Source organism: Amphiura filiformis, chromosome 5 (assembly GCF_039555335.1).
Source record: "Amphiura filiformis chromosome 5, Afil_fr2py, whole genome shotgun sequence".
Lineage (NCBI taxonomy): Eukaryota > Metazoa > Echinodermata > Ophiuroidea > Amphilepidida > Amphiuridae > Amphiura > Amphiura filiformis.
In genome coordinates this window covers 50250548-50529818 of record NC_092632.1, presented here as the reverse complement: position 1 = coordinate 50529818, position 279271 = coordinate 50250548, and the positions used below count along the sequence as shown (strand labels likewise).

The following is a 279271-nucleotide window of genomic DNA, read 5'->3' as shown; positions in this document are numbered from 1 at the left end:
AATCTTGAGGCTCCATTCCAAAAACGGTTTTTTATTTTTTTGATATTGGCCTTATTTTTTGAGATATTGACCATATAAGGCATCAAAATGAACTTTTAAAATTCAAAACGCCTATTTGCACAAAATGATGCCCAAAATCGGAAATAGACCAAAATATAAAAAAAATGAGAAAACCGTTTCTTGAGTCGATCATGCTTTTTACGATGATCATATTTGCTTACCTAAAGATGCTGTATTTATTGAGTTATCGTGTACCTAAATCGTCATTTTACCGAGAAAATGAACATTGAAATAATGGCCGTTGAAGTTTAAAGTGGTCACATTTTGCACTTTCATCGAATCTCACAGGAGAATGCGACAGTTTCGCTTTTGTAACTTATATTACGTGAACATCGGGTAAATCCACAGCCCCTTGAGAAGTTTGAGCGAAATCCATTCATAACTTGATATTTAAATCGGGGAAAGAACTTGAAAAAACCCACATTTTATCAGCTAAAACGGAGCCATTTGACCACTAGGTTTTTGTGAAATCAGTGCTTCCGTGGTGTTTCCATAAGATGCGCCGCGCATGTAGATAAGCGTCAGCGTATGCGTCAGCGTATTTGTGCGTTAACAAATTGCGCGACATTTAACGCGATGAGTTGTTGCTTGCGCAATGTACCCTGGTTGGTACAACAATTTTTTCTTTCCTTTTCAATTTCAAACACGAGTGGAATAGTGAAATAAAATCCTTAAAATATTGCAGTTGGAGTTTACAAATCTGGATTTTCATTATTTGTATTTATAAAAAACATAACAAAGTACAAAAATATCAAAAAAACTCAATTTCGCGAAAGAAACAATGTCTATAGTACACAGCCGCGTTAAGATTACATTTACAGTAAGACTAATAGGATATCCTAATGTTAAGATACCAATACCATTATTGAATTACAAAATTTGTGTGGATTTAAATATCTTATAATGGAGTATTTATTGATTATTTGAAATGAAATGGGCACTTAATGGATATATGAAGATATTTTTTTCTTGATAAGCTAACCTCTATGACCATTAAGATATTTGATTCAGTATTTGCGGTGGAAGTGAAGCATTCTTAGTAAAAGGTCTAAGACTGTAGAGTGCCATATCATAAAAATAATATTCAAATTTCTGAAACAAATATATAAAGCCTCAGATCAGATTGAAATCACTGAATGAAATAAACTGGAGACTAAGAGAGAGAAATAAACTATAGAATGAATTCCAGTTTGCAATGCCCAGAAAATATTCACTGAGATTCAAGACAGATCCCTAGAAGGAAACTCTTATTACTAGTATTTAGTGTCCATCCAAATAATCATAGGATGTTGATGCACAGAGGCAGATGTGTGCAAATGTTACAAAATTGTATAATTTGGTCAGTGTAAAAGTAGCCAGGTGAGTTGTAAACTGGAAATCTGGAATATGTTGGTTCGATCCCCATTTGTTCCAAAAAAAATTCTCAATTCATTGTATGCTGCTCTTTTAGATTATAGTTTGCACACAATAATTAAGACATGTGGAGTTAACAATGTAACGTTTTCTTGACATTTTACAGGTAACACCACAGGGAGCAAGAGCTATCTGTAAGTATGTCACTTCCACTCTGCATGACCTTGTTTTTGTCAACTCACATACATCTCAATTCTCTCATGAAATTACTTCATGAAAACCACCCTCCAGGCAGCCAGCCTAACGTGTACATTTAATCAGTATTTACTGATTCTGATCCCAGCTTTAGGGACAGCAGATAACTAGGATCCATTTTCACAAGAGATGCGCTAATTCCTACTCCCCATTCGGAAAAATACAGCACTAATTTTTGAGATTAAAAAATATCAATTTCTGCCAAATGCAATATTGTTCAATCTTAATTATTCAATTAGTACTATAATAGATTTCATATCACATGGGAAAAGGTTAAAGGGCATTGGACTTTGTCGACCATTGTCCCAAATAGGGGACGGCTGGTCATTAAGATTATTATCGAATTCTGATTCGCATCTTAAAGAAACTTACCATGCATGAAAAAGGCACTAGAAAAAAATTATGTTGTTCATACAATCAACTATAATTTTTCGAGTTGGTATAAAATCAAGCATGTTGACATATACGCCTACATCATGTACTTTACCATGTTGGTTGAATGTATATTGATTTAGGCATTTGGTAAATATAAAACCTCATTATAACGAAATCTGATACAAGAAAAACCCTGTTATAAAGAAGTATTTTTCCATTCTTTTGTTATTTATTGTTTTTACAACCCTGATTTAACAAAATTTGGATATAAAGAACTAATTTCTCTGTCCCTGACAACTTCGTTATAATGAGTTTCCACTGTATCTTTGATTTCCTGATACTATTATGTGTATATTGCAGTAGTCAATATACACACCTGTATCACCAGTAAATGATGGACTATCTTGTCTTGGGCATCTTTAAACAACAGCTGGTCTTTTAATGGGCCATTTTTCTTGACTGACTTAATACTATATAAAAATAAGTGACCTCGACTCATAATTATAGGGAGTCAATATAGTGTGTAATTGACAAATACTTGATAGTAATCCATTATTTGATACTATAAAATTAATCAAGAATACGTATATATATATATAATTTAAACAACAAAAATTGAAAGATTCGAGCCAGGTATACCGACTTGGTGTGGGGAACAAAGACAAAGACAAGATAAAAACTAATGCAGTATGTAAACCAGAATGGTGTACATGCACTGTTACGTCTGCATTAGAAAAAATCCAAAACCACAGGGATGGTAGACAAAGTTAACAAAAATACAACAAAAATTGGTAAACAGCTATAATTGACCAAGCTTTCACTATAAGTACATAGCTTCTTCAGGGTAAGAGTTAACACAGAACTAAATTAAAAAGTCACCAAAAACAGAACACACAAATTTTGTGGTGTCGGAATGGGAGGAAAACGTAAAGAGGACGTTGGGATGATGAAGCCGAAGTGGAAGAGGACGCCAGAACACAAGAATTATTTTTCACAGATGTTTAGGCCATTGGGTGTGTATGTGTCAAGTTTTTTAATCCAGAATTATTGTCTACGAAATGTTGATTGAGTGCCTAGATTTTCGATGACAAAGATTTGGAAGGGAGTAGTGTGTCCTTTTTAGGAGAAATGAATGGCAACAGGTTTGTTCGGATGTTTTTTGGGCGTTGTTGATGGTGGAGCGGTGATTATTTCATCCTAAGGCGTAGGCAGGTCCCAGTTTCCCCGACATATTGAATCCCACATTTGGTGCACTTGATTATGTAAACGACATTCGAGGAGGCGCAGTTGGAATCCTGCTTGGTGTTGAAGGTTTCCTTGGTCTGATGGCTTGAGAAAGTACTTGTGGTCAGCATGTGGGTACATGTTTTACACTGAGGTTTGTTGCATGTGTGGATTTGAAGTCTTTTTGTTGTCCGGTTTGATTTGTGCTTTGACGAGAATGTTAAGAAATTTGAACTTCTCCGAACACATTTGGTGCTTTGGGTTCCAGGGAATATTATACAGGTGCAAGAAATTTGGATCCAAAATGGATGTTGCAGACAATTCACAGATGTTTAGTTTATTTTACAAGCTTTTGGACTTACATGCATGTCCTTCATCAGGTTTACTTGAAAACAATACATAAAAAAAAAACAGGTAATTATACACCAATCTTAAGAATTAAATATACCTGCACAATATAAACTTTTCAAAAAGACTTTAAAAACTCATCTGTTTAAGATTGCTTATGACAATTGATTTCTATATGTGACTGTTTTTTTATAATTGTGTGTTAATTTTTAATTGTTCAATGTTTGCGCTCGGAATAGGTTGTCTAGATAGATGGCGCATTATAAATGCATTATTATTATTATTATTATTAAACTAGATACAATATTGGAAAAAAGAAACCAGGAATAAAATTACCTGAAAATCTTAACATAATAATATTTTTTCAGACAAACGATGGTAATAATGTATCATTGTATGAGAAATGTGAGATTAAGTACAAACAACCCCGAAGAAAATGCTTACCAAGGCAGATGGCGCCGGAATAAAAACCTGGGAAAATAAATTTCTCATGTAATGGCCTACAGCATTTGATAATTTTCCATTTGATGAAGTATTGGACATTTGATTCTTTCAAAGTCCATATAATTATATTTACTTAGTTCAGTACTGTTTTTGTATTTGACATTTCTGAATGAGCTTGTGTGGTTCCTGTATCTGTTTTTAAATTGGTTTTCTGTTAGACCGACATATGTCTCCTGCTTGGCAGTGTCAGATCTGGTGACAGTGGCTAGATAGATGACCGACTCAGTGAGGCATTTGCCCTCCAAAGGGCAATTTTCTTTCTTGCAGCAATTACAGTTGCTCAACTTTGGCGTGGCATCTTTGGACCATTCTTTTGCAAGTGTGGATTTGTTGTGCATATCGATGACTGATTTCAAGTTGGGCATGCAGGAATAGCTGAGTTTCAGGGTGTTTCTGTTGAAGATCTTATGCAGTACATGGGTCTTGGGGAATGATTGGTTGATTGCTTGGAAGAGTTAGTGTCCATCGTTGTTGGAGACATTGGAGCTGTAGATCAGGGGTTGAACCATATGATTTTTCTATGATGCGGGTGCTTTTCTTTCAGTGTTTCTGGGTTGAAATTAAGCTTGTAATCATAACCAGAATTCCTCAGAGCTTCCTGGTATGGGGGAATAGCAGTGTCAAAAGATTCCTTCTCAGGCAACAAAGAAAAGAGTCTTCCATATATATATTATATATCCAATTTTTTAAGGTGGTTCTCAAGAAAGTGCTCAACTTGTATAAAAGGGAGCAATTATGTAGTTTTGATAAGCTTATTTATACATTATATTCATGATATATATATTAATTGAACTGGGAAACCTATCTCTAATTGCATTTTGTTTTCCTTTTTCTTTTTGTTCTTTTTATTCTGTATAATATAGGTGGCGGAAATTGACATGGGGGAGTTTACCTGGCTTATCATGCAAGAAATAAATATTGATGCAGTAAACAAGTTTAATGTGCATTGGTATGTACATACTGGAGGGATTTTTTGATTAATTTCGATCTAAGCAAAAGGTTGTCTCGATGGTTTTTTACCACATGATGAGGAAAAGGTATTAGTAAATTTAAGAATATCAAAATTGAGTAGGGGTAATATTGTAAAGAAAATTAATATTTAGAATCAACACAGAGATGATTGTACAGGGTGTAACAATAAAATTTGTACAATTTGGAAAGTAGAATTACACAAGTATGCTGCTTATTTTTTGGTTTAATATTTACATTTCTATCAAGATAATTTCTTTAGCCACCAGACAAGCTTTGTTCCAATAGAATCGATGGTATACAAGTGAAGATATGGCCAATTATGTTACCTAGTCTTAAAAACGTGTGGGCCACTTTTGTCTGTGTGCGACAAAAGTGACTGAATAGAGTTGAACCATGAACCACTTGGTCTTATGATAGGCAATTTTAAACAATGGGGTATTCGAAGTGGTAGAAATGATTATATCTCCTTGAGTTTTTGAAAGTCACAACTAAGCATTGACATAACACCCTCATTTACTAGGAGTCATGGCTGCAGCTCCACAACGTTGGTTATATACTTATGAATACAAAAACTGTTCTTAGTTTTACCAATGATGATATTTCAGGAATATAAGAAATTTCTTTATTTATAAGACATTTGAAAAGAAATATCATGACTTCATTTATAGATTTCAAAGAAATATCATATTATTATTTAGTACATGTTAATTTATGAAGAAAAACCACTTCATAATACGTTTGTGTCAGTTCTTTGATGTTTAATGCACAATAAGCGTACAAGTTGTTTTACGCGTAGCGGTGCAAACTTGATATGTATACGCAAACATGGCAAAAGTGGCCCAACACGTTTTCTGGGAGATTTAGTTAATCGGACATAGCTTTTGAACCCAAGCTAGTAAAGAAACCAACTAAACGTCTTCTTCTAGCTAAGATATTACACATTGTATTGCATATAACATTTGTGTCATAGCTCTTTTTGTTTTTTCCTGAGAAGTCAAAATGTAATTGTATGTATATGTGACCAAAGAGCCTATTTCATTGATGTATACAAATTTTTCCCGAATGCTACCAATTTGGTAAAATGCATGCTCAAAAGGATGATTAAAAATATGATAAGATTAAAAGAATTACTGGTGATTATGAATGTCAAGGGAGAGCAAAACAATTTCTTTCAATTTGGTATGAGGAAAATGAAGGATATGGTGCTGATAAAAAGAAAGACCTGAAATGTGTGACGATGATCATTTTTGTAGTATTCATTTCAATGAATGTGAATTAACAAGAAGAATCCCTTTAACTGGTTTTTGGAAGATGTATATGACCCGCTTAGTGTGAAGGAAGCAATAGATATCGCCCAATGTTCAGCAAATAGACATATGCTTCTACCTCTTTCCAAACTCACAGCTATTACAGTGTTGTTAACTCATGATATATCTAAAAAACATTCCAATGTACAATGAATAAATGACATCTTTGTTTCTTAAATATTAGTAAAAGTATTTGTATAATATATACCTGTATAAAAGTACACTTGTAATGCAAGCGTAACAATAAACTAAAAAATATTTGATTCGCCAATATTGTAATTTTATTAAAACTTGTATGATGATGATACAAATCATACAATATACAAAACAAATACTCATTTTATTACAGTATAATATACTCTACCCTTGTAAATAATGCAAGCATAGCAATAAACTAAAAAATATTTGATTTACCAATATTGTAATTTTATTAAAGCTTGTATAATGATGATGATGATGATACAATATACAAAATAAAGACTCATTTTATTACAGTATGATATACTGTACACTTGTAAATAATGCAAGCATAGCAATAAACTAAAAATATTTGATTTACCAATATTGTAATTTTATTAAAGCTTGTATGATGATGATGATGATGATACAATATACAAAATAAAGACTTGTTTTATTACAGTATGAAATACTGTACACTTGTAAATAATGCAAGCATAGCAATAAACTAAAAATATTTGATTTACCAATATTGTAATTTTATTAAAGCTTGTATGATGATGATATTATACAAAATAAAGACTTGTTTTATTACAGTATAATATACTGTACACTTGTAAATAATGCAAGCACAACAATAAACTAAAAATGTTTGATTTACCAATATTGTAATTTTATTAAAGCTTGTATGATGATGATGATGATACAATATACAAAATAGACTCGTTTTATTACAGTATAATATACTGTACCCTTGTAAATAATGCAAGCACAACAATAAACTAAAAATATTTGATTCACCAATATTGTAATTATTATTAAAGCTTGTATGATGATGATGATGATACAATATACAAAATAAAGAGTCGTTTTATAAAAAGAAGAAAATATTTAGTTTTGTTTTATTATTATTTTGTGTTTTACTATTTATTATTATTATTATTATTAGCACACAGAAATATTTACAGTGGTTTGTAAAGTTAAAAATTCAACATCAACCATTGGAGTATCAATATTAAATCGTTTTCTGATAAACCCATATATCATTAAGATCATAATCTCAAGTGAATTTGTCCATTATCGAGATATTTCTAAGGGCACGCAAAAGAAAATACACACAATATTGCCCACACACAGTAGACCATTCACTTTGTAATCTTTATTCATATGTCCAAGATTTTGAATTCCTATCAATCCAATTATAATCATTTCCATAAGAACAAAAGAAATGAGCTTTCTTATATTTTGTAGAAATAAAATGCTACCTGGTGTGAACCTGGTTTATGCTCCGTGTTGGTATACATTAATGAGTCAAAATAACATCACTTTTCATGGAAAGTTAACAACCCTCATTCACTTAACAATAAGCTCTAACATTGACCTCATGTTATGAGTTTTTGTAGTTTGTGCATTCAACATGTTCAAATGTAATATTGAGTGTGAGATTGGAGCTAAAAAATGTTATGATGGATTTGATTGATCATATTAAATAATGTGTCATGTTGGTCATATTTAATATTGCTCTTCTTCAGTGGCTCATGCTCAACAGAACTTAAATTAAACCTATATATGCACCTATTTATATTTAAAGGGGGGAACAGAGGACTAAACTTGGACAGAGTTATTGTTCATGAGAAACCAGAACAACACTAAATTGATATAAAGGATGTTGGCTCTAAAAAAGGTTATGCATTGTCATGTATAAAATCAGACACTTTCACGCTCCTTAGCTTTTATATGCTGGATCTCGGAAGCTTGTTCCTTTGGTATGCTAAATCCTTTCCCTATTTTCTGTGCACAAGTTTATTCCTACACAGGTTGAATGAACATGAAAATAGTGTATCGCACCAGTATATCGTGCAGACTAAATATCACATTAGTGTACTCAGGGAATGTAATGTTGTACTTAAGGGGTGGGGTATGAACGTTTCCCGGGGAACGTTTGGACAGTATTTAATGTGGGACTGAATTGCATTCTGAATACGAAGAATGTCCTTCTGATATCAAATAATTTTGATTTTTTAAAATTCGCAATGTAATACACATTTTATGGCAAATCATTAAAAATTGATATTTTTGATATTTAACAGTACTCAAAGTAAACAATATAAATCTGATGATTTATACTTAAAGTGTATGTAGGTGGGATGAAAAGCCGACGATCAATTGAAAAATTTGACCTTTCGTATTGAAGATATGGATTTTTTTTCCCAAAACACCAAAAAAATTAGGGCTTTTTGGGAAAAAAATCCATATCTTCAATATGAAAGGTCAAAATTACAAATTTTTCCCGAATGCTACCAATTTGGTAAAATGCATGCTCAAAAGGATGATTAAAAATATGATAAGATTCAAAGAATTACTGGTGATTATGAATGTCAAGGGAGAGCAAAACAATTTCTTTCAATTTGGTATGAGGAAAATGAAGGATATGATGCTGATAAAAAGAAAGACCTGAAATGTGTGACGATGATAATTTTTGTAGTATTCATTTCAATGAATGTGAATTAACAAGAAGAATCCCTTTAACTGGTTTTTGGAAGATGTATATGACCCGCTTAGTGTGAAGGAAGCAATAGGTATCGCCCAATGTTCAGCAAATAGACATATGCTTCTACCTCTTTCCAAACTCACAGCTATTACAGTGTTGTTAACTCATGATATATCTAAAAAACATTCCAATGTACTATGATTGTGCACTCAATAAATGATATCTTTGTTAAAAATATTTGTAAAAGTATTTGTATAATATACACCTGTATAAAAATACACTTGTAAATAATGCAAGCACAACAATAAACTAAAAATATTTGATTTACCAATATTGTACTATTAAAGCTTGTATGATGATGATGATGATGATACAATATACAAAATAGACTTGTTTTATTACAGTATGAAATACGTACTGTACACTTGTAAATAATGCAAGCACAACAATAAACTAAAAAATATTTGATTCACCAATATTGTAATTTTATTAAAGCTTGTATGATGATGATGATGATGATACAATATACAAAATAGACTTGTTTTATTACAGTATGAAATACGTACTGTACACTTGTAAATAATGCAAGCACAACAATAAACTAAAAAATATTTGATTTACCAATATTGTAATTTTATTAAAGCTTGTATGATGATGATACAATATACAAAATAAAGACTCGTTTTATTACAGTATGAAATACTGTACACTTGTAAATAATGCAAGCACAGCAATAAACTAAAAATATTTGATTCATCAATATTGTAATTTTATTCAAGCTTGTATAATGATGATGATGATGATACAATATACAAAATAAAGACTCATTTTATTACAGTATTAAATACTGTACACTTGTAAATAATGCAAGCACAACAATAAACTAAAAATATTTGATTTACCAATATTGTAATTTTATTAAAGCTTGTATGATGATGATACAATATACAAAATAGACTTGTTTTATTACAGTATGAAATACTGTACACTTGTAAATAATGCAAGCACAACAATAAACTAAAAATATTTGATTTACCAATATTGTAATTTTATTAAAGCTTGTATGATGATGATACAATATACAAAATAAAGACTTGTTTTATTACAGTATGAAATACTGTACACTTGTAAATAATGCAAGCACTACAATAAACTAAAAATATTTGATTCATCAATATTGTAATTTTATTAAAGCTTGTATGATGATGATTATAATACAATATACAAAATAAAGACTTGTTTTATTACAGTATGAAATACTGTACACTTGTAAATAATGCAAGCACAACAATAAACTAAAAATATTTGATTTACCAATATTGTAATTTTATATTGTAAGCTTGTATGATGATGCAGATGATGATACAATATACAAAATAAAGACTTGTTTTATTACAGTATAATATACTGTACACTTGTAAATAATGCAAGCACTACAATAAACTAAAAATATTTGATTCACCAATATTGTAATTTTATTAAAGCTTGTATGATGATGATGATACAATATACAAAATAAAGAGTCGTTTTATGAAAAGAAGAAAATATTTAGTTTTGTTTTATTATTATTTTGTGTTTTACTATTTATTATTATTATTATTATTAGCACACAGAAATATTTACAGTGGTTTGCAAAGTTTAAAATTCAACATCAACCATTGGAGTATCAATATTAAATCGTTTTCTGATAAACCCATATATCATTAAGATCATAATCTCATGTGAATTTGTCCATTATCGAGATATTTCTAAAGGCACGCAAAAGAAAATACACACAATATTGCCCACACACAGTAGACCATTCACTTTGTAATCTTTATTCACATGTCCAAGTTTTGAATTCCTATCAATCCAATTATAATCATTTCCATAAGAACAAAAGAATTGAGCTTTCTTATATTTGTCGAAATAAAATGCTACCTGGTGTGAACCTGGTTTATGACTAGGGTCCGTATTTACAATATAACCACAAGGAAATTAGAGTCACATTCTGTTTCTTTAGTTCATCCGATGCAAATACTCCACATAAATAAACTTGCCCCAATCTGTCCAACTTCCTGACGTTTCGTAATTGTTGAGAATTCATGATCCCTGGTATCCTCACACGTTATAGACAAGATAATATTTCTGATGAACTTTCATGCTAGTATAATATTTCTGGCTGTGTCCACTTCTAGAATATTTTGGAATTCTGAAAATACCACCATTGCTTGCTGTTTCTGGTAAAGCATTATCAAACCTCATTTCCAATCTCAGATTGCCCTTGAAAACCGGGTTGAAATGCCCACCTTCATTCAGATCTGGGGTGATATCAAAGGCATACAATGTACACCCATTGGGGTACTCTTCTCGACTGATGTTGTTCCCTGCATCTTTGTACATTTTATTGAGTCCAGAGTAGAAGGTCTGATAGGACTCTATGTATATAGCTATGACCACCTGCTACTGTATACTTTGGAGTCAATGGCTTGCTGGCTGGAAGTTGATATCCGTCAACTGTCACACTAAGGTAATTCAGATTCATATTTTTGAAGTTGAAACAGTTCTTGCCCAAAACACCATTGTCACGATCCTTTGTAGAAGCTGGACCTAGGAACAGATCCTTGCTGTAGGACATGGTCCCTGCAGGCACAGAGAAGGCTTTTGTATCCACACGTGTTAGGGGATAACGCGCATTTCCCATCTCCAAAGCTTTAGCATGCCCCAGGGAGATGCTTGGGTTCGCTCTGACTCTGCGGACAAGGAGTGAGGCATGGGTTATATGGATACCTTGTAGTTCCCTTGAGTGTTGGAGGATAGCAGACAGAATTCTGATGGTGAAGGAGACAGTTTCACTTTCAAATCATTAGAGTTTAGTAAGAGTTTATCTTGAAAGAATATGTCTGAATGAATGGGTCCTGTCATGTCAATAAGTCTACTGCGAGCAGAGAACGTCCATCGTTTTTTCGAAGCCCTGCATTAGCCACAGTCAGACTAAAAAAACCAATTACAAACCTACATTGGCTTTGCTGATCTAGGCTAATATCACGCAGTCTGATTATTATCTACAATAACAGATCTTATACTCATATCAATTCATATGCCATGTAAAGTGGGATGTTGGGAGTGGAGTGTCAACCCCTGACTGTTCCAAACCTGTCCCGATGTTCACCACAATGGAAATAAGCTTCAATAAAGGCTTTTTTGGGTTATCCAGGGTCTTCAAAACCCGAACAAATCAACTCAAATCATATCAAAAAATCACCAGAGGAGACTGTCTAATTTTCTATGGTCTATCAAGTTTCAGTTGGAATTAAATTATTGAGAAAGAGAGTACAGGTAAGTTAAGGCAAAGCTGATGTCACTAATTTACCATTAGCTAGTCACCACATACCCAAACGCTTATACTCCCACCCAACACCCACACACTCCTGTTTGTGTTGGCCAGCAACCATGAACATTGTGTATTGCTATCAAAACGAGGCCATCTGAATCAGCAAACCGAGGACCAAATGGCGATTTATCATGTGTATAGCTGCGTATGATACATAGTATGAGATGCACCTACCCACCAAGGTCGCTATATTTAATGCACAATAGCAGACACATCTCTAAAAGGCATTTGACATGCAATTGTGACATACTGCAGACCTCAGTGAAGTGAGAACGGTGCTCTTTTGCAGATGAGTCCACAGTTTAAATGTGAAAAATCTTGTGTTTTTGCAGGCAAACACCATGCTCCCACCCAAACTCCCCCTGCACATACATTCCATGCACCCACCCCATGCACCGCACCCACCCCACCCCCACCCCCACACTCCCATCCAACTCCCCCATGCAAACACACCCCCTCACACCAACACTCCCACCAAAACTCCTGCATGCACACACACCTTCACAGCCACCCAAAAAAATTGGTAAAATTAGAATTAGTGGGTTTTTTAGCGGGTTTGCCGTCGGAACTGTCAAGCTTTCGTCAGGAGTAGCTCTGACTTCTTCAGGACAAAGTACCTAAGAATGAGACATGTAGACTGCCCCTTGTCTACTGATGACTCTGAAAAGAGTTGTTCACTGAAGACTGCCCCTTGTCAACAGAGAACAAGCAGATCTCGCCTATCTGCTAATAAAGGTTTTGGTGGCTCTGAAAAGAGCCGTTCACTGAAGACTGCCCCTTGTCTACAGAGAACTAGCAGATCTCGTCTTTCTGCTAATATAAAGGTTTTGGTGGCTCTGAAAAGACCTAAATTAGGTTTGGTACATGTACTTCCCTAGCAGTAACACATATAAAGTGATGCTGTTCAATGAGCACAACATAACCACATGTTTGAAGGAAAAGGTTAAGCTATATGTATGCACCTGTAAATTCAACCAGAGAATTCATCCTCTTTTAATAAATAATAAAATAAATAAATTTTGGATTTATAAAGCACCTTTCTCCAGATCTTAGGGCTCAAAGCACTGTAATTTCGCTGCAATGGTGACTCATCACAATCAGATCGCATCAACTAGGTTGCTGCCGAACGGCGCACACCTATCCGCATTTAGATTGTAACATCCACCAATTATTTGTGCAGCTCCCCAAATTCCATTGGGTGAAGGAAGTTTTGATAACCAAACAACTAATCACAGATTTTTGCGATACAGGAGGAAACCGGAGATCCCGGAGAAAACCTGTAGAGCGAGCATGGAATCAGGATAAACCAAGTGCACATGAGTCATTGGGCGCGCTACCGGGCTTGAACCCGGGACCTCAGTGGTGCAAAGCGAGGAACTATCGCTGCGCTAACTTGCCCACCTCTTTTGAGATTACAGCCAAGAAATAAGCCATACCTTGGGGGTTTCCAAGTAGAGTTTGGTAACCGATTCTTTGACAGCATTTAGACAGTCCCAAAACTCTATGAAAATCATTATGCTCCGTGTTGGTATACATTTAATGAGTCAAAATAACATCACTTTTCATGGAAAGTTTAACAACCCTCATTCACTTAACAATAAGCTCTAACATTGACCTCATGTTATGAGTTTTTGTAGTTTGTGCATTCAACATGTTCAAATGTAATATTGACTGTGAGATTGGAGCTAAAAAATGTTATGATGGATTTGATTGATCATATTAAATGATGTGTCTGCATTACATGTTGGTCATATTTAATATTGCTCTTCTTCAGTGGCTCATGCTCAACAGAACTTACATTAAACCTCATGCCTATTTATATTTAAAGGGGAAAATAGAGGACTAAACTTGGACAGAGTTATTGTTCATGAGAAACCAGAACAACACTAAATTGATATAAAGGATGTTGGCTCTAAACAAGGTTATGCATTGTCATGTAAATCAGACACTTTCACGCTCCTTAGCTTTTATATGCTGGATCTCCAAAGCTTGTTCCTTTGTTATGCTAAATCCTTTCCCTATTTTCTGTGCACAAGTTTATTCCTACACAGGTGAATGAACATGAAAATAGTGTATCGCACAAGTATATCGTGCAGACTAAATATCAGATTAGTGTACTTAGGCAATGTAATGTTGTACTTAAGACAAGATGTGCAGCCACTTAAAACCAGTTGAAATTGACACAGATAAATTTTGAAAGTCAAGAAAGCAGTACTCTGTTAATACAGTAATTGCTTAATCTCAGTAAAGTCCACAGTTTATTTATTTATTGTGTTAGATGAGCTTCTTTCCATGATCTAATAGTGCTACACACTGACCTAATTTTTTCAAGAAATTGATCTATTACAGTGCATAGACATGAGGTTTAGATTCTAAAGCAAGTCAATAAGGTTTTTATCTTTCAAAACTCAGATGATTTGAAAATTTGTTTCAAATTCAATACAACCAATATAAGGAATTTTTCTACCTGCATAGGTACCATACATGCCTGGTAATGTTGGGACTTGGTACAGTTGATGCTTCTGGGCATACAAAGGTGGTCTCCTCTTTTGACCAGCACATAACTCTCCAATAAAATCCTGTAAAATCAACATTTGTACTGTGTTACAATATTTGTAACTTTTGTACTCCATCCCTAATAATCTTGGACTAAATTTGAATTTAACCAGATGTGTTTATAGATTAAGTTAAACAGTGCCACCACTATTTCAACACTGAAACAAGCATTAAAAGCTGGCTCTGCTAGCAGTAATTCGTAGAGGGCCTACTTTTCTTTTGAAATTCATTTGTATAATTTCATTAAAAATCTCAATTTGTAAATCAGTATATTCTCTTTATCATAAATATTCAGGCATGAGCAGTGAATGTGTGAAATGTTTTGAAATTTACCAAGTGATTGCCAAAGATTAAGGTTTGTGACGAATACATACATGATATGGTACAAATGTTTTAGTATACGGCAACATATTGACAATTTGTCCTTATTTCAAACTTTTTCAGATACCAACATCGCAACCCATCATGAATTGTGATGTAATTTTAACAGAACACTCCAACAGTACTTTCAAAGAAAAGCTGATTTCCAGTATCATTTCTTTTTTTTAATATAGCACCTATCACATCAGTATTAACAGCATGATTTTGACCCGGGGGGGCACTCAACTTTAGAAGTGACGGGTATGTGCCTACCGGTGTCGCGAAGTAGGGGCCTATCGGTAACAAAGCGTTATTTTTAAAAAGGGGGTCATTCGGGTACAAACAAAATAAAAAGGGGTCATTGGGTATAATATTTTGAAAAAAGGGTCATTGAGTATAAGATTTCAAAAAAAGGGTCATCGGGTAGCAGGGGCTATTTTAACGTGCCTCACTGTCACGTTCGTGCAATGAGATAAAAGTGTTGATGAAGTAGAGTGCGTTTCAAAAATAAAAAAATTGACATTTTTACCTGAAAATGACCGAAAGAAAGGCTCTACCATTGTCTACTATTAAAGCATATCTACACAGATTGTTAATTGTCACTGTACGAATATTTTATCTCGACACGTACGTGACAGTGAGGCACGTTAAAATAGCCCCTGTCGGGTAGAAAATTTTGGAAAAATTGAGCAAAATTTTGAGAGTTTCGGCATAATTTTGAAAAAATGGAGCAAAATTTGAAAGTTTGGGCATTATTTTGTTGCATTTTGATGATGTTCTTCTAGAAAACCTAGAAAAAAAGGGGGTCATTGAGTAGCCGCAACCAAAAAAAGGGGGTCATTGGGTAGCCGCAACTAAAAAAAGGGGGTCATCGGGTATGACTTTAAAAAAAGGGGTCATCGGGTATAGTCGACTTCAAAAGAGGGGGGCCTATTGACAGGCACATACCATCACTTCCAAAGTTGAGTGCCCCCGGATTTTGATTTAAACTTTTGATCAAAACACAAAGAATTTAATTCCTACCTCAGAATTTTCAGATCGTACTCCATCTTTTATCAGCGAGTGAGTGACTGTATCAAATTCAAGTCACAATTTTAACCTTTGACCTGATAACAGACTTGTAGACTCCAGAAAGTTTGAACCGGCCCCTGTTTTTGTTGAGAGATGGTTGGTTGGCTCTGATGTGAACTGCTTCTTATACTCCACGTTGGAACCACCTGCTGTCCTGAGTATGTGAACTTTCAGGAGTCTATATGCGTCTATGGAATTGGTGTCAAAGGTCATTTCTGTTGCTGTTTCCACAAATTATATAGTACAATTATTTCACTTGCTCACTAGAACCATTGGCCAGTGGTACAGATATCATGTGACCAACCCATCAAGGTTAAAGGTTATACAAAGGTCACTATGACAGAAAATGTGGATTTCCGGTGATTTCACTAAAAATGCTACTCTTTCCACACAATACATAGCACAATGACTTTCACATCTTCATGACCCAAAGTCTTCAGAACTGCTGAATTGGAAATAAATAAACATGCAATACCATAAAACCTTGTCTTCAAGCATATATATGCCACTAAACGAGGATATTTTGAGGGGAGAGACGAGAGGCAGACCCTCTCCACAAAAACAATATTTGGAGTTTGAACAACTATATTACTGATATAAGCGGCTGTACAAATGCATATTATTGTTAGACCAATCTATTGTAATGTGTTTGTGGGGGTATTTGCCTTTCGTCTCTTTCGTAAAAAATAACCTCGTTTGGGGGGGGCTGAAGAAAATTCAATTTTGCCGCCCCTTCCTCAACAGCCCGAAAAAGGTTGACCCAATTTTTTTCTTGGTCGTTTGAAAAAGTGAAGAGCAAAAAAAAAAAAAAAAAAAAAAAAAAAAGGGTTTCAGGCGCTAGCGCCCTCAAAGCAACACATTTTGATGTATAGTACCATTTTTTCAAAAACTTTATGCTTTATCAAATTTTTTCCGCCCTTTTTTATTTACTAATTCATTTTGCAGCCCCTTCGCTTTTTGCCGCCCCTGTTTTTGCCGCCCCTTCTTCTTCCGCTGCCCCTTCATTTTGGCCGCCCCTGCTTTTTCCCCGGCTGGCTGGCCAAAAGCCCCCCAAAAAAAAAAAAAACGCGCATGATACAGGCAAAGCAACAAAGACTCTTCCCTCAATATCACAGCCATGGTAGGTGATGAGAGTATCAAGGAATTTACTATGTGGCCAGAAGTAGCACAGCTCTGGAATACGACCAATGTTGACACCATCATCACCAACCTGGGAGAACAAGGCAATTACAGCATGTTTTGTAAAAGGAGTGCAGGTTATAGCTGCTGAGGAGATCAATGATGAAGAAAACTAGACTGTACTCAATGAGATATGGACTTCCTATGATAAATGTATACACAAAAAGGCTAAATTTATACTGCATCATTTTGTGATAGGTATCTAACATTAAAAGTGAAATGGACTTAAGACAAACTGATGTCATGGTAGAAAGAAATTGGCAATTAAGACAACAAGATTGATGATATAATAACACGAGTTACTCCATAGCTGTAGATATGCTACGTATACGCGGCACTTATCTGCATGCGCGGCGCATCCTATGGAAGCCTAATTTCACAAAAACCTAGTGGTCAAAAATGAAATGGCTCCATTTTTTGGGGTTTTTTTTCAAGTTCTTTCGCCCGATTTAAAGTTATGTATGGATTTCGCTCAAACTTCTCAAGGGGCTGTGGATTTACCCGATGCTCTCGTAATATGACTCTATAAATACAGCATCTATAGGTAAGCAATTATGCTTACCTATAAAAAGATCAAATCAAGAAACCGTTTTCTCATTTTTATAAATTTTGGTCCATTTCAGATTTTAGGCATCATTTTGTACAGATAAGCATTTGTGGATTTTAATAAGTTCATTTTGATGCCTTATATGGTCAATATCTCAAAAAATAAGGCCAATAAAAAACAAACAAAAAACAAACAGTTTTTGGAATGGAGCCTCGACATTAAGAAAGAAAACAAAATTTTGGAAAGAGTGGTCTTTTTGTTATGATGTACCCACAAAAAAAATCGCCAGAAATTCACTTTTGTGTGATTTTCTTCATAATTGTGGTTTTTACACCAAATCTGTATTTATATTAAGATTCATTGATATGTCATTCATAAATGCTGTGCAAGAGTGATTTTGAGCATGAGCAACTTAACTTTATCCGATTTCATGTTTAGAGTTCTTGGTTGGGAACAACTACACACTTGTTATGACTATTTTAAAGCATTAATGGTTTATAAATCTCTTAATGGCCTGGCGCCACATTATCTTGCAAAATTTTTTAACCATGTGTGTACAACTCATAATGTTAACACAAGACAGGCTGCTGCTGGTCAGTTGGCTTTGCCACCTTCAGTTTAAATGGCTAGGACATGGAATGTTTTAAATCATTGCTCAGTTATAGTGGTGTGAAATTATAGAACAATATTGACATTGATATTAGAAACTCAATAAATGTGCAAACTTTTATACGGTATTACAAAAATGTATATTTTCACCGGTTTGAATTAATAGTGTATAATGTAAATAGCATCTTGAACTTTATATGCTACCGACTTGTTACATGTGATATTTTTTACGAATCAATGTCCATTTAATAATGGCATACGAGTTTTAATAATTATTGTAAATTGTACAAATGTATTTTCTTAAGATTTATATTCTACTGGCTAATATAATATTTTTATGAATGAATGTTCTTTTAATAATGGCTATGAATTATAAATTGTATAATTATATTCTTTGTAATGTTCTATAATCCTTTTATGTATTTTGCAGGGCCCTGTGTTAGACCAGCTTTGGCTGAATTGGGCTACCCTGGGTAAACATGTTGTAAATAAATAAATTGATGTCTTTGCCTTTATAAAAATGTATACTTTTATATGTCGTGAAGTTATGCATGCATTTCTAAGAGTACACAGCTGCCCAGTACTTATACTTTGGTTCACCTCAAGTTCAGTAGTGAAGAAGGTACACATTTAGCTGATCACAGTAGAATATCTAATTGTGGTGTAGTGCGAGTCTTCCTATAGGGGGGGGGGCACCGACCATGATGGGGGGTCACCAGGCCTGATAGGGGGGCACAAGCCATTTTTCTGCAATTTTCCCATGGGATTGTCTACATTTTCAAATCGATTGGGGGGGAGACACATTCCCCCTGTGCCCCTATGACGCTACACCACTGATATCTTAATCCTGTGCATGTGAACAATGGTGGTTTGTCAGCAAGCTTGTAACCAAACTTGAGGTGAACCAAAGTTTACAGCTCTTAATTTGTGAAAATCAAGATATTATTCCTCCTTGTATATTTTATAGTTGATAAGGACATGAATTCTGTTCGCCCATTGCACGGTTCCACCATATGTGACCTGCTACCATGAAATGAGCGTAAAGTTGGTAGTTTCAAGACATTCCTGGCTGCTGTGTTGGTGTTCTTTGTTTAACTTGCACGTATGTCTAATGGGGGCACAATGAATGGGCCACTCACTAAGAACATACTTTTGGATTGTACAGGTGTGCAGCATACAAAGAACATCAATTCAGCAGCCAAGAAATTACCAACTTCTGACTTTACGCTTATTTTGTGAAGCAGATTGTAATAGCTTTCCACAAGTTTATAGAATATCGTACAAAGCGTAGCTAAGTACCATATTTTTTAGCAAGTGCAATTTATACTTGTATCACACAAAATAAGCCATTCAATATTATTATTATAAGGGCCTATTATTTATTCATATGCAGTAAAATGGAATTTAAGCTTACCTAGCCATCAGGCCTATCCAATGCATATTGTAAGCTTACCTTTTCAACTTCTTGTTTTCTACTTTTTCTTTCCCAAAGATGAATTCAGAATATATTTACAGCTTTATTTGTAGATGGACAATATTTCCTAAGGTTATTCATTAGAGGTTTATAACTGCGCATCGGTTATTTGGAGGGCATTGTGAAAAATCTAAACATTTTGCCTCTGGAACCAAGGCATATCCCGAGGTCCAAAGCAAAATGTTTAGATTTTTACAATGCCCGACATATATACCGCGGATGCAAAGTTATTAACCTCATTCATAACCGTCACTTTCATCTGGATGTTAGATTCTTTTGTGTTGTAAACTGTCATCATTCTTTTGTCTATGTGTAACACAGGTGATAGAATGCAGTTTAAAATATCCTCCAAGGCCGCATCATTTCACATATTAGGTGAGATGGAGCAGAAGGGGACCCAAATATGGCTGCCATTGAGGTGTAGGAATGCTTGAAATTGGATTCGTCTATAATGTGCACATTTAACAGTCCAAGTTCTTATCACACGGTTACGTGTACGCATTGAACCATACCGTCTACTGAAAATAACTAATACATAATTATGTTACAAATAATTTATGATCAATTCCTGACTTTGTTATACTATTTGTCTTCAACAATAGGTGTTGAATTAGGACAACCCAATATTCTTATACAGCCATTCGTGCTAAAATAATTATGATAATTAAGAAGAAATACGCAACAGCGTGTTATTATACGCCTATTGTTAGAAAAATTTGGCCTATATAAAACTCAGCATTATGGGTATTTTTAATAACCACTCCCTAAATAAACAAATTTCTTTGCCCTCAAAATTTTTTAAAAGGAGAATAACTCCCAAAATTTATGAGTAACAACAGTTTGATACGATTTCCTGTTTTTTGAGATATAGCACAAAAAACTAACTTTGTGCGCGACAGCTTAGAGAACTAATCATGCAATTTGTGTAGGTTAGGTTATGGGATGTTTCACTGACCGCTCCCTAAAAAAACCAATTTCTTTATCAACAATTTTATTAAGATTCCAAAGCATATGGTATATACTCCCATATCATGTGCAATATGAAGTTCATATGACATTCCGCTATTGAATTATGAGTTCAAAACAAAATTTAGATGAATATTTTGCAGTTTAGAGCCTAATACGAAACATGACGTAATTTAGCATAGATGTTTTCAGTGACCACTTCCTAAATAAACCGATTTATTTATCAACAATTTTATGATCATTCTAAAGCACATCGTTTGCAATATTGTTTGCGTTATTCTGTTGTTGAGTTATGAGACAAAAACGAATTTTAGATGTCATATTTTGTGTTCGTCTCGGACAATCAACAAAATTAATAGTTGGCACACCTTAGCAATATGTTGGAATTCTTCATTGCCGCTCTGATAGTTCAGTGAAATTAGTATATCTATGTTTGATGAGAAGTACATGCCTTCTCCTTTCCCCTTCCTTCCCCCATTCCCCCTCAATCAATGTTGGGAAGACTGGAGAGCCCAAATGGAAAAAGTGCTTTCATCAACACTGAACAGAGGTCTTCAACAAAGAGCTTATTAATGTGAATAGATGGTTCCAGGTAAATAAATTATCTGTCAATGCTAAAAAACCGAATTATATGTTACTCGGTACCAAGAAGAACACAAAACCTGAGTACAATTTGCAATTGTTTCTTGACTCTGACAGGCACTCAAGAACACCGCTTGAAAAAGTGCCAAGCACTAAGTTTCTAGGTCTACAAATTGACCAGAATATCACTTGGAAAGAACATATTGATAATATTGTAAAAACATGTTCAAGAAATGTCGGTATCATTAATAAATTAAAAAACTTCCTCCCACATGAGGCGTTATATACATTGTATTGCTCTTTGATATTACCGTATATCAATTATGGTATCTTAGCTTGGGGATGTGCATGTTCATCATACATAAATGATCTTTTTAAAATTCAAAAGAGGGCACTTCGTATTATAAGTGCAAGTGATTATAGAAGTAGCACAAATCCCTTACTGATTAGGTATAATACTTTAAGTGTCAGGGATATGTATACATTTGAACTTGGTTTATTTATGTACAAACATGATAATGGACTTTTACCGAGTGTTTTTGATGATTTATTTGTAAAACAGTCTAAGATCCATGACTTGAATACCAGATATAAAGATCGCCTGAGGCTTCCATTTATCAAAAGAGCTTTCTGTGAAAAATCTATTAAATATGCAGCTACTAAGTTATGGAATAATGTTGATAACAGTATTAAAAGTTCATCATCGATTAATCAATTCCGCCATGTATTTAAAAAACATCTCATGCAAAGTTACTGTTAATTCCTATTGTATCTGATTTATGTGACCACATTGGATATTTATATTTTATATTACTTATTGTTGTGCATTTTCTTATTTACTATTGTTTACTGTTATTTTTCATGTATTTAGGTTAATTCATATCAAGATATGACAGCTTACTGTTGCTTCTTCATTGAAATGACAATCTGCTGCCATGTCTAATGATGAATTAACCAATCAAGGATCACAGACTTTCAGGCCTCTTCTTGGCCTTTCCTGTGATTCCTTCACTCTCACTTGTATTATGATTTTGTATGTATCCTATGTATATTTGCTATTTGATGAGTGAAAAAAATAAATGAATGAATGAATGAATGAATGAGTATGCCAACATTAATTTCCTTCCAATTGCCATGCAATAGAACACACGGAATATGACAAAAATGCATGGTGCATATAAATTATAATGAAAATGCATGGCGCATATAACCAAATTTCACGGTAGTGACGTAGGCTGTTAAATAGTTTATTTATTGAATGACAAGTGAAATATCCATTATATATTGATGGAAGCATGGACGCTGGTTCGAATGCAGGCACTGGCTTTTTTATTTCCTTATTTTATGTTAAATTAACAAAATTGTAGCAATGTCAGTATTTATAAACTTGGCTATTATCAATCACCTCAAACATTTGGCTAAAATTTGGCTGAAATGATTGGTCTGGATAGAGTTACCTGTGAGTAATAGAATCATGATCCGAATAAGATGTAGAAGAGCTTCTCTGGTAATGTCCAATACCATAGGGAGGAGTACTGTAATCATCAATGCTTATGTCAAGAAAACATTAAATTAATTGGTATGTTTATTCAACTTTAAGAAGACATTCTGTACCAAGGTTTCATGTTCATTGTTTAATAAAAACAGGATTTAATATGCAGAAATTTCAAATTGGGTGAATCGTTATTACTTCTATGATTGTGTTCTATTGTCTATAGACCCTAACAAATAAGCCAACCAGAATGGCATGGCAATTGAAATGGCAGCCATATTGGTGGACATAGAGACAGGTCTCTAGTTCGATTCCATAATCATTCATACTTCTCACCTGTTTCATTGAATTATCATGCAAATTGCCTTGTGGAGGTCTCCTGGTGGGCAGAATTTTATTTAAAATTTTTCCTTTTGGCAAGGCAGTCATGCCAAATATGTATTGTTGTGTGTATCGATGAGATTGGGATCTTCATTCATTTTGCCACTCTGACTGCAGATATGCCAACATTGTATCATTTGTTCAATGCAGCATGGAGAGTTTACGGCAACAAATATGCCCTTATCATGTCCCTTTTAAATCAAGTGTCCAATAATGTTCTGTGGCCACTACATTAATCATCATCAAATGTAATTTTCTTTCCTTCAAATGCAACTGGTTTAGCCTCCTGTTCCTTCTTTTTCCTCTTTGCCTCCCAAGATGGATGTAACTTCTCACTTGCTTTGGGTGCTTGTTTGCTCATTTCACTGCTTTTACCTGTGCAAATATGAAAAAATAAAAAGATACTGTAAGAAGTGTTTTACCAACATAATCCCATGATTCGCATCTGCTCGGCAGAATTAGCTTCTTGTATTTTGAATGTGGAAATCAATTTGTGGGACAGGCTTTTACAATGGGAGTTCATATAAACAATTAGTAAGGTTTTGGACAAGTTTAGAACTGTCAACTGAACAGCTCTTTTCAGAGCCACCAAACCTTTTACATTAGGAGATAGGCAAGATCTGCTTGTTCTCTGTTGACAAGGGACAGTCTTCAGTGCATGGCTCTTTTCAGACGGGTGGCCTACATGCCTCATTCTTAGGTACTTTGTCCTGAAGAAGTCGGAGCTAATCCTGACGAAAGCTTGACAGTTCTAAACTTGCCCAAAGGAGAACCCGCTAAAACTGACTAATTGTGGAAATCAATTTTGAAAGTGGCAATTGGATACAGTGACATCACCCATTCATGTGCTGCATCCACTTTAGAAAAACTAATCCTATCAAATATCTTGGTCCCTTCACATGACAATTCAATATTGCAGACATCACATGACTTCACACTATGTGCTATGTGACGTAACTATCTCCTTGTTGGTTGGTTCTATGACTTTCACCCATTTTAAAAGATCCACAAGACTTGTTGAGGTGCATACAAGAAGTGAGTTTTGGGAAAATGAAAATTCATTTAAACTCAGGGAATTTGAAACAAAAACTCAGTCAAAGTCAGGGAAACTCATGGAATTTGAGTGGTCCAAGGGAGCGATTGTTTTTTAACTGATTTAGCACCTCTCCAAAAGATGGGAAGTCCAGAATTTTGTGCACTGGTAAAGGGAGTATGTTTCTCATGGAATTTTGAACATTTGCCAGGGAACTATCAGGGAATTTTGTTTTTTGTAAAATAGGAATCCTGCTATACAATAACACTTATTTGTTACTTTTATATATACAGTGGAAACTCATTAACACGAAGTTGTGCGGAATTCAAATTTTACTTCTTGTTGTCAGGAGTTCATGTTCTAATAACATGTGAAATGTATGCTTGGGAAAATGTAATACATACTTCTTGTTATCAGGAACTTCATGTTAAGAGGGTTTGTGTTAACGAGTTGCCACTGTAACAGTAAATTATTTAAAAAATATTCTGAATATTTCCAAAAAACTTTGTTCTTGCCATCACCCCAATCGGGTGCATGAAAATAACCACCATGACAATCTTACCTGGATTCATCTTATTCCTGAAACAGTTGATACCTGGTACCATCTTCTCTGCTGATGATGCGGGCCTCACCACATTAGGTCTATCTACCATGGGTACCTTACGAGGTGGTTTGGTCTGCTTGCTGTCATTGGCACTGTATGATTTATTCTTATTAGTAGGGTCCTTCATCTTGCCTTTCCTGATGATATTAAAAAGTAATGGAATATTATTAATTCCAAAGTTTTAGGGGCCTGAGCTTTCGATCCTAGCAGGATCTTTATCAAAGGCAGAGTGACAAGACAACACACAAAGATGCATATATATAGGGACATGGACATAAAGGAGATTATTAACATATCTACATGTAAAGAACATATGGCCTGAATTCCCCAAGAGGGATACTATTAATGCTGACATAATAGCATAACACAGAGTACATTAGGAAGACCCGCATAATTAAAACCAGAACCCGGACTCTACCGCCATCTTGATACACGCATGGAGCAAAAATTGAGGTATTTGCCTTTACTCGGAATACGCTCAAGAGCTCTCGAGGCAAATCGGGTTCTCTGATTTAGCTCTGTGGGAAAACCCAAGAATGCCCTCCTGAACAGTTTTTCAAAGCAATAGGGTTATTTATGAAGTTGAGGTAACTTTAGCACACAGAGAAAGCACTCATCAAGGGACTAGAATGATGTTAAACCAGTACAGGCTGTGTTCTGGAGAGGACACAGTAGCCCTATGGGTCACCAAACACACTTTGCTGTAGCACACTTGCTTTAGATTCTCATAGTAAGGGGGAGTAACCAGACTTTGTATGCGAGGGGAAGGAAGGGGAAACCAAAGATATTGGACCCAAAAAGAACCAACTCTTACATGATTCCATGTTAGTCATGGATGGCACAATAGCATATCTCTGGATTAGTGCACCATGCGCATGAAGTGCATGCTTGTTTGTGTTATGCAGGTAGTGCACAGTGCACAAGCTTTTAAAACATGCAAATCAATTGTTTGGTATTTATAAACAATATTAATATTTATGAGGCAATGAACTTTCACAGCAACTCTCTTTTCATGTGTTTTTTTTTGTGTGTTTTGTGCATTCATTAGAGATTAATAACTGTGCATCGGTGATTTGGAGGGCCTTGTGAAAAATCTGAACATTTTGCTGTTGGATTTGAGGCATATCGAGGGATTCCGAGATCCAAAGCAAAATGTTTAGATTTTCACAATGCCTGACATATTACTGATGCAAAGTTATTAACCTCATTCATAAACGTCACTTTCATCCCTTCACTTTATTAAATAACACAAAACTTTCCTCAAAAGTTTGTACATTTTGCCTTTTCAAAAATTCCAACAGGCTTAAACAGGATGATCAATAACAGGAGTGCGAATCAGAATCTGTGCAATGGTAGTGTGCAATATAAATAGAAAACTAGAACTACATTATTTTTGCAAACAGTTGAAGCATTACTCACCTTTGTCTTTCCCTTTGTCCTGCCCTGTTTTGCTTTCTTTGTTGATTACCACCGCGTGGCTTCTTCTCAGACAGCCTACCCATAAAAACAGAGTCCAATGTCTTCTTTCCTTCAGCAGTTCTAGATTTCAAGAAGTCCTTGATGCTTTCATTTGTCTTCATCTCTGAGGCAAATCCTTTAAAATCTGCCACTAAATTTTGTGATGTAAGTTTATCCTCTCCACTTGAAATGCCTTCGTCTTGGTCTGCATCATCATCATCCACATCACCAGATGCAAAGAAGCTTGATTTAGATTTGCGTTTTATGACAGGTTTTTCATCCAGATCTACAGCAACTGGGTTAGTTCTGATTGATTTCTGTGATTTGGCAGCTGTTGTGGAAGAGTCCGTCATTTCATGTACTGTTTTCTTTGAAACAGCTGAACTTTTTGAAAGTGACACATCAGCTGATTCTGATTCCTCCGATCCTTGATCTTCCGTTTGATCTTTCGCCATATCATCATCACCAGAAGAATCAAGTTTACTCTCAGAGTTTCCATCACTGTCATCTTCCTCACTGTCTTTGTCTGTATTACTCTTTTCTTGATCGTCCTCTTCTTCTTTCTTGAATCTCGCTTCTGCAGCTTCTTTCTTAATTTTCCTGCTCTTCCTCTTGCCCATTTTGAAAAATTCTGACTCAACCATATCTATGGAAAGACAATGATAGACTTGGATGTAATTACAAGTTTTGTACCAGTATGTGATTGGGTACAGGCCCACTCAGGTGAGAATCAAGGACATACAAGGATAGTATAAAATCAGAAATGGTTCAATAAACTAACATTTTGAGCAAGGCAGCTCACAAAAGGATGGGTATGAAATGAACAGCTGCTTTCACACCCGAATTAATCACTTGCATATACTGTGTGCAAGAAGTATCTGTACACATAAAACAAATGCAATATCTTCAAGACATTAAACCTATTCATTCACATTCTATCTTTATTTTGGTAAGCTCTTTCATTTACATAAGTACTGATCTCCCAAGATGGGACCTCTTAGGAGCTCAATACTTATGTATAGTAGACAATCTATAATCAGTTAATAATATTACAACAACAAAATACACGGAAAACTATAATACATTCATAAATTCATTCATGAATAAACGTGCTGTGTTTAATCCAATCACGGATAATAAATTTAGAATACGCGGCAGCAGTTCTATATACGAAGCCACACTTACAAGTTTTAATCATGTAAGAATCGTCAGGATTGAGGTAATGAGGTTAAGAGCCAATTCTACCTTATGTACATAATTGATTACCTTTAAATTGAGACACCTTGCTCTGTATATGCCCATAGTTGGCAAGTCTTGCCATTGCACGGTCTCTAGCAGAAGCATCAGGCTGAAAAGTAACAAAATAAATGCAGTTAATTAATTTATGGAGTGAATATTCATTTGGTTGCTTTTACTACATTGTGTGATAAATAGGCAGGTCCAATATTTGATTGTAAATATTGGACCTGCATAATAAATATGACACATAAGAAAAGGGTAAATACAACAAGTCCATTTTGTAAATAAATAATATTTTAAGGCACACCATACACACAGGTTTGTGATATTCATATTCAATCCTTGTATAAAAAAAAAAGTTAAGTCACTTCACTGGCATTTGGGGATCGTGACACAATTACTCCCTATGATACTGCCTGTCTCACGCTGGAGAGATGTTATTAATATTCCAGAATCCTTGATACACACTTAAGCAGGTGACTGGTCACTTTATCTCACCTGCTTGCAAACATCCTCCACAGTTTTCTTACAGTTGATGGCAGCTTTGGTTACCTCATCTGCTGAGAATTTCTTGATGTATTCTATCTCTGCTCCAAGACGGTCTGCGCGACGTTTGTTCTTCTCCACTTGCTGTGCTGATCCACTGTTGAAATAAAAGAGTTGTACAAATTCCAACAACTGACCCATTATACATGTATACATGTAGGGTACTATCATTCAAATTCTTCTGTTCCTTTTATTAATATTATATATTGATTTTGTTTTTTAGGTGTTTTTTTGTGTAATTTGTTCTCGCCTTGCCTGGTGGTCAGTATAAGGCCCCAGTAAACTGTTGTCTTGGTGTTCAATTTGTTGATTTCTTCATTCCTTTGAATTTCTATGTTTAAACTTTTTGAATAAAGATGAATAAAAATGAAAATGGAATTTTGTGATATGCATCTGGCTGCACTTGTAACTAGAACCTCACTGTGCACAGTGCATTTAACTTAAATGTTATTGATGCCATGTTTAAAATCACTGTTTCCTGTTTCTTGTTACGAGACCATTAAATCTAGGTACAGTCCAACCTCTCTTATCCGAACCTCTTTTATATGGATCTCTCTGTTATCCGGATGTGAAATCTTCACAGGAAAACATAGTTTTGATGATTTAACACCTGAATTCCATGCTCTGAATGCTTAGAATGACATAGATGTTGCAAAAAGCACTCTAAAGCCATCTGTTAGTGTTATTACCCCATGTTAAAACAATCTTCTGTTGTCACCATTTCTTTTTTGGGACAGTCAGTACAGAATTACATGTAATTCACTTATCCGGATTTTTCACTTATCCGGACAATGCTTGGTTCCATCATGGCCGGATAAAAGAGGTTGGACTGTATTATATATATTTTAAATCAGTAGTGATGCTGTCACAACTGGAATCCATAACAACCAACAATGTTTCGATGCCATTGGATTTAAAAAGGCTGTCGAAGTTTCATCAAATGTGACAGAAGATGTAGCCACACCTGATGAAAGCTCATCATCATTCTCTGCTCTGTATACATGTAGATGCAAATAACAGAACAGTACTGAATTTTGAAGGTGGGATGCAAGTATTTCAGAATAACAGTTGAACCTGTTGATTTATGTCCAATATCTTTTTATCTTTCGACTTTAAAAAAAAAAATCTTTCGACTTATGTCCAATATCTTGTTCTCTAGAATCTCAATCCATGTTGGAGGAGTGTTTTGATTAAGTTGTCTTGCATACACAAACTAGGCCTACACACATGTATGTATACAGTGTAAACTGTACAATATATACTGGAAAAGGTAATTTATTCATTCTGTTTAATTTGGTGTAGCTTTCTTCTTTACCTTTTCTTTTGAAGCTTCTGAATCTGTCTTGTTAACTGATGAATGACTCGCACCTTCACCTGTTTTATCACTTTCCTCATACCAACCACCTGCAAAAGAAAAGTTATCGCAAAAAAGTATCAAACTTTATTTTTCTGACATCTGATTTCTGACACTTGAAACAGATTCATCAGGATCGTTCATAGTTCAATAAAGTAGAAAAGGTTCTTTTTCAGATCCAATTATTCTGGTGCTTACTACTTATTCTGAGTATGTACCAGAATAATTGGATCTGAAAAAGAGCCTTTTCTACTTTATTGTTTTCTGACACTTCATGCTTCAAGAAGCAATTATTAGATATTGACCCAAACTATACGGACATAGTAGACAAGGTTTTTTTGTAATGCATTTACTTGTGTATGTTTCAGAATCGGTGAAGCATGGCACAATGTTAAGAAATGGAAATGCTGATCATGACGGGTATAATGCTCAAAAAAGTTGCTCAACTCAAATGACACGTCATGGTGCATGGTTAATCTCTTAAAAATTAACAGATAGTTCATCAAAATACATTTCGGTAACATGAAAGTTAAAAACTTCCCAAAGAATTGTTTCAATGCGTTTGCAAATTGGCAACGATTAGGTGCCCGAACTTCTGAAGAACCAGCTACCATAAGTAAGCTTATAGTTCCATGCACTATCTATCCACACAGTAACTATTTGTCATGGTTTGAGAGTAGATAGATTTCTCAATCAAGACTTCTCGAGCAAAGCGTGATTGGACAACTGAGGGTGTTCTCAAATTTATCAATAATCTCAAAATCAATAAAGCCCCAGAACCGGATGGAATAACAGCCAGAGTCCTAAAAGCATGCCCCAGTAGTATTGCTCTAGATCCTAAACTGGTACTTCTAAAACATTTTCTAAAATCTGTGTCATCTGGCTACCAAGAGGTTGGCATTAAGCTATTAAACTAAAGCAAATATTTATCCCATTTATAAAAAACAAATGATAGATCTGTGCCTGAAAACTATGATTATCTGTAAGCTGTTAGAACATTATGAACATATCATTCACAAAACATTTTGAGAAGTTTTAACTCCTTGCTGAGCAACAACACAGCTTTCGCAAAGGTAGATCATTCCAACTCAACTTTCTACTCTTGTTGATGACTTACAGAAGATTTTATGCAGAAGCCAGGCAGAAGTTTTGAGTTTATTTCAACTGGTGGTGTAGGATCGCAAGGCGAGTGAATTTCGAGATGAGCTTTGTTTGAGCAATAGTAGGATACAAGACATAGGCTAAAAGGGCCATATGCATGCGTGATGGTGTTCTTAAACTCAGAATTCACTTGGTCTTGTTTCGTACTGTCTTGGTTAAGGTGCTACAGACCATCGACATCAACAAAGAAGAAAAATTAAAAAAGTATTTGAAAATCTCCAAATATTGGCGAGGGCCGGGTGCCGAAATATACATCCTTTATTTTACTTGGCCTAACCTAGCTAGTAACCTCTACCAGATGTTATCACAGTTTTTACTTAGCAAACAGATGAGATGCAGATCATCAGATATCATATATCATATCATATCATATCATATCATTTTATTTGCCAGCAAAAAGGTATATAAAATATTGCACAATATCAAAATTACACATAAATATATAAATTACACATGCAAAGATATAAAAATGTAAGCCATGGAAGGTCATAAAGCAAGAAATTGAAATTGAATTGACCCATGTTGGAGAAAATAGAGAGATGGCATGCCTTAACCAGGAACAATTTAAACAAAGGACAAGAGAACCCCTGGCAGGGATAGCCAGATAGTGACAAAGTCACTTTCAAAGTGGCTAAACCTAATTGATTCCCACAAGAACACAGACAATCAGCACAGGGGAACAGGGCAAAGGATGAATCTACCTACATTCTCCAACATAAGATGAGGCGTGATAATACAATGTAAGCACAACCTTTAGATAAAAAAATAAGCCTAAGCCCAACTAAAAACTATTTTGAATTCCAGCTAATTGTTTTGAAATGTTTTTTGAGCTTGTCCAGGAAATTAAATATACTAAACAAGAATTGGTCTTTGAGAGATGGAGGAAGTTGATCAAAATAAACTGGAAAACGATTGAAGACAGTGTATTTAAAACTATCGGTTCTAGCATAAGAATGGGAGAACTTAAGAGAATTACTATGACAGTATTGATGGAAATATACTCCAAAGGATCAATATCATGCTTGCAGTAAAAACACTTGGCAATAAAAAGAAATAGCAAGATAATTGTATCTATTGCACACAGACATCAGACCTAGTTTTTCAAGGCGTACACCATACTCAAGCTCTCCCTGGTGCTGGAATACAGGCACGTGCCAGACGCCCCTGTATTTTTTCCAAGGATTTTAAGTGTCCACTTTGATGTGGAAGCCAGGCTGGGATACCATATTCAAGAATTGGACGGCAGAGGGAGGTATATAATTTGACCAAAATATCTGGATCATTGCAGCGGACCAGTCGCCTAATAAATCCCAAAAGACGCGAGGTTCTTAAAGTGACTGAATTAACATGGTCCCCCCATTTCAGATTTGAAGAAATCATAATGCCGAGATATTTATAACTATGAACTACACCTAAGGGTTTGTTAAGTAAGGTGTACTGTGGAGTGGATCTATTAACACCAACTCTCCTGGACAATCTCATAACCTTGCACTTGTCTGGATTTAAAGACATTTTGTTAATATTGCACCAGTTAACTATACTGTCAAGATCATTTTGGACAGTGTTGATGTCATCTTCCGCCTGGATGGGTCTGTACAGGAGCGTGTCATCAGCATATTGGGGAGCGATGAGCTAACAAAATTTGGCAAGTCCAAACAAAGAGATTAAACAACAAAGGCCCCAGGACAGAACCCTGAGGGACCCCGGACTCAACAGAAACCCAATTTGACGATGCCCCTCGGAATTTAACACACTGTGAGCGACCTAAAAGAAATGAGGAAATCCAGTGCCAGAGAGGACCACAGATACCATAACGATGAAGCTTGGCTAAGAGCAAAGAGTGGCTGACTTTATCAAAAGCCTTGCTCCAGTCCAGGAAGATGACATCAACATCTGGTGGGGATCTTTGATCTAGAATTTGTAGCCAGTGGTGGCAAACCTTACTGAGGAGAGTGGTACAGGAACGCCCAGCAATAAAACCATGTTGCTGAGGAGAAATAAGACCATTTGTCCTCATGTAATTGACAACATTACGTGTAACCACTCTCTCCAGCATTTTGCCTACCACTGAACACAATGAAATTGGTCTATAATTTTTCAAATTGGTAATATCCCCAGATTTATGTATAGGTACAACCGTAGCTTTTTTCCAATCATCTGGGATTGTACCTTGAGTAAGAGAAATATTAAAAATAATTGCAATTGGAAAAGAAACCTGAGCAGCAGTAAGCTTGAGCATAGTTGATGTGATGCCATCAGGCCCAGGGGCTTTACCATTCTTCAAGGACCTAATGATTTTAAAAACCTCAGAGGAATTGGTCAACACCCGGGATTAAAATGGAATTCCCTGATGGCCCTCACACATTGAGTCGATTGTATCTGGCTCATCAGAGGTAGTAAAATTTGAAACAAAAAATTCATTAAAAGAATTAGCAATGGTGTTGGGATCTGTAACACAAATATCATCAATCTTAAAAGAGATAGCAGTAGGTTTAGCTTTGGATACCCGAACAAAGGACCAACATTTTTTACCATGATTAGAATTGTCATTTGCAATATCTGAAACATAAGAATGGTATTCACGGTTTATAACCACCTTTAACATATTACGACACTTTTTGTAATTCTGCCATTTCCGTAAATCATCAGGAGATTTTTTGCACTTCCTGTACAGGCGCTTCTTTTTCTTTGCCAGTTTGATTATTTCATCATTAATCCAAGGCTTTTTCTCCCGCCTCCTGGATCTTTTGCTTGGAACAAATGTATGGATGCACTCCATGTATTTATCTTTAAAAACACTCCAGGCTTCATTGATGTTTTTACCATGGAGAAGCTCATACCAATCGGTTACATGGAGTTCATTACAAAGACCGGTAAGATCAGCCTTGGAGTATTGAAGAAATGTACCTGGTGGAAAATTTTGTTTAATTTTAGCAAAGTTAAGACTGAAAGCAATACCTGAGTGGTCGGTTGCACCTATGGCATGATGAGGCCTGATATTAAGCACAGAGTCAGTATTATTTGTGTACAGATGATCAATTAGAGTACCATCAAGCTGATTGTCCGAGAATTTACGAGTTACAAAATCAACAAGTTGAGTCATGTTTTAGGGTCAAGACTTTCAGTGAGCAACTTGTATAACCTAGTGTCCCCTTCAGAGAATGTTTTTGAACCAGGCTGAAAGTGTGGAGCATCCACATTAAAATCACCTGCAAGGATAACACATGCATATGAGTGTACACAACTAAGAATCTTATTTACACAATTGTCCAATTTATTAAAAAATGCAATGTCCGGCTTTTTTTGGATAGTACAGACAACAATATAAAATTTTTCCGCGCCTCGTGGATAGTTCAACAGAGACAAGTTCGATGTTGTTATCCTCAAATTTAGTAGCCCTAATTGGGTTAAGGAAATCTTTTGCTGCTATCAAAACTCCACCACCATGTCTGTTACGGTCGCGTCGAAATAATATATAAGATGGATCCATGATTTCTGCATCTGTAATGGTGTTATCAAGCCAAGTCTCGGCGACAGCCAAAACATCTGGATTCTCCATGTCAATGAGGGTGTGTAATTCTTGCTGCTTATTACCTAAGCTTCTCGAGTTAAAAAATATTGACGAAATGTTATTTTGTGGTCGAAGATCAGTTGAACTAGTATATGAAGAGCATGAAGAGTTCATAGACGATGAGTTGAACGAGTTCTCATTCATAAGGGATTCTGAAAGGGGGAAAATGACATTAATATTTTCAGGACCGGGGTTTTCTTCAACATCATTTGATAAGTTAACAACTCTCTCTAGATGATAGCAAGCAGAGCTGTTGTTGTAGTAAGAAACTGGAGCAGAAAAGTAAGCATGTCGATGAGATTTGACATTGTGAACAATGTGACCAGTCAATAACAAAGGGGAGATGAGTTGACGTGTAAGCTTACACATGTCCAAATATTAATGTTTTGTAGAAATATCGAAGCAGCCAAAAGCAAAACATACACCACAGCCATTTGTAGAAAGAAACAGTTTTTCAGTGTAGACCTTCATACAGAATTCTGCAGCTTTAGATCAACAGTCAAGAAGCTTACCCGGATATGAAGTTATAAAAACATGAAGAATCAACCGCAGACATTCCAAATTGCACACAGATCATTAAAAACACATTAAAACAGCATATAATAGGGAAACATAGTTCACCTAGTCCAAAAAGAAGAGATTTGGCCATGAAAAGTTAGACATGATGTTGAGTGTGTTCATCATGTCATGGCTCCATATTAGATGGACAGGGGTTTTAAAAAAAAATCAGAAAATTTACCTACCAAACTACAAATTCAGTGATATTCGTGCGTATTTTCACCGGCAATAATTGAAGATTATAAGCTGGTATTTCATTGCATAAATGAGAGCGTTGCTCAACAAAATTATATTTTATGGTAGCCATGATGTACATGTATTCCATATAGTTTGGATAGAAAATCGCTTAACTGGCAATCACAAATTTCCCTACAGGGACCACAATGTCATTTAACATCATTCCGATGGGCACAGTTCTAAACATATTACACAATGATTACGGACGAGGAATCAAAGAATATATCGCAAAAATTATGACCTGCGTTTCATGACCTTTCAAGCATCATTAATCTCATTTCTCAGTCATTTTATTGCGACACATAACACTATTTTGATTTTTGATGCTATAATTGTTTTTTTTTAAAAGAAGCGGAAATTGCAAGCTGTCAGAAAAATGAAAAAATCGGAATGCCGCTAAAAATCATAGATCTCACAGGCCTGTCAGTAGAAATTTCAATTGAGTGAGCATCATCATCAGTCGGCTGCGGAGCAGGCGACTACAAGCTTTCTCCAACTAATGCGATCTTGGGCAAGCGAAACAATTTTGTTTGGCTGCAGCATCCCTTCAGTATCTCCCAGGAGGTGCTGGACATACTGTAAACTTGTACAGTGTGCGCGGCCGTCCCGGTTTCCTCTTCCCATGTGGTGGAATATAAAGTGCATATTCTTTCACAGGCTCGCCATCTTCAAGACGCAGTATATGGCCGAGAAATTTGAGTTGATGAATCTTGACTCTGGCAACCAGTGGAGTGGTGTTGGTCAGGTTGTAGATGGTTTCGTTTGGAATCCGATCCACACGCTTGATGTTTAACATGACTCTGTAGCAAGATGTTCAATTGAGTGAGCACTGCCTGACATCTAGCATGTTGATTTTTCATGTACACTGCGGCTGCGCGATGTACGCCAGCATACATGTGACTGTGCGTGTGTAACACATAACTGTCATAATTGAATGTCATTAATGTAACACACTCGTGATTGGTTAGTATTTTGTAACCCAAGGCTGTGAGTTCATGTTGTAGTTTGAAATATGTGATATACGATCGTGGTAGGATCAAATACAGCTGTTGATGAAAGCTGTGTTGATTCAATTGAAATTTCTAGTATGTATGATGTAGAACTGGGGACAATCCTCGGGTTTTTAGAGATCTAAATTATTTGCCAAATTTAGGGTTAGGGTTTAGTCACTTTTATGCTTTATTTAGCTTTAAAGACTTAGTGTTTAGGGTTAGGGCGAAGGTAGTGCCGTACTATTTTTACACTAACTTTCCTATTCGTCGAGGATGACAATTTTGACCTCCTCATCTGTTTACAAATAGAGAGGTAGACAAAAGACCGTTCCACTTGTCCAAACACTCAAGTATCAGAAGGATGGTCCACAATAGCGTGATTCACGTAACATGAATAGGGATTAAAAAGCTGTCAAGTAGAACCATGTGAGCACTTCTTTTGTCCAATTTGCCATTAAGATTTCAAACGGAAACAGTTCAGACCCAGAACACGATCATGTCAGAAATTAATATTTTGTTCTGGGACTGATTATTCGGACTGGGGCAAAGGTTGTAAGGGACGCCTGCGTCCATAGCTACAGCCCCACAGATGTAGATGTAGGTTGGAATTATGGCGATCTTTTCTTTTAGACCACCCGAGTTATATAAGGTGAAAATTATGAATTTATCAAATTAAACTTTCGCATCATGGCTAAACATGTTCTTAGCTATACAAACATACCTTTTATTTCGTCAAATAAGCATTATTTTGTTCCAAAATCCATGTTGTTATCGCATCGCAATTTTTGACGTAAAAGATGAATGCAAAACCGGTGATGCAAACTCCAAAACTTTCACATAGCACGAGCACTTGATGTACGCTCGTTTTGACGGTGATTTACGCTCACGTATCAAGCGCGTTTGACTTTTTTTTTTACTGTGTGACGCAATTCTGCATTTATTCAAGATGGCAAATTTCTCGAAAAACATGATGTACCGGTATTTTTATTTACAAAATTACTTCATTTCACAAATTCTTTGCCACTTTCCACTGATCTGATCATCTTTATATGTGACGGAAGTGATGTTGATTTTATTTGGTATGTTTCTGGCTTTTCCGATAATTTTTAAATTGTTTTTTGAGGCAAAACTTTCCTAGCAAAATAGCTGTTTTCACTTGTTTTCAATAAGTTGTTTAACCTTGTTTTTTATCCCATAATTTCCCTCATTTATCGAAGCCCTGCCCTCCTTCCACTATGCCCAGCGAGGTCAAATAACTTTCGTAAGCGACAGACAAATTGCAGGAAAGCGTGCCAATTTAAGCTTCCTGTAATATCTATTGCACATAACATACGAAGTCACAAACTTACAAACTTCAATGCACTTCAAATAAAGCAGACCAGCTTTTAATTATTAGCGATCCTGCAGAATAACTTACATAATCGTCCATTTCATGGAATCCCGTTGCTCAGAATTGCAAATTCCATTTTTATCTGTCAAATGTGCTGTGGATGTGCTTAGAGATTTTATGATGTGCTTCACTAAATCACAGGTGTGAAACCGACTTAATACCAATCGCTCGCTTTCGCAGGCAAGCGAAGCCTCCACCTCCTGGCGCTGGGGCATGACGTCATCATGGACTGTGCAAAATTTCCGACGGCCGGGCGCCATATAACCCGTTTTGTGATTGGTTGCAAAAACCATTTATTGCAATCGTAAGCCAATCAATGAACGCGACAGCCTTAATTAATGTGACCCCCATGTGACCCGCCAGTAAAGTACGTCTAACCCGATTAGTTTACAAAACTACTTTGATAATTGCTAAGCCAGTTAGCGTGCTCGATGTTTAACAACCTCGTAGAGGTTTTCGCGAGGCGAATTCACATGGTGATCCAGCGATCGAGTATAAATTCAGCGTGACAACTGCACTTGCAGGTGCAATAACAATACATGGACACAATCAGCGACATTTACACAATGAAATAATGAATTATTTATGACATGCATGGGCTGGATTTTACGATCGAGGTAAGGTTTTCGGCCTGTTCCTGCGTGAATATCCTTAGTTTTCAGCATCAAAGATACTTGCGATGACCATTTTTTGCGGACACTTTGATAACAGGTAATTTTTATAGGTCATAGTTGTACAATTGTACAAAATATACATTTTGTTATAGGCCTAAAAATAAAAAATGTTTACAAAAAATATATTGGTCCACACGTTGTGCATGTATTCAGTTGTTCGACGTATATCCTTCCACTACATTAAACCTTGACTTCAAAGTGTTTGGCAACTGTTAAACTTGATGCAAAAATAAACCTTGATGTAAAAGTAATAATTTAGTCCCTATACTATAGCGAGGCCTGGGTGGTCTATAGTCTAAAGGAAAAGATCGCCGGAATTATTTCTAGGGTAAGGTTGGAATTTAATAGGTAGGTAACCTAGGCAAACCTTAGTTAACACATTTACTAGTCAGCGAATTCGCCGAGACCGGGGCCCCAACACAATGCACATTTACATAGAAATTTGAATTTTTTTCGAGAATAGGTGGGTGAAGGAAACCTACATAAATATGTTTTCTATACTTCACTTGACCCAAATATATGATTTTTATGGTGATAATCAAGTCGCACATGGAATTTTTTTTTTTTTTTGATAGCAGTTCCATTAAAAAAAGCTGCCATCGCCATGAGACTAAGATCTAGAAACACCCCGAAATGCCGTTTTGGGGAATTTTGCTAGCTGAATCTTTTTTGATGAAAGTCAATCTTTGACAAGATGTAACTTTGCTACGGAAAGTGCTATGAAAAAAAAAGGTTTTCAAGGGCTTTAATTTGATATATAAAACGATGCAATTTGATGGCAAATTTGAATTCACCTAGGATACCTATAATAGGGTTAGGGATAAGTTTTTGGGTTAGGGTCGGGGTTAGCGTTTGTGCCAAAATAATCTAGACACCTAAAACCGAGGAGTGCCAGTACTGGTACATTATAAGGCCAAGTAAAAAATAAAACATGTTTCACGTCCGGGTTTTTGAAAAAAAGGAGGAAGAGGGGGCTTTTTATTTTCTATTTTTTATCGCAAAATTGGTGTAAATACGGTAAATACCCATACTTAGAGCTGTTTTAGCGTATACAATAATGCCTGGAAAAAGGAGGAGGCCCTTTTTTATTTGTTGTTCTGAGAGTTACACCCCCTCTAATGATCACAAAACCTTCCTAAAGTGTTTCTTGTATCTTAACAAGGCTATAGAATGCATCCCAACTTCCTAGACATATTTTTTGAAAAGTTTATAACTGAATTTCAAAAAATAAAAATATATTTGAGGAAACCTCAAAAAAGGAGCGGGAGGGGACGTGAAACATGTTTATTTTTTTATTTGGCCTAATAATACAATGTCAAAATATTTAACATGTTTAAGCTTACCTGTTGATTGAATTGAACTTTATCCATCTTCAAACTCTTTTATTTATATTCAGCACAAACTGAATTGCCTGGGAAAACAAAGCAAGTTGTTAACGATTACGATTTCTTCAAAATAATACCGGATTAAATCCTTTAACACGTTTCTACAGGCAGAAATTTCAGATTTAATCACACGTTAAATTCATCACATGGAGGCCGCCATGTTTAAAGAGTAAACACTGTATACACACTACCTGAACAGGTAATTAATATTAATGAGGTGACGTCATGCGCTGTGAGCCTGGACAATATAAATTATGAGTCGGGGGGATGGCACTCCCACTTTGGAGGTATTCCCGCGTGTGTAGGGCTGTTAAGACCTCCCTTTTCAGCGTTGCTATCACCCAAAGACCCCATATTTTTTTTACAAACATAGGCCCATATGCTCTGTCATCTGAAGACCCATTTCCATTTGATCTCATGTCACCCAAAGACCCTAGGGGCTGTGCAATAATTATGAGCCCCCGGGAGTAAAATTTCCAAACCGCTCGACAAAAACGCTTCCCCCCCCCTCAGGCTGCCAAATATCGCTTGCCCCCCCCACCTCGGCCCGCCAAAAACTTTTAAGCGTTTCCGTACCATTTTCCTCAGCCTTTTTAACGTGTCTTATTTAAAAGGCGCCCCATAAATGTGTGCCAAAAATTGCTTACACCCCCCCCTCTCGGCTTGATTGCCCCAACCCTTGCAGTTCGCCAAAAATTATTGCACAGCCCTTAAAAGTTCAATTTGAACAGCAACTTTCATTCATCACTGATTTTGTTACCGGTAAATTGGAAGCCATTTAGAACTAGAAATTCGATGGTCGAGGTTTCTGTGGCGCTGTTTTGGCTCTCACCCAAAGGTTCTATGGAAAGGTCATGGCAGTATTTTTTACATTTTGCTCTCACCAAATGCCAAAAATCATGCTCTCACCCAATGACTCCATATTTTTTACATTTTGCTCTCACTGAATGCCCCTTACTGCGAAAGTGCCAGCCTGCCCTACACCTAGGCCTATATCCATTTAATATTGAAGTGCCCCCCCCGTATGAGCCCTGGTGGGAGGGTAAAATTGGGGGAAGACATTTTTGGCGAGCAAAAAGAGGGGGCAATTACACATTCATGGGGTGCTCTTATGATAAAATGCTCTAAAAAGGTTAAGGAAATGGTATGGAAACTTTCTTGTATGCAAATTTTCCTGCTCCACTGCACTCACAACATATAACTAGTCCATTTAAGGTTTGCAAATTGGGATCCAAAATTGTTTGCATGTGCGAAGGGGGGGGGGGGACAAAGATTTTTTGGCATGCGGGGGGGGGGGGGGGGAGCCGTTTTGGCAGTCCGAGAGGGGGGCATTTGGAAATTTTACCCCCAGGGAGGTTCATAATTATTGCACAGCATCTTATTTTTGTAGGTTTTTTTGGGGGATCCAGGGGTGGGGTTGTCACTGTCAGTGCTGTGTGCAGGATTTTATGAGGGGCAGGCCTGGGGAGGGGCATACCCTGAATTATAATACAAGGGAACAACCCAAAACCCCAAACCAAAATATCATGGCATCCAATCCCGCGGTCCGGCTTTTTGTCCGGAGCCTAACCAAAACGGGGAGAGGGGGCGGGGAACATTTTTTGGGTATGTTCTACCGGAATTTGGAGATGGTGGGTCTTTGGGAGCTGGCAAGGTACTGGTAAAGGGGATCTTTCAGAGCTGTGAACGGCCAATCAAGTGTCTTTCCATGTGAGGCCCTATCATGTAGTTGCTCTGATTTCATATTTTCTGTACCCGACCGCAGAAACTCCAAAATCAGAATTTCTGTGTACCGGAATTTGGAGATGGTGGGTCTTTGGGAGCTGGCAAGGTACTGGTAAAGGGGATCTTTCAGAGCTGTGAACAGCCAATCAAGTGTCTTTCCATGCGAGGCCCTATGTAGTTGCTCTGATTTCATAGTTTCTGTATCCGACCGCAGAAACTCCAAAATCAGAATTTCTGTGTAGGCCTACCGTGCGCAAAAACTCTGATTTTGGAGTTTGTGCGGCATGAAACTAATATTATTATTAATATTTAAACCCCCAAAATCAGAGTTTCTGCGTACAATACATACCAGAAATTCTGTGAGGTTCTGTGTATAACCGCAGAAACTCCCAATTTTGGAGATTCTGCATATAAGCAAATACTACATTGTTTCTGTGTATAAGCAAATGATAGTTTTATTACCAAATGTGTACATATTTAATCAGAATTAAGAACAAGGATTTTTTAAAACTTTGAGTGGGGGGCAGTCAACGAAAGTACTTTAAGGGTAGACAAGGTATAATTGGTCGAAGCAGCCACAAAAATCGATTTTCATTATCTAACTTAATATATTATTAAAAAATAAAACCTTGATGTTTTGTAAAAGTTCATTCTACAAATCATATACTTTGAAAACTTGCTTGATTTATTGTTGTGAATGAGTAATATACGTTTTACAAAAGTGTTGTTGTTTCAGCCCTCTTTACAACATAACTCAAGAACCACAGGACTTACAAAAGTATATTTGTAATATTTGAATTCCTCTACACACTCTCTATGAAATGATCAATGCAATTTTTGCCAAAGCTCACACCATTCGCAAGATGCTGTGAGCTACCAAATCGCAACAGTTTAAAATAGTTGCTAACCTTAAGAAGGAAATATCTAGTCTCTGTTGATTTAATATTTTAGTCAGCTTCTTAACATGTATCTGTGTCTGGTCACTTTCTTCAATCCTTCTAACAGGGACAACTGTACGTATTGTTCACAGAAAACAAAACTTGTTATACTATTTTAGCCCCCCCCCCCATCAATGTGAATTTGAATGTAGAGGATGAATTGCATGCATGGCGCGAAAAAATTTTCAATTTCATACTTTTTAGACAAAAATCAGGGTATAATACCGAATATTGTCAGTATTTTTATAGTAAGCCTACTTAGATCAAGGAAGTATTTGCCGAAACGTGTAGGGGGTGGGGGACTTTGATATTGGGTCCCCCCCCCCCATCTCATGATGATTTTTATGAATGAAGTGATAGAAATATTTATCAATTAAAGCCTTAATGTACGATCTTTTTAAATTTTTAGATTTTTCTTTTTTCTTCTAAAATGATAATATGCAATCATTATGAAAGTTTCCAATACATTTGGACGCGAAAAACATTGGGAATTTGCAAAGAAACAACATCATAAACTTCACCTCTATCACTCGAAACATATCGCACTATTTGGATCAGGACAGCGAGTGCGGCCTCAGAGTTAGTCTCCTACGCGGCCAGTTTGGTTACGCTCCCTCCACATGTGGAGGAGCGTAATAAGCTAGTTTTGTACGAGACTACGGTTTGCGATCGTGGCCGACATAAAGTCATAATCTAAAAAATTATGACTTTATGTCGGACCAACAGAATCGTCCTGTTTTACTACAAATAGGACGAATTTGACAGTTTGCTCATAGATTTAAGTTATAACATGTGTAAGTATTACAAATATGCCAAAAAATCGGTTTTGAAAAAAATAAAGGTAAATTCTGAAAAAAGATCGTACATTATGACTTTAATAGTACTAAAATACTAAAGTCTTTTGGGGAAAAAATGTGTACCTACAATACGAAAGGTCAAAATTTTTAAATGATCGTCAGCTGTTCCTCCTAGCTATCACTGAAAGCCAAACTGGAGTCTAGGTGACTCTAAAAGTAGAGTCAAGCCACTCTGTGACTCTATGTCTAAAATGTTTGATTCCCTTGAAGAGTCATAAATTTCTTGACTCCGCTGAAGAGTCACTGTTGATGACTCTACACAGGAGTCATTTGACTCCCAATATAGAGTCAAATTTTGGACATAGAGTCGCGTAGTGGCTGGACTCTGCTCCTAGAGTAACCCAGACTCCATTTATAGAGTCACCCCGACTCCATTACAGGGTCACTCCAACTGTCCGAAAGAAGACAAAATAATGATACACATAGATGTACATCATGATAAAAATTCAAAGTATAGACCTACCGGAATGGGAGACTTTACTCTGAGTTTCACGCCATTGGCGATTGTCAGACGACACAATGGAGAAAAGTTGTCTTGACCACCATCCCCTTGGAATGGGAGAATATACATTCCATGGTGGCAAGAGCCAAGCAATTGACAGAGTCTGACTCCCTTGAAGAGTCATAAATTTCTTGACTCCGTCAACGACTCTGAATGTAGAGTCAATTGACCCCACGGGTAGAGTCAACTGACTCTCCTGTGATAATCAGGTGACTCCATTGGAGAGTCAGTGCTAGTTTACTCCACTTAAGATCACTTGACTCCATTCTGGCTATCAGTGATACACTTTAAGTACATATCATTGAATTAATTAAGTTAACTTCCTTACCTCACCTCACCTAGGCTGTTTCATCCTATGTAGTATGAAGCCCTCTTCAAGAATCTTCCATTTCTGTCTGTCTTGCGCATCCCTTGCCCAAGTGGTGCCTCTATATGCTGTTAAGTCGTCTCACCATCTTCGTCTTTGCCATCCTCTTCTACGCTTTCCTGTTCTTGGTTACCACTCGGTGACTCCTTTTGTCCATCTGTTGTTTGTTTTTTCTTGCCACATGTCCCGCCCATCTCCATTTTGCTTCCCCAATCCTTTCCATGATGTCTTTGACTCCAGTTTTACTTCTTATGTCACTGTTTCTGATTTTGTCACGTAAAGTTATGTTTAACATACGTCTCTCCATGGCTCGCTGTGACGTGGTCGACTACTAAAGATCTGGAACAAAAACTGACCAGGTTTCAGCGCCGTAAGTCATGGTTGGTAACACACATTGATCATACATACGCCTCCTCAATATCATTGGTAGCTTTTTGTCACAAAGGATGTCTTTATACCTGCCAAAACAACACCAGCCAGCCTTGATTCTCAGTAAGACTTCCTCTCTTGTGTTGTCCTCCATTTTGACTGTCTTGCCCAGATACTTTCTACTTTCTCAATCGGTTCATTGTCAATTTCAATGGACTCTCTAGTGTCAAAGTTGGTCATGTATTTCGTTTTCCCTTTGTGTATTTTTAGTCCAATTTTCCTGCTCTCAGTGTTCAAACTATATATTTAGCTGAACTTCTTAGTCTTTGAATGATGGTGATGTAAGGGCTACATCATCTGCAAACCTCAGGTCAGTTAACCATTCTCCATCGATGTTGATGCCTCTTTCTTCTAAATCTAGTTGTTCGAAAATTTGTTCCATGGCAGCTGTGAATATTTTTGGAGAGATTGTGTCCCCTTGCCGTACTCCCCTCTGTATGTGGATAGGCTTGGAGACATATCCTTATCTATGTGGATTATAGCTGTGGCGTTTGTGTAAATGTCTTCTAGAATCTTAACATACCCTTCGTTAACTCCAATCCTTCTTAAGGCTGCAAATAGATCACTATGTTCCACCGAATCAAAAGCTTTCTCATAATCTATGTAGCCTATACAAAGCTTCAGCTGATACTCATTTGCTTTCTCAATCAGTTGGTTCAAAGCATGCAAATGATCAGTTGTTTGTTTGTTTGTTTAAACAGTCGCTCTGTGTGGAGACACGCTTGGGTCCTGATGGGACCAGGCTCAAACAAAATGCTCAAGCCAGGCTAAAAAGCCTATATAAGCATGCTGGCCTGTATGGAAAGAGAAGTGAGAAACAGATTTGAAGAACAAGGAAAAGAAGGCCACTCCCAACAATCAAGTTAACAATTTTACTGTCAGCCTTTGGGTCAAGAGAAAGGAAGTGCTTAATCCAATCTCAACTGCCACAAAAGCCCTCTCTGAAGCCTGCCTGCTCTCTAGGTTGATTCTCATCCAATATTATCTTGATTCTATTCTGAATGATTCGTGTGAAAATTTTATATGCATGTGACAGCAGACTAATAGGTCGGTAGTTTTTGATATCCTCTATGTCCTTTATGTAGAAGAATAATCTTGGCTTCCTTCCAGGCTGCTGGTATCTTCTTTTCTGTCAATATTTGGTTGTAAAGTCTTGTCATTGAGTGATGATAAGTTTACTTCGAGGACTGTTAAATATCAAAAATTAAAAAAAATATCAAATTTTATTAATTGCCATCAAATTTGTATTATATCTCAAATTTACAAAAAAAAATCTAAATTATTTGATAATCAGAAGGAAGTAGTAAGTGTAGTCTTTTTTGTACGCTAGGTCAAAGGTCACGATGACGTCACTTCCGGGTCAAAGGTCAACCGAGGTCAAATGTCACGATGACGTCACTTCCGGGTCAAAGGTTAAGCGAGGTCAAAGGTCATGATGACGTCACTTTCGGGTCAAAGGTCGATTTGAATATTCATGAGGTGGGCGTGGCTAATTAGCATATATGAATATTCATGAGGTAGGCGTGGCGAATTAGCATATTTGAATATTCATGCAATGGGCGTGGCTAATTAACATATTTGAAGAAAATTTTGAAGAAAAAAGTTGAAAAAAAAATGAAAAAAATTTCAAAATAAAATTTTCATAAAAATATTTCAAAAAATAAATTCCCCAAAAAAAAAAAATAAAAAAAACATTAAAAAAAAAAAATTTTCGTTACACAATTTGTTACGTTTTGATGCATTTCGGAATAAAAAGACTATGATTCACGCGGTCGAAAGTTAAGGGAGTCAAGTGCCGCCATTTTGAAATTGAAGCTCCGCCATTTTGTATCGGAAGTGCGCCATTTTGTACCAGATTTTATGTCAGAGTTAAATTTGAAATAATTCGTTACGCTTCGACGCATTTCACGCCGCAATGATGCTTTTTTAAGCAATTTGATACGCTTTGACGCATTTTACGACGCAATGACGCATTTTGGACGCAATTTGTTACGCTTTGACGCACTAATTAGTTACGCGATCGACGATTTCGTTACGCTTTGACGATTTCATTACGTGATCGACGCATTTCATTACACGATCGACGCATTGGTGTATTTTGTCGTATGTGATGGTGGTGGGAGGAGGGGATAGGAGAACCGGTTTTATCCGGTTCTAACTGGTTTCATCCAGTTCTATGTCACACCGATCATGACCTAGTTAAGATATTTTTATACGGGTACATGGACACGTTCGTCAAAGGGTCGCTCCGGGTCAAGCATCACTTCCCTGTCGAGGGTCGCTTCCGTGTAGCATGGTCAGGGCTCTTTAAAAGTTTTACCTCGATACGTAGTATAGAACGAAAAATACGATATTTCCCTAGACAAAATGAATTTCTTAAGCGCATAGACCTTTCGACCCCTCGACCCCCGCGGATAGCTCGTAATTCGACCCTTACCGTACATATCGAGTTTGAAGCCGATACCTTCCGTAATACGGCCGATACGACGCGTTATTTTAGGCAATTTTTTTTCCTTATATTTAAAATTTTGGTGTTTCTAGAACAAAAACGGGTCATTTCGTGTCAAAGGTCACTTCCGGGTCAAGGGTCATTCTGATTTTTTTTTTTTTTTTTTTGAAATTTTTTTGAAATTTTTTTTGAAATTTTTTTTTTTGAATTTTTTTTTGAATTTTTTTTTGTTGAAATATTTTGTTGAAATTTTATTTTGAAATTTTTTTTTCATTTTTTTCAACTTTTTTCTTCAAAATTTTCTTCAAATATGTTAATTAGCCACGCCCATTGCATGAATATTCAAATATGATAATTAGCCACGCCTACCTCATGAATATTCATATATGCTAATTAGCCACGCCCACCTCATGAATATTCAAATCGACCTTTGACCCGAAAGTGACGTCATCGTGACCCATGACCTTTGACCTTGCTTGACCTTTGACCCGGAAGTGACGTCATCGTGACATTTGACCTCGGTTGACCTTTGACCCGGAAGTGACGTCATCGTGACCTTTGACCTAGCGTACAAAAAAGACTACACTTACTACTGAAGGACATTCCTCGTATTCAGAATGCAATTTGATAAGTCTGATGTGCTCTCATGTCCCAGAAAAAAAACTGTGCAAACGTTGCTATCCGAGCCCTAAAACAACCAAAAAAATGTTTGATCACAAATAAATAGACAAAATAATAAATAACACATGGTAATGTTTTGAAGTTCTTTATTGAAATATATAGTCTACTTCTAATCATGTCCACTTATATTTTACTTTAAAAATTTACCAATATGGTACATACACAATAGGCTATTGTACATAATATTTGTACATATATGAATGATGTAGTTACAATAAAAGCAATAAAGCAAAATTAATCAATATTATTGGTAGAATTCATTTTTGTTTCAAGTGATCTTAAAATAATTAGTCAATTGAGTTCAATTTTGATTAGATTTAACAATAATATGAAGCGAAACAATGAGAATTGATTTGTCCAACAATAGATTAATTTTGCTTGATTGTATCACAATCTAAAACAAATAACATTCATTACTGTCATCATATTTCTTATATGTTACAAATAAATATTGAATTGCAAATGAAGACAATACTTGTGAATAAATACAGATACACTTGTCCATTATTTTGTTACAATAAATAAGCAATAAACATAATATACGTCAGGACACAGTTGCACAGTTCCTATTGTTTCCCATTAATCACAAATTTGGGGACTTAACTGGTGCTCAAAATGTTAAATAACATGAACAATTGAACACTTTCCCAACATGATTGTATAATTTTTAACTTCCATATTTAAGCATGATCCCATTGTAATAGAACAATATTGACAACATACAATATTGACCCATTCCATCTCCATTGAATCAAGTTGGAAAGGCATCTGGTGATGCTTCACTCGAACCAAACATATTGTATATATGCAAGAGCCTGTTTATCCTGTTAACTTCTCCCATTATATGTCCATACCAGACAGCCAAACAGGCAGCCAAACAAACAACCAGGCAGGCAACCATCTGGATAATAACAAGAGCCCCACATATGTGTGGGGCCAAAAATCAGAACTTGTTCATCCTATATTAACCCAGAGAACTAAGTATAATAATTTTCAAAAATCAGAACTGTTCGGATTGGAACCAGCACATACTCATGATTTCATGTAATTGAGTTCACCACCACATGCCACAACAGCTCATGGCGGATCTGCCGGTGAATTAAACATGAAATGATTTTTTTAATCAAACATTTCTTCTATAATACATGTCCAATTGAAACACTTTATGGGACGTTTCAAGAGCTAAGCATTAAAACAGTAAGTGTGTCAGCTTAGCTCTTGAAAGTGTACAGAAGAAATGTTTGACTAAAGTTTGTTTGTCCTGATGAACTTATTCTTTCATGTTTCACGGCCAAGTAAATTAATTATAAGTTCAATTTCACCGTGCTGTAGGTCAGAAAAGTTCGCTATGGTGCTTCTTAATAAGGATATTGCAAAGGTCAAATACAGTAACCCCGGACAGTAACCCTATACATGTTGCATGGTCTTGCCAATTTGCCTGCTATTTGCACAGATGATTGGCAACCTATTCATTCATGTACTCATTTTATCGAAGAAGTACTTCCTTGAGTCCTTTTTGATTGTGATTTGATCATTATCTGGTATTGGTTACAAAATCTGACAAGTCACAAATCATACAATTTTAAATGACTTTCACATCACGTTTCAGTTACACTGACATTACAATGTATATGATGGTGGGTATATCTTTGCAGGTCTCTTTGTTTCATAAATCTGTCTGAATGCATGTAATCATGATTTCTTACTGGATGGTCAGTGCAAAATTGTTTTCCTAATTAGCTACTTTTGTTTTAAGCATGATTTATTGGACATTTACTTTTTGATGATCTTGACTAGGAATATTAAATAATTGAATACCTTGATACTCTATAACAATATGCTGTACGTGTGCAACAATTAGAAAACTAAAAAAGTACATTGTTTAGTTCCAAGTCCAAAACTATCATTTATTCCAGCTATCCAGTGACACTTCATTAATTTTCCTGGACCTTCAGATGCATAGGTATTATCATATTAGCAATAATTGATAACTTGAATAACCATCTAAGGAAACCACCACTTCCATAGATATACACATTAAACATGAGTTTGTCACAAAATGTGGACAAATTACTTTAACATACACTTACTACATTGGACCATTACAGTAGAAATCCAAACAACCCCTATGGAAGACATGTTCTTTTATCTCTCACACAGGGATGTGGACTGTGGATTTCAAATGGAGTCACCCATTCAGGTAACCCCATTTGAAATACACACTCATTGTGTGGAAGATTAAGGTCATGTCTACCATACAGGGGTTGTATCATGGGTTTCAACTGGAATAACCCATTCCATAGTTCTTTAATGAAGGCCTGTTCTTTGAATTATAAAATGTCCTGTCAGTACCCAAGGTGACAGTTTAAAACAGTGTATGTCAGTTTTAAAACATTCTTGTCTAATAAGTACAAGCATGCACAAAGCAAGTTTTCCTTTATACAGAAATTGTTTCAGTATTACAGATAACTGTGCTATGCCTACAGAACACAGATAAATCACTCTTCTTGTTCACGTCTGTTGTACATATATCCATTCTTTTAAGCTGCATTTAGATATAAAATGTTATGCCTGCAAAAGTAATCCAAAAACTCAATTGGTAATTTCTCATTGTAACATTCTTCAAACATGTTTTTTAAGGGAACAATATCCCAACCACAGATTTTTTTTTAAAGACCTGGATTTTTACAGCAAACCTGTTCCCCCTACCCCAAGGTCATTCCTCCCCTGTCTCACTGAGTCTCATTTCATTAAACTATAATACTAAAGAGTATCAAACAAATAAGCTAGGGGTACAAATCTCAACCCAATACCATTACTAATTGTCCTTGTGCCCTACAGGGGCAAATGTCACAATACTTGGCAACTTGGTGAACTTATTTCAGTGATATTGATGAAACTTGACATGAGTTGGAAGCAGGCTTGCTATTATATCAACACAAGCCACTTTGACAATAACTGTAAGGTCGATGGTCACACTAATATTTAGATATCATTTTGGGCGAGAGGAAATCAAGGCCTGCTAGAAGCGGCATTATGACCTTTGACCTTATTGTTTGTCTTGGAAGGACAGAGACAGCTGGTACAACACCAAACTGTTTATCAGAGAAATTTGGTACTTTTTGCCAATGTAACATGTGCATTGCCTAAACAGAAAATTGTGTTTTAATTTGCTGATTGAATCACAAAATGAAACATACGCATCTTATTTGCTGAAAAAACCCTGTAGCATCAAGTGACCATGGTGTGACATGGTCCTTTTTATGTGGAGAGGGTAAAAAACTGTTTGCATCTGAAAAGGCTGAACTTCCCTGGCAGAAACTGTACTTGCTATAAAGAATACTCTATACTATGAACTGCCTCACCTAGCTGGGTACACTTTATGACCCATTGGCACTTTCACATTCAAAGGAAAGGTTACGATGGACTTGGACTTACGATGGACTTATATGAAGCCTAATAAATGCTATAGACAAAATATTAAATTTGTGTACATCGTGGAACATTCAACTACGCTTGTTACTCCGCGACTAATCATGCTAACTACACTGCAGCATAACGCTACTCTCACGCGTCCATATTAGCGAGGCTATCTGCGTACAACTTTTTACTACGCACAGCCACGCAAAGAGTATGTTCCACGATGTACAAGAATTTGATAATTTTTCTATAGTGAAATGTATTCCCTTATTTGAATCTCTTTTGAAGCCATAACGTACAATCTTATAATATGGATTGGTTAACTTTTTCAAACCTGAATTTTTAGCTATATTTGTAATGTTTACACATGTCCCAACTTACATATTGAATCAGCCATATTTGTTGTGTTTGTATGTCAACATGCAACAGAGCAATTTTGACATTATAGTGATCCATGTTAAACAGCCAAAATAGTCACTATTTTCAGCTTAAAATGGACAGACATCCTTCCTAACAGTTATCACTAATATTATTTCAGCAGTTTGCATAAATAACAAAATTAAAATTTGATGGAAATTATATATTATGGCTTTGAGACTCTTTTAGAAATTACATTCCCAGCAAACACAAAACATTTTATATCATTCTAAACAGATTCTATTTTGGGTTTTGGAAAAAATGTTTTAATAAGATTAAATGTCAGGATATATAAAGGTCATAAAAAAAACCACTTTAACAACATTTTAAAAATATTGTCAAAATGTTATGGTAAAATGGGTTTTTCTTGCAAACATATGTTGCCAAATATTTTGACATCACTATGTCAACATTATGTTAGAATATTTGCAGTAAGTTTTCTTACCTTCTGCGAATATTGTCGAAAACGTTTTTTGTTTGCTGGGACTTTTACAATTTTGTACATAATGTGAATTGACATGAAAACTCAAATATCAAAACAGGTGGAAATGCTATGTAATATTTACATCAGAGAGATCTTACATTTACTTTGTGCAACAAGCAAATCACACTAGAAACATCACAATCATACAATTCAGTATGAGGCACATTATATCAAGGTGAATATGAATAAACCAAACCCACATACACACACACACCCCTAACACACCCACACACAACTGAAAAAGAGATAGTAGTTAAGGATTTGATGATAAGGCAATGGCTGAGAAAAGCGCCATCATAGGAGACATAAGAGGCATAGGAACATGCCAAATCTGGTTCACATGTAATGACTGATTTTCAGATTTTGTATAAAATACATGTTTGCATTTATAACAAATTGGTACTATACCTATCAACTGCTTAAATGTACACTGAAAAACATTGCATTCACTTTGCTGATGATTAAGCAACATTATCAGATAAGTATTGTTATAACACACCATGGTTGGAAGTTGAAGCTTCAAATACATTTTACTTGCACATTTAATGGTACAAGTTCTGTAAACGAGAATGATACTGCAGTTGCTTACATATCTCACTTTTAAAACATCTGTCTGTTAGCTACTATGTATCTTTATCCCAACAATGTGTGTGAAAAGTGATGAACCCAGCAAACACAAAACGTTTTACATAAAATGTTTAAATGTCAGGTTAAATAAAGATTATGAAATATTTATAAGCATTCAGAAAACTTTTTTGAAAAATTAATACAAAACATTCTAACATAATGTTATTAGGAGTTTAAAAATATATTTTGCAAAAATGTTTGCCAAATAATATTTTATAATAACATATTGGCAACGTTTTATGTTATTTCATATAAAACAATTTAAAAAAAATGTTTTCATGAATGCTATATAACCTAACATTTAAATGTTATTAAAAAGTTTTGACCAAACCGCAACAAGTTCATGTTTATAATGTTTAAAAAACATTTTTTTTTAAATTTGTGTTTGCTGGGGAAGTCACTCTTTCTGGCATACCACTATCTTAATAAATGATGGCTTTAACCATGGTACATTAAACACATCATATTCATTTTAAGAAATACAGATACACTTAGAAAAAAACTTTCCAACATATTTCATGCATGATGGCTTCCACTTCTTTTTTGAAGGGAAAAAATGTTGCATCTTAAGTTTGTGAAGGTTGTCATTTACCCAGGTATATATTCAACAAAAAATAGAACAAGGCAAAAATCAAATGTTGTGTTTACCTCCCCGACTGGTAAAAAGTGACAAAAAAGTGTTAAATGTACAAATAAATACTGACTGTCCAACCTCAACATTTTCCCCTTGAGATGGCAATGCAGGATTTTTTGTCCTAATATATCTGGGACCTGCTTCACAAAGATTGATCTAATAGGGATTGCATGTGGTAAATCTACTGTAAGATCGATTATGTCTTTTTGAAACAGGGTCCTGATCAACTCAACTGAAGTTTGATTGGAGTGGCCACAGTAACACATCTACAACTCATGTGTAATTTGTTATGTGAGAACAACTATCAGTCAATATTGTGTGGCCTGCCACATAATTTTGGTGGCAGCAACAAAGTTTGTCTCAACTAAGCCCTAAGGCAACACCACTTTGTCACAGATCAATGACCAAATTATTACTGTCAGACTATCAGTTAGTCTGAAGATGTGTCTGTTTGTTTGTTTGTTTTAGATGATCCTCTCGAAGGAAATCAGGAGTAAACTCATGTGGGTAGGGTCACTACTCATGTCTGGATCTACACCAAGCTGGCATCCTCCCAATTATAAATCAGGTCTGCATACAAGTCTCAAGTCAGTGGTTAGTTTGTGTAAACTTTAACATCTTTCTGAAAATAATTTTTTCCAAAAAGTGACTTGACAAATCCATTTTTGAGTCTAGGATCAGATATGATACTGTAGCCACTCCAATAAAAGGTAAGTCCAGTTAAAGTCCCATTCAGTGATCTCAGCAAAAGTGTAAAAAAAATGTTTATAAATTGCTTAAAAGTGAAGGATAGGTCATGCAAATTGTCATTTGGTATTTTTGAAATGAAAAATTTGGCAAAAAACGGCAGTATTGACGAAGTTGGCGCCCTATTCAAATACATGTAGCTAATTTATATACTGTCAGTATATAAATTACAGATTCATATAAATGCCTTATTTTTGTTTTAAATACACAGATTTCGACTGAACCACTAGCAGGATATGTTAGCACATCCATGACAATGGATACCAAAAGCTTAATTTTTTTTAATGATTTTTACGATTGCCCGAATGAGCAAATCACTGAAAGGGCCTTTAATCAAATTTACAGTTATAATTCAGTTTCCATTTGACAAACAAACCTATTCTGCAGTTGAAGTAATTTAATTTACCAATGCAGTTAACCACATTGATTGCTTGAAAATAGCATTGTTTTCCACACCAGCTTAACATATCTCGTTTGAAATAATACTAACTGATTGCACTAAATTGTTCCTAATACATGTAGCTCCCAGGAGGTAATTGCTATAAACCTTTGGACTCTCCATGGAATCGTAACTCTTGTAGTTGTTGACATACCCATTCAGCAATGATTTGTTTGTTACCATCATCATATGACCTGATGAATGTGTGTTGTAATAAGGCACCTGGTTGAGGGCGCTTTCGAGTGATTTTTTGCATGCTGAAAGAATGAAACATATCCAAACATCAGTTTAATCAGTTTAAAAAAATAAATAAATAAACAGAGGTAGTTGTCCTGAGCAATTCTGCAGTTGTGGATTTTATTTATAAGGATAATGAAGGAGCATTTCTAGTAAAGTAGTAATTCGTATAAAAATTTACAATGCAATCATCATTTTTTCATACACTCTTAGATAGAGAGAACCAAAGATAGAGAAAAGCCAGGAGTGCATTAATTATGTATAATGCACTAGCGCAAACTCTGATGTGTACGTGCTTTCTGACGCATTCATTTTTCTTGCTGGTTGATATATTTATTGATGAGCTTAATTCATATTTGCTTGCATAACACTGTGTATACTTTCAGTCATCTGGGATTTGATCAATTAGTAGATAATTAAATCTGGTCAACCAGAAAAACTCACTTTTGGTCAGATGGAATCACCGACGTTTCGGCTAAAACCTTTGGCCTTCAGCTGGGTGGATGATTTAGGGTCATCCGAGGTCAATCGATGAGGAAGTTGCTTGATGACCCGATCCCAACCATGTGACAGATTCACTCTAACGGCGTTGACGACGTTGTCATTTTGGACCGTGAACCCTGTTGGTTCGAACGGGGAGTCAAAGAAGCAGAGTGGGTACGAGCCGAACAACCGTCACTCAACAGGAGCGAGGGCGTTAGAGTGAATCTGTCACATGGTTGGGATCGGGTCATCAAGCAACTTCCTCATCGATTGACCTCGGATGACCCTAAATCATCCACCCAGCTGAAGGCCAAAGGTTTTGGCCGAAACGTCGGTGATTCCATCTGACCAAAAGTGAGTTTTTCTGGTTGACCAGATTTAATTATCTACTAATCATATTTGCTTGCATTTTTCAACATTTCAGTGACAATTTTGTTATAAAAATAGCAAAAATCACAGGCTTTGTTTCTTGTGTATGAAGTAGGTAAATAAATGTGTATAAAATTGTACAAAATAATGCACTTGTACTGAGATATTGATGCATCTATGCATTCCCTCTGAGGGGCTTGTGCATCAGATGCATCAACATCTCAGTACGCATGCATTATTTTGTGCAACTTACTTCACTCTCAACAAGTGATACAAATTTATTAACCTACAATTCATATCACTCATGTGAAGGTGTTACTTCTGTAAAGCTTTAAACAAATGAATACTGAATTTCTTTCTTTCCAATGTCAGTAATACTTACCACTGTGCTACAAAGTCTACAAATGGTGCAGAGAAGTGTTCTTTAGGAAGTGCTGGTGGATTCTGAAATCAACAAAACAATCATGTTTAAATGGCTTACCACTTAAACACCAGTCTTTTTATGAAAAACATGCAAAGCTCATTAAGATTATATGTGACGTGTCATGTCAAAAAGAGACACTTTTGGGCAGGATCGTAAATGGAGAAATAGCCAAAAATCTGCCCGGGGTGATTTTTTCACAATGTGGATTTGTTGCAAATTTGTGATGTCATTAATGCTAAAAATATTGTCTGATAGTTTCAGACTGGAATATAACTGGCATCTTGTATTTTTTGAGACATTTGTCAAGGTCATTCCTACTCTCAACATTGTCAATAATATTTTTAAAGGCCGATATCTCAATTTCCAATTTTATAATACCATAACTTACGAACTCAATATCTTCGCTTAGGAATATCCGATTTCATTGGGGAAACAGCGTTGTGGAGCAAAATATCTCTATATTTAAGATATGCAAAAACCTCAAAATTGATAACCTGCCCAAAAGTGTCTCCTTTTGACATGACACATTACATATGTGATGTGATCAAGCAAAATCAGCCAGAAGTCGGAAATACTGATCTTGAGATATAGCCAAGCAAAGGAAATATTTCCTTTTGTTTCCTATTGTTTTGGAAACTCTAAAACTGTTCATATCTTTTGAACTAGTTGTCCAATTTCAATGGGGTTTTCTGCAAAATGTAGCTTTGCGAATGCTTGAATCCAATAAGAAACTGAAAATTGAATATGACCGACTTCAGACTGATTTTGCTTGATGAACCTCATATGGTTGGTGTTAACAATAATTGAATAATAATCATCATAGTTCAAAATAAGAGCTACATTTGAAAAATGACAGACAGATATTTACATGGGTTATTGGTGGATTACAGAAAAAATAGTAATCTGTAAATTCAATTACTGTTTGAAGGGAGTCATATTATGGTTGCCCCGATATCATTACTGTCCCTACTCAAGGATATATATGTATATAGTTCCCCCACAGCAGTTTGATCATGTCACACATCTAAATTTGAGGACATGCAATTTTCTCAGATTGGACTGGCACTTCATGACTTGCAAATCCTTCCTAGATCCTGCTGTCAATTACATCTAAAGAGCATGACCCATTTCTGTTAATAGTGATATAACCTGCTTGTAAATCATTTATAGCACGTCTTTATTTGTCACAAAACTTAATCTTTCACAAATGACATCTCACTCGCTATATTTCACACATTCATTATTCAATGATTGAATTTTCATGACATGGTTTATTTGAAAATTGAGAAGATAAACAGCAATGAAAATTGCAACTTCTAGAAAGTTTGTAAAACATACCACCATACCACATAGTTGTCAATTTAAAGGAGGTCAGCTTAGTCATGCCCAGAAGCATTCCTTGTACCAAGTCCCTACATTTATACAAGGCATGCATGGTACCTAAGCAGGTACAAATATTTGGTTGGGTTGATTCTGAAACCAAATTTGAAATCATCTGACTTTTGCAAGATAAACCCTATTGACTTTCATTAGATTCTAGTAATCTACTCACCTCATGTACTATGCACTGTAATAGATCAATTGCCTGAAAAATGCAAAATAAGATTAGGTCAGTTTGTAGCAGAAAATCAATTGCAACATTACATCTTGGGGGGAAAACTCATCAAACACAGTCATGAAACAGATATGGAATTTACTGATACAGCAATGACACAGTGCTAAAAGATGACATTTGCTTTCTGACTTTCCAAATGCATTTGAGAATTTAGAGGTTAATTAGATATTTTTGAAAGAGATATATACAACTTGTCCAAAATATAATACCAATTCAAGTCTTATTCCAGTCCATGTTTATGCCTCAACCAGGGCTTCAAGCCAGCCCTTGCAAAAATATAGGAATAATATAAGAACATTATGAATGAAAATATAGGACAAATATAGGACATCATAAGTCAAATACAGTGGGTATCAGATACCAGTTACTATTGTTACAGGGTAAAGTCCCATAGATTTTTGCATGATGGGTGCATCATTTTGGACTGGTGTAATGTCTATAAATAATATACTGGGAAAAAATAGAGGCTAGTAAAACTACCTGCTGACTTGCTGAAAATTTACAACAACTGTGTGTGAATTTCCTAAATTTTGAAAAAATATGAAAATTATTCTGTCGGTCCAACATCAGGGCTATCTCTAGTCTCGGGCCCAAACTGCATGTGACTCCCGGTTTGTTATGAACGATAGAAACCGGCTGTGAAGGAGGCTACATAGCGATGTTGTTGGAGTGACATTCAATTCGGAAAAAAGCACTCGACCATGGAATTTAATTTTAAGTTTGTCAGTATATACACGGTAAATCCTGTAAGTTTCTTCCACTCTGTAGACTTAGAAATGGTTGTTTGATTCCATTGACTATTTGCGATAAAAATTTACACAACACCAATGACAGAAATCATCAACAAAAATCGAATCAAGGACTTGTTTTCACTCGACCGTGAGTCGCATCATCAACCGGAAGTGACGTGACACGGACCGACAGAATAGGGCATTTTGTAACAAAATAAAATAGGAAAATATGGGAAGATCTCAAAAACATAGCAAAAATAGAAAATATAGGGCCGCTGGAGCCCACTTGAAGCCCTGCTCGATTACTGCATTACAAGAACATCTGAGGTTTGTGAACTATATGAATTAAAAAAGACTAATATCAATTGTCACCGGTGAAGATGCAAGCATATTAGGAAGATTCTTCAAATTATCAAATATGTCATGATAAAGTCCTTTAACACTAATCTCACACTTAATTACATTTCAATGCACAAACTATGAAAACTTTTACTCTACAACATATGGTCAAAGTATTTATTGAATGTAGGTTGTTGAACCCCCAATGGAAAGTGATGCTCTTTTAATGTATACCAACACAGTATATAGAGCATGTAATGATCTTCATAGAGTTCTGGGACTGTCTACATGTAAATGCTGCCAAGGAATCAGTTACCAAACTCTACTTGTAAACCCCCAAGGTGTGGCTTATTTCTTGGTTGTAATCTCAAAAGAGGATGAATTCTCTGGTTGAATTTACAGGTGCATACATATAGCTTGTTAACCTTTCCCTTCAAACATGTGGTTATGTTGTGTTCAATGAACAGCATCACTCTACACAGTGTTAGGGAAGTACCAACCCTTATTTTACCTGTTTGTAATTATTATTATTACCATATTTTGTCCTAACTAATTTTTACTAATTGATAACTATCAATTCATAATCAAATAGACACTAAAGAATCAAGGTCATTCCATACATGCATTCATATATGAGGAAGCTAAGATTAAAGGGCCAGCTGTTGTTTAGAGATGCCCATGACAAGACAGTCCATCATTTACTGGTGATACAGGTGCACACTGAATACACACACACATAATACCATCACACATAGTACCACCAGGAAATCAAGATATTCCCATCAGGTAGATGAAAAAGAACACTCAATTATGGCTTTGGTTTAGAGATAACTCTATCACAATCTGGGGCTGATTTCACACATACAGGTTTAACGGGAGACTACATTAAAGCCAAAAGCTATCTAATTTTAATTATATTAAAATGTTCTCAAACAAATCCAAATAAAGGTGATGTTAACATACCTCAATGACAATGACTAACATCACCTTTATTTGGATTTGTTTGAGAACATTTTAATATAATTTTAATGGACAATCCTGATGAATCTATTTGCGGGTATCTAATTTTAAGCATGCATTTATTCAGTTTTTCTTTGCCTCTTTCTAGTTCTATTTTTTCTTGCTTTTAACTGTAATTGCCATCATACGTTTACATGCTAAGCTAGCCTGGACTATAAATTTTCCATGGGCCAAATCATGTATCCCTTACAGACCAACCTAGGTAAACACACAAACACACAAATATAAAATAGATCATAAGTCTTTGTGAAATGACCCATGATTGGTTTACACAATTTAGGTACTAATGCATATTTGTGAAAATGGCTCCTAGTTATCTGTTGGTCCCCAATGCGGGGATCACGACTGGCAAATACTGATTAAATGTACACGTTAGGCTGGCTGGATGCCTGGAGGGTGGTTTTCATGAAGTAATTTCATGGGAGAATTGAGATGTGAGTTGACGAAAACAAGGTCATGCAGAGTGGAAATGACATACTTACAGATAGCTCTTGCTCTCGTGGCGTTACCTGTAAAAATGAAGAAAATCTTGCATTTAGAATATAGTTGAACCATATCACAAAAAAAATGACCATATTACGTTTTCCAAGACAATGACTTAAAATTTGTGCTTCAAATGTTCAAACTGAAATAGCAAAGCCCAATGATGTTTTGCACAATTTTGTTTGTGTCATTGGGCCCAACATTGTTGCAGTGCTAATCTTTTGAGGGGTAAGGTGTGAAGCCAGAAACATGAAAAATCTACTTTTTTTTTTGAATTTTTTGATTTTTGTGACTCGATTGTCAGAAAACATGCCGCAATACATGTAGTTTGCTCGTTTTCTTTGATCTCCAATTGATACTAAATGACTGATTGATTAGGATTGAGCTAATTTGACAGAACTTGATAACATTTTCTTAATCCAAAAAAAATCAGTGCTGTATTTTTCGGGAATGGGGAGTAGTTACAAGACAAGATTGCTACTTTCCTTCCAGACCATTCAGGTGTTGGGTTGTTTTAGGTAAAGTGTTTATAACAATGCAGGCCTATTCACCAATTAATGAACCAGAACACCTTGATATTGATCAAAATTCACATTTTCACTGTTCAATCATGAAAAGCGTCAGAATTAGTATAAACAATTTTATTGTTTACAGTACTTATGAATGATGGCTGTATGACATTAGTTTGCTTATTATCAATGAGGATGCTATGAACTTTTGTGTCTGAATATCTAATAAGTAAATCAATATCAATTGATAGAGCTAAATCAACCTAGGTTTTGCAGGCTTATATAATTTGGATTTGATGAGCCAAACTAGTTATGTAAGATGATTATTGCCTGAATATGAAATTGCCTGAAAGATATTCTAACATTTTCCAGCGCAGCTGTTCTCATAATTTACCAACTGAAGTTTCATGCCTGTGGTGATTTCTTGTTTCGCCGTTTCGCAGTAATTATTGCCCCAAATAAAACATATTTGTGTTTTATACAATTTTGAGTGAAACAATACTTACAGGATATGGAAATCTTCCCATTGCCATCTGTAAAAAAAGTGAATTAAAACATTAAATTATCTTTGGAAAATTCAAGATCTGAATGTCTGTAAAGGTGTACTACCTAACCTGTGCATCTTTATGTACACTCATAAAACCATACAGCATTGTATATAATAACCCTAAGAATACATTCTAAGTCAAAGTGTAGCAAGCATAGAAATCAAATCAAACAATATCATACTCAAAATCTGAGTGAAATATAATAAATATCTTTTCCAGGCATAATTGCAAAGTAGAATCATTTGATAGTTCAAGTTCACTATTCTTTTCTCTTATTCTTCAATTTATTTGATGCAGTGAATTTCATATTTTCAATCCCTACTCATAAGGCACATTTATAATAATGGGTAGCAAAAATCATACACTCCCAAAAATTGACTTGGACCTGATGGTTAATAGATGTGTTTCATAACATAATGATATTATTAATATTAAACATCTAAAAGTAACTTTCTGCTCCAATTAAAAAAAAAATTACACTTCCATAGCCAATACTGATATGTTAGATATGTTTCCTTTCGACCAATGAGGCTAAGCATTACCAACTTATTAGGCTCAAGAAAAAAATGTTAAACAATATCATTAATTTACCATCTGATTTCAATCAATCAATAGAAACTCCATTATAAGATACTTAACACAATGAATTCACAATTTGCAATTCATTAATGGTATCGTTATCTTAAGGGATCTAGAATGAGCGTTTATGGCGTTTCGACAGTATTTTTTGTGGGACATGAGAGCACCTCAGGCGTGTATCGAATTGCATTCTGAATACTGAAACATGTCTTTCTGATATCAAATAATTTTCATTTTTGAAATTCACGATATAATACAAATTTTATGACAAATTATCAAAATTTGATATTTTTCAAATTTTTGATATATAACAGTCCTCGAAGTAAATTTTATAAATCTAATGATATATTCTGAAAGTGTATGTAGCTGGGAGGAAAAGCCGACGATCAATTGAAAATTTTGACCTTTTATATTGAAGATATGGATTTTTTCCCAAAAAGACCTATTTTTTTGGTGTTCTGGGGAAAAAATCCATATCTGCAATTCGAAAGGTCAAAATTTTCAATTGATCGTCGGCTTTTCATCCCACCTACATACACTTTAAGTATAAATCATCAGATTTATAAATTTTACTTGAGTACTGTTAAATATCAAAAATATCAATTTTAATGATTTGCCATAAAATGTGTATTACATTGCTAATTTCAAAAATCAAAATTATTTGATATCAGAAGGACATTCTTCAGTATTCAGAATGCAATTCGATATGTCTGATGTGCTCTAATGTCCCACAATAAATACTGTCCAAACGTTCATACCCCATCCCTTAAAGGGGCACTTTGTGATCCACAGCTTCATCCTTCCCACTAACTCAAAAAAAAAAGTTGAGATTTTTATACCCTCAGAAACCTAGGATTATGTGCATAAGTTTTCTTTCTGATTCAGTCGCTTAACAAAAATACCATCTAATTTGTATTTTGGGGGGCTGTCGACAGCCTGAAATTAAAAGATGAGTAAAATTATATTTCATTAGAGGATAGTGCTATGCTGTTTATTTACTCTATGGGTTCATATCACATTTTCAATACCTATCTCACCTCTAGTAAGAAAAGGCCAAGACTCCAGACTTCTGAGGGCACACCATATTCATCTCCTAACACTCTCTCCGGCTGAAACCCAAGTAAATCACTCCCATATTAAAAAGGTTTCTTACTACTCAGTGCAGTCAATAGATCAAGTGCTAGCAGCATCCAGGTGATTAGACAAGTTATATGCTACTACATGCAAACTACTTCCCTTGATAAACCTGGGTTGCTAATTGGAGAATCTGGCTCCTTAACCTGCTCTGGGACCATAAGAAATTGAATTGCCTTATACAAAATGTTACTCATTATTACCTAGCTGGGGGGTTTACACCCCCCAGCTAGGTATTGTAATCGTTCGGGTTCTTCCGCTGGCAACAAACCACTGTAATCTTCCCGTTTTCTTCCGCTGGCAACAAAGTGAAATTGCACATGTTTTTTACCTAGCTGGGGTTTACACCCCAGCTAGGTATTGTAATCGTTCAGGTTCTTCCGCTGGCAACAAACCACTGTGAAACCCTGACTTGATGCTATGTAAGAATTATTTGACTTGTGAAGATATGGTTTGGCCTTTTTGAATCATTGTTTTTAGCTGCGGGTGTTAGCTGCGGGTAGCAGCTCTATTAATAAGTCACCATGTCTCTCCGTCTGTTAGTCCGTCCGTCCGTCCGTTAGTGCGTTAGTAACAAACGCTAAAAAATGCTGTTACGTCTACATTGTTTGTCGCATGGCTATGATACTTGGTGAGGGGGAGGGCCTATACCGCCCCATACTGGAAAAGAGTTTAGTCCGAAATTTGGGAAAATGAGGGGAAATTGAGGAAGTTAAGGGAAATTGAAGAGAATTAAGGGAAATTGGGATTTTTTGAAGAGAATGAAGGAAATAGAACTTTTTGTTCTTTTTTTCCGAAAATTATTTTTTTTTTGAAATTTTTTTTTCCGAAAATTTTTTTTTTTTGTGAAATTTTTTTTTGTGAAATTTTTTTTTTCCGAAATTTTTTTTTTTTGAAATTTTTTTTTTCCAAAATTTATTTGGTTTCCTAAAAAGTGCGAGAGTGGGGGGCTAGTACAACAAGTCATAAGTAGTTGACCTTTTGACCCGATCTTTTGTTTTTGGCCTTCATAGTTCCAAAATTTTACTTTCAGTACCAGTTCAAGGATTAGGATTTAGCTATATTTCATTTGCAAAACAATATAATACTTTTCCAAAAATAGTGCTATATGAAAAAGTTTCCCCACAGTATGGGCAGATAGCATGAACATGAAAATTTTTTTTTTCCGAATTTTTTTTTTTTCCAAAAATTTTTTTTTGAAATTTTTTTTTCCAAAAATTTTTTTTTTTTTGAAATTTTTTTCCGAAAATTTTTTTTTTTTGTGAAATTTTTTTTTTGAAATTTTTTTTCCAAATTTTTTTTTTTTTTTGAAATTTTTTTTTTTCCAAAATTTTTTTTTTTTGTCTTTTTTTTTTTTTTCAAAATTTTTTTTTTTCCGAATTTTTTTTTTCGAAATTTTTTTTTGAAATTTTTTTTCCGAAATTTTTTTGTTGAAATTTTTTTTTTTCGAAATTTTTTTTTTTTCCGAATTTTTTTTTTTTTTCCGAAATTTTTTTTTTTTTCCTAATTTTTTTTTTCCGAAAATTTTTTTTCAAATTTTTTTTTTTTCGAAAATTTTTTTCCGAATTTTTATTTTTCCCGAATTTTTTTTTCCGAATTTTTTTATCAAACTCAGTGACAATAAACTTGATGAGAAGAGTAACATTTTGGAATATTTTGCATGGATCAGGTCAAAGGTCAGCTGGGGTCAAATCTTCGAATTTCAATATCTGGACATCTGTAAGGGTACGGGCTCAATCTCGGCGACAACCTCATGACCAGGGAACATGTTGGAACATTTTGCAGGGGGCAGGTCAAAGGTCAGCTGGGGTCAAATCTTCGAATTTCAATATCTGGACATCTGTAAGGGGTACGGGGCTCAATCTCGGTGACAACCTCATGACCTGTGGAACATATTGGAACATTTTGCAGGTCAGCTCAAAAGACATCATTCTGGGGCCAAATCTTAGAATTGCGTTATCTGGACATCTGTAAGAGGTACAGGGCTCAAACTCGGTGACAACTCATGACCAGGGGTGAATTATGGAACATCTTGCAGGGGTCTGGTCAAAGGTCATCTGGGTCAAATCTTAGAATTGCATTTTCTGGACATCTGTGAGGAGTACCGGACTCAAAACTCGGTGACAACAAGCCTCATGACAGGGGGACATTTTTGGAACATTTTGCAGGGGTCAGATACCTCCACAACACCAACATGCCCCAGCTAGGTTTGTGGTCTATGACCACCATTTGCCTCTAGTTAATATTGGGCTTTGTTCTGTTATTTATAATAATAGCTTCTAGTGACTCAGACCTTGTGGTGTAGTGTCATAGGCCTTGGTCTCATAATCCATAGGTTGGGGATTTGATTCTCAGTGAAATTTTCTGCTCTTTACTTTATTTATTTTCTTACATAGATAGGGGTAAGTTAGAAAGATGAAATATGAAGTATCAATTTGAACTATAGTATATTCATTATAATGCTGAATAGCTACTCTGTGAGAATGAGATATGTTGTTAAGTCATGGTCCAGGAGTAAGATAAGGGGCCAGAATCTCCAATGTGCAGTCTGGGTTATACCATATGTGACCATCCACCACGAAGTGGTAGTAAAGTCGGCTCTAGATCATTTTCTGTTTATTGCAGATTTTGAAAGAATTCACTTTCAGCTTTAAAATGACACCTCAACCAGCTTCATCTGACATCTGGAAGTGAAGTTATGGTTCATCAAAGGTCAAATTCCTACTATATTTTATATAGAAATCCATATACTGTTTTTGATTGTATCTCAAAATGGAAAATGCCGACTTTACGACCAGTTTGTGGTGGATGGGCACATATTGATTCTCTTGCCACAAAGCTTTTAATACAAAACTGCCATGTTTATTTGTATACCATCAATGTAACAGGAGCATGGGTAAATTTACCACTGATAGAAACTTTCTGTAAAAAGTGGTAACATAATCACATGTTCATTCTGTTGTTTTTTTTAATTCATGATTTTGATTTTTTTTACATAGATCTAAACATACCAGAACATGCTGGCATATTTTTATCACAATAGCTGTGTTAACCGAAAATAGCGCACATTATTATGTGTGAAACTTTCCACTTTAACCATGTTAAAAGTACTTTATTAATATTTTATTGATACAATTATTTCAACTCCTTTAACAGATAATTGTCACTTATTATAGAGGACAAAATATCTATTTAATCACCAACTATATTCTATGTGTTTTTAATATTTGGTTGAATCAATTTAGCTTTTCACACTTACAAAGTTTCAAATATCTATTATGTCTGTACTATATATCTCATCTCAAAGAATATTATAGGACTCCACATCTAAAGAATGCCGGAATATTAACCTGATAAACCCTTGAGCCTAATGTGACTCACACCACACACCAATTGATGCTAATCTGGATTTCTCTGAATTAATGATCCATTTTAATAATCCAATTTAAGGAAAATGATCTGCATCATGATAAATTGACTCATCATAATATTTCACTTAATTCCATAGAAATATAATAGCTCACAGGTTGCATCAACTACATATGATTTGATCATGCAAAATAGTTCTCTTGCAAGTATTCCATTTATTCTTTATTTATATCACAATTAATATTATGATTACTAATCATTTACAATTACAAGAAACTGATTGTCTCAATTAAATCCCCTCCTGTAATAAATGCCCCAACATTTTTTCCATGTGAACAAGTGACAAAATCACCATAACTGGGAGTAAACTTAAAACTGGACACTGCCACGTTTTTCTGGGAATCCAGTCGCAAAATAGACAAAACCTCAACATCAACTTCCATCCAGTTCATTGTCAAATCATAGTAGACTCGTCCTTTAAAGAACTATTTTTGCATGAAAAATGCAAATTCAGAGTGATAATGTTCCATATACTACCAATAAGTCACCCTGCATGAACACTATTACATTTTTCAAAATTTTCAAAATGGGGACCTCTGAAATAATTTTTGTATTTTGTCTATGGCTGGTTAAGCTTATATTACATTTTTTTTTTAAAAGATTGCTTCTAATAAGCACCATTCTTTTAGTAAATACAGCTCCCTAGTACGGAAGCATATTAGTGCCAAAAAAAAAAAAAAAAAAAAAATTAGAAATATTATTGCGAATATTCGCAATAATTATTGCGAATATTCGCAATGTTATTGCGAATATTCGCAATGTTATTGCGAATATTAGCAATATATTATGCGAATATTCGCAATAATTATTGCGAATATTCGCAATGTTATTGCGAATATTAGCAATGTTATTATGAATATTCGCAATAATTATTGCGAATATTCATAATAATAATTATGCGTAATATTCGCAATAATTATTGAGTATAAAACTATCGACAGTAGATAGCTGGTGCAAAGTGTGAACATAAGACTATCTAGAGTAGATAGTGTGTGAGTAAAAACCTTTCTAAGCAAAGTATGAATAAAACTATCAACAGTAGATATCAGGTTATAAGTATGACAGTAGGCCTATATATAGCAGATATCAGTGTGTGGGAATAAAAGTATCTTCAGTAGATAGTAGGTGTGATTATAAAACTATCTAGAGTAGATAGCAAAGTATGAGTATAAAAGTATATTCAGAAGATAGCAGGGTATGAGTGTAAAACGAGCTAAAGTAGATGGCAGGGTAAAAGTATAAAAGAATCTTAAGTAGATGACAAGGTGTCCGTGTAAATATATCTACAGTAGACAGCAAAGCATGAGTATAAAAATATGTAGAGTAGATAGCAGGTGTGAGTACAAAACGTTCTAAAGTAGATTTCAAAGGGTGAATAAAACTCCCAACAAGTAAAAAATCGGGTGTGAGTATTTATAGTAGATATTAGAGTTTGAGAATAAAAGTATCTTCAGTAGTAGGCTGTGAGTATAAAAGTATCTTCAGTAGATTAGAGGACGTAATTATAAAACTATCTAGAGTAGATAGCAAAGTTTGAGTATTAATGTATCTTCAGTAGATAGCAGGGTATGAGTGTAAAACGAAGCTAAAGTAGATGACAGGGTATGCGTATTAAAGAATCTGATGTAGATGACATATCTAGAGTAGATATCAGGGTTTGAGAATAAAAGTATCTTCAGTAGATTGCAACATGCAAGTATAAAACTATCTTCAGTAGGTAATAAAGTGTGAGTATCAAACTATCTATAAAGTTATAGAACCGTGGACGCCTTGAAGCATGAAACACCGATTGCATTAATAAGTAGGCCTACATAATCAAACTGGTGGTGTGATTATTGCGAATATTCGCAATAATTATTGCGTAATATTCGCAATATTATTGCGAATATTCGCAATAATTATTGCGAATATTCACGTTATGTTATTGCGAATATTCGCAATAATTATGCGAATATTCGCAATGTTATTGCGAATATTCGCAATGATATTATTGCGAATATTCGCAATGTTATTGCGAATATTCGCATGTTATTATAATATTACGCAATAATTATTGCGAATATTCGCAATAATTATTGCGAATATTCGCAATGTTATTATGAAACATTGCGAATATTCGCAATAACATTGCGAATATTCGCAATAATTATTGAGTATAAAACTATCGACAGTAGATAGCTGGTGCAAAGTGTGAACATAAAACTATCTAGAGTAGATAATGTGTGAGTAAAAACCTTTCTAAAGTAGATAGCAAAGTGTGAATAAAACTATCAACAGTAGATATCAGGTTATGAGTATGACAGTAGGCCTATATATAGCAGATATCAGTGTGTGGGAATAAAAGTATCTTCAGTAGATAGTAGGTGTGATTATTAAACTATCTAGAGTAGATAGCAAAGTGTGAGTATAAAAGTATATTCAGAAGATAGCAGGGTATGAGTGTAAAACGAGCTAAAGTAGATGGCAGGGTGTGCGTATAAAAGAATCTTAAGTAGATGACAAGGTGTCCGTGTAAATATATCTACAGTAGACAGCAAAGCATGAGTATAAAAATATGTAGAGTAGATAGCAGGGTGTGAGTACAAAACGTTCTAAAGTAGATTTCAAAGGGTGAATAAAACTCCCAACAAGTAAAAATCGGGGCGAGTATTTATAGTAGATATTAGAGTTTGAGAATAAAAGTATCTTCAGTAGTAGGCTGTGAGTATAAAAGTATCTTCAGTAGATTAGAGGACGTAATTATAAAACTATCTAGAGTAGATAGCAAAGTTTGAGTATAAATGTATCTTCAGTAGATAGCAGGGTATGAGTGTAAAACGAGCTAAAGTAGATGACAGGGTATGCGATTAAAGAATCTGATGTAGATGACATATCTAGAGTAGATATCAGGGTTTGAGAATAAAAGTATCTTCAGTAGATTGCAACATGCAAGTATAAAACTATCTTCAGTAGGTAATAAAGTGTGAGTATCAAACTATCTATAAAGTTATAGAACCGTGACGCCGAAGCAAGAAACACCGATTGCATTAATAAGTAGGCCTACATTTTCAAACTGGTGGTGTGATTATTGCGAATATTCGCAATAATTATTGCGAATATTCGCAATATTATTGCGAATATTCGCATAATATTGCGTAATATTCGCAATGTTATTGCGTAATATTCGCAATGTTATTGCGAATATTCGCAATGTTATTGCGAATATTCGCATAATTATTGCGAATATTCGCAATGTTATTGCGAATATTCGCAATATTGCGTAATATTCGAATATTACGCATAATATATTCGCGCAATATTGCGTAATATTCGCAATATTGCGAATATTCGCAATATTATTGCGAATATTCGCATGTTATTATTGTGCGTAATATTCGCACAATTATTGCGAATATTCGCAATGTTATTGCGAATATTCGCAATGTTATTGCGAATATTCGCAATGTTATTGCGTAATATTCGCGTTATTATGTAATATGCGAATATTCATAATAATTATTGCGAATATTATTGCAATATTATTGCAATATTATGTAATATTCGCAATGTTATTGAATATTAATAATTAATGTGCGAATATTCGCAATAATTATTGAGTATAAAACTATCGACAGTAGATAGCTGGTGCAAAGTGTGAACATAAAACTATCTAGAGTAGATAATGTGTGAGTAAAAACCTTTCTAAAGTAGATAGCAAAGTGTGAATAAAACTATCAACAGTAGATATCAGGTTATGAGTATGACAGTAGGCCTATATATAGCAGATATCAGTGTGTGGGAATAAAAGTATCTTCAGTAGATAGTAGGTGTGATTATTAAACTATCTAGAGTAGATAGCAAAGTGTGAGTATAAAAGTATATTCAGAAGATAGCAGGGTATGAGTGTAAAACGAGCTAAAGTAGATGGCAGGTGTAATGCGTATAAAAGAATCTTAAGTAGATGACAAGGTGTCCGTGTAAATATATCTACAGTAGACAGCAAAGCATGAGTATAAAAATATGTAGAGTAGATAGCAGGTGTGAGTACAAAACGTTCTAAAGTAGATTTCAAAGGGTGAATAAAACTCCCAACAAGTAAAAAATCGGGTGTGAGTATTTATAGTAGATATTAGAGTTTGAGAATAAAAGTATCTTCAGTAGTAGGCTGTGAGTATAAAAGTATCTTCAGTAGATTAGAGGACGTAATTATAAAACTATCTAGAGTAGATAGCAAAGTTTGAGTATAAATGTATCTTCAGTAGATAGCAGGGTATGAGTGTAAAACGAGCTAAAGTAGATGACAGGGTATGCGATTAAAGAATCTGATGTAGATGACATATCTAGAGTAGATATCAGGGTTTGAGAATAAAAGTATCTTCAGTAGATTGCAACATGCAAGTATAAAACTATCTTCAGTAGGTAATAAAGTGTGAGTATCAAACTATCTATAAAGTTATAGAACCGTGACGCCGAAGCATGAAACACCGATTGCATTAATAAGTAGGCCTACATAATCAAACTGGTGGTGTGATTATTGCGAATATTCGCAATAATTATTGCGAATATTCGCAATATTATTGCGAATATTCGCATAATTATTGCGTAATATTCGCAATGTTATTGCGTAATATTCGCAATGTTATTGCGAATATTCGCAATGTTATTGCGAATATTCGCAATAATTATTGCGAATATTCGCAATGTTATTGCGAATATTCGCATATTATTGTGCGAATATTCGCAATAATTATGTAATATTCGCAATATTATTGCGAATATTCGCAATGTTATTGCGTAATATTCGCAATGTTATTATGTAATATTCGCAATAATTATTGCGAATATTCGCAATGTTATTATTAATATTCGCAATGTTATTGCGAATATTCGCAATAATTATGCGAATATTCGCAATAATTATTGAGTATAAAACTATCGACAGTAGATAGCTGGTGCAAAGTGTGAACATAAAACTATCTAGAGTAGATCAGGTGTGAGTAAAAACCTTTCTAAAGTAGATAGCAAAGTGTGAATAAAACTATCAACAGTAGATATCAGGTTATGAGTATGACAGTAGGCCTATATATAGCAGATATCAGTGTGTGGGAATAAAAGTATCTTCAGTAGATAGTAGGTGTGATTATTAAACTATCTAGAGTAGATAGCAAAGTGTGAGTATAAAAGTATATTCAGAAGATAGCAGGGTATGAGTGTAAAACGAGCTAAAGTAGATGGCAGGGTGTGCGTATAAAAGAATCTTAAGTAGATGACAAGGTGTCCGTGTAAATATATCTACAGTAGACAGCAAAGCATGAGTATAAAAATATGTAGAGTAGATAGCAGGGTGTGAGTACAAAACGTTCTAAAGTAGATTTCAAAGGGTGAATAAAACTCCCAACAAGTAAAAATCGGGTGTGAGTATTTATAGTAGATATTAGAGTTTGAGAATAAAAGTATCTTCAGTAGTAGGCTGTGAGTATAAAAGTATCTTCAGTAGATTAGAGGACGTAATTATAAAACTATCTAGAGTAGATAGCAAAGTTTGAGTATAAATGTATCTTCAGTAGATAGCAGGGTATGAGTGTAAAACGAGATAAAGTAGATGACAGGGTATGCGTATTAAAGAATCTGATGTAGATGACATATCTAGAGTAGATATCAGGGTTTGAGAATAAAAGTATCTTCAGTAGATTGCAACATGCAAGTATAAAACTATCTTCAGTAGGTAATAAAGTGTGAGTATCAAACTATCTATAAAGTTATAGAACCGTGACGCAGAAGCATGAAACACCGATTGCAAGAATAAGTAGGCCTACATAATCAAACTGGTGGTGTGATTATTGCGAATATTCGCAATAATTATTGCGAATATTCGCAATATTATTGCGAATATTCGCAATTACGTGCGAATATTCGCATGTTATGTGCGTAATATTCGCAATGTTATTGCGTAATATTCGCAATGTTATTGCGAATATTCGCAATAATTATTGCGTAATATTCGCGACAATATTGCGTAATATTCGCATATATGTAATATTCGCATAATTATTATGCGTAATATTCGCATATTATAATATTCGCATAATTACATATGCAATATTCGCAATTATTGCTTAATATTCGCATGTTATTATAATATTCGCAATGTTATTGCGAATATTCATAATAATTATTGCGAATATTCGCAATAATTATTGAGTATAAAACTATCGACAGTAGATAGCTGGTGCAAAGTGTGAACATAAAACTATCTAGAGTAGATAATGTGTGAGTAAAAACCTTTCTAAAGTAGATAGCAAAGTGTGAATAAAACTATCAACAGTAGATATCAGGTTATGAGTATGACAGTAGGCCTATATATAGCAGATATCAGTGTGTGGGAATAAAAGTATCTTCAGTAGATAGTAGGTGTGATTATTAAACTATCTAGAGTAGATAGCAAAGTGTGAGTATAAAAGTATATTCAGAAGATAGCAGGGTATGAGTGTAAAACGAGCTAAAGTAGATGGCAGGGTGTGCGATAAAAGAATCTTAAGTAGATGACAAGGTGTCCGTGTAAATATATCTACAGTAGACAGCAAAGCATGAGTATAAAAATATGTAGAGTAGATAGCAGGTGTGAGTACAAAACGTTCTAAAGTAGATTTCAAAGGGTGAATAAAACTCCCAACAAGTAAAAATCGGGGTGTGAGTATTTATAGTAGATATTAGAGTTTGAGAATAAAAGTATCTTCAGTAGTGGGCTGTGAGTATAAAAGTATCTTCAGTAGATTAGAGGACGTAATTATAAAACTATCTAGAGTAGATAGCAAAGTTTGAGTATAAATGTATCTTCAGTAGATAGCAGGGTATGAGTGTAAAACGAGCTAAAGTAGATGACAGGGTATGCGTATTAAAGAATCTGATGTAGATGACATATCTAGAGTAGATATCAGGGTTTGAGAATAAAAGTATCTTCAGTAGATTGCAACATGCAAGTATAAAACTATCTTCAGTAGGTAATAAAGTGTGAGTATCAAACTATCTATAAAGTTATAGAACCGTGGCCTTGAAGCATGAAACACCGATTGCATTAATAAGTAGGCCTACATAATCAAACTGGTGGTGTGATTATTGCGAATATTCGCAATAATTATTGCGAATATTCGCAATGTTATTGCGAATATTCGCAATGTTATTGCGAATATTCGCATAATTATTGCAAATATTCGCAATGTTATTATGCGAATATTCGCATAATGTTATTGCGAATATTCGCAATAATTATGTAATATTCGCAATGTTATTGCGAATATTCGCATGTTATTGCGTAATATTCGCAATGTTATTGCGAATATATTCGCAATATTATTGCGTAATATTCAATATTATTGCGAATATTCGCAATATTATTGCTTAATATTCGCAATATTATGCGAATATTCGCAATAATTATTGCGAATATTCGCAATAATAATTATTTAATATTCGCAATAATTATTGAGTATAAAACTATCGACAGTAGATAGCTGGTGCAAAGTGTGAACATAAGACTATCTAGAGTAGATAGTGTGTGAGTAAAAACCTTTCTAAGCAAAGTATGAATAAAACTATCAACAGTAGATATCAGGTTATAAGTATGACAGTAGGCCTATATATAGCAGATATCAGTGTGTGGGAATAAAAGTATCTTCAGTAGATAGTAGGTGTGATTATAAAACTATCTAGAGTAGATAGCAAAGTATGAGTATAAAAGTATATTCAGAAGATAGCAGGGTATGAGTGTAAAACGAGCTAAAGTAGATGGCAGGTGTAAAAGTATAAAAGAATCTTAAGTAGATGACAAGGTGTCCGTGTAAATATATCTACAGTAGACAGCAAAGCATGAGTATAAAAAATATGTAGAGTAGATAGCAGGGTGTGAGTACAAAACGTTCTAAAGTAGATTTCAAAGGGTGAATAAAACTCCCAACAAGTAAAAATCGGGTGTGAGTATTTATAGTAGATATTAGAGTTTGAGAATAAAAGTATCTTCAGTAGTAGGCTGTGAGTATAAAAGTATCTTCAGTAGATTAGAGGACGTAATTATAAAACTATCTAGAGTAGATAGCAAAGTTTGAGTATTAATGTATCTTCAGTAGATAGCAGGGTATGAGTGTAAAACGAGCTAAAGTAGATGACAGGGTATGCGATTAAAGAATCTGATGTAGATGACATATCTAGAGTAGATATCAGGGTTTGAGAATAAAAGTAGCTTCAGTAGATTGCAACATGCGAGTATAAAACTATCTTCAGTAGGTAATAAAGTGTGAGTATCAAACTATCTATAAAGTTATAGAACCGTGGACCTGAAGCATGAAACACCGATTGCATTAATAAGTAGGCCTACATAATCAAACTGGTGGTGTGATTATTATGAATATTCGCAATAATTATTGCGAATATTCGCAATATTATTGCGAATATTCGCAAGAATTATTGCGAATATTCGCAATGTTATTGCTAATATTCGCAATAATTATTGCGAATATTCGCAATGTTATTAATATTCGCAATGTTATTGCGTAATATTCGCATATTATGTAATATTCGCAATAATTATTGCGAATATTCGCACAAATGTTATTCGAATATTCGCAATGTTATTGCGAATATTCGCATAATTATGCGAATATTCGCAATAATTATTGAGTATAAAACTATCGACAGTAGATAGCTGGTGCAAAGTGTGAACATAAAACTATCTAGAGTAGATAATGTGTGAGTAAAAACCTTTCTAAAGTAGATAGCAAAGTGTGAATAAAACTATCAACAGTAGATATCAGGTTATGAGTATGACAGTAGGCCTATATATAGCAGATATCAGTGTGTGGGAATAAAAGTATCTTCAGTAGATAGTAGGTGTGATTATTAAACTATCTAGAGTAGATAGCAAAGTGTGAGTATAAAAGTATATTCAGAAGATAGCAGGGTATGAGTGTAAAACGAGCTAAAGTAGATGGCAGGGTGTGCGTAAAAAAGAATCTTAAGTAGATGACAAGGTGTCCGTGTAAATATATCTACAGTAGACAGCAAAGCATGAGTATAAAAATATGTAGAGTAGATAGCAGGGTGTGAGTACAAAACGTTCTAAAGTAGATTTCAAAGGGTGAATAAAACCCCAACAAGTAAAAATCGGGGCGTGAGTATTTATAGTAGATATTAGAGTTTGAGAATAAAAGTATCTTCAGTAGTAGGCTGTGAGTATAAAAGTATCTTCAGTAGATTAGAGGACGAATTATAAAACTATCTAGAGTAGATAGCAAAGTTTGAGTATAAATGTATCTTCAGTAGATAGCAGGGTATGAGTGTAAAACGAGCTAAAGTAGATGACAGGGTATGCGATTAAAGAATCTGATGTAGATGACATATCTAGAGTAGATATCAGGGTTTGAGAATAAAAGTAGCTGCAGTAGAGTGCAACATGCAAGTATAAAACTATCTTCAGTAGGTAATAAAGTGTGAGTATCAAACTATCTATAAAGTTATAGAACCGTGACGCAGAAGCATGAAACACCGATTGCATTAATAAGTAGGCCTACATAATCAAACTGGTGGTGTGATTATTGCGAATATTCGCAATGTTATTGCGAATATTCGCAATGTTATTGCGAATATTCGCAATATTATTGCGAATATTCGCATGTTATTGCGAATATTCGCAATGTTATTGCGAATATTCGCAATAATTATTGCAATATTATTGCTAATATTCGCAATGTTATTGCGAATATTCGCAATGTTATTGCGAATATTCGCAATAATTATTGTTATTGCGAATATTCGCAATGTTATTGCGAATATTCGCAATAATTATTGCGAATATTCGCAATAATTATTGAGTATAAAACTATCGACAGTAGATAGCTGGTGCAAAGTGTGAACATAAAACTATCTAGAGTAGATAATGTGTGAGAAAAAACCTTTCTAAAGTAGATAGCAAAGTGTGAATAAAACTATCAACAGTAGATATCAGGTTATGAGTATGACAGTAGGCCTATATATAGCAGATATCAGTGTGTGGGAATAAAAGTATCTTCAGTAGATAGTAGGTGTGATTATTAAACTATCTAGAGTAGATAGCAAAGTGTGAGTATAAAAGTATATTCAGAAGATAGCAGGGTATGAGTGTAAAACGAGCTAAAGTAGATGGCAGGGTGTGTGTATAAAAGAATCTTAAGTAGATGACAAGGTGTCCGTGTAAATATATCTACAGTAGACAGCAAAGCATGAGTATAAAAATATGTAGAGTAGATAGCAGGGTGTGAGTACAAAACGTTCTAAAGTAGATTTCAAAGGGTGAATAAAACTCCCAACAAGTAAAAAATCGGGTGTGAGTATTTATAGTAGATATTAGAGTTTGAGAATAAAAGTATCTTCAGTAGTAGGCTGTGAGTATAAAAGTATCTTCAGTAGATTAGAGGACGTAATTATAAAACTATCTAGAGTAGATAGCAAAGTTTGAGTATAAATGTATCTTCAGTAGATAGCAGGGTATGAGTGTAAAACGAGCTAAAGTAGATGACAGGGTATGCGTATTAAAGAATCTGATGTAGATGACATATCTAGAGTAGATATCAGGGTTTGAGAATAAAAGTATCTTCAGTAGATTGCAACATGCAAGTATAAAACTATCTTCAGTAGGTAATAAAGTGTGAGTATCAAACTATCTATAAAGTTATAGAACCGTGACGCCGAAGCATGAAACACCGATTGCATTAATAAGTAGGCCTACATAATCAAACTGGTGGTGTGATTATTGCGTAATATTCGCAATAATTATTGCGAATATTACAATATTATTGCGAATAATATTCGCATAATTATTGGCGTAATATTCGCAATGTTATTGCGTAATATTCGCAATGTTATTGGGCGAATATTCGCAATGTTATTGCGTAATATTCGCAATTATTGCGAATATTCGCAATGTTATTGTAATATTCGCAATATTATTGCGTAATATTCGCATTATTAATATTCGCAATATTATAATATTCGCATATTATGTAATATTCGCAATGTTATTAAGTAATATTCGCAATGTTATTATATTCGCATTATTAGTAATATTCGCATAATATTGCGTAATATTCGCAATAATTATTGCGTAATATTCGCATGTTATTATGTAATATTCGCAATGTTATTATATTCGCAATAATTATTGCGTATAAAACTATCGACAGTAGATAGCTGGTGCAAAGTGTGAACATAAAACTATCTAGAGTAGATAATGTGTGAGTAAAAACCTTTCTAAAGTAGATAGCAAAGTGTGAATAAAACTATCAACAGTAGATATCAGGTTATGAGTATGACAGTAGGCCTATATATAGCAGATATCAGTGTGTGGGAATAAAAGTATCTTCAGTAGATAGTAGGTGTGATTATTAAACTATCTAGAGTAGATAGCAAAGTGTGAGTATAAAAGTATATTCAGAAGATAGCAGGGTATGAGTGTAAAACGAGCTAAAGTAGATGGCAGGGTGTGCGATAAAAGAATCTTAAGTAGATGACAAGGTGTCCGTGTAAATATATCTACAGTAGACAGCAAAGCATGAGTATAAAAATATGTAGAGTAGATAGCAGGGTGTGAGTACAAAACGTTCTAAAGTAGATTTCAAAGGGTGAATAAAACTCCCAACAAGTAAAAATCGGGGTGTGAGTATTTATAGTAGATATTAGAGTTTGAGAATAAAAGTATCTTCAGTAGTGGGCTGTGAGTATAAAAGTATCTTCAGTAGATTAGAGGACGTAATTATAAAACTATCTAGAGTAGATAGCAAAGTTTGAGTATAAATGTATCTTCAGTAGATAGCAGGGTATGAGTGTAAAACGAGCTAAAGTAGATGACAGGGTATGCGATTAAAGAATCTGATGTAGATGACATATCTAGAGTAGATATCAGGGTTTGAGAATAAAAGTATCTTCAGTAGATTGCAACATGCAAGTATAAAACTATCTTCAGTAGGTAATAAAGTGTGAGTATCAAACTATCTATAAAGTTATAGAACCGACGCCGAAGCATGAAACACCGATTGCATTAATAAGTAGGCCTACATAATCAAACTGGTGGTGTGATTATTGCGAATATTCGCATAATTATTTAATATTCGCAATGTTATTATGAATATTAGCAATGTTGTAATATTCGCAATAATTATTGCAAATATTCGCAATGTTATTGTAATATTCGCAATGTTATTAATAATATTCGCAATAATTATTATGCGAATATTACATAATAATTATTGCGTAATATTCGCAATAATTATTGAGTATAAAACTATCGACAGTAGATAGCTGGTGCAAAGTGTGAACATAAAACTATCTAGAGTAGATAATGTGTGAGTAAAAACCTTTCTAAAGTAGATAGCAAAGTGTGAATAAAACTATCAACAGTAGATATCAGGTTATGAGTATGACAGTAGGCCTATATATAGCAGATATCAGTGTGTGGGAATAAAAGTATCTTCAGTAGATAGTAGGTGTGATTATTAAACTATCTAGAGTAGATAGCAAAGTGTGAGTATAAAAGTATATTCAGAAGATAGCAGGGTATGAGTGTAAAACTAGCTAAAGTAGATGACAGGGTGTGTGAATAAAAGATTCTTAAGTAGATGACAAGGTGTCCGTGTAAATATATCTACAGTAGACAGCAAAGCATGAGTATAAAAATATGTAGAGTAGATAGCAGGTGTGAGTACAAAACGTTCTAAAGTAGATTTCAAAGGGTGAATAAAACTCCCAACAAGTAAAAATCGGGTGTGAGTATTTATAGTAGATATTAGAGTTTGAGAATAAAAGTATCTTCAGTAGTAGGCTGTGAGTATAAAAGTATCTTCAGTAGATTAGAGGACGTAATTATAAAACTATCTAGAGTAGATAGCAAAGTTTGAGTATGAATGTATCTTCAGTAGATAGCAGGGTATGAGTGTAAAACGAGCTAAAGTAGATGGCAGGGTATGCGTATTAAAGAATCTGATGTAGATGACATATCTAGAGTAGATATCAGGGTTTGAGAATAAAAGTATCTTCAGTAGATTGCAACATGCAAGTATAAAACTATCTTCAGTAGATAACAAGGTGTGAGTATAAAGCTATCTATGAAGTTATAGAAACATTTGCAAAGTATCAATGAGAAGCTCTGTCTTTCTGTCTTTTCAATATATATCTCATGATCATAGCACCTAAAATAAACAAGAGGAGTCTTTCAAAAAGACACAGTTCACGGATCAGGTGTATAGTAATTTGTTCTAACTTTTCATTTTAATATCTAACCTACTCTGCACTGATCTTACAATAAATTAGTGATTTGACGATAATGATACCTACATCCTGACTCTAGCTTATATAACTCTCCATCCAGCAAGAAACTCATTGAAATAGAAACTTTCAAATCACTTACACTATCATAGGCCTATTGAAATTCAATAAATATACCATACAGATAATAACCTTGGCCCAATAATTATTAGGGATCCAATTATGATAAGCTAACACCACTGGGTAGATAACAGGAACTAGATTTTGTCAGTTGGAAGGAATTGAGTAAATCGCCTGTATCAAAATAGTAGTGTATTTTTCATGCAGTAATATGCTCAGCCTTATCACAAAATAAACAATAGCATTGACCTTACCCACCAATCAGTAAAGCCTATTATAATCATGTGATGGCTCAATCCAATAGTGAACATGCTTAGAAAAAAGCAAAAAAAATAGTCTTGGCTGCCATTGTCTCAATACAAGATAAGATGTGCTAAAAAGTCCTTATCATGTGGGGCAGGATTAGATAAAGTCGGATACAAACCTGGGTATGAGACATTAGGAATTATTTCCTAGCCTCTTAACCACAGGGTTGTTGGGCTACAATAGCTATTTAACACACAGTGTATATAAGGGATAAACTGTGCATATGAGATATGGGTTCATGGGGAAAATGTTCACTCCGTGAACAAAAAGCGCCAAATAATTGGGCGCCAAATCCAAAAGTTGGTGACCACCATGTGAGATCCCTTGTTATAAGCTTTTATTGATATAAGTATCATCCTCACAGCAACTACAATAAAAGAGCGCCCATTGGGAGCCAAATCAAAAATGTGATATGATCAAGGTGAATGAGTCACATGTCGGCAATTTTCAATTAGAAGTTTTATTTTTACATCATTTTCTGGCAGTTTATGAATGCTACATTTTGGTGCAAACCCCATCAAAATCAGACATCTGGTTACTGAGTTATGAACAATTTACCAATGGCTGAAAAAATATAAAACAAATGAATTGGAACACTGTTTTTGCCAATATCTCAAAAACAATATTAACGACATCCGACTCATTCACCTTGATTATGTCACAAATTGTGACCATCATGTCATCTCTTGCCCACCGTGACAACCCTTAACCCACCCTAAGACCCTTAAAGCAACCACACCCCTTGACCCACCATGGCAACCTGCTGATGTTGTCCCGGATGTTGTCCAGGGAAAGAAAAGCAACTAGATGTCACAGCTGTGTTTGAGCAAACACGAATATATATGCCGTGGCCCCTATGCTCACAAACGAAAACTTGGTGACCATCATGTAAAAGCCCTTGTTAAAAGCTTTAATTGATATCAGAATCATCCTCATAGCTCTTAGAATAAAAAAAACGCCAAATTGGGCGCCAATTCCAAAAATTGGTAACCATCATGTGAAAGCCCTTGTTATTAACTTTAATTGATATAAGTATCATCCTCATAGCACCTAAAATTAAAAAGCACCCAATTGGGCGCCAAATCCAACAGTTGGTGACCACCATGTGGAAGCCCTTGTTATAAACTTTAATCGATATAAGTATCATCCTCATAGCACCTAAAATAAAAAAGCGCCCAATTGGGCGCCAAATCCAACAGTTGGTGACCACCATGTGGAAGCCCTTGTTATAAACTTTAATTGATATAAGTATCATCCTCATAGCACCTAAATAAAAAAGCGCCAAATTGGGCAAAATCCAACAGTTAGTGACCACCATGTGAAAGCCCTTGTTATAAACTTTAATCGATATAAGTATCATCCTCATAGCACCTAAAATAAAAAGCGCCCAATTGGGCGTTAAATCCAACAGTTGGTGACCACCATGTGGAAGCCCTTGTTATAAACTTTAATTGATATAAGTATCATCCTCATAGCACCTAAAATAAAAAAAGCGCCCAATTGGGGGCAAAATCCAACAGTTAGTGACCACCATGTGAAAGCCCTTGTTATAAACTTTAATCGATATAAGAATCATCCTCATAGCACCTAAAATAAAAAAAGCGCCCAATTGGGCGTTAAATCCAACAGTTGGTGACCACCATGTGGAAGCCCCTGTTATAAACTTTAATTGATATAAGTATCATCCTCATAGCACCTAAAATAAAAAAGCGCCCAATTGGGCACCAAATCTAACAATTGGTGACCACCATTTGGAAGCCCTTGTTATAAACTTTAATTGATATAAGTATCATCCTCATAGCACCTAAAAAAATTTTAAAAGCGCCCAATTGGGCGCCAAAACCAAAAGTTGGTAACCATCATGTTGAAGCCCTTGTTATAAGCTTTAATTGATATAAGTATCATCCTCATAGCACTTAAAATTTTAAAAAAGTGCCCAATTGGGCGCCAAATCTAAAAAACTGGTGACCACCCCCTTGCTCACCCCCTTACAAACCTTGACAACCCTTTACCCTCCTAACACCCATTAACCAACCACACCCCATGTCCCACAATGACAACCTTTTGAGGTGGTCCAAGGCACCAATATCAAAATGCCTACACATTCCCTTTAAGGGAGTTTTTGTCAAGTGATCAATTTCCTTGACGCACGATTCAGGCCGTTATCATTGTAAACCCATGTAGCTAATCGAAAATGCTACCTATTATGTTACACTGTGTTAATAGGTCGTACCTATTTTGCCTTTTTAAAGCCTTTTGAACTTTGACCTTTGGGGTTGCAGCTACCATAGGATACATCTGGGGCCATGGGCCATCATTGTACCAAGTATGAACCCTGAGGGCGCGCTGTAGTTCTTGAGCTAGAGCTGTTTGAAATTTTACACATATTGGTCCCTGTAGCCCATGACCTTTGACCTCTGGGCGTCCGGGCTACCCCAGGAAATTTCTAGGGTCATGGGCCATCATTATTCCAAGTATGGGCCCCGAGCCTACTTTAGATATTGTGCAAAGTTATTGCGAATATTCGCAATGTTATTGCGAATATTCGCAATGTGATGGCGAAGATTCGCAATAATTATTGCGAATATTTCCTATAATTATTGCGAATATTCGCAATAATTATTGCGTATATTCGCAATAATGTATGGGTGGCCGATAGCAACAAAACACGTCTAAAATTATACGCCTGATCAAGATGCAATCTTGGGACGCCCAAAATTTCGGCAGACATAAATCGATTTAATCACAGTGTCAGAAATCTACTGTAGATAGTTTTATACTCACACTTTGCTATCTACTGTAAATTCTTTTATACTCCCACCATGCAATCTACTGTAGCTCCTTTTATACTCACACCCCGCTATCTATAATGTTATACTCACACTTTCCGATCTACTGAAGTTACTTTTGTAGTAACACTCTGGTATCTACTGAAAATTGTTTTTATACTCACACCTGATATCTATAGTAGATAGTTTTTATTCGCATCCTGCTATCTATTGTAATTTTATACTCACTTAAGTAGAGATTAAAGTGCGACAGGGTCGGAAATCTACTGTAGATAGTTTTATACTCACACTTTGCTATCTACTGTAGATTCTTTTATACTCACACCATGCAATCTACTGTAGCTCCTTTTATACTCATAAAATGCCATCTTTTGCACTATACTGTGTTAATAGGTCGAACGCCTTTGCTATTGACGACGTTCAAACCGTCATCATTGCAAATACAGGTAGCTACCAAAATGCCATCTTTTACACTACAATGCGTTAATAGGTTCAACGCACATTTCGTATTTGATATTGACGTCGTTCCAATCCGTTATCATTGCAAATACAGGTAGCTAGCCAAATGCCACCTTTTGCACTACACTGTGTAAATAGGTCGAACGCTTTTTGCCTTTTAAAGCCTGTGAACTTTGACCTCTGGGGTTGCAGCTACCATAGGATACATCTGGGGCCATGGGCCAACATTTTACCAAGTATGAACCCTGAGGGCGCTGTGGTTCTTGAGCTAGAGCTGTTTCAAATTTTACACATATTGGTCCCTGTAGCCCATGACCTTTGACCTCTGCCGTCGGGCTACCCCAGGAAATTTCTAGGGTCATGGGCCATCATTATACCAAGTATGGGCCCCGAGCCTACTTTAGATATTGTGCAAAGTTATTGCGAATATTCGCAATAACATTGCGAATATTCGCATAATTATTGCGAATATTCGCAATAACATTGCGTAATATTCGCAATAACATTGCGTAATATTCATAATAACATTGCGAATATTCGCACAATTATTGCGAATATTCGCAACAATTATTGCGAATATTCGCAATAATGTATGGGTGGCCGATAGCAACAAAACACGTCTAAAATTATACGCCTGATCAAGATGCAATCTTGGACGTCCAAAAATTTCGCGGCAGACATAAATCGCCGAATCACAGTGTCAGAAATCTACTGTAGATAGTTTTATACTCACACTTTGCTATCTACTGTAGATTCTTTTATACTCCCACCATGCAATCTACTGTAGCTCCTTTTATACTCACACCCCGCCATCTATAATGTTAATTGTTATACTCACACTTTCCTATCTACTGAAGTTACTTTTGAAGTAACACCCTGGTATCTACTGAAAATTGTTTTTATACTCACACCTGATATCTACAGTAGATAGTTTTTATTCACATCCTGCTATCTATTGTAATTTATACTCACTTAAGTAGAGATTAAAGTGCGACAGGGTCGGAAATCTACTGTAGATAGTTTTATGCTCACACTTTGCTATCTACTGTAGATTCTTTTATACTCACACCATGCAATCTACTGTAGCTCCTTTTATACTCACATAAAATGCCATCTTTTGCACTATACTGTGTTAATAGGTCGAACGTCTTTGCTATTGACGACGCTCAAATCCGTCATCATTGCAAATACAGGTAGCTACCAAAATGCCATCTTTTACACTACAGTGCGTTAATAGGTTCAACGTACGACTCGTATTTGCTATTGACGTACGTTCCAATCCGTTATCATTGCAAATACAGGTAGCTAGCCAAATGCCACCTTTTGCACTACACTGTGTAAATAGGTCGAACGCTTTTTGCCTTTTAAAGCCTTTGAACTTTGACCTCTGGGGTTGCAGCTACCATAGGATACATCTGGGGCCATGGGCCAACATTTTACCAAGTATGAACCCTGAGGGCGCTGTGGTTCTTGAGCTAGAGCTGTTTGAAATTTTACACATATTGGTCCCTGTAGCCCATGACCTTTGACCTCTGCCGTCGGGGCTACCCCAGGAAATTTCTAGGGATCATGGGCCATCATTATACCAAGTATGGGCCCCGAGCCTACTTTAGATATTGTGCAAAGTTATTGCGAATATTCAGCAATAACATTGCGAATATTCGCAATAATTATTGCTAATATTCGCAATAACATTGCGAATATTCATATAACATTGCGAATATTCGCAATAATTATTGCGAATATTACTTAATAATTATGCGTAATATTCGCAATAATGTATGGGTGGCCGATAGCAACAAAACACGTCTAAAATTATACGCCTGATCAAGATGCAATCTTGGACGCCCAAAAATTTCGCGGCAGACATAAATCGACGAATCACAGTGTCAGAAATCTACTGTAGATAGTTTTATACTCACACTTTGCTATCTACTGTAGATTCTTTTATACTCCCACCATGCAATCTACTGTAGCTCCTTTTATACTCACACCCCGCTATCTATAATGTTAATTGTTATACTCACACTTTCCTATCTACTGAAGTTACTTTTGAAGTAACACCCTGGTATCTACTGAAAATTGTTTTTATACTCACACCTGATATCTACAGTAGATAGTTTTTATTTAAGCATCCTGCTATCTATTGTAATTTATACTCACTTAAGTAGAGATTAAAGTGCGACAGGGTCGGAAATCTACTGTAGATAGTTTTATGCTCACACTTTGCTATCTACTGTAGATTCTTTTATACTCACACCATGCAATCTACTGTAGCTCCTTTTATACTCACGCAAAATGCCATCTTTTGTACTATACTGTGTTAATAGGTCGAACGTCTTTGCTATTGACGTACGTTCAAATCCGTCATCATTGCAAATACAGGTAGCTACCAAAATGCCATCTTTTACACTACAGTGCGTTAATAGCCTCAACGTACGACTCGTACTTGCTATTGACGTACGCTCCAATCCGTTATCATTGCAAATACAGGTAGCTAGCCAAATGCCACCTTTTGCACTACACTGTGTAAATAGGTCGAACGCTTTTTTGCCTTTTAAAGCCTTTGAACTTTGACCTCTGGGGTTGCAGCTACCATAGGATACATCTGGGGCCATGGGCCAACATTTTACCAAGTATGAACCCTGAGGGCGCTGTGGTTCTTGAGCTAGAGCTGTTTGAAATTTTACACATATTGGTCCCTGTAGCCCATGACCTTTGACCTCTGCCGTCGGGGCTACCCCAGGAAATTTCTAGGGTCATGGGCCATCATTATACCAAGTATGGGCCCCGAGCCTACTTTAGATATTGTGCAAGGTAGTTATTTCGAATATCGCAATAACATTGCTAATATTCGCATTGCGAATATTCGCTAATAACATTGCGTAATATTCGCAATAACATTGTAATATTCGCACAATTATTGCGAATATTCGCAATAATTATGTAATATTCGCAATAATGTATGGGTGGCCGATAGCAACAAAACACGCCTAAAATTATACGCCTGATCAAGATGCAATCTTGGACGTCCAAAAATTTCGCGGCAGACATAAATCGACGAATCACAGTGTCAGAAATCTACTGTAGATAGTTTTATACTCACACTTTGCTATCTACTGTAGATTCTTTTATACTCCCACCATGCAATCTACTGTAGCTCCTTTTATACTCACACCCCGCTATCTATAATGTTAATTGTTATACTCACACTTTCCTATCTACTGAAGTTACTTTTGAAGTAACACCCTGGTATCTACTGAAAATTGTTTTTATACTCACACCTGATATCTACAGTAGATAGTTTTATTCGCATCCTGCTATCTATTGTAATTTATACTCACTTAAGTAGAGATTAAAGTGCGACAGGGTCGGAAATCTACTGTAGATAGTTTTATGCTCACACTTTGCTATCTACTGTAGATTCTTTTATACTCACACCATGCAATCTACTGTAGCTCCTTTTATACTCACGCAAAATGCCGTCTTTTGCACTATACTGTGTTAATAGGTCGAACGTCTTTGCTATTGCCGTACGCTCAAATCCGTCATCATTGCAAATACAGGTAGCTACCAAAATGCCATCTTTTACACTACAGTGCGTTAATAGGTTCAACGTACGACTCGTATTTGCTATTGACGTACGTTCCAATCCGTTATCATTGCAAATACAGGTAGCTAGCCAAATGCCACCTTTTGCACTACATTGTGTAAATAGGTCGAACGCTTTTTTGCCTTTTAAAGCCTTTGAACTTTGACCTCTGGGGTTGCAGCTACCATAGGATACATCTGGGGCCATGGGCCAACATTTTACCAAGTATGAACCCTGAGGGCGCTGTGGTTCTTGAGCTAGAGCTGTTTGAAATTTTACACATATTGGTCCCTGTAGCCCATGACCTTTGACCTCTGCCGCCGGGGCTACCCCAGGAAATTTCTAGGGGTCATGGGCCATCATTATACCAAGTATGGGCCCCGAGCCTACTTTAGATATTGTGCAAAGTTATTGCGAATATTCATAATAATTATTGTGTAATATTCATAATAACATTGCGAATATTCGCAATAACATTGCGAATATTCGCAATAATTATTGCGAATATTCATAATAATTATATGCGAATATTCGCAATAATGTATGGGTGGCCGATAGCAACAAAACACGTCTAAAATTATACGCCTGATCAAGATGCAATCTTGGACGTCCAAAAATTTCGGCAGACATAAATCGACGAATCACAGTGTCAGAAATCTACTGTAGATAGTTTTATACTCACACTTTGCTATCTACTGTAGATTCTTTTATACTCCCACCATGCAATCTACTGTAGCTCCTTTTATACTCACACCCGCTATCTATAATGTTAATTGTTATACTCACACTTTCCTATCTACTGAAGTTACTTTTGAAGTAACACCCTGGTATCTACTGAAAATTGTTTTTATACTCACACCTGATATCTACAGTAGATAGTTTTTATTCGCATCCTGCTATCTATTGTAATTTATACTCACTTAAGTAGAGATTAAAGTGCGACAGGGTCGGAAATCTACTGTAGATAGTTTTATGCTCACACTTTGCTATCTACTGTAGATTCTTTTATACTCACACCATGCAATCTACTGTAGCTCCTTTTATACTCACGCAAAATGCCGTCTTTTGCACTATACTGTGTTAATAGGTCGAACGTCTTTGCTATTTACGTACGTTCAAAGCCGTCATCATTGCAAATACAGGTAGCTACCAAAATGCCATCTTTTACACTACAGTGCGTTAATAGGTTCAACGTACGACTCGTATTTGCTATTGACGACGCTCCAATGCGTTATCATTGCAAATACAGGTAGCTAGCCAAATGCCACCTTTTGCACTACACTGTGTAAATAGGTTCAACGTTTTTGCCTTTTTAAAGCCTTTGAACTTTGACCTCTGGGGTTGCAGCTACCATAGGATACATCTGGGGCCATGGGCCAACATTTTACCAAGTATGAACCCTGAGGGCGCTGTGGTTCTTGAGCTAGAGCTGTTTGAAATTTTACACATATGGGTCCCTGTAGCCCATGACCTTTGACCTCTGCCGTCGGGTCTACCCCAGGAAATTTCTAGGGTCATGGGCCATCATTATACCAAGTATGGGCCCCGAGCCTACTTTTTAGATATTGTGCAAAGTTATTGCGAATATTCGCAATAACATTGCGAATATTCGCAATAATTATTGCGAATATTCGCAATAACATTGCGAATATTCGCAATAATTATTGCTAATATTCGCAATAATTATTGCGAATATTCGCAATAATGTATGGGTGGCCGATAGCAACAAAACACGTCTAAAATTATACGCCTGATCAAGATGCAATCTTGGACGTCCAAAAATTTCGCGGCAGACATCAATCGGCGAATCACAGTGTCAGAAATCTACTGTAGATAGTTTTATACTCACATTTTGCTATCTACTGTAGATTCTTTTATACTCCCACCATGCAATCTACTGTAGCTCCTTTTATACTCACACCCCGCTATCTATAATGTTAATTGTTATACTCACACTTTCCTATCTACTGAAGTTACTTTTGAAGTAACACCCTGGTATCTACTGAAAATTGTTTTTATACTCACACCTGATATCTACAGTAGATAGTTTTTTATTTAGCATCCTGCTATCTATTGTAATTTATACTCACTTAAGTAGAGATTAAAGTGCGACAGGGTCGGAAATCTACTGTAGATAGTTTTATGCTCACACTTTGCTATCTACTGTAGATTCTTTTATACTCACACCATGCAATCTACTGTAGCTCCTTTTATACTCACATGCAAAATGCCGTCTTTTGCACTATACTGTGTTAATAGGTCGAACGTCTTTTGCTATTGACGTACGTTCAAATCCGTCATCATTGCAAATACAGGTAGCTACCAAAATGCCATCTTTTACACTACAGTGCGTTAATAGGTTCAACGTCGACTCGTATTTGCTATTGACGTCACGTTCCAATCCGTTATCATTGCAAATACAGGTAGCTAGCCAAATGCCACCTTTTGTATTATTTTGTGTAAATAGGTTGAACGTTTTTGCCTTTTTAAAGCCTTTGAACTTTGACCTCTGGGGTTGCAGCTACCATAGGATACATCTGGGGCCATGGGCCAACATTTTACCAAGTATGAACCCTGAGGGCGCTGTGGTTCTTGAGCTAGAGCTGTTTGAAATTTTACACATATTGGTCCCTGTAGCCCATGACCTTTGACCTCTGCCGTGGGGGCTCCCCCAGGAAATTTCTAGGGGGCATGGGCCATCATTATGCCAAGTATGGGCCCCGAGCCTACTTTAGATATTGTGCAAAGTTATTGCGAATATTCGCAATAACATTGCTAATATTCGCAATAATTATTGCGAATATTCGCAATAATTATTGCGAATATTCGCAATAATTATTGCGAATATTCGCAATAATTATTGCGAATATTCGCAATAATGTATGGGTGGCCGATAGCAACAAAACACGTCTAAAATTATACGCCTGATCAAGATGCAATCTTGGACGTCCAAAAATTCGCGGCAGACATAAATCGACGAATCACAGGGTCAGAAATCTACTGTAGATAGTTTTATACTCACACTTTGCTATCTACTGTAGATTCTTTTATACTCCCACCATGCAATCTACTGTAGCTCCTTTTATACTCACACCCCGCTATCTATAATGTTAATTGTTATACTCACACTTTCCTATCTACTGAAGTTACGTTTGAAGTAACACCCTGGTATCTACTGAAAATTGTTTTTATACTCACACCTGATATCTACAGTAGATAGTTTTTATTCGCATCCTGCTATCTATTGTAGATAGTTTTATACTCACTTAAGTAGAGATTAAAGTGTGAATAAAAACTATCACTGTAGATATCAGGTGTGAGTATGAAAGTATCTATAGTTCTATAGTAGATATCAGAGTGCGAAAATAAAAGTATCTTCAGTAGAAAGCAGGATGCGATTATAAAACTATCTGCAGTAGATAGCAGAATGTGAGTATCAAACTTCTAAAGTAGATAGTAAAGTGTGAATAAAAACTATTAACAGTAGATATACGGTTGTGAGTATAAAATTATCTACAACCAGATTTCCCGGTACTCGGGTTAGGTGGTCCTCGTGACAGGACTATCTCTAATTACCCAACACCTGTTACCCATATAGGCCTACCTACCCTGACCTTTGAAACTACTATGATAATATACGTCTACTGTATGGCTTCTGCACGTGTGCCGTATTGAAATTGGGGAAAATAGGCCTCCGATGAGATGCACCTGCACGGTTAACCACACTGTTTGCAATGTTTGCCGATGCTCGCAGACTCCGCCCGTCGGTACCCTGCGCTGTAGTTGAAAGCCATCATATATAATATGTGACCGTACAGCACGAATGAGCCGTAAATGTCCTCAATTGTATTCTGAGTTCCAGTGTAAAATGGGCATGAAGGTCGTATTTATAGGTACCTCAATTTGGTGCTACGTGTACCTCATTTAATGAGATACACGTAGCACCAAATTGAAATACCTATGAATATGACCTTCATGCCCATTTTACACTGTAACTCAGAATACAATTGAGGACATTTACGGCTCATTCGTGCTATGTAACGGTCACATATGTGGTTTTCTCCTTCATGATCTGCTTTATTACTGGTTATAAGCCATCTTCCTTGTATGTGCCGCCCCATAAGCCACCTTAGGGCCTTTTATGTAGTGCCGCCCACAAGCCACCCTCCTTCTATGTTTCACACCGTACGCCCATTGCAGTAACACAGCGTGATATACCGCTTTTCCACTCCCTCTTTTCTCCTGGTTAAAAAACAACGTGCCGCCATTGATATGCGACTGACAAGCGTTTTCTCTCCTCCTCCCTCTACTTTTGTCCTGGTTACAAGTCGCCCTCCTTGTATGTGCCGCCTCACAGGCCGCCCTTCTTCACCAGCTTTCACCTATATTTATAACGCCTGTTGTATTTTTCCACCGCCCCTTTCTCTTGGTTACAAGCCAACATGTGCGGCCCTATAAATAGGTGGCTGATAAGTTTTTTCTCTTCACCTCTTACTTTTTTCCTTGTTACAAGTCGCCTTCCTTGTACATGTATGTGCGCCTAAAAGCCCCCATACTTCTGTGTGCTGCCCCACAAGCCACCCTCCTTGTAGTGCAGGCCCATAGTTAAAACGTGTGTTCTATCTTTTCCTTCCTAGTATGTGCCGCCCGTCACAAGCCGCCCTCCTTGTTATAGGTCACCCTGTAGGCATATTACGGTACAGTTGTATCGCTCGTTTTACTTTTCCATCCCCTCTTTTCTCTTGGTTATAAATTTACCATGTGCCGCCTTTATGGGTGACTGACACGCGCTTTTTTCACAAGCCAGCCTCCTTGTACCGCTCTTCTTGTGAGTGCACACCATGTAAATACAAGTCTCCTACACCCTGGGAGGAAAAATCAGTGTTTCAAACGAGGAATCGTGCCAAAACGACTAAATTAAATACATTAGAAAAGGCTTAAACCCAACTATTAGGCCCTGATTCATATTTAATCCTCATTTAGGCCTTGACTAAACTTTCAAAATGTGTTACATTTCAGAAACACCAAGCTATTCGTAAGGTGGCGTAGGCTGCATGGGCTATAGGGTGATCTAGTCGGCATTTTTCTGGGAAAAATGCTGGACTCCATATATAATTTCTACAATGGATGTCTTCATCTGACCTTCAACTTGCAGAAAGGGTAAGTTTTGAAGAACTGAGTCGCTCTGGAGTCAGTGCACCCTTTGTATGTCGCCCCATAAGCCGCCCTCCTTGTATGTGCCACCCTGTAGGCCTAATAGTGCTCTCTCTCTCCTATTATTGCCTGATTACACACCACCCTACTTAAATGTGACACCAATATAGGTGATATGCGTAATTTTCTTTCTTCTTTTTCTTCAGGGTTCATACTTGATAAAATATTGGCCCATGGCCCTAGATGTATCCTATGGTAGCCGCAACCCCAGAGGTAAAAGTTCACAGGCTTTAAAAGCAAAAAACGTTCAACCTATTTACACAGTGTAGTGCAAAAGATGGCAATTGGGTAGTACCTGTATTTGCAATGATAACGGATTGGAACGACGCCAATAGTAAACACGTTCAACCTATTAACGCAGTGTAGTGCAAAAGATGGCATTTTGGTAGCTACCCTTATTTGCAATGATAACGGATTTGAACGTACGTCAATAACAAATACGTTGAACCTATTAACGCAGTGTAGTGCAAAAGATGGCATTTTGGTAGCTACTGTATTTGCAATGATAACGGATTTGAACGTACGTCAATAGCAAATAGTTTGATACTCACACTTTTTGATCTACTGTAGATAGTTTTATAATTACGCCCTGCTTTCAACTGAAGATACTTTTATTCTCGCACTCTGATATCTACTATAGAACTATAGATACTATCATACTCACACCCTGATATCTACTGATGAAGTTTTTATTCAATCTCTGCTTAAGTGAGTATAAAACTATCTACAATAGATAGCAGGATGCGAATAAAAACTATCTACTGTAGATATCAGGTGTAGATACCAGAGTGTTACTACAAAAGTAACTTCAGTAGATCGGAAAGTGTGAGTATAACATTATAGATAGCGGGTGTGAGTATAAAGGAGCTACAGTAGATTGCATGGTGTGAGTATAAAAGAATCTACAGTAGATAGCAAAGTGTGAGTATAAAACTATCTACAGTAGATTTCTGACCCCGTGATTCGTCGATTTATGTCTGCCATGAAATTCTTGGACGCCCAAGATGCAATCTTGGACGTACATGGTTAAGCGATATAATTTTAGGCGTGTTTTGTTACTATCGGCCACCCATACATTATTGTAATATTACGTAATAATTATTATGCGAATATTCGCAATAATTATTTAATATTCATAATGTTATATGCTAATATTCGCAATAACTTTGCGAATATTCGCAATGATTTTGCAAATATTTCAATAGCTTTTCTCAAGATCTAAAGTAGGCTTGGGGTCCATACGTGGTATAATGATGACCCATGACCCCTAGAAATTTCCTGGGGTAGCCCCGACCCCAGAGGTTAAAGGTCATGGGCTACAGGGACCAATATGGGTGAAATTTCAAACAGCTCTAGCTCAAGAACTACAGCGCCCTCAGGGTTCATACTGGGTAAAATGTTGCCCCATGGCCCCAGATGTATCCTATGGTAGACGCAACCCCAGAGGTCAAAGTTCACAGGCTTTAAAAGGCAAAAAACGTTCGACCTATTTACACAGTGTAGTGCAAAAGGTGGCATTTGGCTAGCTACCTGTATGTGCAATGATAACGGATTGGAGCGTACGTCATTAGTAAATACGTTCGACCTATGAACGCAGTGTCGGGCGCAGTGTAGTGCAAAAGATGGTATTTTGGTAGCTACCTGTATTTGCAATGATAACGGATTGGAACGTACGTCAATAGCAAATACGTCTGACCTATTAACACAGTGCAGTGCAAAAGATGGCATTTTGGTAGCTACCTTTATTTGCAATGATAACGGATTGGAACGTACGTCAAGAGCAACTAGAGGCAAATGATGGTCATAGACCACAAACCTAGGTGGGGCGTGTTGGTGTTGTGGAGGTATCTGACCCCTGCAAAATTTTCCAAAAATTTTCCCCTGGTCATGTTGTTTGTTGTCGCCGAGTTTGAGTCCCTTTCTCCTTACGGATGTCCAGAAAATGCAATTTTAAAATTTGACCCAGATGACCTTTGACCTGACCCCTGCAAAATGTTCAAAAATGTTTCCGTGGTCATCAAGTTTGTTGTCACCGAGTTTGAGTCCCGTACCCCTTACAGATGTCCAGAAAAGACATTTTAAGATTTGACCTCTATACGACCTTTGACCTGACCCCTGCAAAATGTTCCCTGATCATGAGATTTGTTGTCACTGAATTTGAGCCCCATACCCCTTGCAGGTATCCAGAAAGTGAATTCTAAGATTTAACCCCAGATAACCTTTGACCCAAAATGTTCCCCTGATCATTAAGTTTGTTGTCACCAAGTTTGAGCGCCGTACTCCTTACAGATGTACAGGAAATGCATTTCTAAAATTTCACATCTGCATGACCTTTGCCCTGACCCCTGCAAAACGTTCCCCTGGTCATGAGATTTGTCGTCACCGACTTTGAGCCCCATACCCCTTACAGATATCCAGATAATACAATTGTAGATTTTACCCCCTTAATGACCTTTGACCCCAATTCTGTATGCAAGTTATAGGCGTGTGGTATAGCCGATGCATGCAAATGACATCATTGTACTATATATAATATGTGACAGAAGAAGCAGTTTGAAGGTATTTGGTTAAATACCGGAAATGCCCTCTTAATGACCATTGACCTCAATTACATGTAGGAGGAGAAGCAATTTGAAGTTATTGTCAGAAAGAAGAAGAAAAAAGAAAGATTGGATAGCAAAACAGTACCTAGCTCGGGGTTGTAAACCCCCCAGATAGGTAAGAAAGATCGAATAGCAAAACAGTACCTAGCTCGGTCGGGGGGGGGGTTGTAAATCCCCAGCTAGGTAATCAACATGATCAATGCTCATCATCTGCACATTATTATAATATCCACAACAACCATGACAACCGCCAGTGAACTTCTGAATGGTGAAATCGGAGTAAGTGGCTGACATCACCTGCTTGGAGGTCAGTGAAATTAGAGTTGTGACTGGGTTGCAGCAAGCTGTGGTTTCATTACCCAATTGGGAATCAACTTCCAGCTGCAAGTCTGATTCTACTTTTGATCTCTGTTCTGACCATGCTCACTATATAGTATACTTCCATGATTATATGTGCAAGTGACATAGCATTTTGAATTTGTTACAGAGTATGAGTTTTTTGTACCCAAATTTGTCAAAGGTTATTCAATGAATATACAAATATATTGGGGTTCAAGAACTGGGCCATGATAGGTGAGTCTCTGTTGCCAGCGGAAGTACAACACGACTGATTCTAATACCTAGGTTTGTGTAAACCCACCTAGGTAATTAGTGTGCCATGTCTCTGATATCAGTATTAGGCCTATCTGTACACGATTTTTCAATTGGGACATTTTGTATAGGCCAACATGAATTTGTATTATTATTTTTTTTCATGATTCAGTGATATAGAGGGTATAAACACATTTTCCAAGTGAAAACTACTCCACTGGATATGCCATTATTTTCACATCAAAGACCCTGGGTCTAGATCGTTCATGTCATTGTACCCTGGCTGGGCTAGCAAGTATTTAGTAAACCTCAAAATTATGCTATTTGTCCCTGTCCCACAAAATGAGTACAAATTCAAAAAGACATACTACAAGTATGCCTGCAATTGCTGCAAAGCCATGATTTGTTAGCAAATATGTGCAATTTTGGAAAAGACATCTTTAAATTTTAGAAACCAAATCAAAAACCAATCTACAAATGTTTGGGGCACTGACTGAAAAGCTATTGAAGTAGCTACAGCAAAGAACAAATACTTGCAACAAGTTATTTTGTCCTTATTTTCAGAAAGCTGGACCACAGCACATAATTCCAAACTGTCACCCACAAGCATTAAATCACTTGAATCGGCTCAACAATTTGAGCATCATCATGATAATAGCTGCTGCAAACAAACATCAGATGTTAGACATGTTAAAGAATTACAAAACAAATTCCACTTTCCTCATAGCAGCTATCCCAGAGGTGCCATCAGTTATTTATGGTTTTACTAAACTTTCTTTGCAAGTCCCACGGAGACTGCCCACAATATTAACCCTCACAGGTTCTAACACACACTATTACCACAGAGGAACAGCCTCTAGTAAACAAAGGCAAAACAATTTTCCATGACATCAACTTGGGTTTCATACTTTAACCCTCTCTGAGTCTCTGTTGCCAGCGGAAGGAATGGACTAAAAAAGAATACCTAGGTGGGTGTAAACCCACCTAGGTAAATACGTTAGACCTATTGACACAGTGTAGTACTGGTAGCTATCTATATTAGCAAAGATAAAGGCTTAGAACGTGACGCCTTGATATAAAACTTATATAAAATTCCTTAAAAGGGGAATGTGTACGCATTTTGCTTTTTCTTTCTTGGCGCCCAATTGGGCGCTTTTTTTATTTGAGGTGCTATGACCTTGAGATATAAGAAATGAAAGCTTATAACAAGGGCTTCCACATCGTGGTAATCAAGTTTTTGTTTGAAGGCAGGGCAAGGGGGGGGAGATAACGGATATTATATTCGTGTTTGCCTAAACACAACAGTGCTTTCTCGTTATCTTTCTTTTTGTCTTTCACATCCTGCTATCTGATGTAGATAAATTTATAGTTATTACTTTTTATACTTCACCCTGATATCTACTGTAGATTATTTTTATTAACATCCTGCTATCTGATTTACTCAGACCACACTATCTATAATTTTATACTCTCACTTTGCTATCTACTGAAGACATTTTTGTAGTTACACCCTGGTATCTACTGAAAATGGTTTTCATACTCACACCCTGATATCTGCTGTTGATAGTCTTTATTCACTCTTTACTATCTACTTTGGAAGTTTTACTCTCACAAGCCTGCTATCCACTGGAGATAGTTTATACTCACACTTTGCTATCTACTGTAGATAATTGTATTATCATACACTGATATCTACTGAAGATAGCCTAATTTAATCTCACACTCTGATATCTAGGCCTACTATAGATACTTTCATACGGTTGATAGTTTTATTTAAACTTCGCTTATACTCACAGCCTGCTATCTACTGAAGATACTTTTATTTTCAAACTCTAATATCTACTATAAATACTCACACACCGATTTTTACTTGTTGGTAGTTTTTATTCGCCCTTTTAAATCTACTTTAGAATTTTTTGTACTCATACCCTGCTATCTTCTCTACATATTTTTATACGCACGCTTTGCTGTCTACTGTAGATATATTTACACTAACACCTTGTCATCTACTTAAGATTCTTTTATATACGCACACCCTGCCATGCATCTACTTAAGCTCGTTTTACACTCATACCCTGCTATCTTCTGAATATACTTTTATACTCACACTTTGCTATCTACTCTAGATAATTTTATAATCGCACCCTCATATCTACTGAAGATACTTTTATTCCCACACACTGATATCTGCTATATATAGGCCTACTATCATACTCATAACCTGATATCTACTGTTGATAGTTTTATTCACACTTTGCTATCTACTTTAGAAAGGTTTTTACTCACACACTATCTACTGTATATAGTTTTATGTTCACACTTTTGCACCAGCTATCTACTGTCGATAGTTTTATACTCAATAATTATTGCGAATATTCGCGAATATTCATAATAATTATTGTAATATTCGCAATAACATTGCGTAATATTCGCAATAATTATATGCGAATATTCGCAATAATCACACCACCAGTTTGATTATGTAGGCCTACTTATTAATGCAATCGGTGTTTCATGCTTCAAGGCGTCACGGTTCTATAACTTTATAGATAGTTTGATACTCACACTTTATTACCTACTGAAGATGTTTTATACTTGCATGTTGCAATCTACTGAAGATACTTTTATTCTCAAACCCTGATATCTACTCTAGATATGTCATCTACATCAGATTCTTTAATACGCATACCCTGTCATCTACTTTAGCTCGTTTTACACTCATACCCTGCTATCTACTGAAGATACATTTATACTCAAACTTTGCTATCTACTCTAGATAGTTTTATAATTACGCCCTCTAATCTACTGAAGATACTTTTATACTCACAGCCAACTACTGAAGATACTTTTATTCTCAAACTCTAATATCTACTATAAATACTCACACCCGATTTTTTACTTGTTGGGAGTTTTATTCACCCTTTGAAATCTACTTTAGAACGCTTTGTCCTCACACCCTGCTATCTACTCTACATATTTTTATACTCATGCTTTGCTGTCTACTGTAGATATATTTACACAGACACCTTGTCATCTACTTAAGATTCTTTTATACGCACACCCTTCCATCTACTTTAGCTCGTTTTACTCTCATACCCTGCTATCTTCTGAATATACTTTTATACTCACACTTTGCTATCTACTCTAGATAGTTTTATAATCACACCTACTATCTACTGAAGATACTTTTATTCCCACACACTGATATCTGCTATATATAGGCCTACTGTCATACTTATAACCTGATATCTACTGTTGATAGTTTTATTCATACTTTGCTATCTACTTTAGAAAGGTTTTTACTCACACACTATCTACTCTAGATAGTGGTATGTTCACACTTTGCACCAGCTATCTACTGTCGATAGTTTTTATACTCAATAATTATGTGCGAATATTCGCAATAATTATTGTAATATTTGCAATAACATTGCGAATATTCGCAATAACATTGCGAATATTCGCAATAATATTGCGAATATTCGCAATAATTATTGCGAATATTCGCAATAACATTGCTAATATTCGCAATAACATTGCGAATATTCGCAATAATTATTGCGAATATTCGCAATAATATTGCGAATATTCATAATAATTATTGCGAATATTCGCAATAATCACACCACCAGTTTGATTATGTAGGCCTACTTATTAATGCAATCGGTGTTTCATGCTGCGGCGTCACGGTTCTATAACTTTATAGATAGTTTGATACTCACACTTTATTACCTACTGAAGATAGTTTTATACTTGCATGTTGCAATCTACTGAAGATACTTTTATTCTCATACCCTGATATCTACTCTATAGATATGTCATCTACATCAGATTCTTTAATACGCATACCCTGTCATCTACTTTAGCTCGTTTTACACTCATACCCTGCTATCTACTGAAGATACATTTATACTCAAACTTTGCTATCTACTCTAGATAGTTTTATAATTACGCCTCTAATCTACTGAAGATACTTTTATACTCACAAGCAACTACTGAAGATACTTTTATTCTCAAACTCTAATATCTACTATAAATACTCACACCCCGATTTTTACTTGTTGGGAGTTTTATTCACCCTTTGAAATCTACTTTAGAACGTTTTGTACTCACACCCTGCTATCTACTCTACTTATTTTTATACTCATGCTTTGCTGTCTACTGTAGATATATTTACACAGACACCTTGTCATCTACTTAAGATTCTTTTATACGCACACCCTGCCATCTACTCTAGCTCGTTTTACACTCATACCCTGCTATCTTCTGAATATACTTTTATACTCACACTTTGCTATCTACTCTAGATAGTTTTATAATCACACCTACTATCTACTGAAGATACTTTTATTCCCACACACTGATATCTGCTATATATAGGCCTACTGTCATACTTATAACCTGATATCTACTGTTGATAGTTTTATTCATACTTTGCTATCTACTTTAGAAAGGTTTTTACTCACACACTATCTACTCTAGATAGTGGTATGTTCACACTTTGCACCAGCTATCTACTGTCGATAGTTTTATACTCAATAATTATTGCGAATATTCGCAATAATTATTGCGAATTCGCAATAATTATTGCGAATATTCATAATAATAATATGTAATATTCGCAATAATTATTGCGAACATTGCGAATATTCGCAATAACATTGCGAATATTCGCAATAACATTGCGTAATATTCGCAATAATATTGCGTAATATTCGCATAATAACATTGCGAATATTCGCAATAACATTGCGAATATTCGCAATATTATTGCGAATATTCGCAATAATTATTGCGAATATTCGCAATAATTATTGCGAATATTCGCAATAATTATTGCGAATATTCGCAATAATCACACCACCAGTTTGATTATGTAGGCCTACTTATTAATGCAATCGGTGTTTCATGCTTCAACGCCACGGTTCTATAACTTTATAGATAGTTTGATACTCACACTTTATTACCTACTGAAGATAGTTTTATACTTGCATGTTGCAATCTACTGAAGATACTTTTATTCTCATACCCTGATATCTACTCTAGATATGTCATCTACATCAGATTCTTTAACACGCATACCCTGTCATCTACTTTAGCTCGTTTTACACTCATACCCTGCTATCTACTGAAGATACATTTATACTCAAACTTTGCTATCTACTCTAGATAGTTTTATAATTACGCCTCTAATCTACTGAAGATACTTTTATACTCACAGCCAACTACTGAAGATACTTTTATTCTCAAACTCTAATATCTACTATAAATACTCACACCCGATTTTTTACTTGTTGGGAGTTTTATTCACCCTTTGAAATCTACTTTAGAACGCTTTTGTACTCACACCCTGCTATCTACTCTACATATTTTTATACTCATGCTTTGCTGTCTACTGTAGATATATTTACACAGACACCTTGTCATCTACTTAAGATTCTTTTATACGCATACCCTCTGGGCGATCTACTTTAGCTCGCTTTTACACTCATACCCTGCTATCTTCTGAATATACTTTTATACTCACACTTTGCTATCTACTCTAGATAGTTTTATAATCACACCTACTATCTACTGAAGATACTTTTATTCCCACACACTGATATCTGCTATATATAGGCCTACTGTCATACTTATAACCTGATATCTACTGTTGATAGTTTTATTCATACTTTGCTATCTACTTTAGAAAGGTTTTTACTCACACACTATCTACTCTAGATAGTGGTATGTTCACACTTTGCACCAGCTATCTACTGTCGATAGTTTTATACTCAATAATTATTGCGAATATTCGCAATAATTATTGCGAATATTCGCAATAATTATTGCGAATATTCATAACAATAATATTCGCAATATTGCGAATGTAACATTCATACATATGCGTAATATTCGCAATAACATTTGTAATATTCGCATAATATGTAATATTCGCAGCATAATATAATACGCAATAATATTGCTAATATTCGCAATAATTATTGCGAATATTCGCAATAACATTGCGAATATTCGCAATAATATGTAATATTCGCAATAACATTGCGAATATTCGCAATAACATTGCGTAATATTCGCATAATTATTGCGTAATATTCGCAATAATCACACCACCAGTTTGATTATGTAGGCCTACTTATTAATGCAATCGGTGTTTCATGCTTCGGCGCCACGGTTCTATAACTTTATAGATAGTTTGATACTCACACTTTATTACCTACTGAAGATAGTTTTATACTTGCATGTTGCAATCTACTGAAGATACTTTTATTCTCATACCCTGATATCTACTCTAGATATGTCATCTACATCAGATTCTTTAATACGCATACCCTGTCATCTACTTTAGCTCGTTTTACACTCATACCCTGCTATCTACTGAAGATACATTTATACTCAAACTTTGCTATCTACTCTAGATAGTTTTATAATTACGCCCTCTAATCTACTGAAGATACTTTTATACTCACAGCCAACTACTGAAGATACTTTTTATTCTCAATCTCTAATATCTACTATAAATACTCACACCCCGATTTTTACTTGTTGGGAGTTTTATTCACCCTTTGAAATCTACTTTAGAACGCTTTTGTACTCACACCCTGCTATCTACTCTACATATTTTTATACTCATGCTTTGCTGTCTACTGTAGATATATTTACACAGACACCTTGTCATCTACTTAAGATTCTTTTATACGCACACCTCTGATCTACTTTAGCTCGCTTTTACACTCATACCCTGCTATCTTCTGAATATACTTTTATACTCACACTTTGCTATCTACTCTAGATAGTTTTATAATCACACCTACTATCTACTGAAGATACTTTTATTCCCACACACTGATATCTGCTATATATAGGCCTACTGTCATACTTATAACCTGATATCTACTGTTGATAGTTTTATTCATACTTTGCTATCTACTTTAGAAAGGTTTTTACTCACACACTATCTACTCTAGATAGTGGTATGTTCACACTTTGCACCAGCTATCTACTGTCGATAGTTTTATACTCAATAATTATTGCGAATATTCGCATAATTATTGCGAATAATATTCGCAATAATTATTGCGAATATTCGCAATAACATTGCGTAATATTCGCAATAACATTGCGAATATTCGCAATATTATTAATAATATATTACAATAACATTGTAATATTCGCAATAACATTGCTAATATTCGCAATAACATTGCGAATATTCGCATAATTATTGCGTAATATTCAATAACATTGCGAATATTCGCAATAACATTGCTAATATTCGCATAATTATTGCGTAATATTCGCAATAATATTTCTAATTTTTTTTTTTTTTTTTTTTGGCACTAATATGCTTCCGCACTCTAGAGCATTTAATAGAGAAAATATCATAATAATCTGATCAAATACTTTTGATTTTGCTAAAAACAATTATATTTTGCCCAATTTTTTTTTGAAAAATAAGAAAATAAACAGCCAAACAAGCAATCATACTTACTGCCATATATGCATTGGTTCCTACATATGTCTTAGTGATGGAGTTAACAAGTTGAGCACTGACCCCAAAATCACATAACTTCACTTCCCCCTGGGTGTTAACTAAAATATTGGATGGCTTTACATCTGTAATAGACAAAATAATTACATTGTTGAGTAGTTATAATGTGTTCAAATATCCAAAAATCTTTCTGTGACAGCAGAGTGTTGTTAACATGTTGAATCATAAGTTACATGAAAATAGGCTTATGACTTACGCTGATGCTGATTATTTAAACAGAAATTGCACATTTTTTCTTCATAAAACAACAGTGACTAGTTTTATTTTACCAAGTTGTGGGAGACTCTCAATTTGTTAAATGTAATTCCTAGAGTTTATTTGCCTGAAATATAGAAATTATGTTTAATGATAGACCAATGAAAGTCAATTGCTGCAAAATAGTGGTGTGTTAAAAAAGTTTGCTTTGTTATAAATCCACATATTTATACATCATTATTAACTATTTCATGAAAGTTACAAAAACACAGCATTGACCAGTTTGGTTAGTTTTTCATTCTACACTTGCCCAAATTTGATATTATCTGGTACTTAGCTCAACAAAAAGGAGTTACTAATGCAACATAAGCAAACAAGTTACAAAAATGAATGAATGAATGAAAAAAAAAACTTAACATTAAAACTATATGAATATCCTCTTTTGCAAAATTCTTGTTTAAGCTAGCAAGGCATTTTGGGCCACTTTCTGTGACACTTTGTTTAAATGGGCTACTTTTTAAAATCCAGCATATTCATTCAATTCATTCAAATTTTGTCTCTGTTTTTTAAAATATTCATTCAATAAGTTCTTCTTATCTTTATTTCATATTACTGCAAAATTCATAACATCATGGAAGAATATGAACCATGATGACCAGATTTTAAGTTCACTTATTTTTATTGTTGTTGTTAAGGCTTTAATAAAATCACACTTTGCTTGTTATATCCAAGTTGACAAGATCTGGCAACATGGTTTAAGGCAAAGTTGTGTCCATATTTAGCGGGTTGTATAAATATGTCAACGCAAATAACACAACATAAAGGCTAACACTACCCTCTATACATATTGTTGTTGCAAAACCTTAAGCTCTATTCCTAAAATAATATTATTTTCTGAAATTGTAAAGAGACTCTTGGATTCTCTATTTTTCCTACTACCCCTTACATACCTCTTGATACAACTAAAACTGTATTATGTTTTGATACTGCCAGGACAATATTTTATCCAATTTTCTAATATTTTCTGATTATTTTGCTTTTCTAGGCAACTATGCAAATGTACTTGCTTAGATGGAATTGAACATACTAAATACTGTTAAAGATAACTAATAAATTGAACTTGGTCAATGGTGTAATCATGATGTGCTATTAGATATATATTTGAAACACTATGGGTGTATGTGTGCGAAGGGTTAACAAAAGAAAGGAAAACATGCAGGGGTAACCAATAATATTATAGGCAAAGCTATCCATTGTGCTAAATTCAAAATGTTAAAGCTATTTCTTTCTGCATACACAGGATTGAGCTAGATTTTGGAGCCAATCTGGTGACATTTCCTTCAGCCACACAGTTCTTTGTTCCCTTTCATTATCTCAGTGTTACCCTGTTTTTTTATAGTCCCTGCCAATAAAACTTGACAAGTTCTAGAAGGCAAACATTCAACTTTACACAAAATACAGATTCAAACAAAACCCAAACTTGCCTACAACCAAAATCACTACCAGCATCTAAGGGAAGTGTACTTTCAGGACTGACTCCGCTACTCAAGTTTTATAAGCGAGGTATTAAAAACATAGCATACAAGAAATCTGCCTGTAAGCAAACATATCGCTGACAATTGTGTTATGTGATCACACGCTTGTTATTGATGCTGGCAATGTTTCATAAGCCTTGCAATATGGCCTTTTCATAGTCATATCAAAAGCTTTCACATTAAGAAATGTTAGTTGAACACCCCATACTTGCTTCAGCATAGGTCTATGAACTGTGTCCCTTTTCATGCCAGTATCAGCAGAATCAATCTTATATGGTGAAGATATCAGTATTTTCAATCACAAATTGTTTCTGTCATCAAATAGTATGAACAATTCAACTTATTTCCCTAGAATACATATGATTGATTTGTTGCTAGTCCCCGCTTCATATCCTGTCACTAGTTGTGACTGACAAGAGATTTGTTTGTTTCATCTTGTTTGTAACATCAAGGGATGGCCATATCTAGTCTTCCACTGCTGTTATGAAAATAACTGAATGAAAGATTCAAGTATCTTTCAAAAAAAAGGTACATTGGTTTGAAACAAAGGTGGGATTGGCTGCCTTTTTCATAAATACATAGGGAATACTCTATGTAAATATACAATATAAATCAATCAGATATGTGAATGACATACTTGCAAATATATTAACTGGTGAAATTAATGCTTTGCGTACCAACCCAGAATATTTTTAGTGAAATATTATATGAATTGAGACCCTGTGGCGACCATGGTCGCTCCACTTTTTGCAAATTAACCCCATTTAAAAAAAAATTTTAGCTTAAAATTTGCCAATTGTCACATGTTTCGCTCCTTTGGCTACCCCATTTGTTGTCACCTTGCTATGCGCCTGAGGCATGATGAGACACACAAAATATCACCTCTTGAAGAGGTGTATCAACAAAATGGCTAATTCCTTATAGAATGGAGCCAGAGACGCAGATGAGCCCAAAGCCATTATAGGGGTAAATGAATGTGTTGCCCGATTCATTCAAATCCAATATTTTTCTGTGTAGAGCTTCTTTTATAAAGGCTCACAAAAAAAATCATGGAAAAATAGAACATGCCTTATGTGTAATGTTCTGAATGCAACATACTACCCTATCTTAAAAACTCTTTATCAAGGTCAATAGCTTATTTTAAAAGCTATAATAATTTCAAACCCATTAGACTGAGAAACCATGCATGCATGTACTCATTACACATAAGAAAACAGAGAGCAATTACTTAGTCTACCTGGATCCTGCTTACACAAACTTACAGTATTACCACCAGCTATCTGTTGAACTTGACAAGTCTGCTAAAGGGTTTCATTCAATTGATGTAGAGCTATGGTATGTGCATACAACACAATTTGGATTCTGGTTGATCTGGACCCATGTATACCCATCCTAAGATTTGATATGGATCTTTATCATACCATCAAGTAGTTTCTAGTGTTTTCATTGAACAAGAAGAAAAAATAGCAAAATAACAACATCTACACTCAATGTAAAAATTTATTTTTGTTATCGCAGAAAAAAATTGTGAATTCCCACTTTCCCAAATTCCATTTTTTTTCTGCATGGAAAGTGTGTTCTCTGGGGAATGAAAATCAGGTTTGACTAACAATTTCAAAAAATGTATGTTTTTTTTTCTTAGGCATCACTGTGCATAAAATTCTTTTGCCAGTGTGAATCCATCTGCATTCAAAAGAAATTAAAGAACTGTATGAACACCCCTATAACAGACATGGCAAGTCTTGTCTATTAATTCCCTATAATGAAATTTGTGACACTTCATATAATCTCTTACAAAATCCCTAGCTTTAAAATGAAACACTTCCATCAATTTGGAGAAATTATTATTTATGCAAAATACGAGTATAATAATACTGCAGTGACAATCAAGAGTTGGGTGAACCCACAAGATAGAATGGCTGTGTGTCTGTATGGAGAGTATCCATATCACAGCATGTTTTTGTTGTAAGAGTTAATGGGTGAACTCACAAGATAGAATGGCTGTGTGTCCATGAGGCTGTATAGAGAGTATCCATATCACAGCATGTTTGTTTTGTAACACTTTGTTTTTAATCACACCACTGCACTTAGGCACAAATCACATTGCATTCTCTCTTTCAGGTATCAGAGTGTTTATCCAAGACATCAAGTAATTAAATGCTGGTCAGGTATATATCATTTGACTGCTAAGTCAAGTACTTTCAACACTCTTTACAATTTAGTGCAATGGGGTATGTTAGGGAACAAGTCAGCTGAGCTTCTGCTCCGGGTCACATTAGGAGCATGTTGGCAGAAACATAAACAATGCGGAGGGGAAAGACTTTAGCAGGCTACAGAAATTTATACCATTATTATTTCCTGAATCTTGCATCTATACTTTTTGTACATAATAGAATTGCCACGATAGAATGGTGATTGGTGAAGTATCTGCAGTATGGAGAGTGTAGAGCATCCATATCACAGCATGCTTTTGTTGTAACCGTTTGTTTTTAATCACACCACTGCACTTAGGCACAAATCACATTGCATTCTCTTTTTCAGGTTCAGAGTGTTTATACAAGACATCAAGTAATTAAATACTGGTCAGGTATATATGATTTGACTGCTAAGTCAAGTACTTCAACACTCTTTTTGGGAACAAGTCAGCCGAGCTTCAGCTGCAGGCTACATTCTTGAAGCATGTTCATAGAAATATATACAATGGGGAGGAGAAGGAGAAAGACATCAATACAATTATGTTTCCTGAGTCTTGTTCAACTATTTCACCACTAAGACAGTAGCATCATTTGCATACTCAGGAACACAGTTAATACTATTCCGTACTAATCACTCAAATCGTGTTCTTCAGAATCAATGTTTTTTCTTCATCAGAAATGTAAATATACCAAGTGGTGAGCCTATGGGGGCAAATGCTCCACTCAAACCTGCAAAATAAGCCTATTTTAGCCACATTTGTCTTCAAGCCCCCCCCCCAAAAAAGCTTAAGAATCACCAAATAGATTCAACTGGCTTGTAGATAAATAAATATAAATTATTGATAATTTGTGTCACTAGTTTTTCAGCTTTTCCTTGTTAAAAAGCACTCATATCAAAGCACTATATTATTTGACTTTCTTCACTTAAGAGTGTATTCACAATAAGTGATATAAAAATAAAAAATGCAACAGTGCTCTGAATAAAATATTTGAATGGCATACATTTCAAACTATGAATTGTAGGTCTATGATGTGCTCCTTTAAGAGAACCCAATCAAATGAAGCAAGTTTAATATGTGCAAGTGTTCAATCTACCAATTATCTGCACCAAATCAACACCTCACACACTCAATTAATTTAGATAATTTCTTACGGGAAGAAGTGTTGTTGGTGAAGATTAAACCAAACCCTGTTTCCCTTTAAATTGGATAGGAGCTAGTTGGGGATGACCCAGAGGCAAACAAGCTAATATAAATAGCAATAATTTGCATGCATGGAAGCTAGATGATTGTATCTCGGAGAAGATTTCAGGTAGGTTTGGATTATTACCACGCTAGATGCAGCCGCAGTGGTAGCAATATCACTGAGGAGATTGTCTCCATACATCTTTAAAGCAGTGAGATTGCATTTTGCCCAGATCTGTGATTTATTATTGATTCATAGATATAGATTGTGCAACAAATTGTTTATGCTCAGATTTTGTTTCAATTTGGAAGATAATTAATTCAAAAGACAGTATTTGTTAGTCAATATAATTATAGTAAATGTTCCCCTACTTGTTGTGTTTTAACTAAAAACATGAGCTACAAAAGTTAACAATCAATGCATTCCATTTGCTATGCTAATGTCTTACTCTATTGTATTGTCTGATTTATAATACATCTATGCATTGCACCACAGATCCTGGAAACCAGGATCCCTAATTGCACGTACTATATTACAATTTACAGATTACCATTTGTCAAGTTTATCCTTGAAGCCGATATCTTAATTGTTTTGTGAATTTCCCCCAGACGTCAATTAGCACTGTTGGTGGCCTAATGGTTAGGGCACAACCATCATAATTAAAAGGTTGGGGGTTCGAGCCCCACCATGGCCTTGGGCAAGACGGCTTAATTCCCAATTGCTTTACTCCACCCAGCTGTAAAATGGGGAGCTGCTGGGGGTAATCACAATCTAAGTCGGTCGAGAGTGCCTACGCATCAGTTGCAGACTTGTTGAAGCGAAAATGATTCTGATATATCATAATGGCAGCGGAATAATTGTTGAAGTGTGCTTGTACTTGGGTGTAGCGCACATTAAACCACCAACATTTATTCATTTATTTATTTATCATGATATTTCCTGCCGACACTTGTTACCAGTTTCACCATTTACAACTAGAATCTTACTTACCTCTGTGCATAATTTTCAGACTCCATAAGTAATTAAGACCTTTAACAACCTGTAAGAAAATATAAAAAAAAAGGAAAAAAGAAAAAGTAAAATTACTTAGCTACATTCCAAAATATATGATTAACTCAAACATTATCCACAACCAGTTTTCTCTTTACTACTTTTGAGTGAACAGGTATTTTCACAAGGTAATTCACATTGCTTGGTCTCCATTTTCCTTCCATAGGTATAATTTTAGTGATGTACTGAACACTGCCTCTAGGTACAATTAATCATAAATGACTGCCTACGATACCTTTCAAATGCAATGTTATCCCTAAAGTGTTAGACCATCAATACACATCACTTATGGGAATTTACTTCATTTGTCAATTTCTGTTTTGTAGACTATTGTCCCAGGTAGCATAATATTTCAGTAGCGGTAGAAGATATGAGTACACAAAGGCCTAATCAGATTTGTCTTATTTTTCTTTCTTTTTAGCTTCCCTTGTTCCCACATATCTCCAATTTACTTACAGGCACAGCTATTCTTCCTAAGATTTGTTCTGGTATACATTTATACATTTCCAAAGAGCCACCTGTCAACAAACATACAATATTGAACATTACCAACAATGTATATACATGTATATCAAACTTAATCAAAACATTCATTAATAGTTAGGAAATGTGTTAATGATCGAATACCAAACTACAATTCTGAGTACTACTACAATGTATAGCTGTGGGGCAAAGTCTGATTACCCTACTTTTGACAGCACTCACTGGGAAATATCAACAAAAATACAAAATATATTACCAAAATATAATTTGCCATATATGGCCCTCTTAATATGAATAATACATAGTATTATTCCCCACATGCAGCAGGTACTGAGCCTAAAGACACCTTCCCCTTTTCCCCCAGTGAAATTTATAATCAGTTGAATATTTCCATGTCTGCATGAAATTTCTCAGACAGGTCTTTCTTGTTATCAAATATTTAGCCACTTCTTTTTAACCGCTAACAAAGACACATTTCTACAAGTTAGTTTACAATGTACAATGCAATCTATCACAGCTTGTCAACGGGCACACTGCCTGTATAACTGCTTAGAGTTTGAGCAGAGACATAATCCTCATTTCGCAAAATTGTTGTATAATAAAAAATTATTTGATTCAGCTCAAATTTGATGTAAATACTTTAATTCAGATTATTAAATTTTAAAAATGTGAATTATTGTTTTCTATAGCATTAATTTTTCATACAAATCCAGGGAATGGTTTACTTACGATGTCTTTGAACTCATAAAAAATATTGACATTTAGACAAAAAGGAATTACAAGCAGAAATCACACCAAAATGTTCATAATGATAAATATTCTGACATTTTATTATCCCCTTTCATCTTGAGATTCACTCACAATGGAAAATATGACAAAGATGGATTAATTTTTGATGCAAATTCACTATCAGATGAAATCACATCTATATAATCCATCCTTTTAGAGCGAGAATAAATGGTGTTTCTTTATAATAAAATATCAAATAATTTACAGCCATATGAAAGACATAAATTAACTATTACATATTGAAAAATATGAACAGATAACAAGGTATTTTTCCAGGTACTTATTCCAAGTTGAAGGTCTGGTGACTGAATTTGAAACTCTAGTTGCTTGTCAAAATATTTAACCTTACCCTTAAGAATCTTGTATCTCCAGCAGATACGATTCTGGAGTGTTGTGACCTTTTGATCTTTGACCTAATTACAAACTTGTAGATTCCCGATTGAATGTCAGTGTATTAATTTACAAAAACATGGTGAATATTTTTTTTCTATAGTCTTTTTACTCTTGAAGCACCTGTTTTGTTTGCACATCTATGTCTTTAAACGTGTTTGTGTATACCAACGCTTTGAACGATCATGATTTGTAGCTGCGCCCAATAAAATATGCAATGATGTCACTGACTCGCCAAGATTTAAAATACAATAGCAGTTTTACTATAGGGTAAGGATATACCGACTGACGTGAGTATAGTCCCACCCGCTTTTGGGTGAACATTTTTCAAAATTGGGGGTGGGACTATACTCAATTTCAAAAAAAAATAAATAAATAAATAAAAAATTTTTAAGTTTTTTATTTTTTCGGTTTGGTAGTGTCCCTAGACCTAGACCTAAATGCTAGGATCATTCATGGTTGACCTAAAAAAAAAAAAAAAAAAAAAAAAAAAAAAAAAAAAAATTTCAAGATATTTTGTATTTTTAATATGAAAATTGATAATTTGTATTCATGTCATAGTCTATTAATGATTTCAAAATGCATTGAATTTTAATTTCTGAAATTTTTCGAAAATTTGGGGGTGGGACTTTACTCGAAGGTGGGACTATACTCGGCGTCAGTACGGTAATAGAAGTAAGCTTACCATCCATGAACTCTGTGCATATTGATATTCTGTTTTCTGTGAAAAAGGCACCATAGAATCCTATAATTTCTTGTGAATCACACTGAAACAAGATAGAAAGAAACAAATACACAAGAATTAATATAAATTGTGTGCATCAGGAACTTACCTACCAATGTCCACATTATGTTTTTTGAATGGAAATGATCAAATTTAACAGCAAAAGAAAACACATACCATACAAACTTTAAAGGGTGTGTCACCTAAAGCATATCACCTTAACCCTAACCTGACTGAAACTCACTAAAGCTCACAATGAAAAGCACTGCACATGCATGCATTCCATATGATGCCATGACACCATCAGCCCAAGTCATATATACCCATGGAATCGCTAACCGGGTCAGCAAAACCCCCACGGCCAAAAGTCGATGATCTTCTGCGTGGCATGCGAGGGGTCCGAGGTTTGGATCACGGGGGTACCAAGTGACTTCTTTATTCATCTTGCCTTCTTTTATGTTTCTTCTTCCCCTTCCGATAGCCAGAAAACCATGGGCTGGTTAGGTTCAGTTAACATGTTTTTCCTAGATTTACGCCTTCTTAACCCTAACCCAACTGAAACTCACTATGAAAACCTGGAACATGCAAGCATTCCAAATGATGCCATGACGCCATCAGCCGAAGGTCGGTGATCTTCTCTGTGTGGCATGCGAGGGGTCCGAGGTTCGAATCCCGGTAATTCTAATGACTAATTCCAGTCTTATATACACACAGAAGCGCTGGCTGTGCCAGCAAAACCCCAGTGGATACAGGTCGGTGATCTTCTGCGTGGCATGTGAGGGGTCCGAGGTTCGAATCCCGGTAATTCTAATGACTAATTCCAGTATTTTCTATGGTGGACTTTGGTATTTTGAGGAAAAGTTGTAACAAATTGCCAAACAAACTATATCATCAGTAGTTAACAGTGGACATATGATATGAAATGGTCATTTTTGGACTTCACCCCTACAAGCCTGCTGGAAACACTTTATTGTGCTTTCTGTTCATAAACAGTATTAGTATTCTCATAATAGTATTAAAAATTGCTTACTGAAAGGCTTTTATTGGTTTATTCACAGTGTAGCCTAATATCTTATAAATCTGTAACTATGACATAGGTGGGTCAGTGTCCTCATTGACACCTGCGCTAGCTATGCACACATTTCCGCTTTATTATTCACCAATATTCTGTAGCTAGTAGGTACTTTCCATGAATAACATTTATTGCTATTAGAGATACAGACTTGTATAAATAATAATTGATACCTGTTGGCAACAAATCCTGATGTCACCACTTAGGTAGTACTACACCCCTGATTAACTTTGTGACTAATTTTGCATTTTCTCAAAAATAACTACACACTGGTAACAAAGTTATATATATTATAGGGGCAATGAATCCAATTCACTGAAATTTCAGTGATTCAAGACAAGTGGTTCATTAAAATGTTAAGAAATGAGGTACATTCTAGCGGTACCTCTTTTCTATAGTAAAATAACGTATCGCTTGTCTTGAGTCACTGAAATTCCAGTGCAGTAACTGGATTCCTTGCTCCTATAATATACAAAACTTTTGTTACCAGTGTGTTATTATTTTTTGGGAAAAATCCAAAAAATTTCACAAATTTATCAATGGGTGTAGTACCACCTTAAAATGTGTACACATGATCGATCAATTTCGCTAAAATAGGGGTTATTTTAAAACTATGTTCATGAACATAAAATCACTCGGGTTTGTTTCCGGGCTTTGTTTACACATATTACGTCACTGGGGACTTACCCAGTTTGGTCGCTGATTCCATGGGACTTTTTTCGTCAGCTTTATTAATGACTCGTCCGGCCTGTGGAGCCACAAGAAACTGGGTACCCACAAACTCTTTGAAATTCCTTCTAAATGGTGCCTGACCTCCTCGAAAAAAAAAAAAACCGAATCGAACAGGCGTTTTTTTTATGTGTGAAATGTTAAAAAGGGTGCTTTTGTAAAAGTGTACTTGAAATGCAAAAAATAGGGGTATTTTTAAGGCTAATTTGTACCCATTTTTGTGTAAAATAGGGGTAACAAATGCTGAAAATGTTCTTGAAACTCCACAAAATAGGGGATATTTTTGACTTTGGGAACGATCATGCGTTACGCCTTTGAATATGAAGTGACAACACCAGACAACAAATTAACACTGCTTGAGTTAATCAAAATATTTGTTGTTGTCATCTCTGATTTTGTTGACTATATGAAACATTGAAACTGAAAGACGTATTCAACAGGAAAAATAACCCACATACTTGTTTCTAAATTTGTTGATCCTAAAGTACAAAATGTTAGAATTTGACATTGTATTGATTATCAATAAAGATATATTTCAAAGTACATCTGTAGCTATATGACACATGTGTCAATTACACACTGAATCATCTCAGTATATCATTACATTAATTCATTTATAACACCTTTTCTGCTAACTATCAATATTAATTCATATCTTGTAATCCATAAGAATCAATAGCCACAGGTGAATATTAAAATTCAATATATATCTGCTTTGTTCATACTGAAGCCAATACTAGAACATTCCAATTCGCTCCCAACAAAATTTCATTAGTGCAACAAGGTACCCGTCTCTTAGCAAGTTCAAGCTTTTAGCAGCTCTAATTCAACCAATCAAAACACAGGACTATTCCATTATGGATGCAGGGATGCTGCGACAACTTCACCAGAATACAAGTGGTTCCTCCACATACCTGAGCATTACACACATCCCTTCTCTGTCTCTCCTCCATCACCAATACATGCATGCACAGGGATGAAGTAGCTACTTGCTCCATCTATCAAAGATTTGTTACAAATTTGAGATGCCGTGGACATGAGTGATCAGCTTTTGGAATAGCATACTTGACATATCTCAACGACTTGAAAATCTTGTCTTGTTGGAATATTGTGGATATATAGTAAAGGATTAATACCATACAAATAGTTATCTGGACACATAGCTATCTCAGTCAAGTAAGTATTTTCAATAATGTACAAAAGAGTACAGTAATCATCAAAAACAGTATCATTAACTAAACCAAGACAGTAAAGAAACTGATTTTTTTTTTAATCTAGAAATTTTTATAAATCCTGAAGTTATTTATTGCATAAATTAATTACATCAAACCAGTTCCTGAACAGAAAATATCACACTTTGTGACACCTGAAGTTTTTTAAAGAATTATTTTGATTAACTTTGTATAATGCCTGTTATTTTTTAATAAACTTTAGACCTCTAAATAGCATAATTTTCAAGTAGAAGTCAGATTGACTGCACAAAAGCATTTTGACCTAATTTAAGAATTGCTCTCTATTATCTGAGGAGAATGACTTAAGTGTAAATAAATTCATAAAGGAAGTGGATCAACTTTTTACTGAAATAAAAATCAAACAATTGATTATTAACAAAAATCCCTTGTACCTGTAACAGGCAATACACCTTTTCAACTCAAGGTACTTGACCTAAGTTAAAAAATGGTCCGGTCAATGGTCTTTCTTAATACCCCCTTCCTTCTAAAGAAAGCGAAGTAGCAATAGATACTGATTTTTTGCTCAAAAGCACCCAAATAAGGGTAAAGTTTATTTCTGTAAATAGGTCATGTCAGAGGAAAGATTAAAAGCCTGAGTCTTGAGGAGGCTGATGTATGGTATTATTATGCCAACCAATTTGTACAATTCTGGATTAAGGGATAAGTATGGAGGCATTCATAGTGGCATATCTAAAATAATAGCAGATTTTCAATCTGGTATCCACTGGAGACACAGGGATGTAAGTAGGCCTGAAAGAAAGAAAAAACTTTGAAAATCTGGAAAAAAAGTGTGTGAATTTGTGCTAAAAAGCCTCGAAGCAGACTGAAAAAATATTAAGGAATGAAAATTTTGACCAAAAAATGCAGGAGTTCCAGATTCATCCTGAAAACATCCCTGGATACATCATTTTTGTCAAGAATAGTTTTGACTTAAGGTTAGCAACTATTTAAAATTGTTGCGATTTGGTAGTTCGCAGCATCTTGCCTGTGGTAGTGAGGTTTGGCATAAATTGCATTGCTCAATTCATAGCGAGCGGGTAGAAGAATCCAAATATCAAAGATATACTTTTGTAGATCCCCTGGTTCTTGAGTTATGTTGTAAAAAGGGCTCAAACAACAACACTTTTGTAAAACATAGATAACTCATTAGCAACAATAAATTAAGCTAGTTTTCAAAGTATATGATTTGTAGAATGCACTCTTGCAAAACATCAGAGTATTATTTTTCAATAATATATTGATTTAGATGATGACAATCGATTTTTTTGGTTGCTTCGACCAACAATACCTCGTCCACCCTTAAGTGCACTGAGAGCCCTGACAAGTATAGACTGTCCCACAGTCTCGGTTCGGTCCGGCCTGGATAATGGAACGATACATAATTAAATAATAGCCTACCAAAATATGCCATAGTCTTCCACCCCCCCCCCCCCGATTCTAAATACACAGCCCAAAACCAATTCCTCTCTCTACACAAATTAGCTCAAATTGATGCCACTACACTGATCACACCTCCTATATTGAACGCTAAAATTCAGTGACCGCTCCCCACGCCGAGAAGTGTTAAGTGTTAGAGATTTCACTTCCAAATATTTGTTCAACAAAGCCCGGTGATTCTGATGTCAATTACTGAAAGCCCGCCCCAGTTTCAATTCAAATATGGTAGCACAAAGCTATGCGCGGGATGTGATGCAAGATCGGATGGGACACTTGTCATTGCTTGTCAACAACTGAGAGGTATTGAGCTCAAGTGGCACGCGTCTGATAGACCCATGGTACGCGCAATAATAAAAGGTAACCACTCGACTCGGACTTAGGCCTATTGTCCATATTGCGTATATTATTGCGTGCGGTTTGCAAATGTTTGCACATTATTTAGCTAGGGAAGCCTTTTCAAATATACCCGCGCTGCCAAGCTGCGTTGATTGGTCGGATACAATATCGTTGTTTTAGTCGCTTACACAAACGTTAATGTAGTGAAAACATGGACGTGGTATATAGAAAGATTGCGTGACTCCAAATCCGTAAAAGTGAACTCCCAGCATTTTGTGGGAACTGGAAGTCAAATTGCTTACAGACTGGGAGGGTCCATGTATTGGGTTGATTTTTAATGCTATGTAATCTACATTACCAGTCGTTCTCCATGGACCCGAGGGAGGGTCTATGACAATACTTCTCAAAAGTTAGGTTTAGTTTTTCAAAACAATGTAAGTCTATGTATTTACAGATACTCAGATGTATGTGAATCATATGAGGTTCCAATTCAAGTATTAGATTTAGATCCATGCCATGTTTATGAGCAATGCAAACATTATGGAATGAATTCCCAATCTTAAAATATTACATCAAACCAGACTAAGCCAACAACAAAATATTAATGATAACAATTATGATAATATTAATAAGTAATAATACTTTCCTGTAATTTGATCTGACCAACAGTCCAACACATTAGAAACATTGCAACAGAAGGCTTTTTTATTGATAACCTAATGCCAGAATTGATCATTTGACAATGAAATTGCTTCTTATATTTCAAGACACACTTAGGTGGCATAGACTGACCTCCTTTTGCTTTATAAAATCACATTTGATTCAATAAAGGTAATGTCTGCATATCTCGTATTTACCCACAGTTTCTGCATATACATGGAACTTATTTTCTTACACATCACCATAACTGTTTTGAGGAGAAATTGATGAAAACCAACATACAAAAATCCTTAACTCCCTAACACTGACCCTATTCCTAACCTTAAATATCTTTAGAATATGACTTAGGCTGATTATCTGTTTTTACAAGCCAATTGTCTTCATTGGCACAACAATTAATCAATAACAGGAATATGTATAGCTAAATCACATTCATAAAAGTAATATTTACAGGTGTGATTACATTTTAACTTTGAAAATCCTGAAAATGGGCTATTCCTTTACTTTTGTACAGTGAGGAAGGGCATCAAATTCCTGAAATCTGGAAAAATGCAGAGAAATCTATGCTGTGCTTCCATCTGGCACATCACATATCACCAACATTTAACCAGGCTAATATAAATACACTCGTTAATTTGTTAACAAATCCTTTAAGTCCTAAATGTATCTTCCAATAATGCTTGATTTTTAAAATAAACATTATTGGGCAAACTGTAAACAAAATAACCAATGTTTATAACCTTTTCAATTTTAAGCATCGCTAAAAATCTTTATATCATGGAAACCGCCTGCAGTAGATACTATTCCTGTCAGTACATCAAATCTAATATTTCCCCCAAAAGGCCTACATTGTAATATACTATTTGAAGTAAGCTAGGTAATATGTAAGAGCCCCTTGCAGTTTTCATCACATGCAATGAGTTTCACTAGTGTGGGAAGCTCCAAACCCATCAATAACACTTGATTAATTTACCCATTTTACCTATATATATCTTTAAAGGTAGTACTAGGTTTCATATTATACGGACTGATTAAATCATAGGGGGCTTGGGTGATTTAAATACTAATGGCTTGGGTTGCTAATAGTATTATAGTTCAATTAGATATGGCTTATTACATCAGTTATACAAATGAGAAGTACAAAACAGTTCAGCACTTAACAACATATTCAGGCATGAGAATGGCTTTTTGAAAACTGCCTGAAAAAATGTGTGAATTCGGCCAATAAAAGGCCCAAAACATGCTGAAAATAAATAAAAATGCGTAAATTTGGACAACAAAACTGCCTGAATTCAGGCAAAAGCCTGAAAATTCTCACTCCTGCATATTTGAAATTGGCATCCATGCAATTTACCAAATCACATTGTTACTGCTCATCTAACATTGGCAAAACCAGAGGGCAGGTTGGGTTGAGTCCCCCTGGGGTCCTACCTGCTCCACCCCATTGAGCCCCCAAATGTACTACCAGTTTACACATGTATCTAATCAAGAGGAAATGGATATAAATTTTATCTGCAGGGCTATTTAACAAAATTCCAAACTTGTTAAAGGCAAGAGTGCCTTTTAGTGCGAAACAGGATAATTTCACTGGAAAATTATTCTTCCCATAGCATCAAGATAAACAAGACAAAAATCATGTTTGGTGCATGTCTCAAATAATTGTTTTTGTATAATTGCATTATTTCCTCCAACTATTAATATTTTGAATATTTTAAAACTATTTATTGCTGTCTTAATGCAAAACAACACTTTTACTTCATATGCATGAAAAACGGAGGCACTTTTTCATGTTACATATAAATTTTAGGATACAAAGATCATTAATTGACTACAAAAACCCCATTCTATGGGCTTGATTACTGCATACAGTGAAGAGATCAGCATCAATATGTGAAAAAAAACCATCTTCATAAAAATGTGTGGCATTTGTAAAAGTGTGATTTTCTGACCTAATTACAAATTCTACACTTGGGTATAATTTCCAACATATTTTGTTGCATATGGCATGTTTAAAGGCTTCAAGTCTGGAGAGGGGTTCTGAACTGATCAATGAAATCAAAACTAATATCATCATCTGGCCACATATCTGCAGGATATGGACAGAGCAGAACATATCAGATCACAGGTTAACATTTTACAGCGGTGTTTCATCCCTCAGTAACAAGTTCTCTGGCTTATTTCAGTAACAATAAATTGATCATTTAAGTTATTGAGTACAAAATACCAAAATAAAGCAGTCAAGTGCTTAAAGTTTCACAATGATATATTATTTCCATAATATGACTTTTCTAGGACTATTTATTTATCAAAGTGGAAAATACATGGTTTAGCAATTAGAACCCTGAAACCCTAATATGTGATCCATTTACACTGGAATACCTTCAAAGGCTAACCAAATGAACAAAGTACTATCAAATACTCACTTTTGTATGATGTGATGCTTTTTCAGTACATACGTACACAAAAGATGCCATTGTTGATTACTTTACTTGAAGCATCAAATTTCACACTACACTTGCCACCCTAAGGATTTCTAACGATTGAGAACAAATCTACATGTATTATATCTGAATACTATTCACGAATCATTTCATAAAAACAAGCAAATGTAAATGGCTGTAAGCTAATCCAAATATTAGTTTATTTCACAATTCAATGGATGCACTTTTTGGCTGGCTCAAATCAACTTGGCACACACTGTATTTACACAATAGCTATGGAAGTCATTCCGGGATCCATCCATGGCTGCTAAGGGTGCCTTCCATTGAAAAATTGGCTATTTTCATATGACCTGAAACCAAGTGTAACCGGCATTGCCATTGTCCTTTCAAGGGAGAAATAAGGGGGCAAAAGCCCAGTCATCTGGGAAGATGTTTGTCCTGCTTAAAGTAGAAAAATCTCACCTTTAGTGTAAGTTCCTTGTAAAGGACTCATACACTGCTCACCTCATGTTGAAGGAATTATCTGTGAATGTTTTTTTCTCCCAGCCAACAATAAAACTATAAGAGGTGTTGATATCTTACACCTTTTGTAATGGCTCTATTAAAATGTCACACTTACAAACTGCAACATTATATGGCTTACTCAGCTGTTACATTGCCATATCACTTCAACCATGTTATCTTAATGTTCCCAAAGGCTTTTAAAATGTGTTTTGTCTATACAATTCAAGGGACACTTATAAGGGGCAACTAGGGTTGAAGTGCATCTCAAAGTATCAGCAACATTATTTCACTATAGGAATGCTATAAAGGAGGAGACCCACAAGTTTGATTGCATTCAGAGAACAGCCTGGATTGCTCATTATGGTGCTTTTACACTAGGGGCAAGGAGGACATTCTCAAGCTTGAGTCTATTTGATTGCTAAATTGGACGGGTTTGTGAGAATATTAGTGTTGCAATTGAGGTTGAATTGACTCTTTCGGCGAATTGCTATCATGGCTTTGAGGACTGATTGCCTAGGTCTGGTTTCATTTTCATCGTTTTTAATCTTGCAAACCGCAGGGGAAATAACTCAATATTAACACTTTGGCATGGGAGTAAATCTCTAGCTCTTGTCATTTCATTTCTGTTAGCAATGTATAATGCAATACAGAATATGTTGCACAGATCTATGGCATTATGTAAACCATGTTGTGTGGGTCGACTACCCCATTTGTTCATGCAATACAAACCTAGGTTTCAGGCCTTAGGCAGAATGTGATACAACCTCTATTCAGTGTATATTTCGAATTGCATGAAAACAAACAGGGGCTAACATAACAAACTTATAATGAATATCAATGCTGAAACAATACAATCCAAAAATAATATCAAGTTATACCCACAAAATCTAAAAAAACTTCCGACACGCAAAAAAGAACATGGATGACTGAAACATTTTTGTTTTATGTATAATGTATAAGGGGTTTTTTTTTGGGGGGGGGGTACAGACACTTCCAAAATTACCTATATTCCATCTGTTAGCAACTTTTGCCAGACAGCTCCAGACCTCACTACTTCCATTAAAACTTAATTTCTTTGTAAATCTAATAATCCATTTGTGTACTGGGGGATCACCAATGGAGCATTGTTAGAAATGAATCCTGTAAGTTTTCACTCAGCAGTCTATGACAAATAAAATACTCCTAGATGGGCTGTCCTTGTTAAAAGGTATTACATAAATGTTGGGCCAAAAATATGAGCTACATTTCTCATAAAGTGCATAGTAACCTTCGAGGGGGTCCATTACACAATGTAATAGGATGTTCCAAAGTTTGTGCACAACAATGAGCAGGGGAGGATCCAGGAATTTTACAAAGTCAGGCGCCGCTCTGCAAAAATTAGGGGGGTGCTGCGCTGCTCTACAAAAAATTAAGGGGGCACTGGGTGCACCCCCCTAAATCCACCCCTGATGAGCCAAACATATATAATGTAACTTACCTAAATTGCCCAGAGTTATGTCATGATTGTACTGAGCATTGAGAGCATATGGGTCTGAATGCAAAGGTGACAAATAATCACGCTGACTGGCTGATCAACAATTATATAAAGACCGTTGACCCATTGGTCATCAAGCGTGTAGCAGGGGTGGAGATTTCGCTTCTTCTACACTGATCAACAAACATCAGCATAGGCGGAACTCTGAACAATTAGGAAAAAATAACTTGGGAAGTTGAAGGGCTCCATGTAGCCAATTCCTCTACTTAAGTATAGAAATTGCAGATTCATGTAAAATGTCTCATTTTGTTACCACAAGCAGGCTAGATGTTAGTAACAAAGGTGCCAAAATCTGAAAATCAAAACAAGACTTGTGTTGCCAACTGAAATGAAACAGCTAAATAACAAGAACTCACTTTTTCACAAATTTTGGAGCCAATACTTGACTGTTTTCAACCAAATATAGTTCACACACTTCCTGTATATTCCTCGATCTTCCAAGTGAATTTGGTGATATTTGGATCCAATGTGACGGAGCCTTTCAATGTACAATGTACATACATACACACCTACTTAATTACAAGAGGTACATATGGGGGTCACAATCACAACCAATGACCTTTACAAAGACTGCATGATCTGTTTATAATATCTTTTATTTAACTAACCCATATTTAAATAGATCTTTGTCAAGTTCAAACCTTATTAAAGCCTTAACGCGGCTGTGTACTCTAGACATTGTTTCTTCCCCGAAATTGAGCTTTTTTGAAATGTATTTACTTTGTTATGTTTTTTATAAATACAAGGAAAGAAAATCCAGATTTGTTAACTCTAACTACTCTATTTTATGGATTTTATTTCACTATTTCACTTGTTTCCGCAATTTAAAAGGAAAGAAAACCTTTGTTGTACCATCGGGGTATACGCGCGCAACAACGCATCACGTTTTGTAGACGAGCAATATGTTAACGCACAGATACGCTACGCATCACGGAACGATTATCTGCATCTTGTGGCGCCTCTTATGGAAGCACCACGGAAGCACTGATTTCATAAAAACCTAGCGGTCAAATGGCTCCGTTTTAGCTGATAAAATGTGAATTTTTCAAGTTCTTTCCCCCGATTTAAACATCAAGATATTAATAGATTTCGCCCAAACTTCTCAAGGGGCTGTGGATATACCCGATGTTTACGTAATGTAAGGTAGAAAAACGAGAACTGCCGCATTCTCCTGTGAGCTTCGATCAAAGTGCAAAATGTGACCACTTTAAACTTCAACGGCCTTTATTTCAATGTTCATTTTCTCGGTAAAATGACGATTTAGGTACTACGATAACTCAATAAATACAGCATCTATAGGTAAGCAAATATGATCATCGTAAAAAGCATGATCGACTTAAGAAACGATTTTCTCATTTTTTATATTTTTGTCTATTTCGATTTTAGGCATCATTTTGTGGAAATAGGCGTTTGTGAATTTTAAAAAGTTCATTTTGATGCCTTATATGGTCAATATCTCAAAAAATAAGGCCAATATCAAAAAACTAAAAAAACCGTTTTTGGAATGGTGGCTCAAGATTAAGAAAAAACAAAACAAAATTTTTTGGAAAGAGTGTTTTTTGTTATGATGTACCGAACAAAATTGCCAAAAACTCACGCTTTTGTGATTTTCTTCATAATTGTTGTTTTTACACCAAATCTGTATTTATATTAAGATTCATTGATCTATTGCCTTTATAAAAATGTATACTTTTATATGTCTTGCGTGAATAATTACAAAGTTATGGCACTTTTACTACATGCATGTCTGAGAGTACACAGCTGCCTTAATGTACGATCTTATTATATAAATTGGTTAATTTTTTTCAAACCTGTTTTTTTGGCATATTTGTAATGTTTACACATTACAACTTGCACCTAAATGGAATCAACCAAATGTGTTGTGTTTGTAGGTCAACAGAGCAAAGCCAAGTAATTCAAGAATTATGACATTATGTCCTCCTATAGAACTGCGTGTTAAACAGCCAAAATAACCAGCAGGGTTTCTTTCACTTTATCTTGTTATTTCAGCTCAAAATGGACAGAAACCCTTCCAGATAATTATAACTAGCATTATTTCAGCATTTTGAGTATATAATAACAAATTTAAAATTTGAAGGAATTCATACATTAAGGCTAAGGATCATATCAAATATAATTAATTCTTGTTTAGAGATTTTAATTCACAATATTGACATTTGCTCTTCTTTCTGGGAAACTTTCCTAAAAAAACATCTTAATATGGAAAGGTCTAGGACATTTTCAATCCAATCTATCACATAAGGTAATGTTTCTTGTGTATACATTCTCAGATGTACCTTTAATTGGCAAGTCAAAGACGAAACGTAATCCTATACATCTGTCTTCTTTTTGGGACACTGTGTAGTTGTTATTTCTTCCATATTCATAGTATACCATGTAGTATTGATTACAATTTGATGACACTACTCATGCTTACATGACTCAATTGGCCTGTTCATACATCTTATGTCTTGATCGGGTTAACTTTTTTAAAAAGCAGGGCAAATTGGGGCCTCAAAATACAATAATCTATTTCTAGCTAGGATTGTCTTTCTTATCAAATTTTTGCTCATTTTCTCATCTTGGCTACTACGCTGATAAATATATGCACAATGTATTTATTGTTATGGAACCGTTTTAAACCTAATTAGATCAGTTGGATCAGGGTTAAATAGTTTTAAATGAGGTTATATGCTGTTTCTCTATTCATACAGCCATCAGAGTTAAACATTTAATTTGGTAATATTTAATTTTATGGAATGAAGCATCATCTATTTACCATTTGAATAAATATGTAAATATATTTTACACATGTTTTCTTTATGGAAAAGTTAAAAAGGTCTCCACTAAAATGTAGTTTCCATACACAAATACCCTTACATATAACAATGATACACTGCAAAGACATAGGCCAAAGTGTTTTGAATTGGTGCAATATTTAAGATGTTCTGGTGTCCTAACAACTTACAAGATCCAGAGCCCTTTGAGTGACTTTGTGCCTCCTTGTAGCTTGGCTTTATTAGGTACATGGTAACCTTAGTCACTGTGTAATCAAATGTTCACAATACCTTGGTTGGGACTCTTGATATTAAAGAAACCACATTTTAGTATGCATAATCAGCATACATTCCAAATGATGCATATTTGCCTGTAAATGACATGAAATTATCTGAACAACTAATACTAAAGAAAATTAAATATAGTATAATGGCAGCTAACTAACCATCTTCTAATCAATGTATGATATGAACAAAGTGGGCAAGCCCTGTAGCCAGAGATGCACTCCAAATGAAAATTTTAAGGGCCACAATATTTTTATATCTTTGAGGAAAAAGTCACATATGGTCCAATGAGTGAGAGTATTAGACTCAAAAAGTACACTTGGTAGAGGTTAAACCCAACTTTTTACATGCAAACCTGCACTGTCCTCACTTCCCCCACCCCAAAATCTAGCTATATCTATTACTCTTTGATAATGGCTTTATGAATTACAATTACAATTTCAGAAAACAAATCTGTTGTTTTTATGTTTGACAACATGTTGATTTTTTTTAAACATATTGGTAAATGTGTTCAACCATGGAAGTAACTTATTTCCATGGTTCAACTGAAGGAGTAACCTATTAAATTTATCTTTAATTGAAATTAATTTTTAAGAAGTGTCTTCACCCATGCCAATTGGTAGCGGGTGGACGGAGCAAGAAAACACTCCTGAAGGCATAATGATACACATCTGTGGATCTTTATGACTTTCCTCAGGTCACAGGAAGACACATGCAGTCAGTATAATTAAAGAATAACACTATTTGAGGCAGACCATTTTATTGCAAGCCCTTTCTTGTCAAATTAGTCATCTCATGCTCTCTCTCATACATCCTCTCTCTCTCTCGCTCTCTCTTATTCTCTTCACTGACTATCCTTTCATCTGTCCTTTCTAACTTTCTGTATTTTATCTTTATCCCTCAATTATTTTTATATACCGTTTCATTTTCTTATAAACTGTTGAGGTGATAAAGTCTTGTAATAATCTCATTGTAGGCCTCACTCACTTTCCAGTTGGAAAAAAGCAAAGTAATCCGAAACAGGGAAATTAAAAATCTGAAAATTCGGCCGCTTGGTACATCAATAACCGCTTATTTTGTCTGTTTTTGTGGTATATGCATGGGAGAGCGAGTTGGTGCAGCGGTAGTTCCTTCGCCTTGCACCACCGAGGTCCCGGGTTCAAGCCCCGGCCGTGCCCAAGGACTGTATGTGCACTTGGTTTATCCCGATTCCATGCTCACTCTCGCAAGTTTTCTCTGGGATCTCCGGTTTCCCCATGCTTTCAAAAATCGGTGATAAGTTGTTAACTTCCTTCATCCAATAGAATTTGGGGAGCTGCACAGTTTATTGGTGGATGTTACAATCTAAGTACAGATAGGTTTGTGCTGCAACCGGCCACTGCCTAGTTGCAATCATCTTTCCCCACACAATACTTGTTACAAACTCTAGGTTAGATACTGGCCCCTTCGATGCAAGACAAATGAACATAAATGAAGGAAACTGAGAAAACAAAACAACAATAAACATGTTTTGGATTTGTATTCATTAAACAAACAAAAAACTAATGATTAATAAATAATGGACCCTTGATAGATAGAATAATATATAGTCCTGCATACAAAATCAGTAAACAAGAAATAAAATATATATACCGTATATATAAAAAAAAGATATGAAAATTTGTTACTCTATAAAACGTATGTGGTATATGGATTAGTCAATATATGGTGTTGGTATATCAATGGGTGGTATTTTTGTCTCTTCTGGTAATAGTGGTATAGTCATGGGTGCCTATTCTAAGTTGGTATATGTATCGCTGGTAAATATCAGATTTGAAGTGGTATAGCCATGGGTCCTACTTCAAAATCTTCAGAGGCGCACCCCTACCCAAAAAATATGTGAGCAACCCCCCCTAATTGGACTAATGTATATTTGTAACTGTAAAGTAGCCCTAGGGCTATCAGCGCATCCAACTTTTGGCCCTGAGGCTGCTTTTTTTGCTAAGGAACAGCATGTTCTGTATTTTTACATTTGGGCCCCTGGGGCCAACATCCTTTGACTTCTGGGGCTAATATGGGCACATCTACAGGGAGGGGCCATAAGTGTGGCACATATAGACCATGGGGCCTATGTAATTTTGGTACTAGCCCAATGATGTAGCCAGGACTTTTTCAGATTGGAAGGGGTGGGTAAATTCAACTTTAAAGGGGGGGGGGACTAAAAAGTACAAAAAAGGCCTACAATTGATAAAAAAAACATCAGGGTGGTCAGCATCCCACAGGTGGGAGGGGCAAGTTGGGGAGTAAGAATTCTCATGGAGCAGCTGTTCCCCTTGGCCAAATTTGTGGCATTTTGTAAAATAATAATAATATCAATCAAGTAGATAACAATATACTTTGTACAGTATTTAAGTCTATATTATTCAATTATTTTTTTCTTTATTTTTCTTTTGCAGAATGGCCAAATGGATGCTTTCAGTGCTGGGTGTTTTTCTTCTAATGATATCCACAACTCTTGTCTCCTCCAAAGGAGGTGCTGGCTACCAAACAGATGATGGTAGCAATGGGGGCGGTGCAGGAAATGGCAACAAAGTGAGATGTAGAAGATGTTGTCGTGAAGGCCCCCCAGGGCCATTGGGCCCTCAGGGCATTCAAGGCCCGATGGGTACACAGGGCGTGCCCGGAAGAGATGGCATGAATGGCCTTCCTGGACAAGCCGGTTTACCTGGTTCCCCGGGTATTAAAGGAGAAGTTGGAGATGTAGCTAAATATCTCAAAGACAATTTCTACAATGAAGAAAGTGAAGATCTTAGTTTTCTGAGAGGAGCACCCGGTCTGCCTGGTCCTCGAGGGCCACCTGGTCCACCAGGACCTGGTATAGGGAAGATGGTGATGGATGGTGGTGGTAATGCTGCTGCTGGCAATTCTGTCGCAGGTTATCAAAACTTTGCAGCAGGGTTTACTCCTATGGCATTCACAATGGTCCGTACTTTAAGTCTGCCGGGTCATGGTGATCAAACCAAAGATATCACGTTTGATACAGTCATCACTAACATTGGCAATCGCTTCAACTTTGAGAATGGTCACTTTGTCTGTTATGTAAATGGTACCTACTTCTTTAGCTTTTCTGTAGTACATAATAAAGACACTCGAGTGGCATTGGTGAAAAATGGTGATTTATTAGTATCAATACATGGCGATGCTGCTCGCATAAAGCGTACAATGTATACAAACAGTGTGGTGATTGAACTGATTGAAGGCGATGAGGTGTGGTTAAGACTGGCTGCTGGTCATGATCTGAGTGGAAACAACCAAAATCTGAATGCGTTCACTGGATTCTTGCTCTATCCTAAACCACAAAAGATTCCATAGCAAATACATGGACTAAGGACAACATACCATCCATAACTGCTACTATAATTATAGACAGAATTAAAAAGACTAGTTTGCATCTGACATCACTGTTAATCAAACTCCCTACCCTTTATTGGTTAATAACGCGTAAAAGAAAGGTAGATTCATCTGGTGCTAATCAGAGAAAAGGAATCACAGAAAATGGCGAAAAATTATGTACTATTACAAGGCAAAAAGCAACTTTTCTAGGCATTGTTGACATGATGCCATCAGGAAAGAAAGTTGGAAGACCTAATGTTTGAGACGGTTTGTGTATTTGAAGGTGCAAAATTAACCATTAAGGTGCCCTGTTTTACCGCCACGTTCAGCAACTCATCATATGATTGACATATGAAGTCAGATGCAAACTGCTCACACCTGGTAATGCTCAGTATGTGGTTATTTCAGGACTAAGATACTGGCCATGAGTGAAGACATGTTATGAATTGGAAGTAATAATGTATACCTTACTTTCATAACTCAGATTAGAGGGACATCAAAATGAGTGTAAATAATTGTACAGTTATCATATTTACCAACAGCTTAAAATATAATTGTTAGTAATTTGATATACATTGTTAATAATTTGACAACCAATTGTTAATAATTTCAACATGTAAGGCATATACACATGCATTGGATTTCCACAAATTTACATACCAATTTATGCTTTGTTTTATCTATATACCATTGTTATCAAACCTATCTATAGTATTTCCAGTAATTCAGAAGACTATTTTAAAGTAAAAAATGACAATGACAAATTGCTCAGTTAATAGTAATGTAATTTCATATAAAGTTAACACAGCAGCCATTGTAGATACCACTATTTTATTGGTGGAATTTTATGGAAAATCAAGTTTCATTTCAAGAAACTCGGAAAAATGTGAAATGTGAAATGTGAAAACACAAGGTTTTTTCAAGTTGTTAAAGATGAGAAAGATAATTAAAAACAGCATACTTATTAAACACATAAATATAGTCATGGCCTCTACATAATCACATGATAAAATTCAACATATCTGCACAGCCCTGTGATCTGCTTTGGCATGAAGTAAAGAAAGTAATTTAAGGCATGGTGTATCATGGAATCGGTCTCTCTTCAGGGTGAATAGCAAAACATGGATGATTGCAAACTCTTGAATATATATCTCAGTTGCAAGACACAGATTCTCTCAGCCCTACTGATAGTTCTTTCAAATGGAGTAGGTTCAACAAATTTTAACATGCTGTGTAATATTGTTTTGAATCCGATCCCAAAGCAGTGTGAAGACTCAACGTTGATAATAAATCTGTAATTCAGCAAGTGTTTGTTTTTGTACATCTTCTGTATATGTAGCGGTATCACCTGATTGAATCCGATCATGAAGCACCTTGTGAATAAGAAACCAGCTTACCTTGTATAAAATCTGTAATTCAGCAAGTATTTGTTTTTGTACATCTTCTGTTATGTCTAGTGGTATCACCTGTTGAAAAGAAAGAAGTTGGCATTAATGGTCATAACTTTTGTTAAGTAAAGATTGTATTTTTTTTTCATTCTAACTTAACCTGAGTTAATCATTCAGTATTCAATTCATACACTGTTCTACAATTCCATTAACTTTCTCTCACTCTTTATTTGAAATGCTGATAAGTCAAGCTTTATATGTTGTGAAATCTCTGTCATCCACTGCATCTGTCCAGTAACTCATATGCAGTTATAATGGTGAGATGGTCAGAAATGGTGCGAGAATATTCAGGTTCATACACTATTTTCAGTTGGTTCACCTCAAGTTCAGTAGTGATGTCAATGCTTTGCGGCTTTAATGATTTGATACTGTGACAAGGCAAAAATATGCTCCTACATCACTACCAAACATGAGACGAATGTACAGCTAAATGGGACAGAATCCAAAGATACATGTACTTAAAAAAATTGAATCTGAATGGATTCTGGCAGTAAACAACAAAATACTGACCCTGGGCAATGTCTCTTATGGGGATTGAACCCAACAGTTGTGTCAATCTACTCTCTTTTATTTTAAGCAATACCCAAAAAAATATCAATGGTATCAGAGCAAGGCTTTAAATCAGTGATTCAGTCAATCATTTCTCATGACACTGCACATTCTATAAGCAGTACTGTAAAAGTGGACATTTTTAGTGATTAATTTTTTGCACATAACAAAATGAACTGTTTCAGTTATTTTAAATTATGCATTTTTAAATTTCCATACAATGACCTACACACAAAAAGGAATATATTCATATAGCATAGCACAAAAATGTCCAGTTTTACAGTATATGTGACACAATTTAGTCCATGGGGGCCAAAGGTAGTAAATTTGAAATTGAGATAAAGGCAAAAAATATGAAGTAAAAAAACAATAAAATACATATAAAAACACATCGCAAAATTTCATAACTTTAGGAGTATGCTAGACCTTGAGTATGCTAGACCTTTTGTGTTTTCAGTATATTATGATAGCCTAATGTTTCTATAAGGTAATAATTATAATAACTCAATTTTCAAACATGCCTCATTTGGCCCACGTGGACCAGATAATGTCAATTGAGATTGATAGACCTCTCACCAGACTGTATCAATTGGTTTAAGTAGGTTTGACTACCGTAAACGTTCACCTAATGGCGCTATGGGTTTCCTTGGCATAACAGGAATTTTAGACACAAACTAAATGTGCCCTCCCATAAAAATCCCACGAGCAAATAAGGGCATATACCCTTAATTCTTGTTGGGATTTTTAGAGAAGGGAGCTCTCTATTGGTACATGACATTTACCCCAAGGCAAAGGAGCCCAGGTGCGCCATTAGGCGAACATTTACGGTATATCATCATTAACAAAAAATATTTTCTTGGTTTTGTACAAATAGTTCACATCAACTGTTCGATGTATAAATGTCATTAAGTGCTTTGTTATTATTGAGTACTATCAACCTTCTTGCATTCAAGTTCAAATAGTGATTGCTTTGGCTGCATGTATTTATTCAATGAATTCTAGAAACAGGTGAATTGTATAGCTCTGTTATGATATAACAATAAGAAACAGATTTCCTGCCAATTAAGTAATGACAGGTTGATAAACATATACATTCTATGATGTATTACTTTATTTGTAAATTTTAATTGTAACATATTTGGGTTACTTATTAAAGGTGTGTGACCTGATTGGCAGCTCATTTCCCCCACTTTACCTCATCAAAATGCATATCAGAGAAAAAGTCGAATTTTTCTCATAACTCCAGTGAAATTTTAGGCCTGAAATATGTTTCCTTTTGGCAGTATGAACAAAAACATGGTATAGTTTGGTGGTACAACATCCAGGAAATATCTACTGTTCTATGGGTCACTGTGATACACATTTTTGTTTCTAAAACCAAACCACTGGAGCAATTATTCAACTCAAAAATTGGAATAATAATATGTTTGGGTGATGGGCCTCTATGTGAGGTAGAAAACATCATAATGTGTTACAATTGGACCATCCACCTTTAAGCTATTAATAGTTATTAAAGCTACACCATACAGCACCATCATGCATTGCAGTATATCTGCTTGCTCCATAGCAAATGTATACAAAATATAAACAAGAGCCGCTTAGATATTGAGAGCTATTGATAGATTCACAATACTCTATGGGTGATATTTTTTCAAACAAAAGTCTAAGCTTCCCTGCTTTAAGAGAGTAATTGAAAGTTGAAGTGTGGGATTTTGTGTACATTTTCTATGGCACAATCAGTTCTATAATGGTACCGCAAAGCATAATGGGATACACCCTTCAGTTGCTGTGAAGCTACACAGTTCCTGGTTTCAGTAAGTACTATCAATCTTACTACACTATACACATGAAGTAAGTATTTTGTGATATTATAACTTTCTGTGAGCATATGGATATGTACACACATGATTTAATCAACAAGTCTTCAAACAAACTTAAAATATGTAAATAGTATAGAATAAAGCACTAATTGTAGAATGCTATAAGTAAAGGTAGAATAAAAAATATTGTGAAATTTGTTTTCCTTTGTAAAAAAATAAATGCTGTGTGTTCTGTACATAATTGTTCTATAAGTTTCTTCTTGGTGTGAGTAAAATAATTGTATCAAGGAATTAAATAGGAGAGAGCATACTATTCCATATTTTCAAAATACAAGCAAATATAAATACATCAACCCGCAAGAAAAATGAACACGTCCGAAAGCACTATGCGTAGTGTGCGCACATGCATCAGACACAATTAATGCATGGTTCACATTTTCAAACTTTTGCTCTGATTGGTTCTTGCTATGAAAATTATCTACATTTAACTCCTACATTTAGATATTAAAATATGGCTTGCCTATCAGAGATCAAAGTATAGTTTCAATTGATTTTGCCATAACAAGTAAAGCATCTTACCTTTATTGCCATGATGTTATTAGTTGGAACATGCCTAGACCTGGAACAGACAATAACAAGAGACAAAGAAAAATTAGCTCAATAGTGATATTATGTCTACAAAGTTACATCTACAGTCCATTTTGCTTCTTCAAGAGAGTAACATCAGCGCTTGTATAGATGAACCTCCTTTGATTGCGCGTTTAAACACGCCCATTGTCTGAGTCAATGCTGGCGATCAGGCACTAACTTCGACGTCGCTTGCTCGAGGAAGCGAAATGGTCTGTAGTGTGATTGTTCACACACTGTTAGTGCATGAATCCATTGCGATTTCATTTTGGACTTCGCCTTCAAATTTTGATCTCACAGAATTTAAATAGGAGAAAGTTAATTCCACATGGCTTAAAGTAAGACATTGTAGAATAAAATTTGTAGCATTCATCAGGAGAGACTGAAATGAAATGATAATTGGCATCTAAGATAGCAGAGTATTATAAATAAGTTAGCACCTATACAGCACTTAAGGGCATACCATACTAGCAATCGCAGCGTGCGATTCAAAAACCGCCAGTGATCAAGCTCTGGTAGTGTTCTCACAATCGGTATGGGTGCTAAGCCGCTGTTAGCGATATAGCAACAAGTTTGCTTATAAATCAACTAGTTCTGATTTGGCGCTAGAGCATGTTAGTAACTTATCAATCAAATATCGGCAATTGTTTTTCCAATAAGCGACAGAAGTTAGGTCATAATAAAATGCTATGCTCCTTGAGGTTGTCTAGTATATACCCTTTTGCCTGTCACCTGCAAAATAGCATTTGATGAAGAACAAAAACAAGCATGGGCTAAAAAAAAGTCTACTAATATAACTCCCGTAGAGCAGGGCACATAATACTTTGATTGATTTACCCTGGTACGATTCCCAGCACACTTACAACATGGCGTGCGGTTTGTCTTGCATGATGGGAAAGAAACCTATGTGTTTGCCTATAATAAAACTCTAGAAATGCCAACACAAGTTATCAAAGAACATTATTTTAAGAATTCAAAATGCAAAATCAGTAGGAACAGAAAGTGAACAGAGTATACATTTCAGGAAAATGTTTAATTTGTTTGTTCTAGCATTCTACATTTCCACATAATTATCATATTTTGTCTCCAAAATCTTATGTAAATGATTTTCAATGCTACACAAAAATTGTGCTTGAAAAATCATAAAAATTTTATACAATTTGACATAACTTTAGAAGATATTGGAATATCTTGATGATTTTTTGCTTTTGTGAAGGGCAACATGAGTAAATAATACAAAATCAAAACATTGTGCCGAGCATCACAAACTCGGCAAAACTTGCATGTAATCGAAGGTCGTAAAAGATAATCAGATAACAATAGCCATCAATATGCAGTTTCCAGTCCCTTCATACACGGTGTCACAGTCCCTGATGAAACTAATGCAATATAAACATGAGTCTATGACCTAATTTTGTGAACTCATGTCCAAGAGGTCATTTACCACTCAATGCGTAAAAAAGTACATATTATAATAGAAGTAATTGGAGACAAGCTAAGACATGGGGAAATGTATTTTGAGAAAACACAGTGCAACACAAAAATTATAAGAACAAGAAAGGCTTTGGGCAAAGTTTGTTCTTATACAAACAAAACTGAACGGAAGGATGGAGGAGGCATATAGCACAAATACCACAGTATCTTTTTGTAATATTTAGTTATCTTTGAAATTGCTGTATGTTTCAAAAGGACACAGAGCAGCCATGGCCATGACACCTAAGGGTATCTTCAACTGAATGTAGAATAGAATACATTACAATACCACTGTCATAGCTGAAATATCACTCACCAAGGGCATAACTTTACCCCTATTCTGATACTGATGTGAAAATACAGTTAGCAATAAAAACAAGGTGGTTTTTTTCTCACACCATAAGTTTGTCCTGCTTTTCAAATAACTTTGCACTGGTCAATTTTCTCTGACCCATACAGTATGGACATGGGAATTAATTCATCAACACATATGTGATGCGATCAAGCAAAATCAGTCGGAACTCGCAAATATTGATTTTGAGATATAGCCAAACAAAGGAAATATTTCTTTTTGTTTCCTGTTGTTTTGGAAACTCTTTAATTGCTCATATCTTTGGAACTGGTTGTTCAATTCCAATGGGGCTTTCTGCAAAATCCAGCTTTGTAAATGCTTTTTTTTTTTTTTTTAAAAAACTGAAAATTAAATTTTTCCGAGTTCCGACTGATTTTGCTTGATCGCATCACATATATTGTTAAAAATGTTTAATAAAGAATGTAGCCTTAAAGGGACCATTGAAAGAAAAACATATTTGGTATCACAATAAAGCTAATAACATATAGAATCCATTTCTAAAATGATAAATGCAATTTTGCTTTATTTTACCCCCAAATCAGCAAATAAAGACAAAGCGCCAATGTCGCGTCGTTCGCCTAATCCATAAGTGCAGAGACACGTGGCAACCCCTGTGACGTCAAAGTGGTTATCCTTTCCGCTGCATGGCAACACTGCATAGTCCAGACTTGGTCCTAAACCAACGCATGGACGTGTTTACAGCAATGAACTTTTATGTGCCTTTTAAGCTCTTTTAGGCCTAACAAGTATTATTAAAAAGGATATTATAATATAAATTACAAAGCTACAATGACTTCTATGATAGGCCTATATATAAATTCTAGCTAGGCCTACAAAACTGGCCAACAACGGGGAAACATAAGTAAGTTAGGCCTAGTCCTTCATATTGACAAAGTCAAAGCTGTCAGTATAGCTGCTCGGCGTTTGCAAGAGAGTATCATTTGTTTTGATTGAGGCATTCTGATATAGCAACTCTTTATTTATATTTCCTCTGAAATATCTGGTGAGGATAGGAAAGAGAAGACAATGATGTTTCGGGTTAGCCCATTGACATGCGACTCAGTTTCTTTAGGCCTAATTAGCCTACCTCCCGGGCGTGCGGCCTAGGTTAGGCCGTATAAAATTAATATTTTGGTTCTCGTCCAGAGGCTTTTCATGAATTGATGAGGGAGGGAGGTTTTTTTATTTTTTTTTTCAGTGTAAAATCAGCATTGTCTGCAGTTTTCGGTCTTTTCCAACAGTGCTTGAGGAAACGGCGGCGCACTTTTTTTTTTCAAATGTGAGAGTCTGAGGGATAAACCGCCTAGAGTAGGCCCTACCACAAAAAGACTTGGAAGTGGTCCTTGTTCTCTAATAAACTTATCTTATTTATAGGCCTAGGCCTATGTATGAAAAATTCATAAATCATTCCAAAGTCTAAAATAATTGAAAAATCTAAAAAAAGAAATCTGACAAATCCCAGAAATTGAGGAGGGAGGGGACGAGAACCAAAACATTAATTGTATACGGCGAGTTGGCGCGGTTGTTTCCTCGCCTTGCACCACTACTGAGGTCCCGGGTTCAACTTCAAGCCCCTGGCGCGCGGCCCAAAGACTCATGTGAACTTGGTTTATCTCGATCCCACAGGTTTTCTTCGGGATCTCCAGTTTCCTCCTGCTTCTCAAAAATCGGTGATTAGTTGTTTGGTTATCAAAAACTTCCTTCACCCAATGAAATTTGGGGAGCTGAAAAGATATATTGGTGGATGTTACAATCCAAGTGCGGCTAGATTTGCGCCAGGTTCGGCAGCATCCAGCCTAGATGATGCGATCTGATTGTGATAAGTACCATGGCAGCGAAATCAGCGCTTTGAACCCTACGAGATCTGGGAAAAGGCGTTATTATATAAAAGCCGAAATTTATTTTTATTTATTTTTAAAAGCCTATGAAAAATGATAAACAAATTTGAAGATAAAGAACCACGAGAGGAACATATATAGCCTAAAGGCCACTCCAAACAATCATATGAACAATATTTACTGTCAGCCTTTTATATAGTTTACGTTATGGAAATGCTTATAGGCCTAATCCAATCTCAACTTCCACTGATACTTGAAAGTGCAAAGTGTCCGAGCGTTTTATCAAAGGTAGGCCTACAGTTACAAAGTTTATGTTGATTGGGTAAATCTTGTAAAATACAGCGCGCCTGGCTGGATATTTCGTTTTTAGAAATGACTGACATCAATTTCGCATAGCCTAGGCCTACCCCGGTCCTAACCATCCATGAATTAAAATAAGTGTAGGCCTATAATATTTCCCATTTGATGTTTGTAGCATATAGGCTTTTTGAAGGCCTATGTATGTTTATAAGCGCTCCTCGTAATTTATTTCAAGAACAGCTTGCATGTCATGTTCTTCTGAACCAACTTCTTCATCTGCCGTTCAGCTATAGTGAGCTACTGCCCCAGTGCCAACGGCTCAAATAATATTGGCAAGTCTCCCGTATAACACATGGTAGGCATATAGGGGAATAAATTGGCAAAATAAAAGGACCTAGGCCTACTTTACATTGTTTGGGGTATGAAAATAAGTACTTTTGAAAGTTAACTTATGGAAGAAAAAGTTTTTTTTATACCAATTGTCAAAAAAAAAAAAAAAATAATCATCTCTTGAATATTTTTAAAGTAGGTCCTACGGAAAAATACATAGGCCTATTATAATAATACCCATATGGGAGGTGCTCGCACCGCACGTCATCTGCAATTTATGTGTTGCGACAAATCTTGGCGATATTCCCTCAACATCGTCACTATATCATAGGCCTATTAGGCCTACTCATAATTAGTTTTATATATGTCATGTAGGAATCATATCTTGGTCATGTTGACCGGGGGGTTGAATATATGAATAAGTAAAATAGGAAGCTGCATGCTTGATGATGATAAAAAAAACCAATTGATCGTCCCCGCCCGCTTCCTTTCGCATGCATGGCATTGCAAGGAGTCTAAAATGTTTAATGCTATTTTCTTTATTATAAGGGGAAACTTCTTTTTTTTTTAATGTTTCAAAAGTTAATAATATTGTCAATAGTTTAGATTTGCTTCTGTCCAATAAGCATTTCAATTTAGAGGCTTTGTTTTAATCATCCTCTCAGAGAACCATCAAATAACAAGAGCCTCGATCCTATCATCCTCCTCTACAAATTACACAACTAGTAATAATGTCCGGGAATAATACATAGGCCTAAATGATCCATTTGCATTGTAAAAAATAACTAATAAATGATAAATAAAAAGGCCCTCCACTTCCTCTTTTTGATAACATGTGGACAATCAACTAGAATTTTGTTTTTACTTGACCTTTAAATAATTATAAGTGGTTGTATTACCATGATTATTGCATCTGATATTTAGATCGCGATCGCTGTTGTCAAATTATCCCGGCAAAAATGTCAACGCAACACAAAACGCGTAACCACAATGACGTCATCAGGAAAGCGCCTAATTTTCTACTTTTGATAAATGACGCAGCGATGTAGCGTCGGAAGGGGTAAATCGAGTACGTTGTTTTCATTGTATTTTTATTTCTATAATAGTTAGTTCTTCAATTGTTTTAGATATTGAGTCTATATTTTATGGGCTTTATTTTGATACCAAATCATATTTTCTTTCAATGGTCCCTTTAAGGGGTGGGGTATGAACGTTTGGACAGTATTTATTGTGGGACATTACAGACCATCAGACATATCAAATTGCATTCTGAGTACCAAGAATGTCCTTCTGATATCAAATAATTTTTGATTTTTTTTAATTCGCAATGTAATACACATTTTATGGCAAATGATTAAAAATTGATATTTTTGATATTTAACAGTACTCGAAGTAAACTTTATAAATCTGATGATTTATACTTAAAGCGTATGTAGGTGGGTAGAAAAGCCGACGATCAATTGAAAATTTTGACCTTTCGTATTGAAGATATTGATTTTTTTAAAAAAAAAAAAAAAAAAAATTAGGTCTTTTGGGGAAAAAAATCCATATATTCAATATGAAACGTCAAAATTTTCAATTGATCGTCGGCTTTTCATCCCAGCTACATACACTTTAAGAATATGTCATTAGATTTATAAAATTTACTTCGAGGACTGTTTTATATCAAAAATGTGAAAAATATCAAATTTTAATAATTTGTCATAAAATTTGTATTATATTGTGAATTTCAAAAATGAAAATTATTTGATATCAGAAAGACATTCTTCGTATTCAGAATGCAATTCGATATGTCTGATGTGCTCTCATGTCCCACAAAAAATACTATCAAAACGCTCATTCCAGATACCTTAAGGAGCCAGCCTTTTCAATTTTATTATAAAGAAATAGGTAAAATTATATAAATACCCCACTAAATTAGCATATTTTGTGATTAAAATCTAATCAGAAATGGATACACTTTCCTGCACCCGGTTTCATATGCACTACAGATCTAAACTTTATTTTGTGGCACAAACGCATAAATGATGTGTATACTTAAAAGGGCATTTCGTGATCCACAGCATCATCCCCCCACTTTTCTCCAAAAAAATTGAGATTTTTATATCACTGGAAACCTATGGCTACATAATGCTCATGTACAAAAAATTTCTTGCAGATTAATTTGTTTAGCAAAGATATTGCGAAATTTGAATTTCGTTCTGGTATACCAGAACGAAATTACAACACATTGTCTATGGAGCAGTGTAATACACATAATCATGCATAACTCACAAACGCAGAATCGGAATAAACTGAAATTTTGGGAATAAACTTTTTTCATGGATATCTACTGAAAAATGTCATAAAAAGAGGATGCTAGGATCACGAAACACCCTTTAATAAGCATATTTAGCACAAAAAATATAACCAGGTCAGTAATAGCTGATCCATCCTTCCACCCATATCATTATCAGATCCATCACAGATGACAGATCTTCTCAATAGAATTAGCTCCCAATATATATAGACCAATTTTACTAACAGAGCTTTTCACACCAAAAGTTAAATTCTCTTCAAAGAAAAGGTGAACAAGATCTTAAAAACAGGCCTGTGAATGATGGCAGCTGTATATGGAACAGACTATGGAATAAACAGCACACCAGCTATTTATTCTAGGTGTCCCATTTGACTGCAGGGTCATGTTTTTTAATGACAACTTATGTATTCTTTCAAAATATTGATAATTAAGTTGGTTTAACATTTTGGGTGTCAAAATTAAATGACTGTATATCCCTTTAGCCCTAACACCCCAGGCTTATTTTGGTGAGGTGGAAGGAAAGAAGGAAGGAAGGAAGAATGAAAGAAAGAGGTGAGGTTTTGAACCAGGGACTCCTCGGGTGCTTGACATGTGCACTGCCATACCTTGCCACGGGGGTCTACCTTGGCCGGCCAAGCTTTCTGTGTCCATATGCAGGCATGAAAACTGGTCTCGAAAAAAACCCCACTGAAAACCATGTTTTTTTTACCATTTTCTGTTAATTTGATTCAAAAATAGGCTGAAAAACACTGAAAATAATAACAAAAAACACTGAAAACAGCCAAAATGCTGAAAATTTTCATGCCTGCATATGACTATTCGAATGATGATGCAATCGCATCACATGGGATACCCGCACTTGCATATATGCTTTGTGAATTGAGGTGTTTTGATGTTTGGTTTGGTGGGGTTAACATACAAATGTACTGCTAGGCGGTCTATAGCTTTCGGCATGTTTCTTCAGTGTAAACATGGAAGGAAGTAGGGTCTAATTAGCTAATTGAATCCCTGTCATAATCACATCAGCAACCCACGTAGCATCGCATGACCCAGTTTTTTTAACACCATCATCAGGAAGAGCAATCAGGCACTGCTGAAGGACCCTGCCGAATACTACAGCAAGACAAAAAGGCAATTCATCCATGAGAAAACATAAGAATACTTCCATAGGTTTGCTAGTTGGTTCACATTCAGGGAAAAAATAGAAGTTGCTTACTTGTAAACTGTTCCACTATGTCCATGACCAAGAACTGTAATATGTTCGATATCTTCTTTTGATATCTGAAATATAAATGACATTTTCATCAAAACTTGAGTCACTTGATCATAGCTTTAAAAAAAGGTTTTAACAAATAATATGACAGATTCGATGCAATTGAGAGTGAAAAACACCCATCAAAACCCAATTATAAGAATAAGCTCCACTTATTCAAATCAGTCATACATAGGGCAAAGTAAGTATTAAGTAGTGTTATTTACTTCAATCAAAAAGCACTCATATTCAAACAAAATATAAAGTGGGTATCTACTGCATAATGGTGTGTTAAATGTTTCAAACCCTCAGCATATCATACCACATAAAATATTAAATTGCAATAGCATCATAGCCAAGAATTACTAGAGGGCACTCTGAAGTCTGAATGCATAGCACACAAACTCACAAAATGAAGCTATAGAGGGCCTCCCACCAATTTGTGAATACATGGGACACACATTTATATATGAATGGTAGAGGGCATACTACCTTTTAGAAAACAACAACTTAACAACATGATAAGTTGCTTTGCATTGATTTCTGTCATGAAGGCTTACTTTTCTTACTTATTTATCATATTTTTCTTAATTTTTTATATTTTCTTTCTTTCTTTTTTCTTTCATTATTTTTTTTATTCTCATATTTTGGTAGACTGTAATATGTTACTATTTGTATATTATTCTTGTATGCTTGTTTATCATTGTTTTTGATATGTATTTTTTAATGTAAAGTGCTTAGGGGCCTCTGGGCATCAAGGCTATATTAAATCCTGCTTTATTATTATTTTAAGGGCTTCACAAGGGAACTAGATATGATTAGCAAATTTGAAATAAGGCTATTTTTATCTAAACACACTTTACAGGTCTGGTTTATCTACTACAAATTCTTCTTCTTATGGAGGTGAATACATGTATGTCATGATTAAATTTTTTTAAATGTATCATAAAATTGAGTTGGCAATGAAGTACATCATCAAAATTGTACAGTCAATCCTAAACAAAACATACATGTACTGTAGAGCAAATCAAAACACTAGATTAAACATGGTGATAAAGAATAAAAAGTCATAAATTTCAAATTTCTTAAGACAAATTATTCCCCAAAAATGAGCGTAAATGAACAAAATGAGCATAAAGCGGCAAGTTGGTAGTTTTGAGACTTCCTGGCTGCTGTGTTGGTGTTCTTTGTTTCAAATGCACCTGTTCAAGCCGATATTATGTCTGGATGGCCTTTGTGAATGGGGGCACAATGGACCATTCACGAAGGACATACTTCTGGCTTGTACAAGTACGTGGAAAACAAAGAACATCAACCAAGCAGCCAGGATGTCATGATAGTACCACCTTGCGACTTTATGCTCATTTCGTGGTAACATGTCACATATGTCATTAATAGTTACAACACTATTATAATACATGTTACCAAAATGTTACTTGTAATTAACGCCAATCACACACATTGGTTTTCAAACCCTACTATTAATGGACAAAATATGCACATCCCTTCAGAAGGTCTGTCACAAGCTTCATAACTTTGGTCCTTTTTAAAAACAGAACCCATATGAAACTTTGCAAAAAGTAAATAGAGTCTCAACTACTATAGGAGGGTACACTTCTTTTTTCAGATTTTGTACAAAACCTTGGGACCCATAATAGGATTGGTACACCAGAAATGAGGGTCTAATTAAGGTTTGCAATAGAACTTTTTACATGACCCTTGCATGCGACATAACTAAGCAAAATGCTGGTATTTAATATCAGTTACTTTTTCAACAAAATCAATAGCATTTTCTGAACTGATCTTATCCAATTACCATCATTTAACTTATGCTTTGATGAATCCAATGTGTGAAAGTAAAGTATTGGATCCAACACATAATAATGATAAAATTGGATGCTTTACACCCAATATTTATTGGTTTTGCTATGAGTTTTAAAAATTGGACTCGACTACGTCTCGTCCAATATTTTAAAACTCATAGCTCAACCATGGGCTCAATCGATCCAATTTTATATCAAACTTGGACTTGTAGTCCTGGAGATATGAGAACTTACATATCGAAGACCTCAATAAAATGTAAAATAAATTTGACACTTCTAAATTATAAAACTATTTTAATAGATGTAATTATTTTATTTTAATGTAATGTGTGCTTAATGAGTCATTAAAATGACTCATTAAGCACACATTACATCATGCAATGTGATAAACATGTGATTGTAATATGAGAATACCTACTCTGCCATTTGATAAGATGTCCCGTAACTCTGCATCATGTCTCCTGAAATTGAAAATATAACATTGTCTTTTATTAATGAGCAAATTCTATTTTCATCTAGGCGTATGTGAACCTTTTTGGCATAGCTGTACACGCTTATATATTTCTTTGTGAATACTGTCATTTCAATTATATTTAAATTTTATTTTCTGATTGTATGCTTATTTCTTCATTGTCGCAAAAAAAAAAACAAGGCCAGAAATGGTAAATAAAGTTCCTTCTACTATTAGCTTATATCACTCAATGCTTTTTCCCGACTTCAGCAAATACACTATTTTGAGGAACTTACCCACAATGTAAACTGATCCCACTATCAGCTCCCTTAGGTACAGCTCCAGCAGGTCTTGTGTTTATCTATACAAAGGGAAAATATTTGGTTTTGATTTAATATGCTCTTCAAACTGTTTCTTTTCTCTTTCTCGAATCACACGCATAATCACAATATTTTGCATTCGTGCATTCATGACTCATTATTTCCCGCCAATTTACTAAGCTGCCTTGAGCCATATGACTTGTTAGAGTTGACAAGAGTGAAATAAATCAAGCAAAAATACAAATAAATATTAGCAAGAACTTTGTATTTTATCAGTTTCAAGTGAAAGAATACATCTTAGTGTTGATAAATATCAAGAAATCTCAAATTTGGTAGTGGACGAATGTGTCTTCCATTACTCTGGCCTTAAGGCAAGTTGGAGCTTTCAGGTCACATTTTCTAGTTTTTGTTATTTTGTTTAAATAATGCAGTCTATTCCTGCAGAGTAATACATTGATCTTATAGGAAAGAATCAAGTAAGCCACTGGTCACATTTATATTTCCATCTGTTTTGTAGTTTATTGAGTTATGCTTAATCTAATTCAGGGAGCACAACTAGAATTACATGCAATAACTTAAACCATACCGGTACCATGTTTACATGTAATTCATGAAGGCAAAATTATTGTAACATAAGAATTGACTGATAATGTGTTACGCATCATATGCCAAAATCTTTCTACCATTTATGCTATCTAAAGCACCAATGTTTGCTTGATGATTCTATTTTGGACCCCTGTGAAAAATCCAATATTGCTGATTTCCCACAGCATACGCATGGTCAAATTTATCTTCTCATATAACTTCTCATATAACTTCTACTACCAGAACTATGATTACATATATATACATATTATTTAGGCCTTAATCTTATTGAATAGGTCTCCCCCCCACTTTTTCACACGCGCGTTTTATAGATGCGCCTTCACACTGCATTGTTTTTAAGTCGCGATCTTTTCATGCTTGTTTTTTTTTACGCGTTACGCATTAATTATCTTGCTTGTTTTTAGATTGTTTTCTTGTGTCATTTTATAATAAAGCCTGAAGAAGGTACGCCCAGTACCGAAAATTTGCTGCTAATGTACAACTGTTTCCCGTCTTCGTTTGTTTTATTTTATGTTATATATTTCACAGGAGTGCATCTTTAAAGATCCAGTTAAAGTATGTGTGTTTCGTCAACTTTCTGTCTACAAATTATTATTGAGTAATATACATATGACTTTATGAAACCAAAGTAAACTTACAGTAAGTCCATGCCTGTTCTTTGTCTTAGGAGCTGAAAAATATATACAGAGCAAGTAGAAAAGTAAATAACAAATGTCAGGGATGAAACTCCTCTTTTGACAAAAAACATGAAAAATAGCGTGAAATGACCAGAATGACCCTAAAACTGGCTGAAAATTGTGTAAATCTGGACAACAAAAAAGCCTCCTTTCAGGCAAAGGCCAGAAAACTTACACCCCTGAAATGCTATGGTCCGTCTGCACAAAAGAGTGGAATTAAGATCCATCAGGAATGGTCCTTAACTATTATTTCCTTCCAATAGTAGCTAGCAAATTCTAAAGATTTTAATGCAAAAAAGTTCAAAAATGATACAAAATAACTCAAGCAAATGTAAAGGAAAATGTCCTTTCTCCTGAGACTAAATTCCACTTAGACCAGGTCTAACTTTAGACCCGGTCTAACTCCTTTGTGCTAAGAGTTTAACTTCATTACTACCAGATTGTTTTAAAAACAACTCTTCTCGTAGTACTTTTATTATCTCAACAGTGCATCAGCAATGTTTTAAGTTTAGAATACTGGTCAAAATGCACTTTTGGGCGGAATTTTCAACATTTCACACTTACGCTTCAGGGAGGGGGAGAGGGTCAGTTTTCTACTGAACAGAGTTTTGTTTACTGGACATCATCAACCCTCATCATGTGATACACACACACTAGTTGTGTTGTAGTCAATTGACAAATTGTTTATAAATGCAAAATTAGTCTTGTTCATAATTTTTTTCCTGTCCTTGCAACATATTTTTAGCCCCCATTTTAGCGAGATTGATATCTTAATATTTGCTTTTCATGTTTGCTCATGTTCCTGGCATATCTCTCTCTCTCTCTTTGTCTATATCAATCTTATTTAGATGATTGAAAGATCACTATTTATAATTATGTTTTACGTCTTGTCCTTTGCCACTATTTGTCTTTGGAACACATTCTCCAAAAAGTTTCCATCTCAAAACTTTTAGCATTATTTTGACAAAGTAGTACCATAGTGTATAAATGTAACATTGGAGCCCTGATTAGTTGACTGTGTCAGGTCATTCATGAGTTATGATCATCTCATAGCATCTTTCTATCGCATAATTACTGCTTACAATTTCTACTTACCTCTTGGATAAATGTTGAGCGGGGGCGCCATTACCCTTCTTGACTCGCAGTCAGCTAGTACAGAAAAATACTGAGAAGAAACATATACAGCGCAGCAGTTAATGACAGCGAAATTAGGTGGAATGGCGAAAGTTATCTTCATCATTTGTAAAACATTTAAAGTTAATATCCCCTGGAGAAAATAGGCATTCATACATACTCACTATAGTCAAATGCAGCAAACCTTTGACGAGCGCGACTACCGTGATGTTGCAAATTCGGCGCTAACAACGCGTACGGCGCTCAGTTCATTCATAAATTTCCACTCAGCAACAATATATCGCCTTAGCAGCCAATCAGAGACAAGTGCGTGCAACGCAGTAAATACGCGATGTATCCTTACAATATGCGCTCGTCAAAGGTTTACTGCATTTTAGTATATATAATTTGGTTCACTTCAAGTTCGGTAGTGACGTCAATGCTTTTTCGCGATTGCGCCACAAGCGTGCCGACAAATCGCTCTTGTGCGCTTGAGTGTACACTTTGCGTGATTAACTTGACGCGCGCGATTCACGGCTTAGGCCAACGAAATACGCACATACGTCACTACCAAACTTGAGGTGAACCAAATTATAGTCGTTTAGTCATGAAAATATATGAATGAACCCCTAAATCATGACTAGTTGAGATCCCCTGAGTACAGCTGTGATCAAAGGTACATGTAGTGCACTGGCATAAATTTCCACCTACAGTCTTGAGGGTCGAGGTTCAATCCTCACAGAGACCTAATTTTTTTGCTCTCTACATGTAAATCTAAATGTATTATGTCAGTTTGCCCAAGTTTCATAAAGTTTGCATCATGTAATTCCAATCCTCGCATAAATTGTACATAGCATTATCTAGCCGCCTCATTTCTACATTACATTCTCACTTGTCTACACCTGTATCATTGTAAACTAAATTTGTGCATTAAACCATAGTCGATGTACATGTCCCTACCTTAATGTGAAAACCACCACGAAGCACTTGCATGGAAAATGTTATGATGTCAGGAACTCTATCCTATTCTTGCTTTTTATTACCAAACTTAAGAATGAATGAAACAAAATCATGTTAAAGAACGTTACTTACAAAAGACATCATTGCTTGTAACTCATCATTGCTCCTCACAGTAATGCGATCACCATCCTCATCCTCATCTGGAAAGATAATTGAAACAAACCATGAAAATACACTTTCAAATACAGGGTGTATCAAAATGATTGGTACCGACGACTTTTCATTTTTACCGATTTTTTAAACTAGTTTTTGTACCAGTTTGGGGTAAATTGTTTACATATTTGTAATTAGAGTAGTTTTATCTTCTCTAAGAATTTTAGATCATAAAGATAGCACATGTTGTTAAGAGGTTACATGATTCTAAAGGAAAGTAGGTGTATTTACACTTTTCATCGTAACGCTGGATCAGTAGAGCACCATTTTCAAAGCTCTATTTTACTACAAATACCTTGTGAGAATGATATGTTGAAAATCATGGAAATATTTAATTTTTCCTTGCCTATTTCTTCATTCATAATACCTATAAATGTTCTAATCAATATTTATTGGTTGAGAGTAATATTATTGACTTATTGAATCAACACCTTCCAGGGCAGTAATTTAAATTGTAGTATTGAGATTACTAGTAGATGATGTGGCTGAATGGCTATAGACTGTTGGCAGTGTAGGGTAGGTTAGACCTGGTAAAAGTATTCCACAGTATTCCACACTTCAGCGTGAATTCATAGTAAAGAATCGCTATGGAGAAGTGCAGAGAAGATTTTAAAGACAGTTTTTAAGCGCAAGGAGTATCCCATGCAAACATGTTATAACTGGATTCATCCCAGGTGTTAAGTTCATTCAAGATAGGGCTTCACCTCATACTGCCAGAGTCGTATACATTGTAGGCAGGAACTTCAGGAACTATCATGTGTAAAGCAATTTTTTGTTATATAGACTGAGGTGAGATATTGAAGAGTATGTATGCAATAAATAGTTCAAGCAGTGAACCTATGCATCTTGTGTTGTGTAAGCAAAACCACGATTACGTCGATCTTCGTTTAAATGACAATAGCTCCCAGATGCATCAACCAATCATCTTCAGATTATTAGATCAATAAGTTAACATGTGCCCTTTCTATTTATAGTACAAAACTATATGAATTAGCAATTTTATATTTTTGATATATTTTTGAAAATGTCACATAGCCCGGTACCAATCATTTTGATACACCCTGTACAATGTATACTTTCAAAACCAATATATCAGAGGCCAAATCATTAATATCAGCCACTGATAATACACAGGGTTCACATTAGACATTCCAAAGATCCAATTCCAAACTTTATCTCTTGATATGATGCAATGAGGTTAGATTTCTTGTAAGTTTCTTTCATGCTGCTGTTGAACCCCAGTATATATGGCTCATTCAGCACAAATAATACATAACCAAAATTGAGCCTGTGGCCAAGCTGATTTATTGGACACCAAAGCATAGAAACAGAAACTCTGAAATAGGACAATGGACTAGGTGTAATGGATAAGGGAACGGCCATGCAGGATATCGTGTACCGTATTCATTCCATTAACCGCACAGGGTGCTTAAGAAAGTCATTTTTGGTGGGCGCTTATTTTGTATATTGTTAAATAGTCATCAATCACCATCTGATAGTATTTAGTTGCCGGTACTCACAATTAGTGCGCCCCCCTAAATATAAAGGTGTCCAGAAATGTCCAGGTTTGTTTACCAATTTTGCAAGTCAGAATTACATCAAACTTGGTGTTTTAAAGGCATATGCAGGTGGTTATTGATAAGTACTTTGCCTACTATGAGATCAAGTTTTTGCGCACATTTTCGATATTTTTAAGGCTCAGTATTGGATGGGCGGTTAATAATATCACAATTTGCTTGTTGTAAAGTTGCTGGTGGACGCTTATAGGGGCATGGGTGGTTAATGGAATGAATATGGTACATACTGTTCTGGTCTGAGGACACCACTCATTTTACACAAGCAATAGCACAAGAAATTAAAGTATAAATTTACATTTGTATACTTACATTCAAATGCAGTACAACTCTCTTCAGATTGAAAAGTGCGATTGATGGCATCCTATGGATAAAAGGAATAGGATCAACATTACTTTTTTTAATTGTAAATAAGTTTTTAAAGAGGCACAGTCCGATTTATCATGTTCTGTTTTCTATCTGAGATTGAGGCCTACCATTAAACAACAATGTTTCCATTGTATTGCTCCAGTGGTGTACATATTCATGTAAAAATGCCCAATTGGAGAGTACATATGTGGTTACCACAAACCACTATGCTTTTGTTCACAACATTTAAACGAAAAATATCTAGGGTGTTATATTCCACTGGGACAATGAGAAAAATATAAGGACCTTTAATTTTGGGTTCTGGTTCCTATTTCATTTTATTTTGGAAAACGTATTACACTTTTTGTGATTAACAAGTCTGTACAAACATCAAACAATGAAATGATGTACATGTATTATTGTAAATTGAGTATTTTCCGACATTAGACTCATTTCCTTGATCGTGCCACATATTCTCCACATGAATTTATTGATAAAACCATATTTTAACTTACTATTACTTCTTGGAATGTAAGATGTGGATTCTGTACTGTCCAATCTATGTTCTCTCCTTGAGGTGTTTTCACTCGTATCACAACTGGTTGCGATGACATGGTTCTTTGTTATTATTGGTATCTTATCATCTGATCAACAATCCAAAGATCCTGCAAAATGAAATTAAACTAAAATTGTTACATATTTCATGCTAAAAGTACATTTTTCATGCTATAAAAGTTTATTGAAGTACAGTTTGTCTAATTTTTTGTTCAAGCCATTTTGTTGTGTGTGTGTGGGGGGGGGGGGTGTATAGAGAGTTTGTAAGGCATTTTAGCATTAGCCATAGTATCAGCTAAATTTTGCATGTTCGATACCCCCATTTCAGCTTTTCATTTATATTTAGAGGAAAAGTGTTAAATATTGCACCTTGAGCATAAGAAAGTGTTTCACCGTGCAGTACCCAGCAAACACAATTCACAAAACATTTTTCAAAATTAAAAGGTTTGAGAAAAAGTGCAAGAAAACGTGTACTGTCTCGAGATCAGGGGTAGCGCTGGCAGGTTAAAACTAGGGGTCACAGATGACCCCTTAACTGACTTAAAATCAAAAACTTAGGGGTCAAATGATTTTTTTAAGGGTCAAGTGAACAATTCTCATGACGTAACTATGCTTATGCTCCTCAACCTCTGGACCCCCACAAGGTATTTATATTTGGAATTTTCATAATTTTTTTAATTGATTTTTGATTTTATCTATTTCATTAAAAAATTTATGTTTTTTCCTTTGTTTTACTATTATTTATATCAATTTTGCATTTTCTTATTTTATTTTGGTTTTTGATTTTATCTAGTTCATTCAAATGTATTTCTTTTATTCTTTGCTTTACTCTTATTTACAAAAAATGTAGTAATTTTGCATTTTCTTATTTTATTTTGGTTTTTGATTTTATCTAGTCCATTCAAATGTATTTCTTTTATTCTTTGCTTTACTCTTATTTAGTAATTTTGCATTTTCTTATTTTATTTTATTTGGAGTTTTCATAATTTCTTTTTTTATTTCTTTTATTTTATTAAAATTTATTTGCTTTATATTTTTGTTTTACTCTTATTTATTTTAATTTTGCATTTTCTTATTTAATTTATTAATTATTAGGTTTTTATTTTCATTATTTATCTCTTTTAAATATTGTTTATTTTATTTATTTACTAGTTTTCAGCGCTAATGATAGAATTGTGAATATTCATTAGCTGTTAGCATGTAATGAACCAATCACTGCCAGTTATTGAGCAATGTGAGCATATGGCAATAATGGCATACAGGCTTGATATAGCAAAGTCAAAAAATGGTCAAATTTTTTCTTTTTTTAGCAACCTATTTTGCTCAGATTTTGCCGTTTGGGGCAACAAAACAGTCTTATTTTAACAGTTTTATGTCAAATATACTCTATCCTGTGCTCTTATGAAACATGAAAAAGGTTTCATTTGTTACAGTAAATGAAAATTGATCAATTCCCGGCGACCATTTTTTTGTTTGTTGTGAAGATTGTCAGGCTTTCCGGTGACATTTTTGCTTTCGTCGTTGTAAATTGCTGTAATTTCCATCAATTTACTTACGAAACTTGGTGATCTTTGCAAATTCAACCATAAAAGTCATCATTGTTGATTCTTAATCTACTGTAAAATCAAGCACGTTTGTCAATATTGATGAAAACCAAGCTAAGAATGATGATAGTTTTGACATTGTTTCATTGTTTACATTACATGTTTTATTTGATCAGGAAAGTTAACAAGATGGCCCGGAAAGTCTGCATCATTCTTTGACGCACAGATTTTACTGAAACAAATTTATGTGCGTCAGAAGCTCCAGAAACGCGTCCATGACGCAATGACGCAGGTTTGCGTGACCCTTGCTCGAGATTGAGGAAGCCAAATCTACTATAGTCTGTAGAGCCATAATCAGCCTGGTAATTCAAATCGGCATGACAGTCACTGCGGATACTTGACTTTGACTGCAGAACTTGAGACTATGAATGAAGGACATATTCAAAAATCATGATTATTTTTTTGATCGAGAAATCTATCTACTATCCATGATGACACAATAGTTACGGTAGGCCTACTGTGTGGATTAGAAGATACCAGTGTGGAACTATAAATACATGTAACTACTTCAGTCATTCAATTGAATACATGAATACAAAAGCCACCTAAGTCCATGGGAAGTGATTTTGAGAGAAAAACCTGTGTATCATTTTAATTCCTTCAGTTAGATTTACCTGGTCAATATGGTAAGTTTTACATGCAAATGAGTGGATTAACCTGTATTAGGTATGACGATTAGCATTTCAGGGACTTCGTGGGGTTCATTTTAAATTTTGAACTTAGGTGGTTTTTTGAATCATATACAAAGACAACAATGTTAGAATGAGATTACCACTAGTAAGATAATACAAAATAAAGCGCACAGGTATGTATAATGTTGATAAGCATTCTGCCATGTAATATAAACCACACACTTTCCTTTATTAAACCCATTTTTTTTTCAAAAGTCGCTCTCTAGCAATGAATGTGTTACAAGTGGACTTTTATACATACTGGATTTTAATCAATGTGTTACACGACTCAAATCATGGAATTGGGTGATTCTTTCATACATGCTATTTTTCACATGCTCAATAGACACAGAGGATGAATTTGAGTTGTTCTTTCATACATATGACAGGCCTATGTAAAGGAACACTTTCCCATGCTTAACTCAATTTGGTTTAAGTATGGACTTAGGTGGCTTTTGTATTCATATATTCAATTGTCACCAATTTTCAAATTCAAACATATTAAAACAACTCAGTCTTTGTGAAGTTTAATGTTTCCGAAATTTATTTTGATGACTTCTGTATCTAATTACACCCATCAAATAAGTGTCATAGGGTTCTGCAGTAGGCCTACCGTACTTATTTCTTATTTTTGTTGACATTTTTGTTTACTTTCTTTTGACAGAAGTAATAATATAATTTGACAACTCATATCAATTGGTTAATCTTAAAGGGGGTAACTCTATCAGTTTAGGATATGGCTGTCTTCAAATTTGCATACAATTTCAAATATCGCCCCCACACTATGTGAGAAAACGAGAACATTTTCATCATAAATGTGAATACATGTAATTAGCACAATTAGCAAGCCAATAGGTTGGTTCTCGTGAATTGCATTATGGTCTGGCATCCAGAAACAACATTGTCATGACTGTGTCGTATTCCTATTGAGTGCTTCACCATACCACTACACCTACATGTAGTCCGAATAATCGGTCCCAGAACAAAATATTAATTTCTGACATGATCGTGTTCTGGGTCTGAACTGTTTCTTGATCTTGATGTACAAAAGAAGCACATTAGTATGGCCTTTTAATCCCCTATTCATGTTGTGTGAATCACGCCACTGTGGACCATCCTTCTAATACTTGAGTGTTTAGACAACCGGAATAGTTTTGACAGGCCTTTTGTCTATACTATGATCAGCTCTTAAAAGGGCATTTCGTGATCCACAGCCTCATCCCCCACTTTTCTCAAAAAAAGTTGAGATTTTTATAGTACTGGAAACCTCTGGCTACATAATGTTTATGTACAAAATATATCTTGCAGATTAATTTGTTTAGCAAAGATATCGTGAAATTTAAAATTACAACACATTGTCTAGACTATGGAGCAGTGTAATACACATATTAAATCATGCATAACTCGCAAATGCAAAATTGGAATCAACTGAAATTTTGGGAATAGGCTTTTTGCGTGGATATGTACTGGAAAATGTCATAAAAAGAGGATGCTAGGATCACGAAATACTCCTTTAATAGGCTGGAATTATTTGGTTTTTGTTAACTGCGCGAGTCAATAAAGTTCCAACTTACGCACGCGTAAATTCACAAAAGCTTGCATCATTCACGCGGAATTATTCGTACCTGCTTACTTACCAGACAGAAATAGGCCTACTCATACTGCGTATTGCTGTATGGAGCCAGACATAGTTGATCATTAGATCTTAATTTTTAATTATTAAGCTCGGTTTAAGCCAATTTGGCTGACTAGCAAATGTGTTAACTAAGGTTTGCCTTTCATACCTATAATTATTTGACTGACTGACAAACGCCTATGTACTATGTTTGATCTCTGATTTTTTAAGCTTACAGAATCAACACATCATGCATCGACATCAGGCTAGTCATGCTGATCAGATGGCAAGACATGAATCGGACATAATTTTCGGGTTATCAAAATTTTGGCATACCCCTGTTTGGCCGAGGGCCTCAGTGTCTTCTTCTATCACAGCTACGTTTAATGTTGTTGACAATATTGAATATATCATGCAAATTGAAATCCCACATAGAAACTAGGAAAATCCATCCTTCGGTGCATAAATGAATCCGGAAGTTGCCTGTGTTAAACTCATCTGTTCTGACACAGTTCGCTATTACATTGATTTCGTGTATGTTCGTAACGGTATATTATTGTAATGCGCACACTATGAAGAAAATGACAAAATGTAAACTTTGAGGGTGATCCATCGATAGAATTTATACAGGGTGATCAAAAACTTCGCTGAAATAACAGAATTTGAAAGTTTCTGCATCATGGTGGCATTTTGATTTTTGATGATACCCCGGATGATACAATTTTATTTAAAAAAAAGGAGGGCTGTGCAATAATTATGAGCCCTGGGGAGGGTAAAATGGGGGGGCAAGAAATTTTTGGCGAGCCGAAAGGGGGGCAAGTAATTTTTGGCAAGCGGAGAGGGGTGGGGGGGCAAGCGATTTTTGGCACACATTCATGGGGCGCCTTTTAAATAAAACCCGCTAAAAAGGCTTAGGAAAACGGTACAGAAACGCTTAAATATGCAAATTTTCCTGCTCGCTGTGCTCGCAACATCAACATGTATGTAGACCATTTAAGATTTGGAAATTGGGATCCCATGTGCAAGGGGGGGCAAAGAATTTTGGCGGGCCGAGAGGGGGGGCAAGCGATTTTTGGCGAGCCATTTGGAAATTTAACCCCCCCCCCCCCGGGGGGGGCTCATAATTATTGCACAGCTCCTTAGGTAGCTGGACCTAAAAAAAAGGAGGTCATGGATCGGGGCCCTCGAGTATGACTTTTAAAAATTTGAGGGTCATCGGATTTGACTTCCAACTTGACAGGCACATAGGCCTACCATCAAAGTTGACGGTGCACTCCACCGGAATAAACTAGTAAATATGTATGGTCGATTTTCATTTTTGTTTTTTGTATGTTTATATGCAAAGGGGGTGGGGGCAAACTGATATTGTTGCAGGCAGAGAGGAGGGGGGAAGCTGGGGGAGGGGCAAGCTGATCATTTGGCACCGGGCGTCGGGGGCGAGAGGTGGTACAAGCATTTTAATCCCCGGGTGGGTGGGGGGTAGGGGCTCATAATTATTGCACAGCCCTTATAGCTTAAAATGTCTTTAACACAGTTTCTTCAAAATAAGTAGCAAAATCAGTGATAAATTCAAAGTTGCTGTGACATATTGAATGAAAAAATGTGGGGTCTTTGGGGGTCTTAACAGCCCTACATATGCATACGCATCACCTCCAAAGTGAGAGTACCCCCCCCCCCCCCGGGCCCCGGCAGTCTCCATAAGGCTAATGAATGTCGATTCCCAGCTTCCCGTTACCTGACCCATTGCTGATAATTAATTATTTTCTGTGGGGGGGGGCACTCGACTTTGGAAATTGGAAGTGGCGGAGATTTAAAACTAAGGGTCTTTCGGTGAGAGCCTATACAACGAAAAAGAGGGGGGTCTTTCTGGACTGGAGAAAATCTTACCAAAAAAGTGGGTCATCAGTGAGACTGGAACTTTTGGGTCAAAATATAGTTTCAAAATTTCCAAAATTTTAAAAAATTTTTACAAATTTTAAAATTTTAAAAATTGTGAAAAATTTGAATAAACTTATAAGAAAAGAGGGTAATTCAGTGAGAGATATAGGACTATCAGCAATTTTCCCAAATTTTTTGATAAATGGGGGTCTTTTTAGTGACAGGAAAACAAAAAAGGGGGTCATTGGGTGCCAGAGGGAGTTCAGTAAAACGAAAGAGGGGGTCATTGGGTGAGAGGGAGTTGAAAAGGCATCACCCATTTTTAGTAAGCCCCCCTCCTGCACCGTCGAATTTGGACCTTTTTTGACCAAAAAATGATTCTCTTGCTTTTTTGGGACTTTTTTTGTATACTTTTGCAAATGGGTGGGGGGGGGGAGCTGACCTGGTTTCCTTAATTTTATTCTGTCCTGTTGAAAGGGAGTTTGAACATTGCAGTGCAGTGCACAGTGTCGGCCCCGATGACTGATGATAATGAGAAGGCAACCCCAATACAACATGGGCAAAATGGCGACGTGCATCGTGTTTGCGAAGAGCTCTCGTAGGCTGTTGCGAGTGTGTATTTCACCCCCATAAGCCCTCATGTGTTGTTTAAGTTGCTGAATGAGAAACCTTACTAACTATAGATATAATAAGTTACATATTGCACTGAACGAGAATTGCTAAAACTGCTTTTGAGGTTCAAATTAGACCTCGCATTGCAGGACTGAAGTACTACCCTATTTCCAAAATGGCGTCTCTGAACGTCGAAAGTTTGCGTCGGAAACTGGTTGCCTTGCAGAATACTCAAGACAGCATTCAAACTTTATCTCTGTGGATTATTCATCATAAGAATCACTATCGGCAGATTGTAGAAGAATGGATTGAAGCTTGTCGAAATCAACGTAAGTGATCAAATTCATCAAAATAATAATTATTATACATACATAAATAAACTTTTTAAGCTTACTGAATACTCACACTGCCACAGCACTGGTTTCATACTTTCCTGTTGCTAATTTCAAATTAAATTTGCTGCTTTGCTGCTCTGAGATGATTTTGCTTCACAGCGCAGTCACACCAGAAACGCTAGCAGTGACCAGCAGCAAGCTTATGCCCAGCGAGGTCACGTCACACTCGGTGTGATGTGCCCTGAACTCCCAATAACTTTCGTAAGCGACAGACAAATTGCAGGAAAGTGTGCCAATTTAAGCTTCCTGTAATATCTATTGCACATAACGTACGGCGAAGTCACAAACTTACAATAGGTATCCTAGGTGAATTCAAATTTGCCATCAAATTGCATCGTTTTATATATCAAATTAAAGCCCTTGAGTAAACTAAGCCAAAACTGAAAACCTTTTTTTCATAGCACTTTCCGTAGCAAAGTTACATCTTGTCAAAGATTGACTTTCATCAAAAAGATTCAGCTAGCAAAATTCCCCAAAACGGCATTTCGGGGTGTTTCTAGATCTTAGTCTCATGGCGATGGCAGCTTTTTTAATGGAACTGCTATCAAAATCCTCTAAAATTCCATGTGCGACTTGATTATCACCATAAAAAATCATATATTTGGGTCAAGTGAAGTATAGAAAACATATTTATGTAGGTTTCCTTCACCCACCTATTCTCGAAAAAAAATTCAAATTTCTATGTAAATATGCATTGTGTTGGGGCCCCGGTCTCGACGAATTCGCTGACTAGTAAATGTGTTAACTAAGGTTTGCCTAGGTTACCTACAAGTTTACAAACTTCAATTTGCACTTCAAATACTGCAGACCAGCTGTTAATTATTACCGATCCTGTAGAATAACTTACATAATCTTCAATTTCATGGAATCCCGTTGCTCAGAATTGCAAATGTCATTTTTATCTGTCAAATCCGCTGTGTATGTGCTCAGAGATTTTATGATATGCTCCATAAATCACAGCTGTGAAACTGACTTTATACCACTCGCTCGCTTTTAAAGCTAGCAGAAAAGCTTAAACCTCCGGCTACCTCGTGGCATGACGTCACACAATATTTCCTATGGGCTCCTTATTTATATGTAACCCGTTTTGTGATTGGTTGCAAACACCATTCATCGCAATCGTTAGCCAATCAATGAAGGCGACGGCCTTTTACGGTATGAATTAATGTGACCCGCCAGTAAAGTACGCCTAACCTGATTGGTTTACAAAAATAATTGGATATTTGCTAAGCCAGTCAGCGTGCTCGATGCTTAACAACCTGGTCGAGAGTTTTTTTTTTTTTTAATAAGCGAATTCACATGGTGATCCAGCGATCGAGTATAAATTCAGCATGACTTCTGCTGTAACAGGTGCAATAACAATACGTCGACACAATCAGTGACATTTACACAATACAATAATGAATTATTTATGACATGCATGGGCTGGATTTTACGATCGAGGTAAGGTTTTCGGCCTGTCCCTGCGTGAATATCGTGACTTTTCAGCATCAAAGATACTTGCGATGACCAGTTTTTTGCGGACACTTTGATAACAGGTAACTTTTATAGGTCATAGGGTAGAAACGATAGTTGTACAATTGTATGAAAATATACATTTTGTTATAGGCCTAAAATGTTTACAAAAATATATTGGTCCGTACGTTGTGCATGTATTCAGTTGTTCGACGTATACAGCAAGCTGATAGTGATATATCGATCACTCCATCGCTTTGCCGCGGCGGTAGCAACTTGATTGAACCGACAACTCCCAACAGTGCTACTAGTAGGTATCCCAGGCAAACCTTAAGCTGAATTTATACTCGATCGCTTTTGCAGAAAAGCGATTTTCACGCATGCTCAATGTTTACTTACATTTCCAGAGCGCAAGTCGATCAATCGATTCAAATCGCGGAGGCAAAAACGACATCGCTTTTGCAAGTTGAAGAAATCTCAACTTCCCAGCGATATCGTTTGACACGTGAATGCGTCAACCAATCATATGGCTCAAAATATGCTAAGGTGTCATATTATAACCATATATTTTGACATCTTTTTTTAAAAATAATAATTATAGAAATGGAATATTTGCTAGTTTAGTGGCAAGTTTAGGTAGTAAAGACATAGCATACACAATTTAAGTAAAATCCTTTCACTCTAAATAATAAAAAAATAAAAATAGCTGTAAAAATGCCTATTTTTACACTTTTATTTGTAACATGCCAAGAGACGCCTTTTTTCAACAGCTTTTAATTTTTTTTATGGATCCTTATAGAAATTCATGTGACCTGTTTTCCAAAATGGTGCAGTAAACCAATCAAAAAAACAGAAAGAGGCATTATGAATTATAAGTTAACAGATCAAAAAAAGGATTTAAAAGTTTGCCTTGCGTATGTTACTATTGTCTGTCAAACTTTTGATTGATTTTGAAGTCCCTCAGTTTTTTATAAACAAAGACTTGAAGCATAAACTAAAGGGAAAATCTATTGTAAATAACTTCATTTCTCCATATTATAATCAATTTGTAAGTGGCTGCCATCTTTTTGAACATATAACAATTTTAAAATTTTTCTTGAAATGTCTGTCAAATAGTAACATCACGCAAGACGGTGCTGTAATTCCTGCTAAACTAGGGGTGATACAGCTAATTATGCTACATGACATAGCATTTAGCTCCACCTAGCTTTGTGGCACTATCACTTTGTGAGGAGAAGCTTTTTGATGACACAATCCATTGTTAAGTGTTGTCTGTCAAACATTTGTATGCAAGTAACATACATAAGATTTGTATGTGTCTGTCAAAAGTAACATACGCATAATACGTTTAAAAAATTAAAAATCACTTGATGTTCACATTATGATGATAGTTTAGAGTTTATAAAAGTGTTTTAAAACATGTGATTTATAAACTGCATGTGATCTTTATTCAATTTCCCATCTTGAACTACTGTTTTTGCCAAATTATTATTCTGTATGTTACATTTGACAGACATCTTTCGTATGTTATGGGTTGACAGACACACATATTTTATTTATAACAATTTATCCTCCTTATTGTAATATTTGGACACATTTTTTTCCACAATCAGTTGCTGTAGGTCCTACACCTAAATAACCACAAAATACCTTATGTAATACTTATAAATTGTTATTTGATTGCAGAAAATCATCAAAATTGTGTCTGTCAAATATAACGTCATTTAAGGGCTAGAAAATTAAATTTGTGAAGTAAATGGTCTATAACTTATCTTTCTTTTAGTGTATTATGAGCGATATATGTGCATACTATAATTTAAACCTGGTTGGAGACCAAAAGAAAAGAGCTGGAAAAATAATTGTGTGTTACACTTTTATGACACCTTAGCTTATTTTGAGCCATATACAACCAACTGGATCTATTATTTTGCTAATTAATTTACCTTTCTCGATTTTTAACTTTTGGTGATAAATTAATTCAAAGCAATAATTATTGACAGCAACTCATGTTTTAAAAATGTATTTTGTGGCATTTAGAATATTTGAATTGTCGTCTGCAATCGCTATCGCCGTGATAAGCAGGCCTGGAAAAAATGTGGAAAGTGGGAAGCTCCTTCCCGGGAAGTTTGGAGGGAAATTAAGGTCCTTAAACAGAGAAATACATAAGAATTTGGAGGGAAATTTGTCTTTTTGAAGGGAAATTTTGATCATCTTCCAGGGAAATATTCATTTTTTCCAGCCCTGGTGATAAGTATAAATGCAAAAGCGGGCGATGCATCGCAAAATTTGGCGATTGCAAATCGCTTTTTCAAAAGCGATTAATCGCATCGCTCGGCGATCGAGTATAAATTCAGCTTTAGTTATCACATTTGCTATAGTGAGTCAGCCAAATTCGCAGACAATGTCAATGCATATTTACATTGAAATTTAAAACAACTGGCCGAAGAAGGAAACCTACATAAATATGTTTTCTATACTTCACTTGACCCAAATATATGATTTTTTATGGTGATAAGACAATCACACATGGAATTTTAGAGGATTTTGATAGCAGTTCCATTAAAAAAGCTGCTATCATAATGAGACTAAGATCTAGAAATACCCCCGAAATGCCGTTTTGGGGAATTTTGCTAGCTGAATCTTTTTGATGAAAGTCAATCTTTGACAAGATGTAACTTTGCTACGGAAAGTGCTATGAAAAAAAGGTTTTCAGTTTTGGCTTTGTTTACTCAAGGGCTTTAATTTGATATATAAAATGATACCGTTTGATGGCAAATTTGAATTCACCTAGCATACCTACTACTAGCACTGCTGGGAGTTGTCGGTCTGCTGGGAGTTGTCGGTTCAATCAAGTTGAATATAAGCCAACTTGGAGCGGTGCTGCTCTGACGATTTTGGAGCTGTGCTGAGCATCAAGAGTGGCTTACAGAGTCATGCCGCTACAGCTCAGCAGTGTGCCGCTCCGCTTGCAGACAAGTGCAAGTGACATGATGAAGCATCACGCTGAGCGGCAAGTGGCACAAAGTTAGCCATACCATACATGTAGGCCTTAAGCATCATATTCCGAGGAGCGGAAAGACACCAAATTGGTGTTTTATGACCTTTGACATTCTTTTTGTTGCGAGTGACATGGTCTTTCAATTCACGCCGAGTGTCCTTGACAGGCATGACTATGCTTCAGTGGTCATGAAAGAATTCAAAAGATAACCTCTGCCCCAATAATCCTGAGCTATTGTCTGAAACTGCTCCTCGGAAGATGTACATGTATCATTATAAGAACTCGGTCTTCAAATGATAGTCATATAAATGTCCAAAAGATAAATTACTGACTATCATTGTAGACTGAGTTCCGCAGTCTAGCACAAAGTGTGAAACCAGCATTTTATATGATCACATTATTGACATTGACTCTCACTCAGCTCAGCACAACTTCTTGTGCACTTGGGGGGCACTCCCATATATTGACATACGCAGGCTGGGAAATAAGCGTTGGACCAGGGGCTACTTTGTAAAAAGAAATAGCGTCTGGTTCACAGGGGTTTACAGGGAATTGAACCAGGCGCTAATCCGCGCTATTTTCTGGACTCAATCCACTGACAGTTTTCTGTGTCTCTGGGAGACGGTTGGGTGCCCTCAGGTGGCGACTGTCCCCTGACCGTCCCACTGGGGCGGTCAGGACCCTTTCAATGACGGCCAGACCATTGCAGTCAGTAGGGGCTAATTATAAGCTCCCTTTTTGTCTCGCCTGAACTATGTTCAGGATGGGACAAGTAATCACTATTTCTGTCTGTCGGGGTGTGACTGTGAGTAATCACTATTTCTGTCTGTCTGGGTGTGTGTGGGGGGGGGGGGATGCGCCTGAAAATGCTCACTTCCGGGGAAATTTTTGTGTGTTTAACTACACAACCTGGGACATCTGCCAACCGGTTGTAGAGACTATACCACCACCTGCACCCCTTCCCGAATTGTGTATGAACTTTGAAGTGGGGACACACGTACGCACATTGTGTGTGTGTTTTAATCGCAAAACCGGGGACAAAATGGCAGATTTCAAATTTAACATAGAATAATTCACCATTCGGGGTCATGATCCCACACCTGTGTAACATCCCCGGTTTTTTATTGCATTTTAAAGCTTTTAAGCCATAGGGGATGTGTCTTGGTGTGTGTGCTGTGTGTTTGTACGTCCGGAGCTGTATCTGGGGATCCGTAAGACCTATGGGGACGCTACTTGATGGGAGGAAGGATATCCAAGTTTGCTCCGTAACCGTATGTTTTCGGTGAAAAATATGCAAATTAACATAGCTAATTTAATTTGCATAATTAAGGTGGCTGTGTACTCTCAGACATGCATGTAGTCAAAGTGCAATAACTTTGTAATTATTCGCGCAAAACATATAAAAGTATACATTTTATGAAGGCAAGACATCAATAAATCTTAATATAAATACAGATTTGGGGTAAAAACAACAATTTTGAAGAAAATCACAAAAAAGTGAGTTTTTGGCAATATTTGTTAGGTACATCATAACAAAAAAACACTCTTTCCAAAATATTTTATTTTGTTTTTAGCTCAATCTTGAGGCTCCATTCCCAAAACGGTTTTTTTTTTTTTGATATTGGCCTTATTTTTTGAGATATTGACCATATAAGGCATCAAAATGAACTTTTTAAAATTAAAAAAACGCTTATTTGCATATAATGATGCCCAAAATCGAAAATAGACCAAAATATAAAAAAATGAGAAAACCGTTTCTTGAGTTGATCATGCTTTTTACGATGATCATATTTGCTTACCTATAGATGATGTATTTATTGAGTTATCGTGTACCTAAATCGTCATTTTACCGAGAAAATGAACACTGAAATAATGGCCGTTGAAGTTTAAAGTGGTCACATTTTGCACTTTCATCGAATCTCACAGGAGAATGCGACAGTTTTCGTTTTGTAACTTATATTACGTGAACATCGGGTAAATCCACAGCCCCTTGAGAAGTTTGAGCGAAATCCATTCATAACTTGATATTTAAATCGGGGAAATAACTTGAAAAACCACATTTTATCAGCTAAAACGGAGCCATTTGACCACTAGGTTTTTGTGCTTCCGTGGTGTTTCCATAAGATGCGCCACGCATGCAGATAAGCGTCAGCGTGTGCGTCAGCGATTTGTCTTGAATTAACAAATTGCGCGACACATAACGCGATTAGTTGTTATGCGTGTACCTTGCTGGTACAACAAAGATTTTCTTTCCTTTTCAATTTCAAACACGAGTGGAATAGTGAAATAAAATCCTTAAAATATTGCAGTTGGAGTTTACAAATCTGGATTTTCATTCCTTGTATTTATAAAAACATAACAAGGTACAAACATATCATAAAAACTCAATTTTGAGAAAGAAACAATGGCTAGAGTACACAGCCGCGTTAACCCTAACCCTACCCATGGTTTTTTGGCTATCGGAAGGGAAAGAAGGAACGAAAAAGGAGAGAAGATGAAGAAGAAAGTCACTTGGCTCCCCCGGGATTCGAACCTCGGACCCCTCGCATGCCACGCAGAAGATCCCCAGCATGTAGCTACACAGGTGACATTGGCCCGCCAAGCGATTCCCTGGGTATATATGACTTGGTCTGATTGCGTCATCAAGTCCCGTGGAATGCATGCACGCAGAGCGGTTTTAATAGTGAGCTTTAGTGAGTCCTAGCTCTGTTAGGGTTAAGGAGGCATATAGGAAAAATATGCATGGTCACTAACCCTAACCCTACCCTTTTTGGCTATCACGAAGGGAACAGTTAAGGAAAAAGGAGAGAAGATGAAGAAGAAAGTCACTTGGCACCCCGGGATTGAACCTCGGACCCCTCGCATGCCACGCAGAAGATCCCCAGCATGTAGCTACACAGGTGACGTTGGCCCGCCAGCGATTCCCTGGGTATATATGACTTGGTCTGCAGGCATGAGAATTTTCAGTTTAAAAACTGAATTCAGTTTTTTTTATAGTCAAAATTTCCGCAACTTTATTTAATTTCAGCCTGTTTTTGGTACTTTTTGCCCAATTTCACGCGCATTTTCAGTTTTTTTCAGGTTTTTTTAGGAAAGTGCAGTCTCATGCCTGGGTCTGATTGCGTCATCAAGTCCCGTGGAATGCATGCACGCAGAGCGGTTTTAATAGTGAGCTTTAGTGAGTCCTAGTTCTGTTAGGGTTAATGGGATAATCAGTGTAAATCAGTGCTGTACGGTGCAAAAACTGATTGAGGAGCCAATGGCTCCTAACTTTATAAATTTAGGCGCCCAAATTTTCCTCCCAGGTAAAAAATCTGAGGTGCCAACGTAAACTGAACAGCCACGTGTGTGTTGAATGTTCATAGCTGCTGTACTCTGATCTACATTCCCATTGAACGCTACATACTTCATACGCAGCATGTACAGTGTAGGCCTATATGTTTTCCAGGAAGTACCCATTGAGACATGATGATAAATGCATATTCATAGCATACATTCGTACTCTTGAATGCTATATTACATACATGTTTTGTGTTTTGGCGATTAAAAGCTTCAGCAGTTGGTCGCCATTGGCGCCAGGGATTGAATATTTAGTCGCCATCAGCAAAAATCTAGTCGCCAATGTGCCTAAAATGGTCGCACCGTACAGCACTGGTGTAAATTGATAGCGGAGTTTGTGGACAGACTATCTCAAGATCTGTCAAGCGTATGGTAAGGAAACCTGGTGACTGAAACGATACACACCTGCTGATCACCTGATTAGTTTTTCGGCGAAAAGTACACACATTTAGTTGTTAATTTGCATAATTTATGCAGAACGCTTAAAGCCATAATGTACGATCTTATAATATGAAATTGGTTAGTTTTTTTCAATTGATTTTTTGCATATTCGTAATGTTTACACAAGTCCCAACTTGCACCTAAATGGAATCGGCCAAATTTGTTGTCTTTGTAGGTCAACAGAGCAAAGTTCGACATATTATCATAATTTAAAAATTATGATAATATGTCCTCCCATAGATCTGCGTGTTAAAATAACCAAAATAACCAGTGGGGTTTCTTTCATTTTACCTTGTTATTTCAACCTTGGTGGGTGGGTGCAGCTTGGTATATATTCTTCCTCATATATGAGGAAGAACAAGTTTATTTATATTACGGTAGTTAGTGGGTCAAGGTCACCCAAGGTGGTCATCCAGGGGTCAAATTAGTAAAAGCTGTTTTTCTCGGAGACTGGGGGTCGCACGTTCCTCAAACTTGACGGGTGGGTGCGTCTTGACCGGGACAGAACAAGTTTGTATTGATTAGTGGGTCAAGGTCACCAGAGGTCATCTAGGGGTCAAATTAGTAAAAACTGTCATATGGGCATGAAACTTGGTGGGTACATTGTAGGTGCATCTTGACCTAGGACGGAACAAGTTTGTATTGATTGGTGGGTCAAGGTCACCCAGGGGTCATCTGAGGTCAAATTAGTAAAAACTGTTTTCCGCCTATTTTCTCGGAGACTAGGGATCGCACGTTCCTCAAACTTGGTGGATGGGTGCATCTGGACATCAGACAGAACAAGTTTGTTACGGTTAGTGGGCCAAGATCACCCGAGGTCATTCAGGGGTCATCTGAGGTAAAATTAGTAAAAACTATCGTAGGGCCTATGGGCATGAAACTTGGTGGGTACAGTCAACTTTTATAGTCAAATTTTTGGAAGGTCATTTTGGGGTCATCCGGGGTCACCCAGGGGTCATCTGAGGTCAAATTAGTAAAAAATGTTGTATGGGCATGAAACTTGGTGGGTAGGCCTACAGTCAACTTTTAGAGTCAAATTTTTGGAAGGTCATCCGGGGTCACCCAGGGGTCATCTGAGGTCAAATTAGTAAAAAATATCGTATGGGCATGAAACTTGGTGGGTACAGTCAACTTTTAGAGTCAAATTTTTGCAAGGTCATTTTGGAGTCATCTGGGGTCATCCAAGGTCAAATTACTAAAACTGTCATATGGGCATGAAACGTGGTGGGTACAGTCAACATTTAGAGCCAAATTTTGGAAGGTCCTTTCGAGATCACAAGGGGTCATCTGAGGTCAAATTAGTAAAAACTGCCAAATACGGGTAACCGCCTACATGTACAGTAGTACTTAATAATTCTTGATATGGGATTAAGTGAAACATTTCAATATGACATCAGGTATTTAGGTTGAAAAACATACTTTTTATGTGATTTTTACCCCAATTTTTACACAAAATAAAAGTAAATTTTAATCTTCTTCATCACGTAGCTGTGGGTTTGCCAATATACTGTGGATTTAAATGCATACTGTGACACTAAGGACGAACCTTCTCTATACTTTTATGAAAAATCCATCTCTGGCGGCATTTCAAATGATGAAACTCACACAACGCAATAATTGGCTTCAAAACTGCCGCCAAAGAAAGAATAGTTTAAGGTCACTCAAGCATAGCAAATCCTTTATTCCTTAATACAAGGATTGCTTCGTAACATCATAAATAAACGATAGAACAGGACACAACAAATATACTGCATAACATTTTCCAAATTTAACTTTGTGCTGAACGATTAGTAATTTTACAGATTTTCAAAATAGGTTGCTTTGTTAAAAACATGGAATTCACCATTTTTACGCAATCCTCTCTAACTTCTACTAGAAATGTCCAATATTTAAAATCTAAAAAATCTGAGAAAGCAAAATATATGTAGAACTTAAAATGCGAAACAATATGACCAACAGAAATGCCGTTCATACCTAAAAAATTCCAGTATAAATCATTCTGGGACACCCTGTATGTGGAGGTGGATGTGTGTGTGTGTCCGTCCGGAGCTGTATCTGGGGAACCGTAAGACCTACGGGGACGCTACTTGGTGGGAGGAAGGATATCCAAGTTACCTCCGTAACCGTATGTTTTCGGTGAAAAATATGCAAATTAACACAGCTAATTTGCATAATTTATATGAAAATCGGCATAAATTGATAGCGGAGTTTGTGGACAGACTATCTCAAGATCCTTCGGCGCATGGTAACGAAACCTGGTGGCAGGAATGATACACACCTGCTGATCACCTGATTAGTTTTTCGGCGAAAAGTATGCGCATTTAGTTGTTAATTTGCATAATTTATGCGGAACACTTTTACAAATATGGTAGGAAATCCGCCTTGTGGAGCTGTATCCGGGGATCCGTAAGAACCCTAAGCGCTATGATGATAAACTTGGTAGGGGGTAGCATGACCAGAGGATCTCAACCTGATTCGATTTTCTGCGCAAAATATGGTAATTAAATACCTAATTTGCATAATTTATGCATAACATGCAAAAACCTTTTATCTCGGAGACTAGGGGTCGCACGTTCTTCAAACTTGGTGGGTAGGTGCATCTTGACCCCAGACAGAACAAGTATTGGTTAGTGGGTCAAGGTCACCCAAGGTCATCCAGGGGTCATCTGAGGTCAAATTACTAAAAACTGTCGTATGGGCAGTGGGCACAAAACTTGGTGGGTACAGTCAACATTTAGAGCCAAATTTTTGGAAGGTCATTTCGGGGTCACTAGGGGTCATCTGAGGTCAAATTAGTCAAAACTTATGACTGATATTAATGTCACAATAAACTAGAGTACCTGCAGCTGTGAGAGCACTGTAGCGTACGTGAGAGCACCACCAGCATCAGATAGTGATGCTGTTTGACCCCCAATGACCCCATATGACCGCTGACCCTAGATGACCTTGGCTTGATCCCCTTTGACCTTTGATGACCTCAGTTTTATTTGATACATCCGTTTGAAATTTAGAAATCATTTTCCGCTATGAATGCTGGGAAGACATTGCAGTCCTCACAGGGAGTGGTGAAATCTTCCTGTTCCTGTCATATTGAGAATTTGTTATACCATGTTTAAGCCCTGGTATCAAGGATTCCACCCACCAAGTCTGCCCGATCGGACAAAGTGTGAAATTTCACCCCCTCCGTAATGACCTTTGACCTCGGTTGACCTCAATTTCATTTCGGGCATATATTCCCCTCGCATCAAGGATTCCACCCACCAAGGTTTAGAGCCCAATCGGACAAAGTTTGAAATTTGACCCCTCCGTAATGACCTTTGACCTCAGTTGACCTCGATTTTATTTCGGGCTTATATTCCCCTCGTATCAAGGATCCAACCCACCAAGTTCGAGCCCGATCGGACAAAGTTTGAAATTTGACCCCTCCGTAATGACCTTTGACCTTGGTTGACCTCAATTTTATTTCGGGCATATACTCGCCTCGTATCAAGGATTCCACCTACCAAGTTTGGGCCCGATCGGACAAAGTTTGAAATTCATGACCTTTGACCTTGACCTCCGATGACCTTTAAAACTACCCGATAAATAGCGCCTGCCTGGTACCCATCTATGTCTGAAATATTGGAGCGATGCGTCGAAGCGTGGCGAAACGCATTGCCGGACAGACACACAGAGCTCATTATTTTAGTACTACTAGTGCACCTGCTGCTGTAATAGCGCTGTAGCTATAAGGGCACCATCTGCATGATAGAGATACTTTTTGACCCCAGATGATGATATCAAATCAACCAGGGGTCCCCAGGTGACCCTCTCAGATTTTGATGAAATTCCATCAGAATAATCTTTTGTGGCCATAATGAACCCATACACAAAATTGGCCTCATAGGCCATGTTGTTTTTGAGAAATGGCCCTTTGAAGTTTGACCCAGACCCCCCCTTTTTGGCACTCGCGAGTGTCATTGGTGATTTTTACCAACTTGGGTAGCTTATAACTTCTTGTTCTGAACAGGTATAAAGCTGCAATGTTGCATTCTGGCTAACCTTATGTCATATTTTTAGAATCTGGCTCTAAATTTCAGATATCTGCTTTCCGTTTAAAGTTATGAGCACTCAAAGTTGGTCATTTATTCAACCGCAAGTGTGATTTTGTCATTTTGGGGGTCCCCTGGTGCCAAAAATATGTGGTCATATGACTCAAATGTCATAGATACATTGTCTATAGGTACATAGAAAACGACATGGCCTATGAAGCCAAATTTTTGTATGGGTTCATTGTGGCCACAAAAGAATATTCTGATGGAATTTCATCAAAATCTGAGAGGGTCACCTGGGAACTTGTCAGAAAATTGGTTGATTTGACATGGACTGACCCGATACTTTTTGACCCCAGATGATGATAGAGATACTTTTTGACCCCAGATGACCTTTGAACTCAGATGACCTCAATGTAATTTTTTCATGCTCCCTCATATCAAGTTGAAGCACAATAGGGCAGTTTAAATTTAGCCCCTAGATGACCTTTGACCTCAATTTTGTTTCGCACATATATTCCCCTCATATCAAGGATTCCACCCACCAAGTTTGAGCCCGATAGGACAAAGTTTGAAATCCATGACCTTTGACCTTTGACCTTGGTTGACCTCCATATAATGTTTTTCATGCTCCCCTCATATGAAGGATTCCACCCACCAAGTTTGAGCCTGATCGGGCAAAGTTTGAAATTTGACCCCTCCGTAATGACCTTTGACCTCAGTGGACCTCGATTTTATTTCGGGCATATATTCCCCTCGTATCAAGGATTCCACCCACCAAGTTTGAGCCCGATCGGACAAAGTTTGAAATTTGACCCCCTCCGTAATGACCTTTGACCTTGGACAACCTCAATTTTATTTCGTACATATATTCCCCTCGTATCAAAGATCCCACCCACCAAGTTTGAGCCCAATCGGACAAAGTTTGAAATTTTACCCCTCCGTAATGACCTTTGACCTCAGTTGACCTCGATTTTATTTCGCCCATATATTCCCCTCATATCAAGGATCCCACCAAGTTTGGGCCCGATCGGACGAAGTTTGAAAATTTGACCTTTGACCTCGACCTCCGATGACAAGGATTCCACCCACCAAGTTTGAGCCCGATCGGACAAAGTTTGAAATTTGACCCTTCCATAATGACCTTTGACCTCGGACGACCTCAATTTTATTTCGGGCATATATTCACCTCGTATCAAGGATCCCACCCACCAAGTTTGAGCCCGATCGGACAAAGTTTGAAATTTGACCCCCTCCGTAATGACCTTTGACCTCAGTTGACCTCGATTTTATTTCGCCATATATTCCCCTCATATCAAGGATCCCACCCACCAAGTTTGGGCCCGATCGGACGAAGTTTGAAAATTTGACCTTTGACCTCGACCTCCGATGACCTTCAAAACCACACGGTCAACATGCTTTTCCCGGCACCTACCCATGTCCCAAATATCGGATCGATGCGGCGGAACGCATAGCCGGACAGACAGACAGACAGAGACCGCTTATTATTTTAGTATAGTAGATAGAATGTTCAATATCGCGATCAATATGCTCTGATTGGAATGTTCTCACGATAATAAGCTGACTGTTACGATGTTTGGATGGATTGGGGGGTTCATGCCTTGGTAATATACCTTTATTTTGGTATTATTAAGCAGTATTTTTTTATCATAAAAATTGACGCACACAACTGAAGATTATTTTTAACATTTATTTCTCATCATTTAACAATTTTTGTCCGTTGGACTCTAGTATACATGTACGTATGTAGTAGCTTGAGGTAACATGCTATCAACATATTTTTTTATATTTAAAAACATTTAATTATTAATTGATGATAAAATAAGAAATTTCTATTCTTTTATATTTTTGAAATAATAAAAGCCCAAAAATTTTCGAAGTATCGAAGTGAATTCTGCAATATTTGCAAATGCAACGTCAGGAAATCATGCACTTTTTGCATGCTTTCCGTAATAATCGCTGTTTGATTGTGAAGTCCCAATTGATGAAATTGACACTTTGTTTACGTGCATGCTGAACTGACGACATGCTGTTAATGTTATTGAATTATTTATCACAACCTGACATATTCACTTTTTGAATGTTTCAAGTTTATTTTCTCAAAAATAATCTATGTTTCCTTTATTAGAATTATTGTTACGATGAATAAAAGCAATTTTAAAGACAAAATCCAAATGATGACTTTTTTGTATTATTTGTGGCATCACATGTTTTAGCTTAGCATCAACAACATGTTAATTAAAGAAATGCGGAAGTGCAAGTACGAAATTTGCTAAAAATAGACACGAGTTAGGGCATATTTTTGCAGCTGTTTCTGACCACGTTTCTGACCAAAAAAACTGACACAGAAAATGAAAAAATGATCATAGCGACTAGAGATGAAATATCTCAAAATGCACTTTTATTTTATTTGAACAATCGGCATTTGATGAGGTGTAGACCCAGGGTACGTGTGTAGCAGCAAGGGATTGCCGTTTTGATCATGACATGCCGCTGTGTTTCCCGGTATGATTGATCGTGAATTTCAGAAGGACGCACAAAAAGCTGTCTGGACGCAAGTTTTTGCAACCTTGTCACATGATGCACATTTTTTTTAAGCCTTAAGGGGTACTACCCTGTGGTAAATTGTGACTATTTTTGCATTTTTCTCAAAAATGATAACAAACTGGTAACAAAAGTTACGTATATTATTGGGGCAAGGAATTCAATTACTACATTGAAATTTCAGTGATTCAAGACAAGCGGTTCAGTATATACAATGTATGATAGAAAATGAGGTACATCCTAGTGGTACCTTATTTCTTATCATAAATAACGAACCGCTTGTCTCGGGTCACTGAAATTCCAGTGTAGTAATTGGATTCCTTGCCCCTATAATATACATAACTTTGTTACCACTGTGTTATTAGTTTTTGAGAAAAATGCAAAATAGACAAAATTTATGGAGGGTGTAGTACCCTTAACGGGAAGCCTGATGACTGACTGTTAAAAGTACTTAATTATATACATTACATGTGCGTATAATGTATTCTAATGAAGTTGACTTTTGTTTTATTCCTTGCAGCTAAAATCAATCGGAGGCTGACACTTCTATATTTAGCCAATGATGTGATACAAAACAGTAAAAGAAAAGGAGCAACTGTTTTCTTGGATGCATTTGCTGAAGTCTTGGAAGATGCTGCAACACTATGCAGGTATGGAAACGTTGACACCTACATGTAAATGCAATTAACTCTAACGTTCAAGCTGCTTTTTGTGCAAGTTGAAGGAAAGAAGGAAGTTTTTTCTTAGCTCATGTTTTGAACCACCAACCCCTCGGGTGGGACCACCAGACCGGGGATAGCAAGCAATGCATGTGACCGTAGCCCCGCCAACGATTTTGTGCGTACATTGTACATGTAGGTTTTGGGAGACGTATAAAAGCTAAAAGCTTACGAACAAGTTATCTGATTATCTGGAGATCTGTATGGGTTACAGTGATGTAACTTGGTGGAGAGTAGTACAGCCAGAGGTTGTTGACCTGATTTTAGCACTTGTTAAGTGTGGAGGGGACTGTGACAGACCCTCTCCGACATTACAAAATCCAACTGGCCTAACTCGCGCTGTCCGTTTTAAGGCCTCTTCACAGGTAGGGTGGTAGGGGTAGTGGGGTAGGATGGTGGATAGGGCTGTGGGGGTGGTTCAGGTGTGGTGTGGTAGCGTTGTGGGGTCAGGGTATGGGTTATAGCGGTAGGGTGGGGCTAGTGTCAGGTGGTGGGGTAGTGGGGGTTAGGGTGTGATGGGGTTATGTTAATAAATGACCAACATTTGGTTGCTCGCAACTTTAAAAGGAAAGCAGATACCTGGAATTTAAAACCAGATTCTGAAAATAAGTCTTACTATGTAAGACAAATGAGATGCTGCTGATTGCTGAAACTGGCCAATTTTCCAAATATATTTGCAAAATGTAATTAACAATGTCCTATTATGTTTTATGTGTTTTATTTGCATAATCCAGTGATGAATCAATTCGAAAGAATGTGTTGCGAATATTCAACATTTGGGAAGAAAGGAATATATATGAGAGTGACATCTGTGAAAAACTAGTGGCAGCTGCTGGTAAGTCCGTCAACATGAAATATAGTTTATGTTAAGGGATCTAGAATGAGCGTTTATGGCGTTCGACAGTATTTTTTGTGGGACATGAGAGCACCTCCGGCGTGTCGAATTGCATTCTGAATCTGAAGCATGTCTTTCTGATATCAAATAATTTAATTTTTTGAAATTCACGATATAATACAAATTTTATGACAAATTATTAAAATTTGATATTTTTCAAATTTTTGATATATAACAGTCCTCGAAATAAATTTTATAAATCTAATGATATATTCTTAAAGTGTATGTAGCTGGGAGAGAAAAGGCCGACGATCAATTGAAAATTTTGACCTTTCGTATTGATGATATGATATTCCCAAAACACCAAAAAAAATTAGGTCTTTTGGGGGAAAAAATCCATATCTTCAATACGAAAGGTCAAAATTTTCAATTGATCGTCAGCTTTTCATCCCACCTACATACACTTTAAGTATAAATCATCAGATTTATATAGTTTACTTCAAGTACTGTTAAATATCAAAAATATCAATTTTTAATGATTTGCCATAAAATGTGTATTACATTGCAAATTTCAAAAAATTAAAATTATTTGATATCAGAAGGACATTCTTCGTATTCAGAATGCAAATCGATATGTCTGATGTGCTCTAATGTCCCACAATAAATACTGTCCAAACGTTCATACCCCTTCCCTTAATTACCTGGGTTCACAGCTTGGGAGTAACCATCTCTTATTTGCATCAGACTCCTCCACTGTATGCTGTGAATGGTTTGCTTTCAATATGCTGGCTCACATTTTATACCAATGGGTGGAAAGAGTGCACATCACAATGGCACAGCTAGGGTTGGAACCAGCAACCATGTTATCATTATTAGACAAAGAAAGTTTTTAACATGCCATAGATGATAGAAACCTATTCTCTCTAATTAACGTCCCAGGGCCATTGCATTTTCCTAAAGAGGGCATCATTTAAAGTTATTTTACAATAATAATTCCCATTAAAAATAGCGCTAGTACTGTCTGGCAGTGCTCGGGTGCTCCACAAACAATAAGGAATTTCTTCAGTAAACATGGTCAATAACAATGGACCAGCATATGGAAATTATGAAATTGGCGATAGCACAGATAAATAAATAAACAGATTGGAATTTTCTAAGCGTACTCGAATTCAGCTGACCGGTACAGCGTTCAGACCTGGTGACATCGCGCAAAGTTTCTTTTGTGTACGCTCGCGCTATTTGCGCTATTTTTGAGTGTGCTCACGCGGTACCTGACTTAACGTTGATCCCCATGGGCAACATGCCATGTTTCCACGGTATGGGCGATAGCATGTTCGAAAATACAGGTTCTGTATATACTGGTATTTTCAACATTTATGGAACAGTTAAGTTGAAAAGAAACGGTGTGGCATTTATTAGAGGTGGGCTTTGATAAGAGAGACTGAGAGAATACTCCTAACAAAATTTCTATCATAAGATGATTTGAGATCATTGCAACTGATGGTGACAGTTTCAAACTTCTTGGGACTGTTGAATATATATAAATATTGCTGCAATGCTGAATATTCTGTACAATAGCAAGAACAAGAATTTAATAGTCAATAATAATTTAGTGTGTAACAATTTAAAATATATAGAAAGGGTAGGGTTATTTGTTTGGTATATTAACATGTGTCAGTACCACAGCACATGTGGATGTTACTAGATTAATTAACATCCATGAAGTCTTTAGGTTGAAGCTGCTGAAGTAAAATTTTAACAGCATGCTGTTAATCTAAGATGTGTATTGTTGTTTCAGTTGCTGAAAAGAAAGAAACTAAAGCCAAACCCAAGCCAAGAGCAATTGCAAGCACCAAGATCCTGGCAGAGTACAAGGTATGTTGTCATAATTGGACTCATTTATTAAGAAAGAAACTAAAGCCAAACCCAAGCCAAGAGCAAGCACCAAGATCCTGGCAGAGTACAAGGTATGTTGTCATAATGGGACTCATTTATTAGGAAAGAAACTAAAGCCAAACCCAAGGCAAGAGCAAGCATCAAGATCCTGGCAGAGTACAAGGTATGTTGTCATAATTGGACTCATTTATTAAGAAAGAAACTAAAGCCAAACCCAAGCCAAGAGCAAGCACCAAGATCCTGGCAGAGTACAAGGTATGTTGTCATAATGGGACTCATTTATTAGGAAAGAAACTAAAGCCAAACCCAAGCCAAGAGCAAGCATCAAGATCCTGGCAGAGTACAAGGTATGTTGTCATAATGGGACTCATTTATTAGGAAAGAAACTAATTAAAGCCAAACCCAAGCCAAGAGCAAGCACCAAGATCCTGGCAGAGTACAAGGTATGTTGTCATAATTTGACTCATTTATTAAGAAAGAAACTAAAGCCAAACCCAAGCCAAGAGAAGGCACCAAGATCCTGGCAGAGTACAAGGTATGTTGTTTTTTTGTTCATATTTTGTTCAACTTGAAATAGGCAAAAAATATTCTATATTTAATACTGCATGCGTTAAGTCCCTAGTTTTTGTCTTGCCTGATCACTTGCTGTGATCACTTTTCTATATGGCTGGCTTTATGTGTGTGTGTATGTGGGTGGGGGGGGGTTGGCACCAATCACGGCCACACATTATATTGTTCACCTTCCACCGTGGACATTCCTACAATTGAGGACCATCTGCGGTTTCAAACTGCTGCAAAAAATCGCAAATGCATTCTGAAAACTGCAGACCATATGTGGTAAAATACGGTTTCTTAGAAACTAATCGTTCTTCAAATCCCAACACATAATCTAATCTAAAACTGAACCCTATACTATTTGTCATGTTGGTGAGTCAGTGACATTAGTGTATATTTCATTGGGCACAGCTTCAAAGTGTTGGCACACTCATTAGCACACAAAACAGTTGCCTCAATGTATAACATAAAATTTGTTTACTACTATCATACATTATGTACTCTTTTCTCTCACAAAAAAAAAAAAAGAGAAGAAAAAAATAATACTATCAGATGGTGTTTTAAATTGGTTTAAAGTAGCGAAACTCTGATGCAGGGTAATTTGTAAATTTCTGTTAAAAACAAGAGCAATCACCATGATATATATATTGTGTTTTATGTTTGTTATCAGCCTAAAGAAGTTCCAGAAACCATCGAAGAGTTGACAAGATTTGAAGCTGAGACAGAGCTGAAATGTAAACAACTCAATAACATGAATGTTGATGTGACAAATGCAGAGACAATTATGAAACTCAAAGGTGAGGAGCACTTTTATTGCAAAAGATATATAGGAACACATTTCCTGAACACCCCTAGGTATATCTTGCCTTTAGATATTTTAGATAATTTGATTCCCCACATTGCAGACAGTGTATGTATTCTATTGATGCTAATATGGTATTGTGAATATGCAATTCAAGAATGACTGTCATTTATTCATGTGTTGTTTGAAAGACAGAGTTACTTGTTTACAATTATGTGTAATTTTACAAAATCAATTGATAAAGTAAAATGGGAGCTTTCAAAACATTCTGACCCTCTTGCATGTGATTAGTGTGTGAAGGTGAGCAGACTCCTGGGTGGGTGGGGGGGCACATGGTCAAGGACACATTAACTTTTAACAAATTTGTAGAATTTTAAACAGTATGTGACAAAACTGGGTTTTTTTCTATCATCAACTTCATTAAATGATTTTGTTGTGAAAAGACTGGAAGGCAAATTAAGAAATATGGTATAGCAAAATGTAAACTTTGTTCAAGCCGTAATCGGCAAAGTTCTGTTTCAAGCTGTTCTGGACTTATTTCAGTGATGGTCACAATGTAATGATAAGTGCTCAACATAGAGCAAACTAATAGCAAACAAGACTTATTGCATAAATGCTGATAACTTGAATGTAACATTGTCCTGTCATTGATTATTGTCATTTTAGATCGAGCAGGTGGCAAACAGTTTTCCAAGCAGTTTGATGAAGCGGCTACCAAACTTGAAGACTATGTACAGTCCCTTACTAAAGAAGTGGAGATGAGGAGAAAACTGGTGGATCTGTTGGACAAAGGAGAGATCTTTTATGAGGCACAAAACAGTGAAGCTAAAATTGTTACTAATGTAAGTGGTTAATAGTGTGTAATAATTTTTCAAGTGTCGTTAAAGAGCAAGAGACTATTCTGTTGGTGTCCACATAAAGTTTGATGAAAAATAGACACCCAGTCATGCAGCGTGAAAATATCAAGGTGTCTCTTTTCCGCCTCCGTTGCCGCATGCATACTATGGCATTCCGGCAATCCACTCTCCAAAAGATTGTGTTGACATCATACAGAAACAATGCTGCAGCATTCTGATTGCGGTTTTGTCCACCGCATGTGTCGGAGAATAATGAGTTTGCCACTTGTAGGGGCAAGATCCGATCTCATTACTACCTCATTTGCCATCTATTTCTGACCAACAATAGCAAAATGCCTCATTTGGCATGGCAGTACTACATGTATACACACATAGGTTATTTCCACAAATTGTGCGACTAACACATCTGGGAATGTGCACTTGTGGGAAGTTGGAGAACACTCTGTAAATCGAATGGTGCTGATACAAACTTTTCTTCAGATATTGCTCTGGCTTTGTCAACTTGTTTTGCTTCCTGTCCCTCTGTTTTTCCGGCAAGATGGGCATCATACTCTTCTTGGAATTGATCTTATGCTTCTCCCACCAGCTGCTTGTACTTGCTACATGTTGCATGTGGTCTTTTTTTGGATGGAAGAACAATAGTGTCCGAGTTTTCCGCAACAAAAGCACATGAGTCTGTTGAAATTTGGTCAACTTTGGTCATGTTGGGATTTTGACCTATTATAATAACCCTGTGTAGGTTGATGATTCCCTCTAGATGACCCATATTGTTGGAATGAGGGTCTATTTTTTCCTTTCCAGGAGCTTGGCTTAGGCCTGGATGCAATTTTATGAACTTGAACTTTGATTGGCTCCACTTGTTTTGATAATTTTTCAATAGATGACACTGACACAGTTTTCTGATCCTGCATAGCATTGGGGTTTTCACATACCAAGTTCACTGATGGGGTAGAAGGCATGCAAAATGAACTGCTTTTTCTATAGATTCAGGTTCCATTGAAATAACAAAAGCACATATTAAATGAGTCAACTTTTCTTGTTCAGATTTGCCTAGTCTGTGACAAAGCATCAAGATATCTGAGAAATAGCCATCCAGAGACTCAGCTCCGGTTTGAATGCAACTTGATAATTTCGATTTGTTACCCCATTTCATGTCGTTACCCTGAAAATGTTCAATTAATGCTGCCTTTAAATGGTCATATGTATCTTTCTGACTGTCTGGCAGAGTTGAAATCCAGATTTATGCATTTCCTTTTAATCCAAGATTAAGGGCCAAGTTTTTCTTTGTATCTATAAAATAGCGCAACTGAGAATTAATTCAAATCGTGCCAAAACTTCTCATCTGGTTTGCCAGAATATGATTTTGAAAAATGCCCTTCATATTTAGACATGGTGACTACCGGTGATGACTCTTGTTCAACCATTGGTTCAACAAGCGTGGCGTTATCCAAAATATCTGAACAAAACACTGGGAAAGTGGCTAAAATAGCAATGAATATTATACAATGCAATGAATTATCATTTCTATATTTCGATTGTGTGTGACAACAGTAAAAAATAATTTCGATAAACAAGGCCTACAGAACAATGCCACGCCCATTAACATAATATCATGCTGGACATAGCCACTTTTGGCTTTAAAAAGACTTTATGGACATAAACAGTTTTGGTATATAAAAACAGCAACATAAATACTTGACTTTGCTATGGCACCCTCTGTTCTTCACTATTGGACAGTCATTTCTACCAAAGAAAGAGTATCCATTAACATATCGAATAGTGGACTTTGGTAAACTCATTTTGGTAAAAAATGGACATAGACAGTTCTTGCTTTAACATAATATAACTTAATAATAACGACTTAAGAACAGCACTTAATATAGCACAATACCAAATAAATGAACATTGCACTTTACAAAAAAAAAATAATAATAACAACAGCAAAATACATTAGAAAATATATGTTTTAAGACTCTTTTTGAAAGTATAAACTGTGAGAGAAGTCTGTATGGTAGCCGGTAGGTTTCAGAGAGTAGGGCCAGACACACTAAATGAACATCACCAATTCTTCTATTACTAATGTGGATGATAAGGCGAGTAGTATCCAGCTCGGAGCGAAGGCCTTTCCTAGTTGGAATGTAGGTAGCGATGTAGTCAGTGAGATAGATTGGCGACAGTCCAGTCAGTACTTTGAAAACGTGGAGAAGAATTTTAAACCTGATTCGTTTATCAACTGGTAACCAGTGAAGAGAGTTTACCAAGGGAGATGTTGAATGACGATGATGAACTAGGTAAACAATGCGGGCCGCCCAATTGTGTAGGCGCTGTAGACAAGTAAGATCTTTACCATTGCATCCAAACAGGAGTGCATTGCCATAGTCTAATTTAGATAAGACAAGTGCCGGCATGGCTTTTGAATAAGCATCTTGATCGATAAACATGGATGTGATTTGATCGACATAAAGATTATGTCATAGATGAAGCTGAACCATGAATTTGGGGATATTTCAAGTGGGAGGAAGAGAGGATCTGTTGTTCAAGATGACCCATGAAGAGATTGGCATAAGACGCTGCAAAAATTGTCTCCATCGCAGTGCCTCTAAGTTGGTTATAATGATGATCGTTTTGTTTAAAGTGAGGATCAGCTCCATGAGATGTATTAGGTGATCAGTGGGGGATTATGAACAGCATGTTTGTTCAGAGGGATTTGGCAAGCATGAAGGATGATACATCAGCTGTGCATAACCCAATGTTGGGTGGAAAAGGAGCTTGATTAAGGTTATTATGGATCTGAGGGAGTGGTGTCCTGTATATAGAACAGGCGATTTTTGGATCAGGAGTCTCAAGTTGATGTCAGTGAATGGGTGGTAGGACATGTGCAACTGGATACAATTGGGTGGCCAGGAGTGTTTCCCTATGACTTTCGGATAACAGGTACTATGTCGTAAAGATGAGTAATGCAGATGCAATTATTATATTAGTGTATTACCATATTAATATTACCTAACCACTTTCGTTTTTTTATCATTACAGGCATACAAGAATTTTGGCACCAGGGTGAATAGCCTTAAGAAGAGACTAGATGAGTACAAGAAATTACTACCAGACCCATCAAGTAGCCCAATCCCTTCACCAGCATCGGATGCTCCTAGTCCAGGTAGGGTTGCCACAACAATACTTCAATGTCGCCATTTATGTCATCCACATTGCTACAACCACATACAGTCAGTGTCGCATTACCGTTATTGATTTAAAAACAGCTTGGTCATTGCTTGTTGAGATGCAGATAGTTTTTGCTTGCTTCAATCAGCCAATCAGGAGCTCACAACTCTATTTTATCTGCTAAATAACTTGAAAGTATTTTGATAGAAAATTTGAATTTGTACTTGATCACTTTTGTAGAAAAGCAAATCCCATGCACATTGTGTAAAAGTGACATCGAGTAAATTCAGCTTCACAGTATCATACATCCAATAATCCAAACCTGGGAGTCATAACTCAAGCTTGGATTCAAACTTATAAGTACTGTTAAGGGCAGAGTAATGGGAGAGAACATGGACCTTTGCGAGCTTCATTATTTCTGAATTGTATGTCCAAAGTATATAAAACTATACATTTTTGGAAAGGAAATGAGTCAAGGAATCCCATGGTGACGTCAGATTTGTTCAAAAATGTCAAGTTTTTGAAAAAATCATAAAAATTCACTTTTTTACCCCAATTTTTTTGTGACAACTTAGAAAAAAATCCGTTCGGAGTAAAACAAATTCAGTTAGCTTTTCATGAAGAAGAGACATGAACTTAGGGAAGGTTTTTTTATTTTTTTGAAATTCGTCTTTTTTTCCGAAATATTGAAAAAAACATGTGAAAAAAGCCATTTTGTCACTCTATTAAGCTAAAATTGCACATAATGGTGTATATTTTTGTTTAAAACTAATATTTTGAAAAAATGAAAAAACCTCCCCTAGACTTTGATGTACTCTATATAGTGCAAAAAGTTTACCCTTTGCTTACATATTTTTCGAGTTATCTTGTCACAAAAATCGCGCAATATTGTCAAAAGTGAACTCTGAGAAATTGATGTTTTAGTAAAAAATGTCAAAATTATGCACAAAACGTCCTTAAATTTTAAAAGCGGTAAGACTTTCACACTTGTAAAGCTGTATCTGGTGCATGGTCTAAATATGCATCTTTTTGCACCAATGAATCTATAATGTCTGCTTTCAGTGCGCCAAAATTCAAAATAATTAAAAAATCTAAGTGGCATTTTGACTGCATATTTTTGTTTTGTTTACACCATATTTGCTGGCGTTAACAACATACCGAATGCGCCTTGACTGTGTTGGACATACGCGCAGAGTTGCGCCAGCGTCACGCTGACGCTTGAAACGCAGCGTAATCACAATATTTCGCATTCGCGCATTTCTGACTCATTATTTCCGCCAATTTACTAAGCTGTCTTGAGCCATGTGACTTTTTAGAGTTGAAAGGAGTGAAATAAATCAAGCAAAAATACGAATAAATATTAGCAAGTTGTATTTTATCAGTTTCAAGTGAAAGAATACATCTTAGTGTTGATAAATATCAAAAAATCTCAAATTCGGTCGTGGACGAATGTGTCTTCCATTACTCTGGCCTTAATAGTAGGCTCTATTCATTAACTAAATACTCTGTGTGTGGAAATTGAATCACCATGATTTTCTGAATTATCATATAAATTTGACAAGTGTATGTGCATATATTTTACAATAACATGTATGAACATTGAAACACACCTGCAAATTTTGAAGCTTGATGTTAATTAAGTTGTTCACAGCACTATCCTTCTTGAATATCTTGTGAGGGAAAATCCAAGGCAATTTGACAGGACACCTCAGCAACTACATGTTCAGTTCAGTTCAGTTTTATTTCATCATAATTAGGGGTGTGATTCTTCAGGATTTTTTCTGATTTCAGGATTTTTTGTGGCCAAAATTTACGCAATTTCATTGATTTTCAGCCAGTTTTGTGGTATATTAGCCTAATTTCATACTGTTTTTCAGGATTTTCTACTATTTGGGTGTTCCCACAGTAATGAGACCCCCTTAGGTTTTATTGCCCTAATTTTTGTTCCTTATTTATTTTCATAGTTTAATTTAGGCCATTGTTAATCTTTATAAGTAAGGAGATAGCGAGCAAAAATTCAATGCCCTACCTACATTTTGATAATTTTGTCCACATAAACCCTATGGGGAAAAATAACAGTTGTAACACAATAACGGTTGTAACATGTGACTTTTGACGACAACAGATAAAAGGTTGTATTTTGAAAAGTTGACCCTGTATGGTCTGTGCTATGGTTTTCCTAGGTTAACATTATTGATTCCTTCAATACAAACCAAGTGTAGGTACTCTGTGATCCATATCAGGGTTAGGATGTGGGTACAAAGTCATATGGTTGCAATCAATGTTACAACCGTTAAAATGTTACAACCGTTACAACATTAAATGTTATGAAACATTAACAATGAATGATATTTCATCGTTTTATCCAGGTTTGTTATAATAAGAGGAACTATGACAATCATAAGACAAAACCTTACTGTGATTATTTGGTTCATTTTGTGAGTTATATGTCATTTTGACATGTGCGTCAACCATGGACGCACAGAAATATGCCACTTCTGAACTATATATTTACATAGATGTGAGTATTTCATAATTTTCATAACCAACTTTATTATGACACCTTGGATAATATGAAAAAAAAAAGAAATATTGTTAATTTTTTAGTTTCATGACATTTTGTCTTAAATTGTAACAGTTGTAACATTGATTTTACGTTACAACCGTTACGACATTGTAACCCATCTCCTAGCCATGGTATGGATCAAACAGTGCCTGCACCTGGTTAATTATGAAGCAATCAATGGTGTTAACCTAAGAAAATTAAACCAAAGACCATACATAGTCCATTTTTCAACGCTCAGTCTTTTATTCATTTTTCGTCCTCTTGTGCGTCAAGAACTGTCAATACAACAAATATGTTACAACCGTTACTAATTTTCCCCATAGGGTTTACATGGACAAATTTGTCAAAATTGAGGTAGGATATTGAATTTTTGCTTACTCATGAAGATTAACAATGGCCATAATTAAAATCTGAAAGTAAATAGGAAAAAAGATTAGGGCAAAATAACCAAAAGGGGTCTCATTACTGTGGAAACACCCATTTCACAAGCTTTGAATCACATCTCTGCATAATACTTATTGGTATATAGAAGTAAAGAAAAATGTAATACAGACTAAACATCTTTGGAATTTAAAAAAATGTATAGCTTGCTTGATAGCATATGGTAAGCACCAATGTACATCATTAGGGCACCAGAGATAATTTTTCTTGGTGATTTCACCATTTCATATTTCTATAAAACACTGAGAAATGCAATGTTTGTGTTGTTACTCCACAGGTGCTACCCCTCCAAGAGACCCAAATGCTGACACAATGGAAGTTGAAGATATGGAGTTATCAGATGAAGATTCTAAACTCCAGGGCACCATTGTTGGTATGTTGATCATCTATTGTGTGAAAAACAAATTGTAATTGATTGATTGATTGATTACACAGCCGTGACGTTAGTCACGGCTGTGTCTTTTTTCTTACAGGTTCTTTCTTTCTTTCTGCCGACCATTACATTTGCTCTAGCACTCACATGCTTACACCGATTTGGACCTAACTTGGTCACAACTATCATTGACTACGCCCCTACATGTCACATGAAACTCGTGGGGTCAAAGGTCACGCTGGGGTCATAGGGGTCAAAAACGTGATTTCAACTCAAAATGCTTCTTCTCCTACAGATTACATAGGACAGTGACACCACTTGCACACATGCATTGTTATTATCCAGTGTCTATAAGGTCCTCACAGATTTGGGGTCAAAGGTCATTAAGGGGTCACTTCCGGTATAAAACGAAAAACCTTCAAAAATTTTTATTTCCTAAGAAAAACATAGGACAGTAACGGTATGTTCACACATAAATTGTAGTTACCCTGTGTATATGTGGTATTTCTTATCTAGGGTCAAAGGTCATTAAGGGGCCACTTCCGGTATAAAACGAAATACCTTTAAAATGCTTCTTCTCCCACAAATTACGTAGGACAATGACACCACTTGCACACATGCATTGTTATTACCCAGTGTCTATGGGGTCCTCACAGATTTGGGGTCAAAGGTCATTAAGGGGTCACTTCCGGTATAAAACGAAAAACCTTCAAAAATTTTTATTTGCTAAGAAAAACATAGGACAGTAGCTAGAGTATGTTCACACATGAATTGTGGTTACCCAATTCATATGTGGTATTTTTTTATTTGGGATCAAAGGTCATTAAGGGGTCACTTCCGCCTGAGACGAAAAACCTTCAAAATGCCCCTTCTACCACAAATAACATCTTAAAGTGGTGCCACGTGCACCCATGCATTGACATTAGCCAAAGTCTATGGGCGTTTTCATATATTCTGGGGTCAAAGGTCATTAAGGGGTCACAACACGGCTGTGTTCGTGGTCTTAGACCACAGCTAAGTCTAGTTGATATTGTTTTTGAAAATAATAATTGCAATATTTAAAAGATGCACAAATGAACAACCAATTAAAATACATGAGCAAATCATTGCAAAGCTTCAAAAAAGTCAGTGGTTCACTGATGAAACTGTCAGCAAGAAAGTAAGTTTCTTCAATTGGTTTTGACAAATCAAAAACAAAAAACTCTTACGTTTGTTTAATTACCAAACCTGGCGAACCTGTTCTCCAAACAAAATTGCACTAGATATAACATGCAAAAGCATCACATTAAAATTAGCTTCAGAAGAGTGTGTTTAGAAATAATTAAAAGGAATTTCAATTATTACACTTTCTACATGCATGAAATATGCAGAGGCAAAGGAAAATCAATATTTTGTAAAGAAGATTTACAAAATAAAAGGCACAGAGCTATTTCTAAAATGAAAAGTCCTGGTCTGAAACTGAGATAAATATTAGCATTACGCAAAGCAACCATGCCGCTCCTCTCTTGTCAGCAGTAAGATTAGTTTTGGTAAGCCAAGCCTGGATAGCACTTGGCTTCAGTTACATATGATGCTGTTCCAGTTCTTACATTGGTGAAAAATAAATGCTAAGCAGAAGTTTTTTGTTTCATCTAATTAATCTAATTAGTAACTTACAAATATTAATATTTCCTTGCAGCTGCCGCTCCAGTCAAAACCTACCAGCCACCAGCTGTACTGAGCAAGCAGCCTATGCCTGCCTTACCAACCTTTCCTCCTACGATTCCTGCTACAACGATTCCTTCTACAATGATTCCTCCCACAACTATTCCTCCTGCAACTACAGGTGAGTGCATTGAAATTAAATTACCATTAGCCTTTTCGAAATATGGCGGACACAATCGGATGGCGCTGCCCAAAGTGGTTAAAGTCTTTTGAATTTGCCAGGTTTTACCCAGATTGAAGACTGCCCTCCTTCTGTGTACGCCATGCTTCAAAAAGGCCATTGGATTCGTAATCATAATGGAGTCAATTTGTTAGTCTAGGAATCAATAACTCGCATACTACTGGGGTCTATTTGAAAAAGCGCTTAACCTGTTACATCATATGTAGCATATCACACATTCGTGATGCATCATGTTACAAATTTCAGTTGCTTAGTATGTATCATAGATAACATATCGCACATTTGTGATGGGTTTACAAATTCAAGTTTCTTAGGATATTATTGATGGAATATAATCTCCTGTTGCTGTATTGAATTCTCACAGGGTTGTAGCTACGGTGGGCGGTGGAGCCCACCACTTACTTCTGGAGCCCACCACTGAGGGTTCATTTTGATGCTACAGCCCACCACTCAAATTTAAAAAAAATGTGTGTTTACCAAATTTGTGTCCATTTTTGTTAAAGTCTTGCTAAATCAAGCAAATTCTGTAAATTTCTGCCCGGCTCTCAATTTCTGCTAGCTACAACACTGATGATGACATGTACAATTTGAAAGCATTCCTCACACATATGCTGCTATACACTATGCACAGGTTGGAAAAAATTAACCAATCATGTTACGGAATGTTGTTACTAGGCAGTTGGTCGCTAAGGTCAGAGCTTTTGCGAAGTACGTACATGTATTGGACACAATGTTTGGTGCATACACTTGTCAGATAATTAGAAATAGCAACATTACCTTTTGTTGTACTGAATAAATACTTGAATATAGGCTTTTGTTGATAAGGATGATATAGATAAGTTCTTCATCAAAAAACATCAAGTAAGTAATGACAATAGTTTAGGCTAACAATTTCCATTATCACTTTTGTTGATTTTGTTGTACTTTTGTGTTGTTTTTAATGCAGCTGCTCAAGCTGTTGCAAGCTACACACCACCTGGTTCACCACCATCTCCTGAAGGCTCACCTATAGCCCTCAGTCCACCAACACCAGAATCACTCACTCCTCCTGAAGAAAAGAAAAAGAAGAAAAGATCTCATAGTCACAAGCATCACAAGGAGCATAAAAGAGACCATCATCGTCACAAGCGGTCAAAACGAAAACACAGCAGTACAGAGCATATCTACACACCTAGTCCAGAGGCATTTTTTGCCAATCATCATAGTAGGACATCAACTCCCTCATCTAAATCTGACTCAAAGGGAGATGAAAGAGTGGGCACACCAGTTCGAGATGAATTGGATACAAGTCAAAACAAAGAAAAACTGATCAGAGAAGCTACTACTAATCCTATTGAGTTCTTAACTAAGTTGATAAACAAGTCACAGGCGAGCAAGGGAAAGAAAAGTGCCCAGTCCACATCATTTATAAATAGCTTAACAGTACTGTCCAAAAATGTGAAAAGACTAGAAGCTGCCAAGCAAGCAGAGACAAACTTTGAATTACACAAAGCCATGCCTTTAGAAAATACACCAACAACTAAAACTGCTACGGCAGTTAAAACAAAGTCTCCAGTGGCCACTACTGGGCCTTCAGTATTGCCGTTCTCTGTGTCCACAGTTGCTGATTCTGTGGAAGAGAATAAATTTAAAGATCACCTTGCTGCCCATGCTTTGTCTGTGGGGCACATAATGAAGGCTTTGAAAGAAGGGCCGCCGCCTCCACCACCTCCACCTGCTTCTAGTGTAGTTGGTTTTGCTCCACCAACTAGTGCTCCAGTGCTTTACACACCAGCATCCAATGCTCCACTGAACTTCAACAGGCTACCTGTAGCGTCCAGTGCATCAGCAGGACCGTATACACCTGCGACCAGTGCACCACCACCAGGAGGCTTCCCGGCACCAAATAGTGATATACAAATTGTAGGAGAGACGCCTCCTGAAGTACAAGTGATTGGTGTGAATCCACCACCACGTATGCAAACACCATCTCATATGGCAGGGGTACCACCGCTAGAACAGCCACATGGAGCTCCACATCCAGTCGCTCCACCTGTTGGAATAGCACCAGTGGGAGTAGGACCTCCACCTCCGCAACCAGTTCCACCTGTGTCTTACCCCAATACCCCTGTTACACCAACTCAAAACCAACCACCACCACATTTCTCTGCACAAAATGAGCCATACTCTAAATATAATCAAGGTCCGACATTTCCACAGCCGTCTCCAGGACCTTCCCCTGGGCCATCTCCGGATCAGCAAAGACCACCACCTTTTCCAGATCAACCCATTCAGAGACCTCCACCAGATCAAAACACTGAACCACTCTTTGCTCATCAACAAGTGCAAGGACCACCACCTATTAATCAGAATATGCCGCTGTTTCAGGATCCGAATATCAGAGGACCATCCCCTAACCAGGAGATCAGACCTCCATTCTCTCAGCAGCAACCTGTCTCTGGTCCTTTCCCTGATATCAGAGGACCACCTCCCAACCTGGAGATACGGCCACCTTTCACTGATCACAATATACAAGGCCCCCCGCATGGAGTAAGACTACCATTTACATCAGCAGGACCACCTCCCAATCAGGACATTAGACCAGTGTTCAGTGGACCACAGCATGATGCAAGGCCACCTTATTCTGAACACCACACTGGGCCACCTCATCATGATCAAGATATGAGAGTTCCATTCCCACATCAAGAAAACCAAGGAGATGAAGATATGAGGCAACTTTTTCCTCACCAGGATAGTAATAGGCCCCCTCAAGACCAGGACATGCGACCATCATTCCCTCCACACCAACCTCCCCCTGAGCACCATCAAGGGCCACCACAGGCTTTTGATCAAGACATGAGACAGCAACCATACAACCATGGTGATCAAGACTTGAGACCACCTTTCCCTAATCAACAAGACATGGATATGAGGCAACCAATACACCGGCAGCACAGTGAAGGTGAACAAGCAGCTGATCAACCTTATGACCCTGAGCAACCATATGATCCTGGACAATCATTTGATGATCAACCATATGTAGACTATTCAGAGCAATCTTATTCAGAGCAACCATATGATGATCATCAGGCATATTCTGATCAGCCATATGATCCAACATACTCTGAACATGATCCAGCATACTCTGAACACTACCCAGCTCAATCAAGTGAAGGACATCAAGAGCACCAGCAAGATAATCAACATTATGATGAACACTATGGTCAACAATTTCACCAAGTGCCACCACCAGATCAATACGCACAGACAGCTCATGAACGCTTTGCAGCACCACCACCACCTCAAGAAACATTTGGTGGCCCTCAATCTCAGCCTCCATACAGTGGGCCACCACCACTTCATGAGCAGCATGGCAGTGAAGCAGCACAACCCATTCAAGCTCTGGGCTCCGTCTCAAGACCCCGATCTATTCTGAAAAAGAGAAAACCAGAAAATATTGTCTCTCTTGCGCAGCTTGAAGAGGAAGGGTTATACGAAGATAAGCACGCAGCACCACCAGAAACACACAACAGAGGGGCACCACTTCCATTCCATCTGTTGCATGCCCCTCCACCACCACCAGAAGAGCCAGATCATTCCTGGCCCCACTCTAAAAAGCAAAGTGGTCCTCCAACACCCATCCCTACAGTGCCTCATACAAAACAAAAAAGTCAACACCCGGAACCTCAAGCAATTAAAGTAGTAACATCACCAGCTTCGATAAGACTGCAGAAACCAGGACCACCCCCAGGTCCTCCACCACCATCAGCAAAACGCCTATCTGGTGCCCCACCCCCTCCTCCAGGCCCACCACCAGCAAGTGCTCGTCGTGTGAGTGACCATGGTGTGAGATCAAGTGATATGGAAATGACGGATGATGAATTGACGGAACTGGCTCATGCAGAGTTGGAGCAAGCTTTGGAGATGAGCGATAGTATTCCAAGAATAAAGCCTAGTAAAACCCTTGTTCAAATACCAATCACGTTGGATCCAGTTGAAAAGAAAGAACCACCACCTCTGAAACCTGCCCTGAAATCGGCACTAAAAAAAGATAAGCCTGTGTCACTTCCTCCCATTCTAAAATCAGCTTTGAAAAAGATCATGAAATCTGAATCACCTGAACTGCCACCCCAGGTATCAGAAGTCAAAAGTGATTCAAAACCTGAAGCAGCAGCTGAAAAAGATGTGTCAAAAGACGAACCATCTAAATCGGTCCAGTCACCACAGCAAAAGGAAGAACTTAAACTAAAGACAAGTAAAGACAATGTTTCAGCTGAGAAACAAGCCAGTGATAAGCTATCAGAATCTCCAAAAGGAGAACCCAAGTCTCCAATCCCAGTTCTTAGCAACAAGAAAAAAGATGCTCCAAAAGTCAAGTCTCAAATAACCACACCTCCACCCTCAAATGAAAGGTCAGGTTTTCCTAAGCACAGTGATGAGATTGGTGCTGGAGAACCTGGACGACCAGATTACAACCGTTCCAAGTCTCATGATGGTGGCCCCGACTCCTCACAGATACAAAGTATTGAGACTGTAGGACAACGGAGAAGAAGTTTTCCGGACAGACCTTTTGATAGATCACGGGATAGATTTGAAGGTAGGTTTGACAGAAACTTTGGTCAAGGTCAGTTTGGCAGACGTGATGATGGTCCGTCCGAATCATTCGGAAGGAACGAACCTATGAATCGGCCAATGGGTATGCCCGATCACCGTCCAGATAGATTTCATAACGACAGAGGCATGGATCAAGATTACAGACGTTTTGATTCTCATCAAGGTATGGGTCAAGAACAATTTGGTAGAAATCCACAGAAAAGACCTGGGCCTCCGATGATGGGTGGTCCCCCTTCTAGGAGACACCCACCTCCATTCTATAGGTATTAGAATAAAGTGGCTACATGTAAAATTACACTTTGTATATAAAGGAAAGATTGCTTTATTTGTATACAATAAAGCCATTCACTGCAAAGTATTAGGGAAATTTAGGTCAAGCAAGCAATGTTTGTGAATACCCAGCTTCATATCAAGATTTCAATTTATTTGTTTTTGAGATCTTTGTATAAAGTCCCATTATATTTCATTTTGGGGTTCCCTTTGATAAAGTTTACCAAAGATGTAGAAGTGTCCATATATTAGGCACCGATAAGTATGGGTATTGATGGTGGAAGGGGTTAAGAAAGACAAGCTTAATGGTCAACTGGCATCCAGGCATGGCATATGCATGTATACATACCAGTTTGGTTGCAACTTCTTGATTTTTGAAGTAAATAAATGTGGTTGAACTTATTAGAGATAAATTGGTTGCCCCCATTAGTGGTAATAAGAAAACCTCGGATATGACCACACAATATTGCTTTTGTACAAAAAAGGCACCCAATTTTTCAACATATTTGGTGCTTTTCAGACCCCAAAGGTTACCCCCTCATTATTAAGGGCCAAAACAATTTCTTGCCCTCATCATGATCATCTACTCAATTTTGACATACACACATGAATGTATTAGCTGTTTGAAGAACGATGGACATGATAGGAGGGCGCTGTTCAGTTTATACCCAGGAAATTCACAAGGCTTTACCCAAACTGAAAAGTGTTCTACTATTGTGTCTGTTACATAAATGTTAATTGCAAATTGCAGGTTACTTCACTGGCCATTCACACCTGCACACAGGCCTCGAAATATTGCGGGCATTGGGGAAATACCCTTAAAAATATGAGAGGACCCCTGATTTCTGGGGGCCTTACTTTTTGTCGCAAAATGCTTCTCGATGTTATAAGAATGACATAGAGGGCCCAAAACATTGCATATTTCGAGGCTTGATTAAGTATAAAGTAATGTTTAAAATGTGACACGATCTGGTCCATGGGGGCCAAAGTAGGCATTTTTGAAAATTATGTTTCTGTAAGTATTACATTATTCAATAGGCTATCGTTTACTGAAAACACCAAAGGTCTTGCATACTTGGTTCTAATGTTATGAAGTTTTTTGATGTCTATTTTCTTATGTATTTGATTGTTTTTTTACTCCATATTTTTACCTTTTTCTCAGTTTCAAATTTGCTGCCTTTGGCCCCATGGACCAGATCATGTCACAAATGACAAGTTATAATAATGCTGAGACTAATTAAACATAATTATGTAATGTAATGCAATATTTTGGATAAGTTGTGAGATTCGCCACATGAAATGAACCAGAAATATTAATAAAAGAGTGATCATTGACCAATGAGATGCATTGTTACATATTGCGATGAAAATAAGGATTCATTTCACTGGCTAAGTAAAGCAATCTCCCATCATGTTGCAAGTCATTCACATTATTGTGCCTGAGATGAATATACAACTTGTATATTCATCCCAGATGGTGCCAATGAAGCTAACCTCATGAGTATAAAAACAGCAGATTTTGAGGTGCTAAGTAAATCACATCTCATCGACTGATTTAATTAATGAAGTAACATTTGAAAGGCTTGTGACAGTGATTTTAATGATGGGACTCAAAATTGAGATGTCAAAATCTCATTTCAAATCTGGAGTGGTTCAATTTGATGTGTGTTGCATCAATGTAGATTTGAAATGAATGAATTTTTGAAGATTATTATCTGGTTTAGCTGATTGTGATGGAAGGTGAATTTTGGCACAGGGGTAGCAACAAAACATTGCAAATTTGTAAGTTTACAAACAATATGTTATGTTTGATTCCTTAAGATTTAGTCCTGAATTGCAATTTTGTATAAGATAATGACCTCAATTTTGTGTCAACATCTTTTTGTAATTTCTGTAAACTGTACTTGTAATATGTACTGTTTCTAAAGAAGTGAAGGTTATGAAGATACCTCACCGTACAGCTGCATGTCACTTTTTGGGAAAACAATGTATAATGAAGGCATCATTATCTTTGAAAAATGTGTAAACTTGTGCAAAGTAAATTCTCTAAGTTTTGCAGGTTTATGACAAGTTCATTTGTAATCATGCATTTCATCTGCATGTTTTATCCATAAGGAAAAACACAAACAAGTTTGTTTCTTGTAAGCTGTGCACATTTTTTTTGAACAATTGTACTGCAACTTTTTTTCCCAAAAATCAAGTAAAATTTTTATTTTCAGGAACAAAAAAGACTTAAAAACATTGCAAAACTAATTAAAAATAAAAATCAACCCTCAGTTCTGCACAAGTTTTAATATTCAACCTATTTTATTAACCAACACATGTAATTTTGTGCAATTTGGTATTCATGCACCCTACAGGAAACAAACTTAGATTTTGTTTAGTTATATTTTCCCCCACAAGGACATTAGAGTTTGCCATCTTGTGTGCATTTTGATGCTGATCAAGTCATTATATTCATATCATATGTTATTGGACTGATCAATGTTGGATAGATTTTTAATATGCAGTTAACAAAACCTGGAACACATTGTGTACACAGGCACTAATTATTGAGAGGTATACACTGGCACAAAATATTAAGAGAATGAATTTTGAATAATGTGAAGCTTATTACAGGGGCAGGCTATAATATTATCACAAGAAGCAAAAAAGGTATCCTAGCTGTAGATGATAGTCAGCACTCACCAGGTTTTGATACATATATATAGTTGGTATGTAATTTCTCTTCCGAATTGTATTTATACTTTTAAACTGAAAATTATCACATTACCATGTTGAAATTAAATAATTTGGATCCATAAGCCAAAATAAGCTCAAATATTATGATGCACTTTTTATGAATGAATTTTGGACAATAGCAGTATTCTAAAATCAGATATTGTATTTTTTAGGGTAAAGGTGTGTGATTATAATTTCATGTATCAATGTAAAATGTGCCCATCCACCACAAACTGGTCGTAAAGTCGGCATTTACCATTTCGAGATACAATCAAAAACAATATATGGATTTCTATGTAAAATATAAGAAATTTGAACTTTGATGAACCATAACTTCACTTCCAGATGTCAGATGAAGCTGGTTGAGGTGTCATTCTAAAGCTGAAAGTACATTGTTACAAACTCTGCAATAAACAGAAAATGGTCTAGAGCCGACTTTACTACCACTTCGTGGTGGATGGTCACAAATAGTTATTTTGGATTTCAATACCCAATCGTGTTGCTCATACTGTTTAATTTATTTCATATTCAATATCAGATGTAATTGAAGGTATCTGTGCATTCATTGAATTCAAATAAAATAATAATGCCTTTTGATTTTCATATTGTTAATTTTAAGTTAAGTTTTAGTTGCACAATTGTATTTTATCAAGTAGATTAATTTAATTTCATTAATTTTGTTAAAAAATTGAAGGGGAATGTGTTTTCAAATCAGTATGAATCAAGAAAGTTGTCATAGTAAGAAAGAGATCATTGTAATATTTTGTCCACTGAATTTCACTGTTTTATATAACTTACCAGATAGAGTTAGTGTTTAATGAAGACTGGCTCTTATGGGGTTATTCCAGTTGAAATCCATGCTCCCTTTATGGAAGAGGTGAGCATAATCTTCTATCTACACAGGAAGTATGAATTTCAAGTGGGGTTACCTGAATAGGGTATATTGCTGATCCATTGATTATCCTTTTCTGGTGCATTGTGGGATGCAAATCGATCGCTAATTTGCTCCCTTTTCAATCCCACAATGCACCAGAAAAGGATAATTAATGGATCAGCAATATACCCTATGGGTGACCCATTTGAAATCTACACTCCTTGTGTGGGAGATTAAGGTCGTGTCTTAGGAGGTGCATGAATTTCAACTGGGATATTTATGTGGTCAGATGAAATGTTTGTGTACTACAAAACAAGACTGACGGAGGCTGACTGAGAGAGACTCCAAATACTGTAAAACATGAAATATTAGTGTGCACAAACATTTCACGACATGTATTGGTAAAATATTCATGCTTGCATGTATTTCATTTTCCTGGGGGCCTTTTAAGAAATTATATCAAAATCTCGAGAATTAAATGCCACAAAAACTGTGGTTTGTTTCAAATCACTAATTCCTTGTGTAACCCAATGGGGAAATAGGCCATATTGTTTTGCCATCCTTGGTGCCCTTTTTGGTAAATTAGCCAATAAGAAGACTTAAAAAGCTTAAACATTGAAAAATGCTTTGCTCATTTTGCATGTTATCTACACAATCACCCAACATGCAGATTGCCAACACATTTTAGGTGAAGTTTGCCCAAGCCTGTGGCAAAATAATTAAGAAGTATACCATTTCCCCCTCTCCATGAGTTTTAGCCGAGTCTGTCTGATTCTATGGTGTGTTCTGACCTATGTAATTAAGTCGGGTATTATTCATGAGAAACTATTCATTTGTATTGCAAGTGTCATTACCACAATAATGTATCATAATGAATGTGTAATTATTCTGAAAGTGCTAATCCTTGATTATTGCTGGATCTTGCTAATATTTGGGTGTATAATAATGTATTTCCAATATGCAGTTCTAACAAATTCAGATATGTAGTATGCTTTACTCCAACTTTCCTGCACATGACAATGTTGAATATTTTGATAAGTTGTAGCTTTTTATGCAAGCACATTGTAACTTGCAATCTTTTTTCCCCTTTTTAGTTGAGTATACAGAAAAAATGTACAATGCGTTATATAGATAGAAAAGACCAATGTAAAAAGAAAAAACATTGGCTGTGTTTTGTGACATTGTAAATAAATGTCCCATAAATCCATGCAAATCACTTGGTGCATTATTTGAGCCAGTGACTCAAGTTTATTTTGATATGTTGTTTGTATACATTGCAATAATGAATCCATTTAAGACCATTTGAGTGTGACTTCAGTTCAGTAAATTTCATTAAATGTATATTAATGTTGTGTCATAATTGAATCAGCAATGTATACTTAAACTGCATATCAGAATAAGATCACAAGGCAATTTCTATGAAATATGAGTATAATGTTATCATAATGTGCAGTCAGGTGTTACAGGGTAAATCTGTTTGTGGCATTAAAAAGAACAACAATTTCAAACATGGTTGATAATTACAGTATCAAGCAAAAGTGAAAAGTATAGGGGCCTAATATCAGAACATCTAACCTCCATAATGGGCATTTGAGATACATATCAGTGGCTGGTCAAAGCAACAAGGATGGAGATGAGACAATGATTTGTGGTCTTATTGGTTCAGGTCCTTTGGACTGTCCCGTGTCTCTCTGCTTATCAAGAAAAAAGGTCATGCCTACATTTAGGTCAGCTTGTTTGGCAGATGAGGTGCTTATTTGATGATAACATGATTCAATGAGTCAAACTTCCATGTTTGCACTGCAAACAGCGCTAAATCGGCAGTGTGTGAACAAACTTGCTCAATAGTATAGGAAAACTAAGGAATTCACTTGCTCGTAGGGCCCCTAAACTTACAATATAGTGGCGTACTATATAGGTAAATTGAGGATGGGAGTAATCTTGCCAAACAACAGTCGTATCTATGTCATAGAGTAAAGCTGTACCCTATAGTAACAGTTTTCTTTTATTCCGTTATCTACATTGTAGAGGGTTAACCTCTCTTGCAGATGTCAAGGGTAGTGAAACACAAGATTGCCCACAAATTAAGACCCATCTTCTTCACAACCATTCAGTTAGTTTTCATTCCATGAACAAAATGAGTCGGTGCTAGCAAATTGTTTCTCCACACACCTTTATTCAAGGTTCTGCATATAGTACACAATAAATTAATACTTCCTTGACAGTGATTGAGGCTTTGAGCCTGGAAAGTTATCAACCGTATACTTCAATGTACAGTTGCCATTATGATTGATAAATGACTGCACCAAACAACTGATATGCAGCCAATGCAAAATAACAATCACTTTATCAAACATGATCTCTACATTGAACATGTAGAGCATGGATAATTCAAATAATACTTGGCAAGATACAGATCAATGAGAGAATGCATACTCATGTGAAATGCAATTCTATATGATAAGCAAATTGGGAAATTTGAATAATTATTAAAATAAATCCCAATTTAATATTTATTTTTACCTGGATAAATGACAACCTTCACAAACATAAAATAAATTTTCTTTTTTTAATATACACAGCAGGCTAAATTTTTCACTGTCAAAATTGCATCGTTACATTTTTAATGTTGCTGAAAAAGCAGTAAAATAACATATTTTATTTGGGTGTATGTCAACAAATATTTTGGCAGTAAGCAACTCCTTGCTTGATTACACCACAAACACAGCACACTATGAGCCCCACAGAAACTAAAATGATGGATTTATTGTAATGGTATGCATATCCAGTATGTGTTATGTCCTCTCTAATTTTTTTTGGGCCCCACACAAATGGTTGTTTACCTGTCTGCCTGGTTGTTTGTTTGTCTGGCTGGCTGTCCGGGCAGAAGCAAATTTATTAATCCACTGTCCAGCTCAAACGCAATAACCAATCAACTTCATACTTGGTATGGTAATAGGATATGGTAGCCTGATGTGCTGTATAGTTTTGTGTCATGTTATTTGCATATTTATGAATATTAATGAGCTTATTTGCATATTTTCATAAATCCACTCTGCAGCTTAAACGCAATGCTCAATAAACAATTTGATACCCAGGAAAGTACCAATATCCTGGGATCTCTACCAGAAGTCAGTTTGTACCTAAATTCCTTTCCACAAGGTAATAGGCATATTGTATTAAAGTTTGACTGGCTTATAATTGGGAGAAAAAGCGCGCCCGTCACATTGTGTATTGATATAGAATGGCACTTACTGTTGGGCGCAGTACTTACGCTTGTTGCGTGTTGTGTAATGTGTGACTTGTGTACGATTATGTGAATTTATGCGAGTGCAAGTTGGGATTTTCTTGATGCAAACATTTAAAAAAAAAAAAAAATTCCGCCAATTATATAAGCCAAACACACTTTCAATATATACAGCAATATGCATATTGTATTGCCGGGAGGAATTTTGGCCAAATTGACTTGTCCCAGCATGTTTACAACTTTCAATTAAAAATTGGCTAACGAGCCCTACTCAACAGATGTTTTCAAGGAGAGCAGCATGACCCAGCTGAGGTCCTGACTCTAGTTCAAAAGATCTCTGGTAAAATACCTGGTACAGGCGAATATCAAAATTTATTATCCGCTCTCTCCTTTATTACATATGATACATGGGCCAGGTGCAGTGAATGACAAAGCCCTCACAGCCAGTTTTGATCAGGATTGTGTGGCTGTCTGTACACCCTACCCTGGGCATCATGGGAGAAATTGTCTAACATTGAATAATTTACCCAAATTATATAAGAAAAAAAAAAGTTGCATAGGCGTGCCAAAATGTTTGGCTAATTACACTCTGTCAAGATTAAAATGACAAGTCATATACGACAGCCATAATATGCAAACAGACCAAATTTAGCTATGTTGTTGTTAAATCAACTAGCACGTAGCTCTATAGCAATTGCTTGAAGATAGCCGACATCTTTTTACAGGGTTTTTTTGTTTTTGTTTACTTGAATGTATTTTAAACTTGCGACACAAGCATATTATTTCAAATATTTACCACAAATGATGTTTTCATGTGATTTTTCATCAAGGACCAGAATACCCCCAAATTTCCCTCTATGGCTGAGAGTGCCATGATACAGCTAGGATAGGGAGCCTGGGTCCCTTCTGAGATAATTGGACAATGTTGCTGCTAAAATTAACAATTTTATTTCAATTTTAGTGAATTATTAATTCCATAATGTGTAATGCAATTATTAACAACCAAATTTCACATTTTCAATACTTTTAGTTGAATACATTTCTTCAAAAGTATATCCATTTCCTGAATTCAGGAAGTTTCTTAAAAAGTTACATCTCTGTGTATAAATAGCTTCATTTACACGCTAATGACAACACACACCCAACAATGACAACACAGGTAATTCCTGAAGTATTTTGACAGTGCATGGCTCCTGACTACTGTAGTCTTTCTCATATGGTCACTTCACCCAAATCCATGTGCAATATTTCGTCTACCTCAGCATAAATGCAGTATTATGGTATTATATATGGTATTTATTGGTGACAGAATGTATGATGGATCCTGTGGATGAGACTTCTTCGTGGAGATTACAAATGCAACATTACATTTGGTATACGGATCAATTAATTGTCAGCCACAGTCCCAATCTTAAGATACCTTGCCCACTAGTACAGATGCAATGCAATAAAATATTTTGAGGTACATGTGTACTGAAACGCATACAAAATAGTTGGTTACATTGTGAACAATAGCAAAACTTCTGGCCCATAGTTTTGTATACTTTTCAGCTGCACATATTGAGGAAGTTGAATGTTCTAACACCTGACGACCATTAGTTTTTTCAAGTCAACAAGATTATTTTGAAATCCTCTCCCCTGAAAATATTGCCTGTTACGCCACTACTGACGAGCAATTGGTGATAATTGCCTTCTGGATACCATTGCAGAAAAATATGCACACCTTGTGTGAAAAGGCACAGTAAGTATTACGTAGGTGCAGTAGTTTCCATTACATGTTCAGACCAACCAAGCATAGATGGACAGGATTCACAAAATCAAATGATTATCAAAAAGCCAACATAATTCAATGAACAATTGGTGCACTATATGTGATCATGAGAATTGTGACAATTTCACCAACTTGCATGCTACTTCCTGTATCTTTGGTCAATGTGAGATTATTATGCATAAATTAAATTAGGACTGGAGAATTTCAGACACCACAGCCCCATATGAAATCGCTATGTTGGATCCGTGTAACATACCCCTGTAGTTTTGTCAAGGGCAGACATTGAATGATTAATTTTTGATCCTCCATGTTTAATGAATGTGACAAATGAAGGTCGCAAGTGCGAGGAGAGCTGCGATCTAGCGGCATGCATGAATGGGAATTGAATCAGTCATATAACATTGCGTAAAGTTAATGTAATTCTTCCTTTCATGTCATGCCAGTTCAAGGCTCTCCTTGCATCATGGTGGAACCGTGCAACAGGTTAAGTTATTACCGGGAAAAAAGCAAATTTATGATTATGTGCCTTTTCTCACAGATGCAGAGAGTTCTTGAAAGAAAAAAATTGACTTCATTTGTATTGTTACCTGAAGCATTGCTTCAAACTCACAAGTTATATTCTCCAACTTTATATTTAAATATTATCAATATGATAATTTATTCCAACACACATTGCAAATCACACATAAATCATTAATGTCCAGGAAGACAGCTTTTCAGCTTGGTCTTTGCTGTTCAATCCTTGTATTGCTTCATCTCCTGACTCTGCTATACTAAAATGCAGAAAACCTTTTTGAAGCGCCATTGTAAGGATACATCAGCAGATATACTGCGCTGCACGCACTTGTCTCTGATTGGCTGCTAAGGCGATATGTTGTTGCTGAGATGAAATTTATGAATGAACTGTAGCGCCGTGACGCGTTGTTAGCGCCCGAATTTGCAACATCACGGTAGTCGCGCTCGTAAAAGGTTTGCTGCATTTTAGTATAAGTAAAATTGGAGATCTTACACCAGAGTATGATACTTCAAACATGTTTTTGTTATCATTAAATCCCAAGGGTCACTGATATGAATAGCATGAATACCATTTTCAGAAGTCTCCTTTGGAATATAATTTTAACAACAAAAATAACCCAGAGTATGACCTGCTTGTGGAAAAATAGAAACGGCTCGTCAGAATGTACTCAATGTAGCCGTGATGTGAACCCATTTATGTTAAACAAGTGCAAAAATGTAAGACACATGAGCATTGGCAATGCAGAGTAGATCAATCCTTATGACCAAGCTCTACTCACTAGTCTGGTCAAATGGACAGACATGTGACTTCAGTCATCTTTCTTGACAACAGAGTCAGATGTGTTCCTTTGTCTCTCTGTCCTATGTTGTATACTGTCATTTGATAATGAGTCAAGTTCCACTTGCACCTGTTTGTCCTGTTTCTTTTTCAAAAGTCTTCCACTAATAAAACCTACAGCACTTCCTCCAAATGCAGCCACTGCACCTATTTTCATGCCTGCATATAAACCAACTGGTCCTCCTATTGCACCACCAATGAGGGCTCCACCAACAGGAAGCATTACTGCCTTCAATTTGGAAGCCTGTAACGAAATAAGGAAATCGGTTACAAAGTTGAGGTTTATCAATTAGTGATATAAATTATTATTACAATACGGTTTACAACGTGTGGGTGTGTGTGTGTATGTCTACACGTTTAGCTGGGAGTTGGTTAAAAGCTTTTCAGTGTTTGTAGCAATGCACCTGCCACCAAGATTGGAGCAGCTGTTGAGGCCGGTACTATAGACCGGAAGATCGATTTTGGTCTTGCTGCAACATCAACTCAGTGCAAATTAATCAATTTGGCAATACAGCACAAGTAAGATTGTGTTACAGAAAATCGCTGTCAACTTTGGCCCAAGACTCCTTAAACCATTCAACATACAGGGATGTAGCTCTATACAGGTGCAAACCCTAGTCATCCTACATATAATAACCATCGCAGCAAGGATCGGTACATGTAGACCAGGACAACATCTACATATGAGAGAGAGAGGATTACTTGCAGGCCTTTCATCAAATATTCGGTGGCTATCATGTGGAACAAACCCACTGCGAACAAGTATACAGCTCAAGATGCAGTCTATTCGATAATGTTATCCAGGAGCATGCTCAATCGGCTCTGAAGCTGGCTCCAGCAGCACTGTACACGCATGTGTTACTATAGTGTGTCTCGTCCACAGAATTAATACCAGAGAACCACATGCAATAGCGTGGTCAGGTATGGAATAAAAATTTGTGGTTTTTGGGTCATTGACGCCGATGCGGAAACCACTGAAAACAATTATGTGACATGCATCATAATCATGTTATAACGCATTGCCTTGCTCCTTTGATGCAGTTCGGCGTTGTGCCATAAAGTGTGTCTCATATCGTGCACAAGTTTCGGGTGCATTTCAAGCAACATGAATACCCCCAATTTTTGCCCCATGGTGTCTAGTCCTGGTTCTCTGTCTGGTTTAATTCTGTGGTCTAGTCAAGAGTAACACCATGTTGGATTCCGCAGTAGCATATTCGAATTAGTGCAGCCATTTACACTGCTGCATATAGACAAATTGCCCTTCGACACACGTGTATATGCCTTGTGGGATTAGGTCAGTTTTCGATTCGAATCTGCGATTACAAAATCCAAAATGGAGTTACTCTCAACTTGAGACATGCTATACCTACAAAGCTGCATGTTATACCTACAAAGCTGCATGTTATACCTACAAAGCTGCATGCTATACCTATGAAGCTGCATGCATACCACGATGGACACAAGAAAAACCTGAAGTGTGGACCATGATTGGAAACCTACCTTTGCCAACATTGTTGTCCCTGCTCTTACATTTAGTTGTGCCTGGTCAATGTTGTCTGTGATGTTGTCAACTTTCTCTTGCTGAGTCTGAAATTAATAATAAAAGTCAATATGTACTGCAAATTTGTGTACACCCTCCTCCCCCCTTGCCTCCCACACACAACAACATTTGGGAAGCATGAAAATCATTGATAAATATTTAATTGACCATTTTAAACAGTCATCTCATGCCCACAATCACGGATCAAGATGCAGTCCAATCCATGTAGACAAAAATAATCTTGAAGAAGCTGGATTGTGTAAGGTAAGGGCGGAGGTCGAGGGAGTCTAGTCAAAAATTGCCCTACAGGGCTCTTGTTTGGAACATTGGTGTTCATTATAGGATTAGGTATTAAGTATTTAGGTCACAAAATGGCCAACATCTACACAACTAACATACATCTAGAGTACTAATTGTATACTTAATATTAATGGAAGATGCCTGCAAATATGCATGTGTACTATCACAACACCCAAGTGAATATGTGACCCTGTGACCTGCTACCACAATATGAGCATAAAGTTGCAAGGTTCGAGACAACCTGACTGTTGAGTTGGTGTTCTGTTCGCTGTGCACCTATTCAAGCCAGTAGTATGTTCTTTGCCTTTGCCCATTGTTCCAGCCCATTCACAAAGGACATACTATTGGCTTGAACAGGTGCGTGTGAAACGCAGCAGCCAGGTTGTCTCAAAATACCAACTTGCAACTTTTATGCTTATTTCATGGTAGCAGGTCACTTATTTCTTCATCATCTGGTGTCCGTATTTAAGACTTCAAAGCTTTTGTTACAATCGCGAAGTATCTATATTTTGTTCACCTCAAATTTCGTAGAAATGTAAGTGCATATTTCACTGGTTGCACAGTGATCCAATTCTGTAGAGAGGCACATGCACACATGGTTCAAGTTGGGCTTGTTTAAACCTGGATCTAAATTCATGTAGAATCTAAGGCAAATTTACAAGGATAAAAGTTTTTCAGGGAAAAGTGAAAATCAGATTTTTGAGATCATTAGCCACAGTACTTGCATCTTTGTATTTAGACACAGCTTAACTCTTATGGGTATATAATTATATAGGTTTAAGTGTAGACCAGGTCTACATGTTATGCAGACCAGGCCCAAAGTAAAGTAAACGTATGTGTAAACAGGCCTAACTGTTGCCATCCAAAGAAACAGTGGAAACTCGTTAACAAAAAGTTGCCCAGGCTGATGATTTTAGCTTGTGTTATCAGGAGTTTATGTCATCAAGTTTGTTTGTATAAACTTGAGAACTTTGAAATCACTTGACAAGAGTTTGTATTAATGAGTTTCCACTGTATCTAGGTTAGCCTTTAGGGTTCAGATTGGGATTGACAGAAGGATTAGGTTTAAAATAAGAGTTTTACATTGCTCTGTAGTTTAACATACATACATTTACATGTGTAGCAAATTCATGTATAACAGTGTTGAGCTGTTCCAAGTCTCCTTTCAAATCTTCCCAGGATTCATCTACAGCCTGCATCTGTTTCTGTGTTTGAATCTGTACTTGTATGTTATCTGCTTCTGGTGAGTTGGAGGACAAATGATCTGCTAAGGTATCACTGGTATTGCTACTTGCACTATGATCAGGAATCGTTGTTGCTAAAAGCAAGAATAAAATTTGACAAACAGTGTACATGTAGTTAGTAGGTGTAGTTAAACAAAAATTTGATATATAGCAGGATGGTCTAATTTCATTACTTGGCTGTTTCACCTTGGCCCTGACCCCATTTCCCACCTCATGCTGATTATTGATTCTTTTGTTTGAGTGTTACAAAGGTTTGCACATTTACGCTTATTGCGGTATTGGCAGATGCCAGGTATACTTCAAAATAATCTAGGGTATGCTATATTGCATTCCACATGACAAAGTCCAACTTGAAGGTAAATACATTTTGTAGTGTTTCCTTGTCGGTCAAAGCCTTGTTGATTACACTGCTTTCACCATATTCGAAGACCATGATTGGTGAGTTCTCAAAAGTCATGCCTACTCTGTTATAGCGTATAAGTATACATGACACATATCTGAGTGTACAAAGTGGGCTCAGATCATGAAGTCTTATAGACCCTCTCGCCTCATGTTAGATTTTGCAGTGGCAGATTCAAATTGTGCACGCCAAGTCGCTAACCTAATCTTGTGGGGTGTACACATGCGCAGAAGGGTGATCTGTCCGGACGCTGGCAACGCAACTGCGTAAATGCACCAATTTGAATCTGCAACTGCGAATTCAAGCATGGTGTTACTCTCAACTTGAGACATGACATTCTGTAGATATTTTGATTATAATTAAGAAATAAAGGGTAATGCTTTATCCTTTACACCTAAATAATGTGTCGAGGCAGTAAAACGTAAATAATGGGTGAGGCGCAGCCGAACCCATTATTTAAACGCTTTTACTGCCAAGGACGACACATTATTTGCGTGTAAAGGATAATGCTGCACCCTTTATTTCTATTCTATTACCAGAAAATAGTGCGATTTAAAGAGAAAATATCATTTTTGGCACAAATATTTTAAGTTGTTTACTTCAAGGTGGAGCGCAGACGCAGATGTTACAGCGCGTGATCGCGGAAATATTGCACGCAGTAACCAAGCGTAATGCTGTGCGTAGAATGTGTTTCGGCATTTGACCCATTATTGCAGAATAATGGGCTCTCACTTGACGCGTTTCAACAAATCACAGTGCGCGATTTTGAATAATGGGTCGTGGAGGTAATAGAATCACTCCCGGGAATCACTTATATAATCAGACAGGGCATTAGCCTGGTATCAAGACAGGAATAAACCTGGATGTCTAATTCCTCAATGAAGTCTTGGCAATGGACTAATTGTGTGTATGCTTCCATGAAGGACAGACTGAGAGAGGAAACAAAATACTGTGTAGGTAACAGCACATCCAGGGGGCCATTTCACTAAACTTTTAATCCATCGTAACTCGAATAATCATTCGTAAAGTTATGAATACCCAATACTGGACATAACTTTTCCAAGGGTCCCTGTAGTAAATCCCTTACTTACAAAGGGTACAGTTCGTAAGTAAGTTTAGTGAAATACAAATGATTTCGAGACTTACGAAGCTTTGTAAAGATTAGTGAAATGGACCCCTGGTTCTATAAGTGCTGTTGCCCAGCAATTGCCATTTTCTGTATAAAACATGAACCATATTGTACAAGTACAGTATCATGACCAAGTGTATATATACTATGTTAGTTGATAACTACAGTACTTTTTTTCTTATAAGAGATGGTTGCACAAACTCAATGTATTTTTATTTTATTACAAAATTTTTATCATTGCCCTGAGCAAAGTTTCCAGTATTTCCTTCATGAGATATGTACAGTTTATCTCAATGGATTCCAAGATGGGCTATAGTTGCCAGAAGAGTTAAACTTGGAATGTAGCATCTGACATCACCTGTCACACAAAGTACAGACATGCTATGATTGCCTGTCTTGCCAATTGACCCAATATATTGTTGCATCTGGATGCTGTCAGATGCACTCTGAGTTAATCTCTGCCTGCCCTGCCGACTATAGTTCCTTCTAATTTTGTGCAATATGTTATATTTAAGGGGTACTACACCTGTTGCATTTTTTTGCATTTTGTGAAGAAATGAGAAAAAAAAATTGTATGCAAAATGAAGGGGCAAATCTTCTTGACGAAGTGGTCCATCACTGAGGTACCACTTTTTGGCTTCTACCTTTAATAGCATGTACGCTACATTGATATCGATGCCACCAATAGAACAAGAAGATTTGCCCCTTCATTTCTTCACAAAATGCAAAAAAAACACACAAAGAATGCAATGGGTGTAGTGCCCACTTAAGTGTTAATGGATTGAGATGATCATGTTGTCATCTTTCCAATTAAGGTATTCTAGTAATAATTGCAATAGTTAGTGCAACAAAGTTGTATCTCCATTTCTTTGCTGAGGAACTATCTCAAACCAAAAACCGTACAGATTTGTATTTTATCATGTATACAGTTGAACATCAACAGAGCGACTAATTGTATACAACTTTCTTGCCCTCCAGAGATGATTTTTACAGAATTTTACAATCCAGATTCAGCTTTAAATGTGTGTATTTTTTTATTTGATAATTTGGATTTCTATGTTGAAGACGTTTTTAGTTTGTTGATCTTGTAATTGTAATGTATGTGTTTACTCCTTACATTATATGGGAGTACAGTGCTGTGCACTGATGTGCTACAAGGTTAATGAATATAATAAATACAAATTGATACATGAATCTATTGACTAACCTTCTTCAGTTCCATGCCTGTGTCTTATAGTATCATCTTCTTCGTCTGTACCTATAATCTCGGCCCTATCAATTCCAAATGGAGTTAATTCAGGACCATAAAGTTCAATGAATTGTACTATAGCACCAATGGCTTCCTGCTTCACAGGGGTGATCCTCTTGTCAAATTCAGGGTGGTCTTCTTCTCTTATCTGGTTCCTTGCTTTCTCCATCTCACGCATATTTGCTTTGAGTTGCTGTAAGAATTCAATTAACACACTGCATTGTAAAAGTGATATTGGTGAGCTAATTGGCAATCTGTATCTATGCTAATTGAGGAATTCATAGTGCAATTGAAGGTGAACTGTTTGTATACCCTTTGCAAAATGCTATGATAAATCAGCCATAGTGGGTAGTGGGTACATCTGTGTCCCTTAGTATTTTTTAGAAATTCCAAATTTGCAAATAATCAGCATTTTCAGAAGATGAGCACTATGAAAGTACAACAAGGTTGGGCTAGAAAATACTATGGTATTAAAATTCCCCAAATTGCATTTTTACACTTGGGAATCAAAAATAGTGGAATTCCCTCATTGGCTCAAGCATTAAATGTAGTTTTAGAACCAATTACACACAGAAAATTAGTGCTGTAATCGATAAGCTTTCTGGGTATCGATATGACGGGAGGCAAACATCCGACATGTCGATACTATTATCGATACTCACGCAGTTTGAAACACGGATTTGAGTTTACCAATACTGGAGGGGCTGGAGATCGTGAAGACGACATGATGCATGTATTCTAGATGTAAAGCTCACCTTGGAATTGGGAGGCGGTAATTTGAGTATTTGACGGTAATTTGAGACCTGATTTGAGATAATCTAAGCATGTGTGCCATGTCGTTTGTGTATCGATACTGACATTGAGTGTTTCGACATGTCGGAAGTCTATGTATTTTCCGACTATCGATATTACGACAATCGATTACAGCACTACAGAAAATGCATAAAAACTCCCAATCAAAATCAGTTTGCCAGGCACAGAAATATAAGTAGGTATATTATTTTGTTCTCCATAAGCGATATAAATACATCTTAGGTACATATCCGCCTAAAACTCCGAATTATGTGCATGGTGTAGGTCTACCATATTAATGCTATACAAAAAGATAACGTATTGATGGTCACAAGAGTGTGAAGACACCTGCACCCCAACTGCCTCATTCATACTGAGAACAATGTGGGCTTGGTTGAGATTGATTCCATTTGCCATGGTGAACAAACTTGACTCTTCTTGTACAGGTATATACTGAACGGCGCATCATACAGATTTGTTAGGCAGGCAGTATATGAATACTTTGCCTGTCATTGATCAGGTGAACATCCATATAAAATTTATGATGATGGGGAAGACAAGAAAGGGTACGTATCATACGGTGATGATGAAAGCGAGGCAAAGAAGGGTGTGATGAGTGCCAATTATAACAAGGCGGTTCTCGAACCACAAGTCTCGCCTGCTTTTGCAACCGCCTGCTTTCGCGACTACTTTTGGTAGAAGTAAATGAATTTCGCACCACCTGCTTTCGCGATTACTTTTGGTAGAAGTAAAGAAGGGCCATTATGGGAAGTATGAAAATTGAACACCATTATATGATAGGGAGAAAATTGTGGTGTTTTTTCCATACTTTGAACCATGCTGTTATCTAAAATAAGGCAGCAAAACAAAACTGAAAGTGCAAGTAGGTTCCACAGAACGTTCCTTCTTTTTATACTGTTACAGGGAGTTATTTTTTTAAAAATCCTAAGCATCACCTTGGAAAATACAACACCCCCCAAACTTACCTGAACAGTTCGTCTTGCATTATTCTGTTCTGCATTTAACTTTGCGAGAGCCCCTTGCTTGTGGTACTGGGAAATTGTCAAAACAAACAGAATACACAATACATGTACTTCAGCTGTTTATGATTTATATTTATAAAAACAATTATCACCAGGCCCGTACGCAGGGGGGTGCGATCGCACCTCCCCAAATTTGCAAAAGTATACAAAAAGTCCCAAAATTTAAGAATTTGCGGCGAAGGAAAGCAAAAAAATCAGTTTTTTACGGTTTTTGGTCAAAAAGGTCCAAATTTGAGGGAAAAGTCCACTTTTCACAAAATCGCCCCCATCTTGGAAAAAAGTCCACTTTTTCAAAATCAGCACCCCCCCAAAAAAAATCCTGCGTACGGGCCTGATTATCACATACATGTAGCATCAAGAATTTATAATGTAGTCAATGTACCTTTGAAGATTATGCCAAACACAAGGAAAGGTAGATATATAGGGCCATTTTTTACATGTACATCACTCACTGACTGCCCCACCACTTCCAAAATAGTTCTGCCGCTGCTGGTAGTATATTTAATATCCACATTTCAAATGAGTAGAATATTTGAAGGCATTAAATACTGTACAAGATATCAAATGGCTCAAATCACTACAATCATTATATAAAACTGGAATATCTGCATTGCAGGGGCATGGACTTTAATATCTAAGCGGGTTTAAAGGAGTATTTCGTGATCCTAGCATGCTCTTTTTATGACATTTTTCAGTACATATCCACGAAAAAAGCATATTCCCAAAATTTCAGTTGATTCCGATTTTGCGTTTGCGAGTTATGCATGATTATGTGTATTACACTGCTCCATAGACAATACGTTGTAATTTCGTTCTGGTGCACCAGAACGAAATTCAAATTTCGCGATATCTTTGCTAAACGAATTAATCTGCAAGAAATATTTTGTACATAAACATTATGTAGCCAGAGTATTCCAGTGATATAAAAATCTCAACTTTTTTGAGAAAAGTGGGGGATGAGGCTGTGGATCACGAAATGCCCCTTTAAGTTTGTGCATTCAATCATATAAAATTGGCGCTTATTTGAAATCTACCTTTTCAAGGGGCATGGACTTTAATATCTAAGCGGGTGTAAGTTGGTGCATTTCAATCATATAAAATTAGCGCTATTAATTTGAAACCTACCTTTTCAATGTTCCTCTTGTGCTGTGCAAGTCTCTCCAAGTCTGTTGGAATGGCTACTTTAATAAACTTATGAAGAGATGGTTCTAATCTCTTAATAGGTTGGTTGCCTGGTACTGAGTAGCTGGCTGTCATGGAAGCAGCCATATCAAACGATGCCATATTGGAGGGTGGCCAAACATTAGACATCTATATTTGATAGAAATGTTACTGTAATAAAAAATAAATGAATATATTGGGATTTTAAAATAAATTAAATTCTATTGTACAGCAGTCCTAAAGCCATATTGAACTTAAAGGTGCCAATATGTAACATTTGAGGGGTTGATAAGACTACATTTTGTAATTTATGAATGCTTTCAGCTTGGGTTTGCTTTATTTTGAGGAGAATTTATTTAGTTATATTCCTGACACAACAAAGTGTTTATTTTGTCATTGCTAATTAGATAAACTAATTAATTAACATAGAGAGGTCTAGGGTGGGTGGCAGATGTGGAGGAGCATGATGTGGAAAGGCAGTTGTGGCAGAATGGGTATGGTGTTTGAAGTCTTCTAGGCAAAATATTTAACTTTCTTTCATAGGAAAATATATTGAATGATTTTCTATTGATGATCGATAAGTATTTAGCCCATTAAAATGTAAAATCATTGTAATTAAGGGGGTACTACACCCCTGCCCAATTTTGTGCCTATTTTTGCATTTTTCTCAAAACTTATAGCACATTGGTGACAAGTAAGATATGTATATTATAGGGGCAAGGACTTAAACTACTGCACTGAAAATTCAGCAACTCAAGGCAAGTAGTTATTGATTTATTGATCAAATATTGGTTTTCCCTCATTTTTGACTGTAACTCCACAACTGTTGTCTGTGCTGAAATAAAATTTCCAGTGCAGTAGTTGTAGTCCTTGCCCCTATAATATACATATCTTACTTGTCACCAATGCGCTTATGATATTTGAGAAAATGCAAAAATAGGCACAAAATTGGGCAGGGGTGTAGTACCCCTAAAGCAAGACAGGGCCTCCTGGCCCTACCGGTCGAAGACTTACTACAACCAAACCCGCGTCAATCACGACACAATCACCCAGCTGCTTATAAAGTTATCACCTGCAACAAAGACTGTTAGTGAGTGTTACAATCATATTTTTCCCCAAAACGATAATCACCTGGAACAATCTACCCTACTCAATAATACAAATTCAAGACCCTGCCAGCTTCAAAACTGCAGTGATGGAACACCTAAGAAACGACTAATCAACCCATGCGCACACCAATTCCTACACGCCTGGTTCCAGCTAGGGAGCGTTGTGTAGTACCTACTACAGATACAGATACAGAAACAATTAAGCTAATTGCAATGTTACAAGACTTTGCAAAATATGCAAAGAAGCACAGAAATGAATGGTAACAAATAACTAATATAAATAATAAAGGCCTCCCTCACCGATTTAAAAAAAAGTCCGGACGATACATATTGTATACATGTACGACATGTTATTTTTTTTACTTGGCCTTATTTTTATATTCGGCGAGGATAACAATTTTGTCATCCTTGTCTGTTTACAAAGAGAGGTAGACAAAAGACCTGTCAAAACAGTTCCAGTTTATATCCAAACACTCAGAGCATAAGAAGGATGGTCCACAATAGAGTGATTCATGCAGCATAGGGGATTTAAAAAAACTGTGAAGTGTTTCCATTCATGTGCCTCTTTTGTCCAGTTTGCCATTCGAAAAGAGAAGGGGGACCATCCCCGGTTCTGATATCTGCACTCAACCCTCTAGGTTCAAGAAGACGAGATGGGCGCGATACAACGTAAGTTGTCTACCCATAAAATCCAGTAGCACTAGAACTAGAACTGTAAGAGTATAAAATTAGGCTTAAAATGAGGCTGTTACGGAAATGATGGGGTTACGGAAAGCCAATCAAATTTGTATCGCAATTTTCAGAAAAAATGTAATATATGTGTGGGGGACTTAAAATTTGAACATCCTGTTAAAAAGTTGGGATCAACGGTCATGACAACAAGACAGTTCACCAGACCTGCTGGTTTGTTGGCGTGTAGAAGGCCTTGCCATTTATTATAGAAATATTATTTAATTTGTGTCTTGATCAATACTGAGTCTTGAGTTCGTTCACTCCTTAAGTAAGCTAGGCTTGTCCTAGGAGGATTGTGCTGTGCATACGTAGCAGAAGATGCTCATAAATTTACAAGGATTGGTGGGTTGGTGTAGTAGCCATATCCCTGAGGACTGGCAGTGCCACGGTCTGGAATTGGCTGACTGCTGTTGCTGCAATGACTGGTTGTGGTACCATAGTCTGTTCCACATTGTGAAACATATTGTAGGGCCTACTCTAGCTCGAGATACTCTAGCTAAAATACAGGTTTACATTTACTATCTTACATATCTTGCTGTATTTCAGCTAGAGCTCCAAACGACAAGCTTCCGGGTTTTTTTGGAGAACAATACTGTTACGTAAGATGAAGAAGAAACCCGCCTCGGAGCCCGCCCTACTCATTATTTCATTGTACTTATTGCAATTTGCCTCCACCCATTACGTAATCAACACAAAGCTTTTGTGAGGATTAGTGAGTGGATAAGAAATTGACAGTGATAATACGAAGGACACGCCGATTGTTAGTTGTCAATCATGAATTGCCATAACGTATTAATATTTTACTGCATGGCATTCCGCAAACACCAAGACAAATTATGCCGTATTTTTCCAAAGATCATCTCATATGAAGTAAACTAAATGCGATCTGTACTTTTGTAACATTCCGATCGCTTTTGATCACCTATTATCGGCGAATTTGCTTGAAAACATGTGAGTTCATGTTGTGTAAACATAATTAGCATAGACACAAATGAAATTACGATGCAATACAATGCAATTTGAATGCGCAGCAGATCTATAGAAATAACATTGCCCGGTTTTATGCAGAATTAGACCCTGTCTGGCCTACTCTTTGGATGGCTTTGTATTGTTGTACACAGATAACCTCGCTAGTAGCGTTGTACGTGTATGTATTAGCATGATTAGTCGCGGAGTAACAAGCATAGTTGAAAGTTCCACAATGTATACAAATTAAATAATTTTTCTATAGCGATCGCTGTTCACCAGTGGCAGTGTGTACATGTACTTGGACCACGGCATGCGCATGGAAGTAATAAAAAATCATTTTTATATCATTAAATAGTCCTATAATGGGCCAAACATGCAAATGAATTCATTTCAACAGGTCTCAATTCGATTCCGAATTATGGCTCATTGAATATTTGGTGTTTTTTATGCAATATGCCCATTTCCCATTGCATGATTGTCATTGAAAATGAAATACACACAAAATAATGAAATTGTTCAAAATATAAATTTAATAAATAATAATAATAAATACCGGAATAATAACTCAAATTTTTCCATGTGGGTAATGAACCAAGGTGAAGAAAAAGGTGTGCCATCCCAGGGGGGCCACTCATATAAAAAGTTGTAAGCATGCGTGTGAACAAAAACGCGGAATATGGGTGGTTTTTTCTACTGCTACGGGCCCGCACGGGCCCGTGTTAAAAATCTCAAAATCATTGATTATAACAAATAAGGGTGTCATTTTTGACACCATTTTTCCGTGCTAAGGGTATAGTTAAATCTAATCACATTCCTATACCCCTACAATCGTCATAATAAAATATAGCCCCCCCCCTACTGCCCTAATAATGCAGGCGATAATTATGCACTTATCAAGTCTTTCCCGGCCCTGGGGACCGGGACATAGCGGGAACATGCCGGGACGAGCCGGGATGTACACAAAATCATTGCCCGCAGGCGGGAAGTTAGCGGGACTTGGCGGGGATGTACAGTAGATCGCCCCCGCTATGCCGGGCCAATCATTCATGTTAGCGGAGGCTTTTGCAGGGGTGTACAATTTTTTTTCCCCGCACTGCCGAGACATAGCTGGGACTTTCACGAAGAAGTCACACCATTAAAAAACTTCAGTATACCAAGAACGGCCGATTTTGCATTCTCATCTGTAATGCGCTATTTTCACGATTGTGGCGCTACAAAGCAAACTGAGGAGTGGGGTAATTACTTGTTTTAAGTAACCAATATTTATATTAAAACCAATTTCGTGCATAAATGAAAGTCTACTTTTTTTAAAACACTTTATTTTGTTTAAATCCTGACCTTATGCATGTAAATTAAGGCTCCGCTCAAACATGTTGATGTCTTTAAAATTATTGGCATGCACTATTAAATCGGCCGTGTCGTGTACGATCACTGCTATCCAAATAATCCAATCGCTTTTTTTAAAAATATTAGGCCTATATAGTGTCGTTCAATATTATTGCCCTAAAAAGTTGAATTAACTTTGAACTTTTCTTCTTCTTTTTATCTATCCCCGTATACTGTATATTAAACTCTGCAAGATAGGCCAGGGCATAGCCGGGATTGTACATTGTTTTAACGCAAGTCCCGGCCCATGGTGGTCGGGGATTGTGCCGGGATTGTCACACTGTAGCCCGGCTACCGGGGCCGAGTCATAGCGGGGGATGTACAGAAAATTTATGCCCCGTAGGCCGGGACTTTAACGGGGTCAGTGCCAGGGATGTCACGCTGGCAAAATGTACTTCGGCTAAGTCCCGCTAGTCCCGGGTCCCCCAGGGCGGGAAAGACTTGATAGAAGTGCATTATGTTGAATAATGATAAGGCTAATGGAACTCGATTGTTAGTTTCCGATTGACCGCCCGCATCACATTTACAATTTGACCAAAACTTTCATTATTTTGATAAAAAAGTCAATTATCTGAAAATTGAGATGGAAATAACCAAAATTGAAACTCTCAAAATGTCTGACAACCCCTGCTGATCATAATCAGCAGTTTTTCTTAGTTGTAGGGGTAGAGGATGTGGTAAATAATGGAAATTTATGGATTACCTCATCATGTTTCTAGTGATTACAAAACTTGCAAATTTCTTTTCATACAAGAAATAAAAACAAATTCAAATCTTTTCTCAATCTGTTGCAAAATGTCTGTAATGATGATCTAAGCATTAATACCTGTTTTGAAATGGTCTTTCATCAACAATATACACTTTGGTACTGGTGGGGTACCTAAATTTGGAGAAAGCTGTTCATAAAATCATTGATTTTGTTGACATAATGGATAATGAAAAGAGACCGAATAATGAATAATGAAATAGCGACCTCGTCCTTTTTTTCAAACATCCAATCGGAAACTAATAATCGAGTTCCATTGGCCTAACTGAGTACACATGTAGGCCTAAGCCTACCAAATCCAGTTAGGAAGTATCCAATTAGAGTATAATAATAAAGGAAATAAGAAACCTTGAAAGTTGATGTCTTTTACTTTTTCCTTCAAAATTGATCATGCATCCTTGCTAAGGGTTAGATTTAATCCACTTGTAATTTTGTCCTGACCTTGTTAAGGGTAAAAACACACCATTATCTAGGTATGCTAGGTGAATTCAAATTTGCCATCAAACTGCATCATTTTATATATCAAAATAAAGCCCTTGAGTAAACAAAGCCAACACTGAAAACCTTTTTTTCATAGCACTTTCCGCAGCAAAGTTACATCTTGTCAAAGATTGACTTTCATCAAAAAGATTCAGCTAGCAAAATTCCCCAAAACAGCATTTAGGGGTGTTTCTAGATCTTAGTCTCATGGCGATAGCAGCTTTTTTTAATGGAACTGCTATCAAAATCCCTCTAAAATTCCATGTGCGACTTGATTATCACCATAAATAATCATATATTTGGGTCAAGTGAAGTATAGAAAACATATTTATGTAGGTTTCCTTCACCAACCTATTCTCGAAAAAAATTCAAATTTCTATGTAAATATGCATTGAGTTTTTCCCCGGTCACGGCGAATTTCGCTGACTAGCAAATGTGTTAACTAAGGTTTGCCTGGGATACCTACATTATCCTTGTTAAGGGTCATTTTGAAGACACAATGGTTGTCCTTGTTAAGGGTGCTTTTCTGAAGTGCATTCACACGCATGCTTACAACTTTTATATATGAGTGGCCCCCTGGGTGTGCCATGCACAAAAAAAAAGCATGATGAAACGGGAAATTCCATGATGATGTCAAGGATATCGACACTTGCAATTGCATGATGATTGAAGGATTAGTAAGCTTAACTAAAATTATTAACAACAAGAACTCTCCGTTTGATAAGTCATACAGAAAATGAATTACCTTTAATTTGTCATGTGATACAACATAAAAACTTATCATTTAACGTTTTGCACCTGAGCTCATCACAGAATTTCTGCGAGTTGTTCCAACGATTTTGTTCTTCTCTGACCAGCTCTCTCTCTGCTTTTTGATGTTTTATTTACATCGTCAATGTAGCCTAAATACAAATTACCGATCGGTGTCATGTCATTGATGCGCCTTCTACAGTAATCACTGCGTAAGGAAGACGAATGAACAAAGCTTTAACCTACATATGAGTTAACACTCTGTCGCTTTAGCGATAAATGAATAATTTTTGACCAATCATTAAGCACAATTTTGTCTGCATTGGAAAATAGCGTTGTTTAATTGGTTTAAAGGAAATCGTTCGTCGCTCAGTGACTGAGTGTAAATTTAGTTTAAATCAAATCGGACCTAGGTCAAAGTTTGGACTCCAGTGCAAGCCAGAGTGATCCTGATTGATAGACCGAGCGGATCAATCATAATTCATGACATTGTGAACGGTAAGATTATTATTATATTTACGGCAATAGAACTTATTAGGCAAACCACACATGCCAGAGAAGATGAGAAGAATATGTGTACAATTTCCAATATTTTAAACCACTGATTTTAAACCAAGAAAAAGACATGACTTATGAGAGAAAAAAATTAGTCGCTGATTCAATGACGACAAGATTTGAGATCATTGCATGGACTTCCTTGATTTATATTCAATTCATTCACAATCACCCATTATCATGTTTAAATGTTTATTCAATCATGTCAACACTGATATTGCCCCAAAAAATCCTCAATAAAGCTAGAGGCTCATTTACATAGGGTCCTAAAGTCCTTGATGAGTCATTTCAGTCACCACTCCCAACTTGTTTTCAATACATTACAATACAATTGTAGTGAACACAAACATGTTCACCCCTTCCCGACTTGTGTATTAAGCGGGGACACTCACGTACATTGTGTGTTTTTAATCGACACACCGGGACAAAATGGCCGATTTCAAAAACATTTTTGATGGAATAATTGACCATTTGGGGTCATGACCCCACACCTGTGTAGTGTCCCCGGTTTTTTTATTGCCTTTTAAAGCTTTTTAGCCATAGGGGATGCAGGTGGTATAGTCTCTACAACCGGGGACGTCCCCGGTTGGCAGATGTCCCCGGTTGTGTGATTAAACACACGAAAATGTCCCCGGAAGTGAGCATTTTCAGGCGCATGATGTTCAGGAACACCACTCTGCACTACACACATGACACATGCTACATGTACAAGCATAGCCATTTAGAATGCATGCTGTGTTTGAACTTGTGACATTCATGACATTTATTATACCACAGCCAAATTCAATACTACCGTACATCATTTTTTACCAGTGGTAGTACGGTACTACATGTAGTGCGGTGTATAGTACAGGGAACCCATACCGTAGTAGTGCTGTGCACAACAGTATGGGATGAAGTGTATACATGTACAAAAAGCATTTGACTGTGTAGACGGCTCAAAATAAGCTAAGGTGTCATAAAAGTGTAACACACAATTATTTTTCCAGCTCTTTTCTTTTGGTCTCCAACCAGGTTTAAATTATAGTATGCACATATATCGTTCATAATACACTAAAAGAAAGATAAGTTATAGACCATTTACTTCACAAATTTAATTTTCTAGCCCTTGCGTACGTTATATTTGACAGACACAATTTTGATGATTTTCTGCAATCAAATAAAAATTTATAAAGTATTACATACCTATTTTGTGGTTATTTAGGTGTAGGACCTACAGCAACTGATTGTGGAAAAAATGTGTCCAAATATTACAATAAGGAGGATAAATTGTTATAAATAAAATATGTGTGTCTGTCAAGCCATAACATACGCAAGATGTCTGTCAAATGTAACATACAGAATAATAATTTGGCAAAAACAGTAGTTCAAGATGGGAAATTGAATAAAGATCACATGCAGTTTATAAATTACATGTTTTAAAACACTTTTATAAACTCTAAACTATCATCATAATGTGAACATCAAGTGATTTTTAATTTTTTAAACGTATTATGTATGTTACTTTTGACAGACACATACAAATCTTATGCACAAACTTATGCGTACAAATGTTTGACAGACAACACTTAACAATGGATTGTGTCATCAAAAAGCTTCTCCTCACAAAGTGATAGTGCCACAAAGCTAGGTGGAGCTAAATGCTATGTCATGTAGCATAATTAGCTGTATCACCCTAGTTTAGCAGGAATTACAGCACCGTCTTGCGTATGTTACTATTTGACAGACATTTCAAGAAAAATTTTAAAATTGTTATATGTAAAAAAAAGATGGCAGCCACTTACAAATTGATTATAATATGGAGAAATGAAGTTATTTACAATAGATTTACCCTTTAGTTTATGCTTCAAGTCTTTGTTTATAAAAACTGAGGGACTTCAAAATCAATCAAAAGTTTGACAGACAATAGTAACATACATAAAGCAAACTTTTAAATCCTTTTTTGATCTGTTAACTTATAATTCATAATGCCTCTTTCTGTTTTTTTGATTGGTTTACTGCACCATTTTGGGAAACAGGTCACATGAATTTCTTTAAGGATCCATAAAAAAAATTAAAAGCTGTTGAAAAAAGGCGTCTCTTGGCATGTTACAAATAAAAGTGTAAAATAGGCATTTTACAGCTTTTTTTTTTTTTTTTATTATTTAGATAAAAAGGATTTTACTTAAATTGTGTATGCTATGTCTTTACTACCTAAACTTGCCACTAAACTAGCAAATATTCCATTTCTATAATTTTTTTTTTTTTTTTTAAAAGATGTCAAAATATATGGCTATAATATGACACCTTAGCATATTTTGAACCAGACCATTCTCTCTTGATTGAGAAACGTATTGTTATGGTGTTTGAGGTAATGTATAGAGTGGTTCAAGTCTTATCTTAATAATAGAGCTCAAGTTGTAAATATTAATTCCACACTGTCTTACTTTAAAAACATCAATATTGGAATTCCTCAAGGATCAATACTTGGTCCGCTTCTGTTTATCATTTTTGTAAATTATAGCTTACCTGATACTCGTACTGTTAATTGTAAATGTACTATGTATGCTGATGATACCACACTTCTTTGTACTGCTAATGACCCTTCTACTCTTCAATCAGAACTACAGACAAACAGATCATATTGCTGATTGGTTCAAGCTTAGAGTAACAATCTTACTTTAAATGTTAAGAAAATAAAGTGTATGTCTTTGGTACTCGTCATATATTGGAAAAGTTCAGAAATGTTCAGAGTATATTATTATAATAATGATAACATTGAGCGTGTGGAAGAATACAAATACCTTGATATCTTATCTTGGTCAACCATATTTAAACAAAATGTCTTCTTGTATTTCCAAATGTTGTGGTATAACTATTAGACGTATTAAATTATGTTCCAAGAGATATACTCTCATCATGCTTGCTAAATGCACTTGCCATGCCAAACTTTGATTATTGTAGCTCTATTTGGTCTAATTGTTGTACTGAGCTTTCAAACTCTCTTCAAATTCTGCAACAGACTAGCTCGCAAATGTTCTTATCTGCTGATATTAGAATGCCTGTTAATGATATGATGAGTATCTTAAAATGGAACAAACTAAATGATAGATGGTCTAACCAAATGTTGGTACTAATTTTCAAGTGCCTTAAAGGTATGGCTCCAAGTTACATATCATCTCAATTTAGTTTCATGTATAGCATGCATTCCAAAGGTACCAGGAGTCAAACCAACTACATTGTACCTCCATGAAGTGTCATGCATAAAATGCAGGGAAAAGAACTAAATTTTACTTCACGTGCTGCCAAACTTTGGAACAGTCTTTCTGCTGATATTAAATGTAATTATGAATCTCTCTCAATTTAAGCATAGGATTCTTACTTCATAAATTTGTTTATTCCAGCTGCATTTATAGGCCCATCTGTAATTTGTAATACTAGCGGTCACCCGTCTTTCGCGGTCAGAGCCTTAAGATAATATGCCTGTAGTCTGGACACAGTCACTGAATTACATTATACCTTTTAAAGTAATCATACAGTATTATATAATACCAGGGACTGTGTATGAACACCTAAATAGTCACACATCAATAATGTCAACATTTACTCAAAAGCCTGGGGGTGTGTCCTTTTTGGAGGTCAAGATTGTCAATTGTGCTAATTATAATATGATCCAATTGCCTATTTGCCTTATCAAACCACTGAATTTTATTTACCATGAATAGGCCTACTCTGCTTTGAATTATGCTATGTTATCAGCATTGTACCTGCAGTCAAGTTAGCTCAACTTGGAGGAAATCACAAAAGGTTCATTGTACCTGCAGTCAAGTTAGCTCAATCGATAAGGGCATAAGGCGTTCGACTGTGGTACGAGAGGTTGTGGGTTCGAACCCTGGCAGTGCCTATACGCTTACCCTGGCAGTGCCTATACGCTCACGTGGAAAAATTGAGTTACCTTGAAATTCCCCTGGACAAGGAACTCACTGCTAATTTGTCTCGTTGTAACCCGTGCATTTAAACTCGGGAGCTGATCCTGGTTGCGATGGTTATTTGTGGAATGTCTAGGGTGTGCGCTCTTGAAGCAGCAAAGTCCCTGATTTGTTGTTTAATGGTTTGTGGAATGATGTGGGGCCGTAGTGGTCAGCGACAACCTGTAAAGTGTGCTGAGGCTTGTGGATCAACGTCTAGGCGTTGTGCCAAAGCGTAGCGCACTATAAATCACTGCGCTTTTTTTTTTTTTTTTTTTTTTTGTATGATCATATAACTATATATGAAATCAGAGTATAAGGAAATGTGAATAAAATTGTTTCATCTGCTCAGTGGTGTAGCCAGGACTTTTTCAGGGGGGGGGGGCAAGGCAAATTTCATGGGGGGTGGAGAAAATTGTCACAAAAAAGTAAAAAGTACAACAAATTTATCCAAAATGGGCTAACAAATAAAGAGTACAACAAACGCGATACAAATCTTAAATATCAGATCAGCCAGCATATACCACAGGGGGCCAAGAGGGAAGTGAATAAAATTGTGTTCATCTGCTCAGTGATGTAGCCAGGACTTTTGCAGGGGGGGCAGCAAGGTACATTTCAAGGTGGGGGACAAACTTGGACGAAAATGGTAAAAAATGGGCTAAAAGGTACAACAAATTTGTCCAAAATGGGCTAAAAAGTACTGTAAGGTATAAACAAATGCATAACAATCTTAAATATCAGGGTGGCACTGGCCAGCATCCCACAGAGGCAAGACTTTTCACATATGATATGGTGGCAAGAAGACTTGCTTCGATCATGATCTAATTGCAATTTCAAGCCATTGATTTATATGGAAAATATACTAAATATTATATTTCTAAATGATAATCTCCTCTCATACCATTAATCACATTAAATAAAACATTTACATGTACACAAAATATACAAAATGTACCAACTGCGGAAGGCTCTGACCGCGAAAGACAGGTGACCGCTAGTTAAAGTAAAATCATACTTTTATTTCAAACTTTTCTTATCGTATGAGCAAGGCGGTCAAATTTGTTATGGTATGGACTAGCAGTAGACAACATTTTGGATAGCAGTTTGCACTTTCAGAGCTGGTTATTTACTTTTTATGCAATACTTTTTTATGCAATACATGTATAGACATGATATGGTGATAAATTTTTTGTTGATCGTGTGGTGTAGTTAGACAAAATATATTGTTCTGACAGTAAATCTCTAAAGCCTTTAAATTTTTTTGTTTTATACCTAGGTTTTGAAGTAAAACTGAACACAAGATGAATCGGGTAAAGGAAAAGGCAGCCAGTAAGAAGTCTGAGAAAGCAACATCACCGTTGTCAGAAACAGGCAAACTAAAGGACAGGACTACACCCTATTTAAATGGTAGGTACTGTGTTGACATAATTCTCAGCAAAAAGTTTTTCATGACATGTTTAAAAAAGGGCATTTTGTGATCCACAGCATCATCCCCCACTTTTCTCAAAAAAAGTTGAGATTTTTATATCACTGGAAACCTCTGGCTATACAATGTCATGTACAAAAAATTTCTTGCAGATTAATTCGTTTAGCAAAGATATCGTGAAATTTGAATTTCGTTCTGGTATACCAGAACAAAATTACAACACATTGTCTATGGAGCAGAATACACATAATCATGCATAACTCGCAAACGCAAAATCTCAATCAACTGCAATTTTGGGAAAAAGTTTTTTTCGTGGATATCTACTGAAAAATGTCATAAAAAGAGGATGCTAGGATCACGAAATACTCCTTTAGGATCATTGTCAACAAATAAAAAACTCTGTGGCAAACAATGGCAATACTGGGCTATTCTAGCTGAAATCCATACACCAGGTAGTAATAAGTAGTACATTGTAGTATGGAAGACATGAACTTAATCTTCCACAAAGTGAGTGTAATCTACATCCCTTGTGTAGGAGATTTATGTTTTCCAAAGTGGGTATATAGATTTCAACTGGAATAGCCTAGTTAATATTATGATTTTATAAATTACTTTTTATTTTATTATTTTATTTTATTTAGATCTTATTTTGCCTAGGAACAAAACTCCTTGGTGATCAACACTGTTTTTCAGTTTGGCCCAGGGGTCAAACTAAATACATCAAAATGCATAAGAAATACATTACAAAAGAATTACATACCATGAATTTCACATTGATAAGAACACACCATAAAAATACACACACAAAAAAAAGCAAAACAAAACACATCTGTGCTGGGTCAGTGATCAACCCAACACTGTTTTCCAGTTTGGCACAGGGGTCAATCAAAATGCATCAAAATACATAAGATGCATTGCAAAAGAATTACATGTACATACCGTACCATGAATTAAACATCATAAAAGAACGCACCATAAAAAATACAAAAAAAAAAAAAAGCCATATCTGTGCTGGCTGGCTGCAGTGTGTCAGTATCCACAGGCTACTATATGATGGCCCACAGACACAGTCTGCACTAGCAGCAGACCAACATCCTGTAGAATTAAATAATTAAAAACATAGACCATAAATGAAAGATCTATCTAGATAAAACAGCCATCAATAAACTTGTCATTTGCACATTGATTTGAAATTGCCTGGTGTAGGAGGCAAGGGAACGTTCACATGGGCTGGTAATAAAAAGAGACCACACCTCTGGAGATGAATGTTCTATTTGCAGACACACTAATATTTAATAGGTGGAATGACCAGGTTATCTTGAGACCCTGATCTTTAAGTAGCTTCTTTAAAAATGAAGTGCAGTTAGAATTCTGCTGAACTTTGATATTCTCATGTGTGTTGAGCTTGTATCAAATTATCAAATTTGTTTTGATACAGTTACAAATTTGACTCTAAAACAGAAGCTGGTTGAAAGTTACAATTCAGCCCATGCTACGTAAGACAAGTATGTTTTTAAGCCAAGCAATTATTTCTGTTTTTCATTTAAATTTGGCATCAAATTTATCTTTGGGTTTAATGAGATATCATGCATACCTGCCAAGTGTCCCGATTTTGGCGGGACATCCCGATTTTAGACCCCCCAAAACGTCATAAAATCGGGATGTCCCGATTTTCTAAAAAATTTAAAAATAATTTTTTTTTTTTTTTTTCAAAAAATATTTTTGGCCAAAAAAAAAAGGTTATAGGCCCTAAATTACTTGTTATTGAAGGTTGGAAACCATAGAAATACTGCTACTTTTTTTTTTTAATGCCATTTTTTTTTTACAAAGTTGGATTAAGTTGTATATTTTGATTACTTTTGCTTCTATTGAACAGTCAGGGACGCATTGAATTAGTGTACATTGTTAGCTGTTCAATAGAAGCAAAAGTAATTAAAATGTACAACTTTATCCAACGTTGTAAAAATAAATTGGCAATTTTTTTTTTTTTAGTAGCAGTATTTCTCTGGTTTCCAACCTTGAATAGCAAGTAATTTAGAGCCTATAACTTCCTTTTTTGGCCAAAAATATTTTTTGGAAATAAAAAAAAAGAAAAAAAGAGGGGAGGTCAAAAATTTAATGAATCATCATTTTTATATTGCGCATTATATATATATCAATTTCAGCCACGTAGGCCATGTTATTAGGCAAAAAAAGAACTTTGAAGAATGTCTCTCATGTACAAAAGTATAGGAAACTGAACATTTGAAACCACTTTTTTAGGATGAAGGAAGCATTTTTTCAAAAAAGTCTAAAACAGGTTTTTATGTCAAAAGTGGTCTTTTGGGGTGCTAAATCTGCTAACATTGCCTGGGCTTATGTACCTACTTTGCATATTTTATGGTATAATTTTGAGAAAACAAGTCAAGAAAACAGACTTGAAGAAGATTGCATATATAATAGATATTCTTCAAGGCTGTTATCTAGGTTTGTTTTCTCAAAATAACCTTATTTTTTAATCCATTTAAATGTCATTTCCCCTCAGAAATGGTGTTTCCTGTAGTGTAAAATGTGTAGAAACCCTCTGGCTTCCGGGGGCTTCGCCCCCTCGACCCCCACCAGGGGCCCTTAAGCAAGCCCCTGGCCGTAGTCACAAGCGTTACGCCCGCGTCGCGAGCTCGCTCCGCTTCGCAAGTGTCCCTATTTCTAGTTTTCAAAAGTTGGCAGGTATGTATGATATGACAGATCTCAAAATCAATTTTACCAAGATCAAACTAACTTTGAACTTAAACCAAAGGGGAAAAAGACAGTATACTTCCAGGTTCGTTCCACAATTGTTTCATTATATACTTGACAAACGTTGAATCTTCATGTGCATTCTTTTATGATATATGCATGTAAACAGGTTGTGCTGAATATGTACGCTATTAAACATATTACACTATTTTGGCCTATATTCATAACAATCCAATATGGAATAGCATTAATTACATGCATGGATATGGAGTCTAATCTAATCTCTTTGCTTAATTTAAACATATTTTCTTCTCTTGTTCCCCATCTGTTTGTAGAAATGATAGAGTGCCTTGTGTGTGGAGGTAAAGCATCAGGCATGCACTATGGTGTGTATTCATGTGAAGGGTGTAAGGTAAGGTCATTCAGCTGAACCAGAATATCTAATTTAAGTTTCAACATAGAGCAATCATTACAAAAATGAAACATTTTGATGAGACAGACTCAGACAAATTACTAAGTTGGAGTAAGTATTGAAATGAGATAAATTGATATGTGGAGGAATTTACTTTTGTGATAAAACTATGGGAGCAACTGTTCTATAATGGTCATTTCCCCTTTGCTTTGAAAACCTTGCCCATATCGGAATTGGCCTTTTCAGTAAATCCCATAAGATTTTGCGAGTACACCTGAGATGTTGTCACTTGACGTCACACCGACTTGCAATGCGCAGTTACTATGTTCACTAAACGATGTGCACATTGGAGTGATGGGTACTGACGTCAAATGACAACACCTCAGGTGTACTCGCACAGGCTTATGGGATTTACCAAAAAGGTCAATCTCTTGATTGGTGGTGCAGTTGTTTAAAATCTTGTTAAACCTTGTTTAGTGAAACCTATTTGATCTAGCTGATGACCAAAATGGAAGCTACTGAACATCCAAGTAAGGCAATGTAAATCTTGGTAGACCTAGCTCTCCTCATTAAAGCAAAAAAAAAATCCTTTCACTCGCTGTGGCAGACAGACAGGGTTGGCCGGTCAATTTTTTATTTTTTATTTCATAGCCATAACTGTTACTTAATAGGCCTAAAACAAAAAAGCTATATGTGATTTTGGGATGTTTCTCTAACTGCATCACTTCATTCATGTTTTAAAACTGGTTAAAAGTGTGAAGAAATTTACTTTTTAAAAACTTTTCAGGATGTCAAACTTTCTGAAAAAAACCCCATCTTTTTCTGGAATTTCCAAAATTAGTGTCTGTATTTTTTTGCACCTTTAAAACTGTTTTCCAGATTTTCAAGATTTAGGTTGTCTGGAAAGGACCAGCAAATAATCTTTTTGCCTAAAATAAGATATGGTACTGAAACAGGACAATGTATCACATTGGGAATTTGGGATATATGGTAGTGCTGAATGTAAAGGGGGATATGGTGGGTCCTTGTGGTTTGAAAACATCTCTCAACTTTAAAAACAATAGTATACTAACCTCCAGAAAATAAGTAACTCATTTCTGTAATGCTAGAATAAAAGAGAGAAATATTTTGTGTGATGTGAGACTTATCTCAGTCACTATTGGCCATGCATAGGATTTGATTAGTTTCTACATTTTTCATTCATGCAGGGTTTCTTTCGGCGGACACAACGTTTGTCTCTTCAATACAAGCCATGTCCAGCAAATCCATGTGACATCACCACTAAGTCACGTAACAAGTGTCAATACTGTCGCTATGAAAAGTGTCTCAAGCTTGGAATGTCTACAGAAGGTATGAAGTTAGCTCAATTGTCTACATGTCTAACTGGTACTAATTAGATTCACCAGTCTAAAAGGTTTGCTAGTACCCTAATTCTAACTCTAACCCTAACCACAGATTAGTACAGACCAATCACAACCAGTCAAAGTCTCCATGTTTTGTATGCTGTGAATTCTCGTATATTCATGAGGGCCGATTGTTCCATCGTGCTGTGTCTAACAATCACGCCAGCAGTTTCGCCTGTCGCATTTCATGGAACAATCGGCCCTCATTATCGGGTGATGCTAAGAGTTTGACTGTTTGGAGTTGGTCTGTTACCTCTTTCATCCATGCCCTAACCCACACGCTAACTTTTGGACTAGTGAACCCTTTACATGTTTTGGACTAGCGAACCTTCTTTTCAGAGTATCGAACCGTATAAGACTAGCACCTAGCTGCACACGATTACAATTGTGCCCATTTCCTTCAGTTTTTTTAATATCAGAGGCTATTTTATCAGATGCCATTTTATCAATGGCTATCAACGGCCATTTTATCAGAGATCAGAGGCTGCTAACAAGTACAAATTGTTTGCATTATTTGTCTCATTAATATTTTCTGAAGTCCAAAGACACCTGTTTGTCAAACACATTCACTTTAATATATTTAATTTGGAGTGGTATGGTATACATATTAATTAAATGTGTATGAGTCTTGAAATATAATCACAAGGTGAAGGGTGGATTGTACCAGATCATGAAATAGAACAATCATCTGATAGAGTCATCAGATGAAATTGTTGATTTTTTTTTCTACCAGGGTAAACTATTAATTTTGTATATTGTTTTTTTTCTAGCTGTGAGAATGGGACGGGTTCCCAACGCTGAAAAAGATAAAATGATGCAAGAGATGACAGAGGCAAAGCAGTGTTCTCCAGCAGTTTCACCAGATACAGAGGAAGATATTGAGCACCAAGAATTTGTAGAGAGAATAACAAAGTGCTATAGAGAGTGCTACATGGTTACTACAGAAGACGAAATAGAAGGATTCAGGAAATATTGCAGTTCTGTAAGTTAATTGATACAGTGGTGTTAAAAAGAGGTTTGTGTAAGGGACATGAAGGGTGCATACTGGACTGTACATTGTCATATTATTGTTCATAAGAAATTTTGCAGAAAAAAATTGACAGTTTAAAGTAGTAAAGAGACTTCTGGGATACCCTGTGCTTTTACCCTTTGAATTCATTTAGTTTCTGACTACTTAAGTCTGAGGAAACTACACAAAACTACACAAACATATTTTCTCCAAAATATCTTAAATTGTCCTTCTTTCTATTATATATTCCATCTCCAGTGACACCTAATTAATTAATTTTCCTGGATCTTTGGATGTATTGTAATACGTAGTACATGTCAATATCAATATAACATGGCTGTAGTGCTAGTTTTCATGCCCTTCCAGTGAGCATTGGCCTAATCCTTCCCAGAACAATATGAATGAGGTGTCGCTGGAATTAGAACAGATAATAGCACAAAACCAGGAAGAATGTTTTCAAATATATTCTCATCTGAAATCTTTGAACAAGTTCATTTAGAATGTTAGATTCAACTGTTAACATCTTTTTTTTTGTGCAATACCAAGAAAAATGAGTCTAACATCTTTTTGCTTGGAATTACACAAAAAGAGATTTTGTCATCTGGTGTCCCCAGCTGATATATAACAAGGATTGTCAGTAAAATAGATATTTGAAGGTTTCTTTGTACAAATCCAAAAATTTGGATTGATGTTATGTACCTCAATGACAGTTTCGTGCTAGGACTTAGCACTTTCTCAAATTGAGCAACCAATTCCTGCACATCGTTGGTTGCTTCTGGATAGAGCTGGCGTAGATGGCGCTGTTAGGACTCCAGCTCCAGCTTCAGCTCCATCTGCAAGCAGCCGACGATGTGCAGGAATTGGTCAGTCAATTTGAGAAAGTGCTAAGTCTTAGCACAAAACTGTCATTGAGGTACGTAACATCAACCCAAATGTTTGGATTTGTACAAAGAAACCTTCAAATAGCTATACCCCATGATTGAGTCAAAAGGGACCAGTGGAATGCTAGACATAAGCAAAATGCTACCAGATATTTACAAAAAATAAACATGTTTTTGCATGTGGAAATTTAAAAGAAAGGGTAAACTCATGGGGAATTCATGTTAAATTCTGCACCTTGAAAATGAATTTATCAAAAGATAAATTGAGATCATATAGGTATTCTAATTGCATTTAAAAGTTGTAGAAGCATTAGGAATTAAGTAAAACAGTCAATTTAAAAAAGAAATTAACTTACATTTATCAAAAATGGTAAAAAAATGATTTAAATCAGTGATTTTTTTGACATCATGATTTTAATCAATGTGATTTAAATCAAGCAACCCTGATATTTAAGTAATTTTGATTTTAAATTCTTTTATCATGACTGTATATAACTTTCATTTTTTTTTTAGGATTTTGAATTCAGGTTACCATTTCCAATGAACAGAACAGTGACACACAATGGGACACCAAGTTTCTCCTCCAGTCAGCTTGAAGGACCACCAAAGAAACTACTCAAACACATGCATGTTATACGCCATGTAGCGTGTACAATGGAGATGGGAATTCACAAAAGTGCAAGATATATTAAGAAAGTGGATGAATTGCGCAACCTTGATATGACCGATCGGTTGTGTCTTTTCAAGCAGGCCAGTCTAGAGCTTGCTATGACTTTTTGGGCAAATCGAATGATTGATGGTATAATTCATTTTCCAGAGGATAACACCTACCATGGAAAAGATCCTGAACATCAGTTGCAGTTTTTTAAACTTGCGCAGAAGGATTTGATGGATGCCAAAAAGCGTTATTTCTCCCAGTACAATAAGCAGAAACTGACTGATTCTGAGAAGGCCCTGTTTGCCCTGTTAATTATTACTGCTCCAGGTAAGTCAAAGAATTTTAGAAAAGGATAAGACGGATAATGTCTGTCATATAGATTATCTTATGCTATGTGAAATCTGTGTTTACTCTTTTAAATATCCCTCTATAATTTTTTCCATGCAAAAGTGACTGCAGTACGAAACTAGGCATTTTTGAAATAATATCATATTCATACATTCAATTCCCAGTAGAACTCCACAAAAATGGCCAAAATAGCTAGTGGGGTTTCTATCACTTTACCTTATGTATTATTTTGGATCAGAATGGACAGAAACCTTTCCTAACAGATAATGGGTCATTTTTTGGTAAGGTGCCTATTTGCAGTCCTGCCACTTTCAGAGGTCATAACTATAATACGTATCGAGATTTAAAAAAAATTGCAGTTGTTGAATATTGACATCAATTATATCTTAAAATACTGAAAGAAGTTCTTATTTTCGAGAAAATTGGGTGTACAGGGTGCCCGGGACAGGGTGTCACAACATCCCATGTCTTGATTGGGGGTCATCAAAAGTTTTGATGCTGATATCTTTTAGTGGATAATTTCAGCAGCTTATAAAACACCAGAAATTATAAATTATTTGTTGTCTTTTGTGGAAAAAGTTATTGAAACACATCTTTCATAGCAAGGAGTAAAAATAATTTCACCCTTTATGTCTGAAATTTCCTGTCCTGAAATTTGCGTCATTTACCGTCCACGAAAATTGAAAGCGCTCTGAGAAAAAGACCAATTTTGTTAAGTCATATATTTGACATGGAGAAAACAAGCCAATCTAGCTGCAGTCAATTCATTTAGAAAAAAACGGCTCTTGTGTTGGCGCAGCAAATTCATAATAACTTTCTTCACTTGTACAGGTGGGTACCTTTCGAACGCTTCTGATCACTAAATGTTCGCATTATTTATTTTACTTTTTTTCTTCAAAATTACATCAGTTGTAAGTTTATTTCTATTCACCTCATTTATTGACCATGTGTACATTATAGTTTTACTACTAGGGTCGTAAGTGACAGAGATGACGACCGTGATGGAGATGACATAAGCTGCAGAGAAAGCCGAAAAAATACATCAAGTTGCTAATAAAGATTGAGCCAAACACTTTTTTCACTACATTGGAGACATATCTCTTTCTTAATCTGTAAAAAAATAAATGGAAAAATTATTTTGAAATGTCTATTTTCCAAACCTTCAAATATATGCACCTTACCGAAGAATGACCTATCATGATGATTACTAATATTATTTCATCATTTTGACTGAAGAGTAACAAAAATTAAAATTTGACGGAAACGGCACATTGGTTTTTTTAGCACTGCAGCTTTTGCGTATGCATGTACATACATTTTATTTCAATCAAATGAAACATACAAAAATTAAAAAGAAACAAAATTTGAATGAGAGGCCAAGAGGCCCTCGTACACTGACCTAAGTTACAACATACAATTACACAAACTTACCAAAGGAAATTAAAAAAGAGAAGAACATGCAAAGAAAGAACCAATATAAATATTCATGACATTAATAAATGGACATTTCTTTTATAATTTGACAGAGTAACATGTATAATTAGTTTGCATGTGTGTTCAAAGTTTGGTCTGTTTAGGTACATTGTAGTAATAATACGTGCTTGGTTGCTATGACATATGAATTGAGTTAAAAATGTCAAGAATAATGAAAGTGTGTGCAACATAACATCATACATGCTCAATTATTCTTATTCTGTATTTTAGAGTACTCTGTCCTTTGATCTGCCATAAGTCTTTATCTCTAAATCAGGCCTTTTCATCCTGTCTGTCCAAGTTGATCAAATTACGCAGGCTGCACATGGTTTATGTACATACAAAATCATCTGGTTATGACACAGTCTGTGATTATGACTTCTCACAATACACAATGACAGGCTAAAAACTGTGGGTAGTTTTGTTTTTAAAAAAAGGGTCATTTATATAGGGTAAAAAAAGTAACATTAAACATTTTTCATTTCTAGATGGTCTTGCTGGTCGCACAAAAATTACCAGCATGGTGTGGTTGCGTGGCGCCTTTTTAGGGTGGGGGAAGTTTGTCTACAAAGTGTATTTTTTCGGAATTATTATGTAATTGCAATGAAACCAGGAACATGGCAATATTGTCATTTCTGAGATTTTTCTTATATTGCTGTCTAAATGATTGATGAATGATGGTGTATTACAAAATTACATACATACTCTGAATGATGGCCTTAAAGGTGTGTGGGATGGCAGAAGCCATATTTTTCCAGTTGAAGTCATTTAACTAAAAAAATGTAGCATACTTCTTAATTATATTAATGCAGGATATGAGTCAATAAGCCAACAGTCACGTTATATTTCCATCCAGGTCTAAACTTCACTTCTTTAGTTAAGGCCAATAATGTATATAAAAAATCATGTACATGGGTGGAAATTACTCCCAAAAATGTATATCAAGACTTGGGATCATCTTTATATAACCCATTCCACTCTTTTATATCAGCTTTATTATTTTGTCTCAATATTTGAGTGTAGATACTGCAACACCACCTTAAGTAGGTCTGTCAATATGTTCTGTGAGTTGTGTGGAAACCGGTTACATTATGTAGTATTCAACTTCACTTCCAAGAAGGTGTTGCCATTTGTAATATAACTTCATTAACTTCAAAGTTGAGTGTATGGGTCATTGAAACTTGACATATTCAAGGTAATAAAGCAGACATGACTTGAACTGCACAGAACATAAATGGCTAGACCTTCTCTGTTGGGATGATGGCAGGAGCAATGCCAAGTACACTTCACTTTGATATCTGATATTTATGAAATATTGCATGTGTCTGAGAGCAATTTGTAAAGTGACATGGACATTGATTTATGCAACGATCACCATGAATGAAATCGATTTATACAAAGTTGTTGGCCTTGTCCAATATATTAACAAATACAATGTCATATTTATATGCTCTGACCCCCTTATTTGTAGACAGGGCACTTAACATGGGGGCATTGTATTGATTTGCCGTTGGGGATTCCATCGTGTTATTTTATGAAAATTCTACAGTACATTCTTACCATTACATTGCTACTTGGGGGAATGGACTTGAGGATGAATACATTATATGTAAATTTGTCCCTTGGATGAAGACAGATTGACTGTGTCATCATGACAATTTCCCCTTTGGCTTTGAAAATGACCATAGGGATGAGACAACAAATAGTTTGTTTCCTCAAGTCTGCATAATTTAGTTTCTTCAAATGAACTTGATTTGTTCTTGATATTCATATATCTAGGAAATGTGTCATCAAGGGATTCATTTCATGTTGACATAAGTCATCAAATCAAGAGCAGAATGCTTGCAACCAGCTTTCAACTTAGCAGTTTCAATGCAGCTTGGCTAGGGATACAGGGTCACTCACTTTGACGATGATGCAGTGAAGCAGCTCTCTATATTGAGTTGTCTTGCCCAAGCAATCGGCTTAAAATGTTAAAAAAATATTGGAATTGTGGTTTGAAACATGATTTAAAGATACATGTACAAGAGAAATTGTGCACTGTCTGCCAAATCATATTGAAGGGAATAAAAAGAGGGAGGAAGAAAGAGAGTGAGAGAAGAGGGGTTTGAACAAGTTTAAACTTCGGATTTTATTGTACAATATTAAAACAAATTATTTGCTTGTTTCTAGAATATTTGGTCATGGTCAAACGTAAATGTAGAACTAGAAGAACCTAAAATAACTTAGTCTCATTTAACATAAACTGGTCACCATGTTCTGATTTCATTAATATCCTTATATTGTTGAGCAGGTGCATTTGTCATCAAGAAGTCTGTCCCCCAGTTGTGAGAAAGGTGAATGGCCAAGGTTGAAGATGCATCGTAAAGTGCATCTTCAATGTCCAATATATGTTGTAAACTATACCTCATAAATTCATGATCGACCATATATTAACCCTACACATACTCTTTCTGCTGCCATAATAGCCAAAGGTGCCTTCCTTCAAGATGTTTTGGATACATGCTCCTACATGTTGTCTGTCATTGACTCATCTATCATGTTTGTGCAAATTATGCAAGTTAATTTAGGAGAATCTTATGTGATGGAATAGAACACATACTTTATATACTATGAACTATAATTTAACACAATATGAAAACATTATCTAAATGATGTCAAAACATTTGGGTGTTGAAGGTAACCTGCAAATAAGATTAAAATTACAACATGAAATATATGTAATCATATTATTGTCTCGTTCTAATATGAAGTGGGCGGATGACCGCCTGTGAACTTCTTGTTATTTCCTCGTTTCATTTGATGTTGGATTTTTATTGTCATACATACGGGATTAAAATTCTGCTTGTTTTCAGCCAGAGCTCAGAAATGTACATAATTACGTCTAATTTTAGCACTTCCTTAGGGTCCCTGTCTCAAGACTAATGGTTATACATTGTGCATAATTGGTGTGAATTTGGTTTGCACTGTCGCAATGCTCTGAATCAGTCTTTCATGTTCATTTGTCAAAGTTTCATATAAGACAAAAAATATGGCTTTGTCTTTAAAATCAGTAAATGCACGAAATGCACCAAATAATTTAATTGCATTTTGGCCCACTTTTTTTTATTTGTTTTTTATTTTTAATTGTCAGATTTACTCCTGACAACTAAACTTGCCCCCAAAAGACAACAACCATGACATCTCCTTCTAATAAAATCTCTTTTTTTGTAGCCTATATATTGATTAAAAACAACATCCAAAATTTAGGGTTAAAAAGACAAAACAACCGACGTTTCGGGAGCATAAAAACATCCCTTTTGCAAGGTTAAAACAAGTAGCACTAGTCTACAATATATATATTGATTAGTTTTAAATTGTAAATTGTAAAAACACAGGTCAATATAATTCATATCTTTCTTGGTGCAATTTTGGCAATGCTTAAAGCCATATTATAACATTTGCTGAGGAGAACGCCCTCAAAATATTTTTAAATTCTGGTTTTTACATGATTGTAATGTACTTTAGTCAATAAAGATACTCTACAAAAATCAAGACTTTAGGTGAGCACTGTAGTTTTGTCAAAATCCGAGATTGTGAATAAAACGATGGAACCGGCGTTTTATTATTACGATGGAAATATTAGTCGAACACATATGCACAGTACGAACACGGCGTGTGGGATGCACATACACACGCGCCCGAGGATTGTACCGTATTACAACTGCGGGAGTAACATGCATGGGCGCTAGTAGTAAATTCCAATTTTCTATGCTTTACCTCACTTGTTCGGCTCAAAATTAAAAGGGGACATATCTGACAGTAAAAGCTAACATTTTATGGAAAATAAATACTAATCTATTTTTACAGAAATGTTATAATATGGCTTTTAAATGTGTTCATACACATCTAGTTGAGAGCAGTGTATAAGGCATGCCTTCAGGCCAAAAGAAAGTTAAAAATTGACAAGGGTAGGGTGTCATACATGTTAGGCCTAACTGCATGTACATGTATGTAGTTATGTACATATAAGATATGTTAAATTGTTATCGAGCAGGTGGCCCCATAACAAAATGACAAGGGCCTGTAGCATTCCTAGGGACTCAAATCAAATAGGCCTTGAAGTACATTTTCGTAGCATGCCCTCGGAGAGACAGGAAACATGATATGTTTGTGTGTGTTGTGATGTGCCCTGAGTAATTTAATTTAATTATTAACTTTGTTTACAAGCTGAAAGTATTTCATGAGATGGGAAACCCCCTTGCATTTGCAAGAGTTGGTGTTTTAAGTCATTTTGGGATTCCCCCAAATTATTGTAAACAAAGTCAGATCTATGTTTTGAACTTGGAAATCCCCAGTTCAGTGTATTGCACCATACAAAAACCCCAGGAAGTGATGTAATGAGAAAGGTTAATGTGTATAATTAATCTTGGGAAATCCCAAGCTTGCATCATCTGTGAAGATGTGAATGAAGTGATGGTTTATTAATAGATGATGGGTTTTGCATGAGTATTGGTAAAAAAGCTAGCGGCTTGAGTTTGGACTTTACAGAATGTCATGGGAGATTGTAAAACTCCACATGTGTGTGTTGGTCTTCGTGCTTCAAAAAAGAAGTACCTTTTAACCAGTTTACATAGCCAATAATTGAGCTATTTTTAATACAGCAATGAAGGAGATTTCGAGTACACAAATGTGCTCTTCCTCATCAAAGGATTAAAGTTCTTCTGTTAAATTGCTGGTTTATAAAAACAACACATCTGTCAAATACAGCGGAGCAGTGTTAAGGTTGGTCTGAACCCTGGAATTATGAAAACTTTCGGGCCTCATAACTGCTAAATTATTAGAGTATATAAAAGTATTATACATTTTTAGAATGGAAATGACTTGCTGAATTCATCTGTGAGGTCCAATTTGGGCCAAAATGCTCATTTTGGAGAAAATGCCAAAAACAGGTTTTTTGGCCCAAATTTTTTCGTGCAACGTAACAAAAAAATTGTTTGGCCAAATAATATTTTTTTTATTAATTTTTAAAAACAAGATAAAAATATCTAGGGACCATTTTTTCATTTTTTTTAAATTTTGATATCAGAAAGACATTCTACGTATTCAGAATGCAATTCGATATGTCTGATGTGCTCCCATGTCCCACAAAAAATACTGTCGAAACGCTCAAAACGCTCATTCCAGATCCCTTAAATTACTGTATCAGAAAAGCTACCAGAACGTCTCCGGACCATATTATAATATAACATAGGTAAATATGTCTCTAATAAACGGCCCTCACGAAAAAATTAGGTAAACGAGGTAAAAAATGACTTTATAAAGTGCCCTGGGCGCTTATTGGAATGAATACGGTAGTTAAAGAGACAGGGGTGGGGATGTAACAGGTGGGGTGCAGACACACCTTGGAAAATATTTTCAGGTAAAATCAAGATGGAAATAATGAATATTAATGTATGTAATTTCCCCAATAAGGACAACCTGATGACTGGGGTTTTGATCATGGAAACAACCAAGCTGGTTACACAACTAAGAAGGGACACTGCAAGCAAACTATTGCAAAGTTAATATGTTTATAACATAATGTATAGAACACTCCTTTAATCGTACTTGTTTTCATAGAACGATTTCAAGTATAGTAGACACAAACCTGCATCACTGAATAATTGATTTGATGACATATTTGGCAAAACTTGATAAATTGTTGACATGAAAATACAATATAAATGTACATAATTGCATTACTAATACTTCAGCTGTCTGCTTTAGATTTATCTGATGAATAATCAAAAGCATATCGTATCCCATTTCACTTTGATATCTTTATCATCTTATTGATAACAAATGATGTGTCATACTTACAAGTGACACAGTTTTATGGGATGTTGTTGACAGTGAATTGAATTTATAAGTGAGGCAAAGTCAACACTCTAGCTAAAACTAGTCCTGTAAATATTTTTGTTTTCAAACTTGTGCACTTTACTGTTTTCCACGCTTGCCCGGAAAGCATCTAGATGTCTACTTACATCTGTTTATAATGTACTCTTTGTTTACATAATCACAGCAAACACAAGAATGTTTCAAAACATAAACATGTTATAAGCATCATTGTAAACACAATCAAAGTGTATTATATGAAAAAACACTGCAGTCAACATTTTGAAAATGTCAAAATGTTATTGCAAAATGTTTTTGGCAAACATTTTTGCATAATACTTTGTCAACACTTAATAACATGTTAGAATGTTTTGCATCAAGTTTTCGCAAATGTATTCTGAATGTTATTAGAATGTTTTATACCCTTTATATATAACATTTTCTATCAAACTTTTTGTGTTTGCTAGATAAAACATGAAATAGAGCTGTAGCTCTCATAAATTAATTTGGAATTTAAATTAAATCAAATGATTGTCCATATTTTTGTGTGTCTTTGCAGATCGAGAAGATTTAAAAGATCGCAACAAAGTGGAAGCATTGCAGGAAAAAGTAAGTGCTGCTTTAGAGAAGGAAGTGCGCAAGAACCATCCAGATGCATCCAAAGTGTTTCCCACCACTCTGAGTCTGCTTGTGATTCTTAGAGAGTTGATTCCTGGTCATATCAAGAGATTACACAAAATGAAAGCAGATTTTAATGGGAATCTACCAATTGAGCCATCACCTCTTATGAAGGAAGTATTTGATTTAGATTCATAAACGGTATTACCAGGGTAATATTCATGAGCCAATGAAACTATAGCAGCAGATTTTAATGTGAGTTTCATGCATTGATTTTTGTCAAAATGGATGTAATTTCATGTTTGTGTATTACTGCGTGACACGCGCTCATCTACGCAGTGTTGGCTTGGTCAATTTAATTACAGTGAGCAATTATGGGCTGCAAATGACATGAATGATGGATTTTTATCTTACTTTTGATATTGGTGATTGTTTAATATTTTAGTGACAAATGCCGTATTTGTTCCATTAACCGCGCGGGCACTTAATAAAGTCCATAAAAAGGCTCAAAACATTCATCCATCATCATCAGTGTGTATGTTTCAGACCATGATTCAGATTTTTATGGGCAGTTAATTAACAACTCCTCCTATACCTTTGTACAGGAACCAACCGTTGTTAATCTGTGATGAATCCACATAGCGTGTATGCGAACGCGAGCAAGATTACATGCTAAAGCTGCCCTCGTCAGGGGTAGCGCTAGAACTAAACACTCCAGTGTCCGCAGGGACCCCCGAACTTGTAGAAAATTAAAAAGTAGGGGGTCCGGAGTAGAGTTTGGTGAGTCCGAGTTGCACAAATGCAGCATAAATAGTATGTCTGCAATAGCGCTAGATTGAAAAACTGGGGGTCTGCAGGGACCCCTGAACTTGCAGAAAATTTAAAAACAGGGGGTCTATTTTGGTGGGTCCGGGACCCCAAAAAGCAACCTAGTGCTACCCTTGGCCCCCGTGAAGTAAACCACGCAGACGACGGGCCGCATCGCTGTTAAACAATGGTGAAACATGATTAATCCCTAAATATCACAGTTTGCTTGTTGTAAAGTCAGTGGATGGGCACTTATAGGGGCATGGGCGGTTAATGGAATGAATACGGTACCTTTTTTTATGTTTTTATAAGAATGAGGTTAATGACTGATGTGATTTTGTTGATGCGCAAATAAGACAAATCATTGCCCTTGCGCTTTAATTCTTACACATCACAATGCACTCCCCAGGGTACATGCATTGATTGTTGTCAGTTTGCACTACAACAAAATCATATTCAGTCATTAACCTCTAAACTAAAAAACCAAAGTGGTATACTTTGATCAGTTGAAATAGGTGATGCTCATGAATTGGAAGCCCAGGGGGCCACTTGTATTTCAAGGTGGATGTCATGCTCCTGCAATAAAATAAAAAAGTAAAAAGGGTAGTTTTTCACAGGCAAGCGATGTACATTCATTGTTTAGGGAATCAAAAATGTGTGTTTTACAGGACCTCAAATATGAAAGATCATAAATACATCATTTAGAGTTTCAAAAACATCACAAATCAGAAAAAAGTATATATGTTTGAAAAGGACATTGAACATGAAACATCAAAAATTACAAAATAATGACCATTTTCCACTGTTTTAGGGTAGAAAATGCAACCAAAATACATGTTTAGGCTATCATGGAAGCCTCAGAAAAATACTTGTTTAGTGTCTGTTCTGAAAGTTAATACATGATCCACCTTGGAATACAAGTCCCCCCATTGTAAGTAGTAAACTCAGTGTATATATTAGGGTTTGCGGTGTGCCTGAGCACATTGTGAACACTACATACTTGTGTTTAATGTGTTTCTGTTTGAATTTCATGTGCCAATAGCTACATAAAAATATCTACGGTGGTGGTTAGATTGCAGTCCTGTGGTTTTCTGTAAATGCTGTCTTTGTTTTTCCATTTTGTGTTATTCCCAACCTCAGACTGTTTAGTCTATTTGTAAATACTTACTTGCTTAATTCAAGTGGTGTCCTCAAGCTGTAATTGTGGCTTTCTGTAACTTGCTGTCATCCATTGCTGTCCTGAAGTCAACTGCTGTCAATCCAATGTATATACAACTGATCTGGTGATGCCATGTATAAAACTTGATTTGTGGGTCACTCTTGAAAGCCATTGACTAATTTCTTTCCAAATTGATAAATAATCAGATGCTGCAAGATCTCAATATACATTCCGAGTGGCAGGGGCACACACACTTATATACAAAGGTTGTAAGCATGCTTGTAAATACACTCTCATCAAATTTCGTTGGCTAGGATTTTCAAAATGATTAAAAAAATGTAGTTTAGTAAATCACACCCTTAATAAGGACATCTTTAAAATATATACCCTTAGCAAGGATGGAGTTTGTTATGTACCCTTATAAGACACAATAATGGAAATGAGGAAATGGGTGTTAATTCACCACTTTCTCAAGTTTCAGACCCCATCAGAAGAAAACTGAAACAGTCAGAGCTATTTTCAAGGTCTTTAATCAATGTTTTCCTTTATTTTGAAAAGTTTTTGTTTAGCCTAAGAATTTTCAACTACCATGTGTTACTACCACACATAAAACCCTTATTTTAGTTTTCGTTCACAAACATGCTTACAACCTTTGTATATGAGTGGCCCCCTGTATACATTCCAAACCAAAGATGGTGACAAAGTGAAATCTTGATAGTGAGAAATACTGAAATAACCCCAATAAGTTAGATTTTGTACCTGTTTTTGATATAAATTGTGTACAAATGTATGTGAAATAGTATGTGACTAATAATTTTGTATTTTTTGTTTGTTTGTATTTTCACTGAGAATTTCAGAAAAAATGTTTTCCATGTTCTTCAGTTCATATACATGTACTTCACAGAGGTGTGTTCCAATTACTCACACATTACATAAGTGATGTCAAGTCACAATTCAATTGGTTGTTTGAGTATGGGGTTTCTGAACCATAATCAGTAATAAGAATAGTATGGAACATATTGCCGGTCTCAATATAAACTAGAAACTATTTTCAATTTTTAAAAAATATATATAATTTTAATAAATAAAAAATTATATTTAGAAATATTGAGAATAGAAAGAAAAAGATTTTTTTATATTGTTTTTTATTTGGTAGGTGTAAATAGAGTCATACTGAATTTTCACCTTAAAATGCATACACTATGTGTGTACTTGTAAGCAGATGTATCCCCAAGTCACCACTCAGGTTCCCCTCTAGTGTGCCATTCTGAGCACACTCATGCATACTTATATGAGTGCAAAATGTTGTATCTCTTCAAGCTGCCGTTTGTCAAAATTTTTGATAATATGATCAGATGTTTGGTTAACCCTAATGCTAGTAGACCATATAAAACCATACAGCAACTACAAGACCATGCATCCCACATGATCCAATTGCACAATCTTGCCAAACTACATATACCTACAAAAACATTGGCCGGGCAACGCCCACATGTGTGGCTTGCTATAGGTTCTGCAGTTTGGCACCCGAGGGGTCGGTGGGTCAAATCCTGGGTGAGGAAAACAACTTTTGGGGTTGGGGTTATGTAAGCATACATGTACAAAGCAATACAAGTAGGCTTTAACTAAGGTTGTGTCTCTTCATCCTGTTTTTGAAGCAACTCTGTCTCTGTCTGATTATTCCTAAGAACCACTACTGTTGTATGTGGTGTTTATTTGATAAGTTCAAGGATTCTCTCAGTTGGGTTATTCCATCTATGGTACTTACCCCATTTCTCACCTGTCAAAGGGACACCTACTCCAAATCCCATTGGTTTATACAGGGCCGGTTTCTCCGCATAGAAAATACTAATTTGCCTGTTCTTTTGTAATTATTGGAAGTTGATTCCTATTATAAGTAATTGGAATGGCAAGTTTTGTGGTTTTCTCCATTGCATGCAACAAAAAGTGTCACTTAATTTTAGAGGGCTCGAGATAAAACAGCAAAAAAAAAACCCCAAAAAAACCCATTAATTCGATGAAACAAACTAGCGTGAGGGACACATGCTGACTGAGAGAATGCTTCATCATGTGTAACAAAAAATGATCAGCTATAAGGCAGCCATTGGTGATATTGTTTTGTTTTAACCATTTGACGATATAAGATGAGACGTCTATGATGTGAGGATGAATAAGAGTCTACAATTTTCACCTATTTGGAGCTAATTCAGCTGCATAGTGAGTGAGTTTTTATTTTTAAATGGGGAATGACTTTTTAGGGCAAATAATATGAACCTGTGAAGTTTATCACAGCATTTTGTTAAGTGCATTTTGATGTACTGCTTTCAGAATGAAGCCATGAACGAATATTACAAAATATCTGAAATGTCAGATATAAGTGGTAGATTCCAAAATATTTCAAATGTGTTTTTGGATCAGCACCAAGTAAAATTATTCCATCTTTCTATAAATGTTCATGCCGTGGTTGACCTATTTGACATGGGCATGGGTGAAATAGTGTATGCTTTGTATCTTAACTTTGTTTCAAGCAAGGGTTTCAAGTCAGTCCAGATGATGGTGTAGCCAGTGGTGGGGGGAAGCTATCCTTGCCTCCTCCGGTCAGTAGTCTTGTCCCCCCCATGGCACAGTTGTTTGATGTGATCATTTATTACTTTTACTAAAAATAATGTTTAATTCTAGACCTGGACAATGCCAATATAACAGCTATCACAAGAATACATATATATTTTAAAGCCATTTTTAAGATAGATTTTCATTTCTATATCAAATTATTCATCTTTTTTGTGTCAATTCTTATCCTATAAACTCCATATTTGTGTGAAAATTGAGGGGGCTATTTACATTTATTTTAAATATAAATTAGCCAAATAATATGACTTATTCCTTACATTTCATGATAAAAAGTATTATATGGCGAGGTTAAGGGTAGACGATGTATTGTTGGTCGAAGCAACCTAAAAATCGATTTCCATTATCTAGATCAATATATTATTGAAAATTAACACCTTGATGTTTTGCAAAAGTTCATTCTACAAATTGTATAATCTGCAAACTTGCTTAATTTATTGTTGTTAATGAGTTATGTACGTTTTACAAAAGTGTTGTTGTTTCAGCCCTCTTTACAACGTAACTCAAGAACCACAGCACCTATAAAAGTACATCTGTAATATTTTAATTCTTCTACACGCTCACTATGAATTGAGCAATGCAATTTTTGCCAAAGCTCACTACCATTCGTAAGATGCTGTGAACTACCAAATCACAACAGTTTAAAATAATTAATAACCTTAAAAAGGAATCAAAATTATTTTGATATCAGCTAGAACTACATTCCTTGTATTCAGAATTCAATTTGGTATGTCTAATGTGCTCTCAGGTCCCACAAAAATACTGTGCAAACGTTGCTATCTGATTCCTTAAAGAAATGCAAAAGAGCCACATATATTAAAATTAAAACAATGCAGCAGACCATATGAATGTAATTATTAATTGGTTGCTAATATACCTGTTTAGTGAATTAGTTATGAAATGTTCTAACTTGTCAATTATGTTCACAAGAAATCAAAACACTGCTGCTTAAATTGATTCATCAATTCCATCTCTTAAGGGTAGACGAGGTATTGTTAGTCGAAGCAACCTAAAAATTGATTTTCATTATCCAGATCAATATATTATTGAAAATTAACACCTTGATGTTTTGCAAAAGTTCATTCTACAAATCGTATACTCTACAAACATTATGTAGCCAGAGGTTTCCAGTGATATAAACATCTCAACTTTTTTTGAGTATAGTGGGGGGATGAGGCTGTGGATCACGAAATGCCTATAATGCTGAACAAGTTTTAATAAGCAACTAAATTAAAGTTAGATAAGAACGGCAATTCTCGGATTGAGCGACGTATGCAAAGCTTTGTTTGCGCCGACCAATGTTTTGACGCGTAATCTGCCAATCCAATTACTGCATCTGTTAGGATTGTCAGATGAAGAAATCGGCAAATCGGAACCCCACTTCCATGTTTATGCTATGCATGCTCTCAAAATGTTAACAACTGCCATTCTTCTCTGGCAGAAACTGCAACAAGAACAGTATCTGTAGTTTCATTAAAAGCAGCGTTCCTCTTAAGATGTGGTTATTTGTCCAATTTGACCATATATTGGGATTTTTGGCCCAAGGCTTGGGCTAAAAATTTCAATAAAATGTACAGTATGGACTGAAAACCTCTTTATTCCTTTTTCTTCCTTAAATGCTTTGCACTATTTCTGGCAAGGCCTGCACCAATTGTACACCATAAGACCGTAGCAGAATACTGCTTGATAGTAACCATGTCTGTGCATATATATTGCCAGGGCCTATCTGTTGTTGCTATCACAAGACACCATGAAAAGTTCAGTTAACTACAAAAGCTCCGTTCATTTGTGTAAGGATTCCACCCTTCAGGCGATGCATGTCTATGATACTACCCTATTTCTGTGTTAGCTCTGATGGCCATGCTTCCTAGCAGCATCATGGTCTGCAATTTCAGCTGGAAATATCTCTGGCAGGTAACTTCCTCCGGGGCTCTGTCCTTCAGCAACATATGCTGCAGCATTAGCATTATTTCCGTTTTCTGTAAGAAAAAGGCAGATTCCCTCATCCTGTATAATCAATATTGTCAATAAAATGAGACCTGTATCAAGTTATTTTATAATATTCTATAGATGTAGTCATCATGTTTTTTTTGAATATAATTACAAATAGAGCTCTAGGCAATGGCAACTGTTTGTTTTCGGTTTCGATCATATAGTGTAAAGCATACAAAAATGGGGAAATAAACAAGAATCAGGAGTATTATGATTATTACCAACTACCAAGCCCTTTTAAGTTTGATCTAGAATTCTACTACCTAATTAGTGCTCTCCCTCATATATAAGCACCCCTTTACTGTTTAACCTATCTATCAGATACATTGTATTTTTTGTTTCAATTTTATTAGAATATTAAAGGAGTATTTTGTGATCCTAGCATCCTCTATTTATGTCATTTTTTCTTTAGATATCCACCAAAAAAACCTATTCCCAAAATTTCAGTTGATTCCGATTTTGCGTTCGCGAGTTATGCATGATTATGTGTATTACACTGCTCCATAGACAATGCATATATTTGTAATTTCGTTCTGGTGCACCAGAACGAAATTCAAATTTCACGATATCTTTGCTAAACGAATTCATCTGCAAGAACTATTTTGTACATAAACATTATGTAGCCAGAGGTTTCCAGTGATATAAACATCTCAACTTTTTTTGAGAAAAGTGGGGGGATGAGGCTGTGGATCACGAAATGCCTATAATGCTGAACAAGTTTTAATAAGCAACTAAATTAAAGTCAGTTGCTGCTCAAACTCTGTTGAGCTATGCAACAAGCTAAATAATGTTAGTATTTTCTAGACTGAAAGATGTATTTTATTAAGTTCTTAAAATATAATAATGAAGTTGTAAACTATGTCTTCTGTATTCACATAGAAAATACTAGCCTGTTCACCACTCTGTAAGCCCAGGAATGCGACAGATAAGGCGACCAAAATACCCAACCCTATACTACAGGCCTGCTAATCCAGATTTTGCATTTTACAGATTTTGTTGCACTGTCCACCCGTAGAACAGATTGTTTTATTCTTGTCGCCTAATAGACCAAAAGGAAGATGGTAGAATTGATATTGGCTAACAAGGTTGCTCAGTAAGACAGCTTTCCAATGTTAAACTCAGTGCCTATAGGTTAAATACCACTAATTATGTATTACACGTGTTTCAATGGGAAAATGCCTAATTTCGGGTGGAATTTTCTCATATTCAGAACTCTCACAGTTCAATGTCACCAATATCAGGTGAAACTATATGATTTAGATGCCAAATGATCAAAAATTCAACATAGGTTGACCTGAGACTTTTCTTGTTTTAACGCACTGAACCGTAAACACCTTAAAATGACAGTGCGCCCTCAAGCTGAAAGTTACAATATGATAGGGCGACTATTTACTAAAAACCGAAGCCGTGCGTATGAATTTTGGTACTATTACATCAAAAATGTCATATAATGAGAGAAAATGTACCATTTTGAAGCATCAAACTCTAAAAAGTACTTTTTTGGCTATATAACTTGATCAATTTCAGCGATTTTAATGCAGTCTTTTGAATGCCATGAAAACAAATAGTTCCTCGTCAGTATTTCAATGTATCGCTCAGGCCTATTAGTGGTCTTTAACCTATATAAGCACGAAAGTGCTCCAATCTCGGGTAAAATGCCATGAATGTAAACATTGACATTTGCAATACATGTTTTAACAAGAAAATTTCTGGAAAACAGCATGACGAGTAAAATATCAATGGTTTTCGGACACCCTGTATGATGACTGTTTCGCTGTTTTTGCTTCAACCTAGGACTATATCTGGAGATTCGTATCTGCAGCATGTCCTAGCACGATCAGATCAGATTAAGATTGATTTAGGGTTAGTGTTCCGATTTAGGCTTGCTGATTAGTGTTAGAATTGTTGATTAGGGTCAGGTTCGCATTATAGGAATAGGGTGTTTTATAGGGCTAGGCTCGTGGATAGGGATAGAGATACGGCTAGGTCCGAGGATTAGATATGGGTTTAAAATAGAGTTATAGTAGGGTTATGGCTTGAGTTAGGATAGAGTGAGGCCATACATGATGCTGTAGGGGCCCATAGACAACGTGTACACAAAGACTAGGTTTGATTTTACACGCGACTATAGGCCTTGCATGCGCCTTTAAAGCTTAAGCAAAATGTTTAGCCTAGGCCTATACTGTATTTACACGTATAGGCCTATGTACGATATTTAGGGCAAGGAAATCACCAACAAGGTTCTAATTAACAAAGTGGCATAGCTGTATGATCATCAACATTGATTTTTCATCATCATTAAGCTTTCTATATGTATACGCAGGCAAGCGAAGGTTGTTGAATTTAGAAACCCTGAAATCACAGAAACCAGCCGTAAACCCAATACTAATGCCACAAGTCCACCCCCCTTAACGCGTTACTACCTCAACGGGTTCTAAAAACATACCTTAGTAGTCGAAGAAGATGCACGTTTTCTTGCCAGGGCAAATACAGTTAAATATTGAGAAATGTAAGCAAAAAATAGCTAGAAAAGTCTCCATGACGAATATCAGATCCATAGAATTCAGTGTTTCTATAGGTTAAATACCACTAATTATGTATTACACGTGTTTCAATGGGAAAATGCCTAATTTGGTGGAATTTTCTCATATTCAGAACTCTCACAGTTCAATGTCACCAATATCAGGTGAAACTATATGATTTAGATGCCAAATGATCAAAAATTCAACATAGGTTGACCTGAGACTTTTCTTGTTTTAACGCACTGAACCGTAAACACCTTAAAATGACAGTGCGCCCTCGAAGCTGAAAGTTACAATATGATAGGGCGACTATTTACTAAAAACCGAAGCCGTGCGTATGAATTTTGGTACTATTACATCAAAAATGTCATATAATGAGAGAAAATGTACCATTTTGAAGCATCAAACTCTAAAAAGTACTTTTTTGGCTATATAACTTGATCAATTTCAGCGATTTTAATGCGGTCTTTTCTAATGCCATGAAAACAAATACTTCCTCGTCGTATTTCAATGTATCGCTCAGGCCTATTAGTGGTCTTTAACCTTTATGTAAGAGAAGCAATTCATTAAGAACATGACAGACTCTTGAGATGTATTGACTGACTTGTTGGAACTATTTTTTGACGCCCTTGGGAATTTGATTTATTGCATTGGTTTGTAGGAATATATTGCCATTCCAAGAGGATCCTATGTTGCATGGGGATTTATTTGGTGGTGTGATATCAGAAGGTGGGTTGCTCCAGAAAATGAAGAGTATTATGCCTTATGCATACTTAAGTGGCGATTTGATTTGTGTGGCAGTACAATGAATTCTGGGCATCACAAAAAAGTGAAATGTGTTCCAGTTGACTCAGTGCTGTACATACTTCTGATTGGCTTTACAAAAGGTTGACTGAAGACATATAAGAATGCAAATGCTACTTTGTGATAATAATGCATCATAATTGTAAAGGTTCATGACAAATTTAGATTTTCTTTTCACAACGTAATAAAATGAGATATCAGATTTTTATTTCCCGTCGGTAGCCTGAAAACCTGTTCTGCAAACCTAACATTATAACCATGCAAATTTGAAAAAAAAATTGATGGCCTCCTCCTGAGCAGCATATCAAATCTTACAATATTGCTTTAATTTCATGATTGTCTTCTTTTGTTGCATAGTGCGGTAAGGTGAAAGTGATGTATACTGCACCATGCCATGGCATGTGGAACTTTTTGATGCTAGTAGTAAGAAGCAGTCATTGCAAATGTAATGTAAACACTCCTATGTGATCAATTGATTCTATTACAATAATACATCTAAATGTCAATTATTTAAGGGCTATATAGTAATAAGGGTTCTGTATAAGCCTTGAAGAAGTAACAAATAAATAAATACTAAAAGCTTTTGTAAACCTGGAAATGTCAAGAATAATCTTGCAATATTGTGATGTATAGGGCTCTATGATCATGATCGAGTGAACAAGTGGGTGTTGTAGTTGGATATGATTACAATGCCAATGCCCAAGTTCCTTCTTTATTTTTATAGAAAATAATGTTGAATGCTTTGTATTTTCGTGACATGTTAACAATGCAGATGGAATTATGATGTTAGAAAATATGCAATATATGTATGTGAGTTTGAATTGATATCAAATTGATATTGGTTGTATATTGGTGTAGATTTGGTTAAGTCATGGTTGAGGAATAAAACAGTTTCCCAAAGATAAATTAACCCGTTTTCTGTATAATGGTGAACTACTATAAGGCATGTATGAGTACGGATCATCTGATACCATCAGACAGATGTGGTCTGGTCACATGACATAGTGACATAGAAAAGTGGGTTATAATCTTGGTTAAGGAGGCAGACCGGTTTTCGAGGGCATCAAGAAAGTGACCACAATAAGGACCAGGAACATCACAAACGTTTTAGAGCATGTCACTTTCTTGTTGATGTCAGTACTGCATCATTAACATCTGCAGTCATCATAATGATATAGACAAGTACAAGAGCTGGTGCGTGCTGACTACATTCCCAGATTTAAGACATTAATTTTATTCTCTCTACCATGTTTAGTTTATGTTAGTTTAGTTGTTTTTCTTATTATATTTTATGAATTGATATGATTTGATTTGATTTGATTTGATTTGATTGAGCTTTGTTCTGATTTGAGAAGACTCGTGCAGAGATTTGAAGCTGCAGAACGACCCACACTGTGTACTCTCTAATAATTGTCATAACAAATAAAGCCATAATACGATTTTGGTAAAATTTGTTTCACTATCCTTTGCCAAAAATATTAAATGATATTAGAAAAACTTTCAGGAAGGTTTCTGGAAACCCACATACTATCTTATAGCCACTTAACTGTGAAGCTTTTGTGGGATTTTAAACAACTAATTTAGCTCATTTCAATAAAGTGTTAGTTGGGACATGTGCGAGCATACAAATTGCCGAAAAGAAAATCATGCCAGAAAAAGCTCCTAGATTAAACTGTATTTATTTAAATCTATTTCATACTTTGAACTTCAAAGACATGATGTATATGGTCAATTCCAGCCAAAGCGGGACAAAATTCTCTCTGGGGGCCATTTTGAAAATGTTTTCCTTTTCAATTCTAGACTTATCAAATGAGACGATCATATCTAATGAATCATCAGGTGGAAGTGCCATCGGATTGAAAAATAACTTTTCTTGCTAGACCAAATAAAGTGTTAAATGCGCATATGCATGTTACCCACAATTCAAGCCTTTTTCACCTGTTTACGCCATATAAAATTTCACTTTCTTTAATATCTTTCAATATTTTATGTGTGACTCATATACACTAGAAATCGGTGAAGACTTTGAAGCATAAAATAGAATTTTATTACATATATCTACAAAGAAATATTTTGGTTATTACACATTTTAAGAAAGAACCAGGTGTACAGTTAAGATTGTGTCATTTCTTCGAACTCTTTCCAAAGTGGCTGTCATTAACATTACTGTATTATTTCGAAAGATTAGAATAAATGCTTCATATAAATATAAGTTAGATTTTGTATCTCGTCGCTTGAGGATGAGGATCTCGGATGGATTCGTGGGTAACATCGTCTGGAAAATAGCAATTCCTATTATTTTTTTTAAATAAAAATTAAAAAGACTTTTCCGTATGTCAATAATTCAGGCTGCAATGGCACTAAAATGAATTTTAATCAAAATACAAACTACATGGAATATTTAGAATGGATCATTATGGCATTTTGGGTATAAAATTTTGAGAATAATGAAGTTGCCAAATTCAAATAGACAGAGCAAACAGTTTTATATTATTATTTTAGTAAAATCATTCCATATTTTCATGCAGCAATATTCTATTAACTCGTGTTTGACAGTTCCTATGAACTAAAACACTATCAATACATTGTTAACTATAATTTAAGTAGGGATTCGTGGGTAACCAAAATGTTCGTGGGTAACACATATTTGAAGGTATGTATTGGTAAGCGGCAAAATAGAAAATATTACAGAAGGTTGGAAACCATCATGCGGTTATTCCTCCATTTTGTTTCAATGATTCCCGTTTATCTAACCAATTGCATTTACCCAAAAAATGGTAATTTAGGATAATCAATCAAAACTTCATGATACAGCTTCAGTATACCTTCAAGAGGATGCTATTAAACAGGACTGTTTTGGAACCTATTTCGCATGTTTTCAAAATGTTAAGATGCATAAGAAACATATAATTTATGAGTAAATCCTTGGATTCGTGGGTAACGCCGAATTCGTGGGTAAAGCTATAAGTACTATAGTACCGTTTGGGGTTTGCGTTTCTTAGGTGCATAAACTGTAAGTACTGTAAGAATTATAGCATACCCATGGCTTGATTGAATATGTGCTGATTTAAACTTAAAATAAACAATCTCCTTGTTTTCCAAGGTTAGCATCTATTCGGGATTAAGTGGGTAACAAAAGTTTAAACCGTCAGAGATTCTTTTTAAAGCGGTGAACGTATTTTACGATTTACAATTTTAAGCGCTTGTCAAACTAAATTCAGTGTCCAAATTCATTAAATGTTAATTTAAGTTATGGCAATTATATTTGCTGGACTCGTGGGTAACAGTTGATACGTGGGTAACGTCAAATTTGATTTTATGGAATTTTATGGGTAAAACGTATTTGCATAAAATAATCACTTGGACCTCAGAATTATAGAACGAAACTTCGTTTCATGATATAGTCATTTATGGCATATTCACTTAACATTTTTCAGAACGATTATTTTATTTTTGATACGCGGGTAACAAAATTATTAGCCAAATTGACTTAATGGCCTCTAGAGTCCACAAACTTTGGTGGAATTAAATTGTTTTGCACATGATGAGAGATCATGCAAACGTCTTTCTAACGGTAATAATTTCATTTTGATTGAAGGACATTCAATGTCATATATGGTGCTTTATCTTTGAATTGTGGGTAACGCCAATTCATTTAAGCCATCATAACTTGTCCCTGGTATGACTTGATAGTAAAGGCCTATATGCACAAAGAGAGCACATTGGACGTGACATGATATGCTCCATCAATAACGTGATTTCCTTTGTTAATGACATTTTAAAGTGGAAAGTTAACATAGAGAGAATTTTGTCCCGCTTTCGCTGGAATTGACCATATTCATATGTAGCGGTATTAACGTAAATAGAAAGCAAAATTATACTTCTACACTCACTGGAGTGCTTTCACTGAAAGCCCTTTTTGCCCGGGGGGATCACTCACATAAATGGTCTGTACGCATGCGTGACCAAAAAAACAAGTAAAAGGGGGGTGTTTTTTTTGGCAAGGCAAGTTACGCGCGTGACGCGTTTAGGGTCTAAAAAACAGTGATTTTCAAGAATAAGGGTAGTTTACTGAAACTGGACAACTTGTTTAGGGTACCTTTTCAAATTTTTGGTAAATTATGAGTCCAAAAAGGGTACATTTGTTGCATTTTCACCAGCCAAAAACTCATTAGGGGGTAAATTCGACACTAAATTATATTGTTAGGAGGCTAAATTTGCTGGTAGGGTAAAACTCGTTTAGGGGGTGTTTGAAAAAAATTTGGTCACGCATGCGTACACTGTCATATTTGAGTGGCCCCCCGGGCCTTTTTGCTTGTAAAAATATGTGATATAATATGGTGTACATAGAAGATCAGTACTAAATAATATTGGAAGTTGTATATGTATATAATATATATATATTATATCCTTATCTATTCTATATATGATAGAGTATCGAATAAACTAAATCAATGACCAAAGAACATTTTGTTTGTACTTATTTCCTTATGTGAAACTCTTTAACATCAATTTTGTTTATTACAAAGAAATTAACAGACTTGATTTCTGATGAGTCAGTTTCAATAACTATAGACGGTTATGCGCCCGGGTTATGCGTTATGTTCCGCAAAGATTCGTATTACTTGATTGCACTTAACAAATTGAAAAACTTATAAAGAACTTATTTCAAGTAGGTATATTTAAGGGTATTTTAGAAGACCACTTTTTACACAATTAACACAAATTATAAGTATAATTGTTAGGTTAATTCAGAAATATACATGTAGAGAGAGCCTATCTGTTGTTGCTATCACAAGGCACCATAAAAAGTTCAGTTAACTACAAAAGCCTGATTCACTTGTGTAAGGATTCCATCCTTCAAGCAATGCATGTCTATGATACTACCCTATTTCTATACATATATGTTAGCTCGGATAGCCATGCTTTCTAGCAGCTTCATGCCATTGTGGTCTGCAATTTCAGCTGCAAATATCTCTGGCAGGTAACTTCCTCCAGGGCTCTGTCCTTCAGCAACATATGCGCTGCATTAGCATTATTCCTGTTTTCTGTAAGAAAAAGGCAGATTCCCTCGTCCTGTATAATCAATATTGTCAATAAAATGAGACCTGTATCAAGTTATTTTATAATATTCTATAGATGTAGTCATCATGTTTTTTTTTAATATAATTACAAATAGAGCTCTAGGCAATGGCAACTGTTTGTTTTCAGTTTCGATCATATAGTGTAAAACATACAAAAATGGGGGAAATAAACAAGAATCAGGAGTATTATGATTATTACCAAACCCTTTTAAGTTTGATCTAGAATTCTACTACCTACTAGTAATTAGTGCTCTCCCTCAATAAGCACCCCTTTACTGCCTAAAGCATCTGGCTTATGAGTTTGATCACTATCGGATACATATTTTTTGTTTCAATAAGTGCATTTTATTAGAATATTAATGCTGAACAAGTTTTAATAAGCAACTAAATTAAAGTCAATTGTTGAGCTATGCAACAAGCTAAATAATGTTAGTATTTTCTAGACTAAAAGATGTATTTTCATTGTCCTCTTAAAAGTTCTTAAAATATAATAATGAAGTTGTAAACAGTCCAAACTATGTCTTCTGTATTCACATAAAAAATACTAGCCTGTTCACCACTCTGTAAACACAGGAATGCGACAGATAAGACGACCAAAAATACCCAACCCTTAACTACAGGCCTGCTAATCCAGATTTTGCATTTTACAGATTTTGTTGCACTGTCCATCCACCCGTAGAACAGATTGTGTTATTCTTATCGCGTAATAGACCAAAAGGGAGATGGTAGAATTGATATTGGCTAACAAGGTTAATGTTGCTCAGTAAGACAGCTTTCCAATGTTAAACTCACAGTGCCTTTATGTAAGAGAAGCAATTCATTAAGGCTACATGCTCTTTTTGGTTGAAATTTTTGGCGGAAAATAATCCCGCCAAAACATTAAAGTAATCTTTTCCCACAACTAAATATCATAGTCAGGAAATTAATGATGCATCTGGTAGCTTAGATCATAACTTTCAATATACTTAGTTGCAATTATCCCAGAAAATTCTTGATTTGTTTTTACAAAGTCTTGAATTGTCGATGTTTTTGGTCAAAAAACATCACTCGGTGTATTTTGAAACTCGAGGCATTAACTCTTCTCAAATTAGCCCCAAATCATAATTTATTTTATATACTTCATTAATATATTCTTGTTCATTGATTGGTTAAAAGTGGATCACATGACCAAAAATAGTTCTACCATCAGTACTGCTATCCGTAAATAGTACCGCTAAGCCGTAAATAGTATTTTCAATGTCCCGGATGAGCCGTAAATAGTATACCTCCAAGCCGTAAATAGTACTTTTGACCATGCCTTCCGCGTGCGCGCATTCGATGCGACGGAACGGTTCACGCACGCGAAACTGCCATAGCGTGATTTCGCCCTGCTGTAATTGGTTAGCCCGATTTTAGCCTATTCGATTTTTTTGAAGGGCAAAATATAGGTTGTGCTTAAATTGGTCGTGCTGTTCACTCAGGATAGAAGCTGGAGAATCCAACGTCAAATGATTTTCTTTTAACCAATCAATAAACAAAGAATATATTAATGAAGTATATAAAACAAATATATACTGCCTTTATTCGAAGTTCTGGTTAAAACTATGGTCCCTCGTTGAGATCAATTAATACTATTTTCCTTCGGGGCTGCGCCCCTCAGGAAAATAGTACTATTGATCTCACCTCGGGCCCATAGTTTTAACAAGAACCTCTCATGGCAGTATATATTTGTATAATATGCACGTGTAGCAAACGCAAATGGGAATAATTGGACGTTGTTTGCGGAGCCTAAATTTGGTTTGATTTTATTTCACAATAATTCTAAGGTGAGAATTTTGACCTGACATTTCCTTTTTGGATTTCCAATTTAAATTCACTTATATGTGATATTTTGAATAAATAAAGAGTACGCTTACCTTTCTGCAACACTTCCCGGTATCATTAAGCATCTGCGGATAACCATCATTTTAGCTGAAAACAGTCCCTTCCTATCATTTTTGAACATAATATGGTTCAAAAGTGCGTACCGTGCGAGTATAAACGGGCTCAGCGAGGCAATGAACAGAGCTATTTACGGTGCACACCGACATCGCCTGGCTAATAATTATTTGGTGCAGCAGAGACATTAAAATGAATACACGGGATCCATACACGTGAATTGCTATGCACGATTTTGATATCAGACGAAAATCTTCGGATACTGGGTTACAAAATGATGAATATCTCCGTAAATGAATTTTTCTCAAGAAACCAGATGTGGTCTCATACACTTGAAAATACGTGTTGAACAGATATTATAGTCGTTAGCGTGCGCTTTGAAAATTGGCCGTGCGCTTTGAAGTCAAAATTTGACCAAAACTCTCAATTTTATATTGCGTTGGTCCTATATGGACTACAGCGCGCAGCAGGCTATAGCGGCACTCACTCAAGTGGAGAGAGTATAACCATTGACCGCAATGTCGTATACAAGCTTGCTCACAGAGCGAGAAATCAATTACCCCGTCTATACTATGCATCTCATAAGGTCCGAATAAAATGGTCATAGGTGGCTGTGGATTCAACCTACCATGGCGATTTCTACTATGAAGATATCGGGGCGATGTCACTGTGCGGTGGGGTATCTATTGTAAGCTATTAGGGTAGGCCTCTAGTATATCATCCCGCAAGTGACCGGATGTGTCAAGCAGGGCGGTATATTCAAACGCTATTGTCTGGATCATTGAGTATCGATTGCGCACGTATACATGCAACACGGATGTGTGTGGTCCTCCCCAGGTTTTGACATGAATTACAAATGACGTCGTCGTGAATGACCCAGCGTTTTCATTTTATTATTACTAAATTAATCGTCGTTTATCACGAATGCTAAGAGTCGTACCAGTTCAATTCATCAAAATTAATTTGTATTAAATGAAAAACAAACAGACAAGTAGAGTCATATGTCTTTCTATGACCGTATTCCTACCAAAGTCTGATTTTCAATACACTAGAAACGTGTTGATATGTATATCTTTGAAAATCGCCGAATGTTAACCACAGTCACCGTGGCACAGTAGGTATCTTTAGTATTCATAGTGCAGTTGGCAGTGGTTCGAACCCCGGTGAAAATTTTAGTATTTTTTATTCTTTTTACTAATGCGCTGTGCCGTTTTTCAAACACGCCCCTGAATGAAACTGATGGGCATGTACCCTTAAGAACGTGACAGACTGTCTTGAGATGTATTGACTGACTTGTTGGAACTATTTTTGACGCCCTTGGGAACAGTGGCGTAGGCAGCTTTCTTGGTCAGTAGGGGCAAAATAAAATTTCGGGGGCACAGACAAAAAAAATTGCAGTTGCATCACACAATACATTATACCGGTTTGGTTTTTAGAGAGGCTTTATTGGGACGACGTGCGTGTGTAGCGCGCAAAATTTTTGTATTTTACACTATCTTACTATAAATAGGGGAATGGATCAGTTTGGATCCAAATGTCGCCAAAAAGGGCGCTCCTTGCCCCTTTTCTTTTCCTTTGCCCTCCAGATTTTATATCTTTCATTTTTTGTCAGGGGGCACTTTTTTCTTTCATTTTTTTTTTCAGGGGGGCACTCTGCCCCTTGCCACCCCACTGGCTACGCTACTGCTTGGGAACTTGATTTATTGCATTGGTTTGTAGGAATATATTTCCATTCCAAGAGGATCCTATGTTGCATGGGGATTTATTTGGTGGTGTGATATCAGAAGGTGGGTTCCTCCAGAAAATGAGAGTATTATGCCTTATGCATACGTAAGTGGCGATTTGATTTGTGTGGCAGTACAATGAATTCTGGGCATCACAAAAAAGTGAAATGTGTTCCAATTGACTCAGTGCTGTATACTTCTGAATGGCTGTACAAAAGGTTGACGGAAGACCTATAAGAATGCAACAATTTATCACAAATGCTACTTTGTGATAATAATGCATCATAATAGTAAAGAATATCTTAGAGCAATATTGTAAGGTTTATGACAAATTTAGATTTTCTTTTCACAATATGATAAAATGAGATATTAGATTTTTATTTCCCGTCGGTAGCCTGAAAACCTGTTCTGCAAAACTAACATTACAACCATGCAAATTTGAAGAAGAAAAAATTGATGGCCTCCTCCTGAGCAGCATAGCAAATCTTACAATATTGCTTTAATTTCATGATTGTCTTCTTTTGTTGCATAGTGCGGTAAGGTGAAAGTGATGTATACTGCACCATGCCATGGCATGTGGAACTTTTTGATGCTAGTAGTAAGAAGCAGTCATTGCAAATGTAATGTAATCACTCCTATGTGATCAATTGATTATATAACAATAATACATCTAAATGTCAAATATTTAAGGGCTATATAGTAATAAGGGTTCTGTATATAAGCCTTGAAGAAGTAACAAATAAATAAATACTAAAAGCTTTTGTAAACCTGGAAATGTCAAGAATAATCTTGCAATATTGTGATATATAGGGCTCTCTGATCGTGATCGAGTGAACAAGTGGGTGTTGTAGTTGGATATGATTACAATGCCAGTGCCCAAGTTTCTTCTTTATTTTTATAGAAAATAATGTTGAATGCTTTCAACATGACATGTTAACAATGCAGATGGAATTATTAGAAAATATGCAATATATGTATGCGAGTTTGAATTGATATCAAATTGATATTGGTTGTATATTGGTGTAGATATTGGTTAAGTCATGGTTGAGGAATAAAACAGTTTCCCAAAGATAAATTAACCCGTTTTCTGTATAATGGTGAACTACTATAAGGCATGTATGAGTACGGATCATCAGATACCATCAGACAGATGTGGTCTGGTCACATGACATAGTAGATAGTGACATAGAAAAGTGGGTTATAATCTTGATTAAGGAGGCAGACCAGTTTTCGAGGGCATCAAGAAAGTGACCACAATAAGGACCAGGAACATCACAAACGTTTTAGAGCATGTCACTTTCTTGTTTGATGTCAATACTGCATCATTAACATCAGTCATCATAATGATATAGACAAGTACAAGAGCTGGTGCGTGCTGACTACATTCCCAGATTTAAGATATTAATTTTTTTCTCTCTACCATGCACAGTGTCAACACCCTGTATTATAAATATTTTTTCCATACAGCTCAATACTCCGTTGAAATCAATATTCTATTATTGACACAGATAAAGAAAGTTTACATATGCATTGTGTTATAGGACGTGTACCTGGAACTTAACTAAATGGGCTAAACGCGTTCCTTTATACCTATAAAGTATAATTGTCATTCTCAAAATTAAATATATCTCAATTTTTACATTGGATTTCAAATTTTTACGTTAAAAATGCAGTAAAAGATATCCACAGCAAGCTGCAAGGCCCGCTAATTAGTGTACTGCTTTTCGAGTGAGTGTACTGGAAACAAAACCCTGGTTTTACCTGAAAACAATTTTTTTCTTGTAATAGAAACATCATATGGGGTACTAGAGCATGCACAAATCGTAATAATGTGTAGAATATAGAAACGCTGTGGTATCTCATATGATAGTCATGGTATGCTTAGCCTGAGTCGCTCGGCCTATCTCGAACAAAATCGCGATGCGTAGCTGTTAAAAAACGAGAAGATATAGGGATGATGACGATGTGCCATGTTTTGTTTATGTTTGTGTTAGTTTAGTTGTTTTTCTTATTATATTTTGTGGATTGATTTGATTTGATTTGATTTGATTTGATTTGATTTGATTGAGCATTGTTCTGATTTGAGAAGACTCATGCAGAGATTTAAAGCTGCAGAACGACCCACACAGTCTATTCTCTAATAATTGTCATAACAAATAAAGCCATAATACGATTTTGGCATCCTTTGCCAAAAATATGAAATGATATTAGAAAAACTTTCAGGAAGGTTTCTGGAAACCCACATACTATCTTATAGCCACTTAACTGTGAAGCTTTTGTGGGATTTTAATATCGTATTGAAAATTACTTTGTTGTCCTACAAACAACTAATTTGGCTCATTTCAATAAAGTGTTAGTTGGGACATGCGTGAGCATACAAATTGCCGAAAAGAAAATCAAGCTAGAAAAAACTCTTGGATTAAACTGTATTTATTGAAATCTATTTCATACTTTGAACTTGAAAGACATTTATAATGATGTATACTTAGTATTCATATGTAGCGGTATTAACGTAAATGGAAAGCAAAATTATACTTCTACACTACTCAAATTTGGTACACTCACTGGAGTGCTTTCACTGAAAGCATTTTTTGCTTGTAAAACTATGTGATACGAGCGTATAATATGGTGTACATAGAAGATCAGTACTAAATAATATTGGAAGTTGTACATATATATAATATATATATTATATCCTTATCTATTCTCTATACGATAGAGTATCGAATAAACTAAATCAATGACCAAAGAATAATCTGTTTGTACTTATTTCCTTATGTTAAACTCTTTATCATCAGTTTTGTTTATTACAAATAAATTGACAGGCTTAATTTAGTTATGAAATGTTCTAAATTGTCAATTATGTGCTTTAGAAATCAAACCACTGCTGCTTAAATTGATTCATCAATTCGCTCTCTTAAAGTGAAGTGATCATAAATGTAATTGCAATCATTAAAACAATCAGTACAGATATTCATTATGTTAGGAAGTCAAATTCAAAGGCATTTCACAGAGTTGGCAGAGTTGTTCCCATATCATTGGAAGGCTGCAAGTGAAGTATTTTGATAGCAGCTTTATGCATAATACATTCTTCTTGCTACAAGTACAAGCCAATCAATTGCATTACAAGTGGTGCTATATCAACTCAGACCTTGTGTAATTCACAATGTGTATCATGGTACTACACTCTGTTTCAGAGAAGAACGGCAGTCTTTTGCTCAGATTGAGCGACATTATGCAGAACTTTATTTGCGCCGATCTTATATACCAATGTTTTGACGCGTAATCGATCAGATTACTGCGTCTGTTATGAATCAGCCAATCGGAACCCCACTTCCATGTTTACACTGTGCATGCTCTCAAAATGTAAACAATTGCCGTTCTTCTCTGGCAGAAACTGTAACAAGAACAGTATCTGTAGTTTCATTAAAAGCAGCATTTCTCTTAAGATGTGGTTATTTGTCCAATTTGACCATATATTGGGATTTTTGGCCCAAGGCTTGAGCTAAAAATTTAAATAAATGTACAATTTGGACTGAAACCCTCTTTATTCCTTTTTCTTCCTTAAAGGCTTTGCACTATTTCTGGCAAGGCCTGCACCAATTGTACACCATAAGACCTTAGCAGAATACTGCTTGATAGTAACCATATCTGTGCATTATATATCTAGGGCCTATCTGTTGTTGCTATCACAAGACACCATGAAAAGTTTAGTTAACTACAAAAGCTCTGTTCATTTGTGTAAGGATTTCATCCTTCAGGCGATGTATGTCTATGGTACTACCCTATTTCTATGTTAGTTCTGATGGCCATGCTTCCTAGCAGCTTCATGGTCTGCAATTTCAGCTGGAAATATCTCTGGCAGGTAACTTCCTCCAGGGCTCTGTCCTTCAGCAGTTATGCTGCAGCATTAGCATTTTGTATTTTCTGTAAGAAAAAGGGAGATTCCCTCATCCTGTATAATCAATATTGTCAATAAGTGAGACCTGTATGAAGTTATTTTATAATATTCTATAGATGTAGTCATCATGAGACAACACTGTTTATTTTGAATATAATTACAAATAGAGATCTAAGCAATGGCAACTCTTTGTTTTCGGTTTCGATCATATAGTGTAAACTGAAAAGCATACAAAAATGGGGGAATAAACAAGAATCAGGAGTATTATGATTATTACCAAACCCTTGTAAGTTTGATCTAGTACAATAACAATTCTACCTGATTAGTGCTCTCCCTCAATGAGCACCCCTTTACTGTCTAAACCTTCTGGCTTTGATCACTATCAGATACATTGGATGTTTTGTTGCATAAGTGCATTTTATTAAATATTAATGCTGAATAAGTTTTAATAAGCAACTAAATTAAAGTCAAACTACGGGCTCAAACTCTATTGGACAATGCAACAAGCTAAATAATGTTAGTATTTTCTAGACTGAAAGATGTATTTTTATTTTGCTTTAAGTTTCTGATTAATATAATAATGAAGTTGTAAACAGTCCAAATTATGTCTTCTGTATTTATATTGATAGAAAATACTAGGCTGTTCACCACTTTCAGGCATGTGACGGATAAGGCAACCAAAATACCGAACCCTATACTACAGGCCAGTCTGATCCAGATTTTACATTTTACAGATTTTTATGCTCTGTCCATCCGCCCGTAGAACAGGTTGTGTTATTCTCGTCGCCTAAGGTTAGATGGCAGAATTGATATTGACTAACAACGTTAATGGTATTCAGTAAGGCAGCTTTCTAATGTTAAACTCACAGTGCCTTCATGTAAGAGAAGCAATTCGTTAAGAACATGACATACTCTCTTTAGATATATTGACTGACTTGTTGGAACTGTTTTATTATGCCTTTGGTAATTTGATGTAATGCATTGGTTTGTAGGCAAATATAGTCCTAAACTAAGCTAATTTTGGAGGAATTATGTAGCGAGTCAGTGGTTTCATGGCTTTAAATGTAGGTTGACAGAAGTTGGGTTGCTCCAGAAAATGAAGAGTAATATTGCCTTTGTATACTTACGTGGGCGATTTGATTTGTGCGGCAGTACAATGAATTCTGGGCATCACAAAGAGATGAAATGTGTTACACTTGGCTCAGTGTTGTATACCTCTGGATGGCTTTACAAAAGGTTGACTGAAGAGCTATAAGCATCCCACAATTTATCACAAAGGCTACCTGGTGATAATGATGCATCATAATTATAAAGAATATCTTAGGGTAATATTGTAAGGTTTATGACAAATTTAGATTTTCTTTTCACAATATGATAAAATGGGATTATCAGATTTGTATTTCCCGTCGGTAGCCTGAAAACCTAACTGCAAATCCATGCAGATTTGAAAAAATTGATGGCCTCCTCCTGAGCAGCACAGTAAATGGTACAATTGAAATAATATTGCTTTCACGATTGTCTTCCTTTGTTGCATAGCGTGATAAGTTGATAGTGACGTATATTGCACTCAAGAATAACTCTACCTTGTCATGGCATGTTGAACCTTTCGATGCTAGTAGTAAGAAGTAGTCATTGCAAATGCAATGTAATCACTCCAATGTGATCAATTGATTCTGTTACAATAATACATCTAAATGTCAATTATTTAAGGGCTATATAGTAATAAGGGTACCGTATAAGCCTTGAAGAAGTAATGAATAAATAAATACTAAAAGCTTTTGTAAACCTGGAAATGTCAAGAATAGTCTTGCAATATTGTGATATATAGGACGGCTTTATGATCAAGATCGAGTGAAAAAAAGTTGGTGTTGTAGTTGGATATGATTGCAATGCCAATGCCAAAATTACTTCTTTATTTTTTGTAATAGAAAATAACGTTTGAATTCTTTGTATGTTCATGACATGTTGACAATGCAGATGCAATCATGATGTTACAAAATGGATAACATGTATGTTTAAGGGTTTTAATTATTAATACCAAATCAATATGGGTTATATTTTGTATATTGGCGTGGATTTGATTAAGTCATGGTTGAGGAATAAAGCAATTTCCCGAAGATAAATTAACCCATTTTCTGTATAATGATATTCTACTAAGACATTCATTATTGGGTATGGATCATCTGATACCACCAGACAGATGTGGTCTGGTCACATGACATAGAAAAGTGGGTTATAATCTTGGTTAAGGAGGCAGACCAGTTTTTAAGGGCATCAATTTAATCAGAACTTCAAAGATTGGCATCACAGGAACATCACAAACGTTTTAGAGCATGTCGTTGTATTGTTTGAGAGTATTAATTAACCCAACCCAGTCATCATAATGATCAAAGAATTGATTGTGGTCAAATGTTTATAAACTAATATTAGACGGACTTTCAAGAAGGTTTCTGGAAACCCACATACTTTCTTATAGCCACTTGCTTAGCTTTTATGGGATTTAATGTCTTATTTAAGATTACTTTATTGTCCTATAAGTATCTAATTTGGTTCATTTCAATTAAGTGCTAGTTGGGACTTTTGTACGTGTAAGCATACACATTTGACAAAAAGAATATCCATTATTCGTCAGAGGGGCACTTTTCTCTTTCATTTGTGTCGGATGGGGGATGGCCACTCAGCGACCCTGCCCCCTACCCTGGATACGCTACTGGTGCAGCTATTTATATGGTAACATTGATGAAGGTTAAAGCCATATCAATATACATGAATAATATGGCATCATTCAGCACACTCAAGAGTCTGAAGCCTGCATAGGAGAATTGTTGAAATCGGATGTAAGTACATTTTATTACAGAAACTGAAGAACCGTATTCCATGTTCATCATAATTGCAATTTGCGCCAAGAAGCTTCAAGAAGTAACTACTCTCACCTTCTTGCCCTTCGAATGACTGCGTGGAGATGGGTACATCATTTTGGCCATTTTAACTTTCTTTGTTTTAAAAAAAACATGCCTAGCGTTCCAATCCTAATCTAGTGAAAGCCAGATTAAATCGGATTGCCGTCATATTTTTTGCTCGGCCTCGTCAAAATAAATATCACGTAAAAACTATTATAGGAAGTTTCCGCATATAGAAAAACCGTTATTCATCATGCTCTTAAATAGAGCGTGGAAGCTCTTCACTCACTGTCTAGACTTTATGAACCCAATCCATGTTCCACTTATAGAGTTGAAGTTGAATCAAGGAAGTACATAGTTGAACTTTTATTTTTTTAAATAGTAACATCACGTGCCTGAAGTCGGTTTTAAAGATGAATAAAACGTTTCGAGACTATAATCAACCCCTTGGCGTTGGCTCCTATACGAAATCCACCCTCGATCTACATAGACCTATACAAAAGATATTTATCGACGATATTATTAAGGTATTTTCCGGTAACTTGGCCAATCTTGCCAACTTTATTATGTTTGTTAATACTTACCACGAATCCTTCAAGTTTCCCCCGTTTTCAAAACAAATAGTATATTGGCCGCACGTTCTGTAACTGTGAGCAAGCGTTAAATCCAGCTTTTACAATTCCCAACAACGCAGTTATATAATAAGTCAACCTTGTAACGTAAAGATCATATTGTATTCAACTTTTGTAGGTTGGCAAACACACACCCCATACACCCCCACCAACCACACCCCCACACACACCCACCCGCCCACCCCACCCCGACAATCCAATACAATCCAAAGTCTCAATTATGGACTTGATTACCACATCAAAATGTTACATACTATACGTATATGTACCTTAATACAAAAGGAGCAAGTTGTCAGGCACACGACACCTACAAACACACCCCGCACCATCTCATCTTGTTTTACCATTTGTATATTCGCTGTCAAAATCTGAGACGAATACCAGGTCAACTATATATAGGTATGTGGTGTACCTTGTGACTGAAAAGGTACATTTTATCAACTTTTGCAGATAGGAAATCACCCCCACCCCACGCCCACACACAGTGAGAAAGAGAGACGAGAGGGGCAGTGAGAGGATGGATAGATATTAGATAGTATAGTAACCATGCATGCATAAACCGACACTGAAATGCTGCAAAAATGTATAATATGCGGTGTACCTTGTAACGGAAAGAGTACATTGTTGTCAATATTGACACACCACTGGCCGTCACCGCTGCGGCCACTCACCAGCTTCATAAGGGTTAAATAAAGATAAAATCAATGTGGTATGTGGTTTTCTTTAATGATTTTATATCTGTTTTCGTCTCCACTCATTTGATTAGAAATAAACATTCAGTGTAGCACACCAGTTAATGCTTATCAACATTAAAATATGTCCAACTCTATATTAGTTCACAATTGGAGTCCCGATGAGAATGTGTGTAGGTCTACACATCGAAATATTGGGGTAAACTCTTCAAAATACTTATTTTCCATATTCCGAATATCAAATTAATTCAATCAAATTAATTCAATCAAATTAATATAACATCTGACAGAGTGTAACGATGTATAGAATCCGAACATATCTTTCAAAATCAACCGTTGAACTTGAGGTCCATAACATTGCAATATAGACATTACATCTGAAAACACAGTAATGTGATAGGAAACTGGCAGTTTGTGTTTTATGCTGATACTATTCTGATACTGCCTTGCTTGTTTAACATTTCTGCCTTATTGGTTGTATAGAGTTTTATATGATTCTTTACTTGTTGTATCGTACAAAGATACATTTTATGCTTTTCTAAACGAGTAATATGATTATATTTTAATAAGTAAAAAGTACAGGTTTTGCACTTGTTCAAGGTAATATTCTCGATGGAATTGGTTACAGCTCAATATAGGATTGTAATTTCAGCTCTAAATCTTATTATAGGACATATTAATTTCTCGATGAACGCTGTACCTTAAATCCCACTGGCTGTATGTTTAAATGACTAGAATACCATTTTGGTTAATTCATCAGGTTTATTTTATGTTTTCATGCAGTCAGTGATACAGTTTGGAGATATATAATAGGCTAAAATTATGTCAATTCTAGTGCAATACACTGTTTTTAAGTTTCTATATTCTTTCATAGTATCACCGTTTATATTGTAAATGTCATAATAAAAGTGGCGTGCTCTTATTGTATCATTTTTGAAGTAGCTGAAAGTAGCTCATCGGGTTTCATGTGTTGAATTTAACAGACTTGCTTCGGGAATTGGATTAATTGATTATTATTTGTTAGTTTCACATCAAATGAACCATTGCATGGTAAACCAACAGGTAGTTTTATGAACTGGATTCAATATCCTTGTAATCGAACTTTGCGGTGGTTTTTAAATAGCAAATTGATACAGAAGTTTGAAAAATAATGTGAAGAACCATTGTTGTATTTAATTAGGGGTGGTGCAATAATTATGTGTACCCCTGGGTGGTGAATTATAGGGGGGGCAAAGATTTTTTTGCAGGCCAAAGGGGGGGGGGGCAAGTATTTTTGGCAGGTCAAAAGGGGGGGTCAGGCGAGTTTTGGCAGGTCGGAAGGGGGGGGGGGGCGGGGGCGAGCAATTTTTGGCACAGATGAACCATGGTAAACCAACAGGTAGTTTTATGAACTGGATTCAATATCCTTGTAATAGAACTTAGCGGTGGTTTTTAAATAGCAAATTGATACAGAAGTTTGAAAAATAATGTGAAGAACAATTATTGTTGTGATACCATTTTGGTGTTTATAGTTGCATTTAATTAGGGGTGGTGCAATAATTATGTGTACCCCGGGGTGGTGAATTATAGGGGGGGCAAAGAGTTTTTGGCAGGTCAAAAGGGGGGCAATCATTTTTGGCAGGTCAAAGGGGGGTCAAGCGATTTTGGCAGGTCGAAAGGGGGGGCGAGCAATTTTGGCACAGATATTTTGGGTACCATTTCATATGTTAAAACGTTAGGAACACGTTCAAATATGCAAAATTTCCTGCTCGCTGCGCTCGCATTTGATAAGACAATTTAACGTTTTAAATTCGGGTTCCCCAAAATCGTGCATGTGTAAGGGGGGGAGGGGGGGCAAAAATATTTTGGCACGTCAAAAGGGGGGCAAAGGTTTGTTGGCACGTCGAAAGGGGGGCAAAGATTTTTTGGCACGGCCAAAAGGGGGGGCAAGCGAATTTTTGGCAGACCATTTTGAGAATTCACCACCCTGGGGGTACACATAATTATTGCACCACCCCTTACATAAATTTATGCTGCATGCAATTGATATTCGGAGATTGGAGGCTTACGGCGCACATATGCCAACATGTATGCATTTGTCCTGTTAGTATATTATACAGTCATGGACAAAAGTTTGGAATATTTTTATTTTTTTGCATAGCCCTGTTTTTAAGTGCAGATTTATTACCATCAATGACCAAGCAGCCATGGAAAATGGATCACGTGTGTCTGGCAAGGTCTTAGGTACCATTCCATATCATACAATACGTAATGTAGGACAATGGCTTCTTATGCCTGACCAATGAACCACCGGGCATCTTTTTCGCAGTTAGTTTAGCCATATGATTCATAAGGTTACATTGGCTTTTGCATTACTGTGTGAAGAAACCAGCTTTATTTTGTCGCATGTTGTATACGATCGCAGATTAATCGCAGATTTATACGCCCAGGTCATTGACTTACGTAATTGCGGCTACAAACAGAAAGCTATTGGTGCCGCTTTAGGAATTACCTAAGGTGCAGTTTCTAAAAGTTTAAAGAGACGTCGAGAGACCGGAACTACTACACCTAGACCAAGGTCAGGTCGGGCCCGGAAGACAACCGCCAGGGAAGATCGATATCTCCTGAGACTTTGCCGCAATGGCCGCACGAAGCCTGCATCTCGGCTACGAACAGAAGAGCTGAGGTCCATAAACACGCCTGTTACCAGGAAACTTGTGAACAATAGACTGGTTAGTGCAGGTGTTCACGCAAGACGACCAATAAGAAAGCCGATAGCTCTGCAAAGACATCGGCAGGCGCGCTTGCTTTGGTCATAGAGACATAGGAATTTGACAATTGGACACTGGTGTAATATGATCTTCAGTGATAAGGCCGGTTCCTCCTCTACAGACAAGATGGCCGATTCAAGGTCCGAAAACAGGTTGGTCAAGCCCTGCTTGAGGATTGTATCCTGCCTAGAGTCCAGGGAGATGGTGTTGGAATCTCAGTATTGGGAGCACTTCACAGTAGGTCAAAATCACACCTCTACATGTAAAGGACACATGAACTAGGACCAATACCTGCATTTTCTTGATACAGTTATGCTTCCATTTGCAAGAACAATTTCGTGATCCAAGATATTATTTGACACCACGACGCACAGAGCCCTACGCGTGAGGAAATTCCTTGAAAATGAGAATGTAGAGCAGTCAAGTTAGCCCAATCGTTAAGGCGTTCGACTATGGTGCGAGAGGTTGCAGGTTCGAACCCTGGCTGTGCCTAGTATGCTCTCGTGGAAAATTGACTTAGCTTGAAATTCTCCTGGACAAAGAACTTACTGCTTATTGTCTCGTTGTAACCCGTACGAAACTCGGGGAGCTGATCCTGGTTGCGATGGTTATTTGTGGAATGTCTAGGGTGTGCGCTCTTGCAGCAGCAAAGTCCCTGATTTGATGTTAATTGGTTTATGGAATGATGTGGGGCCGTAGTGGTCAGCGACAACCTGTAAAGTGTGCTGAGGCTTGTGGATCAACGTCTAGGCGTTGTGCCTGTGCGTAGCGCACTATAAATCACTGCGCTTTAAAAAAAAAATTTTTTTTTAGATCACCTGGACTGGTCTGCTCATTCACTTGTGTCAGGATTCCACCCTTCAAGCAATGAATGTCTATGGTACTACCCTATTTCTATGTTCGCTCTGATGGCCATGCTTCCTAGCAGCTTCATGGTCTGCAATTTCATCTGGAAATATCTCTGGCAGGTAACTTTCTCCAGGGCTCTGTCCTTCAGCAATATATGCGGCAGCATTAGCATTTTGTATTTTCTGTAAGAAAAAGGGAGATTCCCTCATCATGTATAATCAATATTGTCAATTAAGTGAGACCCGTATCAAATTATTTTGTAATATTCTATAGATGTAGTCATCATGAGACAACACTGTTTATTTTGAATAGAGCTCTAGGCAATGGCAACTGTTTGTTTTCAGTTTCGATCACATAGTGTAAAGCATACAAAAATGGGGGGAAATAAACAAGAATCAGGAGTATTATGATTATTACCAAACCCTTTTAAGTTTGATCTAGTATTCTACTACCTAATTAGTGCTCTCCCGCAATAATCACCCATTTACTGTTTAAACCTTCTGGCTTATGAGTTTGATCATTATCGCATACATTGTATTTTTTGTTTCAATAAATGCATTTTATTAGAATCTTAATGCTGAACAAGTTTTAATAAGCAACTAAATTAAAGTCAATTGCTGCTCAAACTCTGTTGAGCTATGCAACAAGCAAAATAATGTTAGTATTTTCTAGACTGAAAGATGTATTTTTATTGTCCTCTAAGTTCTTAAGATATAATAATGAAGTTGTAAACAGTCCAAACTATGTTTTCTGTATTCACATAGAAAATACTAGCCTGTTCACCACTCTGTAAACACAGGAATGCGACGGATAAGGCGACCAAAGGCCTGTCTGATCCAGATTTTGCATTTGACAGATTTTTATACTCTGTCCATCCGCCCGTAGAACAGGTTGTGTTATTCTCGTCGCCTAAGGTTAGATGGCAGAATTGATATTGACGAACAACGTTAATGGTACTCAGTAAGGCAGCTTTCTAATGTTAAACCCACAGTGGCTTCATGTAAGAGAAACAATTCATTAAGAACATGACATACTCCCTTGGGATATATTGACTGACTTGTTGGAACTGTTTTATTATGCCCTTAGTAATTTGATGTAATGCATTGGTTTGTAGGAAAATATAGTCCTAAACTAAGCTAATTTTGGAGGAATTATGTAGCGAGTCAGTGGTTTACATGGCTTTAAATGTGGGTTGACAGAAGTTGGGTTGCTCCAGAAAATGAAGAGTAATATTGCTTTTGTATACTTACGTGGGCGATTTGATTTGTGCGGCAGTACAATGATACTGGGCATCACAAAGAGATGAAATGTGTTACACTTGACTCAGTGTTGTATACCTCTGGATGGCTTTACAAAAGGTTGACTGAAGAGCTATAAGTATCCCACAATTTATCACAAAGGCTACCTGGTGATAATGATGCATCATAATTATAAAGAATATCTTAGGGTAATATTGTAAGGTTTATGACAAATTTAGATTTTCTTTTCACAATATGATAAAATGAACATTTTGAATTGTTTGCTTTTTGAAACCAAGTGAAATTTTACTCACTAACAATATTTCGTCCTACGCGTTGGAGGACTTCATCAGGTATGACTGATTTTGGTCATCTGATCCACTTTCCCGGCAAACAAGTTTGAGTGGTTTCCGGTATTCCTTAGTCTCTTTTGCAGACTTCAGAAGTGGATCGTAGACATGACTCAAGAGGTAGGTGCCCTCCTCCCTGTTTAGGGTGTTGGTGTCCCGTCTTCTAATCTCCATTGCTTCTCTGACTTCTCTGGATCTTTTGTCGTGCTCCCGTCCAAGTATCTTTGATTCTTCCCGATCTATAACGTGGTTTGAGTCATGTCTACGGAAACCACTCAAACTTGTTTGCCGGGAAAGTGGATCAGATGACCAAAATCAGTCATACCTGATGAAGTCCTCCGACGTGTAGGACCAAATATTGTTAGTGAGTAAAATTTCACTTGGTTTCGAAAAGCAAAAAATCCAAAATGTTTATTTATTGAACAAACCTGATGAATCTATTCAACGATGATAAAATGAGATTATCAGATTTGTATTTCCCGTCGGTAGCCTAAAAACCTAACTGCAAATCCATGCAGATTTGAACAAATTTTTGATGGCCTCCTCCTGAGCAGCACAGTAAATCGTACAATGGAAATAATATTGCTTTCACGATTGTCTTCCTTTGTTGCATAGCGTGATAAGTTGATAGCGACGTATATTGCACTCAAGAATAACCCTACCTTGTCATGCATGTTGAACTTTTCGATGCTGGTAGTAAGAAGTATTCATTGCAAATACAATGTAATCACTCCTATGTGATCAATTGTGATGCGATCAAGCAAAATCAGTCGGAACTCGGAAATATTGATTTTGAGATATAGCCAAGCAAAGGAAATATTTCCTTTTGTTTCCCTTTGTTTTGGAAACTCTTTAATTGCTAATATCCTTGGAAGTGGTTGTTCATTTCAATGTGGTTTTCTATGCAGCTTTGTAAATGTTTTTTACTATCCTGTAAGAAACTGAAAATGTAATATCTCCGAGTTCCGACTGATTTTGCTTGATCACATCACAATAGAGGGTATGCAATACTACGTCACTCATGACAGAGTCATCCTCATTTAAATAAAGTTCTGTCCTCCGTAAGGTACCACAGGGCAATTCGCATGATAATACAATAAAACAGAGAATAGGTATGAATGGTTGTGGAATCGATCTAGAGACCTGTCCCTCTGTCATCTTAAGCTATCTTAGAACTGTCCTCCAACATGTCTGCCATTTCAATTGTTATACCGTTCCGGTTGGTTAATTGCATAGGGTCTATTGATTCTGTTACAATAATACATCTAAATGTCAATTATTTAAGGGCTATATAGTAATAAGGGTACCGTATAAGCCTTGAAGAAGTAATGAATAAATAAACACTAAAAGCTTTTGTAAACCTGGAAATGTCAAGAATAGTCTTGCAATATTGTGATATATAGGACGGCTCTATGATCAAGATCGAGTGAAAAAGTTGGTGTTGTAGTTGGACATGATTGCAGTGCCAATGGCCAAATTACTTCTTTATTTTTTTTAATAGAAAATAACGTTTGCATTCTTTGTATGTTCATGGCATATGTTGACAATGCAAATGCAATCATGATGTTACAAAATGGATAACATATATGTATGAGGGTTTTAATTATTAATAGGTCATATTTTGTATATTGGTGTGGATTTGATTTAAGTCATGGTTGAGGAATAAAGCAGTTCCCGAAGATAAATTAACCCATTTTCTGTATAATGGTATATATACTACTAAGACATTCATTATTGGGTATGCATCATCAGATACCATCAGACAGATGTGGTCTGGTCACATGACATAGTGACATAGAAAAGTGGGTTATAATCTTGGTTAAGGAGGCAGACCAGTTTTTGAGGGCATCAAGAAAGTGACCATAATAAGGACTAGGAACATCACAAACGTTTTATAGCATGTCGTCGTATTGTTTGAGAGTATTAATTAACCCAACCCAGTCATCATAATGATCAAAGACAAGTGGTGCACTTAGACACTCAATACAAGGGACACTCAAACTGGGGTATGGTGACTACATTCGTAACATTCCCAGATTTAGGGATCGCTCATTATTAATGTGGGAGGGGGGCCGGGAAAAATGTAGGGGGGGGTTATGTGATTTTTAATTTAATTTTTCCTGATGGGGGGGTCATGTGAAATTTACTAGTCAATATCAATCATACCATACATGTAATTGTCTAACTTGACTTGAACAAAATTGTTCCCATTTTGCACCATATGTCACCAATTTAGCTTCAATCGGGCCAAAAAATTGCGCGCATTTGTAGTTATAAACATCTCCCCAGCCAAAATGTGCTGGATTCACTATACATGCTATACCAAGTTCAAGAAATATTTTCTTTTTCCTACCCCATCCCCCAATGTCAAAAAAGAAATCTACGCCACATGCTACACACACCTCTCACTCCTCACCACATGACCACCCCACCTCCAAGCACACACCTATAAATTTTCTCATCAAAAGTAGATATATTGGCATAGGGGTAGATCCCTGGGGATGGGTGGGAGGGGGGGGGTTAAATTCCTCCTATTTGGCCAGGGGGGTAGTCCAAATTTCTTTGCGCTTCGCGTGCATTTGTACAATACACTTATTTTGTCGCCAAAAAGAGCTGGATTCCCTATGACTTCAAGAAATTGTTTCCCATCCCATCACCTCCAATGTCAAAATCCCAATCTCCGTGACTGAATTAATTAATATTTAAGTTTGCTTGAAGAAGGGGGGTTATGTGATTTTGTTTGATTCAATAGGGGGGTTACGTGAAATTGATTCATCGCAATAGGGGGGTTAGGTATTTTTCACCCATAAAGCTCAACATTTTCCCGGCCCCCTCCCGCATTAATAATGAGCGGTCCCTTAAGACAATTTAATTTTTAATTCCCCCTCCCATGTTTAGTTATATTTGTTTGGTTGTTTTTCTATAATATTTTATGAATATATACGAGTAATATTTCATTTGATTGAGTATTATTCTGATTTGACTCATTATCAGATAACGAACCACACACTGTCTACTTTCTAATAATTATAACTAATAAAGCCATTAAACGATTGTGGTCAAATGTTTATAAACTAATATTAGATGGGCTTTCAGGAAGGTTTCTGGAAACCCACATACTATCTTATAGCCGCTTAACTGCTTAGCTTTTATCGGATTTAATGTCTTATTTAAGATTACTCTATTGTCCTACAAGTATCTAATTTGGTTCATTTCAATTAAGTGCTAGTTGGGACTTTTGTACGTGTAAGCATACAAATTTGCCAAAAAGAATATCCATTATTCGTCAGAGGGGCACTTTTCTCTTTTTCATTTTTGTCGGATGGGGGATTGCCACTCAGCGACCCTGGCATCATTCAGTACACTCAGGAGTCTGAAGTCTGCATGGGAGAATTGTTGAAATCGGATGTAAGGACATTTATTACAGAAACGAAAGAATCGTATTCCATGTTCATCATAATTGCAATTTGCGCCGAGAAGCTTCAAGAAGTAACTACTCTCACCTTCTTGCCCTTCGAATGTCTGCGTGGAGATGGGTACATCATTTTAGCCATTTTAACTTTCAAACAAAAAACATGCCTAGCGTTCCAATCCTAATCTAGTGAAAGCCAGATTAAATTGGATATCTTTTGCTCACCCTCGTCAAAATAAATATCACGTAAAAACGAATATGACTATTATAGGAAGTTTCCGCATATAGAACACCGTTATTCATCATGCTCTTAAATAGAGCGTGGAAGCTCTTCACTCACTGTCTAGACTTTATGAACCCAAACCATGTTCCACTTATAGAGTTGAAGTTGAATCAAGGAAGTACATAGTTGAACTTAATGTATTCTCTTAAATAGTAACATCACGTGCCTGAAGTCGGGTTTAAAGATGAATAAAACGTTTCGAGACTATAATCAACCCCTTGGCGTTGGCCCCTATACGAAACCCACCCTCGATCTACATAGACCTATACAAAAGATATTTATCGACGATATTATTAAGGTATTTTCCGGTAACTTTCCGGTATCTTGCCAACTTTATTATGTTTGTTAATACTTACCACGAATCCTTCAAGTTTCCCCCGTTTTCAAAACAAATAGTAAATTGGCCGCACGTTCTGTAACTGTAAGGGGCCGTCCATAATTTTCGCCATTTTCACTTACGCACAAAGGGTGCATAACTTTTTACCCCCTCCCCCCCTCGAGTTATGCACAAATAAAATGGCGAAAAAATTGCTATGTGTGGGGGCCCTACTACTGATCCAAAATACTCTGTGGATACCTTAGGCCGTGTAAAATTAATATTTTGGTTCTCGTCCCTCCCTCCTCAATTTCTGGGATTTGTCAGATTTTTTTTTTTTATAGATTTTCAATTTTTTTAGACTTTGGAATGATTTATGAAATCTTCATACATAAAAATAAGTTTATTAGAGAACAAGCATCACTTCCAAGTCTTTTTGTGGTACTCTAGGGGTTTATCCTCAGAATCTCACATTTGAAAAAAAAGGGCCTCATCGTTTCCTCGAGCACTGTTGGAGAAGACCGAAAACTACTGACAATGCTAATTTTACAATGAAAAAAAAAAACAAAAAAACACCTCCCTCCCTCATCAATTCATGAAAATCCTCTGGACGAGAACCAAAACATTAATTTTATACGGCCTTAGTGCGGGCATACATGTATACAATGCAACTTTGGTGCGGGAGTATATACCCACTATAAATCAAAATTAAACTGTAGGAATGATGTGAAGGTCTCCTTGCAACTTTATTTTCTTTTGAGTATGTACTACTGGGTCTCAGAAAAAACTTACCCAGAATTTAAACAGTGTTTGACGAAAGAAAGACTTGAATTTACTATTTCAACTTTAAGGAATTTTCTGTTGAAAATTAAGGTAAGATGCTGTATAGAGTGCTATAATTAAGTTTTGTACTCAGCAAAAGGTATATATAGGACTGCTGTGCATAATAAAACATTGAAGATAAAATCACTGTTGGTATAATAGAATTTGTTAAACAATTTCATTAAAATTTTCTCAGGTTAAAAGAGCGATGAATAAAATGTTAGGAGAATACCATTATTTTACACTTTCATATTTTTTTTTATTGCCCAAACAAATCGCCATTTTTCTTATGCACACATGCCCAAAATTTTTACCCCCTCCCCCCTCTTATGCACACTTTGTGCATAACTTAAGATGGCAAAAATTATGGACGGCCCCTAAGCAAGCGTTAAATCCAGCTTTTACAGCTTGTCCCAACAACGTAGTTATATAATAAGTCAACCTTGTAACGTAAAGATCATATTGTATTCAACTTTTGTAGGTTGGCAAACACACACCCCTACACCCCCACCAATCAACCCCCACACCCCACCCCACCCCGACACCGTATACAATCCAAAGTCTCAATTATGGACTTGAATTACCACATCAAAATGTTACATAGTATGTACCTTAATACAAAAGAACATGGCACCTACACACACACCCCACACCATCTCATCTTGTTTTACCATTTGTATATTCGCTGTCCAATCTGAGACGAATACCAGGTCAAATATATATAGGTATGTGGTGTACCTAGTAACTGTACCTGGTAAGGTACATTTGATCAACTTTTGCAGATAGGAAATCACCCCACCCCACGCACAGCGAGAAAGAGAGACGAGAGGGGCAGTGAGAGGATGGAGAGATATTAGATAGTATAGTAACCATGCATAAACCGACACTGAAATGCTGCAAAAATGTATAATAAGCGTTGTACCTTGTAAAGGAAAGAGTACATTGTTGTCAATATTGACACACCACTGGCCGTCACCGCTGCGGCCCCTCACCAGCTTCATAAGGGTTAAATAAAGGTAAAATCAATGTGGTATGTGGTTTTCGTTAATGATTTTATATCTGTTTTCGTCTCCACTCATTTGATTAGAAATAAGCATTCAGTGTAGCATACCAGTTAATGCTTATCAACATTAAAATATGTCTAACTCTATATTAGTTCACCATTGGAGTCCTGATGAGAATGTGTGTAGGTTTACACATCGAAATATTGGGGTAAACACTTCAATATACTTGTTTTCCATATTCCGAATATCAAATCAATTCAATCAAATTAATATTTTAAATATAACATTTGACATAGTGTAACGATGTATAGAATCCGAAAATATCTTTCAAAGTCAACCGTTAAAGGTCCATAACATTGCAATATAAACATTACTTCTGAAAACACAGTAATGTGATAGGAAACGGACAGTTTGTGTTTTATTCTGATACTATTCTGATACTGCCTTGCTTGTTTAACATTTCTGCCTTATTGGTTGTATAGAGTTTTATATGATTCTTTACTTGTTGTATCGTACAAAGATACATTTTATGCTACGAGTAATATGATAATATTTTTATAAGTAAAAAGTACAGGTTTTGCACTTGTTCAAGGTAGTATTCTCGATGGAATTGGTTACAGGTCAATATAGGATTGTAATTTCAGCTCTAAATCTTATTATAAGGCATATTAATTTCTCGATGAACGCTGTACCTTAAATCCCACTGGCTGTATGTTTAAATGACTAGAATACCATTTTGGTTAATTTATCAGGTTTATTTTATGTTTTCATGCAGTCAGTGATACAGTTTGGAGATATATAATAGGCTAAAATTATGTCAATTCTAGTGCAATACACTGTTTTTTAAGTTTCTAGATTCTTTCATAGTATAGTATCACCGTTTATATGGTAAACGTCATAATAAAAGTGGCGTGCTATTATTGTATCATTTTTGAAGTAGCTGGAAGTAGCTCATCGGGTTTCATGTGTTGAATTTAACAGACTTGCTTCGGGAATTGGATTAATTGATTATCATTTGTTAGTTTCGCATCAAATGAACTATGATAAACCAACAGGTAGTTTTATGAACTGGTTTCAAATTCCTTGTAATCGAACTTTGTGGTAGCAAATTGAAATAGAAGTTTGAAAAATAATGTAAAGAACCATTGTTGTGATACCATTTTGGTGTTTATGGTTGCATTTAATGACACATATTTATACGGAATATCCATTATTCGTCAGAGGGGCACTTTTCTCTTTCATTTTTGTCGGATGGGGGGATGACTACTCAGCGACCCTTCCCCCTACCCTGGATACGCTACTGGTGCAGCTATTTATATATGGTAACATTGATGAAGGTTAAAGCCATATCAATATACATGAATAATATGGCATCATTCAGCACACTCAAGAGTCGGAAGCATGCATAGGAGAAATGTTGAAATCGGATGTAAGGACATTTATTACAGAAACGGAAGAATCGTATTCCATGTTCATCATAATTGCAATTTGCGCCAAGAAGCTTCAAGAAGTAACTACTCTCACCTTCTTGCCCTTCGAATGTCTGCGTGGAAGTAAAAGCCAGATTAAATCGCATTGCCTTCCCATCTTTTGAATATGACTATTATAGGAAATTTCCGCATATAGAACACCGTTATTCATCATGCTCTTAAATAGAGCGTGGAAGCTCTTCACTCACTGTCTAGACTTTATGAACCCAAACCATGCTCCACTTATAGAGTTGAAGTTGAATCAAGGAAGTACATAGTTGAACTTAATGTATTCTCTTAAATAGTAACAACACGTGCCTGAAGTCGGGTTTAAAGATGAATAAAACGTTTCGAGACTATAATCAACTCCTTGGCGTTGGCCCCTATACGAAATCCACCCTCGATCTACATAGACCTATACAAAAGATATTTATCGACGATATTATTAAGGTATTTTCCGGTAACTTTGCCAATCTTGCCAACTTTATTATGTTTGTTAATACTTACCACGAATCCTTCAAGTTTCCCCCGTTTTCAAAACAAATAGTAAATTGGCCGCACGTTCTGTAACTGTAAGCAAGCGTTAAATCATAAGTCCAGCATTTACAAATCCCAACAACGCAGTTATATAATAAGTCAAACTTGTAACGTAAAGATCATATTGTATTCAACTTTTGTAGGTTGGCAAACACGCACCCCTACACCCCCACCAACCACCCCCACACACCCACCCCACCCCGACACCGTATATAATCCAAAGTCTCAATTATAGACTTGAATTACCACATCAAAATGTTACAAGCTATGTACCTTAATACAAAAGGAGCAAGTTGTCAGGCACACGACACCTACAAATACACCTAACGCCATCTCATCTTTGTTATCTTTTTACTGTCAAAATCTGAGACGAATATCAGGTCAAAATTATAGGTATGTGGTGTTTTGCGGATAGGATATCACCCCCACCCCACGCCCACACACAGTGAGAAAGAGAGACGAGAGGGACAGTGAGAGGATGGAGAGATATTAGATAGTATAGTAACCATGCATAAACCGACACTGAAATGCTGCAAAAATGTATAATATGCGGTGTACCTTGTAACGGAAAGAGTACATTGTTGTCAATATTGACACACCACTGACTGGCCCTCATCGCTGTGGCCTCTCACAAGCTTAATAAGGTTTAAATAAAGGTAAAATCAACGTGATATGTGGCTTTCTATGATAATTCTATATATGTTTTTGTCACCACTCATTTGATTAGAAATAAGCATTCAGCTCAGCATACCAGTTTAATGCTTATCAACATTAAAATATGTCCAACTCTATATTAGTTCACCATTGGAGTCCTGATGAGAATGTGTGTACACACCGAAACATTGGGGTACACACTTCAATATACTTGTTTTCCATATTCCGAATATCAAATTAATTCAATCAAATTAATATTATAAATATAACATCTGACAGAGTGTAACGATGTATTCTTTGCTTGTTGTATCGTACAAAGATACATTTTATGCTTTTCTAAACGAGTAATATGATAATATTTTTATAAGTAAAAAGTACAGGTTTTGCACTTGTTCAAGGTAGTATTCTCGATGGAATTGGTTACAGTTAATATAGGATTGTAATTTCAGCTCTAAATCTTATTATAAGGCATATTAATTTCTCGATGAACGCTGTACCTTAAATCCCACTGGCTGTATGTTTAAATGACTAGAATACCATTCTAGTTATTTTTATCAGGTTTATTTTATGTTTTCATGCAGTCAGTGATACAGTTTGGAGATATATAATAGGCTAAAATTATGTTAATTCTAGGGCAATACACTGTTTTTTAAGTTTCTATATTCTTTCATAGTATTACCGTTTATATGGTAAATGTCATAATAAAAGTGGCGTGCTATTATTGTATCATTTTTGAAGTAGCTGAAAGTAGCTCAACGGGTTTCATGTGTTGAATTTAACAGACTTGCTTCGGGAATTGGATTAATTGATTATTATTTGTTAGTTTCACGTCAAATGAACCATGGTAAACCAACAGGTACTTTTATGAACTGCTTTCAAATTCCTTGTAATCGAACTTTGTAGTGGTTTTTAAATAGCAAATTGAAACAGAAGTTTGAAAAATAATGTGAAGAACCATTGTTGTGATACCATTTTGGTGTTAATAGTTGCATTTAATTACATATGAATACATGAATACAAAAGCCACCTAAGTCCATGCGAAGTTATTTTGAGAGAAAAACCCGTGTATCATTTTAATTCCTTCAGTTAGATTTACCTGGTCAATATGGTAAGTTTAACGTGCAAATGAGTGGATTAACCTGTATTAGGTATGACGATTAGCATTTCAGGGACTTCGTGGGGTTAATTTTAAATTTTGGACTTGGATATGATTCATAAGGTTACATTGGCTTTTGCATTACCGTGTGAAGAAACCAGCTTTACTTTGTCGCATCTGTCTGTTGTATACGATATTTCTGATCATTTTGTGCGAGTTGATCGCAGATTTATACGCCCACGTCATTGACTTACGTAATTGCGGCTACAAACAGAAAGCTATTGGTGCCGCTTTAGAAATTACCTAAGGTGCAGTTTCTAAGATTTTAAAGAGACGTCGAGAGACCGGAACTACTACACCTAGACCAAGGTCAGGTCGGCCCCGGAAGACAACCGCCAGGGAAGACCGAATCTCCTGAGACTTTGCCGCAATGGCCGCACGAAGCCTGCATGTCGCCGGGGCATCTCGACTACGAACAGAATGGCTGAGATCAATAAACTCGCCTGTTACCAGGAAACTTGTGAACAATAGACTGGTTAGTGCAGGTGTTCGCACAAGACGACCAATAAGAAAGCCGATAGTTCTGCAAAGACATCGGCAGGCGCGCTTGCTTTGGTCATAGAGACATAGGAATTTGACAATTGGACACTGGTGTAATATGATCTTCAGTGACAAGGCCCGGTTCCTCCTCTACAGACAAGATGGCCGATTCAAGGTCCGAAAACAGGTTGGTCAAGCCCTGTTTGAGGATTGTATCCTGCCTAGAGTCCAGGGAGATGGTGGTGGAATCTCAGTATTGGGAGCACTTCACAGTTGGTCAAAATCACACCTTTACATGTAAAAATGACACATGAACCAGGACCAATACCTGCATTTTCTTGATACAGTTATGCTTCCATTTGCAAGAACAATTTCGTGATCCAAGATGACAACACCACGGCGCACAGAGCCCTACGCGTGAGGGAATTCCTTGAAAATGAGAATGTAGATCACCTGGACTGGTCGGCTTTGAGCCCGGATATGAACCTTATAGAGAACTTATGTGCAGAAGTACCCCGAGGTTAGGTAACATGGGTAACCAACCAACCACACTGCAGGAACATAGACTCGCCCTCATTGCTTGCTGGCGAGATATTCCACAAGGAACCTTGGTAACCCTGGTTGAGGGAATGCCACGTCGCGATCATGACCTTGAGCTGGCAAGGGGTGGACACACCAAATATTGAGTTGTGTTTTCTCAAGCAAGAGACTTAGCTGAACATGTCTCAGTGAGCGTTTAAGTTTTTGTTTAAACAATAAAGTTTACCAGTGTCTTTAATCTCATTTTGTGATACAAAGAGACCGCCAAAATTAGTTGCGATTGTGTGATCCTTCCATTGTAATGCGTTTCCTCAGGTAATTCTTTGTTTAATTGACAAACTGTGTGATGTAAACATCAAATGACATTTTGTGTCTTGCAATTACATTCGACTGAGAACTACTCCAGAACAATAAACCTGTTCCTAATATGATTGAAAACTGCATTTGATACAAAAATGGAAATATTCCAAACTTTTGTCCATGACTGTATATTGCATTATTTCAAAGCTTGTCCAAAATCCATTTTTAAGCAGGTACTTTCATGATTTGATGCAATGTTAAGTGGAATGGTAACTGAATTATCCTTAAATTTATTTCATGACGTCATATATATGATATCGCCCACCGGCATGGAATGTCATATATCTCCTTGGCAAGTGATAGTAAACAATTTAATTTTGGTAAACAGCCAAAGTGGTACAAGCTGTATCAAAATGATTGGTACCCATCAGTTTTCATCGATAATGGATGAGCTTGACCATGCTGACAGATCAAAATTCAACATAAGATCCAAATAATTTGTAAATTAATTGCAAAAACAAGTCATAAACTATACATTCTGGATATTTCAAATGTATCCAAAAGTGTATTTGGAAGAGGTAGGCTTTTCAATAAACATCAAAATTGATGGGTACCAATCATTTTGATACACCCTGTATGCTGTCATGATAT

The 279271-nt window shown here is 36.1% G+C and overlaps 6 protein-coding genes across 7 annotated transcripts; 3 read left to right on the top strand and 3 right to left on the bottom strand.

The window, feature by feature from the left end:
- Window positions 1-23115: 23115 nt before the first annotated feature.
- LOC140153314 (uncharacterized) lies at window positions 23116-40020 on the bottom strand. Its single transcript, XM_072176039.1, has 7 exons — window positions 39817-40020; window positions 29852-29940; window positions 28489-28633; window positions 28018-28099; window positions 26713-27397; window positions 25252-25430; window positions 23116-24031 (listed from the first exon to the last, which is right to left on the bottom strand). The coding sequence occupies exons 1-7, from the start codon at window positions 39841-39843 to the stop codon at window positions 23889-23891; spliced, it is 1350 nt and encodes a 449-aa protein (XP_072032140.1). The 5' UTR covers window positions 39844-40020; the 3' UTR covers window positions 23116-23888.
- A 13391-nt stretch (window positions 40021-53411) lies between these two features.
- LOC140153311 (dual specificity mitogen-activated protein kinase kinase 5-like) lies at window positions 53412-153187 on the bottom strand. The gene is made up of 21 exons (XM_072176037.1): window positions 153049-153187; window positions 148783-148932; window positions 148232-148283; window positions 146265-146332; window positions 145155-145224; window positions 144021-144052; window positions 142753-142817; window positions 142424-142466; window positions 140147-140211; window positions 132291-132330; window positions 129292-129360; window positions 111477-111558; window positions 109586-109647; window positions 109070-109118; window positions 102910-103034; window positions 62949-63020; window positions 61291-61317; window positions 60275-60301; window positions 57640-57672; window positions 56046-56107; window positions 53412-54831 (listed from the first exon to the last, which is right to left on the bottom strand). The coding sequence occupies exons 2-21, from the start codon at window positions 148879-148881 to the stop codon at window positions 54675-54677; spliced, it is 1299 nt and encodes a 432-aa protein (XP_072032138.1). The 5' UTR covers window positions 148882-148932; window positions 153049-153187; the 3' UTR covers window positions 53412-54674.
- LOC140153313 (uncharacterized) lies at window positions 114207-131168 on the top strand. Its single transcript, XM_072176038.1, has 2 exons — window positions 114207-114492; window positions 126958-131168. Exon 2 carries the CDS (start codon window positions 126959-126961, stop codon window positions 127871-127873), a length of 915 nt encoding a protein of 304 aa, XP_072032139.1. The 5' UTR covers window positions 114207-114492; window position 126958; the 3' UTR covers window positions 127874-131168.
- A 1968-nt stretch (window positions 153188-155155) lies between the features above and the next one.
- On the top strand, window positions 155156-191538 carry LOC140153310 (uncharacterized). The gene is made up of 10 exons (XM_072176036.1): window positions 155156-155531; window positions 170947-171076; window positions 171880-171980; window positions 173779-173855; window positions 175102-175228; window positions 175900-176075; window positions 179124-179247; window positions 182537-182632; window positions 184311-184457; window positions 185464-191538. The coding sequence occupies exons 1-10, from the start codon at window positions 155378-155380 to the stop codon at window positions 189378-189380; spliced, it is 5049 nt and encodes a 1682-aa protein (XP_072032137.1). The 5' UTR covers window positions 155156-155377; the 3' UTR covers window positions 189381-191538.
- A 7710-nt stretch (window positions 191539-199248) lies between these two features.
- LOC140153309 (syntaxin-17-like) lies at window positions 199249-214528 on the bottom strand. Of its 2 annotated transcripts, none has more exons than XM_072176034.1 (7): window positions 214393-214528; window positions 208170-208377; window positions 206988-207053; window positions 205168-205402; window positions 202297-202505; window positions 200848-200934; window positions 199249-199591 (listed from the first exon to the last, which is right to left on the bottom strand). In XM_072176034.1, exons 2-7 carry the CDS (start codon window positions 208353-208355, stop codon window positions 199319-199321), a joined length of 1056 nt encoding a protein of 351 aa, XP_072032135.1. In that variant the 5' UTR covers window positions 208356-208377; window positions 214393-214528; the 3' UTR covers window positions 199249-199318. The 2 variants fall into 2 exon arrangements, with proteins under 2 accessions (XP_072032135.1, XP_072032136.1); XM_072176035.1 differs by having other exon boundaries at window positions 208170-208376; window positions 214446-214465.
- Window positions 214529-214823: 295 nt separating this feature from the next.
- LOC140153308 (peroxisome proliferator-activated receptor delta-like) lies at window positions 214824-236331 on the top strand. The gene is made up of 7 exons (XM_072176033.1): window positions 214824-214895; window positions 220176-220306; window positions 223376-223452; window positions 224661-224802; window positions 225626-225837; window positions 227259-227730; window positions 235640-236331. The coding sequence occupies exons 2-7, from the start codon at window positions 220201-220203 to the stop codon at window positions 235894-235896; spliced, it is 1266 nt and encodes a 421-aa protein (XP_072032134.1). The 5' UTR covers window positions 214824-214895; window positions 220176-220200; the 3' UTR covers window positions 235897-236331.
- The last annotated feature ends 42940 nt before the right edge of the window (window positions 236332-279271 follow it).

Excerpts from the sequence above, each read along its gene's own strand:
- LOC140153314 (XM_072176039.1), bottom strand. The coding sequence starts at position 39,843 with ATGGATAAAGTTCAATTCAATCAACAG. Across the intron at positions 28,634-29,851 it reads CAGAAGCTTCAAAAGAAAAG|TGGATCAGCACAGCAAGTGG; the intron begins GTAAAGAAGAAA and ends TTATTTCAACAG. Across the intron at positions 28,100-28,488 it reads TGGAGGATGTTTGCAAGCAG|CCTGATGCTTCTGCTAGAGA; the intron begins GTGAGATAAAGT and ends GTTACTTTTCAG.
- LOC140153313 (XM_072176038.1), top strand. The coding sequence starts at position 126,959 with ATGGCCAAATGGATGCTTTCAGTGCTGGGTGTTTTTCTTCTAATGATA.
- LOC140153311 (XM_072176037.1), bottom strand. The coding sequence starts at position 148,881 with ATGTCATCGCAACCAGTTGTGATACGAGTGAAAACACCTCAAGGAGAG. Across the intron at positions 145,225-146,264 it reads TACAAGCAATGATGTCTTTT|TATTTTTCTGTACTAGCTGA; the intron begins GTAAGTAACGTT and ends GTTTCTTCTCAG. Across the intron at positions 60,302-61,290 it reads TGGGAAGATTTCCATATCCT|GTAACGCCACGAGAGCAAGA; the intron begins GTAAGTATTGTT and ends TCATTTTTACAG.
- LOC140153310 (XM_072176036.1), top strand. The coding sequence starts at position 155,378 with ATGGCGTCTCTGAACGTCGAAAGTTTGCGTCGGAAACTGGTTGCCTTG. Across the intron at positions 171,077-171,879 it reads GATGCTGCAACACTATGCAG|TGATGAATCAATTCGAAAGA; the intron begins GTATGGAAACGT and ends TGCATAATCCAG. Across the intron at positions 179,248-182,536 it reads ATCGGATGCTCCTAGTCCAG|GTGCTACCCCTCCAAGAGAC; the intron begins GTAGGGTTGCCA and ends GTTACTCCACAG.
- LOC140153309 (XM_072176034.1), bottom strand. The coding sequence starts at position 208,355 with ATGTCTAATGTTTGGCCACCCTCCAATATGGCATCGTTTGATATGGCT. Across the intron at positions 207,054-208,169 it reads ACAAGAGGAACATTGAAAAG|TACCACAAGCAAGGGGCTCT; the intron begins GTAGGTTTCAAA and ends ACAATTTCCCAG. Across the intron at positions 199,592-200,847 it reads GGACAACAATGTTGGCAAAG|GCTTCCAAATTGAAGGCAGT; the intron begins GTAGGTTTCCAA and ends ATTTCGTTACAG.
- LOC140153308 (XM_072176033.1), top strand. The coding sequence starts at position 220,201 with ATGAATCGGGTAAAGGAAAAGGCAGCCAGTAAGAAGTCTGAGAAAGCA. Across the intron at positions 220,307-223,375 it reads GACTACACCCTATTTAAATG|AAATGATAGAGTGCCTTGTG; the intron begins GTAGGTACTGTG and ends ATCTGTTTGTAG. Across the intron at positions 223,453-224,660 it reads ATTCATGTGAAGGGTGTAAG|GGTTTCTTTCGGCGGACACA; the intron begins GTAAGGTCATTC and ends TCATTCATGCAG.